Below are 288358 nucleotides of genomic sequence, written 5' to 3' on the forward strand. Positions count from 1 at the left end.
CATTATCAATTATTTCCCATCATTTTAATAAAAATTATTTAATGATAATGAAATATGTAGCCTATTTAACAGCATTTAATTTTCAAAAACAATTCAATCACACTAGCATTTAATATACAGAATTTACAGATTATGCATTTATAAGGGCATGGAGATAAAAAGATGAACAGAGACACTTTTCTTGTCACCACATGAAACAGATGTAAGATTTATACCTCCTTGGAAAAAAAGTGGACTTTGAATTCATTCTTTTTTGTCTATTTGTTGCCAGCTTTAAATTATTTTAAAATAGTTTTATAGGTTATATATGTGTTTATATAGACTGGGTGGCTTACTTTTGTTATTTCTGGACATCACATTAAATGAGCATACTGTCTGTTGACTAGAGTTCAATCTTACTAATGTCCTCAACAAATATACTAAACCTCTACCAGTCCAGGGTTTCTGACTCCCAGAGAACAGACTCAAAAAAAATTTCTTATTTGGGCGGTCAATATGCTATCACAAAAAAAACAAGCATTAACTACCATAGGATAGAGGGAAAAACTTACTGAGTGCTTGCACTGACTACATTTGTCCTGCCAGCTCATTCCTGGATTACTTTAAAATGGTGTCCTTGGTAGTCGGCCTAAAATCATGCAGTAAAAAGAACCAGGCTCCCCTCATATTTAAACCTTTTGTTATTACCTCCAGTGTTTGATTTGGCTACACATGACAAAGCTGTCAAAGCATCCAAGAATCAATCAACTCTAAGATCATTTGTGAAACCAACAATATAATTTTAATAGCTCAGGAAAGAAAAAGGGAACACAAAGTACAGGAAAAAGCAATTAAACGGTGTTAAAACAGCATGACAATAATTCAACATAACAAAAAAATTTACTGGAAAAAAAAATAGAACTACAATAAATAAATACTTAGAACAGATCTTATTTGGAAAGTTTTTTATTTAAAGCTTGCAGTGCAAATACAGACTTTCCTCTTGTATGCTAGTCACATACTGCTAATCTAAGTGTTTATTGCTTTTCAGCGAATAGCCATAAATTAAGGCCAAGAATCCTGTATCTCTGAGACCCCCAGCGAGGAAGGTAGATGGACGAGAGATTTATTCGTAGTATAGATCTCATAGTCACCAGAAATCATTTATTGAGAAACCCTATGATATAAGCCCTGTGTAAAGACTCAGTAAATATCAATCATATTTTTCCTCCCTCTTGTGCTGTGACAATATTTGAATGATTTACATTTATGTGAACACAGTAGAATGCAAGAGTCCTCAGCCTCGTTACTCTACACAGTGATAAACAAAAATCTGATTTGCAAAAATGTTATCCTGTTCATAAAATGAATGTTTTGTGAACACTGTGAAATGATGAAACCTCACCAACCACAAGGCTTCCACTAAGAGTCCTCAAGTGATGCAAGAATTATGTTTTTATGTCACAGCTTGCCAAAATCTTGCACATGAACGCGTTTGACATTTTAGTAATGTCATTGTTATCATATCAATCTTGAAATATTGATTTCTCATCTGTTTAGCTCAACATACTTCCTTTTTCCATTTTGGATTGGGAGTGCTGTGCACTGTGTTTTTATTTTCTCTGCGATCTGAAGAATACCGCAAATCTATTCATGGCAATGTATTCACACTCAAACTATGCTGAGTGAACAGTGACACTGTTATTTGGGATCGCCTTGAGGAAAGGCGAGATTAGCTTTGATCGTATAGACACATGCACGAACAGACATAGTGTGTCTTGTCTTTCATCTGTGCTCACTGTTTGATTCCATCTGTCAATTCTTCAGACTTAATGCACCTCAGGGTCTGTGTTTTGTCTTTCTGTGTGTGTGTGTGTGTGTGTGTGTGTGTGTGTGTGTGTGTGTGTGTGTGTGTGTGTGTGTGTGTGTGTGTGTGTGTGTGTGCGCGCGTTTCCCTTGAGACCGGTGGGAGGATGAAGAGAGAGACAGAATTTCTTACCCTCTCTAAGACCTCGGAAAAAGCAGACAAGGTGATTTCAATTTGATTTGTCATGAATCACAAAACATTACCTCAACTTGACACAAAACAGACACTACCCGCAGACTGTGACTTCGAAGCCTACTGCACGCTGACAATGGCTCATTGCTTTTCAGGTTCTTCTCTTTTGGTTCAACCATTTATTACCAAGACGTCATAGTTCCAATTTATTCAATTTGACAGCATAGTGATCAAATAAAACATCAACAATGATGAAAATGTATTGTCTTTATACTGTACATGCTTTGATATTAAAAGGGTAAAGATCTGGATCAGGGCCAAAATAAACTTGATTGGGATACCCCTAGTTACTAGTAGATCTGAAATGATTAATAGCAACAATTTTAATTGATTGATTAATTCGTTCAGTCGTTTTTTAAGCAAAACTGCCAAAAATTTATAGTTCCAGCTTCTCATATGTTAAAGAGGTCACATTATGCTCATTTTCAGGTTCATAATTTTATTTAAGGGGTTGTACCACAAAAGGTTTACATGGTTTAATTTTCAAAAAACATCATGTTTTTCTCATACTACACATTCCTGCAGCACCTCTTTTCACCCTGCGTGTTGAACACTCTGTTTTAGCCACCGAGTGAAGCATCTCACTTCTATTTGATCTATGTTGTCTGTACAGGAAAGGACTACTAGCCAATCAGAAGAGGTCAAAAACAAGGTTTTGTGATTCAAAACAAAGCCCCTTCAGCTGGTAACCCTGGCTTCAGTTCAGCTGTGCATGTTGAAGGCCAAGTCTAATTCCAAAACACAGGCAGAACAATCAGCTTCGAAACCTAGACTGGAGCAAGGCGTTTCAGAGTGGTAAGTTATTAATTTGTAATTTATTACAAATTAATAACTTACCATTCTTATCTTTATCTTTCATAAGTAATGTTTTAACTGTGTACTCTCTCTCCATCACAGTAACAACTTTATGTTGTTATGCAAGACACTTAACCCCTAGTTGCTCCAGAGGTGTGCGACCTTTGACATGTATAGCAATTGTAAGTTGCTTTGGATAAAAGCGTCAGCTAAATGAATAAATGTAAATGTAATGTTCATTGACTGCCTGGAGGGTATCTAATGTTCGGTAGGGAGGGTGGAGGTAAGGGGAGGCACGTTTTGTCACTCTGTGTGCTGCAGCTCAGTGTGTTTCTCCACCATTGTTTCTGAGGGCGTGACTCCCTTTGGGGTGGACTTTTTACTTTGCAAACCCATTAAATGCAGAAAAATTAAATATAACACAATAAAAGGAAAGGGAAAAGCCCCAAAGCATAATATATTGTCTTTAATATTTGGTGGTTTTCTCTATATTCTAGGATAACAAACTGAATATCTTTGGGTTTTAGACTGTTGGTTAGTAAAGTACCTGTCTGTCGATTTCAATTGTTTTTTTATATGTAGGGTTTTGGTGTAATTTGATTGTTGGATGCAATGTTAATGTTGTAACTTTATTGTTTACTGTATGTAGCTCAAGTGAAGGCTGGAAATATTGTTGACTATATGTATTTTATTTTAATATGTAGGTGATGCCTCTGAGATGGGAATAACTATTTTTACTACTTTCTACTTTCTTCTAAGTATACTATTAATCATTTAAAACTATTAAAGGATTTGGCAACAGCCCAGTTCTCTGATATATAGGTTAGTAAACACACCCGACATGCATGCACAGATGCACCTGAATGGTGGGAGACGAAAAGAAGTGCAATTTGATTGCTCACTGAAAGGCCGATGGCAGATGAGTGTTGACAGCATGCAGGTAACCAGGAAGCTGCCTTCAGCTTCACAGAATACAAGCAGCCAGGCGGAAATGAACAAATAGAAAGTTATATATAATAGAAATTTAAAAGCATTTTACTTACTGAAAAAACACCCTTTTTTTGTTGCAGTAAATTGTTCAGTCTCCCATTAGGCTTGTTGAGGTGGGCGATATCACTCCTGCCATATGGTACTTGAGCCTACACCAGAGTACGTTTTCCTACAGCTCCCTGTTATCATTTAGTCATTTTGAGAGCAATGAAGTGCATTCAGTGAACCTCACTAAAACCATTCTGCACAATTTGGGATTAATGAGCGAAGGAATAATGGCGTAATGATTATCGACAGAAGTAAACTGCACAGCGGATGGACCAAGTGTAACAGTTGCTGTCACATGAATTGTGAGGAAATGTGATTTCAGATGGATAAAACTGCACTACTGTGTTTAGAGTTTGTTTGAGTGTTTATTCACTCCGGATTGGCAAGAGTTTTTCAATGTGCAAAAACCCCTCCCCCTGCCTGCCTGTTCTAATGCCTGTTTTGCAGATGCTGGGAGTCGGCTGGTAGGTGGAGCTGGGAGGGTCGCCTGCTTGTATCTGTCCATCATGTTTGGGTTTGTAAAAGGACTGTCAGTCCCTCTCTCTCTGCAGGCCTACTGCATTAATACCAGCCTTCTTCCTTTGTTTTGGTTTGCTGCACCAGCCAACATGTGTTTCGCTCATCCACACCCTTCTGACATGACTGATGTTTCTCCTACACACAGACCCCAACAGTTCATTTGTTAGTTAAATAAACAATTTTTACAGGTATTCTCTGTGTGAGGCTTCCCTTTTTGTTGCCAGCCTTGAGGCAGGTGGGAACAAATGTATGAAAGAAATTAAAGGGTCTCTATTTTATTCTTATTAGACTTCCAGTGTCTAAACTAAGAATTTTAAGTATGTTGTAAATTTGTGGGGTGTATTTTCTTTCCATTTATTTTATGAGCTCGAGGCCACAGGATACTCCACTTTGGGAATCAGGAACCTTATCATAACAGAGGGGTCTACGTGTCTCCATGACCTTAGAAGTTTTGTTACTGGGGTCAGTAGCTACTGGTTGTGTCTCCCATATCAAATTGGACCCAGAGGCCAGACGGATAGTGATGCAAAGTCTCTAATGAAGTGGCCGAAAGAGGACAGATGTGGGACAGCAGGGTGTGTATTTACATGTACGTTTCTGTGCTCTGAAACACATCACAGCGTGGATATGAAGTCACTGCTGACAGATTGTTAAGCTAGCATGCTAATACTACCTAAACATATGGATGAGACATTTAAAGACAAATAGAAACAGATGAAAGAGTTGCGCCAGAAAGGGTCCAAAAAGATTTGTGTGTGTCAGTGTGTCAATTTTACATCACTGTTGAGCCAAAAAATACCCATGACTCCTGGGCGGTCATTTGTACAGATTGTACCCTTTCACACTGAAGACAAAAGCCAGATGTTAGCAGGGTTTTCTGTCCAGTGTAAGAGAGACTACACTGAAGCATTTAGCAGCTAAAGCGTCTTTCCCCACTGGTTAGGGAAGAACAAAACTGAGCTTAAAGAAGAGTGAATATAAATCCGTGTATGGTTCGTTTTTTGATTACTTCGTTTCAAAACTAAATCAGAAAAAACTAAAAAGCAAGTTGATTTTTTTTTTCTGTTTCAAAACCAAAACGGAAAAACAGATAAACAGAAAACAAAACAAAAAAAAACAGACATTGTTTTTTGTTTTTCTGTTTTAAAACCAAAACGGAAAAATATTGATTTGGATGTGCCTGAATAGTGTAGCTTTGTGTGTTACACTTGATACACCTGCAGTAGATACACTTAGCGATGGCGGTGCCTGAAGAATATTGATTTTGATATTCAATGTGTCCGATTAGTTTAGCTTTGTGTGTTAGGCCTACCATTGATAAATCTGCAGCAGATACATTTGGGCGATGGCGGTTCCTGATTATATGTAATTAAGATGAGCTTGAACACCAACATAAGTGGGTTTTCAGTAAGGCACTGTTCAGTTTGTAACTCACTAGCAACTGGGATAGGAACAGGAACACCTCAAAAGTTACCTAAGAATCCTCCTGTTTTTAAGATTTCTTCAGTATCAAATTAATTCAGTGATCGTTGTCAGTGCATCCAATGGTAAGCTACACAACAAACATGAACTGTTATTAGTTAAATCGGCGAGCTATATATTAACGAATCATAAATGGATTAAAAGGTTCAGGTAATTTTCATTCAGCCTCTTTACACTGTTTCGACCTGACCTTTATTTTTTTTGAGAGATGGAAGAATTTAGAAAGTTGCACGGCGCTGCGGAGAGCCTCCAACTGCTGTAACACATGGATTATGCGTAAAATCAGGAGAGTCAGACTTCATCCAGCCAGAGGGAATGACTACTGACCGTTCAGTGCACCAGTTCCACTGGCAACACAACCCACAGTAGGTCTACCGGAGAGGGAGCGAGGCACCGGACTGTACATGGCGAGGGAGATTATTCTCTCTGGTTGGATGAACCCCGACGCAGACAACAGCTGGCACAGGCACACGTGTACAGCAGCCAGTTAGTTTAAAAACCAGTAGGGATACAACACCGGTCATAGATAGAAAAAAAAAGCAGCTTTGTTTTTCCGTTTTGGTTTTAAAACAGAAAACCAAAAACAGATGTTTGTTTTTTTTTGTTTTCTGTTTATCTGTTTTCTTATTTTGGTTTTAAACAAAAAAACATTTGTTTTTTTGGTTTTTCCGATTTTGTTTTGAAACAAAATAATTGAAGAACTATACACGGATATTGCGCTCACTCAGTCAAGCTCAATATCTTCAGCACGGCTTCAGAAGTTTTGCAAACATAATGGCCAAGTTGAACCACAAGTTATGAAAAAACTGTCGTCCTTTGCCAAAAACAGTGTGTAGTACAATACATGAGTGTGATCACATTCTGTCTCCACACGAAGCTTCAGGCTGATTATGTTGGTGGGGTGGTGATGGCCCACTGGATAAGATGCCTGCCTTTGGTGTGGGGGTTCAATCCCCCCAATGTGACCCATCCACCAATGAGTCCCTGAGCAAGACACTTAACCCCTAGTTGCTCCAGAGGCGTGCGACCTCTGACATGTATAGCAATTGTAAGTCGCTTTGGATAAAAGCGTCAGCTAAATGAATAAATGTAAATGTTTTGTGCCATGCCGCTCGTAACGACGAGTGACAAAGAGGCACGCTGACAAACAGCGAGGAATAGCTTTTGAGGGGGAGACAGCGGTGTACTAGCCTTTCATCCTGCTGTTATAACTTGTTGCAGCTGCCTCTGAAGACTGGGGTGCTGCTCTGGGCTGCGAATCGTTGGAGGGGCATCTAAGCAAGAGTCACAGTGAGACTCTCGCTGTGGAGAGCAAGCCCTATGAGGGATGAGGTTTCGAAGGGCAACTGGGTCTTTCTTGTACAGGGGTATTCAATTAAAATTCAAAGAGGTCCAAGCAAAGGTCCGGAACATCATAACTAGCGTTATTATTCAGTACCATAACGTACAGTTGTATCAACATGTTTTAACAAATCAAATAATATGTCTTTTCACATCAAACTGGAGGGATAATAAAGAATAATACATTCTTAATTTAAGTAAAATAAAGTGCTTAATTTCAGAAAAAAAACTGAGGTGACTGAAGTGTAACGTTAGTCTCAACCTATTTTATAATAAACACTCAACACATCTTAATAATTGAACAGCTGTAATACCTCCTCTTCTCCTTAATTCCCTCTTATATACCACTTCCCTACTTTCTCTTGTTTAGTGAGAAAGTGAGCTAGCTAGGAATGGGTACGTTTGCTCAAAAGATTTGTGCTTTGTCTCCTAGTGGTGCTTCATATTGCCGCTTTTAATAATCACATGATCACATGAGATGATTGGAACACATGCAATTGGTCTGTGAGTTTCCTGTGCCGCTAAACCAGTACAGTAAATGCTAGAAAAGCTGCGCAGGTTAATATAGAAACGCTCCATCACAAGGTAGTAATTCTCAATAGTAGATCGGCTGTCGGTTGGGGGTCCGGAGAGGACAGCGGCTGGGTCTGGACCCGGACCACAGTCCACCTATTAGTGACTGTTCTTGTAGGTTTGGTGGGCGGGGCTTAGTGGAGTGATACAAAAAGCAGAGAGAGAGGCGGAAGGTTTTGTATTGTTTGTTCAATTCTTAACATCTGCTGCTGCAACTATGCAATTCATTGGGGGTGTATTTGAAAAATTTCAGAATAAAAGTTGTAACTGATGTTATCAATAATCGTCTCTTTAAAGTGATGCTAAGAATGAGTTTGCATACTAAAAACTTTTTAGTCAAATAATGCATAATGCAGTTTTATGCCTGATACAAAAAAATTTTGGCTGTTAAACAGTTTTAGGTGCCATTGGCAGATGAGCCAAAAAGTTAATTTTAGACCCTGTATCCAACACTTAATAATTAAAATAACAATGTCCATCTCTCTCTGCTTTTTTCACTCCATTAGTCCCCTTTAATAATGAATTTCAATTACATGCAACCTCAATTAAACTCATCTGTAATAACTGACACACAGTGGTTTGTAAATAGAGGCACTATGCACATTGTACATGTAGAGAAAGAGAGCGAGTGGGAACTAAATAAAGCATGCATTTAATACTTGTGTCAGTCTCTGCTGTCTCTTGTGTACTGTGTGTATGCTTACTTCTGTTTACTTCTTCAATGTGCATGTTAGGGTGCTTGATTATTTTGCAGCGCACCACAAACAGAATGCAATTAGCAGTATTGGAGTGGACAGTTTTCTTTGATGTTAATGAAATGAAACATTTGAAGAATAAGGGAAAATGCTCACCAGCAAAGCCTCGTTGCCATGGCAGGGGCTGACGCAAAAACAGGACCCCTCTCTCTCTCTCTCTCTCTCTCTCACACACACAGTTGTTGGCTATTTTAAGCTCTACAAGACTGTAATTTCAGTGCTCCATTTTTGACCATTGTAACTCAGGGTACAGATGGGGAACAAAGAGAGAGGGATCAGAGGTTGACATGGGTGGAGGTTGGAATGAGAGACTAGCAGGTGAGGGTATAATGGGAACACCAGCCAAAGTGCCAACAGGCAGGGTCAGGGGCACCACTTGTTATCCAGCTCAACTCTACCCCTGTAACACTCTTTCATCTGCTTTCAAAGAGAAAGCCCTGGTGTAGAGAAAGACATCCTCCTGGATTGTCACAGCATGAGGGATACTTTTGTCGCCATCGTGCTTCTGTAGATAAATTACTTAAATTGTTGTGCTTCTTTTGCAAACACAGATTCAGGACAAAATTGCACAACATTGTTCACAACCCCTGTTGGTGTTTTGATGTTGCTTAACACAGTGGGGGACCTTGTGTCTGTGTGTGACATGAATAAACGGCTTTAGTGACTTATCCGAGTATACTATACTGTAGTCATACATTGTATCCGTACTGACAGGAGAGTAGCAGCACTGGACAAATGCCACTTCGGATTCCTAGCGAGATGTGTGGGTGGAAGTCAGATCTATTCTAAGACGTGGACGGGATTTGCTTTTCAGACATCAATTAGTCTGGAAATAGCAGCAAGTCAGAGAGATTATTACCAGGATGAATCAGAGAGGAAGCAGACACCTGCGTCTCGCTGTTTATAATGGAAGATCTCGGGCAGCTGTCATGAACATTTGAGTAAATTCAGAGAAAGCCTACATGTCACTTAATCTGAAAGCCTGTATGAACCAATGAGTTTGCTATGTCTTCTTATTATTACTCCTTCTAGCTATTGTTAGAAACTATTGTTTTTAATATTATTATGGAACAGAAGTATTTAAGATTAAGCAATATTATCAAACTGCGGTTATAAGGTAAATCAACAGGTACAGAGCAGTTAATATTGAGATCAGTATATTTCGGTAGAATACTTTTACATATACATAATGATCTCTATTAGAAGTATGGGTATGTTGTCATTAAGGTTAATGTAAGAATCTACTGCTGCTGTTAAAAAGCTTCTTGAAGTGTGCTTCACTAAATATCCGAGCTAAGCCCCACATTTTCCAAAACTGAACTGACTCCATTTGGGCTGCAACTAAGGATTATTTTCTTCATCGATTAATCTGCAGTTTGGTCTATAAAACAATGTAAAACAATGAAAAATGTCCATCATAATACCCTAGAGCATAAGGTCATGTAATTAAAGGGTAAATAACAGAAGCACATCTCTGTATAATGCAATGCAGTTCAGCAGCACCACAAACTATATTCTCCAAAAGGATCATTAAGTTAAATTAAAATCTCTCTAAAACAGTTTCAATATAACATTATAGCCTTCATGAAGGTAGGCTTTATTGCAGGTAACTGTAATACCATACATTTGTTTTAGCTAGCTGTATCTAATAAAACATGTATTTTGGCCATACACTGCAGGACTTTACAACATAAAATTTTGGTTAAAATCTCTTCCTGCCATAAATTTTAATCAAGACTGGCTCTGCTCCAGGAGAGATTAGCAACTAATCAACATCTTACAGCAGACAGCCTGGCTCAATTTTCACAGTCGGTAGGAGCAGTATTCATGTTTGGTGTGGACACACTGCCACTGCTACTACTCCCATCCATCACCATGATCCCACTGCTCCCACACCCACTACATATTTATCAAATTATCTGCTATATTTGTACACATCTATTGTAAATGTAGCTGTCACAACAACTTAGAGTCTTTATTATCAACACAAAAAGTTGAAAAATGTTATTATTTACTGGTGTAAATGGTAAAAAATAATAGCATTGGCTAAACCAGTGAAATCGCTGACTGTACAGTATACAGTATATTGTATAGGCATACTGTGGCAATGTTTCATTCAAATATTTTAACAAGTCTACATGGTATAACAAGGGTTTAAGTGTGCCAAAGGCAATTTTAACCAGTCTATGGATCATGCTACAAATCATCATTAGTTAGCAAATGGTTGCCATTCAGAATGAGGAAGGAAAAGTAGGGAAGGTTTAGTGGGAGTTCAAAGGCAAGAGGAAATATGAACCATCTGTGCAAGCCCTAATTTCTTGGTAGTAAAAAACATTTTTGTATATTTTTATTTCTAATAACCGGGCAGATTGCCTTGTGGCTGTTTTCAGGCGCAGACTTCAGAGTCTACAGGCAAACAAACAGTGAAGCAATTAGTCAATGGTAAAACATACAATGTAGAACAGTTATACCGCTCAGAAATGCATTTGTTTCACAGAGGTCACACATAGTTTACAGCTGCAAGACATTCCTGGCAGTAAAAATCTGCCTGCAGTCCTGCATCTTCAAACACAAGTGGCAGTTGTTAGTACTGTAAGAAGAAAACTGTCCTTTATACGTGTATCAGAGTTTTTTCAACCCCATTGTTTCCCTGCATATCTCTGAGAGTTCTTATGATAAAACTGTTCTGTGTCTTATTTCTCTCTGTCAGAAATTGAGCATGTTTCCATGGCAACTGCACTGCCATCAGCCAGCTGTCCAAAGTGAGATAACGTAGCAGGAAGAGTTGAGAGGGAGTTCTATAAATTCCCATTGTGATCCCACAGATAGGAAAAGCTGCTGTGTCAGTGCTGGTGAAGGTGTGTGGGTGTGGGTGGGTGTGTGTGTGTGTGTGTGTGAGTGTTTACCTGGCTCAAATCAAAGCTGGGCCTCATTCAGTACAGCATCTTACCTGATTACAGGAGAAGACTTCTGGACTGAATTTGATCAGGTCTATAACTGGTAAATTTAATAGGACAATGTGTTATAAGGTGCATTTTAGTGATATTTTTCCCTTTATCCATTCAGTTTTGTGTGCACTTACACAGATCATTCAAACATTAATGCATTACACTACTTAATACGTAATTCATTAGTACTCCTTAGCATAAGTTTCCCATGTATTTAACACCCTCCCTGAGCAAGTATGACCAAACTGTGCCAGAACATGCCCTATGGCATGAATGCATCAGTTAGGCCACCATCTGGCAGCTTTTGCAATATTTGTCCTGCTGTGCTCTGCAAGTAACCACCACCGAAATGGCAGCACTGGTAACGTAGAAACAGCTCTTGTCTGAGACATACATGCCTTATTTACATGCATGGCTGGCAGGTTTAGTTGAAATCTTTCATTTTGCATGAAAGAGTTATTGTAGCGCACATATTAACATACACAATCTAAGTACAGGTTATTGGTAATGTGTGAATGTACATTGTGCACAAAAAAATACGCATGCACAGATACAAATATGAAGTTTACCATATAATTGTGCAAAAAGGCCAATAAGACTGAAAAATGTGCATCCCTCCACTCTAACCCTCCCAGTGTCTAATAAGTTACCATGACAACCGGAGAGTGGAGAGGATTGTCCTTGTTGCGCTTGAGCTCCCTTTTGTTGGAAAGGTTTCCCTGTTTCTGCTGTGTGGTCTGCCATCATCACCTCAGGATACATAATCTTTACAGAAAGAAGATATTCCCCATGAGAATCTATTATAAAACCAACAGAGAAGACGACCGAAAGACGTCTGTGCCAAGATCAATTTAAAAATCACCCACACTGACTCAGAATTCACTCCTGCATTTGAAACATTCAATGGTTTTTGAAAAACACAATCAATGCAGATATGTCCTTTTCCTATTCTATGTAAATACAACAGTAGTCCAATTTATTTTTCGCTTTTTCAAACTCTAAGAGACTTTTTGAGAGATTGTGGTTTGGGGGATTTTTGTGTGTGTTTTTTATAGCAAACCTAATATGAAAACACATCACAATTGCATCACGTTTAAAAACTGAATATCTATATAAAAAGAACAAAGATTTTTCATTAATATCCACAGCAGCAGTGAGGAAACACTCACTGAACCACTCATAGCATTCCCGTAATCAACACTCCTGCACCTGTTGAAGAGGATTAGCATTTGAGCCCACTTTCACGTCTATAATCCCCTTTAATATGCACTTCATGTAATAATGAGCTGCTTGACTTCTCTGATAGCACGGCTTGAATCAGATTCAAAGGCAGCCCATGGCTTTTAGAGCTCCTTCTCTGCCTCAGCAACTAAACTTTGTTCTGCTATTTTGTATATAACCCTCCCTTACCACCACCACCACCACCCGTCCACCTCCTCTCTGTCTTTCCCTGCCTGCCAAGGGAGCACACATCTCATACGGAGAATCAGCCACTCATCTTCTGGCGCTCTGATCTGAGTAGGCTCCAACTGACGACTGAGGGGGCACAGGGCATCATATACCACACGCATGCTCTACAGCGAAAAACAAATGAAGTGGGGCACAATATCTTACTGTTTGTTTACAAATCACTAGTGGAACAAATTGCAGCACGCTTTAATAGGATTTAATGTTTTCTTGGTAGAGAAATGTTAAATTGGGAGAAAATATGGGATCACTGTAACATTAACAATCAAAAGAGCGGAGGGACGTGTCAGTGCCAGCGTAACTGTATGTAAAAAATCCACCTTCTTTAAGTTTTTGGCACAGCAGGAAACTAAAACTAAAGAAACACAAAAGATTGTTTAAAAAAATTGGAAACATAAAATGGTGGCTCATTGGTCAAATTTCTTACTGCACATTTTTTTAATTCAAATGTTTGCATATGGCCAATGCCCCCGTCATTATTAAAAAAAGTTATCGTTATCATTTAAGCTAATTTTACAATAATTATTTAGATCACAGGGTACATAGCAGCAAAGAAAGTCACATACCAAACCAAATAAGCCTGTACCAAATGGTTCAGGCAAATTTACACAATGTTACACCCCTACATGTAACATTCAAAGGCAGCGTAATCTTCACAGTACAGTACAACCTGCACTTAAAACAGACCAACTAGCCAGTTTGAACAACCATTTGTCATGAAATCTGATTTAAACGAATCATTACTTTTCTTATTAAGTGAAGCTTGTCAGACAAACATGCATTACATTCAGTACGAGGCTGAGAGAGTCATTCAGTTGCACCACATTCAGTGCTAACTGAGGAGGTGGAGAGGGGTTTTCCTTTTCTGCCTCGTTCTCAATGAATCCGAAGACCAACTTATCTGCCTTTGTAATGGTAGTCTTTTTTTAATTATGAACCGCTGATTAAAATTCTGCTCATCGCCCGTAGCCTGCATCACTGAAGCATACCAAAGTGCACACACACATACATACATACACAGACAAGAATGCAGAAGCTGACATTTCAATATCGATTCCTAGCGTCAGCAAGGAGATGAAGGTTTGTGGCCGCAGGAGAGCAGGGAAATTCATCAAGGTGAGCTTGTGATAAATGAGAGTGAGAAATATTGTGACATGAATGTTAAAGGTCACGTGTGACATTGGGCACACAGTGCGCCTATCCAACTAGGAGAGTAAGCCATATTATTATCTCCTCTTCAAGCTCAAAGGAGAGACCAGCAGGGCAGCGGCCAGCTAAATGTCACATCTACCCTGCCAATGCAGGCCGACGGAGCGCCCCGACAGTCCTGTAAAGCCACATGCTGCCACTGCTTTTCCAGTCCATTATAAAGCACCCATCTCAGTACCCGGCACACAATAGCTGCTGTCATAATGTCACCTGAGGGCCTTGCCTCCAACAGACAATGGCCACCACCAATGCTGCTTGAATGGGAGTGTGTGTCCAAGTGTGTTTGGAAAGATAACCAACGTGAGTGTAACCTGGACCTTTTCCCAGCCAACCAAGAGCCTCCGTCTCCCTGCTCCCCGCTGAGCTTTTCTCCTCTATGTCCCTTTCTTTTAAAATGCTGGAAATCCCCCTTTGTTCAGAGAGTTATACTGTATGTAACGACGCACTCTCACTTTTACGTCATTATTTCTAGGACAGCAAGGAGAGCTATTATAAACCAGCATGAAAAAGTAAGACGAAACATGCAAACCATACTACCTTACTATGAGAGCCAGATGTCAAGATGTTTGTGTGAGTCGAAACCTGGGACTACACGGCAGGACAGATTGTAAAACCCTTAATTCATTCCTTTGACTTTGTGGCAGATTGATGGGAGATTTCTGCTGGTGTCTATGGTCTGTTTGTTGCAGGATATATGTGTTTTTCATACATATTTGTATCTACATAACTGGCATCATTCGCCACATTTATTTTTTCTGAATTGCAGGGAGGAGACTTGAAAGCCATGGGGGAAAAGAATTTGACAATTATTGAGGGATTATGCGTCATCATTGACATTTGCAGAACATTTTATCGAGCTGTATTCATTATGTGGTGAATTACTCCCTTTTTAGCACCTAATCAGCCTGCTGCGGATTAGCTTCAGCTCATGTAAAATGTATTTCATGCTTCAGCTTCCATGGAAGCAGGGCATGAAAAACCACTCAGGCCACAGGCGTGTAAATAAATGGCACTCGGGATAGCTTGAATGCTATGTGGGAGTATCATTAAGCATAATAAGCAATTATTTAGATATTCTATAGCATAACATACCATTATTGGAGCCTTGAGTTCTTTTTATCATGTTTGTCTGTGTTGTTTGTAAAATGTGTGTCAAGATGGGTAATCTGAGCCTGAACCTTAAAGTACTTTTGGTTCATTCAAAAATCTACGAAAAATATAGTAGGTAATAAACATTCCACAGGTTTTCAAAGCATTGCATTGCTTCAGTATTTGGTATTCTTTCTGTTTCATGTTACCCAGACAAGTTGCACTGTGACTGACCTTTAACTGGTGAGAGAATTAAGCTATCCACCAGGCCTATTTATATGGAGAACAGTACCTCATTAATATGTTAATACCTGCCAATTCTTTCTTGCTTCACAATTAAGAAAGGAATAGCTTGACCTTTGTGATAACCTGCCAAAGTCAAGCTGGCCTGATTTAAGAAAGTTGTTTAATGGCAATTTCCCTTTTGACACTGATGTGTACAACTGGGAGTGACCAATAATACCGCTATGTGGAGGAATACAAAATGTTTTATTGTTATTCATATAATTCATAGCTGCCTGCCTGAAACTGTTGTGGTATTGTTATATACTATCAAACTAACAGCAGGAAACCAGATTCAAAACGGAATACTATAAATACTACAATTGAAAATGTCCTTATCATTGCCATAATGTTAACTCTTTAAATATAGAAGAGCACCATTTGGAAAACAATAATGGTGTTCATGGGGCACCACATAGTCTTCATTGATCCACTGGCAAAACTTAATTACATTACATTTTTTCCAGTTGACCATGGTGATTTATATATCCGGATTTCATTGATGCTCTGGGATTCAAGAGGGATCTTGGCAGATCCCTAGTGTTTGAAAGAATTTCCCCTCAGGAATCATTAAGTATTTCTGATTCTGACATTATTGAAAGTTGCGCAATGGGATAAACTGATGCTAGAGGGATACTGCTATTAAACTCAACCTACATACTTTATGCAAAGGTATACTGAAATGCTTAGCAGTGTTAAAGCTACCTAGGAGTATATTTTACATTTTAGTGAAGATCATAAGGAAACCTGAAAAAAAATTCATGCTAAATGTCAAAAAAACATATAAAATGTGTCACCCAATGATCATACTGAATTGCCTTTTTGTTTCATTCTGACCAAGCCGATCAGTAGCGAGTGATATCCTTCACGGCGAAGTAATTTACTGTCGGCACAAACTCTGCGGTAGTGGTTGCATTTCATATTGATAAAAAAATACTTCCATTTAATTGATATTTCTGTGAGTCGATTACATAAATCTCATCCATGCTTGTTGCCATTTTAGCTAGTTATGTAGGCAGATTATATTCTATTCTATTCTTAATCCTGCTCTTATTTGTCAACTCTTTCTTCAACATGCAGGGTTAAAATTACCTTGTGTGAAAATAAATTCACTGCAATATTAAAAGTGAATATATAATTTTGCACAGTGCCAGCAGGTAGACCTGCTCAAGTCATCACCACTGGACTGAAATCTCTTCTAGCTGCATGGCTGAATAAAGTGAATAGAGGCTGACTTGGTTAAATTAAGGAAAGCCTAAAGCCCCAGTTTGAGCTTTGTGATTTAGACATTAGCAGCACAGAAGGCCAGTCGTCCTGCAAAGAGTCATTGTCTGTAAATTATTTGAATGACTCAAAGGTCAGCTTCCACACTCTGAGAATATTCATTCCAGAAGGTGAGCTGTAACTCATGCTCAGGGAGCTCCGGTGGTTCTAGTAATGAGGAGTGAGGAAAATTATATGTGTTACCATCACTTGATATAGGCAGAGAAACCTTTAATGATGCCATATCTATACGCTATCCATGTCTTTGTTTTTTAAAACTCCTTGGTGAGCCTGCTATGAAGTAGCAGATCTTAAATGTATTCATATTAATGGGAAATGAAACCCCAGTGTATTAGCGTATTCATTAGTCTCTGAATAATACTGGGCTGAAGCGCCTTTCACATCAGCCAGGGTGGTTCAGGACACTGAGAGCTCTGAGTTTGTGTCAAAGCACATAGTTACTGACATTCATGTTTAGATAAAGAAATAAACAGAGACAGGGCAGCCCTGCCAAACTAATACATGGTCTCAGAGTTTGGCAAGGTGGCTGGCAAATGGGACCCCATCGTTTCTCACTTTTAATGATCTCCCTTGTGCACTTTGGCAGATATGGAGTATGAACACTGTTCCAGCAACTGAGGCAATTTCATTACACCACACTTTTAATGTGCACACTGGTGTAAAGTTTTGACCAAACATACCCCAGGGGTGAAACAAGTTTTCAGCCTTTTTAATTTAATATACTTTGACCTGGAGGGGCATTATGTAATGTATGACTTTCATTGACCTCGACCGCAACTAATGGGAGCCGCATCAACATCATCAGTACTTATTCCTTCCCACACAAGTCTCCAGCAGAGCTTCCCTCCCACCTCTGTGAAGGTAGCTTATCATTAACATAAAAAAGTCAGATTTTCACAACAGAGACTAGTTAAGTTCCTAAAAGAAACATTTAGAGATGAAATGTAATGTTGGGCACCTGTTGGGCAGGTTGGGCACCTGCTTGTCAAAAGGAGTGTACTAAAATTCCATAAATGATTTGACCATTAAATGTTGAACAAGACAAACATTTTAACTGCCAAATTTGTTATTGTTTAGCTTCCGGTATCGATTAATATCTTTATCCGCTTCAGCATATGTCATGGATTATTTTGACATATGGGGCAGTATAATAATAATACTTGCAAATGACAAACCCTGATATTGCTACTGTGTGTCCAATGATGCTCCTAAAATCACCAAATTTCCTGTGGTATTTTTTGTGAAATCATTAATTAAATGGCTTGATCTGATGAAGAATTACTGCAATTGTAATTTTCTGGCTCAACCTAGTACAAGCAGCAGTCGTGGGTGTATCTAGTATTTCTCAATGAGAAAGAAAGAGTGCTGAGTTTTTATTATCTTTTATGAGGGAACCCCATCTTTCAAAAGATATTAATCATAGCGTAGTATTTTTATATATTTTGTATATATATACGTATGTGTCTGGAGGGGAACTTTAAGTAATGGATTACAGAGATTTAGCATGCTCACATTTAACTGCCTTGCTACCCCGACAGAAACATTTGTGACACCCATATTCAATTTGCTTTGCTGGGATTCCTGACTGACAAAACAATTAGTGCATCTGTGCTACAGAGATGTGCAGCGTTTCTGCTGCGCTCGCCGAGACATGACACTGATGGAGCATGGAAAGATACACTGACACTTCACAGGTTTAGCTCCGTCATTCACAAACCAGCCTCATTAGCTAGCCAACAAAAAGCTTTTCTAAATGGTTAAATTAATTAATTAGTTAAATTGTGATTTTAGGAGGTTATGCATGTTTGCAGTGAATAAGATCTCAGCCCTAAACAAATCGAAATATTACTAAATTGTGAGTTAGAGAAAAATGGACAGAAATAGTTACCTCTGCAGGGTTTTAATTTACATTTTGAAATCAAGTCATAAAAGGTACTCTTGGCCTTAAGGAATCCTGCCACTTTTAATCATGCTCACTGATCTAAGACTGCCTGTTAAAACTAACACAGTCGCAGTTTGATTTTAAATACATGTTTACCAGAGACTGATGTCTCAGAACACACTAGGGGTTTTGTCCACTGGATGTTCTTAGAAATCTAAAGCTGTTCAGTTAATTTCCCAAATGGCTTTAGCAGCAGAGGTGGAGCGTAACTCCCCAGTGGCAGAAGCTGCCATTTTAAATAGTATGTGTTGTCCTCCTCGAGACCCATTTAAGATGTCAGCTCAGGAGCCTCTGTTGAAATCAGAAAAGGGGGAAGGTGACGAAAGAAGACAGAGACCAAAGGAAAATAGCTTCAGACAATGGCTATTGTCCTGTGAAGAGGATTTATGTCCTCAGAATTTGAATTTGAATTGCAGGGTAGAACAAAAGTAGAAGTTGTGGCCACCACCTTCTCTATTTACATAAAACATTGTTTTTAACCATCATCATAAAATACATTTCATGGCTGTTTCATAAAATGCTGCTTGATTTCTTTAATTTATTTCTTTGAAGCTACAATCAGTATGTTTTTTATTATCAATGGAAAGAATGACTATGTGCAATGTTAAAGGGGTCACATGTAGTGGGAAATTCACAGAGAATTATCAACAGCATTTTAGCATCTTTCAGTTTTGGTTAGTTTGGTTTTATGGCACTGTTTTGGTTCACTTTCGTTTGGTTAACATAAGTTTCCAGCACGCTACCTGCACAGCAGACCAGTTAGTGAGTAACCAGTGAGCATAGAGGAATATTTAGCAGCCAGAAATTTCCCTCAGGAGTTGAATGTACTAATCAGAAAAAATAAATAAAATTCTTTTTCTTTTCTTGAATTTATTACTATTTATTTTCTTTCATTTTCTTTTTAAAATTATTTTTTATTACTCTTTCTTTAAAAAATACTTCTAGTGTGTGTTGCTCCGTGGTATTTCAGCACGTTGTTTTGAGTGACGTTTTCACCTTTATTGATTATCTGAAGCTCATTATGAACATTAATGCCATTGCGTGTTTAAGCCTTTGGCCATTTGTACATTTTAAGGCGCCCGATAAAGCGCTGAGTAAAACCTGTTGCTCTTGTCAGTGTTAATGAAAAATCTTTGATTATAGTTTGGGTGGTCTCTACCACAAACACTTATGGTGAGTTTTTTCTCAAATATGGTGAGTTTTTTCTCAAATATTGGACTTAACAGTTGTCAGGTGGCCAGAAACACGACTTCAAATGAATGCTAATGTTGCTCCACGTCTGCAGGATGTGTAGATATGCCACTGTTTGCATCAAATTTTAAAAACTACTCATTGAGCCACATCATTGCACTGGGTGATATGTTCCTTCATAACGGTGAACATGGACACTGTAGTTGATTTTGAGCCATTTCTACACACACTATCCTCAGTGTGGGGAGTAACAAAAGTAACGCAATTACAGTAATGTATTGATTTTTCAATTACTTTCATGATTAGACAGGCTGCTGTTAGTTCATCCTGACTGATCCTGTCATAGTGTCTGCAGTACCTCGTGCATAAATGCCCACAGACTGTCATGCTCTTGGTTTCTAGTGTGGTATTTGTTATTTCTTATTTTGTTAATGTTTTACTCTTTGCCTCTGTTTTTGTTTAGGTTTGTTTATTTGATCATTGGTTCCTTGTTCTCTGTTGGATTTGGTTTCACATTTCCTTGTGTATTGTAAGGAGCTTTACTTCTTGTTTTATTTTGTAATCATTGGTGTTTGGTGTTCTTGTCTAGCTTTGTTTCCTGTCTGCCTTGATTCCTAATGTGTCTCACCTGTGACTAATTGTCCTGCCTGCTTGTGTGTGTGTGTGGTGTTCCCCAGTATATGTTGCCCTCAGTTGTGTTCAGTCTTTGTTGTGTTATGTTGAGTGTTCTGCCTAGTGCTGTGTGTTTCTCCTGTATTTCCTTTGTGTTTGGATTACAGTGCCCTTGTTGGACTTACCCCTCTGTCTGGGTTACCTTGCCTTTTGTTTGGACATTTCTGTAAGTGACTGTTGTAAATGTACAAACTGATCCAGCTTTGCTAGTGTCTGCATTTTGGGTCCATGCTTCAGTTTGTCTGCCGTTACACTCAGCTTTCCTGACACAGACAGGATAGGGAAGTCAGAAAGTACTGTGAGACCAACTAACACTTTGTTGGTTTGAGTCTTTCTTTGACCGTACATAAATATAGAATAACACCAGCTGTATCTTTTAAATGAGCACAACTTGAAAGCACAAGGAGAAAGCTTAGACATGAGTTCAAGTGATGCCAATCAGCATTGCGTTGTTTAAAGTCCTTGTGCGTGTCAGCTGCCACTACCAACACTCAGCCACTGTTCCTTTCTAGTCAGTCCGAGGGGATTAGTGAGTCCATCAGATGCCTTTGATCAGCAAACAGGCTTAAAGGGGACAAGACACTTTTTCCTGCAGCTAATTATCTTGAGTGAGCTATCAGGACAATGACAAAGCTAGTGCCAAATCAGTCGGCTCTCTACTACATGCTTATCATTTGTTGTCACAGATAACATACCATTGCAAGGCCATGGCGCTGAGACACTGCATTGTGCTGGGTTGTAAATAGCAACCTTTTAATTAGGTTTCAGCTGACATTTTGGTCTAAATGAAGTCCCTTTTTATAATATCAGGACAAGCAAGAAACTTTAACAATTGTTATTTAGGAGGGTGTAAGTATATTATTGTTTTGTTGTAATTTTTACCATTTAACAAAAGTGAGTACACCCCTCACAAATATTTCCAGGACATGGATTCCTGCAAGCATGTCCTGTAGTCTGAGACCAAGATAAACTTATTTGGTTCAGATGGTGTCAAGCGTGTGTGGCGGCAACCAAGTGAGGAATACAATGACAAGTGTGTCTTGCCTACAGTCAAGCATGGTGGTGGGAGTGACGTGCCGTTTTTCCAGTACCAGTACCAGTTCAACTCGGCTCTACCTGATTCGGTTTTGGCCCGACGTCCTCTGTTTTCCATTGCAGATAGTACCCAGAGATAATACCCCTCAGTGTAGCTGGTCGTCATAGCAACGCCACACACAACTGCTGCAACATAATGTTCAATGCGACACACACATTAGCGACCCACAAACAGCTGTCACTTGATTTAAGCTGAAAAGTTTCAACATTACTCAGAATGTAAAGACAGATAAGCGGTATGAAAACCTTACAGCTGCTTGTCCTCTGCTGTTGGTGCTGCAGCGGTCGGTGTGACTGTGGGACCAGAGGGCTCTGTGAGCGGGCAGCTGGCTGGCCTCTCGAGCTCCTCCTGTGGGTTGGCGCAGGCTTGTAGAGCTCCTCAACTCTCCTCAGCACATTTTGTTCCGCCATCACTTTTCGTAAAACAGTCAATAATCGAAAATCTACACAGTTGATTTCTCACCTCAAAACTTCTCAGAAGTGGATTTAGTGATGAAATAACGTATGAAAATTGTAAAATATAAAACCTTCTGTTGCTAGCCTCTGTTTGGCGTGCAAAGATGATGCCGCGAATACTGTAGTCCGCTGTGTTTTCACGTCACATTTTAGTATTACCTCAGCTCGCTTCAAACCTTGACAGGGGTGATACGAAAAAAAGTACCTGGTAGCAGGTACAGGTACAACTTTTCCACAATGTAAAACCAAAAAAAGGCGAGTAGAGTCAAGGTGAGTCAAGCTAGTACCATGCAGTGGAAAAGGGGCTATGGTCTGGGGCTTGAGTGCTGCCGGCACTGGGGAGCTACAGTTCATTGAGGGAAACATGAATGCCAACATGAACTGTGACATACTGAAGCAGAGCACGATCCCCTCCCTTCGGAGACTGGGCAGTATTCCAACATTATAATGACCCCTAACAGACCACTGCCTTGATAAAGACGCTGAGGGTAAAGGTAATGAACTGGTCAAACATGTCTCCAGACCTAAACCCTTTTGAGCATCAGTGGGGCATCCTCAAACAGAAGGTGGAGGAGCGCAAGGTCTCTAACATCCACCAGCTCCCTGATGTCGACATGGATGAGTAGAAGAGGACTCCAGTGGCAACCTGTGAAGTTCTGGTGAACTCCATGTCCAAGAGGGTTAAGGCAGTGCTGGAAAATAATGGTGGCCACACAAAATATTGACACTTTGGGCCCAATTTGTACTCATTTTCGTTACCAGTGGTTTAGACATTAATGGCTGTGTGATGTGTTATTTTGAGCAAATTTACACTTTTATACAAGCTGTACACTCACTACTTTACATTGTAGCATAGTGTAATTTCAATATATTTCGATATAATCAAATGTTTACAAAATGTGAGGGGTGTACTCACTTTTGTGAGATACAGATGACATCCTATTTAAATTGCAATTCATTTAAACTACAACTACAAGGTTCAAAAGCTTTCAGATAATAGGCTATTTTAATCCTTATTAAATGTATAGGCTCAATTTCAAAATGCACTAATCTTGTCACAGTTAAACCTGCTAAAATTTCTTAAACCTGAGCAGTATTTATCCATGACATTCCACAAGCATTTGAGAGAACATTTATTACCACAGGGCACCAGAAGACTATTCCTATTAAGCCGCTTTGGGACTTTTTAGAAAATAAAAATAGACACTTCTATAAGCTGAGTATTGCTGATAGGTTTAGAAAGTTGTTCTGATTTCATCCTTAAAGGAAAATGGCCAGAGGGGAAATTTACAATCCCTTCAGACAGTCAACCTTACTGATCCTGCTTTCAGTTTTTGTCTTAGGTGTGTCCACATACATTTATGTTACTTTTATTAGAATAGCACTGCCTGTAAAGTCAGAAGAAAGCAAATATGATTTGTTGTATCAAAACAGATAAAACACACCAATGATCAGAGACAAGTTAAACCAAGCTCAGAAAAACTGCGCTGAGCTGCCGACTCTCTGCTTAATGCGCAGTGGTAACCATGGACATTTCTCCTCCAGCTGAGAGACGATAGGACTGACCTTCAGCCTCTGCATACGCGACATCATTACTGCAGGCAGACGACTGCTGCCCACAAGCGTGGTCGTGGACATGTAGTGTGTGCGTGTGTTATTGTGTGTAGGAAAAAAACTACAACAAATTTTTTCCATCGTCATCTATCACAAACGTATCACTCATAGAGGAAGCAGTGGCGTTAATGTGTTGTTAAGTATTACTGCTCTCCAGTTTTGACTGGATAACAGCTTAGACCAATCACAACAAATGCTGCCCCCACAAAACATCTGAGTAAGAAGAGCTCATTATCCAAGGCAGGTCAAAAAGTGTAGCTGAGTTAATGAAGAGGTTTTATGTTTTTTTTAATCAGGTAGTCACACCGTAAGAGTCTACAGCCACGCTAGCGGCTCTGTGAGGCTGTACAATACAGCAGTATTTTGAGCTAAATGCTAATGTCAGCACGCTAATATTTTTACAATGACAATGTTAATATGCTGATGTTTAGTACTTATAATGTTCACCATCTCAGTTTAGAGTATTAGAATGCTAACCGTTGCTAATTACAACTAAACAAAAAAATAGCTGATGGTAATGTGTTTTTCAGGTAATAGACCAAACCAAAATGTGCAAATACATGGACGCTACAAAGATGTGTTGTAATTTATTGTTCAGAGCATTTATAGCTGTTAACAGTGGCGGCTCCTGCCAAATCTCTCAGGGGGGGGCAATTAATAATAACTATCAATATTTTTTTAAAGTCACAGTTATTAGCTTAGCCTCCGGCATTTACGGAGCATAAATTAGCCTAGTGGCTAGCGGACTTTTCCTCTCCTCATACCTTAACAAATGTATTAGTTATACTGTGTCTTACTCACCACTGGTAAGGTCACTGCATCTCCCGACACAACACCACGGTTGAATTTTCAGCCTGAACGAACATTTTCCACAGCTGCTGCTGGTAGTGAGCGCAACAAGCTGGAGGACTGCCGAGTCGTTTTCAGGTGGCAGAAGCGTAGCTCTGCTGCTGGGCGCATGACGTAAACACGTACATGCGAGCCCTCCTGGAACCCGCAGAGATTGCATTGCAGCAGCTGCAGCTCGAAAAAAATGCCTTTACATGAAAGTCTATGAGAGAGATCTGGGCGATTTACAACCAGACTGAATTCACCCTGGGTGGCACGATGGTGCATTGGTTAGCACTGTTGCCTCACAGCAAGAAGGTCGTGGGTTCAAACCCCGGGAGAACCGCCTTTCTGTGTGGAGTTTGCATGTTCTCTCCGCGTGCTCTTTCAGTAATTGCAGTTACCTTATGTTGACTAGCTGTAGCTGGCTGGATTGAAGTCTGACCATGTGCCCAGATGTCTTTGTTTACTTTGATTCATTAAGTTCCTAAAACACCTCAATGTGATAGATCTTGCTTTGACTTAATCAGAGTTGAAAATTAGGTTGTTTATGTATTAATACATATTAATGATAAACAACAGATAAAAAACAAAGTCAAACCTCTTTGCTACCACAAATTTAAGTGCACTATGCATATAAATCCCAGTAAAAAAAGGAGAACACCATTATTCGTGATTTTAGGGGCTGCTGTAGCCCCCTCAGCACCCCTATTTCTAGTGTCAGTGGTCCTATACCTATGCAATATCTCACGAGAGAGAAACTCTGTAGAACCCTTATTGCAATTCTGCTTGCTGCATGCAAAAAAAACAAACAATGTAACTCATGAATGACTATTTTACCATCTTCCTGGAGGTAAAATCAGCAGGTTCACCAAGCATCTCAATCTAATCACAAGGCAAGCGAACAATGAGAGCCAATTTAAAAGAAGGATTTTTGTGGGCCAACAAAATAAAGAAGCATCCGCAGGTGTTCTCATTTTAAAATCAATACCCATGCAGGAAAAATGAGGCACTGATGAGAAATTGATGTGGAAAACAGAGTGTCCCCCCTTTTTCATCAAAGAAGATTGTCAGCTTTTCATGCTTCGTCTCTGAAAAGACCTTTGAAGTAATCACTTTGCAAGTAATCACTTTGCAAGTATACCCCATTTTCCCTGCTTTCATTGGCTTGAGGTTCTGGGTAGATTTAGGAGGAGAACCTGGGCAAAAACAAAATGACTGGCAGCAAAGAAGAGAGGCCAGCAGTGCTTGTTGTGTCACATCAGTGAACTAGCTGCAGCCTAGGTCTGTCTTCTCTGACTGAGAGGGAGTGTGTTCACAGCTAAAACACACAACAGGGGTGCATGCAATCCATTGGCTTTGCACAGGAGTTGTGCCATTGGCTAAATTTTGGTATGAGTTCAAATAGCTACAGCACAGGTGTTTCAGTGTAAATTTTCTCTCTTAAAACACAAGAAGAAATCCTATGTTACACACATTTATTCATGGTTATATGCAGACATTTGTGCAGACTGAGGTATCATAAAGTGGAGGACTTACTACTTGGTGACATAGTATAGCACCAAGCCAAGTACACTACACTGAGATATTAAAATGCCGTACACTTTAACAAAGATTAATAATTGATCTGGCAGTCAGTATATAAAACTGTCCGAAAGGATATTTCCTGCCATATTATATCTTTCTCAAATACACTCTCTAGAAAAACAAATGTGCCGCCCAGGATGGTAGTTAGTAGATAATATATGCAGCTATAACCACTTTTACACTGCCAGGAACAACAATCTGCAACTTTAAAGTGCTGCCAGCTGCGCTACCAGTGATGTTGTATTAATACGCTGCAAATGTAGTGACTGGGATTAACCTGCCAGGGGGCCCCAGGGCAAAAATTAATTGCAGGGCCCCTATTACTGTTACTCCCACTCTGTGCATTGTGTAGACCATTTATGTAACCGCAAACCCCAGGTTTGCTGTGAAGCAAACACTACACTAAGTAAGCGCAATTTCAGTTAAAATAATGATGGTTTTAAACGGGCTATGTGTAGTTTGATAATGAAAGTAATCACTTTTTTATCGCCTATTCGTGAATGGGCTGTTAACGTAATAATATACTAATATAATAATTAACCATTCGACAACTTTCTTGGTTACCTCTGACAGCCTGTATGCTGCTTGCTATGTGAAGAAATCGGGTCTGATTTCATTGGTTTATGTATGTTGTGACCTGCGCGTGGTCCCAAGCCTCTTGCCTACTGATTCTGAACTGTACACACAGCGACAACACCACAGCCAGTGGTGGACTCAATTTTCATACTTAATTAAAAGTACAGATACCACATGAAAAATGTTACTCAAGTAAAAGTAAAAGTCATCCAGTATAAACCTACTCAAGTAAAAGTTTAAAAAAGTACCTGGTTTTAAAAATACTTAAGTAATCAAAAGTAAAAGTACTACACATCAAAATCTATTGATCTTACAAAACTCAATCCATCTTTTTAAATTCACTCAAGACAGGTTTGAATACAGCAGTGTAAGTTATAGTGAATCACAAAAGGGAAAAGTTGCAAGAGGACAAGTGGATATTTCCTATGATGTGGGGAGGATAAGTCTGTGTTATTGCTCTGGTGGACAATGAGGCTGAAACCAAAAAAATCCACATGTTAACTTCAGCACCTCTCATAAAGTGCAGCTCACAGTCCCACACAGAGCAAGACTGGCTTCACTTTTCAGATGTTTATATTGCAAAACTCTACCAGCTACGTTACCACTCGGTCACAAACTGGCTGTGACTTGCAGTGCAAAAACAGAACCAGTCTGCTGTACAGTCACATTTGACACCACAATGCTCTCACTGCAATCCTCCCTCTGTAAGGAATAGTAACCTCTTCTAGAAAAAATCCAGTGCTGGTTTGAAACAAACCTCTGCGCACTAATGAAGTCTTATAAGACTGGGGGCAAATCTGTTGGGTCATTTGGTGGAGCAGCAACTGTTCCATTAGGGTCTGACCTGCTTGTATCTGATGCTGGCTGTACATCTCTGGCTGCGCGCGTGCTGGCTGAGGCTGCCTGTACTTCACCTGGGTCTGTGTGACCTTCTGAAGACGTCTGGACTGGGTTTGTGCTTGTACTGGCTGAGGTTGGATGTGGATCAGCTGTGCTTATACTGGCTGACTGGCTGGAGTCTGTTCATGTACTTGGCTGATGAACCAGCATCTACTCTACTGACAAACTTCAGCACAGCCCCTGTAAATTTTAGATATTTTCTATATATTAATGTTATCGGCTGCATCAGGCCCATACAAACTGGCTCCTCCAGGTTTCCTTCAATACATTCCTTAATTATATTACGTTCTAATATAAAATACTATTTATTAAATGACTAGGCTGAATATGTGATGCTTATTATTTAATGAGATGTGCATCCATATTGCACAATCTGTCCAGCTAATTGGCATTTTAATAGTCAATGTGAATCCACTGCTTCCCATCTTGCATTAGTCCAGAGTTATAACTAAACTCCACTATGTTGTTTTAAAATGATATATGAGGAGTGCCCTCACACCCTGTCTGGACTGGTCCCACAGATGTTTCTTGCTGAAATGCATGAGTTTAATTTCTTGCATGCGCATATGAACGCATTTCCACGCGGTCATCTCTCCAAGCTACACTTTATAAACACCGTGGCCAGTCTGCGTTTATCAGACATAAAAAAAGAGTTGTATTTCACTCAACATTGTTTAGTCACAGTCTGGCTAGAAACCAGAACACGACAGACAAGAGCTGCACTGCTCAGCTGGTTAGCAGGAAGACAGACAGACAGTGAGATTCACTGCAGCTGCACATTAGGCTAAGTGTGATCTACATCAGACTTGGATGAGAGAGAGAACACATGTTTACCTGACTGCTGTTCTCGCATTTCACTCTCATTGAGTTTTTTCTCTTCTCGTGCCTAGAAGGATAGTCCCTCTTCATCCTCTCATCAAAGTTGTAAACATTCGCGTCCGCCTTTGACAGGAAAGTGAGGCGGTGCATTGGCTACTGATACCAATGTAAGGAGGTCTCGTGCAGAATGTAACGGAGTAAAAAGTTGATATTTGGCTTTGAAATGTAGTTAAGTGAAAGTAAAAAGTTATAACTAAAAATACTCAAGTAAAGTACAGATACCGAAAAAAACTACTTAAGTATAGTAACAAAGTATTTGCACTTTGTACCTTCCACTACTGACCACAGCTAACTAATGCCGGGCAAAAAACACAGGTGAACATCAGAAAGGCGCTTGAGTCATGGAGAGACCTCCGCTTTGTTTTCAGAACCAAACCCAGAGTTGACTTACATCCTATTGGACAGGTAAGCTAACATTACTCTAAATTATGTGAAATATATAGTGTTTTAGCTGGCTCATGTTCAAGCTAATGCCGACCAATTGCTAAGGTTATCCACAGCAAAAAACTACAGTTGTATGGCTTGCCACAGTACTTCACCAGCTAACATGATCCATTTTACTACTTTGTGTGCCACACGCTTGGAAAGTAGTGGTTGCAATCTGAACCTCACCACTAGTGGCCACTGAAAACTACATATGGCCCCTTTAAAGGCTCTGAAAACATATTTTATCAATCTGCTTCTTACTACCAGTGACGAACACAATATTTTCTGCCAAAATTACAATTTTGGATGATTCACAATAGATATTTCTTATTTTCCCTGTTCTTTTCTCACTGGTTTTAAGTGGGCGGGCTTATATAAGCTCATACTGGCCGATAATATTGGGGCTCTAATTTGTAGTTATAGTGAAATACATTTAAAGCCAAGTTTTCAGGACCTTTAAAATTTGATTTTGACACAGGTCATCTACTGTTTAAGACAAGGCCTGAAGATTAAGGCCCTTATAATGTAAATTGATACTGTGCTTTCATGGTGCATTTTCCAAACAAATTACACAATTAAATTAGTACAAACCAATTAACACTCAGTGAACCTAGGGCATTAAAACCAGTAATTAAATTAATTCTCTAGGACCGATGTAAAGTAATGTAAATCTGTAGAAACTGCCAAACAAAGGGGGGTGTATGTGTATATTGAAGGAGACAGGCAATTCAAATTTTGCTTAACAAAATGGAGCACTCATTCACTTCTCACTTGGCAAGTTGTGACAGCTGTTTTATTCATTGTGGTAACAAGCTGTTACAATGTCTGCTGTGTTTCCCACTAAATCCTGATGTAGACTCTGTCATTTTCTCCATCTGAGAATTCCTCCAGCCAAAATCTTTATAACACTTATTTATATCACACTATCTGGCAAGGCTATCTTTCATTTGGCTATGCCGGAGGTCCTCCAAGGGCGCCATTAGCAGACTCCTCATCACTGTGTTTACTTTGGTTCTGACACATATGGGGGATGCAACGTTCCCCGTGCTCTTGTCTCTCCATCTCACGTATCTCATGCCGGATAAATTACTCACAAGTGATCACATTCCAATAGTATAATTATCACACCTCAGCAGTTTCTTAGCAACTGCTATCGGCACATTTTCTGCTTCCACAACAGAAGTATTTTCCATCTAGTTGAAACCAGACTCATTGCTTGTGGAATTTATGAACTAATGCCTTAGGGATTGTCCTCAATAGAAATGCACATGCTGTACCTTGTAATCAAAGCTATTTTATTGTTTTGACAGTAACTCCTAATCTAATGTCATAAACATTTCTGCTCTCTCTCTCCCGCTGAAGAGAACACATCCTTGGAAACATTGGCTCTTGATGTGGCAGTTATAGACAGGAAAAATAAGACAACAGCTCCATGCAAACTGGTTGGGGAGATGAAAAACCTCAGGGCCGCGCTTGTTCATTATTCATCCACCCTTCAGCGCTGGCCCGAGCTGTGTATGTCAGCATGGATGGCAGACAACCACCTCAGGCCACAGGCTGGGGGAGTCAGCCTTGGTCTTAGAGAGCTGGTGGCTCAGATGGCTGTGTGGATGGCAGCCAAACTCAGACAGGAGGGAGGTTCAGAAAATGGAGCAGTGAAATTGTTGAGGTTTTGTATGAGATGGATTCAGATCAGTGAATTGCCACTCGGAGAAGTTAGCTTGTGGGCCTTTTTTGGCCTAGGAATTAAACTCAGGACCCAAAATAGGAACTAGAACTTACTTTTTCATCTTTGGATCTTCAACATCTCAAGAACTATAAAGATTTAAATTAGACCAATAAAAGATTAAAAACAACAGCTTTGTTTTCTGCTTATTATATAACTGTACTGAAACATTTAGAGCTAGGCTGATGATAGCTTACTGCAGATATATCAATACCTGTGTATATGTTGGCTGTTGGCTACATTACTTATGATCAACAATAGCAAGTTGACAACTTCTGCTGCCAACACAGCCAAACATCAAAATAGTGCAACAAGACATAAGAAGCTAGCTAATCAGTTATTACTTTCTAGTCCAAAAGCAAGAAGGCATCTGTCTTGCATCATTTCAGCTCTTTTAGCTCATGCCAACAAGTAAAAGCTGAAGAGTCTTGTTGGTGTGTGACCTGGTGCTGGGATTCCAATGCTACATAGTGCAATACCAGGCACTCCGGGCCCGCAGTGGCAATGACAGAGATGCCATTCTCCCTATTAAAAGTCTGTGTATCATCAAAAGGATTTCAAAGCTGTTTTTTAAAGATAGAATTACAACATAATGTTACTTTAAGTTGAATTTTGTTTTTTGCTTGCCCACTCTCACTGCAAAATACTGATATACGCGACAACCAATGCAAAAGTTTTAGCAGTCTTGAGGTTCTGCAATCTTCAGTCCGATAGTCCCTGGTTCATCAGAAAGCACTAAATCTGGAGTGCCAATTTTTTGCAGGCAAGAAGCTGGTCAGAAACCAAAATGGCAAATTGGGTCTTGTGGTCAAAATGCAGCCACAGGTAAAAAAGTTTCCTGCAGTCAAAAAGGAAATACTGCTCCCATGTTTCCTAGAGTTAAGGTGATCACACATTACAACATACTTGGGTGATCACTTTGGCTGCCTAACAGGGAGGCGGTGAATAGGCAGTGATGTGTTCTAAATTTAACAGTTGTCTCTGGAGGAGACCATTTATCACACCCAGTGACTTTAACACGGTTTTCGCAGCATGGACCTGTGTTTGACTGAAATCCAGATTGTGTAGATGCAACCTTCCCCACTTCTATAATCAGATGTCTAGCTGCTATTTGGAGGAAGCTTTCAAATAGGCACAACACACAACAGCCAATCTCCTGTTACTGTTTCTCTTTCACATCAGATATTAAAGCTGAAGGTCTGCACAGTCCTGTTTTCTTATCAGTATACCATGGGAACTTGGCTTTCTCATTGCTCACGCTTATTATTGACATTTAAAGAATCCCCTCACTCAGATACACAGTGTGATACCAAACACTTCATCTCCTGCTGAAATGGCTTTTTCACCATCTGATGCAAAGCTGTGTCAGATGTTGACTGATTTCCTGTGAAGCTCTTCACTGTCAGTCCTGTTTACAGAAAAGAATGACAGATTCTGAGCACAGCAGGCCATTAAAAATGCTGTTCAAACTGAATTCCCTTAATTGTTTCACCTGCATATATCTCATTCTGAATGTGACATTAAAATGTACATTTTAATTTGCTCTGTGTTTGCTATAATTGCTGTTGTCAAACAGGTAAAATATCATGAATAGTACTCAAATTCCTCAAAATAAATGGCATTAAATATTGTTAACCCTACATTTAGCAGTACAGTAAGGTGGAATTCCTGCAGCATTGCTTGATAACATGGATAGGAGTATGTGTCAAGTATTTATCCCACATTTTGAATGACTGACAGAGAGGAAATTCTATTGCCTCAAGATTGCACATATTACGTTCTCTCCACAGGTCCGTGACGAAGGTTTCAGTTCAGCTTTGTGGTGACATAATGTTCAAACCACCTGACCAGCAGAGGAGAACAAGACAGATAGAAGTATTGTGGTGGCAGAGTGCTGTCATATTTTGGGCAGAAACCCTGCCATGAAAAGTTTATAGCGGCACATTACTATCACTGATAGCCCTAACTTTAAGGGAGTTAGGGCTGAAAAGCATTGCTGGAGACCTCACAGGCAATAGCTGATGAGGTGAAGAAAAGTATTACGGCATGACTTTTCAACAGATCAGCAGATAAAAACCTTATCGCATTTCTGACTCACAACTTCACTTCATTGACATTTAGGCTGCTGCTGGGTTTTTGAGTGCTTGCTTTTTATTCAGTCCTTCACAGCAGAGAGGGGAAAGTGACAGATGACAAAAGCTCCGGGCCACATCAAAACCAAGGACACATTTGTCATTTGCCAACTTTGTCACCAGAATTAATACAATGACACAGTTGTTACTAAACTTGCATCCTAATTTGCTCAGTGTCCAAAAGAAAGAACAAGGTGTAGAAAATGAGAACTGAGTTTGTGCCTTCTTGTCTGTTCACTGTGTTTACTTGAAAGTCGCCACATTGTAGTATGCTAATTTGTAATTGATCTAGATGATTTAGCTAAAATCAGACGGTCTCTCTCAGTAAATGGGATTCTCCTGAGAAGCTTCTTCAGTGCTTAATTTAAAGTTGTGCAATTAATGTGTAATTACTTTTCAAACTCAATAACAGAAATAAGCCGACTTACCAGTGAGACTAGCTTTACTATTTCACTATAATATTCAAGTATTTAACAGTTTGTTTCCATGATGATTAAAAACTTCCAGACCTCCTCTGATCAAAACATTTACTCAATAGATTCTCTAAATGTTATAAATATTTTTTAAACAATTAAAGTGAATACATGGTGCTTGTTGTGATATTTGTTATGTTTTTATATAAAAAATAAAATTTTAGAGCAAAGTACATCATCTGAAATATACAGTACAAACAGAAGTATGGCCAGATGGTGTTGTTGCTTCAGAGTTTGCATCTCTTACTGATCATACAATTACCAGCTGCATGAGTTTCATTTGATCCATAGGCTTTACTCATCACTAGTATTTGTTACATAAGCTTTCAGATGGGTTTGTTATGCTTTGTTATCCTGGTTAGCATTAAAGTCTCATTTCTTCAATATAGGGCTCCTAAACATTGTGCATGACTGTTTCACTTGACTAGTTATAATCGAGGGTGTTTTATTTTTCCAGTGTTTTACAAGATTATAGCAATTTTAGAAAGACATTTGCCATTTGTAGTACAATACTTCAGTTCCTAATCATGTTTATATTTGTCAAAAGAAAACGGTCCAGACTGGGTTTTTTTGTCATGCTCTCTGTACAGCTGTTTGTGTTTTGCTTCCAAGATAATGTTTGGCCCTCCGTGTTTAGTAGGTGGAATGAGAACCTGTCTGACAGGAGATTTGTCATGGATGTTGACCATGTACTGACGCTCCATCACTCCCAGGTCTCTGTGTGGGTGTTTGTGACCTACAAGACCTGGACGCAGACTCAGATCAGCTTGCTCTTTGGGAAATAATAACCACTCTCACAGGAAGAGGTTGAAGGTTTGGACAGAAATCCAATAATAAACCTGGCTAAGTCCATGCTCCTGCATGCTGGTTCCTGCATTGACATTCCCAGTATGTCAATAGATCCACTTTCTGACAGCGCTGACGTAGTGGTGTCGGTGCTGAAGAGCTTTGTACAGAAAATGTAAGAACTGGCTGGTTTCATTGACTGACCTTCGTCCCCTGCAGTTCAAGTTGAAACCAACAACAATGATTCTTTCTTTAACAAAAGATCATAACATGCTGAGTCAGTCAGCAGAGTTAAATGGCAAACCTGTTGGAAACTTTTGAATTTCTATGGTGTTATTTTCAACTAATTTTATGCAGGTAAAAGTGAGCTCCCATTCATAGACATGACTTTCTGACATCTTTAAATGGAGTTCAAATCAAATTGTCAGTCAAAAATGCTTTATATTTGCAGTGGGATGTTTTACTGATTGTGCTGCTCTGGCTAATGGAAGTTGTGCACTGTGTGACACCAGTTTGTGTACTTCGAGCATGCCCACTCCCGCCCACTTGTGTTGCTGAGGATTTAATCTGCTGCCACGACTGAAAACGTACCCCACGAACAAAAGCATCGTGTAATGTCCAAGACTTCGACGTTTAACTCACGTTACATTTAAGCTCATGGTGTAAATGAAGCTGAAACATTTTACAGCACCACAAAAATCTAAATGGGAATTTATAGTTGTGTGTTATGGGGTTATGGCATAGTTTTGGAGCCTATGGATCTAGTCCCTGTAGCTATATCAAAGGTGACATGCGCCTACTACTCATTAAGGCTACACGGGCTAAGGAGATGCCATGTGGAGACCACAAGGACTTTGACTCCTTGAATCCACTGACTCCTGCTACAGCACGTTACGGCTGCGCCACAGTTGTGATTCGTCCTTAGCACAGCGTCAAAGTCCACTGGAAGAATCTCAGAAGCATTTCAGCAGTGGAGCGTGCAGCCTGCCCCACATTATTGACTTGTTATTAATTTGTCCTTTATGTGCTTCTACTACCTTTTTCACAGCTCTCATCAACTTCAGGCTAGCCTGCTACCTATTCTCTGCGGAGCGGAGAGCCGCTTCTGGGACGCTTCAGGGACGCGCTGCGGCCGCGTCTGGTGGACTCAAAAGCATTGACTATAATGGCCGCGATTAGCTCCGGCAACCGCGGCGCATTATTTTTGTCACCCCCTAACCCTAAACCTAATTAAACCATTTAACTAATTAAATATCTTTCAAGTGAATTACTGATCTCCAACACACAGCCTAACTTGTTACCATTAAGTGAATGAGGTTTACTATTAAGAATGAACACCAGTATCAACACCAGGGGGGAAATAATGAAGAAGACAAGACAGCGTAGGCTACTCCTATAATTCACTGATTTATACAAACTTTAAAACTTTTAACTTTTTAACAAAGATTTTTCCACAACTGTACACTAACAATGTAATGTCTATTTAGAATAATAAAGCAACAGCCCCCTTTCATAATACTTCTGTAGTTTATTTTTCCAAAGTGCTTATAAGTTTTATAAGTGGAGAATGTTCTGTAGGCTACATCACGTGCCAGATGTTTCTTGATTTGCTTTAAAATGTTAAACCATTACTCAGATTATAAAGACAGAGTAACAGAGGTACGAACATTGAAACTATCTTACATTTATGGCCTTTCCTCTGTTGTTGCTCTGTTGTTGCTGCTGCAGTAGTCTGTGTAACCGGGTCCAGAGGGCTCCTTGAGCGTAACTGGCCGGCCAGCTGGCACCACTAACCTCGCGGGCGCTTGTAGAGCTTCTCAACCCCGAAAATGTTTGAGCACATTTTGGACTGCCAATATTAAAATTCTACACAGTTGATTTCTTGCCTCAAAACCGCTCAAAAGTGTATTTAGTGATGAAATAGCGTACAAAACTTCTAAAAACAAAAAAACTTTATGCTATTTCTCCGTTGCTTTCCGCCTCTCGCATGAATGCTTCTTCTTCGTGAGCAGTCTTACAGTCAAGCAGTCAGGGCAGACAGTGGAAGCGACACGGCCCCCAGCACTTGCTGTTCTGCATTGCCGTTACAAATTAACAACCAGAAATATTCTTAAATAAGAAGATTGCTATCTCTCCCTTAAACAGCATCCTTGTAACGATGTGTCAACAATGAAATTTCACCTCAACTAATTTTTATAGTCGACGTTGTCAATTACGTCGACTATTCGTTGCAGCCCTATTACACTTACAAACAGTGTGTTCAGTGTTAAATATTGTATTCTGTTGTTTGTGCCTTCTCCTGGATTTTCCACTCTCTCATGATACTGAAAACATGGTAAATGCAAAGTACATGAAAAAAATACTTATTTGTCAGACAGATACTTTGTCTTGAGGTTAAGTTTGAGGAGAGTTTATTTCACTGAAAAATAAATGATTGAAAACAGGCAAGTAACAACTTCAGTAGCAAGTAATTTTTTTTAAATAATTTTAAATGGCTTCTCTTTTAATGCTACTTCAGAAGCATTACTGTTATTGTACATGGAGTAGTAATTCCACAAACATCTGATATCTGCTTCAATATATGCTTTCCCATCTTACTAGTCTTACTGATACAATAAACTTATGAATAAATTTCTACTATAATAATCAGTAGATTTTTATTTCACAATAACCAGTGGTGGAAAGTACTTTTACTCAAGTGCTGTACTTAACTACAAATTCGAGGTAGTTGTACCTAACTTGAGTATTTCCATTCTATGCACCTTTATACAACTACTTCATACATCTGAGGTAAATGTTGTACTTTTTATGCTTACTTACATCTGTCTGACAGCTATTAGTTAGTAGTTACTTTTGAGATTACAATTTTTCACACCCTGTCCAAAACCGCAAATCTCCAAATTTGGTGATTTTGAGTTTTCATGATAAACTGAAGGATTAAGTGTTCCTTTATGGATTCAAAAAAATCTTATACTTGTTAAAATAATTAAACTAAAAAAACTCGGATTATCTGGAGAACGAACGTCACCATAGACTGTATGTAAGAAGTGAACGTAGTCATTGTGATATCACCTGTTGGTTTGTTGACTGCCGTTTTGAAGCCTCGAGTTTGGCCAATAGGGCGCTGCCATGTTCATTTTTTGCAACCAGAGACACCGGATGTGACCATATTTGCATGAGATAGTGGAGCTAATGGCAGTTTGTGGAGCTAGTTAGCTTGCTTAGCTAGGTGCTTAGCTAGGTGCATCTGTAATTCATGTTAACTGTCATTTTAGCAGGGCTGACAGCTTTGTCTAGCGAACAACAGGCTTAAAACTAAATGTACTCACCAGAGAAAGTGAACAGCCAACTCCAAATTTTCCTCTAAATTGGACCATAACTTACTAAATGAACATCATGTTGTATTGAAGAAGACTTGAAACTAGCGATTTAGACCATAAACTCATGAAAGTGTTTACTGAGGTAATAAATCAGCTGAGAAATAGGTTCATGTTGCCATTATTTCTAATGGAACCGGACTTCTTTCTGCATCCAGAAGATTCGCCCCCTGCTGGCCGTTCGACATAATACAGGTTTAAGGGACTTCCACATTCGCCTCAAGCTTCCCGCTTGATTGTCGCAAAGCTGAAAACAAGGCTGTTTTTCTGAGCTCATGTGCCTCTCACAGGACAGCGTTGCTTCAAAATTCTGATGATCTTATAGAATATGATGCATTATAGATTGTAGCTGTAGATTATAATTACAACCCTAAACACCTGCAGCAGTAAAATATATATTAGTAAAACAATGAAAGGTACAAGTTTTCTGCATATAGTACTTTTACTTTTGATAAAATACTTAATACTTATACGCTTATACATAACTTCAATCACCCACTAAAACTAGTAACGATATTTTAGATTATGAACAAAATATTTGCAAATTTCCATTAAAAGCAACTAGCATTTTTTTATATAAATAAAATAAATAAATAAAATTTTTAATAATCATACAATGATGCCAATCTCTCACAATGTGAGACATTTCCATGCATTTCACACCTGTTACATCTAAATAAAGAGGCAACTAAAAGCATATGTCTATGTCTTTCATAAACACTTGTTGCACTTTAATGCATAGCACACCCATACGCTAGCATAGTTTTGAGTCTAAATGTTCTGTTGGGTCTCTCTAGAGTACATCACAAAATGTACAACATATAGGTCTAATGAAGAACCCTTGCTTGCAATGTTCAAGTGTATTTTTTGTGAAAGAAAACAAGCACATCCTTGGCCAAGGCATCAACAGTCTGCTAACCACTTACCCCGCAGTGTAAAACTGCCTCTGCAGGCACAGGGGAGGGCAGGAATAGCAACGTACTGTTTGGCAAGGACATCAAGTTTCTTGAAACAGCTTTCCTTCCTTTTCCACTAATGAAGTTAATTTTGGTTGGAAATAATGGCTTATTTAAGTAAACTTTCTGTAATATTTAGCTCTGCTTCTGTAGCACAGGAGCCCCTCACAAAAAGACTGCTAATAAATTGCAGGGATCTCAAGCATTCCTAGCATCTTTGAGGAACTCATGGAAGCTTCCTAAATATCTGCATCATTTCCACCAGTCAAACCCATTTACATTAAACAAACTATATTTAGAGCAGTATGTTTAAGGTGGGACTTTGTTTTTACTTGGCTAAAGCTAGTTGTGAAAACTGCATATTACCTATTCTTTGGTTAAAAAAACAAAAAAAAAAAAACATCCAGATCTAGCAGTACTTGAGAGGCTGATCAAGGATTACTCCTTTTCTCTGATTTCTAGCAGGGTAAGGACCTCACACTTCAATTTGTTCCCCAACCTTCCTCAAAAACTGCATGGTGTTAGATTAGTGCAAGCAACACCAGAGCCCATTTTTAGCTGGCTTTAACACATGGCAGAAGATGAGAAAGAAGCACGAGGGGAATGACATAGTGGAGTCAGAAGTAGTGCCTTAATAAACTCCCACCTGATGTCCCAACCTCAAAACCCTGTACCTTGTTAAAATTTCCCAGCTGAGCCCTGAGAAAAGTAGTCCATGTATCACTTGATATTTTCCTATCCAGGGCTTGACATTAACTTTTTTGCTCACTAGCCAACGTGGCTAGTGGTTTTCCAAAGTTACTAGCCACACAGCATTTTCACAAGCCACATTTTTGTTGTTGAAAAATTACGTTTTATATGATTAAAGTTGAATATGGTGTGCTACAATTGGTGTGCTAAAATGTACTAATATTATCATTAGCTCTGATAATGTTGTGTGTAAAGCTCCTTTTATTGAAAACATGTAGACTATTAAAATAAACACATAAAAGAGTAGCTTTTTATTGTATATAATGAAAGTGCTGCATGGGTGTAAAAGATGAATTGAAAAGAGAAAAACTAAACTGATTTTTTTTTCAGCTGTAAATTTTCAACTTTCAACAGCTGTAAATACTGTACTACAGAATAGAAAATTATTTTAATTAGAAACAAGAGCAAAGAATAACATTAATCCTGTTGCCTTAATCCACAATTAAGGCAACAGGATTAAAACTTTATATAGGCCTATATCATTTTTGTGCACTTTTGGATTGTTTGTTTTGCATCTGCATTTCCTCAGAACTCTGACTGGATTTATGTTTATCATCATAAAGCTCTGGTAGCTCTGAGCAACTGGAGATACTTCCACCTGAAATGAGTACACAGGTCTTTATTTTCCAGATTATTCCCATACAAACGCATCTTCTGCTTTCCTATGGCATGAGTAGGCTACTTAGGCTATAATAAAACAGAATCAACTGATGTGACATAAGGGCAGCCCTGGTAGTAGTTTATGTTATATTTCTTTTTTAAATACCACCATGTCCCTTATTTTAACGGCTCTTTTCTCCGTCTCAGCTCTGCCCTTTCTCTCATTCTCCTGTGCATTTTTTCTACACACTCACGCACTGACTGACTGCTGTGTTGATGTGTGTATGCATGCGACCAGTCGCGTGTGATGACAGAGATCATACCATCAGGTTAAAGCAAGAAGGGAGGCTGATGGTCTACAGGTTTGAAGGACTGTGGCTGTGACAGATTCAACTTTTATAGGCCTATTCTCGTTTGACAAAAGTCTGGATGTCATAGTTGCGAACCTCGAGCAGCAGCACTGCAAGAGAGAGTGAGACGCGGCTGTTGTGTGGATTCTCCTGCTTGCTTGGCTTGCTATCGCTGTCGCTGGTCAAGTTGATAAATAACAGCAGGCTAAAACAGCCCTTAGTCCGACGGCCAATCTGCTAGTTTAATCTCCACAGTGTCAACTTGTTTACAATGTTGTCGGTCAAGACAATAAGGTTCACGAATGGACCAATGAGCAAACACTATGTGCAGGTAGTATTCATGGGAGTTGTAGTGTCGCAGTGTCAATTTGCAATTCGTTTGTTATTTCAGATGCAAGATGACAAGCCTACAATTTTTCAGCATGCCAAAGTGGCTAGTGGCAGTGATTGTGTTACCCGCCACTGCTGAAATCCACCTGCATTTGGCTGGTTGGTGGGTGTTAATGTCAAGCCCTGTTGCTATCACTCAATTATTGCAGAGGCTCTCAGCAGTACTATGACAGAATACCACCAGGGAGCAAGCAATTACAACAGCCCCCTACATTCAAAATATAAATCATATTTCACAGGCTGACTACTTTGTTACTGAGTTACATTAACCTTCACACAAACAGATTGTATGTTCACGTGTTGGAACCCAGACTTCCAACAAAGATTTCACTGACTCTCTGCAATAAAGGGCAAATTGAGCATTTTCTAAAGCCTTTAAACTGGGACACCACCACTCGGCAGACCTGCCTCGTTAGTCTGCCAATTCAAATTCAGCAAATACACAATTTAAATACACTTTATGAGCCATACTGCACCCGACTCCAGGTATTTATTTATCCAGCAGCTTCAGCTCTGCCCCTGCCCGTCTCCTACAAAGGTCCCAGTCACTCAGCGTCTGTCTGTCAGCGAGCAGAGGCTCTGTCACTCCGCTCTTCCCTGTCCTCACCACACAAGACCCCGCCAAGTAGCCTAGCACAATTAAACGAACCAATAAAACATTCAAATCTTCATGACACAATCTTTGTCTTCTTTGTCTTTATCAATTCGTGTGCCCATTTAGACAGAGAAAATGTGCTAATTTGCTCTTACTAATTGCTTTGACCAAGCTATTGCATTATAATAGGATTTTAAAAGAGCCATTTTACAAGAGATTACAGGGCTGGTTGGTATAACTCACTACCTTCAGTACATGCTCATCCGAAGGTCAGTTTAATTTAATAGGGTCAAAATACCTTGAGGGGCTGGATCCCTGGGAATAAATGCTTTTATACTGGATTTTAATTCATCCCCTAATAAAAGTGGTCGTTCTAAATGGCTTCCGTAGTGCTGGGTCTCTAATTTTGCAAAGCTGTGGTATGGCATGAATAGATGCAACATGTATGTCAGACTTAATAATTCACAACACATCACTAGATGAAGTCTCACAGGGCTTTAAGGAGGATTACAAGGTATTGCACCATTGGCGGGGGGTGTCAACATTTGGCCACATTGTAATTTCCAATCAAATCAAAGTTCTTTGTTAAGTTTTCTTAGGATTAAAGTTACTATATATGCATTGGCACACTTGTTAGAACTACATACTATCTAAGTTTGGCCTGAGAGAAGGCAATAATCTTGTCAAAGAAATCCAATTAAAAGCACCTGGATCCTCAGGAAACAGGGGAGACTGGTACCTTTAAAAAGATTTTTCAGAGAGCCGCAGGCTACTGGGGGCTACCAGGTCTCTGCTTCTAATAGTGTGAAAGAGCCAGGGTTCCCTTTTCTACAAACAATACACAAGACACGTATATAAGCGAACATGCAAGCCCACCAATATACACTGACTTTAGATCTCAAACTAGGGATGTCCAGATCAAATGTTTTGTTTTTTGTTCCATTTGCATTTGTGGTAAAGAGTGATGCTTCTTTTTCTTCATTAACAATCTTTGGCAGAATACAAACTACAGACCGTATAAAACATGGATGTAAGGCCTTTCTCATTTCTCATCTTGTACATCATCGATTCCTTTCCTTGCCTCCTCACCTCATGTCTTAAGTGCTTGCGTCAAATCGACGGTGTAGCCTCTGCATAGCCCCCTACCCCACGCCGTCACCTACGGCGTAACCTTACGTGCACCTCCTCAAAAATGTAACTACACGTCGAGTCGACGCAGACCATAAGCACTGTGATTGGTCGGCTGGGTAGCCTCGCAATGCCTCTGAGCAGACAGGAAGTGCCCGTGCTTTGAAATAACTTTTACTAGCGGCCAAAACGGCAGCTGTAACACGGTGGATCAGTATATTTGACCATCACAACCTGAGCGAAATGACTCATTTCACTATCAGAACTCGGTCGATAAAATTTGAAAAGGCTCTACCAGCAGCATGTATACAATTTTACCCCCATTCACGTTAACGGAGGGCTAAACCGGAAGTTAACCTGCTTGGCCGGCAAAAGTCAACACAGTATATGCTGTAGCACTACCACCGACTAGCGTTTGGGGGTGTAATCGCAGAATGACGGGAACACTGACGCACAAGTATAAATGCATGGCCACGTGCGTAGCCTATGGCATAGATACGCATGTAGACCCTACGCAGGAGTATAAATCAAGCTTTAGTCCCTTCCACCAGAGATGCGATTGGAGGATTCGTGGAGTGGAGAGGAGTCAAGGCATTTAACAAAATTAAACATCCTTGCTTCTGAGCTGTAATTTTAAAGCAACGTCAGTTTAAAATGACGTATGGCACAGCTGCATCAACTGTGCATTGTCTTATTAGAGCACACATTAGATCCTGACCGATCCTGTCAGTTGAGGTTGGACTATATGGCCTATAATTAAATAGTGATACATATATATACATATACATTTATATCTCGATATTTTCAAATTTTCTCTAATGCACTTCATAAAATGCTCAAATAACCATTTGATGCATTCACTTACACCAGTATGATGATTCCAGTAGTCCCTGCAACATGCAAAACATTCTGTTTTATATTCATTAGTGTTTTACAATTTTAAACTTGAATGTAAAAAGGGTGAAATCATAAGGAAGTTCAATTTAACAAAACTTTAAAAATATTTATTCAAACCAGGAAATGCATTCAAAAGCAGACCTGAAAGCAACAAAAAACTGCATTCAACAAGAACCCCTCAAAAAAAACATCAATTAAAGTGCACTTTTTGTGCATGATGTTGGTGACATTTCAAAAATGGTAAAATAAAAAGCTGCAGCTGAAATTAAATTATTTTCCTTGCTCTTTCTATGTACCTATGTGTTCGGCACTTGCATGCATGTGTGTGTGTGTGTCATGGTGTTTTATGTGTTTGTAACAACCAGTCCGGTTGTCTAGAGGTTTTGTGCCCAAAACACAAGCCTATCAACAGCTTCTGGCTTTAGAGAATCGGTGGCGTGTTACTATATTCCCATTGGTACTGAATACCCTTTCCAATGGGGAACTGATGGCGGGCACATGTCAGATTTTTCAGGTTTGGGAACATTTCCTTGTGGTCTTTCCACCACCGCAGGGGATCTGATTCACTGCCAGCGCTGTCAGACTGCAAGTAAGCAGACAACTCTGTTTCCGAGGGTTTTCTTTTTTGGTGGCTCTGATACTTGGTGGTGCTTCTTGGGCTTGTGAAGCAGCTGACTCAGCTGTGCCCGGATCAGACATCTCCAATATGTCTCTGCCTTTGATTTTCTCCAAATTTTCTTCTGCAATTAATGTTTTTTTGAATCTGGGATCTGCTAACAATGCCATGTCCAGCAGTTCCTCAAATTTTACCCTCAGGTAATCCAGGATGTGAACATAGATAGATAGACTGGGTCGGTGCAGTGTCATCCTCCTGAATTGCTAAGATGCTGGAGTATAAGAGATGAAACACTCGCTCCTGCTCCAGCATCCGCCCAATCGACTTTAGGTGGGTAGGTTAGGTTTGGTAGGAGACTTATTCAATTTAGATGTATTCAGTTTGACATGACATACTACTGGGATGTCATAAATTTCAACTGGAACCCTTAAGTTGGATTTCTGACTTGAAAAGTTGGTAGAACCACCTCAACAACGACCTTAATATCCAAGATGGCTGATCCAAGCATCAACGAGTGAAAGCTGTATTAATATACTGTTGGTCGCACTTCTGTATTATAGACAGTATTGGTAAGGTATACTTTATTATCACATACACATACATGTAGCGAAATTCTCTGCATTTAACCCACCGAAGTTAATTGGGGACCAACTCCAGATCTTTGCCAGTGGCACTGGTCAATGGCACTGACTGGATAAAGGTAAAGTCGGTGAAATGTCGTTTAGGAATGTGGTTAGAACAGCACCTTATAATCTGAAGAATCCCTCTTCGTCTGCAATATTTGTCCCTTTGCTATGCCATACAAGTTCATTCTTTACTTGCCTAAATACTGTATCTGTAGCCATCCTACTAGAAGCTAGACTCATGAGCTAATTAAAAAATATAATTTTACAGTTAGCAGTTAAAATTATAAAAAATAAAAACGTTAACAAAAAAATTTACTTTTAAAACAAAACATACTAACCGACTCAAACATGACGTGCTCTCTCTCCTGCTGACAGCCATTTCATAAAAAATTACACAGAGCAGCGGAAACAAGTCGCCTCTATCCTGATTGACAGATTACCATGGTAGCGACCTGCCAATCACAAGGTAGTCCCGCCCAAAAGCATACACTGCATTATCGTCTGTTTCCCCCTAAACAGGACCATAATTTACTCAATGAACATCATGTTGTGTTGAAGAATACTTCAAACTAGCGACTGAGACTGTAAGCTCATCAGGAAAGTGTTTACTAGGTAATAAATCAGCTGAGAAGTAGCAACATTTTACCATTATTTCTAATTGAACCAGACTTCTTTTTGCCCTGCTGGCAGTTAGAGAAAATGCAGTTTTAAGTTCCGTCTGCATGGTTTCACTTTCAGACCCAGAGGTTGCCGCTGAGATTAGAGAAATAACATTTGACAGCCACTCGTCACGTAACTACAACTCTGGATTGGACAGCGGTGCGCGCCATGAGCTGCAAAACAACTGCAGGATGTTTTTGTGTTGTTTTTTTCTTTTTAAATACTAATGTTTTTCCACTGGCCCGAGTTGCTAGTTCAACTGTCCCGACATTACTTTTTACTGGCCCCGGGCCATCGGGCCACCGTTGTTGTCGAGCCCTGAAGTCTGTTCTCCGTCAGTTAGTGTTTCCCTCCTATGAGAATAGTGTTTCCAGTGGGGCTGTCCCCACCTAAGGATTTACATAGTCGAATCAGAATCGTCAAGTCCTGTCTATAGTCGACTGATAGTCGAATCTTGTGTGTTTCTGTGCACAGCAATTGCGAGCCGAAGCTAAACTGAGGCTTATTGTTGACCATTTTCTCTCTCTCTCTCTCTCTCTCTCTTTCCTGCCATTCACTGGTCTTATGCAGAGTTTAGCGTGCATGTCGTGCTTCCGACAACTGCATGCACATCGCGGTTCCACGCGGGTCTATTTCAAGTAGCGCCTGTTTAAAAACAATATAATATTCTTTGTGTGGTTGATCAATGGTGATAAATTATCCGAAAGTCCCGCGAGGTGCGGACAACTCGGCATAACACCAGTGAAGCTGGGGCTCATTCTCTTCAGCAAGTGTTCCTCTTCTGCCACTGCACACACACACGCTACGCCTACACATGCACACTGACGACCCAGGGTTAGGGTTACAGTTTTGGATTTATTCACGCACTTTAAAAACATTTATTGGAAGTTTTTTTCTTTTTACATGTTTATTTATAGCATTAAATATTGAAATGTGTATTGTAATAGCCTGTATATTAACTTATTGGGAGAAAACTGGCAATTCTATGTAAAATCAGACGTTGAGCACCCCCATATCGCCAAAATGGCATGATCCTTTTTTCGCTGTGAAGCTTCGACTGTAGGGTTAGGGTTAGGGTTAGCCTGCCATTACGTTACTCACAGAACTGTTAATGCAGCCTTTTGTAATTTTAACCAACAATAACAAAGGTGAAATGAGAAGCTGCAAGCTAAATCTTTTGACAGCCTAGTTACAATTATACAGCGTGAATATCTATTGTCAGCCTGCTGAGCCAATTAGAAGGATTACCCCAGTTTTATGCATAATAAACATGAAAAATGCAGCATTTGAGGAGTGGACCCTGAAGAGTGTGAAATCACACTAGCTCACTTACTATTACTGTCATTTTGGTGTTAGTGAAGCTAAAATGCCAACAGAACAAAAACTTTAAATGGCTCAAATCTCAGTAGATCTGTGTACCTTTTGGAATAACCATTGCATCTGATAATGCTTTTGTTTTGGCTGTGAACTGCAGTCTTTGGTGAGCAGTTTGTAACATTTTGGTCCAACATTAATCTTTCTGATGGCGAGGTAAGATAATCTGAATCTAGTATTTTAAGTGATTTGAACTAGAGACCACCGGACACGAAATTGCTGTCAGATCTGGCTGCAGTGCTGTTGGCAATACACAGATTACATCCTCGGCGACGGCTACAACAGAAGAAAGCTGTTTTTGCTTTTTAAGGCCTTTAATCAGTGATGACGACAATAGAGGGTATGCGCATAACGTCACAGAATGCATTTAGGTTCACTGAGTGGCAGAAAGACGAGCAGCAGTGTTAGCTTGAATCAGCTAAAACACAAACAACACATCTAAAATGGGAAAGAGCTAGACCACTGGTTCTTTGGTAAGCAGTAAGGATCACTGTTGAGTCCGACTGCCTTTAATGTGACCAAATAATCACTTGTTTTACTCCCGGTTTGCTAAAAGCAGCCATGGTAACAGATGTTGTGCCACTCAGTTCAGCGTGTTCCGGAAGGGGAAGTGACATCAATGCATACCCTCTATAGCTGTGTCTCAATTCAGGGACCGCATCCTTCGAAGGGCGTGGCCTTTGCGGCCTACAAAGGCATGCGGCCGCAGAAGGCCAAACCAACCATTGTTAAATGAGACGGTCTGGTCTACGGAGAACTGTCTGTTGCGTCATCAACTGACCCCATCCTTACCCATGCGTGGGGAAGCGCCGCTCCTGTCGCCTAGTGACCTTCACAGCTGCGGACGAATATTTTAATTTTGATATCTTACCTCTTAATAGAGGAATTAGAGGTACTTCACCGCCGGCGCCGCCACATGATGTATCTCAGGCTGATAGAGGACCCTGGCCAGGTAAATATGGGGGAATGTATCTAAGAAACGTTACATTTTATATGTATTTAGGCACTATAGGCTTCCTAAAGCTAACAGTGATGTTAACCACAGTTAACGTAGTTTATTGCTACTGCCATTTCACTTTAACAACATAATTTAATATTTAAAGAAAACCTAACCTTACTTTAATATTAAAATATTGACAGTGTTTTTGTCATTGATCAGCTGAAGCAAGTTGAATAGAAAGATATACAAGCCTTATCTAACTAAGCTCTCTACACTTCATAACAGTTGTTCTTCTCCTTGTATCCCTAAACCAGCCCCGGCCTCTGTACTGCAGGATAAATCTGAGTGTGCCTGTGCTGGACAGGTTTTATATATCATGTAGCTGCAGTACCGGAGGCTGCAGTTTCAGAAGCCCCACAATCCTGGGACTACAGTTCTAGGACCGTAGCTCTTTTGCAACATCGCCATCTAGTGGAGTGGTGGTGGTAATGCACAGCAACACAAAGGAGGTTAACCCTGTCTGCCGGTTGACTTGCATATAATCAATAACTTTAGGCACACACTCGGTGATGGTTGTGGTAAGGGTCATTGGCTTCAGGGGGCTGTCAAGAGTAACATAAATAGTTAGCTGGCAGTATCAAAGTAAACAAGGGTCCTAGAAATGCAGCTCCGGTCCCAGGATTGTGGTCCTGAAACAGCAGCCTCCGGTACTGCAGCTACATACTACTCGATGACGAAGTAGAGTTCAACTGATTTAGTTGATGTCGTTTCTCCATTTTGACTTTAGCAGATTAATAATTTGACAATAATGTGCTTGCTGGTAACTAAAATTGTCTGTTGAAATATTGATTATTACATCTCCCTCAGATTCTACTTCTACCAATTCTCACACTGATTCAAAAGGTCGTGGCAAGGGTTTTATCTTACGTTTTCAACTTGCAATAATGAAACCACAGGCAAACCCCACAGTACTGCTACGGATCATGAATTAAAAAATATATACAATGTGGAAGCTTTCAGCTGATTAATCTGCGTAGAACTGCAAAGCATTGCAAATAAAACATAATAGTTACAGTTTGTGGCTCTTTTATTCCTAAACATGGTGGACTACCCTTTGACACCCCCTACCAATCAAAAGACTGGGAAACAGAGCAAAAAGGATAAGATACAGAGTGGAGGAGGCCAATCACCTCTGCCTGAAGGGTTTCCAAACTAATTGAAGCTGAAATACAATCACGATGCAGCAAGGTGTCAGGGTGTCACAGGAGGCAGCTAATTGGGGGCAACCCCGTGTACACCACGCAGTGATTAAGAGGGAGAGAGCATTAGCGGATTGGAACATGTTTAATTGGGTGTGTTGAATAACTTGATAACTTTTGAGGTTTCTGTTCATTTGTGTGATCTCTACATTTCTGGTTACCTACCAAGAATAATGGGCTAATTCTTTGGATTGGCTCTGAGGAAAAAGGAAGACTGCTCACATAGAAGGTGATGCAACAAGGATGTCCATAATTGGCCTCAAATCAAAGCATCTCTTTCAGATTTGCACCTGCTTTTTTTAATAGAATAGGCTGTGATGTCTCACTCTTTGAAGAGAAGCCTGGTTTTCCATTTGGAGCATCGAGTTGTAACTGGATTTGTAACAAACAGCATAAAAACAAAAGACCTGCTGCAAAACAAATTAGCTTGCTGAACAACAGATCTAAGGCACATGATTCAAACTAGTTTTTGTTTACTCTGATCTTGAAAAACGCCTTCATTTGTAAAACAGTTCAGGATAATCAGGGTTTTCATCTTATACAGTCTGAGGAAAAGCATGAAAGCAGGACAGTTAGTTGCATGGTAACATACAAAAGTCATGTTAATATTTCAGAAAGCTTTGTCTGTTCTACTAGGGACATTTTATTATCAACCATCATTTTCCCCCTGTACAGCATTTGGTATATAAGCCTGCCTGAATTTATTCTACAGCTTGTACAGAGTATGAGGGGAAATTACTTTCTATGACGTGACGGTGTCTTCCTCCACAACTGTCAAACCTGGATAGTAAAACCAATTCACAGGAAAGGGAATATTCTCACACATTTCCTAAAAGAACAGAGAGAGAAAGCGAGAGCGAGCGATCAAGCGAACGAGAGAGAGGATATGCTGGTTTCCATAGCAATTTTCGGGACTGTCACATGGTTACCTAGGAACTAGTCCTGTGATGCTGTGCAATTTATTTGTTTACGTTTGGCAAGTCTCCAGGTGTGGCTTATATAGAACAAAGCCATATCTTGGCATTTCATTTATGACAGATGAAGAACTGTGAAATTTGAATGTATACAGTTGGACAAAATAATGCTTAATAATTTGTCTGGGTACCACAATTAGATCTTAACATGTAGAAAACACTAGGTCATATGCAGGTCAGGAGGACCACACACACAGGAAACATCAACCCCTTAAACCTCACTTGGTGTGGCCTGATCAATGCTCAGTGGATGGGTATAACAGATAGTAAAAGCAAGTGCATCATGGGTCACGCTGAATAAAGAATAAATGCAAAAAGCAGCCTCAAGTAATTTATGTAAATATAAACCACTTTTCAAAGCCTTAGTTTCACCTTTGACAACCAAATGATCCATTTGTCTGAGAGCATGATACATTTCTTCCCACAATTTGATTAGCAGGGTCGGGGAAAGATACATTTCAGGCAGCTGGATTACAATGATCACATTACAAAATATCTGAACCTCGGATTAATTATAGATACTGAACTAAATCCAGAGTAATAACATTTCAGATTGCTCAGAAACATGTCTAAATAACAAAATACATTGTGTCTCTGAGATTGGTGATGAAACCTTACAATTGATAACAAAAATAATTTCCCCAATCCTGATGAGTGCTTGTGACCTTAGGTACAATTTTGGCTGACAAAGGCGGATAAACATGGCAACCACATCATAAGTATTATAAAGTGAGAAAACAGTGTGCTTATATGACAGCAAGGGCATAAGAGAGTGTTTACCGGGCGAGAAGAGGTATTGAGCTCATGCGCCTAATGAGGAGACTGACTTGATTACCATCCACCCCTGTGAGTGCCTCAAACCCACCCCTCTTCTAATCAGAGATCACTGCAATTACGGCTCTCTACAGGGTGGTAAAACACGACTGCACAAATGTTACTTTCACTTTTGAATTGAGAATCTCAATTTAAGCACAGACTCGTTCAAGATGCAGCAATCATCAAGTTGCATAACAAAAAAAAGAATTCCAACACAAAAAATATATTTATGACCTCTCTAGAAAACAAACTGATTTATGTTTAAAGATTTAAAACCGAAATAAGTGTATGTTCCTTTCCTTCAAGGTTTATTTTCTCCTCAGGTTCACCATCCCATATCCTGTTTCATAGTGCCCTCTGCTGATATGGCAAGTACACTGCACCGTGACAAGGAGACATTCTGTCATAGTCAAAAGGCAAATTCAGAAGACCACAGGTTCTTAATAAATACACTCACCTAAAGGATTATTAGGAACACCATACTAATACTGTGTTTGACCCCCTTTCGCCTTCAGAACTGCCTTAATTCTACGTGGCATTGATTCAACAAGGTGCTGAAAGCATTCTTTAGAAATGTTGGCCCATATTGATAGGATAGCATCTTGCAGTTGATGGAGATTTGTGGGATGCACATCCAGGGCACGAAGCTCCCGTTCCACCACATCCCAAAGATGCTCTATTGGGTTGAGATCTGGTGACTGTGGGGGCCATTTTAGTACAGTGAACTCATTGTCATGTTCAAGAAACCAATTTGAAATGATTCGAGCTTTGTGACATGGTGCATTATCCAGCTGGAAGTAGCCATCAGAGGATGGGTACATGGTGGCCATAAAGGGATGGACATGGTCAGAAACAATGCTCAGGTAGGCCGTGGCATTTAAACGATGCCCAATTGGCACTGAGGGGCCTAAAGTGTGCCAAGATAACATCCCCCACACCATTACACCACCACCACCAACCTGCACAGTGGTAACAAGGCATGATGGATCCATGTTCTCATTCTGTTTACGCCAAATTCTGACTCTACCATCTGAATGTCTCATCAGAAATCGAGACTCATCAGACCAGGCAACATTTTTCCAGTCTTCAGCTGTCCAATTTGGTGAGCTCTTGCAAATTGTAGCCTCTTTTTCCTATTTGTAGTGGAGATGAGTGGTACCCGGTGGGGTCTTCTGCTGTTGTAGCCCATCCGCCTCAAGGTTGTGCGTGTTGTGGCTTCACAAATGCTTTGCTGCATACCTCGGTTGTAACGAGTGGTTATTTCAGTCAAGGTTGCTCTTCTATCAGCTTGAATCAGTTGGCCCATTCTCCTCTGACCTCTAGCATCAACAAGGCATTTTCGCCCACAGGACTGCCGCATACTGGATGTTTTTCCCTTTTCACACCATTCTTTGTAAACCCAAAAATGGGTGTGCGTGAAAATCCCAGTAACTGAGAAGATTGTGAAATACTCAACAACAACCATGCCCCGCTCAAAATTGCTTAAATCACCTTTCTTTCCCATTCTGACATTCAGTTTGGAGTTCAGGAGATTGTCTTGACCAGGACCACACCCCTAAATGCATTGAAGCAATTGCCATGTGATTGGTTGATTAGATAATTGCATTAATGAGAAATTGAACAGGTGTTCCTAATAATCCTTTAGGTGAGTGTACATCTCACATGTATGAAATTAGGTAAGAGTAAGGAGAGACAAATTCTCGTGTATCAATTAAAAGACACATCTGCAATGTGAGGGAAACCCCATTAGTTCTCAAAACGAAATCACACAGAATAGCCTAGACGTGTGTGATTTGGTTGAAGAGATAGTTCAGACAGTAGTTTAAATTCCCACCACAAATACAGATAAACATTCAATGTAAACAAAATTTTATTACAATTCAGAAGATTGAAGTCTACTGCATATTATAATAAAAATATATTTGAAAACACACAAACTCTCAACAGTACGTCAGTATTAAAAGTGCATCATAGTGCAGAAGTAAGATGAGTAGCAATAACCTCCCAGACATCTGGGAGTACTAAATATAATGTCACTTACCTACAGCAAGCAACTTCACACTAATAATTTTTAAATTTCACCATATACACGCCTACCCTAACGGACAAAACCCCCTTCAGAACTTCTTCCTACTGTTTCCATTTCTTTATCTTCAACATAATCATCAGTCTCCTTAGAGACCGTCAAAAATTGCCATTGCCGACTATATTTCAAGTCGTCAAGGCGGGGTATTGGGTAAAGTTTTCAACTAGCAATAATCGCGCCTCGGATAAACCTCATAGGCTACGATACTGCCACTGCGCAAAGCTGATGAACGACACGCATCGGCGAGGGGGTGGTTCCCGGCCGCACACCTCTGTGTTAGGGTTTAACAATAGGTGTGGTTTATAATACGGTTATAATTACGTAGAAATATATACCATGTTGTCCACAGAGAGTGGCCATGAGGACTCTAACATCTCCATAAATAGAAACGTGCACGTGGAGAAGACGGGAGAGATGGGAGAAAACAGTGAAAGTGTCCAGAGGTGTAACCCTGGAACCGTAACGTTACTGTCATTATTATTTAACATATTTTCATTTAACTTTGCAGTCGATTCGTGTTGTAACTTGTTATCAATACGAATGAAGTAATGCACAAACAAGCCAACATAAAAAACAACAACTTCAACGTTAAATAAATACGCAACAATTGAAAGAAGTTATCAACGGAAATGACGTATCTGCCTGTACGTCTTTGTTTAAGGCACCCTAAAACTCAGCCAGACAACGAGGACGAAAAGGTTCCGACCATACAATATTTAACCCTATACAAAAAAAAAGTGTTTAACTGAAAAAATGACAGTCGCGTTTTCACAGTGAGGGGGAATAGCAGATCAAAACGAAACTAAATCCATTACAATTTACACGGCTGAAATGTCATCACGTTGACATGCAATTCACTTGGGCGCTACGAAATTATCCGACGTTGTATATTTAAAATATATATATTTAGTATCAAAGTTCCCTTAACGGTATATTTCATCATAACACTATCCATCCATTTGATTTGAAATTACACTCATGTAAGTCTCCTCAGAGACTTCCAAAAATTGCCATTGCCGACTATATTTCAAGTCGTCAAGGCGGGGTATTGGGTAAAGTTTTCAACTAGCAATAATCGCGCCTCGGATAAACCTCATAGGCTACGATACTGCCACTGCGCAAGAATACCGAGTAGCTGTAGCTGAGAAGGGTGTGCTTAATTTCTCCACACCCCTCTGCTATGGTTTTAACATGCATACTGTAGAATGACTAAATGAAACCAGTTCTATACAGATGCTACTTTAGTTGTGATTGTTTGATTAATACGTCAGGTTAAATCGTACACATATATATTTTTGGTAAACATGTTACTGTCCTGCTGTTTCTGTGTGTTATTTAACTGCCAGGTCAGCTGTTGATTGCGGGGGAGACGCCTATAGTAAGTTGGATAGGTGGAGCTATTTATTTCCGTGTTCGGGCCATAGACTGACTATGTGGTTCGGGCTAGATAGGACTTTAAAAAAATAGGTTCCAAAGAAGGTTCAAGAAAAAAAAGGTTAATTATCAGTTACGTAACTCTCATGAGCTCTCGGGAAATGCACCTCTTTATTTTGGCGTACCAAAATATACTACTCTATGCCCCTGTAGCCTGAGCATGTTTCATATAACCTGCCAAAATACAGTATCACCTCAGAGACTGTTACAACTCTAAAACAAGAAGTGAAGATGAAAAACAGCAGTGTGTAACAGTAAACATTCAAAGATGTAATTAAAACACATAGCAGCAATATAAACCTTATAGAAATGTTATGGATATAGTATAGGTCGGGATGTGTTATCCTAAACCTGCAGTACACCCTGGTAGAACTTAAGAAAATTAAGCAGTTGACTTGCAAGTTTTCTTTTAGAGTGCCATTTGTATTGTATTTTAACCGTTTATAAGTCTCCTTAGAGACCGTCAAAAATTGCCATTGCCGACTATATTTCAAGTCGTCAAGGCGGGGTATTGGGTAAAGTTTTCAACTAGCAATAATCGCGCCTCGGGTAAACCTCATAGGCTACGATACTGCCACTGCGCAAGAATACCTATGGGCTGCAGCTGAGTTGGGTGTCTTTAAGTTCTCCACACCCCTCTGCTATGGATTTAACATGCATACTATACAATGACCGTAAAGGAAACCAGTTCTATACAGATGCTACTTTTTTTCTTCATGTGGATCAGATGCTACTTTATTTGTGATTATTAAATTATTTTGTCAGGTTAAATCGTGCACATATATATTTATGGTTAACATGTTGCTGTCATGCTGTTTCTGTGTGTTATTTAACTGCCAGGTCAGCTGTTGATTGCGGGGGAGACGCTTATAGTAAGTTGGATAGGTGGAGCTATTTATTTCCGTGTTCGGGCCATAGACTGACTATGTGGTTCGGGCTAGATAGGACTTTAAAAAAATAGGTTCCAAAGAAGGTTCAAGATTTTTTATTTTTTTATCAGATTAACTCTGGTGAGCTCTCGAGAAATGCACCTCTTTAATTTGGCTTACCAAATATAGTTCTACACCCACTGTAGCCTGAGTATATTTCACCTGGCAAAACACTATCAAACTCTCTAAAAGACGAAGTGAAGACATAAAGAACAATCAGCAGCAGCGTGTAGTCGTAAAACATACAAAGACGTAATAATTGCAACACACTGTAGCCATATTATATGCTCTTGGTGTATAATATTATGTATGGAGATTATGCTACTACTCCTAAACCTGCAGACCCTCTGGTGTATTTACACGTTACAGAGGCTCTTCAGCATAGTTCATTATAAATTAATTTCAACATAATCATCAGTCTCCTTAGAGACCGTCAAAAATTGCCATTGCCGACTATATTTCAAGTCGTCAAGGCGGGGTATTGGGTAAAGTTTTCAACTAGCAATAATCGCGCCTCGGATAAACCTCATAGGCTACGATACTGCCACTGCGCAAAGCTGATTTGAAATCAGTATGCGCAGGGGAGTCACTCGGCTGCATATGTTGTTTGGTTACGGTGCGTCAACCTCCATTCAAGACAAGCATACCGTCTACTGAGCACAATCATCACCACATCATTGTACTAACCCGCTGCTTGTTGTAGTTTGCGGATTCCTGATTAATGAAATTTATTTTAAACTGTCGCCATGACGCAATGCATCATGGGATACAGAGCCCCATGCTCTGATAATAATGTCAGTCCCGCCCCAACCGGACAGTTTATCTTCTTTTAAAGGCATAATGTTGGATAAACATTGAGCATATAAAATTTATCAACAACACACTTCCACATTGTATTTTAAATATATGAGCATTCCTACTATAAGCGGCGACAGTCTACGGTGGCCCCCTTTGATCCAATTTCTAATCGCGAATTCCTGTTTGGAATGGCTGGCATTTACACACCACACACTCGGGTTTCAGGTTGTTTCCGTGTTGCAACAGAAGACAGCGACTTCCCTGTAGTAGATTTTTTTTTCCGCCAAGGTCCAGCATTTAAGAACAATATTTCAACAGAAATGCTAATGATGGCTCCAACCGTCCCTCGACAATCTCGGCTATGTTACTGAAACACCACCAGATGTCAGCATAGACAAGGATAACCCTGCCCTATTTCCCCTGTAAGGGTTTGTTGATTTCATTAGTAACCAAATATTTAACATTAACTTTCAAACAAAATATGCAAAGTTAACGTTATACAACCTTAACACGGTTTATGTTTATGAAGTACAAACGCTAACACATTACCAAAAACATTATATAGCATGTTCAGCATGCCTTAACAGTAATTTACACCCTTGAGATAATTAACGTTAAAGTTAACTGACGCGATTAATCACCGTCCAGATACGTTTTTAAATAATTGACGTTATAAGAAATAATGATTCAGAAGAAATTAGGTAGGCTATAGTACTAATGCTATACCGAGCCATGCTAGTTGCCTCCTCTAAAAGAGCCTAGCAAGTAAATTACTTTTCTCGCAGCTCGCTGCTGCGGCCTCCTTGGGAGGGAGTCTGTTGAAGAAGAAAAACTTTTAGGAGGAAAAACTTCAGAACTGTCCGAAGTGTTATATCCAAAGCACAGATGCATTAATCCATACTGAGCGTTAGATGAGTAACATCCACCTGGGCAGTACCTCCGACAAAGATGCTGAGAGGTGATGATCATAGCCTGAAGTTGTGTAACAGGAATGAAAAATGGCCGGACCGGAAACTCATTAAACGACTTTTCGTTTTCATATTTGCACTTGTCCTATATATATGTAATGGGCCTTTCATAATATTGTCTTAAACAAATTCCATGTTTGCTGAAGACAATTAATTTTAAGCACTGGGCCAGAGACGATTATGGAAGCATATGACTGAATATTCAATATCCCTAACAAAGCTTTAAAGAGGTAGGCTAAGGTGTACTATTGTAGTACTAGTAACGCATGTTTTATGACATTTATTTAACTAAATTGGTCATATTCCTAGCTTCTTTTATAAATGTTTTCAGTAGAAATGCAAAGGAATGCACAGTGCTGATGCAGAAATTTCACCTTGAAGACCACGGGTTTGAGGACCAACACAGATAATTCAGTTTGGATCTAGGGATTATATAAAGATTTAATGAAGGTATTAAGATTGTGGGATGAAGAGGGATCAAATCATTTAGTAGTAGTAAGGCAGCTAGATCATTCATTAATTTAAAAGAATAGGCCAGGATTATCAGCCACTAGGAAACAAGATGCCAAAATTGGGGATGCCTGATACTGTACTTGTATTTCCATCAGGTCATAATCCCTTAGTAATGGTATGTACTTTGCACGCTGTGTGCATGGGGTATGGCACAAACTGTAATTTCCCTGTGTGAATATTAGGAGCTCTTTCACTTGTTGTGAAGCTTCAGTAGGATAATGCAGGTGCTTGTGGGTGCTCAGCAGATAAGCATTGGCGTGCCAGGTGTTAAAGCTGCCTGGGCTGACACATTAGACAGGGATTTGCTCCTGCCAGAAAGTCAGGCCAATGAGGTTCATAGAGGCTTGGATCACTGTCAGGGACAGGTAAGTACGCAGATAAGGGGATTACACCATGTTTGCGCCAAGTAATCTCAAATGAATCCTGCCAGCCTCTGTTTCATCCTCACCTGGAAAGCACACATTTCTCTATTCTCAACCCAAGAAACACATTATATTAACAAAGTTCCATTCATAAGGTGATCCTTTTAACCTGGCTTAAAAAGCATTTGAGGACACATTGGGTTATGGTCATTTAACAGCAATAATCTCCTCTAATTCTCTCAGGCACCTGATTACTTTTTTGCATTAGTATTTTCTCCTTTATCATCAGCTCTACCCAGTCAAGCTATGTGTGAGGTCTTGTAATCACCTGGGCCATGCCATAAATGAGATCTGGCTTGGTGGTCCCTCACTTCAAGGCTCAGACTTGACCTGTTGAACAAACAGGACTCTGTAAGAGCAGTTGAAGTCCCTTTGGGCCATGGCTCTCCCTGCTGGTAAGCAGAGAGATGAAAATAGAGTGTAACAGATGGCTTAGCTGTTTCCGGCATTCAGCACAGGCTGCTGGGCAGCCCACATAATACCGTGCCGTCCAAAAGGGGCTCAGTGGGCAGCCATAGTCTTCAACATGCTGAGAGCTATTTTCCTCCAGAACCATCAATCACAAGACTCAAAAAAGAGAAGAAAAGTCAATGTCATACCAGGGTTACAATCTAACCTGTTTTACACCATGTGGCACATCTCATAGTAGATTAAGTAAAACTGTTTTGGTTTTGGGAAATGTAAGCTTGTCAGTAAAGTCTGTAGACTGTGGATGTGCCAACTAGGCTGATCCAGCTTAGACCACACAGTGCAGCTTTCTCCCCATAATCACACTTCTGCAGACCTTGTCAAGGACACATGACCTCTTTGAATTACTGATGTTACTGACTCAATAGGGAATGGATATGGTGCATATGTGTGTATGCAAGTGTGTGTGTGTGTGTGTCTTTGTTTAACTACACACAAGTGTAGTTGGATTTGCACAGGCCATTTTTAATCCGGGCTACATCACATCAGCCTGGTTAAGGACATTTATTGATGGTGAGAGTCCCTCTGTTCCCTCTCAGAGTAGGGCCACCTGGACAATACAGGATGAGCTGGGCAAACTGTGATTAAATTGTGTTATGAGCAGAGAGAGGAAAACAATGACATTTTTCTTGGGTAAAGTGACAGCTCAGCCAGTGCAAGGGGACATCTGATAAGAGAAGACAAATGTCACTCATAGTGCCTTTTAGTTTCTCCCTGAACTTCAAGGTCAAAAGCACAGTGTTACATTATTATTTCAGTTTCACTGATTAATGCCACACAGCAATAAATGTATAAAATAAATATCTACATGTATATTGTAGCTATCTGTAATATATATTACACTCAACCAGCATCTTTAAACTTCAATCTTCTTGCTCAAATATTGTGTCTTTCTTTCTCTCTGACCTGCAGACACACACGCACTTGCAGACTGTTCACACCAACCCACACACTGCTGCCACCCTGCTATTCCCAGTTTGTGGTTATTCCCAGACTGAGTCAGAATGGCACCATAAGCCAGTCTGTCCGTTTTATGCCAAACCTGATGTCTCCTTGTCGCGCATGCCTTTGCAGAGGATCTGAGCCTTGCATACAGTAGCCATAGCTTGATCGCTCACATATCCCTACCTCCCTCTGTAATTACTTATAAGTCATATTGACAGCTGGAGGCATACTTAGCTAGGTCAGGAAGCCATTCAAATCAAAGTGTTCCTTACGCTTGAAATAACCTTCCTCTGCCTCCCTGTTGAGTCTTTCTTCACACCTTTATCATTCACCACCATGACAGTTTCCTGTGTCTGTGAACTGCTCCATCTGTTATCTCTGCATCTATAGATTTGCCTCCACAGTATATCTGGCAACCTTCACCTGGTGATACAAATAATGACAAGACTGATAGATACTGACAATACAGTTGCATAGCAAGGGCACAGCCAAGGGTAAAACTGAGACAATGTGTAGAATCATAACAATTTCCAGATCTTGATTTGATCTGTAGAACATAAGACTAACATGGCATCAACATTCCCAGTGTTGACTTTGGCCACCTGTACTAAAAAATAATGCAGTGATGGTAATGTACCAACTGGTGTATGCTATTTACCAAATGGCATATGATTAACACGACTTCATCTGTGAGAGTCTTATGGTTCTTTCTGAAGAAATAAAGCGCAAGGACTGCATACGCCAGCTGTATCAGGGACAAATTACCAAAATAGCTCACAAACGATAACCCTGTTTTAAATTTAATATCTATATATATATATCATCTTTAGTAATAGTATTGGGGATGGCTTGTTGATGATGCTCAGATATGCTTCAGTGTCCTAATGAACTTGCTAATGATGCATGCACTTGATAAATGTATATCTTACACACAATTCCTTATTATACTGGACTTTTATGCTTATAATTAATTTAAAACGGCATGTGTGAAAATGCAAACTATTTACCTTAATCCCCAAAACAAGTCACGCGTCAATGCTGATCACATACAATATCTGTTACTGTGAAAAACAATATCAACTAAATGCTATGTAAATGTATGGGAAAAGGGTCCACAGCTATATAGGGTAGATGTAGCATTAGTACAGTATAACGCAGTACAATACGGTATCACTGCAATAAATACTAGGTTATTAGGTAATTGTAGTGTTGTTGTCTTGTAACTTTAAGGTATTGACGTTATTTTGAACGTTTGTTTTACACATACTAAAGCTGGATATAAATTGTGTAGCTAACAATTAATCCTTTGACAGCACTGTGCTTTCAGTACGTGTATTTAGCATTTATTATCACTATATAGATATAGAATAAATCGTTTATAAAACACTATAATGTAGTTGTAAGCAAATATGTGTTTGTTTGTCGTAGTAATATGTCTCCTTAGGAGAGGTCAGAATTGTAACACTGTGCCTATAAAAACACTTAAAAATGCAGACAACTACATTACAGCATGTTATAAAGCATTTATTAATAAATACTGAATAGGGACCTTTGTACCTTCTGTTTGTTAATGATGTTGTTCATTATGAAACAATACAAGCTGACACCAACAGAGGGCAGTCTATCCACATGGCAAACACATTCTGAACTATGAACCTTGAATCTGATATGACCACTACATCATTATGGACAACTGAAATGCTGTGTCATAAATTAGGTCTTATAATGTGTTGATAGTCAAACATTTTCCAGCCCGGACCAGCTAAGGGACGCTGTGTGACAAATGGTACTGTTTGACACCAGCATGATAACAGATCATCACTATTCAAGCAACATAAAAGGCTAGCTGCAGGAAGGTATAGGCGCATTGATCAAAATGTCATCACAGTCAGGCTATCTAGTAGAACAAAGTGAACTTCTATTCCACTTTAGTGAATTTAGAGAGCTTTCACTTGGCCTTTCCTGGCTACTGACATCCCCTGGGCTAGCATGTTCCAGGACTCAGCAGGCTCATTACTCTTTAGACAAACAGGTTTGGACATATTGAACTCAGACCCAAAACAACCTGGCTCTACCCTGCCACCTTCCACTCCCCCAGCTCTATTTGTGATTGGGGAGTGTTTGTCTCTCTCACTCTATCTCTGGGTGTCTGTTTGCCTGACACTTGTCTGGCTTGGCCTAGTTTCTCCTTGATCTCATCAGTCAATGTGAGGACCTGTGAAGGCCATCTCCCCATCTTGCTCAGTGAGTGTCTGCCAGCTCTGTGCCTGTGTCAGCAGTTGGGGACTGACTAACACCCACACAGTCTCCAGTCCCCACTCCAGGGCCCACTGGGCAAAGGCAGCACATCTCCCCAAACAGACAGCCTCATTTGCATGCCCATAAATCACTCACAAAACTGACACCCAGCCACACAACAAGGCATGACGCTGAGCTACAAAACTGAGTGTGCCAAATTGCAGGGTTATGTGATATTAGACTCTAAGGCAAAAATAAGCTATTCATATAACTTCTTGGGTGATGACAGAGCCAATCATGCTTGAGTATTACTTACATATGGCCGATATCTGAAATCAAAGCAAGCCCTTTTAGCCCCTCGCTGCATAAATATGTCAGTGAATTTTCTAATAAAGAAGACCTACATACATACAGGGCAATGAGAGATTGCACTTTCCAAAACTTACTTTGACTAAAGAGCTTTAAAATTTTTCATCTTGTGATTAACGATTCAGCAGCCAAGGTACTGTGAGCACACCACTAATTGTTGTTATGACTACAAATATGGCTAAGGACATAGTCAGTGAAATATAAATAAACGAGGAGTGGTTGCTCTTGAAAATATTTCTAAGCCAAGCAATGTCCCCAAAATTTGCATGAAATACCAATGGTTTATTTATGTTTTAATTAGTTGTTTATTTGACAGGTGCAATTAACACCATTATATTCAGCCACTTAAAATACAACAGATGTGTTGCATGTAGAATTTATAGTGACAGTTAATTTACAAATGTTGTCCCAAGGTGGGCTTTTAGATCAATTACACAATTTAAAATGAAAGCTGATTTTAAAACCACAGGAAAAGAACAATGCAATTTAATTCACATTATCCTATACATAACTGCAACAACACAAACAGTGGAACATAAAATTAAAGTAACAATGATCATAGGGATGCAGTTAAGTTTTGATTGGTTTAAAGCAGATGCAGAGCCCCCCCCCCCACCCCCCCAATTCAATGATTGTGAATGGAAACATGTTGGCTTTGCTCAAAGGGCCAGCAAAATAACAGAAACAGCAATGTGTCTTTCTCTGGAGAACTGGTAGACCTCCCTAAAATTAAACAGAAATTACACATGGTGGGTTTGGAAATATAATTTCTGATGTTTTTCAGAGTTAATATCTTTAAATGTGTCTATTTACATGCATAATGCAAATGAAATAAAGGTAGCCTATTATGGTATCAATATTAATTGGTTGGAGTTGTGGTGGGGAGAATTTGGACATATGACCACAGTTTTTCTAAACTCCATGGATGACATTTTGACATGCCACAGTAGGAAAAATAGAGTAGTAGGCCTACTGCACAATGAGCATTGTGGCTCACTGTCACATGGCTTGGCTTACTGGGTGGCTAGTTCTGGTTTTATTTGCAGATAGTTTTGTCATTTGTAATAGAAAAGGCACTTATATGTCATTCTTAACAATGGCTCTATTGTATTCAAATGTACCCATGAACTGACCATTTAACTTTTCCTAAAGGGATCAACAAGTTAACAGATATGTCATTTCATGGAAGTGTATTCAAGTAGCCTATTTCATGGGAGGATGGGAATAAAAATATGATGGTATGACTTGACAGAATTGTGTAACTAAATTTAGTCTGATGGGGCGGGGACGTTAGAAAAGCATTACTTTTGAACACTTGCTTGTTAGTCCTTATTTTGCCTGGAATGACCTGGCACCACCCCCACAGACCCCTGTTGGTTCCGGGCCACTCCTGGGAACCACAGCGCGGGACTGCTGCCACACCACACCGCTCCCACTGCCCGCGTAAATATTTCGGCGCGTCGGCGGACAGACGAGAACTTGTTTCGTTGTTCCCCTCTTTTACTACTTGCCGCGTATTGTATCCAAACGCATTGACTTTCCTGGCGGTGAGCGTGGAGTGGGAGGGAAATAATTCCTTTCCGTACCCGGTAGCGTCGCTTCACCTTCAGCGCACGCTTCTCTCTCTCTCTCTCTCTCTCTCTCCCTCCCCTTTCCTCTCCACTCCTCCCTCCGCACAACATCCAGGTTTGCAAACGCGATGACAGTCGAGGCGAACGCGTGAGCGGATCCCACAGGTGTGTTGCTGCCAACCGTGCCGCCCACGGCTCCTGGAGACTCAAACACACACACACACACACACACACCTGGGAAACGACCATGTGACTCGACACCTGGGCGTGGAGAAAGTCCTCGATATTGTAACCAGAGACTCTTTTGTTGAGGAGTTGCCCGGGTCGCCTTGCAACAGGAATTGACAAGTCGGTCAACCAAGTAGCCCGTGTTTTCTACGGAATAGTGCCTTTTTGAAAGCAGTCGGGGAACGCGTGAGGAGAGTAAAATGTGAAGTTGGTTACGGACTTCTTTTTTTAAACATCATTATTTCACCAAGAGGGTTCCTTCGGTATCTGGACTGTTCCCGTTTGTGCAACTACTCCCTTTGATCCTTTTTCCTCCAAGGTGAGTTCCGGGAAAAGTGGTGGATCCCGTCAAAGTGGGGTTGGGACTGTTTGTGTCAGCGTTCAACCGTAGTATAAATTTCAAACCCTGGTACACGTGAGCACCAAGTTTTGATAATCGTACCCAGCCTATAATAACACCGCTGCTCTTTACACTTAACTATTAATGATGTACAGCAGTGTTGTTGTGTGTGGAATAATGAAATGTGTCATTGAAACGCTTATTAGTTGTAGTCATGTCTGGGTGCAAAGTTGTTCTACTGTTAAACTCAACAGCTGTGTGTTTTGGAGGAGAGGGGTTGAGGGGGGAGCCCCTGTAAACATGCTCTTCCCTAAACCATGCATTTTATCTCAGGATCTCAGCATCTGCCTAGCCGCCTCCACAAGGAGCCTTCTGTCCCCTTACACAGGCAATTTCAGTGAGAAATGAGCATGTGAACTGTGTTCCTCACCTCTGGACAGCAAGCTGTACATCAACAGCTGAGAGGACAGAAGTAGTAGTGAGCTGCCCTCTTGTTGTTTTTTTCTGCTTCCCTTTTCTCTTTCTCTCTTGTCTCTTGTGGAGAACAATGAAACAGAAGCACTATTCATATCCCAGTTGATTCTCCTGTGCGGTTGTGTCAGTCTGTTTCTCTCAGTCCCTGGCGCAGCGCTTAACAGACCACTGTACTTCCTGGTTGTCTTTATAAATTGTCCTTTCATTCGCAGCCCCTGCCGTCTTCTGCCCCCCTTGTGCACAGACCTACTGTACACAGGATTCTCCATCTTCTGGGGATTATTCCTATTAAATAACATTATACACGCTGTCTCATAGTGGGGATGGATTGGTGCGGTTAGGGGGCACATGGAGGCAGGAAAGGTGGCTACTGGTGGTAGTCGTGGTGGCTGGAAGGGGCCTCAGAGCAGGGGGTCAGCCTGCAGTCAGTGAGCAAGGTTGCTTTTCCAATAGATGCCATCTGCTCACATGGACACACACAAGCAATTGAAAACCAAGCTGCTTCCTTTCCTCTTTCTCTCTCTCTCTCTCTCTCTCTCTGTCCCACAATGCTTCATTCAGGGTTTATCTCTTCGATTCTGAATAAATACAGGCACCTTATCTGCACAGAGGAGAGTGGTGATAAATGTTTTCTCCTGCTCCCCGCAAGGGTGAAAAAGACAAGCGCACCACACTTCTTCATCCTAGATGTTCTTTTCAGGGCAAGTGAATAGGAGACATTTCTCATTCAGGTCATGTTAGTGTTTGAGGATTCTGCAAAACAATCCCAAAAGCCGGATGCAAGCTCATACCCTGTAAGACAATGGACAACACACACAAAGCAGGCATTTCCATGAGTCTTTTTTTTTTTTTAGTAATAGGCTGCTGGCTCTGGAAATGAAACTTCGTGGTGAGATCCACTCTGAGTATTTTTGGAACCAGTAAAATAGCCTCTGACCAACTGAGAAACGGAGGTAGTGAGCACTCAGCAGTTAAGCTCCTACATGTTTTGGGTGAGCTAAAGTTCATCCCGTCCATTTTTTAGTGTTACACAGTTTTCTCAGATAGTTCAAACCATGTCATCTCCTGGAAGCACACACCGCATTTTGGAGAGCGTTGCAATATTTTTGAGGTCAAATGAATTTGAACTCATCCCCAGTCTCTTTTGTTTCTTTTGCATTGGATTACTGACTTCTGTCATTTTCATTTTGAAAATAAAACCATAATCCTCGTCAGCAACAAGCAATGCCATGCCTCCTGTCTCCAGCCTACAAACAAAAATATGGCACCAAAAAAAACAGATTTACGAATATTGTATATGCCATTGGTTCATCGCAAGTGGATCATTTTTAGACTAGTTAAAATTGTTTTTTTTTCATGTGCCTACTAAAACCATGATGCCATCTAAACCATTAGCATATTGCACTATCAGTTAAATATACTTTCACTTTAAAAAGCTGACTGTTAGGTACTGTTTTATTAACACTTCCCTGCTGTAGAATGGGCTTTGCGAACTTGTTGGTTTATAAAATAGGTGTGGTGCACATGAGAAAGACCCATATGCATTACCTTATTCCTCTAGTTTATCTAAAGTACACATAGACTTCAGGGGAGTGGGGGCAGATGCGTGAAGGGCGTGTCAGCTTGGCATTAAACAGCTGAAGATCTGGGGAATACAGATTTCCTTCAGATTGGAGATAGTCTCGCCTTTTCATGTCTGAGGATTATCCTATGATGAAGGGACGTCATGCTGAGATAGATTTCAGATCTTATCTCCGCTGGATTTTACAGTTGCCCCCCCCCCGCCCTTGGACTTCACGGCCTTGTCCTAAACTATCCCCTCAACAGCTTTCCTTTCTTTCCCTCTTGCTCCGATGTGGTGATGTTTGTACTTCACAAACCAAATCCCTGCCACCCTTGCCACTCAATGCTTTTCCCCCTCTGTGTGTTTGAGATAACAAAGCTGATGTATGACAGACCTGCGAAGTGTGATCATTCTAATTCTCACGCTTATTCCCCTGTCAGCAGGCTATGAGTATGGGCATGTGGTAAGAGATAGCACTGCTACCCACCACCTCATTCAGCTTTAAGTTTACCACAATCCGCAGTTTAACCTTGGTTTGGCTTCCATGCCAAGCACTTCAGCTCTATATATTATGGTCAAGTTTAGTTCAACCGGGTGTACTTTTACCTCTAAAACAACCTTGACACTTTCTCAAACCGCGCTGTCTTTGATCCCATGTCCATGACTGACCCACACCATGCAATCAACCCATCGTGGCGTACCTTCTTCTCTGCGCTACTGCCTACTCATGCTGGTTTTCCCCTCTGCTGTCTACAATGCTTTTCTTCTGCCCTCACCTCTACTTTTAACCACTCTTCCCTGCACTCTCAGTGATTGGTGCATGAGTAAGAGGGACATGATGAATATTGTAAACATGCTCACACTCCTGAAAGAGATAAATGATTCACTTGGGGAGGGAGTTGCCTTAATTGCTCGGTTGAGAGGTTGTGGGCAGGATGTTCTGCATGTGAACTGAGACATCCTAATATTTAAAAACAATTGGAGAGAGAGAGAGAGCAGAGAGGAAGATGGTTGACATGATATGAGGTTTAGAGAGTTAGGCGGCTACTTGAAAAAAAGTTGGCCTAGAGGAAAATATGATCTTCAGTGTTGTTCAAAAGGCATTTTGGGTGGTGTTGGCTGTCAGCAGCCTTGAGGTTGCATATCTGAGGACTGAACGGCAGTGATGGATACACAATACAGACTTCTGCCTCCGTCTCCCTCCCCTCACCCACTTCCCCATGGCAGCTGAACTGACAGGCTGACACAGACACATAGTATCGCAGAGGCTTTTGATGCTACCTGCTCATTGGAGGCATGTCAACCAGCTTACCTGCTCAGGCCACTGGCAAAAGTTCACACCCAGCCCAGCCTTTTAGCCACAGAGGCAGGTATCTGAGAACTTATCAGCAGTGATGAGAGTGAGGGGTCACCTTGATTGCCATCCTGGGAAATCGTAGTCGGATGCTTTTTTTTGCTAGGCTTGTATTGGCAGGAGAAAAGAGAGCAGGAAGCTAATTTATTTTTTTGCTTTGGTAATTGAGTCTGGCACGCATTGCTATCAAAATGCTATCCATTTAAACACTTTAGAGGGAAGTTGGTCGCGCCTGCTTCAATCAGCGTAATGTGACCTGCGATTTTTAGTCCAGATTCCTTGCTTTATGATGAAAAGACGACTCCCAGATTTCTCAGACTTTGACATATCGAAGATGAGTCAACGCTTCATTTCTGTGCAAATTGAGAGGGCCTGTGTAGGATTTGGCAGCATGCTGATATATCTTTCTCAGAGAGATTTGGGTTTGAAATTGACTTAGGCTTACAGTAGCTGAGGAATAATGGAAACTGTGTAGAGCCACTTATTCCACCTGTAATGCATTTTCACTGCACTTTTTGTTCATGACTGAGTGTTGTTCCATGTTGAGTGCCATTTAATCCCAACTAAGGCACCATAGGGTGCAATTCATTTTTTATCCATGTGAGTCATTTCACAGTTAATCCTCAAACTGACCAATTTACTCCTGCCAAGATCATTTTTAATTATCACCTCTGCTTTACAGCTAATATGATGTCCAGCTGGTTTATGTTAATATGGTACTGGCTGTCAAATATTGGCCCTCTTCTTTTTTATTTTTTGCATGCACACAGGGCGATTAATTATGAAGTACTGAATGTGAGCGTCAGCCAGGACTGGTGGGTGACAGATGCATGAAGGGTCAGTGCACTGGCGGCAGCTGGAGATGAAGGTCACATCAACCTGAGAGAGCAAAGCGGGAAAATAATGTGGCAAAGTGAGGAAGACATAGAGGGATAGTCTGTGCAGGTGTAACTTTGTAGAAGAGATGAATGATCCTCATGGATTTAAGAAGTAAGTCACTAGCAGAGAGGTACTCTGAGCAAACTTATTATAAATAGATGGTGCTTTATAATCAGTGTGTGTTCACCCTTGGACTTTCTATATTGCAAGCAACTGCTATTTATTCATATGCTGTATTTATACATTGTTACTTTAAAACATGGAAATTCTAGATGACCTGCTAGGTATTTGTGTGTTAGAGTCCCGATTTATAATAATAAGTGCTATGAAATACTATGTAAACATACAGGTGTTTAATTTGTACCTCATTTAGTTTGATATATGAATATTTTGGTAAAATGTCAATTTAGATTATTATTACATTATTTTACATTTGAATTTGACCACTGGAATTGCCTTAGAAAAAATAAAATCCTCATAATTCACTGAAATGAATAATGTTTTAAAACAGTAACACAAAATCTTTAGGCAGAGTGTGCTCTAAAATAGCAATAGCAACATTAGATCGTGAGGAAACATATGCTGTCCTTATTATCTCTGACATCTGCTGGCAGCTGGAAGTGGACATGAGGATGGCACTGCTGGAGGTTGGGTGTCTGTCTCTTGGTTGTCTGTTTCAATCAAAATTATAAGTCAGGCAAGTTTCTGCAGTGAAAAGATGAGATGTTCATATATACCTGTGCTTGTCAGTGTGAAGCTTGCAGACCTCAATTGCTGTAACTCATTATTATGTCTTTAAAATGTAATTAACAAATGAAAATGTAAAACAGAGAGGTCACTTTTAACTGTATTTAAAATGTTTCTCATTCAACTGCACATAACACAAAGACAGGCAGTGTCCAGAATCATTATTATCAAGCTGGGATAGTACTATATAGACAGGGCTGTCTGCCTTTATTACAGTTCATAATGAAATGGTATTATGAAAATGAAATAATTTCTTTGTCGGTATCATGTCCTTGTCTCTGTTAAATGAGGTGGGTATCGTGGCCTTTCAGTACTCTATGATCCAAGAGGGACCTATTAAAATCTGTTCATACAGCAGTTGTTAAAGTTACTGAAAATCTAGTTAAAAGCCACTGGCTGTTGCTTCTCATCTGTAAACTGACAGACCGTTTTACTGTGGCAGTAGTCTCGGCAGCAGTAATAATACTGCCAAAGATACTGCCTTAACCTTAGACTGACGTTTTGTAGTGACCACTGCTCGCTAAAATTGTGGTTGCTAATGTCTGAGGTGGGATTTTCTAAGGTACCAGTAATGTTTTTTAGGAGACAGTAGGTTTTTTATATTGATCCCCATGGGGAAATTAGTCACCCAGTGCAGCAGAGAAAAATATTCTAAGAATATACACATAGCAAAAAAAACTAATAAAATCTGTAATAAAAACATCAAAAATAGGGATAAATGGTAAATATGTAATAAAATAATGCAGTCCAGCAGTGACCTTTGTTGCATATCTGTTGGAAGAGCAGGCTCATGTTAGGGCATTAGTATGAGTCATGCCTTTACCTTGGCATTGACTTTGTTGAGTTAGGGCATTGTGGTGGACTAAAGGCAGATCTGTAGAAGTGTGTGTGTGTGTGTGTGTGTGTGTGTGTGTGTGTGTGTGTGTGTGTGTGTGTGTGTGTGTGTGTGTGTGTGTGTATACCTTTCTGGCTTGGTCATGATCTACAGGAATGTTAGCTATGCCTGGTCAGCCAACCATGACCCTTGTGCCTGGAGCAGTGTAGAAGTACCCACTGCCCTTGTGTTTATAACTTCCTGTTTATGTTAAAGTGTCCATCTCTGAACATACTTCCTAGTTCCCGTTATCAGCAGAATAGTCTCTATTAAAAACATTCTCTTGTACTCCATAACTTTTTTTTCTTCTGTTGAGTCCTTTTTCCCCCCAACATTATTCTTTGTCTTTCTTACTCAGTTACTCAGTGTGTCTGTAGTCTACGTGGATATTAATCCTGGCGCTTCAAACCAGCCTGGGGCTCTGAGCTGTCTTCTGAAATGCAGATCTGTGAAGGTGTCATCGTAGCTGTATGTCTTGGGTGTCTGCACTTGCCCCCCAGCCTCACTCTCCTATTCACGCAGCCGTGAAGACATGCATTATTCCTCACTGACTCATCTGGGCAGCCTCAAAGCTGCCCAGTTTTGGTTTCCCCTCCTAACTTTTTCCGCAAAAAAGGAAGTTGTTAGATATTTTATGCTGGTGTCTGCAAATCATGTAGACGTGGTATCTGCATTTTTCAGCCCTCTCCCCTCTCTTCCCTAATATGTATACAGTTGGTCAGGCATGTGATGGTCATGCAGATAACTTGCGCTGCTTGCACAGTTTATTTTTGTCCTGTGACACTCTGTTTCCCAGTATTCCCTTTTTCACAGATCTGTGTTTACAGTTGCTCCGCACTGGGGTTTTCAGCCTGTAACTAAAGCAAATTGTAGGCCTAGGAGAAATAACATCAGTGTCGCAGCCACATGCCCCTGTAAGAATGCCTAAATATTTACAGGCCCTCATAGCACATGCTAGCCTACCACTCAGTCTCCCATTTGTTCAGCCTGTAAGTTTTTTAAACTCAGCCCTGTGGTCGCTTCCTTCTGCTGTAGCTTTTTATATTGAGGTACACCATTCTACGTCCTGTCTGGGCCAATCCCACGTCATTGATCCCTCCGTGAAGCTGGGCTCTTTAATTACAGTCATTAGCTGGAGTAGATCTGCTGCTGGTGTTAGAGAACTTACCAAAACCATGTCTCTTTCCTCCCCACACAGCGAAGAGTCTAATGCTGCTCACTAGTGCGTTCTCTGAAAATAAGCTGCAGTTACAATGTTTACAGAAAACACGCTGCCAAATTGGATCCCCAAATCACAAAAGTCTCACCAGGAGACATTTTCCCCTTCTACTTTCATCCTTTTTCAATTGGATATGGAAGAGAAGTGTGCAGCATTCCAACAACAGATTGAAGCAAAGTGGGGTGTTAGAGGCCATGTCAGTGTGGCGTCGCCTGTTTACTGATGGACTGGTGCCGACTGGTGGAGTGACCAGGCCAGAGTAGCCATTTATCTACCACTCCAGACCTCCGTTAACATCTTTATAGTCCTCCCTGTTGAGATCTACAGTACATTTCCACTGACATGCTTCTCCTTCTCCTCCTACTCCTCCCTAACTGGTGTTTTTTATTTTAAGGTTCTGTTTCACTTCCATTTCTGTTTTGTCTACCGTCAGGATGTCATCAGGCATTCCTCTGTGTCTGTTGTTTAATTAGTCATATGGAGTTGGTCTCCTCTTTGGGTAATGGAAAAAATGAACTCGCATCTTGTTCCCACTGGGTTCTTATGTGTCTCTCCACCTTCCGACTTGAAAACAAAACATTATCCCCCTTGAGCAGCGTGCTAAAACCACACATCTGTTCTGCACATAAGACATAAACAAAACAAGACCTAATTACCAAAAACCAGCAAGATTAATAAATATGGTGTAAGTCCATGTGAATCCATGTTTTTTTTTTTTGGATTGGGAAATGTTATTAGACCAGATTAAAGTGACTTGGTATTTCATCTACTTCTGCAGTGTTGTAATCCATAGGATCTTTGTGAGTCCTAACCACACCTTGAGTCCTGGTCACAGTGTCACAGCATGTGACCATAAAGGTCTGACTATTCTTATGTTATCAGCAAGGTAGAATTTGAGAAGCTAGTGATGGTCATGCGTCCTGTCATGTGTCCTTGGTGTATAAAGCTCAGGCATAGAGCACCATGACCTGGTTACTGTCTGATTTAAAAAATAAAAATAAAAAAAGAACTAGATTAAGCCTTGGAAAAAGTGATGCGGTGCGAAAAATGTCACGCTGTCCAGTTCCTCATGCTGTGGATCACTATTAAGGAAGTGTTTTTAAGGTTTCTGGGTGAACTTTTCGGCACCACCGCCTCATGACAGAATATAGTCCTACATTTGTCTAATGGCATGCACCTCGTGTTGTTTGCTGATGTTGGTAACAGAACCCATGTTAAGTGAGGCCCTGTATTTCAGCGCATTATTGGCAGCAGCAAACCACCCGTGGAGCTCAGACAAATAAAAATCCCATTTCCTCTCTTTCCATTGGTGGTATTAAGAGCTGCGGATTGTGCTGTAGCCTGAGTGCCAATGAAAAAGCCACTCAGTGTGTGAGCAGTTAAAGCTCTCTCAGCGCAGCGAGGGTGAGGCCTTCCCTCTGTATGCATCACCCTAGCCAGCTTGATCGATTCACTGTTTGCTCTGTCTTGTCTAAGTGCGAGCTCACACTGCCAACTACGCCCACAGAAAATAATTCGGACTTCGACCAGTGCAACCTGCTTCCCAGAGGCTTCCCCAGCACACATGCGCGCGTGCATGCCCACAGATACACAAATGTATACATGTACAGTGAGTCCACACAATCTGTCTTTCAGCCTAAGGGAGTTGGACATTCCAGGCATGGATCCATGAATTCCTCATAACACAATCTGTTGGCTGATCAATAATTCAATTCTATCTGTGAGCAAGCATGTCTCGATCCAATCTCACCTGCACCACCCTCTGCCTTTCCTTAACAAGGTGGGTGTTATGTCCTTGAGCTGGGCTTGGCTTATGTCTGTGTGGTTCTGGGTGTCCTTGTGTGTGCTGATTAGTTTGCTTTAGTTAGTTCTCTGGCAGTGCTTGTTCTAGTCCATCATTGTCCCCTCTGTGCACGTGTGTACATGCATGAGAGCCTTTGGCTGTTGTGGATTACAGAACCTTCATTATTTCAGCTGTTCATCTCTTGTGTCTTTGTATCCACAGCAGTGTGTGGATGTGAATGTGTCCATCTACAGTTGGCAAAGTTGGGGTGTGTGTGTGTGTGTGTGAGAGCTTATGCATGATCTGTCTCTACCTCCAGGCAGCTAGACGAATCAAAGGCATGGATCTCATTAAAAGGTATAGAGCCTGTGGAGAGGTCAGCGGCTAAGTTCTCTGATTAGTGGGCTCCGGCGGGCTGCCTGGGTAGCCGTGTTTGCCTCTCATCCCTCTCCAGCCTGCACCTGGGAGGCAGTGTCTCCAACACTCTTTCTCAGCGCAGCCCCATCTGACAGGGTCAAGGTCAACACACAGGCATGGATTTACCCTCAGTCCCCATCGTCTGGCCCTCTCTATTTCCCTTACTTTCAATCACAGCTTAATGGGCCGCCTACTTCCAGTTCTGTTTTTATCCCGCTTTGAGTGTTTTATCAAAGGCCACATTCAGTTTCCATCCCAGTGACAGCCTTTCTCCCTGCATATCAAGCTGCACCAATAGCCCGACGAGCAGCTTTCTGGGTCGTTAGTAACTCGTTCCAGGGCCCGGACTCCTATCAAAGCCAGCGACCATGAACCAGAGATGACTTTCAGCCAAGGGCAAACTCTGCTTGTGTGTGTGTGTGTGTGTGTGTGTGTGAGAGAGAGAGAGTTAGAGAGAGAGGACACTTCTGAAGGTTTCCTGACTTTGGACAGTTTCTCTCTTTCCTCTGAATGGTCTTTCTCTTTACTCTCACTGTCTCGTCCCCTGTGTGCCTCTCAGTTTAATGCCCTTCTAGATAAAACAACGTCAGTAAACTTCCTCTTTGTTTCTCCCCTTTTCTTGCTGATAACCATGCTATCTAAAAGTAGGCCCTGGCAGCACTCCCTGTCTATTCACCCCTCCACCACCCCCACCTCCCAATCCTCTCTTCTGGTATGTTAAGGTGCATTGTATGTAATCTGTAGGTGGTGGGGAAAGGGTGTCCCCCCCGCTTCCTTTTCTTTTTTGGGCCGCCAGAGAAGGTGGCGGCGGGAGTGATTGTGGGTGGAGAGGACTGGCGCGTATCTGCTGACTGTCACTTCCATTAAGTGGGCTGTCCTCCATCTGCCTCCCCTATATGCTCAGACCAGGCTCTTGGTAAATCATGGCTCCCTTTTATTCAGTGCCCAACCTTTCTTATCTACAAACCCTTCAGTCCACATATATGCTGTGGTAATTACAGGTCACTTTTTTCTGTAGACCTTTCTTACAAGAGGATTTAGATTTTTGTTTGTAATGCAGAGTTTGTCAGGTTTTTTTTTTTGTATCTATCTGTTGGTATAAGGTTTTGGCATCGGTTTCCCCTGAGAGCGCAGAGGAGTGAAATCACAATAGCCCACTGCTTCATAGCTTCCACTCCCATTCCGTTCCAAGTCTCTGTCTCCCTATCAATTAATAAAGCTTGACATTTATTGGAGAAAACAAATAAAATTGCTTGTTTTGGGGATTGTCTCCTATGCAAACCACACTCCGTTTTTTGCGTTTGTTTACATATCCTCGAACATCCTGATCCCTGGACAACATTGCGCTGCCAAAAACATAGGCCTCAAAGGAATTCAGTTTAATGCTGTGCAAGTGCCTTTTCTAAAGGGCAGTGCTGCGCCTCTGGTTGTCAAAGTCTGTTTAGCAGAATAATCAGTGCTTTAATTAACAAAAGTCAGTTCAGAATATCAATTATAGTTTTCCCTTATCCGCAGTCATGTCACACCAAGAAACAATTATGACTGATTGTGAATTTCTATTGTCTCTTGCTGGTGATAATTAGTTACATTTTGCTTATATATCACACTTTTTTATTTTCTATAAATAACTTTCCCTCTTGCCCTCCACTCTCATTTGTGATCTCTTTTTTCTTTTATATATTAATGAGTGGCCTTAAGTTCCTGCGTTCCTTAAATGATGACTTTGCAAATCAGTCGTTGATTGTGTTCTTGTTGAAGAGAGACGGTAGTGTGTTTTCATTCAGAGAGCCTTAGGGGCCTGCTAGCATTTTCTCTGTCTGATCCCAGTCCAGACACGCTCCTCGTTCTGCTATGACAAACATAGAGATGAGCCTTGATGGCACACAATCGCCTATACGCACACATACTTCATTCAGTCACACTTTCATACACATTCACAGTCTAACTCTTTTGCCTGCTTTCTGTTTATCTTTCCCTCATTGTCAAACACCCTCACACACACGCACACACACTCTCGCAACTCTCCCACAAATCTCAGAATACCAGGCTCTAGGGTTCCTCTTTTTCGCTGGCTGAGGTAATGACATGGTTTTGGCCCTCACTGCGGTCGCTGTGAAACAACAGATCTGCTTCACAACCACACCTTTCTGTCTGTTTGTGTGGGGTGATGGAGTGTGTGTTGTCATCTGGAGGTGTGCCACCGGCCCACAGTCACACTGTCATCACCCTTTAGCCTTGCGTAGCAGGCACTGAACAATGTTTTGTTCACCTCATCTCTTTTCTATTTCATCCCTTATTTCTTTCGTGTCTGATTGAAACAGTCCTCTTGTTTTCACTTCTTCCCCATGTTTGGAAATAATTTGTCATGCTTGACTGTCACTGAGACATGACCAGAGTTTGGTTCTCTTCCAGTTTCTGCAGAGTTGTTTGCATTTGCCGGTTGGCCTGTCCAGAGTGGGTAAAGGGTGCAGTGGAGCCAATTATAGAAATGGGTTTTGTGCGCAGTAAGCGTAGCGTGGCGGGTAGTGGGTGTGATGGGTTTTTAATGGGACTGAGACACAGTCACAGATGTAAAGGCTTGTTGTTTTTGGTGATTGCAATGGTCAGTATGTGATAGGTGGGCCAGCAGAGCACAGTCCACTTGATTCTGTGACTGATTGTTAAGATCAAGCACCACTTACAGCCAGATGGTTTCCCACCAGTATTCTAAATCACTTTTTTGTTCCACAGATTTATAATTGAAATGAGAGTCACATTCCTAAGATGTTTTTCTAAAAACCCAAAACACAATAAAAGGCCTGTGCTGTTGTTGTTAAGTGCCTATGCCTTCATCCGTCACATTGCTCACAAGCTTTGTTTGCTAGTGAAATCAAACACAGTGGAAAAAGAGAATTAAATAACCTTAAGTTTTCATTTCCCTCTAATTATTGATGTGCTAGTCGTTGATTGCTGATTCACAGTGAGGGTTAAAAGCTTAGACTCATCCCCTAGAAAGTATTCTTAGGATGTTATCTATTGAGTAATAAAGTGTCCCTTCCTCCCTGTCTATGGAGGCAGTGTGTGTCTGGCTAGGGGTTGTATGGTAAATGATATGGCTAGGGCCATTAGCTAGATCTTTGTCTCTTCAAACTGCTGGCTCTTCCTGATACCTAAGTGTTTTCTGCTTATTAACCATACTGTCATATGGTCTTTTGTGAGGATGCACATTAATCTAAATGCAAGCCAGTACATTAAAATTCTTTACAACAGCTCACATTGAACCGCAAGAGGCTTGATCAGCTAAGAAATGAATGAGAGAATGCCAGTGCACTAGTTTTTGCTTAGTGTAGACTATCGAAGAAGTGATTTGTATTCGTGCTGCCTTGCGGTCCCCTGCTCTGTTCGCAGTAGCCAATCTGGACAAGGAGTTGTTATCAGAGGGCCTGAATGAAACAGCTGCCTAGCACTCTTCAACGCTGTTCAAGTCCTTCTACGCCTTTGAAAATGTCGTGTTCTGCCCGTTGTGTCAGACACACTGCTCGCTAATGGCTCCTGGCTCTGATCCAACCTTATCCCACATTCTGAACCTGGCTTTGGTTGCATCAGGCCCCTCTCACAACTTGGAGACTTACCTGGATCATAGCAGCCAGGAGCCTGCTTCTGCTATGGAAACAGTTTTCCACAGTGGTTGAGGTATTTGGAGGATAAGCCCTACCCCATGGACTGCTCTGAGAGGGGATGGCTAGCAACTGCCTCTGCTAACACGCTAATATTTAGCGACAAGAGGGTTTCAGCAAAGCCCTGTGGGTAAGCCACACCGGATTTTTCACTTCACAAACTATCCTAGTCACATTGAAATGGCTTTTCCTACTGTTTTGGCGCACCCTCTCCCTGCCCTTGACACGGGGAACTGCTATTGAAATCAAGTGCATGTACAGACTTGTCAGCTCCACATAGCAGCTAGCCTAAGCACATCACCCTTATCTGTGATGTCACTTGCTTCCTCCCCTGTCCATGCTTCTCTGTGCCAGGTCATAAGCACCCCTCCCCACCCCACTTGTCTGACTGTAATGCAGCCTAAGCCTTTCGTTGAGAAGGGCATTAGCCTATATTTGTGGGCATGGGCACTTTGTCATCCAGACCTGAGAATGTCTGCTCCAGATGGGTGATTAGTCACTACTGTGTGTATGGGTCTTTGAGAGAGCTGCTGTGTATGTGACCTAAGATAGGTGTGATTACTAGAAGATGAGACCGACAGCCTAAATGAAGATGAAACACAACTGCTTGTTGTTTCATGTCATGCGCTTTGTACGTGTATGTGTGGTTCTGTGTGTTTATCATCTAATAGCCATCAGCCCCCAAACCCCCAAACCCCCAACCCCCTTCCCCACGGTATTCACATCCCCAGCGCAATCTTTTATCTTCTCTAGTTCTGACTCGGCTAGCTGGGCTTCCATCAGCAATTTGGAGTGCAGCTCTCATGCCTGTAGGCTGCTGTAATGATAGCTTTTGCAAAAGAAAACCCAGCTGTTTGCTCACAAAGTATGAGAATGAAAAGTGGAGAGGAGGAGGAGGAGGAGGAAGAAGAGGAGGAGGATGATGAAAGTGTCACCAGCCCTCTATTGTACAGCTGCAGTCGCATACAATTTCACGAAGCAGACCTAACAAAAGCAAGAACACGTGCACCATGAAAGATTAATTGGTTGCTGTTAGCTCTAACTCTCATCATCACCTGCAGCAGAGTAGGTAGGGAATACAGAAAAGAAACGTGTTGCCTGGTGTTGGCGAGGATAATAAGGCACCAGGGGGAAAGGCGTTTTTCTCTTTCTGGCCGCTGGCTGACAAAAAAGTTTCCGAAGTCAAGCACACCAAAGTAAAAAATTTAAACTGAGATGCTGTTGTTTTGTGTTCACCTAGTCTAGCTAGCACAGTGACGGCTCATCAGCTGGCACTGATTGCACTTTGGATATGGTTAACAGGCCATTTAGGGAGGTTGTGGGTGTCTGTGTGTGTGCATGTGTGTAAGCGTGCAAACAAGTGTGTAACATTGTGTGTGTGTGTGTGTGTGTGTGTGTGTGTGCTACACCACTGTCCAGACACATCTGCCTGGCTTTAATTAGTTTTGCCTGGCACAGGGACCCACCAGTCTCTCTGGTGTTTAATAACAGCCTAGACAGTGGGCATTTATCAAGGTCTGAATACAGCTGAAGGATCGTGCATTCATTTGGCCAAAAATCACTTTAAAATTAGATTATGTTATTTTTATTTTCTGAAGCTAGTTGCAAAGAAGAAAAAACACAAACCCTGTCTGTTGCACATATTTTTGCTCCCTTTCAGTCCCCTTCTTTCATTTCTTCCCCCTTTTCCTCTGTTCCCACTGTTATTTTTCATCAGTCATTGTATTAATATGTCATGTGTCTGACCCGAATTTCCAGGCCCTTGAATTCTTCCAGAGCTCTTCCCCTGGCTTGTCACCCCTGCCCTTTTTGATCAGAGCCATCGTAGTGAGAAGGATCCCAGGCAGAGAGATGGAGGCTATTTTTTTGTCCTCGGGAGCAAACAGACCCACTCTAAATGCTTCCTCCTTCAAAGTGTCTACAGTATGTCCTCCCCTCTCCTGACTGTAGCGGTTTGTAATCAGGGCAGGAGATTTTCGCAGATGAACCAATAAGAACTGACAGACACCCTCCCCTCCCTGAACCTATCTTCTCCCTCTTCTTCCCTTCTCCATCCCTTCACATCTGTGAATGTTACCTGATGAGACTCATTTGTCAACCCCTCCCCAACCCTTCTCTGTCTACTTGCCCCAGCCACCTGATCCCTCCCTCCTGTTGTTCCGCCAGTGCCAGAAGAGCTGAAAGATCTGCTCTGTGTGTGTGTGTGTGCTTGAGTGGACGGGAAGTCTGAAGAGACAGAAACTAAACTGAGCAGAGCTGAGGTGCATACAGGTGCAGCTCCTCTTGCTGCCCGAGGGATAGCTGTCAGAGTCTCTTCATTTTGGCCCTCTTCCGTTGTGTCATCCCCACTGTGGCCTTTGTATGTCTCACTCTAGTCTTACTCTGGTCTAGCTAAGTACTCTTTCAGGACAGGGTGGCCCCAAGAGGTTAGTTCCCACAGGGAACATCCCTCCGGCTGTTGCTCCAGCTGTTGCTCTTCATCAGTCTTCTACTTCTGTGCTTTTGTATTGTATGAATATTGTTTTGTTATTATCGCTGACTTACTACAAGGACAATTTCCCCATAAGGAATAATAAAGATTTCTACTACTACAGTGATATATTGCATGCCAGAAGGGCCTAAAAAAGATGGTGAGGAATTCAAAAGCAGAAGGAGCAGCAGCTAACGTTGCCCCCGAGCTCTTCTTGCAAGCTGAGTGAATGCAAATGGACCTTTTTAAAATAAAGCAGAGTTCCCTAGCCGTAATAGTCTGCATGCCTAGTACAATGCTGCATAGCTCCATATCCCCTCATTCGATCCCACAGCAACTTCCTTTTTGGGTGGGACTGGCTGTCTCATTCTACTTCCTCTGTCACCTCACTAGGGGAGATTGCTTTGATTTTTGTGCAGACTTGACCAGATTAAATGGAGTCGGTCCAGGCCACGTGGACGGGTGGCTCCCAGCCATCATCTCATTTGTGTTTCCATTGTCGCTTGCAGCTCCCCTCCATTTTTGTTCTCTCCCCTTCCCTTTGTTTGCCTCACGCTTCTGCTCAGTATCTGGCCAGCGATTGATAAGACCCAATCCCTGACAATGCTTGGCGCGCTGCACAGGATCGGTGGCGATGGTGCTCATGCATTGTGGCGAGTGTCTGTTCAGGCTTTAGGAAGGAGATGGGATGCAGCTCACGTCATTGTTTATCTACCTTTCCATTTCCAGATGGCGCTCAGCAGAAAGAATGTGCTTCTTGAAACGCTCTCTCTCTTTCTCTCCCTCTCTCTTTCCTCACTCCTTCCCTTCCACCACCTCTTTCCTCCATCTCTCCTGTGGCTCACTCGGTGTATGGACCGGCTTTCAGATCCAGAACACGCAGCGTGAGGTGAGGGGGAAGGTGGTGAGTGAGCCAGGAAGGCAGACTGGGACTTGAGAGGGAGCCCTGGAAAGTCAGGTGCTAGTCTCTATGTAGCCGTGTGTGTGTGTGTGACAACATATGTACTAGTGATTGTACCTCTGAGACTGCAGCACTTTTCCATTCCTTCATGAGTATTTGTGAATCTGAAACACATTGCACGAGTGAGCTAGTACAACAGCACATTTGATACACTTGACACATTTCTCATTTTTTTCCGAGGTCATTGAATCATAAAAATCTCGTCTCAGGCAACAATCGAGTCTGCCGGCCCCAGTCCTTTTGGCCGTCTGGATTGATGGACGGTCAATTCCAGCAGCGGGAGATAATCACAGCGTGTCAGCCTCCACCGATCCAAACTCTTATCTGCGTCTAACCACTGCCAGCATGCCACAAATGACCACAGGGACACGCATTTCTCTTTATTGTTCCAAAGCCCCAAGGGTGGGAATGTATTTGTGTGTGCTGAACTTAACTTTTGCAGGCTTGTGTGACTGCATCCTCCGCTGGATGAACACATTCACCTGAAGTGCACCTTCACCACAGGGGTACTTCAACAAAACTCACCTCCCTGTTATGGAAAGTGCATACACTTATGATAAGGCAGGGTTTTTCTGATGTTTTCTTTCCTTTTTGCCTGCTGCCTTTTTAGATGAATTATGCACTGTCTGAAGTGTCTGGCGATAAGCTTTTTCCGTCCGAGTTCTTACTCAAAAATCTTCTACTGTAACATGTCATTGGTATCTGGCTGGACCCTGGCATTGTCCCAAGACACTAAGGTGTTTTTTTAATCTTGTACTTTAAAGTCCTATTGCCTTCACTATCAGGTGGAATCAAAAAAGATGACATCTCCTAAGTGTTAAGTGCAACAATGGACTTGGGTGGAAGTCTTGTTTCTCGCATCCGCTCTGCTGGCTAAAGGTCTTTGAGGGGTTATTTTTCCCAGATTGAGCTGTACTAATTGTGGTTTAATGGCAAGCTGTTACAGCAAAGAGTGGTAAAAAGCAGTCGGTTGGTGAGGCCTGCTGCCTTTCCTGTGCGGGCTGATTACGCTGTCTAGTTAATGCACCCTCCTCAGATACAAATGGAGGGTGGTTATTGCACCAGGAGAGACAGTGAGCCTGTCAAAATCACCCTCTCTAACAGACAAGAGAGGGAGATAAAGAGTGAGGGAGAAAAATATTCTGCAGAGCCAATTTCAGTGAGGGGATAGAAGCATGGTTGTGCAATTATGAAATATAGCTTTCTGTTTCAATAATGACCTTTTCTCCACAGGCTATATATAGGCCAGTGTAAATGATTTAGAGAATGGTCCATAGTGTCATATAGATGATGGCCTATGGATTCCTATGGAGAGCAAAGACAGTTTCCGGTGAAAAATTTAATATCACTGGCACTATCTTGAGGAAGAATGGTGGAAATGACAGGTGGGGACACTGGTGGGGACACTGGAGAAACTAGTGTATGGCACTTCACTACACACTACGCCTTTCCCAAGTTGTTGTCCTTATGTTGCTGTTAGTCACTTCCAGTTCCTAAATTTGATAATTGTGTGTGGGAATGCACACCTATGTGCATCTACTGGAACTCTACAGAAGGAAAAAGGGAGCTCTCATGTGGGATCTTTTTCTTTCATTATAATTAATCACCAGAGGATCACCTGATTGTTTCAGCCCAGGATTCATTTTTATTAAAAAACAAACAAATATCTTCTTCAGTACCACAATTTTTGCTGCAAGTCCTTCATGAAAGCCTAGCGAGACATGGCCTCAGCACTGCTTCCGCTTGTGCCAAACATCCACACTGGCTGCAGCACAGCTTACTAAGCATCTGTCTGGATAGATACTCAGAGGTGGTACAAGCCAGCCACTCTTCTAGTAGCTAAGCCAAAGTTGGGCAGGGGGACTAGGGTCAGGAAGTCCTTTCTGACCTGCTTAATATAAGAAACAGACTGTAGTAGAATGTCGAAGCTGTTCTAAACTGGAAAACATGTTGGACCGAGTTAAAAGCATACACAGGGACGTGAAATATTTATGCTTAACCACTTACCGGCAGCAGTTACACATTCACATATGTATTAGCATGTTTACAACATATAAACACATGTCTACTACTGTCATAGTCATTACCAGCTGGTCATCACATCTTGTGCATATATCCTTTTCTCTGTTGCCTGATGTGTTTTGTCTTTTCAGCATGACTCTGGACTGGACTGTGAGGTTATTGGGTGGGTGAAGTTCTGTCTTGGTGTTCTCAGTTTATTTAGATTGGGTTTAGAGAATTGTTACAAATTGCAAAATGAGTAAATTCGATAAAATCAGTTAATTTTCCAGCTCTTATCACACACACACACACACAAACGCACACCCTCCCCACACACGCATACACTCTTACCACCACATGCAGTAGTTGGTGAGGGGAAGCCCCCCTGTGGTGCCAGTGTTTAGCAATGCCTGACTCTACACTCTTATTATCATGATTACCTGCAAAAGGTGGCAGACCGCTGAGTACATTCACTATGTCAGACGGCTTCATAAAGCGGCTGCCGATGGGTCCCAGTGGGGCCCTCATCAGTGGGTGAGAGCAGTGAGGTGCCTCTGGACTTTGCTCTCTGAAGTGAGAACATTTTGCCTGCCGATAGAGGGGAAAAAAGAGAGCAGAGAGTGTAGAAAAACAAGATGGCCGCTAGGGGTGGGAATCACCAGAGGCCCCACGATTCCTATGTCACGATACGATATTATTGCAATTTATTGTAATATTTGATCTTTTTCCCAACTTCAAATAAAACTTATATACTTCCTCAAACAAAAATTCTTTTTCTAGTGGACTGAAAAAGCAATTTTATTAGTACAATGTACAATTTATATAATAAAAGATCGATACTTGACGTTCGTGTTATCATACGATATTGCCTTAAAAAATATCGCGATACTATGCTGTATTGATTCCACCCCTAATGGCCGCCAAGCAATAGTAATCTGTTGAATGCCTCTGTGAGGGACCAAGCTGTCAGGCATGAGGTGTCAGAAAGTAAGTTTCCAAAAATATATATATATTTTTATTTACAAAGCACACAAAAACTAATTTACAAAACAGAAAATTCTGGGCCCATAAAAGAGGTCAACTAAACAGAACTTAACTCAGGTAACATAAGCTGAACAAAACAGACCTAGACTAACTAAACAGACCTCACAAGACTGAGACATGGGGGAAACTTATATAGTGGCTGATCAGGCAATTCTGACACAAGGGGGGTAGACAAACAAGCCAATGCTACCTAATATGAACTAAAGGTAAATCAATCAAATAATCATAACAACAAAGTATGACTAGCAAAGAAAAGAACACAACTCAAAAATGGAACACTCTGCCATCCCCATGATATGGGAAAACATGGCGCAGTCCAATTATCCATTCCCCTACTTAAACAGCTTAGAGTCAGTTGGAAGTCCTCTTGTCTGTCAGCCAGCCAGAGGCCGCCAGCAGCAACTCCCCAGGAACTGGTAACTTTACTTGTAATGTATTAATTTCACAGAACATAACTTAAAGATAATGAACCTGAAATTAGCTAAATTGACAAAGTTAACTAAATGTGTGCACCCAAATAGAAAACTAAGTCAAATAACTAATAAAACTGTTTTTAAAAATAATGTGTGTCCAGTTATTTATTTTGTATAATATGTAATGTGCTCAAAACAAAAGAGTTACCACCGTGAGTTGTTGTTTCCATGTGTGGCTGCTAGTGCGGCCATCACAGCCTTATAGGGAGGTCATCCAGGAAGTAATGAGGTGAAACACTGCAGAAGAGCAGTAGCTGTCATTCAGTTTGGGCATTGTTGGGTTATAATGAGGGCCTGTTGTGAGAGTGGTAAGCACCTCCATAACTAGGCAGCTCGGCTGAATGTAGACCACCTTTAGCCTCCTCCACTGTCTGCCTCTCTTCCAGTAATCTCCTTCATCCTTCATTCTTTTCCCCTCCTCAATGAGAACTATGCAAGTAATGCTACCCATGGACCATTTCCCAAGCATAATCCAACATCTGTCTTGCACACGTCTCTTGCTTTGGCATTAAAACCTTCACTTTCCCCTCTTCCCTTCTCCACCTCCACTGTCTCTCCATCTTCCAAACCCTCCCTCTGGTAGCCGTCACAGTCGCTGAACGATTTCCTCTCACTGGGAGGCTCCTCCGAGTCACTGTGGCAGTGTCAAACGAGGCTCCTATTTAAGCTCATTAAATGTTTCCAAGAGAATAGGAAATCAATGGTGCATACCGGTGCGCAAGAACTTTTCTCTTAATTTAATTCCCCCCCCCTCCTTATCTGTTTGCACATCTCTCTCTTTCTTTCTTTCCTATCATCCTTGCTTGTTCTTTCCAGCCTGTCGTTCTCCTTTAAGTGGTGGAGGTGTGGTGGTGATGGGTGGGGTGGGGAGTTTGGGGGCCAAAGCCGGTGCCTTCAGAAACCATTTCGGACTTGTATTCGTGACAGGCACCATGGTGGGAGGCTGTCCAGACTTTTCAGTGTTGTTTAGCACTCACCACACGGAGGACAATTGACTTGAAAGTTTTACTCACACTGACCTGAGCCCTGGAGTCTTAGGTTTTGTTTTGGGCCATGCTGTTAAGGGAACAGGTCTAGACTAGAACAGAATTGCAGTGAAAAGGTGGGGGAGTATAGCATGGTGACGTTTTAAATCAAGATGACCCCAGTTTAAAAATACTCCTACTTCATGCTTGCTTCTTTCGCGTTTTGACTTTCACTCATGGTCGTCTCCAATTTTGTCCATCTCTGTCTTGTGCTCTTTTTGTTAGATTAAGGCATGACTGTGTGTGTGTGTTTGTGAGTACATTTCTGGCAAGGCTATGTGCTATGTGAAAATATGCCTGGGGGCTGGGCCCACACCTTCTCTGGAGCTTCTGTAATTGCTCTGTTGGGGCCTTGTCTCTGGCTCTGAGCCTCTCTCCATCACTCTCACTCTGTCTTTCTCCCTCACTCTTTGGCCTCCTCCCTTCTTTTTTTTGCCCTCACTTCGACCCCCCCCCCCCCCCCCCTCTTCTTGCATGGCTCATTAAGGCTGATCCCAACCTGCCCAATCTGGGAATTCTCTTTACACAGACACACACATACGTACAGAGCCACTCAGCAGTTTTCAGAGCTGCCTGTCGCTTGGATAGCTTGTGTGCTATCTGCTGTAAAACAGCTTTGCTAATACTGTTTGGCCGAGAAATGGAAACAATGGTGCTGTCACATTTGTTTCCCTCCAACTGGTGCAAACTGACAGTTTCTCATCTCTGTTCTGAATGTCAGAGCACCATTTTTCATAAAACCCTGGCCCTTCAACCCCAGCTCCTGCCTTTGTATACACTAGCCTCAGTCACAGCCTCCTAACCACAGGCCTGGTCTTTTCCATTTCCATTCTAGCCCTCCCTCCAGCCAGTCACCCAGCTGCCCTACCATGTCTGTTCCCAGGCTGGGGGGCTTACTTTGAAGGATAATGGATGTGGCCAGTTGCAGCTGCTCGGCAGCAGGGCACTATCATAGGAGTTATCTAAGGGCCTGAGTGGCCTGTGATGAATGGCTGGGAGCTGTATGTCTCCACCGATCAATAAGCCACTAGCACCCAGATGAGCTAGATGCCCCCTCGCTCTCCGCTCCCCCCTATCCACACATAGATCTCCCTCTCATAATCTCCCACTATGTTTGTGAACTTTTCCCTCCAATTCATGGCCTGAATTGGGCCATTGATCTTTTATCCTTGGCTTGTTTTAAATAAATGGCCAGGATCTCCTCTCCACCCAAGCATGTAAGGTTTCTGACAGCAGCTATTGCTACACTGGCGGCAAAGCGCAAAAGCGTTTCTGTAGCCTGATCGAAGGCCTGTAATCGGAGAGGGAGAGCAGAGAAAATGAGGCAGAGTATGAAGCTGCTGCCCCCACCCTGGAGCACCGCTGAGGTTTCCATCACAAGGCTGATGCAAGCAGAGGTCCCATGTGGATATACACACTTGTAATGCAAACAAACACACATGCATGCACCAAACAGTCTTGCTGTCAGGGCTCATTGAGTGCAACCTGTCCCAAAGCACTACAAACAGCCCCACCCAATCTGAATTGAGTCTTCTTTGTCTCATTGCTGTGCACACATGAATGTGAGGTCTCTCCAGACCACCAAAGTGTGTAAATGTGTATTTCCAATGCAGAACAACAGGTGTGTCATAGCTACTGTATGTGTTGGTTTTTGAACTGTTTTTTTCGCTCTGCTGGCGAGGGATTTACGATGAAAAGAGCATACAGGAAATCTCTCTCCCTCTCTCTCTTTCTCCCCTCCAGGGACTTTCAGTAGTCTGTATCTTCCTCTTTCCTCCCCGTCTCTCACCTCTCCTCCCACATCGCTCCTCTTCTCTCCCCCTCTAGCTCTGATCTTCCCTCTGATCTGCTGTTGTCTCTGTCACAAAGAGCAGATTCTCAGCCTGGTAATTGCATGTCTACTGGCCACCACACCTGTTGCTGTCAGTGCAGTGGTGTGGAGACGGGGGGGGAGTTGCTCTCTGGCCTCTATGGCTCTAACCCCCTCACCACCACCTTTGCTGCGGGTGTAAACCAAGAGGGAGCTGGGAGTGTGATACGGCAAGTGTGTACATGTGTGGTACAGGGTGCGCTCACAGTTGATTGTGTTTATCTGTAACCTTGAGCTTCATCCCTGTGTTCGTGCAAATGCATGTGGGTGTCTTCTCAAACCTGGCCAGCTGATGGTTTACTCTCTCATTCTGTCTCTCTCTCCCTCCCTAATCCTCTCCTCCGTGCACTCCCTTTCCCCTCTTATCCAGAGCCCAGGCCCTTAATGAAGCTGGGGGTCAGCGGCAGTGTGTGGCTAATTGGCCAAGTTTGCCTGGGGCTCCGGCTGCCTGTGATTGAAGTGTCCAGTGAGGGCCAACTGTGCAGCCGCCGCTGCACCCTGTTCTGTTCCACTCCAGCAGCCAAGACGCTCATTGCACCCCTGTCTGCCTCTCCCTAGTGAGTACCACCTCGAGGTCATTTTATTTTCACTTATACTCCCAATACTTTGTCCAGTTTTCTTTTTTTCTTGTGCTGTTTTCATGGAACAGAGTCCTCAGCCTGTTGACTTTTTTATGCATCACTTGTCCTACATGTCATTCCATGTTTCGTCTTCTAAACATTTATCTTTTGTGCCTCATTTTTCTAAGCTTCTATCTGTCTGCTCTTTCTCTGTATTTTTGTATTGCTCGACTTTTATTACCACACTTGTTCCCAGCATTTTCTCACTTTTCTTGGCTTGTGCCACCCTCACACTCTTTCTCCTCTCTTGCCACAGTGGGATTCAGGCAATTACTACGGTCCCCCATTGGCTAGCAGCCAGAAAAAAAAACAACTTCCAACCCTATTTGTCTCACGATGGGCCCAACAGTCCCAGCCCTCACCAAGCTGCATCACACTGTTCTGAGTTAACAGGATGGGTTGGAGGCGATGGGTTGGGGGGTGCCTCTAATTAGTCAAGCCTCCACTTTCCACTTGTTAAGACAGTCCTGGCTCCCATTGTTTGCCTGCCAGTACGAGAGTAGAAGTAACATGGCGATAGTGAGCTCTAGGGAAGGGACTGAGCAGATAAAGGGTATGGTGCAGAGGGAAGGGAGTGATGCAGTAACTTTGCTACCCAGCAGATAGTTGACCATCTCACTTGGCAGACAGACAGGCTAGGGTCATCACCCAAGTACCACACTACACCAATACATTTTTTTGTTGTGCTCATACAAGGGGAACATTGCTGGCTAGTAAATGATCCATGCTGTGCGTTTGTATGTCAGGAAACAATGGTCCAATTATAAGTCAAGTCTTGGCCTACAAGTTAGGATAAGTTGTGTTCTTTCAAAACTTTATTCGCACAACAGTAGGTTTCTACATGCTAATCAAATGAAGGTCCCCGGCAATTAACTACTGGAATAATAGGTTTATATCGACAGCTGTAAAAGCTTCTTCTGTTCAAATGAATGATAGGGTGAGGAATATTAACATCTAATTGCATGTGATATACTGCAGTTGGGTTTACCCACTGTTCATCACTTCCTCCTAACTGTTTCTGTGGTGTACTTTAAACCCCAAAGCTGCCACAAAGCCTCAGGACTTGCTGGTTTCTTAGTGTGCTACACTCGTCCATCTGTGGAGGGCTTAGCTTGACAGACAACTCCTTTTCTCACTCATCTTCTCCATAATCGACTGTTTGCTGAGGTCATAATTGTTGTAGCTCACATTACCTCCAGTACTGCATGCCTGCCAGCCTACGCGCTGGTGTTAAAGATAAACAAAATATGGCACATTTGAAATGTAGGCTATCCCAGGTGGTTATTCTGGCTGTGCTGAATTATTAGAACTTCGGTGGAGAGATGCTTTTCCTCAAAGTACTTAAGCCACACTTGTGACCCAAAACACAGCACAAAAAACTCACACTTCTTATCTTTGGAGTTTTGTTCACTGTTTTATTCCTTTGTTGTTCCCACACTTCATCTCACATCCCAGAAGATGGTGTAAATGTCATGGTAATTACATGCATTTTGGTATCCATGAGCATTAGTAGGTGTCAATCATTTCTCCCATGAGATTTTGCCTTGGCACAACCCTGGAGCCAAGAGGTACTTTGGGATGAATGAATTAGGATGCACAAGAGCAAACAAATCTCTTGTTTTTTTGTGTGCAGTGGTGAGAGTGGGTCCTATAGTTTTCTCTTCTCTTGCGCGACACTGACCTTTTTATCTGCTGTTGCTTGCAGATACTTCAATGCCGTCAACTACACAGCTTCAGACTCTTATTGTGTGAGAAACTCATTTAGTTTACCTTTTTAACTGTGTTTCTTTGAAGGATATAGAAAACTATGTAAACAGGACAATTTAATGGACAGTAATGGCGTCTGACACACAATATTTCAAAGATGAAGCCCATACAAAATATTGTTTTGGAAAAAAGGCTCCTCATTTGTTTAGAATATTGCTGATGGCGATACCCTGTGGCACTTCTGAAGTTTGTTCAGGTTAATCAAGTGAGGAGAATGCTGTCCCACATCAAAAGACTGCTATGATATTGAAAATTAGTCAGATTTTAACTATGTATCCCCAGAGATGAGAGTGAATAATTCATTTGCCACACTAAATCAAACTGATGATCATAACTTTAACTGCTCTGATCTATGGAACCTCTGAAATTGTCACAATGATTTGTCAAATGACAATGTGTCATGTAATCTAAATCATAGTGGAGAGAATGCACATGTTAAAAAAACCTCATGGTCCTTCTATGTTTTTTTTAATGAACCATTGAGTCATTTCTGTTTAGATTTCTCAGTGGTGATAAATGTATAATTGAATTCCAGACTACATCAAAAAGCAAAGGCATCACCAAGGCAAGGTATTGTAGTGCTGGCATAAACTAACACCTTCAGAATGTATTAAAGTGGTTAAAATTGCTGTTAGCCCCTCCAGACACACCTGCCAGATGATAGTTAATCACTGCAGGCCAACACAGACATGAGGCCCTCATCACCAGCCTACGTTTGGTTTTGCTCATTGAACATGGCAAATGCCATGTCCTTGTGGTACCACAATAATATAAAACACCTTGTTCCTGACTCATAACACCTTCACTTCCTCCTCCAAGCTCCCCAAACTCCATCATTGTACTGCAACCCTCCAGTTTTCCATTGCCCCCTGTGAATATCCAAGCTGTCGAGGCTGACTGGGCTGAGCGTTTTCTTGCCAGGGCACAGTTGGAACAGATCCGGCCTCCGGGCCACATATACTGCTCCACTCCAGCCCCTGCAAACAAGGCCTGCCCTGCACAACTGTCATCTAAATGCTAAGCACTTTGGATCGTGATGGTAGATTCCTTTTGTACATATTTAATCGTTTTTTTGAGACTGCTTGTCCATTTGGAACATGACAGCTTTACATGCTTTATAGCTTGCTGAGCATGAGCTGCTGTTTGAGCAGGTTTGTGATTCATTGAATCACCAATAGAGAGAGTCTTTTTTAATCAACAAGGTGTACAATTGCAGAAATCTGTATAGATGATGCGGATGCTTTTTGATTGTCTCCCCTATTTGAGGATTATGGGCTTTTCTTTACGCAGGCATGCTTTTTTGAAGCAACAAAGTGTTGTAATGGTTATCTTTCAGATGATGGTATAAGACCTGTCTGCCGAGTTAATCGGCCATCTGCACCCTTGAGGGCTGAGAAATGTGGCCGTCAGGCTTTATGGGAACATAAGCTAAACAGCCAGGCCCACTTTAAGGGGAGGCATGTTGAGAGACAAATTCCAGACAAGCCTCTCAAACAGTTTCATATCAAATCCACAGACATACAAATCTCCACAATGATCTGCCAAGTTTCAGCAGAATTCACTGGAGCAGGAATAGCAGAATTTCACACCCCCGCCCCGAGCCCCCACTCGCCTCCTCTCAGCCATCACTGGACGACGCTTGGCAGCAGAGGGTGATGGGAAACATCTGCGAAAGTCTGTGTGTGTGCGCGGATGGTTGAATACGCTCAACAGATAAAGAATTGTGTTTTTATGTTTTTTAATTATTTTCAGAGGCATCTCTTACATGGCACCAGACAAGTCAATTATTCTAACATAGATCTCACAGTGAAATTAATGAAATATGAATCTAGATACAACATGCAAACTGTTTTAGTAGTTAAAAGCTCCAGGGCTGATGTTTTAGAATTGACTCTGCAGCCCTGTTGGCAGATAAACGAGCAGGAGCAAGTGGGAATAGAAGAGATGATAATGCACTTCCTTTGCAGCTAAATTACTTCCTGTGGCTGGCAAAGCGGAAGTAAAGGCAGCCCCCTCTTGGCTTCATTTTGCTATTTTTACTCACTTTTCCTTGCACTAACAATGTTTGCTTGCTGACTAGCATATTGTCAGAAAAAAACTATGAGACAATGATTCAGCAGGTCTTCTGGATGCTCCTCTGCAGCTGCTAGAGATTTGACTGCTCAGAGTCACTGAAGTCTCTTTCATTTGGGTGTGCTGAGCAATATAAATAATGAAATGGAGCCAGTAATTGGTGGTTCTTGGTAATTAGGACCAAGCTGTCAGCTAGCGAAGTTGCAGTCTGATGGCGCTGCAACAAGGGCAGTAATTACTATTATCTATGGGGGTTGTTGACACAACAATAATCCCATTCTTAACCAGGATAGCAGGGCTTATGTTTACTGTCCCTATTTTTAAGAGGTTCAGCCATAATATTGCCACAGACATCAATCTTTAAGTATTTGTGTTAATATCCGTCAAGTAGCCAACGCCAAGCATTACTGTAAACAGAGAGAGAGACCCATGGCCTTGAATTTCCTGCTTGGTGAAGAGCTTGTCCATATTTTCAGTAGTCAAACAGTTTGACTCTTTCCCTACAAGCGGTGTGACGCCCAACCATAAACAGCATTATCAACCATCTCAGCAGGTTTTCTAATATCCCTTTAATCCTGTCATTTCATTCATGGATACCGCCGAGGTTATTCTGGGCCTGGAGCCTATCTGCCCGCCTGTCTCTGCTCCTCTGTGTGAGAGATTGGATTTCCCAACCAACTCCCCTTCTGCTCCGTCTTGCCCCCCCCCCCCCCCGTTTTTGCTCATCTCTTGTCAGGTCCTCATAGTGTAAATGGGCTGGTCAGACCTAATGATATATAGGGTAGAGGACAATGCCATATACCCTGTGTTTAGGGGAGGATTCCTAGTTGATTCCTTGCCCTTGCTGAAGGGAAATTCTGCTCATCTGGCTCAAGACTTACAAGCACAGCATTTACCCTGTGAGATGAAGAAAGTGAGTGGCCTCAATAGCAGAGTACCCAGGTGACATTTCCTCTTCCTCCCATCATGCAAAGTAATGAACCTGCCGGAGACTTGCACGACTTTATGCAAGAAATTGTGGAGTGTGATTATTGGCTGAGTGGAAGGGGGCAGCGTGGGGACGTGAGGGTGAGTAAAGGGTAGACGAGTTGCTGTTTTCACCTATACAGTAGCACACAACACGCAAATTGCATCAGCTCTGAATTAAACATGTGGCACCTCGTTGCTTTGGGCATGATGGACATTTAAACATATTGCGAGGCAGAGAAAATGGCTTTTTTACTAGGTTATTTATGGTGAAGATATTGTATTCATTTGATTATAATAAAACATCCATTACACGCTGAGTGAACGGTATGGGGAGGTGAGGCCGGCAGAGTGCAGCTCAATGTAATAACAACTGTGCGTCTGCTCTAAATGAGCCAAGGAAAATAGCAGGTTCCTGTAGATATTAGTTTCCTTTTGTAGGGGGGCTCAGATCTGGTGATATGCTTCGTGAGGAGTAATAGAAATATATCTGTTTTTATTGTGCCTTGGCGACAGAGTTATGTTTAGAGCTAGTATAAAGAGCTGGAACATGGTGTAAAATGATATTATGGCCCATTAGGTGGGGGCCCAAGCTAAGCGTCGCTAGTGGTAACCGAGGACCAGGGATAATGGGGCCGCGGCATATTGTCTGTGATCTGCTCTTTCACTTCTCACTGATTGAATCGTCTACATCACTCGCACTCCATCTCCTGGGGAACAGGAGTAGACGAGGTGATTTTGGCTGAAGACATCACTCCGTCAAACCTGGGAGATAAGAGAACAGGATGGGGGAATTGGAAAGGGGCGTTCGGAAATGTAAAGGGAAGGGGATGTTTAGGAATTATAGCTATATTGGTATGTAGAATTAACTTATCCCAAGGTGTAAAGATGTTTTCATTTTGGAATTGAAATCATCTTGTATTTTATAGCTGCACATCAGGTCTCTTGCAACAAAACAACAATAAACATGGTTTGCATCAGTTGGATTTCTGACTCTCCTCTTACATGTTTTAGGCCTGCCTATGCTGCAGTACAGCCTTAAACAATTCTCCCAAGGTTCATTTCCTGACCTTATTATCTCTGTCTTTCTGGTCTGAATCCCTATAGAGCTGACCCTCTACAGCTGGGGCTTTGCCCAGTGGATATCAATAGGAGGGGTTAGGATCATATCAAGGTGCTGTTGCGTCTGGCAGAACCTTTTACACGCCCTTCCTGTGGGACCCACTCCTGCTCACCATACTGTAAGGAGGGGTCTGCATGGTTTAGAAGCAATAAATTAGCATACCTGGGTAGTCTCCCTCTTGAGACTTGTCTACACCCAGAACCTGCCTATAAACTCCGCTTCACCTCTAGTCCTTGTCAGCCTACACCCTTCCAGTTGCATGTTGAATAGGCGAGACATTGTGTTGAGTGGCATAGTTTATCTGGTCTCCTGCGCAGCCAGCAAGGGGGCTTGGGAAGTAATCTGAACCATGCAGGCAAAGAATTCCAGGCATCCTGAATGGAACCAGATGTGTGTTTTTTGTTCGCTCTGTCTCATGCATGCTCTTGGTGATTTTTGCTTGCACATAAGACACAGACACATACATGAATGTGTTTCTGGGAGCGTACTCACACATACATACAATCACAAAAGACCTGCAGTATGGCTTTCATAACAGAACTAGATGATTTGATAAGCAATGGGAATGAAGGCCTGTTTATGTTAGCCTGCTGGACCTAGCAGCCTTCCGTCCCTCACATAGATCACCAGTCAGATTGTGTTGCTTGTACATGCTTGCACATGTGAGGCTGTAATGACCCAGAGATGAGCAACACACACATCTCCATCCGAATGTTTGCCTATTTTGTGTTAGTGTACAGATAATTATCTTTCGAGTCTAAGTGAAAAATAGTCAACTGAAACCTCAGAGGAGGGATTGTACAAAATGTGTGGAACACAAAGTAATAGCAGTAACTCAGTAATGAGTATAAAAACAGTTCTGCTGGAAGAACCCAATAAATCAAAAGCTGCTCAATTACTGTTAACAGGAAACAATGTAAATTATAAAAGACGATACTGGATATGCTGGATACAACTGTTCTGCAATGTATCATGGGAACACTGAAGAGATTATACAGAGAAGGGATGGATGCCTAAATAAAATGTTTTTTTATAGCCACAGGTAAAGTTATAATTAGAAGTTTATGCAAAGTTGAATTAGAACACCTTAATGAAATGTAACCATTATTGATGATATTAATTCTACCTGTGGTTTTCCTGCTATAATATGTGAGTGTGTCTGCCAAGAAAAGGTATGTTGCTTGACACACAGAATCGAGAATGTATTTAAATGACTGATTAGCTTATCTTGTGTTGTGTTTTGGTGACATGTTGCCAGTTTCAAATGTGAAAGTTCCGCAAAAAATGAAAGTGTTAAAAAATGGTTAACATCGTCAACTGGTTTTAGGCATTACACCCACATTGCGTAAGTGTTGACCCTGGGGCCATGGTTAAAGCACTTAGGTGGTTCCGCCAGCAACACACAAAGGCTTTTCAAATCTATTCCACGTCCAAAGACTTGTTTCTCCTTCTCCTTGGCTCTACTATACCATCAAAGGAAGTGTTCATTGGCTGGGGTTTTGCTGGCAGGAATGTGTGACTAAGTGTGTGCGTGCTTGTTGCCTGAACATGTAGGCCTGTATCAGCCATCACCACAGGAAATGACCAGCCGTTTGCTTTGAAGTCCCGGCAGAGTTTTTCATTATTCCTACTATCTCCGGAGACACAGGGCGACAGACCCGCCTCACTTCTTACCCGCCTCACTTCTTACATTGCTGATGCTCTGTACTCACCCTCCACTGCTCCCCATTCAGAGCCTTGCCACCAAATGCCTGTTAGAATGCAGAACAAGCGTCTATTAACATAGAGTATGGGAGTGCTGGCGGCCACAGGGCACAAACCCCACCACTACCCCCTCACGTCTACACACCACACTTGCCTGAAAAGGCTGAGAGGGCACGTGTAATTGCATTTTCTTCTCCCTGTGCAGAAACTCAAATTTAAGATACAGGAAATTCTGAGATTCCCCAACCTTGGCCCATCCTTCCACTTCCCACTTTCTCAGTTATTCCCACTTGCCTCACCGCTCACCTCCACACCTTTCAAACCTGCACTTCCTCTTCTTATGCTCCTAGCATGTCGAAATGTGTGGCGTGCGGAGATGAAATTAATTGGATCGCAGTGTGGAAGTGTTCAGCCCCCCATGGCGTACTGCTGTGTGAGGTAGGATTGGCCCGTGCTCACCAGAACTTGCTGCAAGAGCAAGAGTTGCTCAGAGCCAGTTTGTGCTTCTCTTACATGGAATCCAGTCTTTATACACACACACACACACACACACACACACACACACACACACACACACACATATATATATATATATATATATATATATATATATATATATATATATATATATATATATATATATATATATATATATATACAGCAATCGTCTTTTCTCCAGTGGTTCATGCAATATATATGTACAACTTTCAGAGCAGGGAGGCAGATGTGGTGCTTGTCTGCCAGTAGGGCTGCATGCCTGAGTTGGGTGTGGTTGAAATCTAGGTTAGGAAATCCCTTGTCGAGGTTATTACATGCAGTAATACTAATGAAGTGTTTGCTCCAGTAATGGCATTTCCAAATGGAAATGCTAACCCACATGTTCTAATCGAGCACCACAATTTACAGTGACAAAATCCTAATGACTAAATGTCTAGTCTACTAGCAGGATCATGTGTATGTTAATGCAGGCATTTATGAGCTACAGAAGCAGAGACTCTAGGATTCAATCTCTTTTGTGTGAAATAGCTTTTTTTTTCTTTGAGACCTGTGCCAATAAAATACTTGAGTGTCAGTGCAGATACCATAGCTTTATGAATATAAATAGTTTTTTACAGAACCCCTTTTTTAATTTTATAAAATATGCCAAACTTCTCAATGCATCTGTGTTAGATGTTGTATTAATACACACTTATTGAGATAATCAGATATCTGATAAAAGAAATAATAAACAAGACAAAAAAAATCTGACCAGGCATTCTGTGTTACTTCTAAAAGCACTGAAGTTCAGTACCCAGCCCTGCTAGGTCCAGCTCTTCCATTACATGTGTGGAGCCTGTCTTGTTGTTACAAATGCTTCCTATGTTCAAAGGTTGCTATTTGCTTCCCCTCTTGCTGTCTGATCAGTACTGTGTGGCTGAGGCTTTTTGACTTCTCTGTTTGGCCTTCTCCCTCCGTCCTGCTGGCTGGCTTTGTCTGATTTATGACAGTTTGGAGCTAATGGTACAGAACCAGGATTTGTGTCTGTGGTGTTGTGACTGGACCCGTGCCGGCTCATTGGCCTCTTCACGTCTCTCTGTCTCCCTCTCTCTCGATCCCTCTGGATGAGGTGAGTGACAGAGTGAGATGGCTGGTGAGCGACTCGGCCGTTGATCAGCATCCCTGTGCTCTGACTCATTCGTCTTCATCCCCCCCTTCTTTCCGTTTGAGGAACCAGGCTGCAGGCTGGCGGGGGAGCCGACTCACCTTCAGACAAGGCCACCAGACCTTGCCTCACCTTTCATCCCTTTTCATCCCTCAAACTCCCCCAGCCCTTCCCCTCTTTCTCTCACATACACACACGCACGCACGCACGCTCACTTGCATATACACAATTTCCCCTCACTCTCTGTCCCTCTGTGTACTGCACTGAAGACTGGGGGCAGGCTGCGAGGCAGGCAGGGGTCCTTGTATGTGGAACTGTGTTAATTAGCACGGGAATCTGGAGACGAAAGCCCCGTTATCTACCACCACAACCCCCCTCCTCCATCTCTTTCCTTCCTCTCTCACTCTCTTTATGTCTCTGGAGGTTACTTCCATCATGCCGCTTGCGTCGCCAGGTTTGTGAAGGATGTCGCTGCCAGCTGTCTTTTTCATGGACGGCTGCCAACCTCTCCCCACATCTTCCGTCCGTTGTCATTTGCTCATTTATTCCCATCTTTCTCTCTTTTTTTCCCACCTCCCGCCGTTTTTCTGTTAATGAACTCTGTGTCTCGAGACTGTTTGTGTTTTCCAGCCTTGTCTCAGGGCTTTTTTTTTTTGTTAGGCGAGGACAGGGTGTTATGGAGCCCTCGTTGGCACACTCACGCGGTCATACCAAGGTTGGGCAGGGCGGAGAGTACCCAGGTCGGCACACAGTCTGTGTCCGCCACACCATGCCAGCTCTGCAATCTGTGAGCAGTGTGTTAAGCACAAAACAGACACTCCATTTCCCTCTCGGCCTGGTAGCGTTTGCCTTCTTCAGCGGCCCGATAAAGGTCAGAAGAGCATGGGCAGACAAAGAGAGCTTTATGTCCCATCTCAGCAATGAAAATCCCAATCGATCGGCAGCTTCTGCTCCACCTTCCTCTCTTTCCACCAGACCAGCAACATATTTCTGTGTGGAAGCAGTCCTGCCGTGGTGCCTTCACCCCTGATTCTTTGCACTGTGGGTGAATTCCATTTGTGAGTTTTTGATAGAAAGAGATAGTAAAAGACAGAAGCAGAGCACGAGGCAGAGTTGATGATTGTACATGTGTCTGAGCCATTTAATGTAAACCGTTGAAAGCCTGGCTGATGTAGCCCACACGGGCTGCCTGCCCCATTCAAGCAAAAGGAGAGGATTTTTCCTTGTGTCTAGAGACTTTGAATTTGTCCATCTGTGTGGTTTCTTGTCCATCTCTGTGTGTGTGAAAGTGAATCCATTTGTGTGTCTGTCTGTGTTTTTAGTTGCTGAGTAGCCCTGCCTCCCCTTGTGTGCAAGTGTTGTTGAGCTTTCCTGCACTTTATTTGACCCTGGCCTCCTATGAGGTGTCATAGCAAGCCAAGTGTAAAACAGATATATGCCAAATAAAGACATGAAATCCCTCCTCTTGTGAAAATGAAACAATCCCTCCTACACGCACGCACACACGCACGCACACATGCACGCACACACGCACACGCAGTGCATGTAGAGTGAGTCAGTCATTTCTTTTTTCACACTTTATAACTTTTCCAGAGAATTCTGACTTCATAATTTGAGCTCACTTGGCCTTTTGATTATATCAATTAATCTACTCCGATAGTGCTTTATGAAGGACACACGCGGCAAGGCTAATTGTGCCTTTAAACCAGTTGCATACAAGAATTTCCCTCTCCGTAGTTACAAATATGAGAAGGGCTTTCCTTGCCTCTCTCTCCAAAACAATTTCTATTAGTCTTTGTTGTTTTGTATTGTTTATCTGTCTGTTTTTCTGTTATGAGCCTTATTTGTCCTTCTACACACCAGGAAATCTCCCAATAGTATTCCACCCATGGATATGTAGGCTTTTGAGTTTTAAATGTCCTCTCATTGATGAACTACTTTGATACCCTTATTAGAGTGAGCTGATTCAACCATCAGGGGAATTAAGGCCGCTTTTGTACACTGAAGCTCCTTGGTGCCATGCAGAGCTGCGATAGTGCCTTTTCTCAGAGAAATAGACGAATGAGGACAGAGAGGGTGGGAGGGAGCTTCTCTCTGATCTTCTGCCTCTCTCAGAACCATCTGTCTGGTGCTGGCCCAACATTCTGTGCCGCTTAGTATTAGCACTTACAAATATATACATTTCTCACATCTAGCGTTTGAGAGAAGTTGTACCCCTCGCTGAGTTGTGCTTGCCAGGAGAAGGGAAGCAAAAGTAGATTGGAGCTGAGCAGAGTTGCAGGAGCGATGCCTGCCATTGCTTCATTGATGGGAGGGGGTGGAAAGGGGGAGAGATGCGGTGCACATGATTGGCTGGATAATGGAATGAGTACTATGGATTGGCTGTGGGATCAGGGTTTGTAATATATCCCTGACTGGCTAATAGAATATGTTTGTTTCCAGCAGCTTGATATCACAGCAAGCAACATTAACTCTGAATACTGCATGGTATATGTGCTTATCTATCATTCCTATTCTTATGCTGATAGAATATTCCCCTTCAGCATGTATTAGCAACAGGTTTTACACAGCAACATTGTAAAATCACCAATATATGTGATGAAAACAGAGCTCTATGCCTTTGATACCCACACTGAACATGTAAAAGTATGCATTTTATTTCTATTTATTGCGTATTTGCAAAATCATTTCTGCTGTAAAAGATGTTGTTTCTCTATTAGTCACAGATTTAAGGTTTAAGACATTTGGGGGCATGTGCAAAGTGATATTCACAGATGCTAATATGCTACATACAGCATAGCACGCTTCCTGTCAGTTGTCAGTGCTAGGTAAGCTTCTGAGTCGTACAGCAGGATGATTTGGTGTTAAGTCTGTCTGCTCCTCTCTTTTTTTGGAGATATCTTGGGGTGAGCAGCTTTTATCCAAGGCTTCCATTTCTCTTTAGAAGCTAGTGACTGACTCTCCCGCCCCTCCTCCTCGGTTCCTCGCTGCTGTGAAATGGAATTGCTTTCTCGTTCATTAAAGATTTTCTTGTCGCTGCCTCGTACTACTCCAGGAGTGAGATCACTTGAAATGGCTGAAAGTTCTCAAAAACCACTGGAGAATTATGGTGTGGCAGTAGTGATGTGGGGGTGGATGGGGGAGCCAACATAAATAAAGAAAATTGCTTTTTTTCAATTTTTTGACTTAAATCTGTTTGGGGGACTTTTTTTTTGACAACACACAAATTAATTCCGGCAAGTTGTCGCTTTACATTAAAGCATGAAGTGGCCTGCTGGTGTAAGGGAAAGCAATCCCTCCTCTGGTTGCCATGGAAGCAGGTGCGTTGTAGTATTGGATACCCGCTGTGATGGTTATGCCAAAACCTATGCCCACCTATATCAGAGACTTTATACTCTATAGACTTTTCTGGGGGTAAGTGGTTTCCCTTTTAAACCCTTCGGTCTTGCCCATTTTGTAAGTGTACTGGTATTTATAAAACACCAGTCCCATGAATGGCTTACTCCAATCCTTTCATGTGATCTCTCCCTCGCACTTAAAGAATCAAACAGCAGAGGATAATCTGCATGTGCTCCGAATAATCCCACTCTTCTTAAATGGTGTTTCTCTAAACAGTTGTTTGCAGTGAATAAGTCTTGTGAATATTTCTCACATAAACCCCCCCCCATCCGTTCCTTTTCTCCTCCACTTGTTCCTTCCTCTTTCAGTCAAACTCTCATCAGTTCCATCTGCCCCAAAACAACACAACTGTTCTAGGCGTCTCACACCCATGCCCCGGCACCCACGGTGTCGGTGTACCAGTGCAGCATTGCTCGGGGGTGTGCAGCGCCAATCTTAATCACATTGGGTGAGCACACCTGTGAAAACAGATGTCCACCGGGGCTGGCATGCTGTTCCTCTTTAGGGTGGAGCGCTTGCGTATGGCTTTCCGCCACTCCTCCTTTCCCCTCTCTCTCCTCTACACAGAGTTTCTCAGATCCCCAGTAGGCAGGCCTGGCCCTGACACCCAGACAGGAAGAATCCACGGCGGCATCAGGCAGGGGGCAGGAAGCACCAGTCCCCAGGCTTTTACCCCCTGCTCTGTTTATTTTAATATTAGTCCTGCTTACAGATGATAATGAAAAAGTGTGATCAAAGACACAGAGCTTCTCTGCCTTCTAAAAAACAACAGACATGATATGAAGTACAAAATAATATCTAAAAGAATTTGAAGCAGTTATGATCCTAAATCAATTTTTTAGCCTTTTTCATGAGAGAATTTGATAAACACCAGGTGTTGACCTTTAAAATGACTACGAATGGATCTCAGTCATAAGAATGGGCTTAAACTGATATTTGCCATATAGAAAGGCATTAGTAGGGGCATATTAATTCCTCTATATGATTAAGTGCTTTATGATGGCATTAGCCAACACAATGTTGTGTTTTGTATAAATATCCTTATGTGAAAGAAGGCATCTTTTAAAAAGCAGTGCCATATAGCTGAGCTTTTGCCTAGAGGCGTTTGGAATAATGTATCATTATGTTCACCAGATAACAACTGATGTTAATGAGTTAACCAGACAGAATGATCTGTATTAGTGAATTTTAAAAAGGCAATAAATGTGATTTCTATGCAGCTGTGCTTCCCTATTCACTGATCTAGAACTTCATCCATTTCATACCGTCTAATTCCCCTGGCTGCCTGGTTTCATAAAGCTACCCAAGTACCCCACCTACAGAGACACAGAGGTGGCAAAAACCAGACAGTCTCTCGCCCGTTCCTGCCCACCCATGCTCACATGAGCTAATGCTTTAAAGGGTCAGTTCACCCAAATTACAAAAAACATGCTTTCTCATTTGCATTTCATGGTTTCTAGCCATGCAGATAGTTTTTTATTTTCCTGTCCGGGTTTTGAGATATCCACCTCTGAGATTTCTGCTGTCACCCAAGCACAGTGAAGGAAACTTTGTTTGTGGTGCTCATAGCAGTGAAAAATTACATTTTAAAAAATTCAACAGTGGTGTGTCTTTCCCAAAATTGTGTCTCTGTTACTCTGGATAATCCACAGACCTAAGACATAGTCCCTATAGCCCCATTTGGATAGGGTTTATGTCTTTATAGAAGGTGGGGTGATTTCAATACTACCTGCACTGGTCAGTGATTTTAATTTGGCCAACAGTGCATATGTCTTGATTTTTTTTTTTTTTAATCACAGCCCCAATTATCTACAGTTTCTTTGGCGTACGCACTGGTCCTCCCATGATTTTAAGTTGTATCTGGAGAAACATTTTGGATTTTAAAAGGATATCTCAGTGTGACAGTTTGACAACAACCAAAGATGTGGAAAAGGATTTTGCTAACCTGACTTGTTAACATCAGTCAACACAGACGGTGAAGCAAAAACTAAAGATGAACTTAATGAGATATGCTTTGCAAGCTTTATAAATGGGTTGTTGTAATGTCACAGGTGTTTCTGTCTTTGCTGCTCTGTCTTTTTGTATGGCTGAACTAAGTCCTTTTCTTACGGTAAGATGTAACTCACAGTCAGAATGAGTCATTTTAGTAGTTTGCAACTGTTTGTGTTAATTGTTAAAGTAGAAGTAAATAATTACTTGTGACAAATTCTGATATTAAAAATAACACTAAGCTTGTCTTTTTCTGAAGGCCACATTATTTTTCCTGTGGTTTATTATTTTCTAGCTCTGTAGTATGATGGTGGCTAAAACACCGTCCGAAATGACTTATTTTATTACCAGTACCAGGAGTTTTATTTTATTACCCAGCTCCCACAGCACAAATTAAATTCCATTCATAAAACCAAATCTGCCTGCATGGCTTAATACCACTACAGCAAGAAGTGGGAAAATGTTTTTAAATTATGAACCGGGTGAACCGGCCCTTTAACAATTTTGCATTAACATGGCCCACATGACAGACCCGGTCAGCTCACTACCCTGACGGGGCACACACCCTCAATCCCTGTTCCAGCCTCCGTCCACCACTCAATCCTCTCGTCCGTCTAGCATTGATCCAGGCTCTTATCTCCACTCTGATCCCTGTGTTATTTCGGGAGCATAGGGATTGCTTAATGATCTATTGACCTGATATACCGATCTGTACAGTCACCCACAATGGACCATCTACTAAAGAGCAGCCTGTAGGGCACGCACTCCTCTCATGCGGACACCCACTCAACTCGTGCCTTCCCACTTCCTCTGCAACCAATCTCCATTCTTTGGCTCCCTGTGTAACCCCGGAGAGATTAGGTCTTAATGTGCTTTAAGCATCTGGCTGTAAAGTGGTCTATGTATTTTTGCTGTTCCTAAGATGACTGCTGATGACTCGCCTCAGCTAAATCCTCTCACTGTGTTTCATTGAACTTAATGTCTGGGCCCATATGAGTTGCTGTCAATTATTTGTTTAGCCACTTGTGTCTGGTTTGTTTGAAGCGAGATTGCCTCAACTGTGAGTTTTAAGCCCTCTGCAACAGACTTACTCCTTGATTGAATCAAAAACAAGGCACCCGAATTAGCCAGCTTAGTTTCCATATGTTTGACATTAGCTTTTAGTTTTGACAACAATCAACAAAGAGAGCATATAGATTCCTGAGAAGTTGAGGGAATTCATAGACTGCCTAGTTTGTATACAGGTATACATATAGTCTAACAAATGTAAAAAAAAAAAAAAACGAAAAACCAACACCACCGACACATCTGATTGGATCTCCCCCTGTGTCTGGTTTGCACTGTGACACGTTCAAGCATGACTTCAGTTGACACGTTGAGCTTGCCATGGGTGAGATCCTCAAGGATTTGCAAGATACCAATAAATGACTGTACTGTGTTTGATGCATTTGGAGGGTTTTGCTGGTGCTTTTGTGATTGTTTTTATCATGCTTGCAGCACACTTAGAGATGGCAAGAGTGGTTAGTTAGTCTGCCTGCCTGTCTGTGAGAGCTTTTGGACCGATTTCCATTAAATTTGTTTTGGATTTTCCCATTCCCATGAGAATGATTAATCATTTTTGCTAACCTTTCATCTTGTGCCACCATCTAGTAAAAAATTCTCCCTTTACCAACACTAATGACAGGGTATTTGAAAAGCTGGATAGGCTTTAAAAATGCAGTAGATTGCCTATTTTTTTTATTTATTTTTTTTAGTATATTGTTAATTTTTAGTTATATTGTTAATGAGTCTACATTTGTGCCCTTCTGGTACATTTAACATTGTTTAATAATTTCTTGTTTACTCTTTGTTTGCCAGCTCTTTGTTGCTAGATGTACACATGACGCAGTGTGATGCGGTGCAAAATAAACAGTGGAAGTTGTCTGGTCAAGGGCAATCAAACTGCTTGGGTTCAACACACTTACTGTTCTGTTATTCTGTATGCATGAATTATTGATGTGCACAATTGATTAATTTGTGAGCTACTTCATGAGCACCAAAAGTCTTACTCCTAAAACATGCCTGTGTTCTGACAAACTCTCAGGATGATCAGCAGAAAAACAGTGCTTCAATGGGAGGTAATTTATACTTTCAGGTAGGAAATATCTATTGAAGTGGACTACAAAATGTCTTAAAGGACAAGGTGCTTATGTATAAGAAATGTAAGTAAAATCATCAGCAGAAATTGTAAAATGGTCAGTATTTTTGTTGTTTGTTCATTTCATTCCTATTTCAATGTGTAATTAACACTGTGGTAGTGGTTGGGCACCAAGGCTTTAGACTCTTTTTATTATTTCATCACAAACATTAGCTCCTCATGTTTATTAATATGTCCTAAACTTCCTCATCATAGCACAGTTAGATTAAGGTATTTACATCGTGGTTAATTGTGGCTGAAATTAAACTTCAGGTAATTTCAATGTAATATGTGAACAGTATGAATTGGTATAACTGATATTCTAAGATGTTTCAATATTACAATTATGCCAAAATCCTATTATATACCATCAGTTGTGCAGCTCTGGCATTAGAAGTACATGCATCACATCCACGTGCAGTGCAGCCACACTCAATGCAGATCGCGAGCAGTGGCATCTGTGGGCATGACCGGGCGCACAGATACCATGGTGTGATTGCGAATGGTGACACACTGTATGTGGCGTTATGAAATTAATGTGGCTGCGATCGATATCGGACAACTCTCAAGCAGCTCAATTTTACACTTGCTGCAGGGAACAGATGGTACTTGCTGATAATGTTACTGGAGGTGGATCCATGGCAGAGAAGATACAGAGAGGGGAGACCAGATCCTCTGGAGCACAGGAGAAAGGAGAAAAGAGGTTAAGGTGCTGTGTAATACTTATGCACATAACCTGCATGGATGAACAATTCCCTAATCAGGTTTATGTAATGAATAGTTAATTGCACATCAGCTCTGACTGCCTACATACACAACACATGACCCCCTCCAAGCTCTTGATTCATTTACACACAAACAGCAGCTGTAAAATAATCTCTACTCGTGCTGTTACCATTAACATCAATGCTTTATGTAGCTGGAGGGCATAAATTTGTGCTCACACTGTGTTTGAAGGAAAACATTCCAGTGGCACTCAAATATTAAAATACACCCACAGGCACACTGATGCCTCTGCAGCCGAATGTGTTACAGCGTATTTTTTCTTTCTAGAGTTGAGAGGATACCTGTTGAAGAACATCCGGGTGTAGACACCTGTCTAGTCTGTAATTGATAGGCCTTGGCATTGCATTGATAGGACTGGGTATCTATGTGAAAATAGGCTTCTATCTACACCCCTTAAATCTCTCAGCCATGTCAGGTTGAATCTCCTCAAACTACATGTCCTGGGGGGGGTATGGGTGAATGAAATGAGCTTTTCAGTGTTGAAAAGCATGTTATTGGAGCCCATTCCTGCTCTGGGTTTCCTTTTGGGCCCCTTGGTGATTACAGCGCCTCATCCAGGCCGTGTTTGTGTGCATTCTTGTGACCGTGTGTGTATTTTTGTCTTTGTCAGAATTTGTGTGTGTGTGTGTGTGTGTGTGTGTAAGACTGAGTGAGGGATCAGAATTCTTAAAACAAGTCTGGGCACATCTGGTTGTGATTGGCAGGAGAAAAAAGGATCTTTGTGTTCTGGGAGCTGACAGAAAAAGCCTGACCCAACCCAGTATAACCCAGCCCAGTACAGTACAGAGCCAGCCAACGGGGGGGGGGGGGACTGCTCCCCTTCACCCCTCCCTGCTTATACTGACTCTTGGCCAATTCTCATAATCCCACAGCAGAGCCCCTGGCAGTGTGTTTTTTTAAATATATATATAAACACTGCTGAGAGCTTACTCATTTCTTCCATTTCGATGTAAGAAAGTAGGGGCTGCAATGGTAGACCCTACTTTGCCCCATGGGAGTCAGGTAGACCCAGAGCTCCATTACTTTTGGCGGCAACTCTTGTGTCTGAGATAATGATGCCCTGGGGGGTGAGTGTGTGCCTGAATGTCTGTCTGCTCATCTTGCCACCTTAGTCGAAGTAGGAGAAGGGAAAATTGCTATGGGCAGGCGGTATATTGAAAGGCATTTCATGGCGGGTGCTAAAATGGGTTATTCTTCCATCTGTTTGATTTTCAAGTTAAAGGTAGGGAGGGCTTGGCATAGTTTGTGCGTAAAGGATGGCACACCGCAGATTGAGTATGACAGAGAAGACTACTCCTCCTCCTTTCAACCAAGCGTAACTGAGAACAGTGGCAATTAAAAAGTGATGCCAGCATTTACAGCAGGTGCCTCAAGCCATTGTTTGCCCTGCCTACTCTCATTGCGCTCATTATTTGGACTGGCGTTTTACCTGTGGCACGTCAGTGTGGTGCTGGTTTAGGAGATAGCCTGGCTGGCTTCTCCCTAAAGGCTGCAGCTGAAAACGAGCCCTGTCACCTCAGTGAATCCAGCTCTAATTCAAATGGAGCGTGTGCGTTTAGCCCTCTGAACCTCCAGCCCTCTGCTTGGACATGGAGACGGTTTAACTCCAGCTACAGAGAGAATATCATGGCTTCTGTTATTGTGCCTTTAGTGCTGCAGGGACTATTTGCCGTCCTTATTAAGCAGGCTGACTGGTGACTGGGCAGCAAGCCTGGGTGTGTGGGTATTCTCTATATACGTACTCAGTTCGTGATGTGCATGTGTGTTTGTGTGTGGAGGCAGGCAGGACGCCTGAGGCGGCACACTGAAGCCAGAGCACTACTGGTGTTTCCACACATGCCACAGATCCAGTGACCCTCACCAGCATAATGACTGCAGGGTTAATTCCCTGGGAGTGGCCCGATGCTCAGAGGGAAGAGATGAGAAGAAGTGAGGCAAGGAGGACAACACAGCAGGCTACGGCTATACAATGTGCTGCAGCTCTTATTCTTCCATGTAACACTGAGTGATCTGTTTCTATCCCATCCTTTTTGATGGGATTTTGCAAGCTGCCAATAATCCACTGGCATTGTGAGGAGCATCTCTCTCCCTCCCTTTTGCTGTCTCTTTCTTTCTCATTCTCATGTATTTCTAAAGCTAAAAATAATTTCACCACAAATGGGCAAAAAGCTTAGAGGGAGGGGGGATTGTTTTTCTTTTTATATATTTATTTATATATATATATATATATATATATATATATATATATATATATATATATATATATATATATATATATATATATATATATATATATATATATATATATATATATCCCTAAATCATGGCTGAAATGTTTGAGAGAGGGTTTTGGTGGCACAAAGCAAGAAGTGGAATTACACAGTGACAATCTACCACTCCATCTCTGACACGCTGTACGACGAGGCAGAAATGGCCACTTCCCCGCCGCATTAAGTGATTTGCAGGGCAGCATTTGAGTAGGATTGTTCATGGGGAGTGCATGAGAAATCATCCATTTGCATGGCATTTTCTTTTTTCAAGATGGAGAGATGTTAAGTGCCGTTACCGTTTTCCTCTAGACACTGTCGGGGAAATTGTTCTCATAAATAATGTTTTCAAATGAAACCGTAGTTACGGTGTACACAGGAATGTCCCTGAATAATACCTCCAAGGCTTGTTCGCCCTGCTTGTATCTGAGTGTATTTACTTTCCATAGCTGTAAATCATTAGGGCTGCATGGTTTTGTAAAACCTGTCTATTAGTATTCAAAGATTCAAAGTGCACTGTAATGAGATGGAAAAAGTAGAAATGGGAGGCAGTGTAAAGACTCTCCATTGCATTTGGACCTTTTGATTTTCAACAACTCTCTCCCAAAATCCCAGTTCCTGTCTGCCACGGCTGCAGCTTGTGTTTTGTGTGTATTTGTGTGTGTAAACTGATGAGAAGGCTGCCAATTGTTATCTGGAGGGAGAGAGAGAGAGAGTTTGAGTGCACGTGTAAGCATGTGTGTGGAGAGCAATGGCCGCCCTCCCCGTTGTTACATAATGATGAGATATTGAGTGTGTGACCTGGTACCACTTTATCTCGCCCTGCACAGATTGCATTCCATAATCTAATGAGACAGATATTCTTTAATGGAAATCCTGGACAGGGCCATGATAAAATTTAAGGTCACACTTCACATTATACAAGGCTGGTTCGCATACTTCCATAATAAGCAAGGTTGTTATTGCTATGGAGAACATACTGTAATCATATGTCTCATCATATTATTTCTTTGCTTATTAAACAAGCTGAAATTGTTGGTGCTGACAGCCGTGGTGCAATGACCCAAAACTCTGTCACTAAGTAATTACCAATAAATCAGTGCATTATGAGTGTGTGGGGGACAGTGAGGCATGGACCAGCGCAAACAAGTACAGAATGTAGAAAGTGGTGGATGCGACTGCTTTAAAATGAGACAAATTTATTAAAATTGGTCATACAAATGAGGTCAGCACAATTTCTAGCACTGTCCGGGTGTTTGCGCTTGAAATATGGGCTTCAAGTAATTCAGACATCACACAGACATAAAAAGCAAGCTTGGTTTGTGCAGCGTGCATAACACAAACATGAACATCTCACCAGACTTGGGAGTTTGCTGCAGCTTCCTGATGATTAAAAGCCTTATTGCCATAAACAAGTCTTGGGTATTTCGCCTGTTTAAGTTTAATATTTTTTCCTAACCAAAATCTTTGTCTGCCAGTAATTCCTACACGAAAATTCTGTTAACATCAAAAGCATGTGTGGGAAACCTTTCAATTTAGCTTTTATGTTTAATGCATTGTTTGGGCGGGCAGCTATATTGTGCAGAATTTCTGAAGGGGTCTGATGACAACAGAATGAAAGTGTCACTTGCAAAAGCAGGGTATGAACATGGTTGGAGAGGGGAGGCAAACAACATAAGTAAAGTAAATGTCAGCACAAACCGCTGCATCAGTTCAGAATGCATTCCTCCGATGGATCAACAGTGAGACAGAGATGTTGCAATGACAATACCATCAAGCGATAAAAAAAAAGTCTCTTCCGTCAGACGGTGAATCATCTAAATTGACAATCAACAATATAAACAGTGGGCCTTAATTATGCATGAATGAAAATAGATACAGAGTAACTGCGTGAGTGATTATAGCTGGAGAAAGAAAAGAAGAATTATTTCAAAAGGAGGCTGCTTTTGGTTTCAGCTTGACGTGGTCGACGCTGAGAGAGAGCGAAAGTTTTGGTTTCAGTATCTGGAGTCAGGAGCCTCACATACTTCCTGCTTTTCTCTTTTTGTGTCTGACTAACTCGCTCTCTGTTTTCCCTCTCTAGTTCTCTCTTTGTCCCTGACTCGCATGCCTCTATTTGCTGGAGGGTTTTCATGCTTCATGCCATAGAGGGAACCCAGCTGTACAGATGTGTTGCCTGGCTTGCAGTTTTTAGCATTTGCCTGGAGCAGCCATCCCTTCAGGACCACCGGCTCTGATGAAGAGCTGTAGAGACTCCATTTGGCAGCTTCTCATTCGACATGGGGATTCTGTCTCCAGACCCCCCCCCAAAACCCGAACCACCAACCCCCCTCTCTCATCCTGAGTGCTCCTTTGAAACAAGGGAAGCTGCCAGAAGGGGGAATCCATCATCGCTTTGGCCCAGGGCGCTAAGTTTAACGTTAGCGTCCAAATGAAAAAACGTGTACAGCACAACAAGAATGTGGAGATGTAGGGACTTTCTCTTTCCTCTGCTGTCCATTGAAAAACTAGCAGAGGAGTACTCGGCCCACCATTTCGTTCTGATTATCCATCACCCTGGAGCTTGTTGAAAAATCATTTACTGTACATGAAGGTGATTGACGACACAAAAACTGAGGCTGCATGCCTGTCTCATCAGTCCACCCGCACAGACATAATACTCTCCCTCAGAGGACAAACGTACACACACACACACCCACACACCCAAACACATTCCCAACACAATCTCAAATTGTTTCTAGAGACGTGACACTTAAAGTTCAAACGAGGCTGGAGGGCTGTTGTAGGCAGAAAACATCACAGTTCTCAATAGTTAACACCCCTGGAGAAATGTTTCTCTTGTCACTCTTTGTCTGATTCTCTCATAGAAATCCTCATCTAACACACAGTGGAAATGTTGACCTGCTTGGTTCAGCCTAACAGCATCCATCACAGGAAAAGGAACAAGAGCAAAGATAAATGTGTTTGTTTTTTTTCTTCATTATTTTTGTGAAGTGAGAGTGAGACCCACCACTGTTGTGGACCTAATACTATATATATATTCAGTAAAAGGCAAAATAACTGATGTAGTCTAATCTGACTTTGAGAGTAGGCTTGAGTTTGCTCTAACGTTTACTGGCGGGTTTATAAAATGCTATGCGAATTAAGGGCAAAACGTCTTTTCTAATCCACCGTTCCTGCGGATCAAAGGGAGCGAGATAGCTTTGAGTTGTACTTGCTTTTCTTCCCTACTGTTTCTTCTTTCCATCACAGCCACACTGTATATTTTTTCAAATATGCATTTTACCTCAGCCTTGTCTAATGGCTTGAATGTAATGTATCGTTCTGGGAAAGTGGGGGGAGGGGGAGAAGGGGAGGTGAGAGAAATTGGACTGGGAATATCTTTTATGTGGTAGGCACCTTCCCTGCAAGTGTAATTGGTTGGAATTATGAATTGAAAGAGCCCATGGTTGGTCATGTGTGGGGGTTAGAAATGTACAGGGTCAATTAACTTCAAGAGTTTCTATATTTGTTCCCTCAATGTGATGATGTCTCCTAAATTGCCCAGAACTATTGTTTTCCTCTTCTCATTAAGCACTGACATGCAATTTGCTATAATTTGCAAGAATTACCGATTATTCTAGCTAATCTTGCTCTCACGACTGGTAATTTGAGGTAATCATTTGCGCTTCCACGTTCGTGTTTATTTGAAGCTTGGCTTTTAGTCAGAAGGTCAAGTGTCTGTTTTTTTAGGCGATCCTGATTTAATTAACAAGGTATACGACAAGCAGTGGTGGAAAGTTACTACATTTACTCAGATACTGTACTAAAGTGCAAATATGAGGTACTTGTATGTAAAGTATTTTATACATTATTCTTCACCTCCACTACATTTCAGACTATATTTATTTGACAGCTAATAGTTTCTTTTCACATTAAGAAATGTATAAACTTATAAAAGGCAATGCACTATTAAAAATTAAACACATCGTTCCCAACCTTTTTGGCTTGTGAGCCCTCACAAAAAACAGTATCTGAACTGTTTGAGTTGCAGTTCCACCAAAGAGAGATTTCTTATTTTATTCCTAGTTTTATTTAAATAGCTAATATTTCATAAAAAAGAATAGATTAGAGAACTGTCAAAAATATTATGACCGATATGTTCGACAGGTGAGAGTGACCAAAACAGCTGACCCTGACAGCTAAACAGTAAGCTGAAAATGATAATGCTCTGTAAAGCCGAGTGGAGCCACAGATTCAGGTGGTAATTCTCTAAAGGTTCAATTGATACATTGTTAGTATAAAATATCGGCTATAGCAGCTTTAATAAAAACCATAGTCAGTTGCTGTGCTTTTCTTTTGATAGTTTAAGTGCATACTACAAGGAGTTTTTAACTGGTTGTGAAACAGTCTCAATTTAACAGTGAATGACTTTCTTCAGAGAATTTTATTTTTGACATTATATTTTGTGGTCCTGGCTGATACTTGGGCAGGATCAGCAAAGGAAAAAGGGGACAGTGATAGAGCACGGGCGAAAACACAAAGCGACCATGGTCATTCAGCAGATGGTGAGGGATTTGAACAGTTTGTCCACAGTAGTTGCTTTAAGTAGGATTTTTAAATGCAGAGTTTTTACTTGTATTGGAGAATTTTTCATTGTAGTATTGGTACTTTTACCACCTTACCTTAGGATCTGAAACGTCATTCCACCCCTGACAACAAAGATTAATTAGGAGTCTGATTACATGATTACATTTTTCTGAAAACAAAGCCAAACAATAAAGCAAAAAAAACAAAAATAAAAAAACAGCCTTTTGAAGTGTGATATGTTTCTAGCTGGCCTACCATCTGCTTGAGCTGATCAAAACACTATTGACATGTGCTTTTTTACTGTGATGTTTTAGTTAGAGGCCTCAGTCCCAGTGGATTGCGTAAGCAGAAGGCACTGGGTTGCAATCAACATTCTCCAAAAGCCCAGACTTGCTTGATGCAAACTTGGAATGCTCCACTCTGTCACTGCCAGCGAGAAGGAAAAACAACAACAGTAGTATCTGTTGTGGATGAGGGAGGCCCTGCAGCCCACTCATTGTGATATGCTATCTTAGATGTGATATAAGAGACGTACACACTGCTTTATTGAGTCTGTGTGGAAGCTCTCCAGAAAAGCAAGACGCGAGTCGATGCAATATGTGGTTAGAGGGATTGGAAAGGGGGGGGGGTCTCTGAAAAATGAGATGTTGGGTCGTTTTTATCTTAAACAATGGTGCCAGCTGGTATTTTGAAAGCATGTGAGTGAGTGGTGAATCAAGTGTTGACACCTGCAAGGTAATAAGAGTTTCTTTTCAAAGTAATTGTTGGATTTGTGTCAGTGCCTGGCTTTCTCCCTTTGAGTTTTGGAAATTACAGTATATTCATCTCTTCCACCACAACTGTGTTTAGCTGACCTCTAACCACTTTAATGCATTTTTGATGATGTGGACCTAAAGACTGATATTTCACCTTAAAACACTACTACCCTTTAGGAGTCACAGGAGACAAGAAGTAATTGATATGGATTTAAATTTGCCTGTCCCATCCTCTTAACATGCATTAAAAGTGCTGAAGTGGAATGGCCTGTGGAAGCCGTCATTGCCCTTTTCACAACGATGACAGTGCGCTCAGGTCCGGAGCTTCCATGCACATATTATACGATAGGGAAGTAGACCACTGCAGAATAAACGTGAAGCTTCTTTAAGCATAGTCTGTCTGGAGTGATTGGTTTCAAAGAGATACCAGGGTGATGAGTATCCGCTCATCTGTAAAAACCCTGCTGACAATTTACTCCTCATTGGGCTGTGTTTACCGAAATGGAGGTGATTAATTCCACCTCAGCCTTGCCTGTAACCTTCGAATTTCTGACCTCAACTTTGTTTGTTAGGTTCTGCTCCTCTAAGGAACATTTTGCTTTCTTTGCTCTTGGTCTTTGAATAACATTAGGAGGCCCTGTACTAGGCCCTGAGGAGCTCCCAAAAAACAAAACATATAGTAAGCACTCCACTCTGATTATTCTAACCACAAAGGTCCACTGACATCGATTACTCCACAGCTTTTTTTCTCCTGTCTCAATGTGGAAGTTGAGTTTTACTTTTCCCCGGTTGTTTTCCGGCGTGAATTAAAAAGCAGGGAAGTAAACGTGTCTGTCTTGTGTTATCTCAGCATTTTTATAGCAGTAGCTCTCCCAGACAGCCATGACAGGATATTGATGTGCCTCCTCTCTCCAGTCCCCTCTATTCCACCCTATCCCCCCCCCCCCCCCCCCACACACACACACACACACACACACACACACACACACACACAGCCCCCACACCCCCTCTAGCCTATCCCAGCCCTCTAGCCTATCCCAGCCCACACAACCATCCCTCTATGCAGGACAAAGAGTTCAAACCCCTGGTGGAGAGGAGCTGTCGGACTCTCTGTCAACTGCCCCCCCCCCGCCCTCTGAGACTGCAGAGTTCAGATGTTGGAAGGGGTGATTGAAAATAAAAGCAAATGCAAACAGAGGAATGCTGCTCTTCTGTGTGTGCGGGCTGTTAACATAAGTGAGTGGCTGTCATGCATTTTGTTAGCATCAACACTTTTCTTTGGGCTGCCCTGCAGAGAAGGATTGCTTGTCGCAGGGAGGAGATAGTTGTCAAGGCTGTGTTCTTGCCCCGAGGATGGAGACTAGCAGGAACCCTTCTGCCTGCCTGCTTCATTTCTAAAGATGGAAGGGAGTTGGAGGAGGGGGTGTGCAGCTTCCGGAGCAGACTGGTTCCTGCAGATCTGAGCGACGAAGTGGAAAAAAGGGACTTTTTATCAAAGCTTCACTTCAGACGACAGCACTTGCCGACTAGTCATTTTTACAGAGGACCCCGTGGCCTGGGCAGGGAAGAGTGGCTACATCAATGTTCAGGGGGCAGCAGAGTTAACGGGCCAGGCAGGAAAAGGGGAGGGTGTGCAGTTCAATAATGCTTGAGGATGAGATGTCTTGGTTAGCAGGTGCAACTGAGTGGGACTCCAATGTCTCTGTGACTAATGAGAAATCTGTCCCTAATGCAAAGAGAAATTCAAAAAAATTGGGGCATTGTAGAGCAGAACCTTGTCACATTGCCTCACTCTGTCTCATGCAACTAAATACAAAATTTGCAGTATTTATATAAACTGAGCATGATCCCATTATGTAGTGTTCTTTACAACAGAAGTTATTTTCCCTTTTCCAGAGAATAAATCCAGTAAGTTTGTTCTGTACACCTCACAAACAGTGTGAAAATATGATGTAACCAGGAACATACTACAAGACAATGTTGCCTTTCCCTGCCTCCCAATACAGAAATCATCTCATCAGTGTAGACAGTATGAGTGAGAGATCGAGAGGGTGCTTCTAGGAGTTGTAGTAGAAGAAATATGACTTCTACTATTGGTAAACTAGTAGTTTAAGATGAGATAGAACTTCATTGTTTGTGCCAGAGATTGTTCAAAATGTAACATAAGAACAAGGAAAATAGAGGAGTAACGTATAAGGAGTTAATGCTTACACCAGTGCTTAATAGAATAACAATGAAAGACATTTAGTAAAATAAGTAAACTAAAATAGAAAAGATGTATTGAAAAGTGATTAAATTCATCATCATAATTATCAGAATTTAGCAACTGTCAAATCAGGATCTGATCTTGTTGGTTGTTTGGTGATTGTCAGTCAAATTGATTGAACCACATACACGCAGTTCTGATGAAGCAGATTAGCTTAAGTTTAAAATAATCGATAGAAACTTGCGGATGTTTGTATCTCTCCAAACTTGAATTAGATTGTTGCTCATTTAGTCATGATTGTTTAAGGTTATAGAAAAATGTCGCAGATTTGGAACCCACATTTTCAGGGACTTTTAAGATCAGGTTATGCTCGAAAATGACTGCTTAGTATAACATGTCGTCCAACCACATCTGAAGGCTGTTCTGAACAGTGACATTCGAAGGCAGTGTGAAAAACCTGTCATCATGAAGAATGTGGGGAGAAAACAGATCTTGAGAAAGAAGTTCAAATCCTACCTTAATTTCTCACCTCCACTCACCTGGCCAATTGCTGTTGAAGTGGGAGTGAATGGTGGATTTTCTGTTTTAAAAAATAGCCTGACACTGACCTCCCAATTCTAACATCAGAAAGGTAAATGCGTGGGGGGGGGGTCAGACACTGTTCGACCATCCGGCACATCCATTGAAGCGTGACGCTTTAATCTCCCTTAGCTTTTCTCTGATTGTCACTCATCTTTCCCCCTTAATTTTGCATATTTCGGTCTCACCGCCCATTCCTGTCCAGTCTTCATCCCCTGATTGCTTTGATGCTCTTCCCCATTTTTATCTCCTTTCCCTGCCTCTATTCCCTCGGGCCCCATCTGTCTGAACTCTGTCCATTTCAACTGCTGACCTCATAAAGACGAAAGTAAGAGGATCCCACTCTCTACGGTGTCATACAAAATCACACTGCAGCCCTTATATAGGATAAAGAGCTTAGATATTAAACATATTACAGCTTAAAAAAAAAGCATACACTGTATGTGATGTCCACCCTGTGGTAGTAAGCTTTTTCTTCATTTTTGCTTTCCTCCACAGCGTCAGTATGACTCTCATCTAGAAAATATAAAAGCTCATGTGTCTCTGTCACCGCGGAGTCTGTCAGATCATTTATTCATGAGGAAGCACAGCATTATAGATAGAATAAAATAAAAATAAAAAAACTTTATATGAAGAAATGTGTGTCCTGCAACTGTATAAGTGAGATGGTCTTTTCTGCCAAGAAGCTGATGGGAGGTTTTTTTTGTTTGTTTTTCCGATACAGCAATTTAATGAAAAACTCAAAGACCAGACCGGTAATCCCTGACAACAGCCACGCAATCCCCGATTTGTGATGTTGAGCATGCTGCGCTGTAAACAAATCCAGGCAGCATACCAAGGCAGCAAACATTGAAAGATCTATTAAACTGTGCAAGGTCATTGCCCTTGAGAATATAGATTCCCCACCACCACCTTTACAGAACAACTGTCTATTTCAAAACGAAATGAAATAAATAGAGCAGTCATTTTTTGTTCAGTTTGAAGAGATAAATTTGATTTGAGAGTGGAGTGTACTAATATAGGAGATTTTTTTCCCCCTTTCTTTTCATAGACAGAAGTAAAACTAAACGTCTCATTTGTGCAGAATGAGAGCAGAATTCTGGTACTGTCCCTGTTGTCAAGAGGTTATTGTAGCAGCCCAGGATTGGATTTAACTGAAAACAATTCGTCTCTGCCACTGTGACCCTTGGGTGAACTGTGTCTGCCGAGAAAACACTTCTTCACCCAAAGTGTGCAGCGCAGATTATTTTCAGCAGCGGCGGTGTCATTACGGGTTTGGTTTGATTTGTCTTGTTAATGTTCACCTCGGTCTTGGTAACATGAGCCAGCGCCTGTTTCTCCCTGTATGTTAAAGACACGGAGTGCCCGCGCCCCGCCAGAGTAGCCCAGAGTGTCTGTTAGCGGTCTGACACTCTGACTCACTGAGAATCTGATACTCCTAAAGGAATGACTGTGGTTACCCTGTCTAGTTTCCTGCCACACATACACATATATCCACACAAACACACTTACTCTCTCTCTCACAACCTCTCTTACATTTAACCTACTAATCTCCACCCCTCTTGTCATACATCAACCCCATCCTCCTTTGCACTCTAATTTTACCGCCCTTCCCCTAGCATTCAGCGTTTGTAATCAATGTTATTTATTATGATGGAGATTAACTCGGCCTAATCGACACAACCCACCCACCCAGAGAGAAACTCTAAACGTGCCTGTCTCTATTAAGTGCCTCCTAATGAAAATTCAGTGTGTGAGTTGATGAGTTGAGCGACTCGATGGGCATACCACAGCGAAATGATGAGGTCTTTTAAAGCAGGCTGGAATGGATTTGATCCAGGATGCATGGTTGCGTAACTGGTGTGTATGCTAGTTATTGATCATCTAATAAGAAAACATAGGTGATGTTGGGTTATTGTGCTGCAGTATTGCAACTTGTTTTTATTCTTTCAACATACATTATCTCTTGTTAGAATCACACATCCTGCTTCCTTATAAATTATTTTTTCCCCCTCTTTCTTATAAAAGTAAGAACCTACAAGGGACCGGTGAGAGAAGATTGTCACTCATGAGAAAGCTGGTAGGTAGGATTTTAGGATTTCGCTGGCAGTTGGAAGCTTAGGCCAGATGAGTTTCCCAGGAAGATTGAAACACACTTGCACACATTCGAACATACACACAAATACGTGCACATAAAATACACATATGTGTGTGTATATACAGCATTTGAGCTGCCAGCTGACAGTGATTATAAACCTTGGGAATATCTCCCACGTGTGGCCTCACGCAGCTATCAAGAGCTGCACGCCATGCAGTCTAACCTCCTGATCCTTGGTCTACCATTGCTATGGTAACAATCAGTAGTTACACCCACCCACCCTCATTGCACCACTCAGATGTGACTTGTCAGGGACTGTTCGGGTCCACACACATGTGGACTGCCAGGCTATAAGCTCAGAATTTCTAAGGAAATGGACCAGCTCCACCAGATGCCACTTATTATTAGCATTACCTCCTTGGCACTCTCACATGTGCATCTGTGCAGCTACTTATTTATTTGCACCTCTTGATAACAGCGCATGCTTCACCTCGCTTGAACAAACAAGACACAAGAGTTCAGACAAGTAGTCTCTCTGTGTGTCAGATAAATTCACTGTATAGCAGAGAAAACCTTGCTAGCCAGGTATGTAATCATGGCTGGAGAAAAAAAAAACAGTAGGACTCCATTTAGCCATAGCTAATTCTGAGGTGCACTCTACTTGCGTTCCATTGACTGATGGGAGTGATTGTAGAGTACAGTAGACCTACACGGTTGTTAACAGGTAACGGTGGAACATGCAAAGACGAACTACATGCTTTGAAATAATGTCTCCCTCCCTGAAGTGCTGCCCCAGGAGACCATTATGTGCTCTCTGATATGTGGTAAATTCGCATAAGGACAGAGGGAAAAGGCTTGCCGTTCTGAATGTTTTTGGGAGAACCCACAATAGATGTGGAAGTTTCCAGGATCGTTTGCCCCACTGCGGAGGAAAGGAGCTGTTCTTTTGGGGATGTGGAAGGCTTTGATGTGGTTGTACTTCCAAAGTGGTGAATCTGCGGTTTCTGTTTTACCCATGTTGTTCATCATGTCATTAGGGAAATCATTTGTAGATGTTCTCGAATAATTTTAGCTTGAAGCTCCTATGTCAGATGTTTCTTGCTAGGCTATATCTTATCCCCCTTGAGGTCCTGTTTAACAATTAGTTACCATAGTACAAGAGTAGCACCCACAACGCTCCTCCACTAAAATATCACTGTTAGCGTCCCTTCTTTGCAGGAAAAGCAGTATTTGTGGTATCATTACTGCACTTGAGACAGCCAGTCTCTTCTTATATTGTTCTTTATGGGAACCAACTGGTGGATCTGACTGTGAAGACTGCACTCTGTTAATCCACAAACTGTTGCATGAACGCTACAATAATGAGCTGCGTTGTTTAGCCTTTATCATCGCACAAATAGTTTTTCCACTTTAGTGATTATCATCAGTGAGTGAGACAAAGAGATGGAGACGCTGACAAGTCGCAGCCATCCGCTCAAGCACTGACACGAGAAAATGTATTTAATTAGTTTAAAGATAGCAGGGGCGATCATGACATCAGCAACTTGGGAAGTTTTGCGGCGTCTTTACTTTCCTCTGTTATTTGATGAATACTGTGAAAGAACAAAGAATTTCCCCTCTCTGACTGTACCATCCTTTTGATTTGGGTCTAATTGGGTGCACGTTAGCCTCTGGTACAACAGATACAACTAATTAGGCTCTTGTGCGTGTAATTAAAACGATGTACCATGGCCAAGCTTCCAGCAGGGTATGTGTTTAACAAAAGCAATTAAGAACTTTATCACCTGGAAAGATCCTTTTATCCATTTTTATCTGAACATCAGGCACGTCTCTGTTTGTTTTTGGAGACAAAGGCAAGTCTGTCCTTTGCAACCGTCTTCTGCATCTGAAAGGGACTTTGTGGTGGCATCGGAGCTGTGGAGAATTAGGTTTGATCCGGGGAGGCTGGCACTTATCAGGAGTGTTGTGATACGCGGGGCTCAGTAACCTCCTCGGAGATTCCTCTCCCTTTTCCCTCACTCTCTTTATATTCTCCACTCCTCCCTTCTTCCCTCCTTCACCATTAAGCCCTGTATTAAAGATTCATATGGCACCTACAGTGTATTCAGAATACACTACGCCCCTCCTGCTGCTCTCCTCTTCCTCCTTCTTCATTCTGCCCTCTACCTTCTCCCCTCACCCGTTGCCCCCCTTCCCCCATCAGTGAATTCCCACTAATAAGGATACTTAGAGTAAATCCTCCCAACTCCTCTTTCCACAGCGGATTAGCGCTCTCACCCTCGTTGAAGAGAACAATCGGTTGAGAGGGGCAAAACAAAAGGCCTCCTTGTTGCTGATGTGCTGTTTTGGATCCTGGAGCTTGTTTTCTGTCTTTCTCACTATCACTCCTTTTTTTCTCTTTCAGACAGACGCTTACTCATCCTCTCTGTTTCCTTTACCTCTTACGCCGCTCTGTTCTCTCCATCTTCCACATTTTGTCCCTGCCTTGAGCTCTCATTTCTCATTACCAGACATGCCATGCATGCATATATGCCTCTCTGACCACTTATGGATTTGTTTTCCATTAATAAATTCCCAAGTCTGATTGAAGCTAATGCCGTCTTTTAGTCCAAACTCAATCTAACAACTAACACTAGAAATTTCTGCTGAAGTAGATACAAGTTCCCTGAGGGCAAAATATCTTTCCCTATCAGTTTTCTCATGCATTCCCCTCAATACAAACCAATAGGAGAGACAACAAAGTTCACAGAAATGATAAATAGGGTTGATGCAGGCGTTCATCCCTCTCTGTCTTAACTCACTCTATCACATGTAGAAATGAGGCAGCTCACACTAGCCCCACCAGAGTATTTTAGCAATTAGGCAAGTGCCAGAAAAACACATTAATCTAGCTATTATATCTAGCCTTGTTAATTTATAGTTGGGTTGAGGAAGCTCACTCATTAATTGGCTGTGTTGGATGACACACAGCGAAATTACATTTGCATAGATCATTTTTAAATTGCTACCCAACATCCAGCTGGGAGCAATGCTGAGAATAAACCCTTTGGTTTTAAGTGTTTGCTTGTTTGACGCCAGTTTAGTGATGAGAGAGAGCAGGCATGGAGAAAAGGTGTCTGAGAGAAGTCTGTGGGAGCTGCAGGGCGTTTTGAGCTGCGCTTTGCGGTAGTCGCCCACGTCTCCACACAAGCAGAGAAATTGGCTGTACTCAGCAGACCAGGACGGCGATAGCGAGTGGCGGAGGGCAGAGGGGGTGGCAGAACGGGCACCCTAGCAGGAGGAGAGGGGAGGGCAGGCGGGGAGAGTCAATTCCAAAAGGACTCTTGAGTTTCATTCCAAAAATTGAATCGTCAATTTCCATTCAGCCGACCACTCTGCAGGATTGGAAATGAATGAGTGTCAAGGCGCTGGTTGTCCTGGAAATAGAGGTTAGCCCTGGAGTGAAATTCAACAGTGACAGTGTGGGTGGGCCAGGAGGGAGGAGTGGATAAGTGGTAGAGGAGAAAGAAAGGTGGACTGGAATCAAAAGTGAAATTGAACACAGGGCCTGACCTTGGTGTGCCCCGTTTTGCGATGGCCTGTGTGATAATTCCTCTGGCTCGAGCTGCGCAGACTGGCAGCTTTGGTGTGACCGAGTCCGAGAGAAGGGACGGCTGTAATTATCAGCAGAAGGCTCAGGAGATAAAGAGACTGAAATGTAGGCTACGCTGGCAGACATCAGCACTATCTCACACTCAAACTTTACCAGTTGTCACCAGTCATGGATGGTGCGTGTGAGCGCGTGTACAAGGGTGTCTACGTCTTTTTACAGGAGCGTGCTGTGTTCATCTCTGTTAGCCCCCTGCCAACATAAACCCAGACTTTGATGTTTGGCCCCCTCCAGCCCACCACATCTGAAGTCTGGATGTGACAGAATGTCACCGCACTCACCTGACATGAAAGAAACAGTGGCACCTTTAGAGACGAGGTGCAGATGCTATCGCTGACACGCCTCAGCTACGCCACACGACCCGCTCCTAATGCCACCCTGCTGCTTATCAGGCCATCTGCAACCTGATTAAAGCAGCTTATCTTTAGGCGATGGGGGGCTAATTCCCTCTGACCTTTGTTTGTCTATATTTGATTAGAAATGGTGATCACTTAGCAATTAATCAAAACCTGAATCAAAAATAAGATATAATCTCAGCTATCTTATCTTGTCATTTGTCAGGTGAGGAAGGCCATACAGATCCTTTGCTGAAGTAAAAGTAATAATTCAATCATAATAAAATACTCTGTTACAAGTAAAAGTTTGGCATTAAAGTATCAAAAGTAAAAGTACTATAGAATCGCCCATTTCGTACTGGTGTGTTAATGTGTAAGTAGAATTTCATTGTGGCAAGGTGCAATTCATTTGAAAAACTTGATGTAGGGCTTTTGCACTGTTAGAGGTTAAACACTCTTAACAGTGCAAAAGCCCCGATGTTACAATGAAAATCCGGCTATAAATGTGTCCTAAAAGCCATATTTTCCTAAATCAAGTAAAAAAAAATAATAAAAAATTCTACCTGTTTTTAATTCACCTTAATAACCCTGTCTAAAGAATTGACAACTTCATTATAATTGTAAAAGTGAAAATGTTACTTAAGTAAAAGTATGTAATATATAATTTATTTACTACATTTTATCTGTAGTTCTCTGGGCGTAACTGCTCAATTATGGATTATTTGTTCTGCTTGTTTAGTCTGTTTTGTCTTATATCTGTCTTTGTTTTTGTTTGTCTAAATTTGTTAAAAATGTTGTTCTCGCCACCTGCTACTTATACCCTATTATCTGTTATATGCCTACTTATTTGATTCAATTAAAGGATTAAAAGTCCTTCATCTCAACATCAGCAGCCTTGCTACTAAAATCGATCTTCTCAGGGTATGGGCAGCTTTACATAAACCTAATATAATCACTATTTCTGAATCATGGCTTCATAACAATCACTAATGATGAGGTGGGAATTGATAATTGAACTGATAGGACATCAAGAGGAGGAGGTGTGGCTACTTATGTTGATACTAATCTGGTCTCTGAGTGTGTCTCACCTAATGTTGCGCCTACTAAGTTTGAGTGTCTTTTTACTAATATCATCTATCATGAAAACAAACAGCTTACTATCGGATATATTTATAGATCTCCGTATGCTCCCACTGATCCCTTAAATGGTATCTTGGCTACTATTAATTCTCTTGACAGACACAATGAACTGATCATATTGGGTGACTTTAATAATAACTGGTTGGATCGGTCTTCCTCAGGTGGTAGAAATCTTTTAGGCAGTGTAATGGTGCTTTCAGACCAAAAGCGAAGCGAGCGTTCGGGGCAGTGAGTTTACATACAAAGTCAATGCAAAGACGCGTAGAGCCTCAATTTCCTGTCAGGTGGCGTGAAGGGGGCGGGGCCATCGGTTGAATATTTTCAACTCAAGCGAAGAAGTCGCATGACGCCGAGTCGCGATATCCTATCAGTGTTGACAAAGCATGAATTCATATGTTTAACAAATCTGCATCATGTTGTAGTTATTTCGGCATCAGTTTAATCCGTTTATTGCTATTTAATCACAGCAAAATGTTTACTTTGGGTTCATACAGTTGTAGTAAAGGCGAGTTGTGTTTATTGACGTTATCGCCTTAAAATCGCCTTCTCGCGTTGTGTGTGAACACTTGCAGCGAATGTACTCATGCGTGGAAAGCGTCGCGAGGCGAAAATTCGCGGTTGGTCTGAATGCGGCATAAGCCTTACTCAGCTATCAAATCAGGTGTTATATCAGAATGCTTTAGTGACCATCCTATAATATACACTGCATCTGGAAAATTAAAATACAGAGTTTCCCCAAATATATCACAATAAGGCAATGTAAAAATATTAATGTTGATTATTACATATGCGATCTATTAGATATTAGATAGGCTTCAACTAATTCCACTTATGGAAGAGGCATGGAACTTCTTCCATACTTTATTGATCCCCGAGGGGAAATTCTTTAAGTATTTCTGATTCTGAAGTTAAAGTCAAAGGTAGGCATTTACAATGGATAAACTCTGAATTATTCAACTATTCAAACAAAGGGATAAAGCTTGGGTTAAATATCGCTTCTCAAAAGATGAATCTGATGGGACAATATATAGACCGTTAAGAAATAAATGTAAAACTGAAACTAGGAATGCCAAATCTAATTACTATAGAGTCTGTTTCTCTCGTGATTTCAACAACCCTAGGCACTTCTGGAATCACTTAAATAACATTCTTAACAAAAATAAAAAAACTTCTGTGAAACAAATATGCAAGGACACATTTTATCTGATCGCTTGCATATAGCTCATGCCTTTAATCGTAATTTGTCGTCTTTATGTAATTCAAAATCTGTTTGCTCTGATGGTTTGGTATGGTCTTCTAATTCTTCCATGCGTGTTGGCTCTTTTTCATTTAAAAAGATCATGCCAACTGATGTCTTTAATGTATTACATGACCTTAAATTAAAGTGCAGTGTAGGACCAGATGATCTGGAAGCTAAGTTTATCAAAATTGCTGCTCACATATTGATGTTTCCTCTTGCAGATCTTTTAAATCTATCATTAACTACCTTTACTGTGCCACAAATTTGGAAAGCTGCAAGAGTGACACCTCTTTTCAAAGGTGGAGACCAATCTAATGTGAATAATTATTGCCCGATTTCTATCATTTGTATAATCAACATACTGAGTACATTAATAATTATAACATTTTATCTTTTGATAATGGTCATTTCATTGGTGCTGCCTTCATTGATCTCTCAATAGCCTTTGATAGGGTTGACCATTACCTTCTACTGCTAGAGCTATAAGCTTTACTCTGTTGGTTTGAATAAACATGCTATGCTCTGGTTTAACTCCTATTTGCATAATAGACCTCAGTGTGTTGTTTACCAAGGATTCCAGTCAGATTATTTAATTGTTGATAAAGGTGTTCCTCAAGGCTCAACTTTAGGCCCCTTACTTTTCTTGATCTTTATCTTATATCTTATGACCTGGCACGAGTTATTTCTCATTGTGAATTAGAGCTTTATGCTGATGACACCTCTGACCAGGATTTGCTGCAAGTTCAAAGAACTCTTCAATCTGACTTTGATAATGTACAACAGTGTCTGTTCATTAATAAACTTCTATTGAACATGAAGAAATCCTGCTGCATGGTGTTTTCCACAATACAAAATCGCCGTTGTGCTTCTTGTTTTGAAATAAAGTTTTTATGCAGAATGTGGAAGATACACACAAGATATACTTTCATAATGATATTTGACAATATCATTATGAAAGTATATGGATGTCTTAACACTCTGTACAGATCAATTGTTTTTCAACTCAAGTCAGAAAAAAAAATTCTCAACTGGTAATACCAATCATTGATTATGCAGACATAGTCTACACTAATACCTTTGAGTCCAATGACCTCTTAATGTTGTATTAAATTCCCTTTGCAGATTTATATTGAACTGTCCATTTAAAACTCATCATTGTCTTATGTATGACTCACTAAACTGGTTGCAACCTAAACCACGAAGGGATTACCACTGGATTCTGTTTATCTTTAAATGTGTTTATTCCAATTGTCTTGCATACCTTAAACCGCACTTAATACCTTATTGCTTGACATACTCACCTCCACCTCCAATGTCCAAAATTTTTTACGGTACCAAGGTTATTTTCTGTACCTGGTAGGAGAGCATTTCAATATAAGACCTCTCAAGAATGGAATAACCTTTCTCTTTTCTTGAGATCTATTTCTATTTTCTTTTCTTAAAACTACATGTTCTTGTTATTAGGGATACCAATGGTATTACATATAAATGGTTTATGTAGAAAATATATAGTAGTATGTATACAATCATGACTTTCTTTGTCATCATTTTCTTTATCTTGATTTTCTTTGGACATTTCTATGTGAGATGTGACGTTATTCTGCATGTTACATTTTGTCAAAAGGCATATTGATAAATGATGCATTAGTTGTTTAATGCACTCGGCTGATTATTTGTCAATATACACTGCTCAAAAAAATAAAGGGAACACTTAAACAACACAATGTAACTCCAAGTCAATCACACTCCTGTGAAATCAAACTGTCCACTTAGGAAGCAACACTGATTGACAATCAATTTTACATGCTGTTGCAAATGGAATCGACAACAGGTGGACATTATAGGCAATTAGCAAGACACCCCCAATAAAGGAGAGGTTCTGCAGGTGGTGACCACAGACCACTTCTCAGTTCCTATTCTTCCTGGCTGATGTTTTGGTCACTTTTGAATGCTGGCTGTGCTTTCACTCTAGTGGTAGCATGAGACGGAGTATACAACCCACACAAGTGGCTCAGATAGTGCAGCTCATCCAGGATGGCACATCAATGCGAGCTGTGGCAAGAAGGTTTGCCGTGTCTGTCAGCGTAGTGTCCAGAGCATGGAGGTGCTACCAGGAGACAGGCCAGTACATCAGGAGACGTGGAGGAGGCCGTAGGAGGGCAACAACCCAGCAGCAGGACCGCTACCTCCGCCTTTGGGAGGAGCAGGAGGAGCACTGCCAGAGCCCTGCAAAATGACCTCCAGCAGGGCACAAATGTGCATGTGTCTGCTCAAACGGTCAGAAACAGACTCCACGAGGGTGGTACGAGGGCCCGACGTCCACAGGTGGGGGTTGTGCTTACAGCCCAACACCATGCAGGACGTTTGGCATTTGCCAGAGAACACCAAGATTGGCAAATTCGCCACTGGTGCCCTGTGCTCTTCACAGATGAAAGCAGGTTCACACTGAGCACATGTGACAGACGTGACAGAGTCTGGAGACGCTGTGGAGAACGTTCTGCTGCCTGAAACATCCTCCAGCATGACCGGTTTGGTGGTAGGTCAGTAATGGTGTGGGGTGGCATTTCTTTGGGGGGCCGCACAGCCCTCCATGTGCTCGCCCGAGGTAGTCTGACTGCCATTAGGTACCGAGATGAGATCCTCAGACCCCTTGTGAGACCATATGCTGGTGCGGTTGGCCCTGGGTTCCTCCTAATGCAAGATAATGCTAGACCTCATGTGGCTGGAGTGTGTCAGCAGGTCCTGCTAGAGGAAGGCATTGATGCTATGGACTGGCCCGCCCGTTCCCCAGACCTGAATCCAATTGAGCACATCTGGGACATCATGTCTTGCTCCACAGAGTGTCCAGGAGTTGGCGGATGCTTTAGTCCAGGTCTGGAAGGAGATCCCTCAGGAGACCATCCGCCACCTCATCAGGAGCATGCCCAGGCGTTGTAGAGAGGTCATACAGGCACGTGGAGGCCACACACACTACTGAGCCTCATTTTGACTTGTTTTAAGGATCGGCCTGTAGTGCGGTTTTCCACTTTGATTTTGAGTGTGACTTCAAATCCAGACCTCCATGGGTTGATAAATTTGATTTCCATTGATAATTTTTGTGTGATTTTGTTGTCAGCGCATTCAACTATGTAAAGAAAGGAGTATTTAATGAGATTATTTCATTCATTCAGATCTAGGATGTGTTATTTTAGTGTTCCCTTTATTTTTTTGAGCAGTGTACTTTAATATGTGTGCTATGTTAATTGTGGTGGTAAGGGCAGGTGAGCGAGTTATTGTTTTGTATAAACATATGTCTGTGTTTGTATTGCCCCATTTTATTATTGTTGTTGTTTGTTTTGTCCAACCAATAGTCCAGACCTCTTTTTTTATTAAGTAAGAGGGAAAGCAGCAAATCTTCTTCAAATTTGAGAAGCTGAGATGAAATGACATGAAACGATAATAAAGCACCATATTATATAAGTGCTTTTTAGGTTTTGTGCATAAAAATGTTAATTTGTAAAGTAACTAGTAGCTTAAGCTGTCACATAAATGTTGGGCAGTTAAAGTATTACTTTAGTGTACTTTATTTCCCTCTTAAATGTTGTAAAGTTGAAGTATAAAGTGGTAAGTACTTCAGTAAATTTACCAAGTTACACTCCACCACTGTTAAAAGGTGATCAAAATGTTTTGTTTGAAAACTCTTCATTTATCTGACAGCTGTCAGATAAATGAAGTAAAAAGTACAATATTTGCCCACTAAGGGGAGTAGAAATATAAAGTAGCATGAAATGGAAACGTAATATAAATTAATGCAATTTGAGGTACTTGTATTTGACTTAAGTAGTGTACTTGAGTAAATGTACTTAGTGATATTCCCCCCTGCACGTCACATGCAACCTCTCAGCACTAAAGGTTTTGATACTGAGCCAGGGGCGTAATATGCCTTGGCCTCTTAGCGTAGTACAGGTAGCTTTAATGTGTGTATGTGTTTGTTTGTGTGACTGTGTGAAATGGCTCCTGCCTTTTAAGCACATCACTAATACATAGAGTCCATTTTTCCAGGATTACAGGTGGTGTTGGGGGGGGGGGGGTGCACTCTACGTGCTGCTCATGCCAATAGGCATCCATCAACAATCACTGCAGCTCTAGCCCCTTATAACAGTCTCCTGGGGAACAGAGCAATCATGGCCGAGAAAAGGTTGTAGCCTGGACATGGTGGGGGACTCTGTTCATTCTAGCCAGAGTGTGTGTGTGTTTGTGTGTGAGTTGGATTTGTGATTGGGGGAATGAAGTTCTTTATATGAAAGCATTTGTGGGTTCTCTGGATCCAACTTTTCCCAATGTATGGGTTTGCTCCTTTTCTTGTGCTATATCATTGAATATTTAATATTTTGGGGGGTTTGTGGACTGCTTAATAAAGCAAGCAATTTAAAGACGTCAGCCTGGGCTCTTTGAAAAGTCTGGAAAAATAGCGAAAAAGGGTCATCACAATTTATTTTCTGACACTTATCTGGGGACAGATCATGGTTGCAGCAGGCTAAGAAAGGTAGTCCATACGTCCCTCTCCCCTGGAAAGTTTTCCAGCTCTGATTGGAAGTTTCCGAGGTTCCCCAGCCAGGTGAAATATATAATCTCTTCAGCATGTTCTGGGTCTACCCTCGGCATCCTGATAAGATTCCTAAAATACCTCAACTGGCTTCTTTTGATGCGAAGAAGCAGTATCTTTACTCTAAGATTCCCCCAGATGTCTTAGCTCCTCACCCTAACACTAAGACTGAGCTCAGTCAGCCTACAGAGGAAACTCATTTTGGGTAGCTTGTATCTGCGACTCTACCCAATCAATTAATTGATTAACTGAGCCAATAATCTGCAAATTAAGCAATCATGACAATAAGCATTAGCTGCAGCACCACTATCTAGTGTATAGGTGATACAGTACGAGTGTACGAAGAGCATTATCAGTTTCCCAGAGTCCAAGGTGATGTCCTCAAATTGCTGGTTTTGTATGATCAACAGTTCAAAACCACAAAATTTGCAATGATATAAAACAGAGAAGCATAATAAATTCTCACATTTGCTGTAACCAGCAAATGTTTTACCAGTTTGTTTGATTAATTTGATAACTTAATTCCATTTGCAATCTTTACAGCACAAAACACCCTCTATCCCTTGATTCAGATGAGGAAAAAAAGTCCTCCAAAAAAAAACCTTTCTTGTCTCTTCTCTTTCAGAGGCAAATACATAATAACACATTCTTTCTCTCCTCTCACCGCTCTACCTGAAAGGCAGGGACACAGCATGGGAGTGGGGTGGGGGGGTGCTGGCAGTCTGAGTGGCAGCGCCACTGATCGTCTCTACGATTTCAAACTTAATTAACCTGGGCGTCGCACCACACGTCCTCCGGCCCATCAGCGGTGAATGCGGTTCACTATCTCCTCTGGGATCTGTGGTGATGATGGGAGAAGAATGATGACGAAAGGGGCGAGGCAAGACGGATGGAAACTTGTACCACCAGCATCACATAACTTAACCTGCAAGGATACTTGCAGTTTGTCACAGTGTGAGTCTTATATTCATAGTTTTGGCCATCGTTTCTCTCAGATATGACAACATTGTACTCACCAAAGTAACTGCTGAGATCTGGGAAGATGGTGTCCATCTATGTGAAATTCTAGCAGTGAGAAGATCAGACAGGCCGTAAATAAAACCACTTTATTCAGAGGTAAAACTCAAGTGGCTACACATTAAGTGGAAGAACTATGAGAAATAACTGTGGTAGGTCAAAGTTGAACCAGAAAGTCAGCCTATACACTCTGATGGGTGTTTACAACAGACACTTCAGATAATCATTTTACCATTTACATTTCTTTCTCTTCCAAATAATTTTGAATAATCTAGGGATTTATTTAGAGCAGCAATTTTATGATTAACAGCTTCTTTTAAACAGTCCAAAAGCTAATGATATTCCGCTTACCAGACAAACAAAGAGGGGTAAGACAACTATTGAATATTCACATTTAAGAGACTGGAAGCAATATTGTTTGGCCTTTTTGCTGACTGTGTGTACTAATCAATTATCAAAACAGTTGAAGACACATTTTCTGTCAATCGACTAGGTGATAAATAAACTCTTCCAGCTGTAGTGATATTGTTGCATTCTAATACTTCAAAAATTAACCTGGTGAGTGCTATTATTACTTACAGGAATAAGACACATGTTCTAATCAACTATAATTATCGTTTAAGAGTGTTTTTCTGCATCATTCTAGCTTCAGTGCACACTCAGCCTCTTAGAGACTTTTTGAATTATACTCAAACTAACTCTCAGCACTTAGTAGTGCAACAAACCCACCGACAAAACCTCACTTGCCCCCTGCTCACCCGCTCCCCAGAGGGCTGATTCAGACTGTCTGCCTTTCTGTCCGTCTGAACTCTGCGAACGCGGAATTGCAGACTCAACCATCTCCTCAATAGGAGGGGGAGGTTTGTATACCCACAAGGGCCTGCGCTGTATTCTCGCAACCAACAAGGAATTTTAAAATACTTCAGCTTTGCTGTTTTGCATGCAAAGAGGGAGAGAAGCAAGACAGAAGATTGATCTGTGACAGCGCTCTCTCCTTCTTACAGTCTTTTCTTTTTTAAGTTGTGTCCTTCTTCGGCTTTTTCTTGCAGCTTCTTGTAAAAATAATCTTCTTTCTTTCTCACGTTTTCTCCTCCCTCTTCTCCCCTCTTACGTCGTCCTGTCTGTCTGGCCATCTCATTTAAGTCAGTGACATTTGATGTGAAGTGGTGCGGGCCCGAGAGCTTACAGCCAGTGACTCATAAAAACACACATGCGCATGGAGGACTTGATGTGGAGGGAAAGGTCAGGCCTACTCTCCGAGGGCCTAATCACCCACTCTCATTGAGTGGCTTTCTCACCCCTTCACACTTGATTGAGTGAGTGTGTGTGTGTGTGTGTGTGGGGGGGGGGGGGGAGGAATGTGATCACGGGTGTGACTTAGTTGGTGTATGTAGGCGAGCAAGCGAGTGAGTGTGAGGGATACATTGCGCCTCAAGAGTGGTGATTGGTGTGTGAAAGTGTGTTTATCAGAAAATGTGCGTTCCTGACTTGTGAACGTACGATTAGCAGATGACCGCTTTGGGTCAGGTGACACACAAATGCTAATGTGCATGCAGGCACACACGCACAATCCTCTTGCCCGAACATGTGGTGTAATCAGCGGCCTTATCAGGGGAACTGTGGGGCTGTAACAGGCTCATTAACTTCTCCCTGAGCCTTTTTTAGAGAGGGAATTGGCCAAGACGAGTGGGCCACACTTTTCGCCATCACCTCTTAATACAGTCTATTCTCTACTCAGTTTTTGCAGCAAGTGATTGCACATGTGGGTGGATGTATATATGACTTTCCTCTTTACCCCAGACCTCCTCCTCCCTCATGTTTCTGTGCTTATTTCCTCATTAGTGAACCGTCAGTGCTGCCCATCTTAGCTTAGTCCAGAGCAGCCACTAGCAGAGCAGGGCAGCGGGGATTAAGTATTAAAGAGCCTCAGCTGTTCTGTGGGCTCCTGTAGCTCAGCGTTCGGCCACTGAGGTCTGATAATGGTGTTTGTTTAGCCATTAGTCAGGCCCTGCTTAGCAGCTCTCTCCCCTCTAGCTGCAGAATCCTGATAGATGATGGATGAAGATTGTAAGGGCCGGCGAATAGAGGGATGAGTGTTGTGGAGTGGTTTTCAATAGCATCAAGAACGTTTGGTTGAAGTGTGTGACACTAATGAGAAGTGGTGTAGGATATTCTGTGCAAATGTGTTTTTTTATTATTTGTGACAGAAGAGACAAGAAGTCAGAAGGTGCTCTTATGTTATGAGTTGAGGTTTTGTGTCGAGGCATACACATGTTTTATCAGAGACTACCCATTCTGTGATGAGTTCTCATCATCCGACTAATTAAAAAGTAGCCCAGTCTATTTCCTTCTGCACGACCAGCGGAAAGGACTGCTTCTCGCTGAAAGCTATTTAATTTTATGAGGTATTTTTTTGCAGCTAATTTAGCCATTACCTTTTAAGCTCCAAACGTGACCTTTTTCTACGTATGCTGAAGAGAGCTGGCTAATCTTTTGGCCATTACCTGATAGCTGTTAGTCATTACCAAAATCCGGAATCTTTCTGGGCCTCAGCCGACGCTTATATCCCCACCATTACAATGTTCAGTCACCATCCACACTCTGACTCATCTTGACAAGTGACAGGCACCTGCCAGCTTACACAAAGGACCTATTGAGACTCAGCCAGTAACTTGTGTGTGATTGCCCTCCCTCTGTTCCTGTCTTTCTGTCTCTCGATCATCATCCTGCCTTCTTTCCTGACATTACCTCTGTCGCTCACCCAGCTCTCAAAAGCCTGGACAGAACCGGAGAGATTTCATCTGTCACATATTGTGCTCTATTCATACATGTCCCTACCTGTGTGTTAGGACTAGTTTGACATTTTATGGGGAATATTTGCTTTCTCTCCAACAGTAAGTTGAGAATTAACATCATTCACATTCGCATCCCAAAGTGAAAAATACACCTAAGCTCAGAAATTAACATGTTGTATTTCGTTTGTTTAATGCTTACTTTAACCCAACTTGTGGCTCAGGGGGAGTTACTTGCTGGAACGTTTCTTTGGAGTGACTGTGCGCAGCTTCCAAATGTCTTGTCACAGTATGTGCATTTGCATGCACTTCAGTGAACAGGTTACATCCGGCTTTCTCCAGGAAGCTGATTTCTTCAGCGTCATGTAAACTAGAAACCTGGTCTCTGTAACAGGTAGAGAATGGAAGAAACCTGACTTCCATAGCTAGATATCTTCTGGCGCACACTGATTTCTTGTAACCAGCTTTCTAATTGGCTTATTTGAAGTAAACACATGCAGGATAAAGTCTTCAGACGGGGGAAAGTAACAGCAGAGCAGGTGGATGAAAGAACAGATTATTACACATCGATGTGTAATTGACTGCAATTATTTTAAATACAAAGTATCCCCAAGAAGTCTAAATAAGTCTAACACTCAACATTAACTACTTAACATTTATCACACTTGTGCTCTGTCCGTTTGTCCTGTGACTGCGTCGTCACTCTGCTGAGACACAGATGCACACAGCAAAACAATACAAAAAGTCAGTAGGCAGGATGCTCGAAAACTACAGTAGTAAAAGTAAGTACAGTAAGAAATGCTTCCAAAATAAGGTTGGTGGTGGGAAACAACATCTCATTGCTGACCTACTGCATGTAGACAGTAACAAGATCTTTTCTTTGCCCCAGTGAGTTTACCAGATTCGATTCCATGCAGACCAAAAATATGGTAACCAATACTATAGTCAAAGATGCTGAATAGAAATATACGACAAAGAAAATGTAAACTTGATAAGCAAGTTGTCGGTTTTTCATTTTGTAAACAAACAAGCTACACAGTGTTAATTACTGAGCTTTGCAAGTGTTAGTAGCTATGACGTTTTCCACATTTGACAAAACCAGGCTTGCTGTTTCTCCTTGCTCCTGTGTTTATGTTAAGCTAGGCTAAAGATGTCCTGATTCCACACAGATGTGCGATGATATCAATCTTCTCATCTCACCCTTGGAAAGAAACCAAATAAGCACATTTCCCAAAGTGTTAAAACTATTTATTCAAGACCAAAGCTACTATAAACACATTGGTTACATCTCTTTGTCCACTGTTCATGTGAATACCTGTAAGAGGCCAGGGGAGCAATCAGTCACCATAAGATCAGTATTCCCCTTGAAACCAAACGAAAGCTGGGCACTGAGACTAAACCACATTACAAGATACCTTCATGGCTCATTGGCGTTTATGCTGGTGAAGTGAAATCATTATAACCAATAAGGTGTGTAATGAATTCCTTCCCAGCAGTCAGTCTGCCTGCCTGCCTGACTTCTTAATTGTGACTGCATGTGTGTTGGAACGTGAGTGTGTGCTGTTTGTAAGCGGAGGGTGCGTTTAGAGTAGGGGATCGCCTTAGGGTGGTGTGCGGATTAGAGAAGCTGCCCTCCGACCAGAGGAAGCAGGGAGTTAAGTCTCTCTGTATGTGAGCTGAAGTGCCCTTTAGCAAGACAATGAATTATTACCTGTTCTTAAAATAGAGCCTGAACTCTGACAGGAGCAAAAGAATAAAATAAATTCCCTGCAGCCACTGATCAATGTGTGTCAAAGAAGTTTCTGAATTTTTTTAGTCGATTAAGCAAACATTTGCAGTTTTATGTTGTTGGTAATTGAATAACTTTGGGTTTTAGACTGCTGGCCAGACAAAATTTGCATTTTTAGGACCTCATTTGGACTCTGAAACGGTTTGCTATATAATAGATAAAAAGATTTACAGATTAATTGATAATGACAATAATCTTTAGTTGCAGCCCTAGTTGTGGATGTGGGCATTTTTCATATGCAGTTACGGTGTTGGATCTGTGTGCGAGTCGAGTTGATTAGTCAGCTTGTGTATGCATGCCTGCCCCTACAACTGTTTGTGTGTATTAGCAACCGCCTGGATGTGGCAGCGATGTCGGAGGAGCCACTGGCTCCTGAAAGTAGCTCTTCTCCACCAGGCCAGGCCGTTTAATCAGGTTCCCCACATCCGCCAGCTGTGTCCACACAGCAAACAGCCACTCTGTCTCGCTGGAGAGCTGCAACATCCAGCTGGGGGTGGGGGAGGCCAGTTAGCATTGGGAGATTAGTGCAGGCTGCTGCTGCCCTGACAGACAGAGGTTGCATTTGTGTGTTTGTTTGAGAGACAAACAGAGATTGAGAGATTACAAGAGACATTGAGGTCGGCTGCAAAGAAATGGCAGAAAAAGTTTAATAGTGAATGTGTCTCTGTGTGTGCGCGTGTGTGTGTGTGTGTGTGTGTGCACGCGTGCGTGTGGTTTTACATCCTTGCTGCTCAAGTGTCCAGCTGGCAGAGGGGAGATAGCGGGAGTCTTGAAAATGGTGACGGAGCGGTAAACAGACACACAAACAGCCTATCAGTCCTAATGAGGAAAAGTGCTGTGCCTAAAAGGATGGGTGGGGGTGGGTTACGCTCGAACTCCCAGCTCATGGTCATACATCAAAACAGACAAAAATACACAAGAGGGCAAACACATGCAGACACACAAGAGAAACACAAGCACACATGAGTGAGAATCGAGACACACATGCACACAGTCTAATAGGAAAGCTGATTCACACACTCCTTGGGTCACGGGCCAACTTTAAAGGTGTTAGCATATTTAGGCCAGAGCAGCTGGATCCCACTGAAATGGACCAGGCCCATCAATCCCCTGCCTGTGCCTGATGCCCTGAATACAATGGCTGGGCTGGCTGCTTTGGTGAGCGTGGTTCTCCCAGTCAGTCAAATTGAAATAAATGAACTGCCAACCCTGACGGCAGGGTAATTGTTCATATGGAAATTGGATTCTCGTCGTCACACCAGCCTCCCATTGCAACTTGTGAAACAATTTCAGTGTAAGGATGGGACAAGAGCGTTTACATGTCAAATTTAAAATAAAAAAAGTGAGATGGCAGACATGCAGTGAAAGAAAGAGTTCTCCACACTCTCCCACTTCATGTTTCATCTTTTAACAATGCCGCTTGTTCTGCCTATCCTTCCCTGGATGGCGGCGGGAAAGTAAAGGACAAGGATCCGCCCCTCATTTCCGTCTCCTTTTATGGCTCCTAACCCACGTTGTCTTGTTGCCTTGTACACAATCTATCAGGCTTTTTCAGCACCGTACACAATGTGGGAGACATGGCAAGCTTTGCTTCAGAGCATTAACCCCTCGCTCACTTCTCCCTCCCCCCCTTCTCCGCCTTGCCGCAAAGCCTTTGGGGACATGCGAGTCATTTAATAGCAGTTTACTTTTATCAGTGTATAACACTTAAAGCGCTTTCAACATGAAGACAACCCCTCCCCCCACACACACACACGCACATCAGTGTCAGACCCTGGCATCTGTCAAAGCCAGCTCTGCTCTCCCAATAAGAAAGTGCTGAATATGAATGATCACAGTATGGGGTGATACCCTATTATGTTTTCGGGGTAGGGTGTCTGTTTTTTTTATGTATTATATCAGTTTCCTTCCCGTATCTGTTTTAATGAGTGAATCGAGCGCTCATGCTGGTTCAAAACTTGCTAGGTCAGCAGTTGCGGAAGTGTTTGTATGTCTGATATAATCATTACACACACATTCTGCCCCCCACTTTCATTTTCCCTTCTCTCCTTCCTGATCTGTTACTCCCCCACGCAAACACGCTCGCACTCTTTCTCCTGGTCGGAGTCATCCTGCAGAGGGGGATGTGGGTGTTGCGTGGCAAGAGGATTGGCCGAGAGGCGTGCGGACTGCCATGCTGGGTTTTAGTGCCCCTGTGTCAAAGAAACGTAGCGTGGCAGTTTGAAGAGAAGAGTGTCTCTGTGTGGTCAGAGTGGGATTACCTTGTCAGCACTTCAGGCTGCGCCAGTGCACGTATTGGTGCGAGCACATAGATCTCTAAGCCTGTGAATCTGTGTGTGTTTTGTGTGCACACCTGCTATTTTTCAATTATCTTTCATTTTCCTCTGCTGAGAGCTTCTTTTCCTGCCCAGACATGTCCTAACTTGTAGAGGGTGGGCGAAAGAGATGGGACTAATAGTCGTACCAAAAATGAGTGTGTGCATGATGTGTGGCTTGTGACTTGCAAGCCGACAGAGAGACACACCTTCGTGTGATATTTTCAAGTCTGTGCATGTAGTACCTTGGCAGTTTTTCTCAATGATTATTTCCCCTCTAGCCATAGATATAGCAATGTTTCTTGGTCAAGTCTTCACTTACCCATAATTCACAGCAAATTAGTCATACTGTCAAAAACTTTGTGCAACGAATGAATTTAGACGTTTATCTGAAGTTTGTTGAAACCGTCCATTGTCCCACTATCGTTGTCCCTGGTGTTTATTACTCAGTGCACCAACCTTTAGTATTCAATGCCTGACATTAGAATGTATTGTAAGATAAGAACAAAGAACTAGAAAACTGAATCACATTATCAAATAATAGATCAATTATTTTCTGCATACTAGCTCAAGAACCATTTATTTGCTACAGAGTTATCACATTATTGTTGTTTATGTTTTGCAGTCTTCTAGTGAGGTCTTAATGAGGAAGTAATGTAAACATTCAATATAACGATTCTGTGTCAAATTTCTCCAGAAGAGACATTTGTACATTTTACTGTAAGTACAATGTGAAAAGTGTGCTGTGGAATTAGTTTAGATGTCTAATTTGAATTGAATCAGCGGTGACAATCTGGCAGTTTTAATTCATCATTTGTGTCTTTCACAGGATCACATTTTTCAGATGTGCCAGCTTCATTAGCACGTGATGTGTTTCATTATTATTTATCCCAGGCCATTGGAGGCTTCATTAGCTGGAGGCTGATGCAGCACACAGCCTCTAAATTTAGCAGCTTTTTATTTATTCAGAATAGCGAAGTGTTGGATGGTATGCCCAGTTGCCATGTTCTCTCACAGCAGCTTTGAGACATGTAGAGAAAAGAGAGGTGGGCTGGTCTGGGGAGAAATGGGCCTCATTCCACCTGTGTCACCCCCACCAGACGTCTGCCTCTCTTCAGCTCTTTGAAGCCTCTTTAATTCCAGCGTTCAGGATTAAGCCCATGAAAAAAGGATGAAAAGTGATAGAGCGACAGAAGGAGACATCCTAAGAGAGAACAGGCTCCTTTGAAATATGTTAAGAATTTCGTTTGCACTGACCCACAATACAGCATCTGAGGGAAACTTATTTTTTTCTGGTCGGGGGCTGGCCATAGGATTTGCATGAATAGTAAAAGGACTCTTTGAAGTCATGGATGTAAGTGGAACTGGAGTTTTTTGAAAACTAAATGAGCACCCCGAGACATTGTCCTTGCATTGTGCATTACAAACTGAGAAAGTTGCTTTGTCACAGCATGTTTGATTGGAAGGCAATGGAATCAAGTCATTTTCTGTTACAGAATCTATCGACATAATCCACCTTTTGTGGAGTCTCTGTGTGTGGCCTGTATCATGGCCAAGTGAATTGATAGAAATATGGATATTACCGCTTTTAGTGGACAGTACATTCAGAGAGGCAATCATGCTTTACTGTCCATATTTACAGTCACACCCACTGTTTAGACAGTATGGTCTTCCTTGTTGTGTACAAAAACAGAAAAACACTCAGTAGTGTTAAAGCAAACAGCTGTTGTTTAATTTCAGGCATATTTTAGATGCACAGACCTACTGTAGGTTTAATTTGTTTGTACAGGACCTTCTGATGCAGTTATAAAACACTTAATTTTCCTGCCAGCTGTTTCCACAAACAGAAGAAAAATGCACATTAAAGGTCATGTAGCAAGTGTGACTTCCTGAACCTGTCTCGTCAAAACTGTTTAACCATCAACAGCCTGTCAAATAGAAGCTTATTGTGATAAAACACTATCCGGCTATTGGAGTATACTGAGGTCCAGAGACTTAGAAATGTAGGAGTAATGATAGCAGTAAATGTAGTAAGTAATGATAATACAGTTCTTAATATATGGTAGCACAAAAAATCAGTACTTAACAAAATTAGTGAAAATGAAAAAGGTGGACAATTTAAAAGAAGAGAAGGCAAGTGAAGTTCAAATTTACAATGCAAACTTTATTACACCTAACTCACAGGGGTGTTCATTTTATTCTGTGATCATTTTAAGGCAATTTGTCTGTGTCTCTCTGTGAACATGCACTTTGCCACCATTCTTTGTCCAGTTTTTGTTTATGTAGTCAACTTTTTGAGGCAGCTAGAACAATTTGCAATTCAAGCTGTTTTTGCTATGCTTCTTTGAAAAATCAAACATAAAAGTAAGTTTTTGTGGCACTTCTTAAAGCTGACACATGCTTGTAATTGTCATTCAGCTTTGCCTGTGGATCTTGTCTTTGGAATTGAAGATTTGTCACTTTAGAGGTGAAATTGTTGTTCATATGATGTTGTTTTCTACTTTTTTCCACCTCTTCATTTTTTGTCTACTCTTCTTAGTTAAATCTTGACAAAATGCTGACTACCCCTCTGTCTTAATTAAAGCTGTAAAATCTAATCGCACACATTACTGTCTTGAATAAGCACAGACAGAGATTTTATTGCACCATTTCAATTTTAATTGAAATATTTAAAGCTGTGAATTGAAAAGGGCACGATACACTTACACATTGCAATTGGTTTTGAGGGTGGGGTGGCCAGACTGAGGCAGTAAATGCGAAGAAAAATAAAGTCAAGTAGTGGGCACTTAAATGCAAATGGAAGTTGCCAGTGAAATTAACAGGTTCCCCCTGGGCAAATGTCTAATCAGTGGTCTCCCCACTTAGTCCAGTGAGGGAAGGCAAGTTAACATAATAAAACACCACTTCGGCAAGTGAATTCCTTGAAGTTTCATCAGGGGTTTTCATTTTGACAAATGTGCCTGTGGACTTGACAAAGAAGAATGAGAGGGAGTATACTACTGAGCAGTGTTGGGCAAGTTACTTCCAAAATGTAATACATTATAGATTATTAGTTACTGTCATTTGAAAGTAATTAGTTATATTACAATATTACTATCTCTGATTTGTAATGCTTTACACTACTTTTGCGTTACTTTTGAGTTACTTTAACTGCTATTTAATGGGTGCATTATTCTGATAGTAAGATGTGCCTGCACAGGTGGGTTCTAGTGATGTGGCTGGGTCTTTGTCATTAAAATTAACCTTCTGATTAATAGGAGGTGTGTATGTGGGGGGTGAAATTGAATGAATTGTCTCCCCATTAAGAAAGACGCTGTGCACATTTACGCATGAGGTACAGCAGCATTACGTCATTGATTATTTGAATTTCCTGACAATCCGACAGGATCGGTCAAGATGAACTGACAGCAGCCTCTCTGATCAGGAAAGTAAATCTTTAAAGCAGAAAATCATAACCTATAGAAATCTATTTACGCATGATCCATCAGGGGACCTACCATCTTGTTAAGAGGAGTCGAGCTCCCCCGTAGTTTGGACACTGCCTACAATCTCGACCATCGGATTCCCACAACTGGAAATAATGGTACTCTTACTCATGGATTGGTTTTTCTGGTGCCGAAATGGTTTGCGGTGTTGGTGAATTATTAAAAAAAACAAAACACCAATTAATTTAGAGTTAAAATGCATTGTAACACGCGTTACTGAGATTGTAATGGGTAAAATATTACCAAATTTTATTTAATAATGCGTTATATTACTGCATTACAGCAAAAAGCTAAACATTACTGTAATTATGTTACTTTTGTAACGCATTACTCCCAACACTGCTATTGAGAGTGTGGAGCTCGAAACCATATGCAAACATAAACGCACATTTGCTGTGTAGGCAATAACCGCTTCAAAGCCACCTGCAGTTCCATATTTACCACAGCCTGGCAAACAGGAGCGAGCAAGGACTCCACAGGCACCTGCTGTTAGCTGGTACATGATGCTGTCTGTATTTTACAGGGATATTGTGTGATCATGTTTCAAAACAGTGTACTTCCTGAGCACATTGTGCTTGGAGGTGAAAAAACAGAAAAGTGCAAATGAAGTTGGACAGGATCCAACTTTTTAAATAGGATTTCATTGTGTTATGGTTTGAGATCTAGCTCTCGGCCTTAATCTTTCTTTACCCCCACACAGAGCAGTTTTATTTTTTCACCAGCGATCATTTCTGATATTAAGTCAATTAAATCCAAAATAACACTCCCTTTATAGAACTGGGGAAAAAACATTTTCTCACTTTTTGGTTTGTAGACACGTAGACAGTTTGGGTTTTATTTGGATTTAGATTATATATGTCGGCCTCTAAGGTTTTTGTGTCTTGTGGTGCTAAAATATAAAAAAATGACATTTAAAGAATTCAACAGCAGTGCAATCATAAACAATGCCAGTAACTCTAGGTAAGCCGCACAGCAGTTTTTATAGGAATTACTTTTTACCAAAGAAATATCCCCATAGAAAACAGTTCACAGTGAGGTCTGTGGATTATTTCGAGTAATGGGGACAGTTTATTTGGAAAGAGATGTTGTTGTTACATTTCTAAATGTAATGGTTTCAATGCTTTTAACACTGCAAACAACATGTAATTCAGCTCAATTGGTTTGGGGTGGCTTTCAGAGACAGACATCTCAAATCCTGGCCAAATAAAGTCTAATTATCTGCATGGCTAGATATGATAAGCTTAAGGTAACTGAGAATACATGTTTTGTTGTAAATTCAGCACACCAACCCTTTTTTAAAAATAGTTCAACATTTTGGGAGATACACTTATTCACTTTCTTGCAAAGAGTTAGGTGAGAAGATCAATACCAATCTCACATATCTGTACGGTAGGCTGCATCTAGGAGATCATTAGCTTAGCTTAGCAGAAAGACTGGAAACCGTGAGAAAGAGGAAGTCTGCCTCTGTCCAAATGTAAAAGCATTTGCCTATAAATTTCTTTGATTAACATGTTATATCTTTGTTTAATCCACATAATAACTGAAATGAAAAGTTAAGTTAAGCTAACTGTCCCCTTACTCCGCATCAATAAGAATAGTATCGGTGTTCACATGTAACTCACTGCATGAATGCGATTTCATATTGTTGAACTATACAGTTAAATCTTTGCGGTTGATCCATCTGACTGCAGACTCTGTCCACATATCCATTGGATTGCATGTGTGAGTTTGTGTTTAGTGTGTATGTTAACCACCTACTCTACACAGCAGTCTTGTGTTGCTGATACATGTGAATTTAACTGCATTAATAATGAAACGCCCTCTCTCCCTTTCTGTTCTCTCAGAGATGGCGAGCTGGGTGTCCCTCCTCCTCTTTCTCTTCTGCAAGTCAATCTCACAAGCCCAGGAGGAGAACAACAACATCCCCATTTTGGAGTTCACCTCTGAGACCTCCATCAACAATGTGGTCCAGGACCCCCAGACCGGTCGCATCTACCTGGGGGCCATCAATACCATCTTCCAGCTGGGGCCGTCACTCCACCTGCAGGCTCGCGCCGAGACGGGTCCCAAAGAGGACGCCCGAACCTGTACACCTCCTGCTTCTGCATGCCAGGACACGAAGCCCATGAACAACCACAACAAGCTTCTGCTGGTCCATCCGTCCAACGGTTCTCTCATAGTCTGCGGCAGCCGCTACAGGGGCATCTGCTCCCTCCTCAATCTGACCAATGTGGAACAGCAGCTGTATTACAGTGACAGTAAAGGAGAGAGGACTTACGTGGCTAGCATAGAGGATAACGTGAACGTGGTGGCCGTAATGTCCACCTACTCAAAAGATGGGCACACCTTCAGTGTGTTTGTTGTTGGGAAGGGCTATGGAAGCCTGGACAGTACAAAACTCATCAGCACACGAATCCTTCAGGACTTCCGTGACTGGGTCGTGTTTGAGAGCATCATTGAGGCATCAACGGTACAGACAACACCATTTGTTCCAAAGTACCTACATGACTTCCGCCTTGCCTTCAAAGAGGATGGTTTTGTTTATTTCCTCTTCTCACGGACACTCGATGGTACAGATACTAAAAACCTGACCTTTGTGTCTCGTCTTTGTGAAGACGACTACCATTACTATTCCCACACGGAGCTCCAGTTAAACTGCGGCCCGAATAACCGATACAATAAGGTCCAAGCTGCATATGTGGCTTTTCCAGGAAAAGAGCTTGCACGGGTCATGACTGAATCAAGTGTGTATGACAAGGTCGACTCCTGGAGCAAAGTTCTGTTCATGGTGGCGAGTTCAGACAATGACGACAGCGACTCGGCTCTCTGCATGTACCCACTCAACTCCATTAATAAGCGGCTGGTGGAAATCATCAGTGCATGTTACAGTGACTCTGGGAAAATTTCCCGGATTCCTGCTGTGGACATCCCCTACTCTTCTAAAACCGATGAATTCTGCACATCGAAAATTGCAGTAAGTGCTTCTGATATATCAGCTGATAGAAGTTTTAAACAATCATTTGTGTGTGGCATATGTATTGAAGAATTCCCCTTTCAAGTAATCAATTATGCATAGATGCGTCACGGTTTACTTTAATGTCTTAGTGTTTATTTTGTTCTGCCTTATCCTTTTATAGTCTTCTGTCTAAAGCTCTCCTTCTGTCTCATTTTCCCCCTTTCCATTTCTCTTTTTCCCAATTCCCTCAACTCATACAGATTAATAACATATAGCACTGATAGGCAAAAAAAAGCAGCTCAGGGCCAAAACAGGCCCTCCAACAAAAAAACCCCCAAAGAAAACAACAATGTAAATACAAAGCTCATGTAAATTCCAGTATGACTTTGTAACATCCACTGGTCCCACATTAAGAAAGATATGCTAGTCTTCCAGGCTGTTTGAACAGTGCATGGTGCAGAAATAAATATAATCGTAATTTAACATGTGCCATTTAAATAAAGCAAGTAGCCCTTGAATTCAAACACAGTTTTAATTTCATGGCTTTAGCCTATTTGAACAGAACAGATTGTTGTAAACACAAATAGGTCTCACTCTTACAGAAATGGCTACAATATCAACAGTACATTTATTCAACCATAAATGAAGCAGGCCATTGTTCATCATGTGTGGATATATGTCTGTCATACTGTAACACAAAATTGCTAAATTATTAACATACGCTGCTGTATCTCTGTTATCCCAAACTTGCAAATGAAAGATATTACCGTTTTAATACATACATTTTATTGTATATAATGTAAAAGAAATTACCAAAACAAAACATATTGAATGTTTAGACCTGTGTTTTCACTACACATGTAAAATACTGGCCCACAAAGAACAATGGTGAAAAAATTTACCCAAAGTTAAACCTTACCCAAACCTACTCTTGCCATTTAGAGGACATACAACACTGCTAAGAAGTTTGATTCTCAAATATTCCGTCTCATATCCTTTGGATTAAAGGGAGCACAGAATGTGTCATCATCGTTTTGTTCTTCCTTTTCTTTTACAGAAGGATACTTTGGCAAACTTCAAATGTGGTGCAGACTTTCTGCCTTCCCCTCTGGCCAGCAAGCCGAAATTTGCCTTAAAGGCAGATGCAGTGTACACCACCTCTGGCCTTCTGACTGCTGTGGCTGTTGCTGTGGAGAATGATCACACCATCGCTTTCTTGGGGAACAGCAAGGGGGAAGTCTTCAAGGTGGAGTTGTCTTTTGATCTGTTGGATTTCTCTCCTTGACTGTGTTTTTTTTCCCTTTCAGCTTTTAGTCTTACCTGAGGGGAAGCAGGAAGCAGGGGGAATTTAAGACCTCTTGTCTGAAAGTGTTACTTTTGTTTTCTGTCCAGGTGCACCTGAGCGCAGATGTATATATGTACAACAGAATTTCTGGCGACACCATAGGAGAAAAGGTCAACAAGAACCTTTTCTTTGACCTCAGTCAGAGCCACCTCTACATTACCACTGAAAAAAAGGTGTGTATGTCAGGGGCCACACTACACACTGTAGTCACAAGCCAGCACACTGCCTGTGTGGACAGCTGTCTAAAATTGAAATTGAAGCATGTGTGTTCCGTCAGATTTCCGTGAGTAGACGTCTCATGTGTAGACATAGTATTGCAGTTGCTTCTTCACTAGCTTCTTTCTGTTATTGAGAATTTAATCACAGGAAGAGAGTATCAGTCACATACTATCTGACTATTTTTATCAGAATTAAATTCATAATATGACAAATATATTGTGGACCTTAAATCTGCTATGTATGGTACAGGGTATAATCACTAGAGGAAGAAATACTCAGATATTTTACTTTCAGTAAAAGTAGAAATACCAAAATGTAGAAGTATACATAAGTATGTATAGTTTGACTTAAAAGTACACAAGTATTATTAGCAAATGTATCAAAAGTAAATGTACTTAGACAGAAATATCCCTTTCTAAATGTTTAATAATATATTTTACATTATTGAACCATTAATGCAGATACAATGTTGTAGGTGCTTGACGTGGTTGAAGTTCATTTTATAAGATGATTGTACCATATGTACTCTGATGATAAGCAGGGCAACACACCTGCAACAAACCAAGGAGCATTTTCTAGCCGTACTTTAAATGCTTCATATTTTGTGCAGTCTCCCCTAAGGTGCACCGTTTGATCATATTTTATGTTGTAATGCTCCAGATCACCAAGGTGCCAGTGCAGACGTGCCTCCAAAAGAAAGACTGCCAATCGTGTGTGGATTTGAAGGACCCTTACTGTGGTTGGTGTGTCCTGGAGGGCAGGTAAGGATCACACACACACACACACACACACACACACACACACACACACACACACACACACACACACACACACACACACACACACACATACACACATACATACATACATACATACATACATACATACATACACTCTTGCATACACTTTTAAAGGCATGTATCTAGCGACAGACTAACGCAAACACCCACACATGCAATTCCATCTGTAAAACACAGCAGGTTATTTGTTCAGTGTTTTATTGCAGACACTTTTAGTACCCCTCAGTGTTTATATTCCATCTCCTGTTGTCCTTGCAGCCGTAAGGAATTAAAGCTGTTTGTCAGCCTCATGCAGCGAAGGCAGTCTGTGCAATTTACTCTCATCAGCCTATATTTATCAGGGTCTGGAGGGTAGAAGGGGCGGTATGTATCATGTATTTTACAGGGATGTGATCGGGAACAAGAAAAAAGGAGAAAAACAGCTGTGTCCCTCTGGAAGTCGTTGATACTCTTATTCAGAAACACTGCACGCACTTTAGAGCTGCAATGATTAGTCGATTGACAGGAAATTAATCAGCAACTATTTTGATGGTAGATTAATCTTTGCTTCTTTTTTCAAGAAGAACATTTATAGTTCCAGCTTCTCAAATCATTCGATATTTCTGTTGTTCTTTTTTGTCTTATTTTGCTGAAAATATTTGGGTTTTGTTAGTTGGATAAAACTACTAGACATTTGATGACAACACCTCAAGCTCCTGGACACAAATGGACAGTTTTCTTTGTTTTATGATGTTTAAATGACAAGATCATTAATTAATGAATCGAGAAAATAATTGTCAGATTAATAGATAATACTTATTTTCCACTGAAATCTAATGCTATATTATATTCTCTGCTTCTGTTTGTTTGCACAAACACGTCCATATTACATTGCATTCCCTTTCTTGTAGGGATTTAATTTTGAATTCTGTTTTACCCAATTGATGATGAAAAAAGCACTGAATTTGTGATGCGTAAGAAGCAGCAAAAATGTGTAATTTTTGCATTAAATATGCCTGAAACGATTAATCAATTATCAAAATAGTTGTCCATTCATTTTCTTTCAATCAACTAATCATTGCAGCTTTAATCAATTTATCATTTAATCTATGAAATGTCAGAAACTAGTGAAAAATCCCTTTCACAGTTTCCTAAGGCCAACAGTGGCATTTTTAAATTGCTTGTTTTCCCTGACCAACAGTCCACTACTATATAAGACAAAGTAAAGAGGCCAAATACTTGCAGTTGAGATGTTGGAAGGAAATATTCATCATTTTTTACATGCTAAGATTACTTAAACGATTAGTCAGTAATAAATAGATTATCTTTCAGGTCTAAACTGTTGCTTGCTCATTTACCAATGAGGGCATTTAATGCTTTTTATATCTATATAAAACTTAATCTTGAAAATCTGCACAGACCCTGCTTGACGTCACTTGGGCATGCGATTGTTATTTACAAAAGCACATTGAAAATCTGTCAGAGTCCATAGCCTGTTTTTTTGAGGTCTTGTGAAAGCATTTAGGGGTGTAGAGCAGAGGCTTATGGGAGTTGTTCATACTTCTTCTGAAGGTGTACCAGGAGGTCTGAGTGCCGACGGGCAGAGGAGAAGAATGGCTGGCTTTGGAGCCCCCAGCAGCAGTGTGTCAAGATCATCTCCTTCTATCCCCCGAACCTTTCCTGTAAAAAGACTCAAAAGGTAGAGCGCTGCTTCTCTTCTCTCTCATTCTTACTCACTCTCTCCCTTTGTTCTCTGTTCCTCTTTCTTTCTGTCTCTCTCGCTCTGCAGAACACAACCCCACTTACGTGAAAGTCACACAAACATGCACAGCCTGGGTTATAAACAGTTGTTGTGAATCAGAGACCACTGGTTCTAGGTTGCAGTGCTCTGTATCGATCCATCCAGAAAACTTCCAACTAGCTTATTATAACCGACCTGGTTGATTGTGCTCACAGCCTGAAGATGGAGAGCCTCTCTAGTGCGCTTTCTTACTCAAGTTTTTGTTTTTTTCCCATTTCTCCGCTACCTGACTACTTTGCCGTCCCTCCCTTTCTGACTCACTTTTGTATTTCTATCAACAGCCACTCCTCAATCAATCTCTAGCCTTAAAAAAGGAAACTGTTTCTGTATTGTAACTTCACAACACATAGATTTAGGTGTTTGAATTATACACAGAGCAGAGTTGAAAACTGACACCCTTTTCCAGGAAAAACGCCTTAAATAACAAACCCAAAATGAATCAGGAATAACTCCTCAACCATTTGGCCTAGATGCATAATTCTGGTCTCCTTTGAAAGGTCAGAAGCTAACGAATATAAATCCATTGTACATTAACATATTTATTTTACCATTACAGGCTACATGGAGATGCAATACAGAAAAAAAGTAAAAAAAACTATATTTTAATGCAATAAACCATCAAAACCATCATAAGGACGCTTATAATGCAACTGAATATCATTTAATTCACCTAGAATGCAATTCTAACTGTAATTTTCATGAAAATAAACTAAAATACAACAGTTATCATACAATATTTTCAAAATATACCAGGCGAATGTCCATATTTTGGCAATATTTACTGTTTAAATGTTGACTTTTATTGGGAGATATCTTTAAAACCCCATTTCTGTCCATACAACCAAGTTCCAAATAACATAACATTGAAATATTGATAAAAACAGTGAGTATTCATCAACATTCCTGTCACCAAAAGCACACCCATGCTTTACAGGCCTGTAGACTGAGAACGGAACATCCCACAGTGATGTGGGGGCATCAATTGAGCCGTCTTGAGCAAACCTTTCATGTCTATGTATCTCCAACGGGTCGGCCAGAAAATGGACAAAAAGACTGTGTGTATTAAAGCGCCACTTCTCATGCTCTGCAGAAAAAGTAGGGAGACGGCAGACAGCTCACGTGTATTGAGCAATAATCAAGATGGCGCCAGCTGGAACTCGGAGTGACAAAATAGGCGGATTTTTGTACTTAAACGACGAAAATTATAAAAAAAAATTAAATGTTGCTCCCTGAGCCCCGTTGCCCCTGGGTACCGGGGGCATCTGTTTTCAACAGTTAATTTAACTGATATTATTCAGCCAGACATACATACAAATAGGCAGTAACCCTTTCTGTGAAAAACTCAGTTTCAGCCACTTCCAAATCTATGTGTTTGGTTTTTTTCTGTTCAGGTGAAGATCAACATCCAGTATCTTCCTACAGTTGGGCTTTCTGACCGTCTGCACTGCACCATCAACTCGTTCCAGAGTAAGGGCAGGTCTGACAATGGTCACGTTTCCTGCGATCTGCCCAATCCTACGCTTATACCACAAACATCTGGTGACCAAGGTATGGCTTTTTAAAATGAACCTCTTTTGTCTGGTGTCTCCATCATAACCAACGTTGTGTCACAAATGGGCAAAGTGGGCTCCAGATGCCAAGGGTTCACTGTAGTCTCAGTAGGTTTCCATTAAAGATCCAGTGTGTAATATTTCTGAGGATCTATTGACAGAATCTCAATATAATATCCATAACTATTTCCGTGGCGTAAAAAGACCTTACATAATAAACCATTATGTTTTTATTTCCTTAGAATGAGTCATTTCTGTCTACATAACTGCGGGTCCCCCTTTCATGGAGGTCGCAATGTTACGTCGTCATGTTTCTACAGTAGCTGAAAATGGACAAACATAATGGACAAACAAATACGTACGTACACATAAGAAGAAGAAGTAGAAGTAATAATATACAGCAGAGGTCAGCAAATAAGTTTTCCATTAGATGAGTTTTTTCAGCCTTTAGATGGTGGTTGAGAATATAAGAATAGAGAATATCAGTTGGTAAAGCGCAGGACTGGCAGCTCAAAGGTTGTGTGTTTAGTCCCACTCTGGGACAATTGTTTTTTTTCTCTCTTCAACAAATGGATTCTGCAGCAATTATTTTTCAGGCTCACATTACAGCATGTGCTGCAGTGTTTGTGATTGGGTGTTTGATCCACATCCATCAACTTACGGACGCCTTTTCATTTCCCCAGTATCTCCAGGCAGAGGACATTTAGGGGAATCACGTTTTCTGACGGCTCTTTCAGAGGTCTGTCAAGCAGGCTACAGACTCTTTTAATGTCTTCTAATGTCGTTAAAAGCTCAGTTCAACTCCAAATACAGCATTACAATAAACAAGCGTCCTGCGCTTTTATTTTGCAGAACAAAACACTAAAGAGGAAGTGTTTATGTGATTAACTGTTGCTGTCATGACTGAGATCTATTTCAGCACCACTATATTTATTTATTTATATTTTTTGCCGCTATCAAAGCCATAATACAGGCAAGATATTATTGCTGGCGGGCAATTATTGCTAAACTTTATCTATTATGTGGTTTATAATGGACTGTGGTGCAGAAACAGTGACAGTGTTTCACACTCTTGGCTTACATTTTCAGTGTTATCTGTCAGTGGCCAAGTCGCAATAACATATGGTTTTACTGAATAATTAAGTAAAGACATTTTGTTAATATATCTACATAAAGAAACCTCATTTCTTGACTGGCAACTCTCTGCTGTCTCAGAATGGTGGTAGACTGGACAGTTGGTTGCAATTTGCAACCTCACCGCTAGATACCACGAAATCTTACACACTGAACCTTTAATTGATTAATTTCCCATTTATGAGGGAATTTGACACAAGTACAATATCAGTTCACTTGGGGCTGTCATAATTAGCAAAATTTGTCCTTACATCGTAAAAATATAGACAAACATGGAGCTTTAGTTAAAGACAGCAGACATGCTATTTCACACAGTAAATGTTTATATATTTTATAAATATTTAATTAGCTAGGATGGTTGTTTAGGCAGTCAAATTATAACTAAATTGACCACAAGAGGAGATTCCTTGGGGAAACCCTTGTCTTAATGGGAACGTTGAGCCTATAGAGTACACACATTGTACATTTCACAGAGGGCAGTAGGGGCCAAACAGCAGATGTTTGACCCTGGACCCCCATCAGGTTAATCTAGCAATGATTATAACTTTTTGTCTGGCTTACTAGTGGCTGATGAATGAAATGTTTCCTTTAGCAACACCATAAGGTTGACATTTGTGATTTTGAATATAATGCTTTGACAACAATTGGAATGGATAACCATGAAATTTAGTACACACGTTCATGTCACTCTTAGCATGAATTATAATAACTTTGGGGATCCCCTGATTTTCCATCTAGCATGGCTGTAGACTCCAAGTCTTATTAAATTAATACATTGATTCAAAATGAGTATAAATATATTTGTGGTCAAGCTCTGTCACACATGATTTCAAGGTCATGTCTTGCGTGTCAGAATGTATCGCCTTGTGTTGTTTTGTCTTCTTCACACACAAACACTGTGGATGTCTTGAAATGTAAGAATAATTTCCAAAGACCCTAACCCCATTCATAAATGTGTAAAACCCGTATCCCCTCAACAGCTAGTGGAGGACATTTTAACCCTCCCTTTGCTGTGTCCTCAGACTTTGTGGCCGTGCCAGTCAGGATTTTTGTCAACGAGACTGTGGAGCTGGCCACGGGGGACTTCAAGTTCTACAACTGTGCTGCTACAGTGAGGAAATCTGAAAACACACCGTGAGTCAGACTATTAATCTATCAGTTCTGCTTTGTCATGCACTGAAAATACACAGTGACACTGAACACAGAATCAACTGACAGGCTTGATGTAAATGTATCACCGTGCATGAACAGATGAGAGATCAAGGCTCTGTTTGTAAATTGTGATGCATGGTAGTTTTGAATGCACCTCTTGCATTTTCTCTCCTCCGTTTATTACCAAGCTGAGGAAATTGCCTCAGTTTCCTTTTCATTAATCAAAAAATGAAAGTCAATCTCGCCATTTTTTCTCCCCTCCTTATTTTTTTCCTCATTTCTTTCATGCCGAGGAATGTGTGATGAACGAGCTTTGCTTATGGGAAGTTGCAAAGATCCATTTCGTTGTCAGCAACATGGATTTTTGTGCCGGACGCTCTTTGATGAGTTTGCATGTTTTAGATTTTGTTTGTGTGTGCTTTTATGCGTGTGTGCTCCAGCCTAATTATGCGTGTGAAAGCATTTTCTTATTTTTGGTGTTTATGTGTCTTTTTTCTTTCTGTGTGTGTTTTCAGGTGCATGTCATGTGTGGCCAGTTCGTGGGGCTGCCAGTGGAATACACATGACCACACCTGCAGCGACATGGACGACGTGGTGGATACTAACATCATCAAGCAGCGTCAGGTTAGATTTCTCAAGGGTTAACACATCAGTGGCACGTCAAGGAGTTTTACCTCCGAAAAAATTGTAGCAGAAGTTTCAAAAGACACATCTAATCACCACACGTTATGCAGCGCCTGAGCGATCCAAATTGATCCTGAAAATGAATAAAAAAACTCAAATCCCAGTATCAGCTGGCACCATCTTGTGTGACAAATGTCAAGAATATCAATTTACAAGTCAGCAGATGTTTTAGCGATACACTTATCTGTCGCCGCAGATGAGGGTGTCCGTTAAGTAGCTTGCATATTTAAAATGTAAATGATTGAAAGAGGGAGTATCTGATTTGTTTTGTTTTGATGCCTTCTCAGGGAGCGAAGTGTCCTCAGTTTGAGAATCCAGATCCAGTGCTGATCCCCGTGGGCTACAAGACTCATATCAGCTTTGAGGGTATCAATTTGGACCTCTACCAGGTAAAGTGGCACAAAAACAATCAATTTATTACAAAATGTGAAATTATTTGACACAAAAGTGAACATTTCAGTCACAGGACATTCATCATATATATATATAAAACAACAATAAAAGCAACAATAGAAATTAATCATTCCATTTGATAACAAAAAACAAGTTAAAGACAGCCTCTCAATAAGACCTTATGGATGTGGTGTTCTCATATAGAAAATCAATTTACATTCTGATTTAAGATTTTCATCAGTCACCGCAACTGCATGCTTTTGTAATCCATTAAATTGTACAGAATGAAAGTGTTGACACGTCTCTCTATAGATTACCATATACAATTTCTGTGTCCTGCACTTTTGTGTTGTAAAACACGTGTCCTTACAGGTCTGCTTGTTTTACCCATGTATTGAAGCCCTTATGGACATGAGAGAAGGTAAATTGTGCCAACAGATGTGCAGCTAAGGAACTGCCTGATGTTGTACATTTTGCCTGTAGTATGACTTGTGAATGTACTTGTTCTCTCACATGCCATACTGTTGCAAGAACAAGAATAGAATCCACGCATCCCATCCAAACTTCGCTGGGTGAGAACAGAGGGGCTGCAAGAGTCGGCAGTCAAAAGATAGTGTTTATTTCTTGCTATGTAGTAAGGGGGGGGGGTCATAGAACAGTATTTTGATTTAATAGGATCTACATAAATTAACACACCATGTTTCTTGTTTTTATTTGATCCTCTAGGGCCGTGCTTTCACCATCGGCACTGAGCTGATGAGAAATGTGGAGGAAGAGGTCCATTTTGAGAGTGGGCCGTTCTACACCTTCAGTGGCTTCAGTGTGAGTACATCTGTTTTGTAGTTGCTTGACACTCATCTTGACACGTGATCCTTGACTGCTGATTTTGTTCCTTTACTTAGCTTGTTCAGATAGGACAATTTTCCCTCCATTCAACACAGGTCCTTCAACTATGGCCGATTTGGCATTATCAAAGTGCAATACAGAACAACCTTGAAACTGTATTGTTGGATACCACTTGATTTAAACTTTTTAGTACTTAAAATGCTTAAATTCAAACTTTATATCTATGTACAGCTGACTTTATGTTCCAGGCTTATGAATTAAATCACCCTTTAGCTGGTGTTCACAGTTGCTTTGATATTCTCTAGCTCCCTCTAATGGACAGACTCCCTTTATTGGAGTTATTTTAGTTCCATCTCCACATTGTGAATTCTGTGATTGGGAAGCTCAAGCAGTGCCTAGCCCCCAGCTATGTTCTTTTCCAGCATTGATTTCTTTAGCTGAAAATCTGCCAGCCTGGGTAAAAAAAATGTTTCATCCTTTTTTTTTCTCTCTTGGCACGGGGGAGCGGCAGCCCACACTGTTTGCCGAGAAGAGCTTAAGTGCTATTAATCACTGGATTCTGAATTAATAATTCATTTTCTTCCAATTTCTTAGTTTTCTTACAACAAGTCACCAGAGACCAATGTTCTCTTCTACGTGAAGGACAAGGAGTCGGGCAAAAAGATGGACAGCACGCTGAACGGTACGCGCTCTCACATTTTAATGTGGAGATCTTATTTATAATGCCATGTGTGTACACCTCCAGTCCCAGCGTGTAGCCTTCATTAGATCTGAGGAAGTTTCCTTTAATCTTAAATTGAAATTTAATCAGAAAATTAATTGGTAATGACTGTATCATCGCACACGTTTTGACAGAATATGAAGGATTCAGGGACATTCATAACAAGCGATTGTGAGGGCTGTTTTTACTTATGCAAATTATAACAAGTTATCATACGTGAACATAAAAATCAGTCATGCCATTCATAATAATGGTATTATAAAAAACATAAAAATGCTATGCAAACCTCTGTAAACATAGTTAAAATCATGCTTAGTCGTTGATAGAGACCTGATACTTTACGATAGATAATGTTATGTTGACATCTACTGCAAAGAGCATTGTGCGTCACTGCCTCATCTGTTATTGATTCTATTGTCTTTTTAGAAAAGTATTCACTGTAAATAAAAACAGACCACAGATTAATTCATTACACAAGAGAAAGTGAAGGTACTTTTTGTGCTTTGAATAATATCTGCTGTATTGCTCACTACCTCCACCGATAAGGCAAGACTGTATGTAGCCTGTGAGGCCAACCCAGGGCAAAGTAGTCCACAAAGCACTTGCTGTTGCCCATTAAAAGATACTTCCACCAATTTAGAATTGCGCTTGTTAAAAAGGGTTGGATATCAATGCAGCAGAACCAGAGATAGCATTTTATTCCATGCATTCACCTTACTTGTCAAAAGCTGGCTCCTACATTACCCACAATGCAACTCAACCACTAAGAGTTGGGTGAGGCATTTGGCTGTGTTAAGCTAGTAGCAGCTAATGTAGTCTCGAGCTAATGGCTTAAAGCAGAGATGAGGAACTACAGAGGTCTGGAAATGTTCTTTGTCCCCAGAATTGTTTTCATTTTCAAACCAGAGTGACTCAAGTAACATCACTAAAGGTAATTTATCAGACTTTGTGGAGCTTTTTTCAAGTTTTATCCCCAAGACCTGTAAACAAATTATAAAAAAACAGAGTTCACCTTTGAGGTTATGGCTCTGATGGCACATGGTAAAAAAAAAATAAAAATATTGAGGATGAATCAGATGAGCAAATCAACAATGTTCAGAAATATTTTAGCAAGGACACTGAACTGAAACTATAAAAACAAGACCTTTTTTAAGGAATATTAATATAATGCAACATGAGATATTTGTTTTTTCCCCTTCACTACTTCTCCTACAGTCACCCTGTACAACTGCTCCGTGGGGAGAGAGGACTGTAGCCTCTGTAAGAACGCTGACCTAAAGTACAGGTGTGTGTGGTGCGCAAGGCAGAAGGCATGTGTGTACGAGAAGTTGTGCAATCCTGACCAGCAAGGGTCTGGAGATCCTTACAACACTGAGTGTCCTGACCCCCAGATCACTGATGTGAGTAGTTACAGTGTTGTCATATCTTTATGTTGACCTTTGAACTGGAAATGTGAAATAAAGGCTTGTGACTAGCAGGGAAAAGGCATCGACTATGGTGACTGGATTATTGATTGGAGTATTTCATTGGCTGTGTTTGTTTTGCCTCCTCTTTATGTCAACTGAGGAGTTCAAAGTCTGCTTCTCCTTGATGGTATCAAGATCAGATCAATTCTTTCTTTGCTTGCTTAATTGTCAGTGTGTCATTGTCATTGACAAAAATCCATCAGTAATTGTGTCGATGTCCGTGTGATGGAGGATATGAAAATACATACTACAACCTGACCAATACATAATTCGATAAAGACATTACATATAAATTGCCATTTTCGTGTCTTGGCAAGATGTTTTTTGGCTGTATTTTAATGTATATTATCTGTTCCATCGGTCGGTCCACCGCTTTGATCCAGCCTTGTAATATCTCAACAACTATCCATTGGATTCCTTTGAAATTTTGTACAGACACTCATGGTCCCCAGAGGATGTATCCTACCTACTTTAGTGATCTCCTGAATTTTCCTCTAGCACTACCACAAGGTTGACATTATTGGTTCTTAGTGACAACTACTAAATGGTTTGGTACAATAATTTTAATATGTCCAAGACTTTGGTTTATGGTCAAAACACCTGCAAAACTAATGCTGTTCCCTTTGGCCTAAGCTGCACTTTGTGTTTAATACTAAATAGCATATTTGCTTGTTAACACACTAAGTTATGATTGTGAACTTGGTATACATTATACCTGTTAAACACCTGCATGTTAGCATGCTGGTGTTATCATTTAATTCAAAGCACCACTATGTACTGCTAACATGGCTGTAGGGTTGACTGTCTTGTTTGGAAGACTAACATGCTACACTAATATTAGATGGAGCTAATATATGATAAACATTATGCTAACGTTAGCATTTAGCTTAAAGCAGCACTCATAGAGCTGCTAGCACGGCTGTAGACTCTTAGTCGTGTTTTAGATTTATTGTGTATTTGATTTTAACTTCAAGTTTGTTTTCTTTCCTTCCATTTAAAATTATTTAAATTTCGATTACGTTTACTGTTCCAAATGTACTCTTTTCTTATATTTTCTCTTTCTGTCATTTATGACCTATATAATAGTTATTATTCCACTGTAAAATACCTTTATCCAAACATATCTTTATCGCTCAAATATTTGTTCATGTTATACTTTTACATAGAAGATTAGCTCATTAATAGATTTGTTTATTATGCTCAAGTATCTATTGTAAACCATCAAATGTCCAGCATCAGTGGAGTCTATAACATACATGCAAATATGAGTAATACAGTATTGATGTAATTCTCTAACTATGGCCTTGAATGTTAAACACTTTAACTACAAATATTCCATGGCCTTAAACAGACTGTGTGTAAATCTCTTGTACGTTCTTATTGCGCAACTAATCTGTTAAAATCCATTTCAAATCCCTTCTTCCTATAAACCCCCACCCCCACCACTGTATACCCCCCATCCAGATCATCCCCCGTTTTGGTCCCCTGCAGGGAGGAATCTCCATCACCATCCGGGGCTCCAACCTCGGCATCCACAAGGAAGACATTAAAAGCATCACCGTGGTTGGGGAGCCCTGTATCCATCAGGAGGAGAAGTACTCTGTCTCCACTAGGTAATACTTACATACCTTGATGTGTGTATGCAAATATATGAGCAGCACCACACACTGTCTTTCTGTTGTTTGCGAAACAAAAAGGTAGTTTTTGGTACACTTTTGGGTACCTTATCAGCTAAGGAGAACTTTGCCTTTCCTTGAGGTGACCTGGGTTCATATTTTAATTAGCTAATTATGCTGCTATATTGATCAGAAAGTCTTTCATTTAAACTACAAGTACATTATTATGAGAAAGATGTACTCCACATATCAAAAGTGACCACTGGTTTAATCTTTAACAGTGTGTAGTATTTTATAAGCTTATTATATGTGTTTTTAATATAAAATCTTAATCTGAAAGGAACTACAGCTATTAGATAAATGTAGTGTAGTGGAAGTATCAAGTATCAGAAAAACTAAATACTCCTAGTAAAAATACTGTATTCATTCTCCACTGCGGAAGGCTGCTGAATGTCAGTCTTTAAATACTGTCTGTGGCCACAAATGACCAGAGATATGAAGTCACCAAATCACTGGGAATATGCCACACTGATTTGATAGCATCACACATTTACCACATATTTTTGGTGGTCTAGTCATGTTGCAGATATTCTGTTCCCCCTCATCCCGAAGCTGCTGTTATGGGCTGAGCATCACAAAAAATAAAATCCCTACTGGAATAAACTTAAGTATTGCAAATGCTCTACAGTCACAGCTGTGTTTTAAAAAGTGTTCACTCCATACATCTTTAACAGAGAAAGCATCGATATTGTTGCCACACAGCCACTAACTAGAACTGTTGACACCTGGCAGGATGGATTCACGTTTATGACAAATTCTTGCCCCGCCATCTGCATGATGAGGCATAAAATGGGATTTATGAGAGCAGGTGGAATGTTTTTCACCCTTAAATCATCCACTTTTGGTGCTAACGGGCCTGCTGTGATCTTCATCGTGTTGTTGGTTGTTCTGCATGGTCTACTGCATGCTGTAGCTCACTTGCTTTAAGCTTTGACAGGTTTTCCATTGTGATATTTCATTCCTTCACATCACTGATGTAGCTGTTAATTGTGGCACACCTGTTAGCCTGAATGAGGCTTGCCATTTATGCTGACCTCTTACATCAGCAACACATGTTCCCCCGAGGACTGGCGCAGACTTGGGAGTGTTTGGTTTATGACGTGATTCCAAGTAAACTCCAGACACTGCAATGTGGGAAAATTCCCAGAGGGTTCAATTTCTTAGATGCATGAAGCAGCCAATCTGGCATTAAAAATCATTTTACATTCATAGCTGCTTGGTCAGCAACATCTGATGAACCTGTTTAGCATGTGTGCCCTCTTCAAAATGTGGACAGAACACATATTTTCTCCACTTTCTCCAATTAACTAAAACAAGACACAGTACTCAGTTGTCTGCCAGTATGTGTAATATTCACAGGATACATTTGGACAAAATTGCACAAGGCTATCTCTTTTAAATGGCCAGCTCCTGGCAGGAAGTCAAAGTAGCATAGGCAAGAGTTTTTATTTGTGGAATTTGTTTAAGCTCACAAAATGCTGTTCCAATTTCCACAAACGCTTTCACAAACCTGATAATGCTGATCGTTGATCTGGAATACAGGTCTTAAATAGAGTTGAAACCAAGAGTCTATTAATTAGTTGATCAACAAAGGTTGTATGTGTAAATGTTTTTGATAGTGGATTGTTTTCCAAATAAAAATGTCAAATATTCTGTGGGTCCAGCCTCTTGAACGTGAATGTTTTCCACTTTTCTTTATCATATGTCATAGTTAACTAAATACCTTTGGGTTTTGTTCTGTTGATGGGACAATACAAGGAAATAATTATTAGCGGCAGCAGTAGTCTTAAATATTTTCACTCACTTTTTTTTCTGTTGTGCTGTCCAGTGTGGTGTGTCAGATTGGCCCTGTGTCAAACAGTAACTGGGGCCAGGTGGAGGTGGAGGTGAAGGGGGGGAAGAGAGGAACCTCCTCCATGTACTTCACCTACAGGGTAAATATTTTCCATTACACACACACACATTTTTTCCATTACACACACACACACACACACACACACACACACACACACACACACACACACCCTGGTTTCCCAGAAAATAAACACATCCAAAAGCTTTCAGCTGATTTTGTTGTTTTATTATCTCTATTATGTTTCCTATCTGCAGGACAGAGCCCCTTATTAGAACATACCAAGTACTTGTCATTTAAGTTGAATGTACAAATACAATGTCCGTATGTATTGGTAAATTAAGCACCTAGATGCAGTCACATTACAACGGTAATGCACAGTATGATAAGCCAGAATGAGTATGCATTCCTCTTTAAACATATGCTGTGCAGTAGGACCCCTTTTCTCTCTAATACTTTAACAGGCTACAGCATAGCTATTTAACTGGCTTTTCATATCTCTGGCTCCGCTAAAGCTTCCCCACAGGGGAGTGCTCCGCCTAACTGTTTGCTCAGCAAATTAGTGTGTGTGTGTGTGTGTGTGTGTGTGTGTGTGTGTGAATGTTTCTGAAAGAGGGGGCAAGATCAAGAAGGGTGAGAGGAATATGTGTGTGTGTATATGACATAGCACTGTATCTGTTGTTCATGTGTGAGCGAGAGAGTGTTTGCCTGTGGGTTGGAGCTTGTGTGTGAATGTAAAAAATGAAAAAGATGAGTATGTATTCATGCTGTATTTCCCACCCACCTACCCACCAGAACCCAATTCCCGAGGTGGTGAAACCTTCTAGAGGTCCTAAAGCTGGGGGCACCCTCATTACAATTTCTGGACAATTTCTGGACACTGGCAGTATGGATGATGTCCAGGTTACTGTCGGAGGGGTGGACTGCACTATGTAAGGATTGCTTTTCTCAATAATTGTCATTCACGCCAAAGCCCAATTCTGTTTCAATTCACTCTCTTCAGTTGATAAGTGGTACTTGTTATTCAGACATTGTATTCTATGCAAATTCTACAGTATGCACACTTTGAAGCCCATAAATTGATTTTTTTTTTTTTACATTCCTGAAGATTGCCTTCGCTGTTGTGACCACAGTGTTCTGTCAAAACCAGCCCATGGTGACATTTTAGGCAGAGGTAACGGAAAAATAACGAGCTAGAGAAGCAGCAAAGCCAGGATTTAACAAGCTGTCAAGCTGCTGCCATGTTGGCTTCCACTGCACCGTGGCCTTGTGCGACCCCCTGCCCCCCTCCAGACAGCCAGTGTTGAGTTATGTCCTTGTCTTGGCAGGGAGCACTTCGGAGTAGAGATCACCTGCAGGACAGGAGAATACAGAGCAGATAAGGTGCCCTCTGACCCTCTCGCCGTTGTAGTGAAGTATGGAAAGAGTACCACAAAAACCATTCCAAGTGCCTTCCAATTCTTGGAAAATCCCATCATGCTGGACCACCACCCTAAAGGAAGCTTTGTCTGGTCAGTACAAAGTAGCAGCATACTATCCTTTTTAGCTCAAATCAAAGTGTTTGTAATGTTGCTTTTATTTGTGCTATTTGGTGAGTGTTATTCTCACGTTTTGTTCTGTCTGACTATTGGATATCATGATACCATTTTACTTATCATCTTCTTTTTAGAGACATGGGAAGTTTGCCACAACTGCTAAGTTGATTTCAGAGGGACTGCATTTTTTGTACTTTCAGGTGGACTCAAAGACAAGTTAGTTTTTAGCCAAACTAGTGGACAAACTTTGTCCAGTACTTTGCTTTATCACAAAATACCTGCAAATACCTTCCCATCAGTCTCAGTTGTACTTTTTATTTATAGCTAAACAGCACATGTTGTTAACACACTACCAACTTGAACTTTGTATATATTATACCTGCTTAACATTGGCTTGTTTCTATGCTGACAGTATGATTTGGCTCAAAGCACCACTTTGCACTGCTAACATGGCTGGAGAGTCAACTGTTAGTCTTGTGAGACAAATTTTATTGACTAATAGTTATGGACAAAAATGGGACAAAAAGATCCAGACTGACAAAAAATAGAATGTCTTTTTTTCAAATACCTCAAATTGTGCTATTGTTTTTAAAGTAAAGAGGCAAAAAAAGAAAATGAAAAAGCTGCTAAATTGACATTGATGACAAGGTCGACTTGAAAATACTGGACAACTGAACACTAAGAAAGACACATGCCTTGTTCTTTGGCTTCTGAAACCTTGGTAAAGGTTATTAATGCCAAGAACCTTTTTTGATTTTAAAAGTATGATTTGTCCTTCAAGAGTTGCTGAGTGCGCCCGTGTTTGTGTATGTGTGCAGAATATTTTCCATATTTACTTCTGATCAGCTGAAGGGGATACAAATGCTAGTCTTTGATGTTGTACCAAACTGACTTGATGATCGCTGAAAATTGATGCATTAGACGGTTACCTTGCTTTTTCTGTGCAATTGAAAGCACTAGGGCGCGTGTGATTAGGCACACAGACTGGGAACAACAGACAACAGATAGGCTGCTCGCAGGCTAAACTAATTTGTTTTCATCTCCAGTGAAGATTACCCCAGGTGCAATTTAAGAACTGTGTCTGTCTTCCCGTAACTCTCCCTATGAGCTTGTCTTTGTGTGGCTGGGTATATATATACTCAAAGATGTGTTTTACTGTGTTGTGGTGTGTGTGTGTGTGTGTGTTTAGTGGAGGGAGGAACATTGTGGTGACCGGCTCCGGCTTTGACATAATCCAGACTGCTGTCTTGAAAGTCAACGGAGACAACTCGACAGCTTTTGAGGTGTGTGCGTCTATATTTTTCTATTACCCTTTATTTATCAGCATCTTTCTCCGTCTTTCCATCAGCCTGTTGATTATCCACTTCTGAAAGTATTCATCATTTCTTAGCTCTCTTCACTCTTTTCTCTTAAGTCTCTTTCCTGCGATTTTTTTGTTTTTTGCCCGCCCCCTGTCCCCTGTCCATTGATCTCCCCACATCGGATGAGCCCACGACTACAGTGGTGATTCATTCAAACTGTGTGAGGCAGGCTCACAAACAACACACTCCACTCCTCCTTGCTTCCACTGATCAGTGAGATTCCATAAACCAGTATTACTTCATCCCACTTCTTAGGCCAAATATCTTTACAACCTGTAGGATTGCAGATAGTAGCACAACTGTTTCACCCCCACCAAGATAAAACTACTGTATGTTCCTCGTCCAGCTTAATCGAGTAGGGTTGACTCTGCCAGGGAACTTGAAGGAGTTGCACACAGCTTGCCAGCGCCTGCCCTCCAGTGTACTGGGCAGTGTTAAGCAGTAGCAATTTTGTTCACTAAATTTAATACCGGTATTAAGGTTGCAGAAGATTACGTGACTATGCACCACTTTACTCCTGGCCAAGTCTCTTTCCCTGCTACCCAGGGACAGGAGAGATTTGAAAAGACTTCTGGCTGCCGCAAACTAGTAGCGGATGTAAAGTGTTATCTGAAAGGCCTTGGCTGGTCAACTTCATAAGCTTTTCTTGGTTTAAGTCTATCCACTGAACTAGACCCAAATATTTGTAGTCATTATTGCTGCTGGCTTGTGGTGAAAACATGTTGATTACATTGTGAGTCAGGTTAGCGGCTCAAAGCAGGTTGTTTTTTTTTCTTTTCAAACTTAGCCTAGTTATAATATAAATGTTTAGCAAATATAGATTTCCACTCAAATCACTAAAATGGGTAAAAATTTCTATTAATATTCTTAAAATAAATTTTTTTTCCCCCAACAATTTCACAAAAATAACCTCAAATCACAGTGACAACAGACTAAATGACCAATAAATATTGATTTGGTTAAGATAATCACACATTATGCATACATAAATAAATAAAACAAAGTCATACCTACATTTACAAAGATTGTCAGTTAGGTTTAATATGTTGCTTGGCTCCTAAAACTGTTAGTTTAAGAAGTTACGTTACAGTTTGTGATGCTGCAGGGACTCACTGTTGACATTGTTGATTGCTTTTGATTAGATGGCGTTACAGGTGTTTCTTAATGACAGATCTGCACATCACCGAGGTGTTTTAATTTCCTTAAAGCTGTGGAAGTGAAACATTGGAGAACTAGCAAGACACTGGTAGATTTTTATCCAACAGAAACAAAATCCCTCCCCCTTCCTTCAGGCCTCCCTCCAGAGCCATTCCTGAATAAGACACATGCCTTTGGTGTGAGAGACCCGGGTTCAATTCCCACCCCCATGACACATCCATCAATGTGTCCCTGAGCAAGACACTTAACCCCTAGTTGCTCCAGAGGCGTGTGACCTCTGACATATATAGCAATTGTAAGTCGCTTTGTATAAAAGCGTCAGCTAAATGAATAAATCTAATCTAATCACCCAAAACAAATTTTAATGGACAATGGGTGCACACAGGTAGGTAGACAGGCAGGTAGGCTAGCTAATCATTTCATTTGGACCAAATGAAATGATTGGCTGTGCTTATTATAGTCCTGTGACAGACACAGAAACCAGATTTTTTCAAATATGCAACAAAGAGATAAAATGCCTACCCCAGCTTAAAGTAATTCAATTTAGCCATGCTCTATTGATGTCATTGTTGGTCGACCACTTTGGTCTGAAATAACCACCATAAGGGTCAGATTTGTGTTTTTTGTAATAACTTTGGTGATCCCCTCACTGTTCTAGTGTCATCATCAGGTCAAATGTGTTTAATTTGTTCAATACTTTGGTACAGTATATGGCCAAATACCTACCAGAAGAGACGGTCATTTCACAGAGCTACCATAGGTTCACTGTTTAAAGGAATTTAATTGGACAGATTTACTTTTGAACTGAATGACAAAAGACATTCAACTCATACAAGTGGTCTCAAAATATATAGTAGGTTTGCTTGAATTTTTCAAAGCATTATCTGATGTAGCCTACGCCTTTTGCCTCGTCCTTTTGAAAAACTTAGACTGCATGTAGGACTGTAGGGTTTGGCTGTCACACAGTATTGTCAGGCTTGTATTGAAACAGTCAGAGTGACAGAAATATCTCCATCGGTCCAGTTAATGAAAAGCAAATAAACAAAGCCAGAGGAGGAATGACTCAATGTGAGTTGTGATTCAAAGGCTGCTATTCTACGATGGCAGATTGGGATTTTAATAGAATGACTGAAAAGAGACACATAATTTTACTCTCCCCATTGTACCAAACCAGCCCCCCTACCCCACCCCCAAACACTAAACAAATACATTAATTCACTGCCTCTTTCAAAAAAGCCCTCAATGCCCACTGTTTGCTTTTCTATCTCCCCATAGTTTCTATATTGAATCCTGTTTATATTTTCCTTCATGTCTTGTTTTGCTTATGTTAAATTTGCTACATTTTAGTATTGTTGTTTATGTCCAGACAATTTACTCTCCCTCTGATACATTCAGGCCGCCCACAAGAAGAATGACACGGTCATCCAGTTTCGGTCTCCAACAGTAAACAGCTCCCTGAACCAGCCCCTTAAAACATATATCCATCTGGACAACTTGGTGAAGGAACTGAAGCCCTTCGTCTACCACCCTGACCCCGTCTTCAATGAGGTCACCAAGAAGGTCATCACAGAGGCCAGCATCATCATCGTCACTGTGAGTACAGGCTGCTCAGGTCCCTCTTAATGCTGCAGTTGTAGTGTGACATGAGCCTCTTTGTGTGAAGGAATTAAGACAAATGGTATTATCTGACTTGAGGAGGGAAATGGAAAAGATGCTGAATTGCACTTTCAATATCGCATTTTCATTCCTTAGCTCGCCTATATTATTGTTGGGTTTCATTGCATATAACTATTATGCAAATAGCAGCACATTTAATATTTTAGCTCAGTGCTGTGATTGTTTTGGAAGTCAAATGAATTGAGGCAAATGTAGATTAGTAATTAAAAACATTTATTTGAGCCCTTATAAACAAATAAAATATTCTTATTATATGTCTTTAAAATTTTAAGTTCTTAATGTAAATATCCATTGGTTTGAAGCAGTGGTTCACAACTTATTGGTTCCCTAGGGGGGTGTTAGGTAAATCTCAGGAGGTTGTTGTCTTCAATTCAGCCTTTTTCATAAATTAATCGATCATTTTACGTCTTCCACACTCAAAAAACTCTTCAAACACAACAATCCGAGGATCCACAATGTCATTTTTGGTTAAACACGTACAACCAAATAAACATAGCTTTGTTTTAAGTGGTTGTAAGCCAAAATTATTTAAAACCCCAAGTAGACATTTAGATATAGATTAAATACCCAATAATGTATTTCTGGTAAATCAAAAACAAGCATAGCTTCCTAAGTAAAGACATAGGCGAAATGCGTTGTCCACAATAAATCACGGTAAAGTCATCTCAGTATGCAGTGTTTTTTTTCTTTATAATTTTTTATTGCTAAATCTACATAATATGCCAGCACCTGACTGTTGTTGCTGTGCATCGGGAATTACTTGTTTTATACTCTGTTACTGGTCTTGTGCATAATTGTCATATTTATTCACTAATTGATTGGATTTTAACGTAAAAGTTAATGGTTTATATTGCTTTTTACACCCCATTCTAATCATTATTACTTTCCAGGTTCTTTACTATTTCCTTTTTAAAGTTTATTTGTGTAAACACCCTTTATGTCAGGAAAGGCATCTGCAAAAAAAGGTCTGAGGCCTTTTCAATTACTCAGATGCTGGTTTACTTTAGCTAATTTCATCTTTCTTATATTCCGGACTGCATTAGAATAATGAAAGCATGTCTGTAGATACAGAACTGTAGAATCTTAAAGTGTATATTGCAGTGCCAGGACTGTAGGATAGACTGGAGCTGTGCCTGCAGAAATTACTTGAAAGTGTGCTTACAATTAATATATTTTAATCTTTCTAATTAGTTTTGGAGCGGTGAAGAGCTGTTATTAACTTTCCACCCATTACTAATGAAAAAGCTTACAATACTTTTAACACTATCATGTGATGCGTCTACTTGATAGTGTATAAATGCAGTAATTAATTTCTTTTGCTTTTAGTTCAGTCACGACACTTGAGCATAACAGTCGATCTTCCCCTGCAGGGTCGGGGATTCTCAAGAGCTATGACGGCCAAAGAGGCTCAAGCTTTTGTGGGCGACGTTCCCTGTGTGGTTAACACACTTCAGGACGACAAGCTGTTTCTGGACCCACCTTCCACCCCGCCCAGCGCTCGCTCCAGACGACACCGCAGAGACACCCGTCCCGAGCTGCTGGACTTAACGGTCAGACCACACTGTAAAATTCTGCATTACACGTCCTGCTTTTGAAAATGGTACTTAAGTAAAAATTGCCCATGTGAGTGTTATATTACTATATAAAAAATTATTAGATTATTATTACTCATGTATTAATGTGTCAGCAGCATTTTACTGTTGTAGATGACTGAGGTGGCGCTAATTGTTACTGTTGTATGTAGGACTGCAACTATTTTTATTATGTATTAATCTGATTATTTTCTCTATTTAATTGCTTGATTGCTTGGTTTGTAAATATTAAGAAAATGGTCAGAAATGCACATAACTTTTTTACCCAGAAGCCCAAAGTAACACCTTCATAATGCTTGTTTTGTCTAATAGTCCAAACCTTAAAATTATTACAAAATGAATTAAAAGTATTCCTTCACATTAGAGAAGCTGAAACCATGACATTTTTATATAAAAATGAAGAGAACGATTATGTAAGTAGTTTCAGCTGCACTTGTATAAAATGATTGGTAGCTTAATCTATAATATAATTTATAACCTCTTCATATGTCTTGTCTGAAATTACTAGTAACTAAAGTTGTCAGATAAATGTAGTGGCGCAAGATGTTTTCCCCTCTGAAATATTGTGAAGTGTTAAGTGACTTGAAAAGAAAATACTCAAGTACAAGTATCTCAAATTTGTATTTACGTGCAGTACTTCAGTAAATGTACTTGCCACCACTGCAGACACATACACAGACTTGCAGATGAGAGCGTGCACTCTTCATGAAACTTTATGGTACTTCTCTAGATGTGTCCTCTGTAAATCTTGAGACACCATTTTTTCCCCCCATTGGTTGAACAATTTTCATGTAGATGCAGGCCTTTATAATTACACTTAATTACAGCCAAGCCACAATTGTGATTAATACTGGAACCTCTCCTGTGGGTAATTCCTCTAAGTCAGCTGTTGTTTAATTTCTGTGTGCTGCACAAAGAAGTGACACCAACGAACTATCAATACCACAGAAAACCTACATAGAAAAAGCTGGATTATGACGTGTCAAACTCAAAACGTTTATGCATTTGTTCAGTTAGTGTAGGCCCACCAACTTGCACATAGCCCCAGCACTTAAAAAAATACTGAAAGGTCCTGCAGGTGCTTGGTAGAACTGTGGGCAATTGTGTAAATTCTCCTCCATCCCTGTTTCCTCTCCAACACTGTCGAATCTTTGACATTGACACCTACCTGAATAAATCTCTAGCTAAAGTGGTGAGAGCTTATGCAGATAACATTCCCTCTTTGCGTTTATCCACAGATCAAGTTTGGAAAAGGGGAGTGGGTTGTCGGCTCGGTGCAATACGAGAAAAAGAATGATTTGTCACTCTACATCATCATCCCTGCTGTCATTGTGCCCATGCTGCTCATCATCGCTATCTCTGTCTACTGCTACAGGTAAGTAAAGCTATTTTAGGTTCTAACATACACTATAAAAACTTCTTGACCGTACAGTTATGTAAGTAATGTCACATAATAATCTATAATCACAATTGCTGCAGTTTTCCTAGATACTACCCAGCTAACAGTTAACTTGCAAAAATGCAGTTATTTATGCTACTCCCTGTCTAATAAAGAAAGTGTTATAAAACATAAATAACATAAATTCAAATAAAAAAATTTTTAAATATAGTATATTTGCTAATTTAAATCAGCAGCTAAAAAGATTGGTTCACAATTTTGATCCACAGCAGTAGAAGCGGCACAACTACAACTAGCCAACTAAAAAATAATGAGTGGTTGTTTTACTATGTATCATCTGTAAACTGTAACATCCTGATGATCCCTTACTTACCTGTTACTTCAGATCATTAAGGTTTTCAGTTCACCAAAGAAGCCATGTTGATTCAAATTGTTGGAGTGCTGGCTTAATAGCATAGCATCACAGCCCACTGCACATTGTAGTCTGCTTGTTTGATGTTAGAGTCAGATTTTTTTTGGGGGGGGGGGCATATTTTCAGTATTCTAAGACTTAATTCTAGAAACTATTTTATTCACACTAACAAATACTATTGATTGCAAGCCAGCCTATTAACAATAATCTATTATATCCCAATATTGGAACTGAAGACGTTTCTGTAATTGTATGGTGATTTTACAGTGAAATGCAGAAGTAAGTAGTAGTCCCAGTTTTTCCTCTAATAACATATTTTCTGTTCTGTGCACAGCATTGAGTTTGTATTTTACTCAAATTGTATTAGTGTAATGTTATTGTATCATTATAGTCTATGCGTCCTAGAGGTTGTCCAAATTTTAACTTGTTTGCCAGTTCCAATGTCTGTCACAGGAGCAAACAACTAACCCACTGTAACGGGATAATACCAGCACTAATAAGATGTTTTTGTTAAACTAAGAGAAAACACTCCAATTGCATCAACTCAAACCAGAGCAGGAAGCCTTTGAACAACAATCAGACAAATTCATTTTTAAGTTAAATCCTTTCCTTTCACAAACTTTGTTTTCATGACATATGTTCTGTTTGTGGAATCTGTTCAGGAGAAAGAGTCAGCAGGCAGAGAGGGAGTACGAGAAGGTGAAACACCAGCTTGAGAATTTGGAGGAGAGCGTACGGGACCGCTGCAAGAAAGAATTCACAGGTACCAACAGTGCAGCTGTGCAAAAGCTCTGCAATAACGCTAACGCCCCACAAAGAATCCGTCTTTATAGGGAAGTTATAAAGTAATGAAGTGCTTCATAGCTCTGATTACATTTATTTGATGTATTGTGCTGCAGTGAATTAAATAAATTATCTCGCTAAACATCATGGTATCATCATTATGAGAAGAGGTTTTGTTTAGCAGTAAAAGAAAACAATCATTCACAGCTGAAATCATTTTCCCGGCAGCGCTCTCCGTTCTTTGCCTCATGCCATATAATGATTGGAACAGACGAGCAGCACACAAATGATAAAAGCTGCTAAATAAAAAGGAACAAGGTACGATTTTCTTGTTTACATCTTTCAGACTTAATGATTGAGATGGAGGACCACACCAATGAACTCAGCGAGGGACGGATCCCGTTCCTGGACTACAAAACCTACACAGACCGCGTCTTCTTCTTGCCCTCTAAGGACGGTGCCAATGATGTGATGATCACAGGAAAGCTGGACATCCCAGAGGCTCGACGGGCCACAGTGACTCAGGCGCTCAACCAGTTTTCCAACCTCCTGAACTCTAAGACCTTCCTCATTAATGTAATTATACTGCACATGGATGTATTGCTGAATGGTGATAGACAGAGTTCAAAGGTCTGCAACATGACAGCTTCAGAAAGTTATAGATGCGTGATACTTCTAAAACTTTTCCACAATTTACTTTTTAGCCATGCTAGAAGCAGGGATCTACGGATGTTTACAGCTAGCCTAGCTGTAAACTCTTAGTCTTGTTTTTTTTTAAATACCCTGTTTTCTTGAAATATCAATCAGTCTAAATTTAACCAAGCATAATAATAAACTGTATGTGTTCAGACTTCCCTCAGCTCATTAAATTAGTAAAGCAGCATACTGTAAACATTGAACAGAGTCCTTCAGCATGTACAGGGACATCTCTCTCATTTGAGGCTACTCAGAAATACAAAATTCTGTTGTGGCTTTATTTCTAAAGAAAGTAAACTGGCCTTGTACATCAAAGTGAAGGAGTATTCAACAATAATATTATTATTACTGTCATATCAGGCTCTGGCTACACAGGCAATCCTCCTAAAATTGTAGCTAAAAACAAGATAAATTGTTGGTTTTGGTTTCTTCAGAGGATTTGCTGATAATAGTAAAAAGGTCAAATCGATCGGTGAACCTTTATTTTGACAAAATCACAGGTTGAATTTACCTCCCACAATACTGATGGTACACACTCCTCTACATTTCTGTTAGCTTTCAAAATCTTCTCCAACCACTGTCAGTATACTGTCAAGTCCTTTATAACTATTCTAAAGTTAGGCTCTCTTCCTTTAAGGACTCTAATGCTTAAGTTAGTGGAGTACAGTATTTGGAACTGAGAAGCAGAAGACATAGCAGTGGGAGACGTGTGAAGATTCCTAATAATCCAATATTGCTGGCACAGAAACGGTCTCTGAGGTGTTAACTGCATATGTGTGGGTGATTCCTCTTCCACTAATTGGTATCTTTTCTTAGCAAGGCAAGGCAGAACTGAATTTACCTTGATAATTATTGTTTTCACAACCATTAGTCTTTTTGATTATTTAAAAGCATATTATGTCGAATTTGCTGGTGTGCTTATGTCTGCGTTTGTGTGTGCGGGGATGATGATTAATTTAGCTTGTCTTTTGCCGGTTTCTTTGTTTCTGTGATTGTGTTTGCAGTTTATCCGTACGCTGGAGCGCAGTCATGACTTCAATGCCAGGGCAAAGGTGTACGTTGCCTCCCTTCTGACAGTGGCTCTGCACGGGAAACTGGAATACTACACGGACATTATGAGAACACTGCTGCTGGAGCTGATGGAGGAATACGTAAACAGCAAGAACCCTAAACTCATGCTCCGCAGGTGAGTGAGGAGCAACTCAGTACTGCTCAGTAGATACAGGTACAGTCTGATACAATACCAAAATGCCTATGCCAAGTTTGAAATCTAATGAGTTCTGTACCGTACTAAGAGATTTTTTAGCCACTCTTCCAGAGTAGTTCTAGGGATATTGGTGTGTTGGTTGGTGAGCTACTTTGGTACAAACTGAAATATCTCAAAATCTATTGCATAATTAGGCAATAACATTTTGTACCCATAGTCATGGTTTCCAGAGGATAAATCCTAATGACTCTCTAGTGCCACCATGAGGTCAAAATCTAATTGGTTCCAAATACCTGCAAAATTAACAATATTACTTTCAGCCTCAGCTGTACATTCTTTTTAGTGCTAATTAGCAAATGTTGGCATGATAATCCACAAAACTACTTATACTGCTAAATATCGGCATGTGAGCATGTTAGCGTGCTGACGTTAGCATTTAGTTCAAAGTGCCAACATCCCTATGTACATCCTCATAGAGCCGCCTGCATGGCCGTAGACTTTTGCCCTGAGACTGTGAGATGTCTTTTTTCTCAGCTTTGTAATCAGAATCACTCCATATCTAAACCCTGGCAGCAGTATTATTAATCATTTTAGGAGGACTGGGATTCACTTCAAGATGCAGAGGACTGTTTCATTCTGTTGCCATGTTTTCTGTTGAAATTTGCACAGACTCCTGTAGTCCACTACCAAGAGCCAGACTGCTGCTTGATCTATTCCAGTCCTCCTCCTCCTGTTTCTCCTTCTGTTTTTTTCCTCCATTGAGTCCAAGCACAAAGTGCTGGATGATTCCTATTTTGCTCTTCCTTCATCATTTTCTTCATCTTTTTATCATAAGCTGTTGTCTAAAGATTGTAGGCTAAAGATTACCTTTAGACTATAATGTTTTGATTGAAATCAAATTATATTGGCTTTCTACAAGTTGCTTTAGGGCATAATCCTACATCAGGATGATTTTTCCGGGACATCTCTAATAAAAATTTGTTCTAATGTTGGGCCTACCAACATCTAACCTGACCCAAATTATATTTTAACAATTCCCCTTTTCACCAAGAGGAGAAAACATTTGTTATGTTGTAAAAATCAACTATGCATCATTTAAAGATTATTTAAAAAAAACTAATATTGTGATTGGCATCAAATTAACTGATTGTTTTGAGGAACTTGCCAAATACTGCAAATGTTATTCTCTGATATTGCCTGATATTAATTACTCTGTGGTTTTTCCCTTGGCAATATTTCATAATTCATGTGTAGTCTGTCCCAACATTCAACTGACTACTTTGACTGAAGTAAATAGCCTTCAGAAAGGAATCTCTAATTTTAGTAGTCTTTGTTCATTACCCTTTCCTTCCCTGTAATGATCATGTCAAGGTCAAATCATCCACTGATGGCTGCCTCCCCTCCCTTAGCAGGATCCACTTGTCTGACAGTACAGTCGCTCATCACTGCTGGGAGGGGGTTATGTGAACTGTCTACTATGCCTAGGCACGCTGTGACTGGCTGTTATGCAAGTACACATCTTAATTATCCCCCAATGGAGAGGATCATTATGCTGATTTGGCCATTGTGCTAACTCAGGCCCCCCTATATACAAGATATCTAATTAGGTATGCTAGCAACAAACAACGGGGGCCACCAGTGGATATCTGACATTAGGATGGGCGATTCGTCAAGTGACCACTGACTTGAGTTGTGAATTAAAATATCTACAGTAAGTAAGCATTCAGCTTTAACTTTATTATCCCCAAGGGGAAATTCATCTAGCCAGGTACAACACAGTCCTGAACATAAAACATAAAAAATACACAGAACATATTACAAAAGATGTAAAGACATATGCTTAAACCACCACACAAACTCACATAAAACACTGTACATCGTGATAGCATGACATCCGTTATGGCCAAGTAGTGATTATTTCTCGTATGTTATGAATTCAGAATTGAAGTGCCATGGTATGAAAATACTAATCAAATATGTAAATTTTTTTCTTGGATTTCCTTATCAAATGTTACGTCTGTGCTACTTATTAACAGTCAGCATTACTACACCAAAATGGAATACATTTTCGGCCAGATTTACTAACATCCCGAATATAGTAATCGAGTACTACATATACTAAATTGCGTGTGCATTCTAAAATATTGCACGTGCAGTTGTAGTACCTGTTATGGGTGATGAACTAAGAATGATTGCGTAGATGACAACAGGAGCAAACACAAGGGTTTTGCGTGTTTTAATGATTTCCATGATGGAGAGTCGGGAAGGAAAGCAGCCACAGCATAAAAACCTTGGTTTGTTTCATTCAGTATGTACCGAATATATGGAAATCGTATATACCTACCCATCCTGCCTTAAATTGCACTAAGTACTTGGAATAGCACACCTGAAAAACTGCTTTGGGAATCCCAAGCAGAAAATGACCCAGACACGAGGATATGCCAGCAGATCGTGCTTCATCCAGCCAGAGGGAACAAACACCCGACCGTCTGCACCGTCACTCCGTGATCTCCTGTCCTTGTCCCTGTACCTGTACATCCCAAAGCCCCATTCCCTCTCCGATACCTACAATGGGTTGTGTTGGTAGTATGGCACCGGGGCGCTATGTTTTACGTGTGATCCATGCACTACTGCAGCTGGGGACTCTGCAGCGCCACACAACTTTCTAAATACTTCCATCTCATGGAGAAAAGAAGTCAGGCTGAAACGAAATTTGCTTTATTGGCATGAATGTTAATACAACAGTATTTCCAAAGCTAAAGGAAAATTAGAGGAAAATACAAAAAAACTATTCAATTCATATAGTTCATCGAATAAATAAAATAATTGTATTTCTATATATAGAAATACAATTATTTAGAATAATAATATCTGATATTGTTGACCTTCCTTCCTTTCAAACGTATTAAATACAGATGCTATTGCACTCACATGAAATTGCTTTTAGGCTTGTTAGATCACATTGGGTGTAGTAAATAAATGTATTTGCATGTTACCCTCCCATTACATTGCACAACAAAATTGAAACGCCCCAAATTGCATATTCATTAAGGCAAAAGTAGTAAATGAACAACATGTGCTATCTTGTACTTTTGAAAAATGTCATTCTGCGTGCACACTGTTAGTAGATCAGCTTACCTGTTAATTTGCTGGTGATGTCAAGTTTGCACATGCTTTTACTCACGCAAATCTTTAGTAAATTTGGCCATTTTATTCTTACAGTGACATTACAAAAACTGCTCATATATGTGTTTTTCCAGGTCAGAGACCGTAGTGGAAAGGATGCTGTGTAACTGGATGTCTATCTGCCTTTACCAGTTTTTGAAGGTAATATTTTGGGTCATGTAAAATGTGTTAAATGTAATATGTTCTAATTTTAACTTTTCTTAATTGCTAATTAAATAAGTAGTGCATTGTCTTTTGTTTGATGTACTAAATCGCTAGTACAGAAAATGTGTATAATGACATGCTACAGAGTTAAACTATGGGCCAGTGCATGGATTTCTCCATTTCTTTTATTAGCGCCGGGTATTGGTAATGTGCACAGCAATTAGCTTCTTGACAACATCTGAGATGACTTCTAAGTGTGTGTGTGTGTGTACGTACCAGGACTCTGCAGGCGAGCCCTTGTACAAACTGTTCCGAGCCATCAAGCACCAGATCGAGAAAGGGCCAGTGGATGCCAGAGTGAAGAAAGCCAAGTACACCCTCAACGATACGGGGCTGTTGGGCGACGACGTAGAGTACTCCATCCTGGTGAGATGGACACAAACAAAAAGACCCCACACAAACACTCACACATACAAACTCAGAAGCTCAATGTCAGAAAAACTGCACACGCTGCTTTGAGATTGCATGGTGTTTTGTGCCTGGTGAGCAAGACAAACATACACACACACACACACAGAGTAGTTTCCATGGTAACCACCAAAAACCCCACAGGCGACTGCCCGCTTTTGTGTGACATCCATTTTCGGTGTCAATGTTCTCAGCTCGAAAACGACAGAGGCAACACATTCCAATATAGCACTGAAATGCACGGCTTAGGTGAAAGTACTACAAGTCGGTACAAGTATAGAGTACAAGCCACCTTCCCAAACCCTCCTTGACCTTCCCGACCTGCACCCGCTCTGTATCCATTTGGGCAGCTTTTTGGGAGTCAGGAAAAGCCTGCGTGTCTCGCTTCGTGTTTCAATAATGGACGCTAATGTGAACGCAGCTGTTTTCTGTTAAAGTCAGCACAAATAAAAAGACCCATGGGTAATGGCGTTGTCGAGGACAATTATCAAATTAGTCTGAATTACACGTCTCCTGCCATGATGGATTGCCTTCTGTGATTGAATTACAGAGGAAGAAAAAACCCGTTGAGCTAGATTTCACAGACAGACATAGAGTTTCCTTTTGGCTTTAATTCACAGTATACTCTTCCCATTCAACTCAAATGCAGTAGGGCTTATAAGTTTGTTATTGCTATTGGACTGCCTGCCCCCTCTGTCGAGTGGTCAGTTAGTTACTTCTGACAGAGTGACTAAGGTGACTGAGTGTGGGAGGCGAGGTGGGTCAGAGTTTGCTCCCGCTGAGCCTTGGTCATTAGCTGGCCAAGGTGACAGGAGGCCTCACAGGTGTAAAGTGTGTGTGTGTGTGTGTGTGTGTGCGCGCGAGCTTACAGAGACCCGGTTGCCATGACGACAACATCCCGACAGAGTCTTGTTGTGTGGGTGTGCGTTTGTGGGTGGGTGGCTGGGTGCTCTGGCGATGTTTGAATATTTCTGCATATTTGTCATTTGTGCATATTTGCGTTCCCATGCGGGCCTAATGTGTGTTTTTGTGTGTGTGTGTTTGTCAGACCCTGCAAGTGTTGGTGCAGGGCGAGGGTCCAGATGTGACACCCGTCAAGGTGCTGAACTGTGACACCATCTCGCAGGTGAAAGAGAAGATAATAGAGCAGGTGTACAGGAACCTGCCGTACTCCCAGCGGCCCAAGGTCGACAGTGTCACACTGGGTGAGTAAATGAGGACCACTTAAGAGGAGGATAAGTTGAAGCAGAAAAGTCTAATAATTATGAATAATGTAAGGGCTACAGGGAGTGGCAAGGATGTCAAAATGGAAAAGCTATTTCAGTCTTGAGTGAAATACATTTTTAATCATATCAGAATGCATTTATCTAAATTGATTATTTATTTAATTTTAATTTAATTTACTCTTTCTTTGTCTGTTTGTGAAATAAAAACATCTTCACCGAGGTTGAGAAATTATTCAGTGTCAGCAACACGAAGAAAGCCTTCCTCCCTAAACAAAGTTTTACTTGATACTGTAGTCAGAAACCTTTGGGACTGACTTGAAAGGCTAAAGCTCTATAGACATTTTCCAACATCAAAGCCATTTTTTATTCCCACGCATGCTGTAGATCTCATTCCTTTATACATTTTAGATAAGCATAGAACTGTCTTCTTTCATGGTGAATCAGAAAGATAACCCCCTTATTATATTTGGTGGTACTGGTAAATTAATCAAATGTCGCAGAAAGTGTTGAGCTCAGGTCTGCAGTGGTGTTGGATTTTTTTTAATTGAAAAAGGTTGGAGTGCAAATCAGTTAGAATTAGATTTAAATCATTCAGAAAATAGTGATCTGTCACTTCTTCACCCAAAATTAAGCGTGTCACTGAATCCCATGAGAGGGAGAGCCAGGTAGACATTAGGATGGGTAACTAAATTTATTTAAGACCACATTATTTCAGGGTAACAGTGACCCATGATGAAATAAATGGTATAGTATTGGTAATAAATCGGTATTCAAAAAGAACCTGTATAAGCATAGTGGCAATTTGCCAAACATTGCAGAACACCTAGCAGAGATCATGTCAACTTTTATTGACTTCCACTTCCTGCCTTCACCACAGAGTGGCGCCCCGGCTCAACTGGGCAGATTTTGTCAGATCTGGACTTGACTTCCCAGAAAGAGGGCAGGTGGAAACGCATCAACACTCTGGCACACTATAACGTGAGTACTGACAAAAGTAAAACATATAAAAAAATAGGAAGACAGAAAATAGTATGGGATGTGAGAAGGCAGAGGGGAAGTAAATAGTTGTGTGTGGATGTGAATGGAGTTGGCTATTTTCACGCCATTTCAGTCAGAGGCTGAGCTGTACATCTTGTTTCGCAACACATCTGCTACACATTTACAGATCAGCAGACTTGTATGTTGATATGATTGTTTCATTTGATTCAAATCAATGTGCAGACGTGTAAAAACATGTTTTTTTCTGACTGACATGGTGATAACAACATGTCAACATTCATTTAAAGAATCTGTCAGTATACTGTGAACTTGCTTTTTGTATATTTTTGGATAGTAAAAGGTTTTAGAGAGCTATTATCGATATTAACAGTATAACAATGTGAAAATCCTGTGACAACGTGAAAGGTGTTGCTTGTAGTGATGAACCAACAGAGAATTTTTACTCGAATGTGCAGCTCCCATCGGCTTTAAGGAGCTTTATAGTGAGTCAGCACAGTAGCTGTTGGCCCACAACTTTACTGTTTTGGTTCACTCTCAGCGCTCTCATAGTGTCATTTTGGCCGCAGCAGGGAGCTGTTTTCAGTGAAAAAGGCTGTGAAAATCCCTTGTACACTACCTGCCCATCATCAAACAGTAGAGAGACACAGTTAGAGACTAGCTGGTGAACATGGTAGCTAAAGAGCCAGATATTTTCCTCAGGAGGCCAGAAACAGAGCTAAAAGGCACATTTGGCAGGTGACCATCAACTTAAAAGGTGACGTCAATGTCAATGCAACTCTTTTTCCACTGCCCCCAAGTGACCAAAGAAAATCAGTTATTGCAGGTTAATTAAGCATAATAACATGCCTTAGCTCTTGTATCTTGAGTGAATGTGAACAAGATGGAGCATTTATTAAAAATATATGTCTATACTAAGGTGTATTGTGCCTACAGTTATACATTTCTCACCATCAGCCAGCTGCCAGGACTTGATTTGCTCTTGTCAGCAAGACTGCCACTAAATTTTTTTTGCCACTGTATTGATCCTCGGAAAATAAAGGTCATTCACAAACACCCCCTACTTGTCCTGCTTTCGGCCACTTAAATACCCCTCTTTCACTGGTACTCCTCTTCCTTTCATCTGACCCACTGATGTTTTGCAGTTGTTCTTAGAGGACAGCCTTGCTGCCATAGATTCACTGGCAGTGTCACAGTAGTGCTAATCATAGTATTTGTGGGGTCAATAAAGGGTTGACGCCAAAGAAAATGGCCTGTAAATACCCCAATAAGGACCCACTGTTGCTGTCTACTCAATCGCATTGATTATAAATTAGTTCTGGGGCACTAAAAGAGACTGCTGACCTCAGTCACAGAGTACTTATAAAACTCAAGGTGTGTGAAGTGAGTATGTATTGTTGTGTGCATTTTCTTGTCTAACAAAAGACTGTTATGTGCATTCCAGGTGCGAGATAACGCCACATTAGTCTTGTCCAGAGCCTTTCACAGTCACAACTACGACCAGAACCAGGAAAACCATGAAGAGCGTACGTGTCTCTGAATACACACACACACACACACACACACACACACACACACACACACACAGTACACATAAACAGACTTGTTGAACCCAAACAAGCATAGATGAGATGTGTACTTGAGAATATAATACTTGCCTTTGTTTCTTTTCCCAAGGGCTTTTGTCAGAATCCCAGCTCTCATTTAATATGCTAATACATGTTTTTTTATTTATCATACACTTTTATATTATGCTGAAATAATATGCACTTTTATCTTTTGTCTTTTTATGTGCTTTTCAGAATAGTTTAGCATTTCTACTTGGATATTCTCTCCGCATTCAAATTCAGTTGACAAACACCCTCTTTTTTATTATCTGAATATGTTCTGTGAGGGTGTGCATGAATAAATAAGGAGGAGACTTATTAGAAGAAAGTTTATAGTGTTTTTTTTCCTTGATAGGAAATGCTCTGTTGGAAGATGACAAGGTGTTTCACTTGGTGAGGCCGGCAGACGAACTGGATGAGATCAAATCTAAACGAGGAAGCATAAAGGACAAGTCGATGACCAAAGCCATTACAGAGATCTATCTAACGCGACTCCTTTCTGTCAAGGTATAAAGACAGAATCATTAACTCATTCAGACATTTGTTAAGTAGTTATCTAATTCTCCGATTCTGGCAAATAGCAATTTATGCTTTTCAGGGAATGGTTTTAAGTTAAAAAGCCAACTTTAATTAATAGCTTCTAGGTTTGGATAGGGCATAAAATGCTTAAATGCTCAGGAAAGCCTGAATAGCTACACTCACACTGCGTGCAAATAACTATGTCTCTGGGCTCTGATATTTCGGTCTCTGCTCTCCGTCTCTGCCCTGTCTCACATTATTTGTGGCCCCTTTCAGGGAACACTGCAGCAGTTTGTGGATGACTTCTTCCGCAGCGTGCTGTGCTCTGGGGCAGTGGTGCCACCGGCTGTCAAATATTTCTTTGACTTTCTGGATGAGCAGGCGCTGAAACACAACAATGTGGATGAGGAGACTATCCATATCTGGAAGACTAATAGGTAAAAGTTCCTCGTAATAGCTTTTGATAGGTTCTTGCTAGCTGTTTATAACATTTTAAACAAATGTCTGTCACTTCCCATTACACTTTCTTCAGAGAAATTACAGAGAAAAAGTACCATTCAACTCATAGATACCTTTACATATCATGTCCCCAAACACAGTTATTTTCTGATTTCCAAAAAATATCTGAGAGATGTACATCAAATGATCCTGTTGCAACTTGCACAAAACGAAAACAAAGTTACAGGAGTGGTGCACTAGCTTAAAGTGGTGCTTATCAGAGACATGGAGGCTACTACTGTACACTGGCTTAACTATGGCAGAGGGACCAAACTGCAAAGCTTTATTTCCACCAAAGAAACGTCTGAAGTCGGCAGTGTTGGCAGTGGGCATTTTGGGTACACTGAGACTGACCAGGGCGTTACTGAAGATGACAGATCACCTGTTAAAAAACTTGCCGTTAAAAGGTTGCTGCTAAAGGAACGAATAAATTAAACTTGATGCAGCACCTTGCATGCCCAAGTAAAGGTAATACATTATAACTGAGTTAAATAATGTGGCAGTTGGTAGGGAATTAAATATATGCCGATGCCGTTGCGGTGAGAGTTGTGTTTTCAGCGCAACGTAAACAAACAAAGTAGGTGTACCTTTCCTACCCACCGCAACAACAGCGCTTCTGCTCTATGAGGCCCATCATTTTCAGTGGCTTACGCCGCGCCAGGGCGGGTTGTTGCTGCAATGAGCTCGCACACACACATCAAAGTAGTTGAACTTTTGTGCTGATACCAGCTTCAAGCAAATAGCTTCTTTTCTGAAAGGGCATTTATGGGAGAACGTAGACCTCTCAAGACCTTCAGTCATTGAACATTTAACGTTACATCCTGTTGCCTTCTCCTGTCTGTGTTGAGAAAATGTTGCCAGGCGTAAAACACTAACATAAGGACTACCAATTAATTGCTTTTCAGTTATTTATAACACTGTATGAGAGATGTTGTCAATTTCAATCATTTTCACTAAAACTTATATGTATGGATGAGAGATGATGACAATAACAATTCAGTTTATTACCCTCCTCAATAACAATTTCCCCTGGGGGATAAAGGAAGTTAATATTCCTCTTTTAATAGTACTTACATATTATAGAAATATAATTGTTCATGTAATTAAATATTAAGAATCAACTTAAGTCATTACTAGTGTTTTGAAATTAATTAATGCGTGATAATCGTGAAACTGTGATTATTCCTCTGTAATCGTACCAACAAAATCTGTAATCGTTGCATCCCTATTTATAAGCTTAACAAATGTTGTTGAAATGTAGTGGAGTAGAAGTATAAAGTAAGAGGGAGTAAATGTACTTTGTTACTTCCCACCATTATAACTGAGAAAATCAAACCCACAAAGACACACAGCAGTCTGAGCTGACCAACACCACAAATCCCGCTGCCTGAGATACAGTAACTCTCCAAGAAATAAAAGTTACTTATCCAAGAAAGAGCTGAATACAAATGCACAATTCAGCTCACTTAGTTTGCATTTGCAATCCCCCTGCTCCCATGTGACATTTAAGTGCATAAATTAGTGTCACGTCGGCTAAGGCTCAAGCATACAAGCCGACGTGTTGCATGTAGATGCCAGTGATTGACGTAAGGCTGGCAAGAGAGCACCCACACAAGGACAGGAGATGAGCGATTTAATTACTTACCACACTCCACACCACATTCTGCATCCACCCGTTCTGTTTATCAAATCAACTGAGGGGCCATGTATTAAATATGAATGTGTGTATGAGGCACAACAACAAACAAACATGGTAATTATGTCCCAAGCTAATTTAATTCTGTGATTATAGCAACATTGCTATTTTTATGCTTCTATTGTATTCTCACTGCAGCCTTCCCTGGAGATATTGCCAAACCAGTATGAATTTTACACGGTGTGCGTTTCATCTCTCAGATGGCGGGGCATTCACACCGATCAGGGAGGAGAGTTTTTTTTATGTGAAAACTACTGTATTTTTCTTTTGAATTCACAAGCTGACACAAGGTTGGAAAGAAGCCTATTGAGCGTGTATTTTCTTGTTCAGAAGGGAAATTAGCGAGCGTACTCGAGCATTACATTATGTAGTCAGTGCTTTAGGTTGTTAGGCTGCACAGGAACTTGAAAGGTCAAAGTTTTGGTGTTACTTTAGCATTTCTAATCACTATTTGTTAGAATAGACAAGCCTCATTGACTGTTGCTCGGCGGAGATCTCCTTTCTTATTAAGGAAAAAGTCTTCTGAGGTTCTTTTTCATTTTGTGTTCATTGAAAAGCAGTAATTCTCTGAGAGGGTCAGTATCATATGAAATAGTAATATTAAGTGACAGTCGAGGGTATTGTTCTGAATTAACTGACACCTACAAGAAAGGCTTTGCTCCATCTCTTATTATGTTATTATATTGTACTGCACTCAATTGCACCTCAGGCAAGTGCTCTCACACATGAAATGCCTCCCTGAGTCATAGATGTAATGTGGTTGATGAGATTTTCCCCCATTCTGAAGCAATAATAATGATAACAACCTCAATGATGGACTGCTTTCTTGGCCTTCTCCCCGTGCAGCCTTCCTCTGCGCTTCTGGGTGAACATCCTCAAGAATCCCCACTTCACCTTTGACGTCCACGTGTCTGAGGTAGTGGACGCCTCGCTCTCCGTCATTGCCCAGACTTTCATGGACGCCTGCACCAAGAGCGAGCACAAACTCAGTCGGGTGAGTGGAAAAAGGAAGGAGGAGGAAGGGGAGAGGGTGGGGGTGGAGTGAGGTGAAAGAGCAAGAGGGAAGATGGGAGGAAAAGGCAAAGACGATTAGAACAAAGTGGATTACATGAGAAGTAAAGAGGAGTGAGAAGAGGAATGTCAAAGGCCAATCAGTCTAAATTGCCATTGTTTTCACTGTTGTGTCCACTTTTTGTCTCTAGGACTCTCCAAGTAACAAACTACTCTATGCAAAGGAGATCTCCACCTATAAGAAGATGGTGGATGAGTAAGTCCAACAATATTCTTTCGATCTGTTGTTTTCATGTCAGTTTAAAATGCTTCTTTGTCAATTTGTCAATAACAATTGCATTATACAGTGATAACCACCTCTTGTCTCCTGTGTTTGTGTGTATAGTTACTACAAGGGCATCAGGCAGATGGTACCTGTCAGTGACCAGGACATGAACACTCATCTGGCAGAGGTGTCACGGGTGAGAAACACAGCTGTAATTTTCTGTGCCACATAGATTACTTTGCTATTAAAGTTGTAATGCTTGAGATTTCAGTCCTTTGACTACACCTGTGGTTACCGTTGTAACATCAAGTGATGTTCAACACTACAGCAAACTCTCCCTAAGCACCTTCTGTTTCAGAAATACAACCAGTGCATCTGTTTACAGTGCAGCCAAACAAACTTGCGTTCTTATTAAAAAAGACATCCGTCAATAATTTTGCCTTTTCCCATCCTGCCTTAAGTAGCTTCCCACACAACAGGGCACAGTAATAAGAGTTGGTTGCCTTGCTTAGGAGCTGGAAATTTGGAAAAAGGAAATGCTGCAAAAAAATTTGGAAAAGTGGAAAAGTTGGTGTATTGATAATGTGACAATACGCAATGTAAATAAAATAATTATGTCATCTAATTATACAACTTTGTTCTTTAATGTTTTAATGCCACCAGACAGCAGAATTAGCTCCACCAACTGTTTATCTCGATGAACCAACTCCTAATATTCAGATGTGATTAACAGTAGTGGATGGAAATGCAAATTAATTCACATTTTCTTCAGTCAATTTCCTGGAAATTCTGTTGAAATTTGCACAAAATTTGGATGGAAACTGACTACTGTGGGTGATTATTGTTATTTCAGTACTCCCTGCATAATGCATGCCTGTGAATCCCTTGTGCGTAGATATACATTTTTGTGATTAACTGTGGGAATAGAGGACTCAGAAAATAAAACTACTTTATATAGGGAGAATTTCTGAATGTATATCCATCTAATGGCAATTGTTGCAAAAATGCAGACCTTAAATGGGGTTTTATTTCATGAAAATCTTATGGATTATAAATTGATTGTTAATAATAATAATAATAATAGCATGCCTCTTTGCAAAGGTTAGTTTGTTTTGTTACCTCTACAAGTAAGAGTTATTTTTGTTTCAAAACCTGGAAACTAAAAGAACTTTTTCTTGCTCATTCAACTCTCTGCAGTTTTATGGTTTAGTTACATTTTCTCTTTAACCTTTAAATTGTCATTTATGTTCTCCAGGCTCACACAGACAAACTGAACACACAAGTGGCTCTCCATCAGCTTTACCAGTACGCCAGTAAATACTATGATGGGGTAAGAGGCCGTTCTCTTTCCTATCGCACCCAAAGGAGTCTATTCCACTGAATGCACTACTGCCCACTATATTATTGCTTTTCCTTTTTTTTCTCTCTTCACTCTTGATATGCCAGAAGAGTGATTGTATGAAATTTTAATTGAAAGCATTTCTGTGGGATGTGAATTGGAAAATTGTCCTGGAAATTGATTTTTAAGCGTCCATTGTGCATTGCCACTTGAGGTCACGGAAAGGGGGATAAACAAAACCTAATGAACAAGTTGGATAAACAAATGGGGCCGTCAGTCTCCCCTAAGTGGGGCTCACAAACAATGACAGCTTATATGACGTGACTGTTGATGTCAAATAACACCATCCTCTCCTCCCACTCTCCGCCCTTTTTCTTCCTCTTTGTCCTGTGCTCATTCTCTATCCTCTGTCCTTGTTTTTTTGCTTTTCCGACATTCTTCTTTTGCCCTCCTCCGCCCAATTCTTCCTCTCCTTTCTCTACGCTTATTATTTCCGACTTCTCCCTCATTCTCCTCTATTAATGTCATTCTCACCTTCCATTGCTCTTTCAGATCATCGCATCCCTAGACGAGGACCCAGCTGCCCAGAGTAAACAGCTGACCCTGCGGCTCCAGCAGATAGCAGCTGCCCTGGAAAACAAAGTGACTGATCTCTAACCCACTGAGTGGAGAGAGAGAGAGAGGGAGGGAGGGAGGGAGGGAGGGAGGAAGGGAGAGGAAATGGTAGGATATACTGCCAGTGACTACAGGGGCTTATTTCTTCTTTTAGAGAATAAAACATGGAAATAAAGAAAGGTGAGAAGTGACTCATGGGCATGTATATTGTACAACTTGGCCCTGGGACAATTTTCTGTAATGTGGAGTAACAGGGACTAATGAAATGCAGATGGAGGGCAAAAAGAGGAAGAAAATGATGGGTTATACTGTCATAGGTACGCCTTAAAGCTCACTTGCCAAACCTTAAAGGTCTGCGCGCTCACTCATGCTTCACTGAATATTGCTCCCACAATGCAGTGCAGCAGACCTCTCTCTGAGAATTAAGCCCCTCTGTGGAGCACTGGCACAGGAGATAATCAGATGTTCAATTTCTTTCTGTGTAGAGAAGGTTTTAAGAATTGTATTATATATTTTTTTTATTGTGCAGTCTTTATGCGGAAAGCTTTATAAGGAAAAAAATTATCTTTTTAAATGGATCACCTTGTGGTGCAGATAGTGTTTTTATTAGCCTGTGTGTGCGTAGATGTCTGTGTGAAGTACAACATGTGAACAAGAGCGTGCGTTGCTAAACTTGAGTGTGTGTGAATGCGTGGGAATGTGTGTGCACACACAGGATGCCTACTGACAGGCGTTAGGGTGAAGGGACGCCTGCTTTCTGTCATTTTAATCCCCCATACCCAGTGACGCACTGGAGCCTGCGCTCTCACCGAGCTTTTTGACAGAGACCAAAGGGTCCTTACAAGGACACTGGTTAATCTAGCAATGTACAGGCTCATATGAATGACAGGCCACCAGTAGTTTCAGAAATGTTTGAGTTAAATTATTTGCTTTTGACACAGATTTGCTTTAAGCTGGATTGCCATTTGTGCTTGTGGAAGTCGATAATAGCACAGTCTGTCCCTTTATTGTACAGTGCCATGAAACATTCCACTACAACTAAAGCACAGAAGGACATTTCAAAAGTTTTTAAAAATACATTTCAGTTAATTGCTGTTTCCAGATATTTTTCTTTGATTTTTATAGGTGTCAACAGGAAGCAACCTTATTCTGCCATGGAGCCATGTCACTCATATTAGCCCTGCAATAATGTCAGAATACCATGAGCCACAGTCAACACTCGCATTAGCTTACTCAATGGATTCACATACAGTAGCAATTTAGCAATATGTTAGACATTTCCAAATGTATTCATGCATTGTTAGTGTTCATGATTTTTAGTGCCATTTTTTTAGTATTACGCTTGTAATGTTTCAAATAATCATCAAGCATTCTGCCTCTAAAGCTATGAAATAGCCTATTGCTGATATTAATTACCTGCAAGATATGCAGTTGGTACTTAAATGGTATGTTTTGAACAAATTACAGTGGTTTTAGCCTTTGTATGATGTTGGTGAGGTCAGGTTAAATCATGTACATAATTACAAAGTAATTGAAATATTGATATGCCAGTGTCAGAGACGACGTGTTGACAGTGTAGGAATAATGGTTTGATATTTATTGGGCCATTAAACGCCACCATGTTTCATCCCTAAATTGTAGGTGTTACTGTTGACAGATGGTTTAATTGTACTCCCTGTATCTGATCATGGATGTGTGTAGTTGACAGAGCATAACGAGCTCCAGAGACCCCAGAATGTTAACGATTCCTGCCTTGGCTGGAGAGAGGTTTGCACAGACCTTGAGCCTGCCTGCCTGCCTGCCTGCCTGCCTGCCTGCCTGCCTGCCGTCTCAGCATGGCACCCTGGCATCCCGACCAACAGCACTTGGCACTGCCCACTCAGCGCAGTGCAGAGTGGCACTCTGTATAATGGAATCAGCAGGGGAGGCTTTTGATCTTAATTGCATGCCGACTGCAGACTCCATCCTTGTCTCCGCTGTTTACTGCTGACTCCTCTCTCACTGACAGAGTTGATGCAAGAAGCTTCTTTCAGAGCCTTTCTTTAACCAAAAATGTGCCTTATTAAATAGGATCATACATATATTGTTTCTAAATTATTCTATTGGTAACCTAGGTGATTATGATGATGATAGTGCTATAGACACAGCAATGTATTTGGATTTGTGATATTATGTGTGCTGTCTAAAATGCTAGATACCCTGCTGCAGCCATTTGCGTGCCAATAGGCTGAAGACATTTCAGTATGATTTCTTTTATGGTTGCAGTCTTGATGTGTGCATTTCATTTGGGTGTCTGTGGCGTGTGCTTAGTAGGACTTTGGTGGTTGAGGCAAAAAACAGTGGCCAATGTGATTTGGATTTCCCTTGAAAATGTCTGCCATTCCTAAATTAGTCTAAAGTCAAAAGGGTATCCTTATGTAGACTGAATATAGCGCAAAATTGTTCCAACTGTGTTTTTTTTGCCCTGTGTTTCTAAGCTATTCCACAGTGTGTACTGTATGATAAATGACTATCTATACTCGACAAATGACCTTTCTTACTGCTGTGCAGTTATTATTTTTATTTCTTGTTTCCTATACCATATAAATCTTTGTAAAACATGTTGAAATACTGTATTCTAACTGTATAATCCTATGCATTGAGTCCTGGGACAAAAACAAAAAAAGAGGAAAAAAAACAGTTTGTGCAGTTGTCGAGACTTTTTTCCATTTTGAAACTTGTGTATGTGCTGTAATGATAAAACAAACTGGGACACTCCATTTTCAGTACAGGACCATTAATGGCAGCCGACCCCCACCCCCATCCATCCAAGGCAGCTCAGAAGATTCTCGATCTTATACCTGATCTGGTTGTACTGGATGAACTTAATTTTACAAATTTATGTGTGGACGGAGCAGTTACCCCCAGGTTTCATCATACACTCCTCCGTGAATAAACTCAGAGACATATACACCCTTCATATCTGCTGTGTTTTCTTTCACTTTTAGAATATTGATTGGCTTCAATTGAACACTCACCTCCCATGCATATTGCATGAGTTACAATCACCTTGGGTGATAGAGTAACACTTGCCATAGGTAGCGAATTTTTTGTTGAAATGAAGTGTATATTTTGCTGTAAGTCTTTGGTTTTTATACAGCTCATTACATTACGTACAGGCATGAGTAATAGGTGGATTTATGAAAATGATCGCCTATTCAAACCAACCAATCACTTTACGAAGGAGAGGGCCAAGTGCTTGAACATGATGGTTTTCTTCAGATATTCATGCATATTATGACCCCAAATGACTTTCTTGATAGCATCAGCCCTCAAATGCAGTATAGGCTGCCCTATGATGGCTGATGCTTTTTTCCCAAATGCCACATCAGGTTCCTGTCACACTGTTCAGAATACAGACTAGAAGCCAAGGTTGATAATGTAAATAGCTGCACAGAATATCTGTCATCGGCAGAGAAGGTTGAAAAATTGCTGCGAAAACATTAATTAGGTACTGACAGCTAAGAATGAAATTGGAAAAAAGAAAGATGAAAGGCAAAATTGCCTCATCTTAGTGCTTAACAAACCCAGACACAGGGGTGGGGATATCAAAGACCAACCAGAGGCCTGTGCAGGCCATCTTCTAACTGAGTAGATCATTCATGCAGCAACAGATATAGTAACTTCAAGGGCTGCTGCCAAAGCAGGGGTGATTACACTTATTATCACAAGCACTGCATCTTGTACACTATCCTTGATCAGTGGCAAGAAATCAAAGGCAATACTGTACTTTGTATTTCCATTAAGATTTGCAGCTTACATCATTTGGGGAGTCTACATTATTTGCCGTGCACTGCACTTGTGATAAGATTTGTTAATAACCATGCACTTCAATCTCTAGAAATCAATGCACACTAAAAATAATTATTTAGCCTCTTAGTAAGGTTTCGTACAAAAAAATAGGTGAAAATCTGCATGTTGCTGGCCTCTGTTCTCCTGCCTGGGATGCTTCACGCACAGTAGTCAGCCTCTCCTTCAGCAGGAGATGGTTGTGTTTACCAGCAGGTTGCGTTTCACTTTCACGTTTCAAACCTTCTAATGAGATTTGCCTTTGATTTCTTCTGCCTAAGGGGAAGACGAAGAGAAGGATAACTTGGTGAAAATAAAAACAATGATGGTGTAGTGTCATTTTAAATAGTAGTCCTGATGAGTAATTTAAGACCTAACGAAAACTGATTCTAGGGCTCGCTAAGCTCAGTGATAACTCAAAGGCAAATTAAAATATCCTGTCAGGGTAGCTTGCATTTTAACAGAGTTGTAACTACATGATTTTAAAGTTCCAGAGCAACCCAGGCTGCATCAGCAGACAGTTAAATCAGCTGTAGTCTCTCTCTCTTAACAGAGTTTAATGGGCAGGGAGGAAAAAGCAGGCCAACTTGTCTAAAGAAATCTTTGGGAGGTGCAGAATTACAAGCCACAAATACAAAAGCTTATATATTAAAATTATAGAAAATCATGTTTGTGTTTACTGGTTGTAGTGCTTTGAAAGAATCTATCTACGTTGATTCCACATTAAAGAAAATTAAGCTATTTACAAAATGCTCATGTGTGCCTAATGGTCTTAGAAAGGAATTTTGCTTGCAGATTTGCCAAGGTAAAAATAGCACACATCCAGAGAGCCCCCTACTCCGAACAATTTAACTGTATAAAAGAGCAACAGGATGTGTTCATATTTTGTTAGAACCCTTCACAGTGGAACGATATTATTAAAGGATATGTTCACATATTTCAACTTTGCCTCAAAACAATGTTACAAAAATTGCAAATTGTTGCAAAAATAAATTGAAAGAGTAGCCTAATTGTCTTCTGAAGAGATCCCTTCCTTAGCAAGGGCATCAATTTGTGTTGAAAAGTGGTGGGAAGATTGAAGGGCTCAGATTAAGGGTGTGATGAAACACTTTGCCCACGAGATGTGACGCACAATGTTGGGGTCACGAGAACAAGACAAGATGATATTTTACAACTATTTAGAAGAAATCTTCATTTATGAAGGGGGGGTGGGGTCTGGTTTTCATTGTGCAAATAAACCTTTCTCATAGCATTTTCATTTATTATTTAACATTTCTGGTAGCTATTTTTCAGAACATTTTAAACAAATGCTTTCAAAAAGTGATGGGGACATGTCCCTAGTGTAAATGACACACTATCTTACGCAATTATTCACTTAACCAAAAACATTCTCACTTGATTTGACCATGTCAGACTTGATTTACTCCCTCATTTTAGCTTCGACTGAATGCATGTTTGCATAGAACAAGGACTAAGGAATTTGCCCCCCATTTCTTAGATTGTATTCACCTTAGGGAGAGACAGGCAGTATAGACAAGAGGAATGTATACAGTGACTAATAACTATTTCAAAGCACATATGAGTTATAAGCACTGTTGTACGATAGCTTTTTTTTAAACTAGTGCATACACACAAAACTGCACTGCATGGAGTGCTAGATGACCAACTAGGCTACAGATAGGCTATTTAATCAAGGGAAATGGAGACAATATGAGCAGGTGTGTATTACAGCCATATGAACAGTAGGCAAATGTGTCTGTCTGTGTGTGGCCAAGAAGTAGGCAAAGTGCCCATACAGTCTACGGGTGTGTCCATTAGTTTCTTAATCACGCGCAAAAACTCTTCTCAGTACTTTTCTGCTGCATTCAAGTCCATGGGAGCGACACAGAATATGTGTTGAGAGCAATTATAGAGACTAAGGTTTGTAATTATGGTTGTGTTTAGATACAAGTTAATAAGTTATATTTAATTTGTCAATACATAAATTCCTATCCTTCATACACATACAGCGTTTGGTCGATGACGTCCGTAGCTGGTAGTATGTAAATCTTTACCATCCTTTGATTGACTACCATAACCGACTAATCAGCGTGACCTCTGCAACATCCTTAGCCAATCACCGGAGGTTGAATATTCTATCATCCAATTACATTCAAGGGGGCAGAGTCTAATTTTGTTTTAGCCCCGCGGCAGATGACGGAGATGAATGAAGCGACTAGCTAGCAGTTAGCTAGCGACAACAACATCACCGCATTGAATTTCCACTAATATGCTGGAACAATAAAACACTGAATAATAAAGACGTTTGGGAGCTGTGTAGCGGACCCACCTACTTGGTTCCGTATGGTTGGCACATCAGCTAAGCAGGACAGCCTGTTGTTCCGGGAGGGCTTGCTAATAAACGTTAGCATGCATGTACAGGAGTCACTTGGGGTCTATGCAACATTGAAACGGTCTGAATCAACGGAACACTATATCAAGAAGGTAAATACTTTCAAAAAGCATCGTTTAAGCTCAGATCGGAATTGACTGTATAAGTCAATATGCTGTTTTATGCACATTAGTAAACGCTAACATAGCTAGCTAAATGTTTGCTTAGCTAGTAACACTTAGCACCTGGTGTATTATATTTAGTGACTAGTTTAACGTTAACATTAGTTGTTTTCCAAAACTAGTGGTAAAAAAGGAGACATTTGTCGTAGAACATTTATTTGAACTCTGAGCTTGTCAGGTTTGTAATGCTGCCTAAAATCTAGCTGAACGTTTACTATTATATTACAGCTACTGGCAGCCGTGCACTGTGTATCCCAGTTCTGATTTTCTTGTTAAAATAAAACAGAGAAAACTATAATGTTTAACCCCATTTTGTGTCACTCATACAGGTGAAGGCAACAGTGCTACCATGTTCCCGAGCCATACCAACCCCATGAAGCCCAGCTGCAACAGCAGCAGCATCACTGAGCTGCTGGGAGCCCTGTGTGACTCCAGCCTGTCTGGGGTGTCATGGAAGCGCCGTGCCCTCGGAGGAGTCTCAAGAGAAGGTTTCCACAGAGCTCTCAAGAAGCGAGCCTATGGCGCCCTGCTGTCCAAGCTATTTCAAGATGGCGCCAAAGGATCTGCCTCAGGCCCGAGTGCCACAGATAATACACCACCCAGAAACAAAGTCCTGATGATATGTTTTGACTTGCGTGTGGCAGGGTGCCGAGAGGAAGCAGAGAGGTTGGAAGAGCAGCTGGGGAGGCTGCCGGAGGGAGCATCCTCTGGGCTGAAGGAAGTAGACGCAGTCCTTGAGCTCTTGGTGCATCTAGCTGGTTCGGCACCTCCACCCCCTGCCTCTTTCAGCAGGGACTACATGAGACGAGAGAGGCCCGTGCTGCGGAGGCCTCAACCCTGGGGCTACCAGAGCGAGGAGCTGCAGAGGCTAGAGGCGCGGGCATGGGGTCTAGTGTGTGGGGAGGAGTGGGGGACTTTGGAGAGTTTGTGTGGAACTCAGAGGTTGATGGATACCCCTCCAGGCACAGGACTGCTTGCTCCGAGGAATAAATTGGAAGCAGAAGAAAGATTTGAGAGGGAAACCAGGCTGACGTTGTTTGGAGCACTGCAGCACACTCGCACCACAGACATAGACATAAGACTGGACCTGCCTCCTGTTCCCAGTAATATTGATGTAACTGGGCTGGCTATAAGGGTATGAGACTATGGCTTAGTTAAGTATTAAGCTAATGCATGTTGGTTCATTTGAGATGTTTTGTCATATGGCCAAGCCAGTCCATGTTCATTTTAACTTTAGCTACTTTGGTTTATATTAAGTGTTTTAGGTTTAAATCCCAGTGTTATGCAACTGTATCATCAGCCTTAATTGTTATTTGTGCAGGTCCCTTCCTGTTTAGATCAGTCTGAGGATGAGGGCTTCCAGTCAGCTTCCAACCTGACCCCAGACTCTCAGTCAGAGCCCAGCCCCATTCCAGACATTGACATATGGGAGGCTGTTCGCACGTTTGAGCCTCGAAGACGCCGCTGCTGGGAGTCTGTTGGCTGGTAAGTGACACGTCAGTTGCCTAAATGTAACCAATCAACACCTAGTTACAGAACAAAATAATTTAATTTTATTATTCTAATGATTTATTAATTGGTCTATTATTTTTGATTAACTGATTAATCATTTAGTCTGTGAAATGTCAGAAAATAGTGGAAAATACCCATCACAATTTCCAAGTGTTTAAGATGATGCTTTCAACTTAATTGTTTTGTAAGGGTGTAATGATTCTCCAAATCCACGGTTCGGATCACACCTCAATGTTTGAGCCATGGTTGGGCTTATACCTCAGGATTTTTTATTTTTTTTTGGGTGGTTGGAAAATCAGTAGTGGTAGTAGTCCTAGGTATATTAACAGCTGCCATAGTATATTGGGCAACCCATTTTTGGCATTTTGCAGAGAAACACGGAAAGAGATGTTATCTGGTGTTACATTACAAGACGCGGACATGGTAGAAATTTTACAAGCACAGAGCAACAGTGAACACATTAGTGCAAACGTCATTCAGTATTACTTTGGTTTTGATCCACATGCGGTGCACCTGCTGCTTTGAAAACAGAATTGCGGATGAGTCTATTAAAAGCAGCTACTTTATTAAACATACTGCCAATGGAGAAAGTCAACAGAACAGAGACACATACAGTGAGAGAGACAGAAAGAGGCAGGGCAAGCCGGTGTGTTTCCAGGGCGAGACTGGAGTGTAGGTGTGTGCATGTGGACATGTGGATGTTTGTGTCTCGGTCTCGGTTTCAGAACCGTTACTGCCTTGTTGTTTTGCCAGTCCAAAACGCAAAGGTATTTCATTAACAATGATGATAAAACGGAGAAAAGCACAGTTTTAAGAGCTGAAACCAGTGGATGTTCTGCATTTTTTTCTTGATAAATGACATATGATTAATATCTTAGTAAGTTGCTGGAGAGCGTGTTTCTGTGGATTGACTGGAAAATCTTTCTTTTTCAATCTTACAAAACTAAGGCACAAGAAGCAAAGCAATAGAATCAGTTTAGCAAGTGACAGAGTATAACCTACAAAGTCAACAATGTATTAGAGTTTAGTTTTCAGTTTTGCTTTCTCTCTCAAACACACTCTTGTACACAACACCAAATCTTTCCCTTCTAGCCCACCTGGAAAAAGGGAGTCGCTCTATCTAACCGAGGGAGGCAGGGAGGCTTTTGACCAACTCTATCGTCTATGGGAGGGGGAGATGAGGTTGGTCAGCAATAGTGCACTCTCTTCTCTCCTCCCGCTTCCCCTGGATTCTCAGACACAACTGGTGTCTGACCTTCTTAACGTCTTGATCGGAGTGGCGTCCACCACCTTCCCTCTCAACCAGGTGCATTTCATTATCTTTATTTATCTGTCTCTTAAATGTAATAAAATGCAATTGATCTGTTGTTTTAGGGGTCTGTCAGACTGAAGTGATAAAAGTGAATGAAGTGATAAAAGCACTGACGGCATACAATTACAAAAGAAACGGAAGAGAGTCAGAGCAGAATAATGGGCAATCTGTGTAATATAAAGATAAAGAGTATAACCTTAAATCTATGAAAAAACAAAAAGTGACAGTGCCGATCACATACTGAAGTTACATTAAATTATGAAATAAATACATACAAAAATTATTTTATATATAATATTCTTAATGCTGAAAACAAAACCACTAGAGAACTCCTCTGTTGCTGTATTGTTTCCTATTAAGTATGAATTAAATCCTTATTCTCTTGATTGCTCCCTTTGGGCCCTTAAGGTTTCTCTCCCCAAGGCAGTCATAAGTGTGGGGGATAGTAGGACTGATTACCCAGGGCCCAATGGGGGGAGGGCCCTCGAAAAGCCTAGAATGAAAAGTTTAATTGGTTGAGAGACTAAACTTTGTATTCCTCCCCAAAAATAAAATTAATTGCGGCGGCTCTGAGGCCCCTCTTACAAAAGATGCAAAATGTTTCTGCAAATGAAACATGACTAGGCAAGTCTTGTTCTGTTATCTTTTATTATGCAGTATAGTAAGCATTTTCCCTATAGGGGTTAGACAACTAAGATGGTATTTTTTAGCTTTGTCTTATACCTTAGGAATGATGAATGCTGAAATTAACATGAATAAAATAATGTTATCTTGAACTCCGAGCAAACCACATTTAGCCGTAGTAAATTGTAGGATACAGTATGTTGAGGAAAAAGAGGGTTGAAATTTGGTCAGATTGCAAACTGTGCAGTCTTAAACACACATGAGAGAGAGAGGGACCAAGTGAGGAAGGGTGCCCACAGACACTGCTTCTGTATAGGGCCCAGAATTTTGTGCGACGACACTGCTAGCAGATTAACATGTAGGCTGTTAGAAGGGGTGGGGACACACTATGATGAACACCGTTACAATCTAATATAATCTAGTACAGTAGTCCTGCATTAGATAATAACTTCTGTGAGGCTTATAACGTTAAAAGTTTTGTCCAGACCGTCAGAGAGATGTTTTTGTGAACTCAACGGTAGTCTTCGAGGCTGTGAGGGTTGTGGTAGTGTTATGCTGGATGGCAAAATATTGTCTGTTATTTTTGTCCCCCCTGAAGGGTCCTGTCTAGGTACTTTGAATCAAGTTCTCATAAAACAACCATGAGAAGGGCAATAGAACAAACACCTGATTATGTATTGCGGTCTAATATAATAACACCACAAACCTAATGCCTAGAGAAGTCACCATGGAGGTGACTCTACCTCAACAAAAATTCAATATTACAAGCTTTAGAAAGACTGTCTTTGCTGCAGGGCTGTTTTATTGGATGTTATTAGACTGCAGTTATTCATTGTATTCCCTCCACCATCTGTAAATATGTAATCTCTTCCCAGAGTGTTCACTTTGACGTCAGACCTGGTGTGTGCGTGTCAGGAGCCTCTCCAGAGAGTGTGTCTCGTCTCTTGGGGGAGCTGGCCGAGTACGGCACCTACTACTTGAGGCTTAGCCGCTTTTCTCTGCAGAGTGCTGACAAAAAAGGCCTAGTCTTTCAGGTATGTTTGTATAATGATCATCATCATCATTAATAGTGTTGAGACTGCACATTTTACCCGTCCCTTTTCCACTCCTGTTCTGCACAGGACAGTTGTTACCATTGTTGTGGTCGTCAATTCAAAATACTATATTTGACCCTCAATGGGCGATTAGTGACTTTGCAAACACAAATACACATAAAAACTGATGCTGGGCAACTATGAAAATTTTAATCGCATGATTTTCTTGCGATTAATTTCATTGTTATTTCATTGTTATGTGCAAAATTGAATAATGAATTCTAAAGTAGTGTATTGCGCACTTTTAATTTAAATGTACTGCTATATACACAAAAGTGCAATAACATTTAGTTTGCAAACACTTGAAACAAATAAGGTGCTTTTTACCAGCAGTATTCCCGTTACACAGTAGCAATAAAATATTTCTTGAAAATCTCAACTTAAACATTAATGTAATCAAATCAAATGTAATAACCAAAGCTATTTGCCAATGCCAGAGCATTACATTACATTTACATTTAGCTGACGCTTTTACCTTTTATCTAGCTTGTTAAAACAAGTTACCATCAGAGTCCCGTTTTCTTGTTGTTTTCTTAACAGGTGTCAGCAGAAACATTTTTCTTTTATCAGGGAGCAGCATAAACAGTCTATGTTCAGTAGCAAGTTTCCCTGTTAGAGAGAGGTGAGGTGGTCGAGCACAAGGTGTAGCGACAAGCGGGTGCGTTCTTGTGAAACTGTCGCGGTTGTGCTTGCCTCACGAACACACCCGTGCGTTGCCAAAGTTGAATTGTCTTGAACTTTTTGTCCACAACGCCCAGCACAAATCATTGGAAGAGAGACTGATCCTCGCTGTTTGTGAGTTTCCAGAATCTAAATAGTTATCAGGACATCAACAGGTGGGAATTCGCATGGCAGAGCATCCCCGCAAAACTAGATGTAAGTTATGTAGCCTATAATTTTAATTGAAGTTAAACAGGGTACAGCTGTGTAGTGCACAGAAGCAGTTGCCATGGTTACACTCAATATAGCGCCTGCTGTTTACTCGTGGAGCGCTGTATGCTGCATCCAGCGTAGTGTGCCAAAGCCTCCCTCCGCTGCTTGTTTGGGTGGGTGATTTGCAAGCTGATCAACATCCCACCACTCTTGTGACCCATGGTTTGACTGTATGTGTATTTAGAGCCAGCGAGCAACGGACTTTCAAAATAATAATAAATAAATAAAAAAAACTGCGTTAACGTGCGATAAAATAATTGACTGCGTTAATTAATTAATGTCTTAACGGGATAATAATTTGTTAACGTGTCCAGCCCTAATAAACACACACACAAATAATCTAAAAATACAAATATGATTGTGGAAGAAAATACTTCTAATACACAACGGTTAATGGCAGTAGAATATCTGTAGCTGACTCACAATATCTGACAATAACACCACAAAGGCATGTTGAGACCAAAGGGCACAATATGTCTAAAAGGGCAGTTAGTACAAGTGTATTTCTCAATGTATAAACAAGGTAAGGTGACATTATTGGTTTTGCATCAGCACAGATAATGAAAGTTAAACAAATGTGTGTTTCTCTCCAAGGCTTTCACAGGTGGTCTGCGGAAGTATCTGCATTACTACAGGGCTTGTGTTCTTAGCACTCCGCCCATCCTCAGCCTGTTGACTATTGGCTTCCTCTTCCGCAAAGTGGGCCGCCAACTAAGGTGAGGTCAAATCCAGTTTTTTGATGCTGGTGTCCAGTGTAAATTCAACACTTTTGAAACTCAACCTCACCGAGTCGACACAGTTGTGTCCCGACTGAGAGGACTTTGATGCAGATATCATCTCAGATCAAAAAAAAAAATCTCTACTTTCTTTTAATCTAAGGTACCTGTCAGAACTGTGCTGTGTAGATGGGCCTTTGGGTGCAGGCCAGGCTACCTTCCCTGTGGTAAGTGCTTTTTTATCTGCAAACTGCAATATGTCATTCATCACGGCTGTCTTTAGCCTATCAGATGGGGTGTCAGCTCACTGCCATGTGGCTCTCCTCAGGGTGTTAAACTACTGTCCTACCTGTACAATGAAGCACAGAATAACTGCAGCAACGAGAACTATCCAGTCCTGCTATCGCTGCTGAAGAGCAGCTGTGAGCCTTATACACGGTCAGTCAATAAGCTTCTCACACAAATGCCATTTTCTCTTTAAATTAAAATAATAGAAACCAAGTACATGACCTTACTTCATTGATATGCAGAGCTTGCTCTATTGATCTTTTTTGCATGGATTGTCTGGACTGTGTTTACTGTGCTTCACTTAGGTTTGTGTCTGACTGGGTGTATAACGGCGTGTTTCGAGATGTTTACGGAGAATTCATGATCCAGGTCAATGAGGACTATCTCAGCTTCAGAGGTGAGACGACACACAAACGCCGTCGCATAAACACTTTGGTTTCTGTCAGCAGGTTCTGAAAATGAAAAGCCTGCCAGACAGATTGTCTAGAAGAAAAAAATAGATTTCATTACAGCCTTTATTGCCTAGTCGGATTTGTCCTTGTTTCTATAAAGGATGTCATGAAGTTATTGGATGATAATCAGTGGGAAACAGCATCAGCTACCACAGCTGTGGAGACCAGAGCCATCTCCGCTCAGTAAGCCACAGGGACAAACACAAATAGATAAGGTTCCTTTATTCTTTTCAGTTGTACACCATGCTGGCTAGAACAAAACATTCTCTGAAATAAATTATATTTTTCTTACATATCTGCTCTGTAATTGTAATTGCCCTTGACAAATCTGGACTAGCTGAATATATTTTTAGTCTAATTAATGAGTTGGCTCTTTAAGCAGCGCAGAGTAGAGTTGAGAGATGATGCTTGCAGGGCAGATAAATAATAGATTTTAATATTCAATGTTTGATATAGAGACACAATCATGTGTTACAGCTCAAGTCAAAATGTTATTGTGAGGGTTAAAATGAGGGCTGCGACTAACAGTTGTTTTTGATATCAATAAATGTTTGGATAGAGGTAACAAAATCCATAAGTCGAATAGTCCATAAAATGTATTAGAAACTATTTTGATAATTGATCATTGATATCATTAAGGTAAAAATAAGTAGAAATGCTCAACTTTTCCTGGCATCAGCTTTTCAAATGTAAGGGATTTGATGCTTTCCTTTGTCATATCTGATAGCACACTGAGCATCTTGGGCAGACACAACAAGACATTTGAGCTCTGGCAAAATAACTGGGCATTTTTCTATATCTTCTGTCATTTTATAGACAAAAAGAGAAACTTATCTGCAGATGAATCAATAATGAAAATAATCGTTAGTTGTAGCCTTGGATGAGGGAATTGTTTATTCGAATAATCGTAGTCAAAACCTATCCCCAAATGCGTACACACTGTAACTGCTTCATGTTGACAGTACTCCATAAATATGGTTTTATATATCATTGCTGCCAGTCCAAATATTGTATGTCATGCAACACCCTATTCAAGGTCAGACTATCACCTCTGCTTTGTCTGGCTTAGAGGTTCATTTGCTCATCAGTTACACCTCATCAACTCCTGCTGTGAACCTCTGCACTTCTCGCTCCTGCTTTTTGGAGGACACACAAATGTCATTGTTCTCCTCGAAGTCCATCGGCCAGGGAAGCAATCAGCAGCTAAGCTTTCTTGGCAAGCCTCAGGCTTTCTGTAAAGAGCTCCGGAAGCTCAGGGCATTCATGTTCTCTTATGCTTTTTGCTTAGGATCACTGAGCTAAGCACTAACAATTTCCAAGTGTTAATTCAAGCGGCCAGAGTTTTGTCATGCCCCGTAAGTCATACTAATAAGGAAAAGTTTTGAGTGAAGTGCAGGCCTTGGAGTATTATTCCACGACTATTGCTTTTTGTACTTCAGTTTGTGAGTGTTGTACTGTTGTCCGAGGCATAATGGACCACTCAAACTACTTGGTCCAAATTGTAGAACAGAGTGTAATAGGTGTCTTTGAATTTCTGCAGACAAACACTTCTGGCTCCAAGGCTACACTCTGATCTCAAAGGATGTGGAGGATTGTGTGCCCACCTTCCTGAGACACATCGGCAATGACGTCTACGTCTGTGGAAAGACCATCAACCTCCTCAAGATCTGCTGCCCACAGGTTTGTTTTGCACATTTAAAACATTCATATATGCAGACGGAAGATTTTATGCAGCTGAATGTTGTGTGAAGATACCGATACATTTAACTAAATTCTATTCTTAATTTATTCAGTACAAAGAGAATTTTTGTCTGTTGTTTGCAGTGAATAAATTAGGCATATAAAATGTTTATCCTTAAGATTATCCTGCCATCTTTGATCTGTTTTTCATGCTGTTAACAGCCGTTCAGTGTACTGTGTTGGCTTAGTGACGCACAGATCAGCACACAATCCACATATACTCCTCAATTATCTCCCTGCCACAACAGTGATTCTACCCATTTGGAAATCCATACTGCCCAAAGGGGATCGGACAAATAATCAATACTGCGACATATGGGCATACAGGCTATTACAAAATGTCATCAATACACATGCTTCAGTTCTGTGATAAATTCTCTATTTGTACTGAGCCAGAGGTGTTTTCCTCGTGCATTGCAGACATTTGAACTTTGAACTTCCCTGCTCTCTGTCTCTACAGACTTGCCAATAATATTGCCAAATATTGACATTTTAGATATAAATTTTTCTCTATTGTGACAGTGCCATTGTGAAGTATATAGGGGTGAAATGATTAGTCGATTAATCAATTAACTATCTGTTTGGATAATCGTTTAAGTCATTTAAGCTGCATAATGTTATCAATGTAAACTGAATATTCTGGGGGTTTTAACTGTTGGTCAAATAACAAGACATTTGAAGATGGCAGGAGAAGAAGTTTGATAAGCATTTTCCATTTTTTTCTGATATTGTATCGAAATTTTTTTTTAATTGATCAAGAACAAAATTCTCATTGTTATTGGCATTCTTAAATTAGGGCTGCAAATAATGATATTTTCATAAAACATCAGAAAATAGTACAAAAAATGTCCATCATAATTTAATTTTGACTTCTCTAAATTGCTTTTTGTTTTGCTGAACAACTGTCCAAAACTGAAACATACTCAGTTTACTATACTGTAAGACAAGGAAAAGCAGTAATGGCTCTGGAGGTAATGCCACAGCCGCCCACTGTGACTGTCCACATGACGAAGTGTTGTTGAGCCTGGCATGCCAGCGCATTACATGTGAGTGTGTGTGTGAATGAGTGAATAAGATGCAAATTGCTTTGTCCGTAAAGGTAGAAAAGTGCTATCTGAGCCATTTATACGATATACTGTATTTCAGAACTGCCTGTATGGTAATGCCATGGGTATTGTGCACTAACTATTGTCAGTGTGATTCCAAGCACTACTGGCTGCAAAGCACCTGTATAAAACCCTAGGAGTTGTCTTTGTATAGGTATAGACCCCTCACTTGGCATGACGACAGTTAGTGTCAGACAAATAGAAAGTCTCAGTTTTTATGTAATCTAATTGTATTTCATTTCCTCACTTCTCTGTGACTCGCCTGCTGATTCACCAGCACATAATGTTTTTTTATGACTCGACCTACCTGACCTAAACTCCAGGGCCCATGCTTCTGACTAATTGGCATTCTGTAACTATAGTGTTTCTCTGTATGCTAATTTCCATTTGTGTTGGGGTTTATTATTCCTGTACGTACTACAAGATGGCTATGAACGCATGTGAAATTGTAGATTGAAAAACATGCAGAGGTGAGAGGGCTATCCAGTTGGTTTGATCAAGGTAGTTTATTTATCATTAAATACAAGGTTGTACAACGAAATGAAAGTTTGTAGTCCCTTCATGCTATGCACATAAAACATAACAGATCATTACATTTATATTAGGATAGGGTAACATAAAAATAAAACAATATAGACCTATACAGTTATCTATATACATACACATATAACATCCAAGAACTAATTCTACAGTACATTTTAATTAAAGTAACAAGATAGTGATGATAATATGGTTTTCATCTTCACATAAAAAGCCTGACATTTGGAAAACGGTGTCCATCAACTTTGACTGCGTTTGAGCACAAAGCATCGTTGATGTAAACACATGTCTGCCTCCTCTCATCTTGCCCTCTGTCTGCTCAGAACATGGTCCGCCCGTCAAGTGCTTGATGTTGATGGGGGAGGTCTCTGTGAATATGGGGCACAGTAACACAAGTTTTTGATTATGCCTGAGCAGTCAATTTCAGACTGGACATTAGCCAGGAGCAGCCTCAAGTGTAAGCTGGGCCAGCCTGGCTACTATCCCAGCTTTCTTTCTTCTCGTCCTGGGGCGATCCCAGCACCCGCCATGGTGCCTGTTTCAGTTGAGATGAAGGATTTTTTACAAAAAATGCACATCTCGCCTTGTAGAGTGTGTACATCGAGCCCTTTGCTGCATGTCATCACCTCTCTCTTTCCCCTGCGTTTCATGTCCCTCTACAGCAATCACCATCATAATAAAGCAGAAGTGCCCCCCCCAAATCTTAAAAAATAAAAAGACTAAATAACATACATTGTGGCTGCTGTTTTGAATGAAACACCTTATGCACTTCTGCAGCGGTGGCAAATAAGTCTGGCATTGGACCAAATTTTTTTCAAGTCATTAAATGGCCGGCCAGAACATAGTCAATTTATAATTTATAGTCTGTCATTTACTGCGTGCCTATTTAGCTCAGTCAGTAGTGCACAGGACCTGCTGCAACCATTATTTCTCTCCCTTTTCAACATATTGATTATAAAGAGATCATTTTACATATTCACATTTAAGCATGTTTAGGATAGTGTGCCTCATGGCGATTGGTCCACATCAACCTATGGATGCTTATTTTCATTTCCCCAGTATCTCAAGGCAGATGAAATTCCTGCATTTCTCAGTCAGTTGAATCCGATCTCACGTTTTCTAACAGCTTTTTAAGAGGTGTGTCATGCAAGCCAGAGACTCTTTTGAATTTCCTTCAGAAGTTTTCAAAGTAAAAGCTTCCAATTAAACACTATTAAAGTACTGCTGCAAAGATGTTCTCACGCTTTTATTTTGTAGGCACAATCACTTAAGAGGAAGTGATTATGTGAGTAACTTTTGCTGTCATGACTGAGATCTGTTTCAGCACCAGCCGCCATAGCTAAATGTTTTTTTGTTTGTTTGTTTTTTGCTGCTATGAAAGTAATCTGGCCACGGGCCAGATATTATTACTGGCAGGCCAGCTTTGGCCCACGGGCCGCTTGTTGCCGACCACTGCACTACTGGTTTACTGTGCGGAAATTTTGGGGTCTGTGATATGAAAACACATGATGTCATCAAAATAAGACATTAGGGGCACATACTACAAACAGGATTTAAAGTTTGCGAGTTAACTGGGACTGCTGAACTTGCTTCATAGTATAGGCCCCAGAATTAACACTTAATAACAATGAACCTTCTTTATAGTCAATATAGTACTAACTTTTCACTTGTGTCCGCAGCACTACATCTGCTGGTCGGAGCTGCCAGTGCCTCGCATTGCTGTCACCTTCTCCATCCAGGAGGTAGAGGAGATTGAGAGGGACTGTGCTGTGTACCGTGGACGAATGGAGAGGATTGCTAAGCACAGCGCCATCAGCAGGGAGGAGCAAGTACTGAGACACAAGCATATTGTTCCCATGCAATAGCATCTTACCTGTGATGTATTTTAAAGTCTGAGCTTTTGTTAATATTGCTCCTTCTCAGTTATATCTGACAAGAGTGTTTCATGTGGAACAAATCTTAGTAGACATGGCAGTCAACATGGTGTATTACCTTTTAATAAAGACACCATTATGTCTCCGCTAGCTGACTTAAATTGAGTTTTAAACTTTACGGAGGGAAGGCAAACCTGCAGTCATTACACAGGTATTGTTCCTTAAGACGGAGAGAGGTGTTTTTTTTCTTTTTTACATAACATGATCCATGATGGTGACACCGCCCCTCAAGTACTGAGAATTTCAGCAGCGAGTCATTAAAATGATGCAGCTGAAGTCTGGGGCTTGCATGCTGCTTGATTTAGTGTAACAATCTGGTTTGTATGGCCTATATTGTGTGTGTGTGTGTGTGTGTGTGTGTGTGTGTGTGTGTGTGTGTGTGCGCGCGCGCTGCTGACTGGCAGAAGTGGGGGAGAAGAGGTGAGCTACAGGGCAGGCAGATAGATCTTTGTTAATGATGATTTTCTTGTCCATCTATTGTAAGGCCCAGCGAGCAGAGCAGGCACGCCAGGAGCTGATTGATCAGGTCAGAGAGTCAGCAGCCAAAACCCTGGAGAGCATCCGCGGTTAGTGTTACACTTACACACGCAATCACACACTGCGAGTATAATTTTATATAGTGCTTGATGTATATGCTCTCCCCATCTGGCTAAGTATACTTTTAACAAAAGGCTCAGCTCTGAGTATAACCCAAACTATCTTGTTGACTTTTGACTACGAGAGTTTCTTTCAACTCTGTTCATTCCTCCCAGGAGAGCAGCAGAGATGCACAAGGTCAGGAGTAGTGAGGAAAGCTGTGTACGGCTTCCAATTTTATGTGCTGTGATATCTAATCATTGCTTGTTTAGTAAACTCCTCACGTCATTTATTACTCCAAAAGATGTGTGGCAAAGTTTGGGAGAGATTGTTCTAGTCTGGTGCTCTTTGCGTGTCTTGGCAAAGACATATTTGTGTTTGTGTGTATGAGACAGATGGTAATGTTGTTCTGTGTGTGTGTGTGCATGCGATAGAAACAGAGATGTTATGTACTTTTCTATGTTGGGGGTTAAGCAGCCCACTGTTATCTCTCTCAACTCCTGTAGGGCGGCAGGTGTCACAACGTCTGGCTGAGGAGGCCATAAAGAGGGAGCGTTTTGAGGAGCTGAAACAGCACCTGGAACAGGAGCAAGAGGTAGGTTCTCTTTTTCCCCACATGCAAACACACTAGCTTGCCCCACCTGTCTGTTTATTTGGCGACCCTTTATATACCTGGGTGTCCTGCCCAAATAAATGTGGGAAACACTGATTTATGTATATATTGACGAGAAATGTGTGAGAAAGTAAAATGGTGAGTATGTGTTCTTAAGTGTGGAAGTAAAGATTGTCTGTTTAGGAGCGCAACCAAAGCAGTCTCTTATAGCTTGATAGTAATGTTAAACTTGCAATGACTAATTATTTTTGGCCACTTTGAGGCAGTAGAAACAAGTGGTGAGCACAAAATGACATTTTCTTTTTCTTATTTACTTATTACATGTACATGATATTAAAGGTAAAATAGATTTTTGTCTTAAAACCTGCCTGCAGGACACTATGGGCACTTTTCCAAAATGGAGCCACATAGGGACAATAACAGATTGCATGCAGTGTGAAAGTGGTTAGCCTCTGCACAGTTTGATTAGAGTAGTTAGTCTTTTGGGCTGGAGACTATTACAGACGAACTGAGTCACATTCTTCCGGCTAAATTCTCTCCAGGAGGGAAAGTTTCTCATTAACCATTGCTGTCTGCGGATCCTGTCCTATTATTACAGTGTTATTGTAATTACCCTATACTTACCATCTTGCTTTAATATTCAGAGTGTGTGGTGTTTTTTTTTTTTTTTAAAGCAAAATATAATCTAGATATTACTTTTTGGTAAGTAGTGTCTGTAAGCGGCTTTTTGAAAAATATCATGGATTTCTTCTCCCATTGTGGTGTCATCATTTGGAAATTTATTGCCAAAAAAAATCTGATTTGTAAATCAAACCTATTGATCCTGATTCTGCAGATTTAAGTTGTCCTTAAGCTTCTCTACCTCGAGTAAATTTTACTGGGCATGAAGTACGGGTCATAGGCAAACCATTTCAAGATTTCAGTCCTGCCATCCACTTTTAATTAGTAATTAATTAAATTGTTTAATTCTGTATCTTTAGGGAGCTAGTTATCCAAGGGTTATTGGGGTCTGAAAGATGACTAGTTAATGAGGGGTCTCCAACCGTGTAAACTGATAGAGCCTTCCCAATGAGCTGATGATCTGTTTTCATCTTGATCTGTAGTTGAGTTTAGTGGCCGAATTTGAAATGGTTTATAATAATCCCTCAGACATTGAAGGGCTAATCTACCTTCTTTTTTTAGTTTTACAAAATTACCTTTTTAAAGTGGAACAGTTGCTTATTACCCATCTAGCAAACACAGAGGTACATCATTCATTTGGAGTCATGTTATCCCTACCAATTTCAATTCCTGGGGAAATTTTCTGGATCTTTAGCTGCTAAATGCTCCACTATGTTCACCAGCTTGTTGTTAACTGGGTCCGTCTGCTGTGTGTTGCTGAGCAGGTAGTACAGTGGGGTTTTAGAGCTGCTGCAGCTGAAAATGATGCTACGAGAGAGGTGACAGTGAACCAAAACAGTAGCTAAACAATACAACGAAGGTAGAGTTCAAAGGGCAACTGTTGCCCTTGAATGAGAACCTTCACAGACTAAACAATGAGCTGAAATTGTGTATAAAACACAGGGGAGCGGTAGATTTTGGTGATAATTCTCTGTAAGTTCATCTCTAAGAGAGACCCCTTTCACATTGTCGTATTGTTTCCACTTTGTTATTCATCATTGTTATGATAAAAAAATCTTGATTGTAGACACAAAATGTCAACACATCTGTTAGATCAGAAATGTATGATGGGGAAAAAATGACAACAAAATTAACAGATATTTGGATTCATACAGCTTTTGATGCCTATTTTAGAAGCTGAAAGCAATGATAAATGTGTGTGTATTTGTGTGTGTTTGGCACCAGTGGCGAAGTGCAGCCAAGAAAAAGCAGGAGGAGGATGACTTCAGCTTTGCCAGAGAGCTGAGGGACAGAGAGAAGAGACTACAAGCCCTGGAGGAGCAACTGGAGCAGAGAGCCAGGTCTGACTGTTTTTACAGCTGCTGCTAGAGATGTTAACATTTTGTTGATGATTTATTAATCTCTGTTAAGATTTTATTTGATCTAGAATATATGAACTGACCATGTGCAAACATGATGGGACACGAGTTCCATCTGTGTGGGATATTTAAGCGGACTTTCCTTGCAGTTGGGATTACAGCGTGAGCAAATGTGAGATCAGATCCTGTAATACAAGCACGGCACAAATAGATTTCCATCAGATGGCTAAAAGTTGTTGGTTAGCTTGATGGGTTCTTGAGGTCAGAGCTTACCAAAACTGAAGTAAGTGCCCGTCCCCTACAGCCTTTCCCCATAACCAATTTATTTTGGCTCCCTTTATCATTCCTGCCTTGCAGTATTTTTTGTTGTAAGGTTTCTAGGTTTAAATACCTTATCATTTGGGATGTGCTGTGAAATTATTTAGTATCCATTGAGGAAAAACATGGAATTCATATTTTGCAGGACTGATTAATTGTTTATAAATCATCAAAGTGGCACTCAGTTCAAACTAGGGTAGGTAACACTGGAGAAACTAGCAAGAGACAGCTAGATTGTGTATCCAACTGGGAAAAAAATCCCACCCCTTCCTTTCAAGTCCCTTCAAAGCCACTCCCTCAAAACACATTTTCATGCACATGAGTGCACAGGCAGAGTCCGCGCAGGTAGGTAGACAGACAGACAGGCCGGTAGGCCAGCCAATCATTTCCTTTGGACAAATGATTATTACAGTCCTGCAACAGATACTGGATTGTTTTCATTTTTGGTATCGGAGCATTTGATTTATTGATTGCTGTTGGGTTGTAAAAAGAATTTCCATAAATATTAACAAAAATGCTTCTGAAATAAATTGCCTTCCCTAGCTTTAAGGAAAAAAGCCATGTGTCTCGTCATTAGAGCTGCAACGATTCATCGACTAATTGATCAACAGAAAATGATCCAGTCACTATGATAATTGATAAATAATTTATGATTTTGAGAAATTTCCTAACGAAAAAGGACAAAACAAGACATTTGAAGACATACTCTTGACTCTGTTTGTTTATTTATTTTGTTTACGCAATGATTTATTGATCAATAAAATAATCTGCCAATTAATCGATGAAAATAATTGTTAGTTGCAGCTCCACATGACATAAACCATTTCCTAGACTGCAGGTTGCTCTGGATAAAACACTCCAAGCCAAATAATTTACTTGTACCTTGTGTGTTACTACACTCAAATTGTAGGAAGGAGCTGATTGCTCAGTACAGCCGTCTTTCAGAGGAAGCAGCTCGAAGAGAGAGGCGGGCCATGTGGCGAGTGCAGAGAATGAGACTTGATGAAGCCCGTGCTCAGTTCTTCATGCATGACAGCCATCAGATTCAGGTTTGTAATAAATTAAGAAGGAAAAAGAGTTTATTATTTAAGGTAAGGAAAGTAATTTTAACCAATGCTCTCATGGCTTCTTTCCAGACAATGTTAGAAAAATATCCCTTAGGCCAGGCGAGACCTCCCAGTGAAGTATTGCCATCTGTTCCCTCAGCACAGCAGACTGCAACACAACCAACACTGGTATGACAACACACCATTTTTTGACATGAATCCCCTCGTCTTTCCACTTAATTATGCTCTTTGAAAGTGTGTGCTGTAGACGTCCTTTTTAGTATCTTCTCTCTACAGGAATTACCCACTCAGGATCTGTGTGAACAGCAGCCAGCGAAGACTCAAGAAGCTGATGCTGTTTCACCACCACCTTACCCATTGTCTGATTCCACCCTCACCCCCTTTACAGTAGACCCCGTCCTCATTTCTGAGGACATTGACATCAGTGATTTTTTCCCTAAGTCACCAAATCCTGACAGTCAGCAGGTGGACATGGCCCTGCAGGAGATTGGCTCTGACCTACCTGAAGTGTGTCCTACAGCACAACTAGTAGACTATGACTTCAGTGCCCCATTTAGTCCACTTGAGGGTATCACTGGCCAAGCCTCAGCCCAGCCCAGGCCTCGCTGGGGACCTGCAGTCCAGCCTGACTTGATCCAAAACCACCCCTCTTTTTCTCACATTCCCATAGGAGGGAACATGTCTCAAGTCCAGGAGACTCTCCCCAAAGCCAGCCTCTTTAGCCAAGCCTCCAAATCTAGCCTTCTTCTAGGCCAGCACACCCTAGAGGAGCCCCAAAATACATCTAAAGCAAGCATTTATGGACATCCCTCTCATGCCTCAGTGCAACTAGTAGATGGGAGTGGCTTAGTGACATACAACAAGCAGATGGAAGTTGCATCTATTATAGAACAGACGACTGAAATAAGGAATTTGGAAAGTAAAGTCAAGGCAAATGAGGATAATGGGAAATCTGTTGAGGCTTCAAAAGAAGATGATGTGGTTGATACTGTCCCTTCCCTACACAAAGCAGTAACAAGTCTTTCTGACTGTGGTGGGATTGAATCACCTGATGCAAGCACTAAAGACCACAGCTCAGATGCTCAAGAGAAAGCTGCTGAAATTATGTCTTTGCCAAACATTCATGTCTCCAGTGCACACCTAAAAGCTGGTAAGCTGGTTTCAGATAATGTTGCCCTGCAGCCTTCAGCTAGAATCCATGGACATTCCTCTGATTCTCTCATAAAGATTGGAGTGTTTGCATCAGAAGTAACTACTCTTCCATCTCCTAACGTCCACGGCCATGCCTCGGATTCACACATGAAGATTGGAGAACATGTTTCGGAAGTTGATGCTCCTCTACGTTCCTCCAGTGTTCATGGTCACTCTTCTGATGCTCACATTAAAGTTGGGGAAAACATTTCAGACTTTGTTGCGCCTCTTCCTACTCCAAATATCCACGGTCATGTCTCAGATGCCCACATCAAAGTCGGTGAACATGTTTCAGATGTAGTTGCCCAACTGCCCTCCCTCAGCGTTTATGGTCACAGTTCAGATGCCCACATTAAAGTTGGAGAAAATGTTTCGGATGTTGTTGCACTACTTCCCGCTCCCAGCATCCATGGGCACTCTTCTGATGCTAATATAGAAGTTGGTGGGTTTATGTCTAACATACCTGAAGCAAGACTTCGTTTGAGTAAACATGGACATGCCTCAGACTGTACCCTTCAATCAGGCTGTGCAGTATCTGGAACTGAACCCGCCTTGTCTGCTTTACCTGGAAGCTCTTACGGTCACTCCTCAGACTCAGCGTTGGGTACAGGATGTTTAGTTTCAGGAAGTGAACCCAAACGTTCTCCTCTACCTGGCAGTGCCCATGGTCATTCTTCAGACTCCAATTTAGGCATCGGATGTGTTGTGTCCAAAACTGAACCACTTCAGTCACCACTACCCGGCAGCGCCTACGGCCACTCCTCTGATTCAGCGCTGGGGGTGGGTTGCGTGGTGTTGGGGGCTGAGCCACAACCCTCTGGACTACCAGGCAGCACTTACGGCCACTCATCAGATTCTTCACTTGCAGTTGGGTGCGTGGTAAAGGGCAACAATAGTGGACATCAGCAGAAGACAGAGGACAATGAAGATGGTAAAGATAATGAATAATATTAAATGATACACATTCTGCCACAAAGTGCCACTTTGTGAGAATAGTATAACATGTTATGCTTGTTAAATGCCTCAAGACACAGAATAACTAAAAACATAGAGATTGTCTTGTCAACTAATAGAACTAAAGAATAATAATTATTAAGTAAATTGATGGGAATAAAGAGTGTTTTTACTCTTAAATACATAGTTCTTCATGAATACATTTTTCAGTTGGTTTAATCTAAACTAAATTAATTCTTCTTCTCCACTGAGCAATATTTTGAGGTTGTGGCTTTGACCAAGAGACTGTGATCTTTTTTTCCCTCTTTAACTGATAGCTTAGAATATTATTTAGTATGTTCTCAGGTAGGATGCAAAGATGGAAAGGTAGGGCCCAAAATATAAAAGTCACCTACCAAGCCACAGCTCCTCCAACATAAGTCAGGGGACTCATTATATTTTGACTTGAAATGAGTTTTAAAATGCTTGATTCCAATTCCTAGCTTCCAGATCCTCTCCATCTTGGCCTACTTGTGAGTCTATTTCGTTTTCAAATGTTTCTTCCAAAATTTCATCTAAAATTATAATATTCATATCAAATGTTGTTGGTGGCTTCGTGCCTTAGGGCTTCAGAATAATAACCTGTCTTCACTCTGGTATTTTTTTCATACAAAGCTTAGTGCGGTATTTCCATGTACAGTAATAACCTATATGTTTACAGACTTGGATAGATAAATATGGTATTTTTTTTGCTCTGACCCATTGATGTTAAGAATTGTGCCTAACAAATACATCAATGCTAAAGTAACTGTTTTAAATCTCGCTTCAGGTTATAGGTTTGACCACCCTGGTGAACAGCTGGTCGAGAGCATGGCATCCTGGGCAGAGGGGTTTGGATTGTCCCCTGGAGAAAAGTCTGAGCAGGAATACCTCCTGGCTTTGTGTGCTCAGTACCAGGTGGAATACTACGAAGACTGCTACAACCTAATGGGTTAGTTGAAATCATGTGACTATGCCAAAGGAACCATAAATCTTTCTGTCATAGTTACTGTGGACAATGTGATGTTCAAGATAAGAGTATTTGTGTACTTGTGTACATTTATTCATTTTGCTGATGCTTTTTTTAAATTCAAAACGACTTAAAATTACTAAGTACTGTATGTCAGAGGTTGCATGCCTCTGGAGAAACTAGGGGTTAAGTGTATTGAACCCATGTCTCTCACACCAAAGGCATGTGTCTTATCCACTGCTCCATCACTACCCCATTCATACTATTATTTATTATACATTCTCAGGAGAATTCAATGCCATGGTATCACATGGTGTAATTTTATGGCTGGAGTCTGTCATTTCATTGAATTGTACTGCGTTATACTTACAGGTGTTCCTAATATTTTGTCCACCCTGTTTATATTAATGAGGGTAAGCAAAATTTTAGAAGCACCTCTTTATATATAACAACACAAGTCACTAGCACTACAAACTACATTTAAAAAGGACACAGGACATTATAACCTTCATGTTTGTTGTATTAGGCTGAATTAGTTTTAGTTAGCTGTACTTAATAAACTGGCAACTGAGTGTAGCGTAGTTCTCAGTTGACAAACAACAAACTAGTACAATGTTGTGTTCAGTAGTATCACAAACTAAACTGAGATCTGTGCATGTTTTGTACAAGGTTGCTGGTAACCCATGATAATGCCATCTCATTAACAGAAGCTTAACTTTATTTAAAACTTTATATTAACAATTCACATGGGCTACAGCCAAAGTAAAGTAGGTACTATATTCCAATCATAAATCAAATGAATATACCATAAATTGAATAAAATACAAAAATGTAAGTAAAGTAGACTTTAGCGTGAATTTGTTAATTGAAAAATATGAGCATAATTTATACATGGTCAAAGGTGAGTTGTACAGTGTGTGCTGCCTGTTTATTCTCCAAATTCACCAATTAAGTCTCTGAAATGACTTTTATGAGAAATCTTTTGAAATGCAGCAAAACATCATGTCAAACTGCAGAGAAATGAAAACGATACACCTTACAGCAGTGGATTATACTTCATGTAAATTAAAACATGCTCGAGTGATGTATTTCCAAAGGCTGTTAAATATTTACTCCATCAGCGGGCACAGAGGTTGTATAAAAAGCAGTGATATTTCATAAGGGTATTAAGTCGGGTTTATGTTTGGGTGGGATGCATCATGGCTTGTTAAAATAGTATCCTGTCTTTTTCACTCTGCGAGTGTAGTTCAATCATGCTGCTATTATTCATGCCAGCTTTCAGGATCTCCATGGAATCGATCAGAATGTGCTCAGCCGAATACATTTTCCACACTACTGATCAAAGTCAGGAGCCCTAATTATTCAGGCAGTATTACTATAAAATATAGAGTGGACAAAATAACTGGAACAACGTGCAATATAGTGCTGTTTAATGAAACCGCGCTGCAGGAAATACTATAAACTTTAAAACTGTGTGTTGAGATTGTGTCAGAGGTTTTGATTCCTCTCTAACGTAATTTTAAGAATTATTTTCATTATCAATTATTCACTTAATCATTTGGTTCATAACATTTTTTACCAAGTTCACATATTCAAGTGAATATCTAACATTTGAGAAATTGGAACAGAGACTTTGTAGCATTATTACTGCTATTACTTTCTGACAGATCAACACTTTCAGCTCTACTCAGTTAAATAATTTAATACAATTTTTACCATCTGTACTTGCAAAAATATTACTTGGATGATTTTTTTTATTCTGTTTCTTTTTCATTCGACTCTAGATCCCATTTTTTCTTTGCGCTATTTAAAACAACACTGTTTTCTGCAGTTGTGAGAGTGATGTTTATTCAGCAAACATGCCTGTCATCTCCTTCTCACACAGCTTCGTCCCCCGAGTGTCAGCTGCTGAAGCAGGTAACTCGGGGACCCTGGGGCCTTCCTATGGACCCCACACTCCGCAGAGCCACTGACACCACTGCTGTCCAACTCAGCGAGATGGTTTCCCTGCCAGTTCTGATAAAACACTCTGTCACTACCCCGCTCATCACACAGTGAGTGACTTAAAGAAAGCTGCAGGGTCTGTTTTGTGTTAGGGAGGGAATAAGAACATCACATTTGTAAGCATATTACGTGTTTTTGTTTACAAGTATGAGTTCTGAATGTCTGAGAAAGACATATTATTTTACCTATGAAGCCAAATACTACGTTTAAGAGAAATGCAGGTGTAAGGTTTTCACTGATCACCTGTCATTTTTTTGCTACTTCAGGCCACTTAAACTGTAGTTGAATGCACATTCTGCACTGGAGGAATAATTTAAATTCTTACTACCAGCCATCTTCGTAGGATCCTTTTTCTGGTTGAAATTCCATCAGAACTCCAGACAAGCTTGTCAGTTTTCACTTACAATGTTTCTGCACACCATGCAGTTTAGCCTTTGTGTGTAAAGAAATGGCTTTCTCCTGCCTTCCTGCACACAGAGGGGGTGCAGTATATTTAGCGTTGGATTTCATCGCTCTAAATTTTTATTAACACGTTTTCATCCCATGCTTAGACGATGCAGCAGAGGTTGCCAGAGATTTTCAACTCTATTTTTATCTCTTCCCTGCTGACTTTTCAGTTAAAGGGAACCTTCCCTAAACCCCACTGTTATATAAATGTGAATTGCTCAGGAATAATTTAAAGTAATGGGACAGAGGAAGTCGTCCAAAAAAGTGAAAAGCACCGGGATATTCCCTGAGCTTTCTGCTGGGCTGATGTCTGTCATCCTCACAACCTGTATCAAATTTGCAAGTCAGCATAATTTTCAATCCTGAGTCTTGTGTCAGAACATTTCTCTCCTCATCATGGTCATTCTCTCCTCCACCTTCCATCCCCAGTGTATCTTTGGTGAACAAGGCAGTGGTGGACTACTTCTTTGTGGAGTTGGGGGTGGAAAGACACTTTGAGGCGTTGCGCCACTTCCTGCTGATGGAGGATGGCGAGTTCGCACAGTCCCTCAGCGACCTGCTCTTTGAAAAGGTGAAGCTCTTTCACAAGTGTCGCTGTCATCTCTGTGCACATTTAAAATATGGAGATATATGGTGTATATTGTGTCCTAGGAGAGGACAAGAAAGGATATCTTGGAATAATATCAAAGGTCCTGGTCTCAATTTGAATGCAATATAATTTTTAACAAACTTCTTCTGGTTTTTGATTGTTTTTTTTGACTCAGCACTGCATGCGTTAAATGTTATCTGCTTTTAGCCTGTGAAACCCATGTGAGAGCGGGTGTCTGTAACCTTGTAAACTCAGTGATTATATCCATAAACTATTAAGTACACATTGAATAATACCCTGAAGTACAGGCATACACCAAAGCTTGAGCAAACAGCCATTTTTTTAGAAATGTATGAGCCCTACAGTTGAATGTTTGTATTTTCTCCTGCAAAATCTAAAATGTAGTGTAGATCCTGTGTGTATTGTATGAAACCACACATAGCTTTTTGCAAAGGGATTGTTGTTGTGAAATGTACAAGCAAAACTGAGCATTCTGAAAGCTGCAATAATCAATTTTTCTTATATTAAATGACTGTGTCTGTAATGCAAAAGGGGTCGCTCGATGTGACAAACCCCACAGAGGATTATCACCCAGCCCTGCAGTTCCCTTCAACCTAATGGAGCTTTCACTGCCTTTTCAAACTCATTGTTTTGGTTTATGGCCTGCAACTTAACTGTTTTGTTTCACTCTCCCTGCCCTCAGCACACAGACAAAGTTAGCGACCAGCTGGTTAAGAGAGCGGAGCACTTAGCTAGAGAGACAGTTATTTCCCTCGGATGGAGGAGAGGTGGAGAAGACGGCTAAAAAAATTTGTATAAATAAGCAACTGTCTGCGTTTAACCTTATAATCAAGTTAAATAATTTGGAGTCGTGTTTATGACCGCCTCCGAAAGTCCAATATTTCCCCCCTTTATGCTTTGTTTTTGGTCTCTACCATCTCCTGAGGGAAATTTCAGGCTCCTGAGCTGCTAAACTAACTGTGTCTTTCTGCCGTTTGGTGATGAGCAGGTAGTGAACAGTGGACTTTTAGAGCTTTTTCACTGAAAACAACTGTCTGCAGCAGCTGAAAATGATGCTATAAGGAGCTGCAGATTCAGCTGATAATTCTCTGTAGGTTCATCACTTCATTGTCACATTGTTATTATAAAAATATCAATTATAGCTGCTTTAAACTCGTAAGTATTTTCTCTTTTGTCTCTCTGTTCCTGTTTCGCAGCACACAATGTTTCACTGCCAGATTCCAAAACCACTTCTGTCAAAACTGAACTTCCTGGTGGGAAATAACAAGTACAGCCTTGGTGCTGTTCTGAAGCCTTGGTGCTGTTCTGAAACACTCATGTACATCTGTCTCTCGAGGCCCATGAGACAGAAGGTTTTTGTTCCAGCCAAACACTACACCAGCTAATTTCACTGATTAGCGCACCCTCAACCGGAAAGCAAGCTAATCATTGTAATCAGGTACCTGTAGTGTTTGTTTGGAATGAAACCCTTCATAGCCCATTTAGCACTACAGGTGTAGAGGTAACGGTTGTCATCCATGTTTGACCTTTTGTGGAATTTATTTAACCAAAATTTCCTCCACCCAGCTGGGCAGTGGCCAGACTCCCGGTGAGCTGCTGACCCCCCTGGTCCTGAACTCCATCCTCAGTAAGGCCCTGCAGTACAGCTTACATGGGGACACCCCTTTAGCTGGCAACTTCACCTTCGCTCTACGCTTCCTCCCGGAGACCTTCCACCCGCACGCCCCCGATTCTCTCAACTGTCTGGAGCTACGCTACAAGGTGAGGCGATGTGTTTTAATGCGGTGAGTAATAGAGTGTGTACGCGTGCATGGGTATGCTTGTCACAGCATGACTGGCAGCTTGAATGTGACAACCTGTCATGTTTTGACAAACTGCCCTGGGTGTGGAAAATTAGCTTATCACGCATTTAAATGGTTGAACCTCGTAGATTGATTGGAGTTGGGTCTTTTGGGTGACATGCACAGTGACTAATACTGCACATATTGTCCTCTGTTCTTGTTCTTCATCCTCCTATCTCTCTTATGACTGACTCTCCTACTGAATCTCCATCTTGTCCCTTTCCTTAATCTCCCTCCCTCACTTTTCCCATCTTTATCTTACTTCACATTTTACTTTGCTCTTTCTCTCTCAATATATCATTTCCCCCATGCCTCCTCCACCCCCCATCTCTCACCACTCTGTCTTCCACTCACCTCCTTTATCAACGTCTCTGCACCCACACCTTTCTCCTCCCCTCTCCTCATCTGTCACTTTCCCTTTACCTGTTTTTTTTTTTTTCCAACTCCCATTCCACTTATCTTTTGCTTTCTTTCACACTCACTTGCTCTCACACCTTCACACATTTTTTTTCTCTCTCCCTGGCGCCTCTGTCTCTTTCCCTTTGCGTCATCTCCCAGGTGGACTGGCCACTGAACATCATCATCACGGACAGCTGCATGAACAAGTACAACCGTCTGTTCTCGTTCCTGCTACAACTCAAACACATGGTGTGGAGCCTCCGTGAGGTCTGGTTCCACCTCAAGAGAACAGGTGAGAAGGTGGGAGCAGTAGGTTCAGGCCCAGCTCAGACTCCACCGTACCTCTGAGAAGGAAGAGCTAAGATTCTTCCTGTTGCGCTTGAACTGTTAATAAAATATTAATGGGGGTGAATGTTGCAATTCCTTTATGTTTTATTTATACAAAGCACATCTCATACCAGTGGGATTGTTGTAAAACAGTGTGTTCAGTGGGTTAGATAGTATTGATCTGTGAAAGCCTGTGTATAGACTACATAAATGGATGCACTAAAAGGGAAAAACGAAGTATGAAGTTATTAGAGGGTAAACTTCAGTGATCATAACATAATGTAACAACATATTACTGATCACCAGGGTAAAATGTGAATGATTACTTAATACAGGACTGCATTTTTTTAACACAAGCAGGACGAACATGACTGCACTCAAAGAAAAAATGTATAATAGAGAAGTTAACTGAGGTATGTCAGTATTGTAGTGTGCCTACTGATTCATGTAAAATGATATTTTTTCTTTTAAAAGCAAGATTAAGATGAATTCCTGTCAGAAGTTCCCAGAGCCCAAAGTGAGTTCAGTTTGCTGAGGAACAATAGGAAAGAGCCCAAATGCAGTGTTTTTGTTTTCTGTGAAAGGACACATAAAAGCAGCAGATCTTCACATTTCAAAGTCCGTTACCAGCAAATGTGTTTCAATCCTTGTGGCACTGATCATGACTGTTTGTTTTCCTCAGCGCTGGTGAAAGGTGCAGGTCGTTCGGTGCAGTTTCATCAGCTGCAGCTATACAGACATGAGATGCAGCATTTTGTCAAGGTGATACAGGGTTACATCGCCAACCAGATCCTGCAAGTGTCCTGGAGCGAGTTCACAGCCAAGCTGGCCACTGCCAGCGACCTGGATGCCATCCACCGCACACATGCAGATTACCTCAACAGAGCCATCTTCAGGTGAGGGCTGGAACTGCATAGGTGCATATAACAGTATTTATTGCATACGAATGCCTGCTGTTCTCTCTGTACTCAAAATAGGTTATATATGATTTTCTTTAATTGTATTCTAAGAGAAAACATTTTGGAACAAGACCAAATGTCCTTGTCTTCCCTTGATTGCAATAAATTAAGTTATTATATCAATTTTCAGCAATTACAGTGATCAGAGCTTCAAGTATTCAGTGTTTAAGCTTATAGCCTGTGCATCCTATGTGAGAGCATGCACATATAACCTTGTAAACTCAAACACTGTAGCTTATATAAACTAAGGACATGGTGAATATACCAAACCACATCACCTGAGTTACACAGAGTTGATTTAAAAATGCATGTGCCACAGTTAGAAGGCTGTCCTCCACAGGCCGTCACGCCACACATTTTTTACCATAATTTAGTATAGAACTTTTATATTAGTGTTTGGCCCCTCTTTATAGAATTTGTTGGTGAATTAAAATACATTTAATTTGAAATTTCGGACTGATCTATATGTCGACATGTAATGTTTAATCTCATGAATGAATGATCTAACATATACACACACTCTCAAAAACTGGTCGGGGTGCACCTATCCAATAGAGATGCCCTTCTGTGTATCAGCCAATACATAACCGAGTAACATTAAATACACTTTGTTTGTCAGTGTCATTTGAAAATTCCCTGTTGCTGCTATCAGTTACATTTATTGAGTCACAGAGCTCCAACAATCGGTCGATATTGTGATGGGCAGTTACAGTATTCACCTGTATTGAGGTATGCAGATTTTACATTTGGTAGGAGTGAACTGGAATCAGATCACCTGAGTTCATGTATTGGCAGAGAAATGGTTGATTTAAGCTCATGACAGGTAAATTAAAATGTGCTGATTCTTCTATTCTTCCTCTGTCTTCTAAGACAGTAAATTGAATATCTTTGTTTGGTTGGGGGGGGGAAACAAGCAATAGTAATACCTCTGCTTGAGTCTTGGCAAATTATGATGGGAATCGTTCACATCAGAACACTGACCATAAAGTGTTTGGCATTTGTGCCCAAAAATTGGCTTTTTTTTTTTTTGATTGACTTATAGTTGCAGCTTTAGATCAGTCGTTCAATCTAAAAAATAAATGTCAGTTGGAGCTCAGATATTTCACATATGGACGGACTCAAAATTACGTGTTGTTAAAGCTGTTTTGCAAAGTGTCGTGAACTTTAATATAGCCAGAAATCAGGATTTTAGCCTGCACCACAAAATGGAGAAACATTCAAGGGAGTGAAGTAATTTCTTCAGGCTCTGTAGAGGCACAGCAAGTTAAAGTGGAACACTCTGCACCCATAATTTCATAGAAAATTAATTCAACCTCCTCGTCACAAGTTAATTAAAATTCCAGCTGGATCTGCGGCTAACTTTTGAACCTGATGAATGATTTAATCTCATTAGGAGAGGTTGTCAGTATCACACTTTTCTGTGTATAATTTCAGCCCGTCTGAAAAGTCATTCCAAAGTTCCTTGTCACATTTCTTAAACTTTGCACTCTCCCCTCGCTCTCGACTCCCCAGGGGTTTGCTGACAGAGAAAGCGGCTCCGGTCATGAACATCATCCACAGCATCTTCAGCCTGATCCTCAAGTTTCGGGCCCAGCTGATCGCACAGCCCTGGGACAGCCAGCAGGGGGAGGCAGTGCACCCCAGCTTCGTTGCCATGCAGCAGTCATACAATACCTTCAAGTATTATTCTCACTTCCTTTTCAAAGGTAAGGGCAGGATATTGTTTTGGATCTGATTTAATGCCTTCACCCACATTTAAATTCTGGGGAAAGGGTCATCAAAAGGTGAAGCAGTTCTGATCCCCGTCTTGTTTTTACACATTTTTATTGAGTAGTTTGATAACATGGAATTTTCCAAAGGTATAAAGTGTACATTGTCTTCTGATTTCAAGCTGCAAGGTATTTAACTAAGCCAAATTCTAACAAATTGAGAGTTTGTTTTTTAAAGCATGTTGAAATTTCCTAAATGGAAGGGATTAAGTCATCCAGCCACATTGTAATGGTTGAGAGAATAGGTTTCTTTGAGCTTACATGAGTATTACCCTTTTTGCTGTAATGAGGGAAGAGGATGTTTCTGAGCTGAAGTCAGGTTCATCTTTGATTTAAAATGAACCAGGGGTGATCAGTAAAGCATCTGGTCTTAGATTAGAGGTAATGCCTTTAGAAATAATGTGAAAAAGTCTAAAAACAAAGAGCTGAATTATAGAACACATGAAACAAAACTGTAGCTTAAAGTTTCAGTTTTGGAATATTGGAGTAATTGTTGTATTTTAAATTATACAGTGTCTAGCTTTGTTTGAACTTGTATGTGTTAAAGTACTTCTCCACTGGTGTGATTACTAGATTATAAGAGTTGGATACATTTTTTGGATAAATCTGTATACTTTCTTTGCTGCACCAATGTGTTTCCTAAATTTTGGGGTTTAATGATTGATATTTTTTTCAAGCCAGTCCTAAAACAGAATTGACATGTTCATATGAATATTAAAACTGTTTTTGCTGGCTATAATTGTTCCTTCTGTTCATAGTCGTTATTAAGAGCCCTAAAGCCGTTTCAGAGTGAGTAGTGGGAGACAAAATCCACAGTCCTTTTTGCACTAAACAGACTTTAGAAGATACCCACAGGATTTTTCTAACTCACCCTGCTCATATTATCTTCTGCTAATGTGTCTTCTGGACTGTGGATCTTTTGATCTCTCAATGGCAGTATGAACAGGGATTACAGCATGCCAAAAAGTGTTTCAATGTAAATATGAGTATTGTTTTAAGACAAGTGCTATGAAGAACACATACTTAACATCTTTGTAGGGTAGGGTGTAGTGCTTTTCTAAAATGTTTTGTTTCTTTTTACTTCTGTCAGTGGTGACCAAGCTGGTGAACAGAGGCTACCAACCTCATCTAGAGGATTTCCTGCTTCGCATTAACTTCAACAACTACTACAAAGACTCCTGAGCTGTGTACTGGTGTGTATGTTGTACATGAGTGTGAGTACTTGACATAATGCTGGCCATTTGTTTGATACTTATCCAATGGACCATTGTGTATCACGAGTGTTTATATGGCCGAAGACAGTTACTTTGACACATATAATACATCATTTTCCAAAATGAATTTAAAGCCCCACCAGTTCTTTATTATTATGGATTTGACATTCAAACCACTTAGGCCAAGTGATATGCAGGATTTGAACTACATGTCTGTGTGCTTGGTTAATGGCTTTGCTTCCAAAGTTTGTGTGAGATGAAGCTGATGCCGTCTGTAATGTCTCCCATGCTCAGGTGTGCATCCAGCTGTGTATAAATTAAATTTCAATTATATGTAAATAGCTAAAAGTTGTCTAATAAAGGTTTTATTATCTAGCGTTGCTCTCAGTTCTTTTGTGATATAAAGAAAACAGTTACTAGAGTAAGAAAAAACAAACTTATTAAAGGTGTTAACATTGGTTTTAGAAAACGAAAACAAATTAAGTGCAAAGCCTTATGGGTAGTGGATTCTGTCAACTTAAGCCATTTCCAAAATGACAGTAATATAGCAAGGGCTGCATTTTCTCCTATTACTCATTTATTTTCAACACTGAGTGCCCAGATTTTTCCTGACAGCGCATTACTTAAAAAACACATGTATATCAAGACTATGTAGCACAGCTGCAGTAAGTGTAAAGGGCTGCAGGAGGCCACATACAGAAAGAGGATTTAGTTTCTTGACTGCAGGTTTGAGGAATAACACAGGCACCAGTTTGTATCAAACTGGGGGGGGAAAAATCTCATGCTTATATCATCAGTCAACAAAAGTTTGTTTGGATGCATTGCTGTAGTTTTATTGATGGTATGGGTATGATTGAAGCAATTCAACCAGCACCAGAGGAAGGAGGGTACAAGTCTATTGGATGGACAGAATTTTCTTTCTAGCGTCAGAAGACCAGCCGATACACATGTACATCAGGCAACAGAAAGAAAAATGGTTAACCTTTATGATTTAAAGCTAAAGACAGACTTTAAAGAAATACTTAGTCGCTTTCTGATAGTTAAAGACTGATACCACCTTAATATTTGTTCCTTAAATGTAAGGCTACAGCCAGCAGTCTGTTAGCTTAGCAAAAAGACTGGAAAGGGGGTTTAACAGCTAGCCTGCTTCTGTAAAGTGGTAACAAAATCCACGTACTAGCACCTCTAATGTGCACCAATTAATGTTTCTCTTTTGTGCCAGACTATTTCTTGGTTGCCAGTTGCCAGGCAACCAGCCAAGAAAAAGTTTACACTTTTTTGTACAGATTAAACAAATGAAGAAGTGTTAATTAGTGATATTTAGATGTGTGGTTAAATGGATTTTGGTACCACTTGACAGTTGTTTCCACTTTTTGTGCTGAGCTAACTGGCTGTAGCTTCATATTGGTATCACACTTTTTATAGAATTCTCCAAAATAGTGAATAAGCGCATTTCCCCAGATTTGTCAAAACTTTTTACTTTAATTACAATGATTAGTGTCACAAGCAATCACACATAACTGTAACTAATTATTTCACCAGTACAGGAGGCAGTTCTAAAATATCCACATTATTCTTTATTCTTGTTTAACATAGGCTATGTTTCTGCCAAGAGCTCTGATGTAGAGTAGAAAAAGCAAGCAAGCGCACTGGTCAACACAATGTAACTTTCACGATCAACGTCAAGTCAGTGGTTTTGACCCCGTCTGTATTACACCGTAAAAAACATATTACATTCACACAGTGCACCATGGGCTTCCACTGTCCATTTAGATCAGTGTTAAAGCTGGAATGGGCTGGAATGGTATTAAACTGCACTGGAATCCAGAGGGAAGGCAGAATTTCACAGATCAGTCGCCTTCCCTTAAGTTTTTCTGTTCTGATTATTATTCGTATGTAAAAGCAAAGAACAAATGGCTTTTCAATGAGTACCCCACTGTGGTCTGCCGATGCACTACTGTAACATTTCACTTTATTTCTTTAGTACTACTGCTCAGTGTGGAGGTATTAATCTTTTGCAAAGGGACAGAGAGAATGCCAATATTTAATCATGCACAGCATCAGTCCTAGCATATTGGCTCTGAAAGCTTTTAATACGGCCAACTCTGATTAAACATCATATAGACACTCAGACAGGACATATAGGCTTTCAAGAAACTGAGCGCAAAACAATATTCAACCTGCTCAAGGAGGACCTCCCATACTGATCATCTTAAGACATGTTTTCTTACAGGTAGTAAAAATAATGTAAAATTACATTAATTCGGTTTAGTGGGAATGCTTAAGATAGTCGGGATGCCATGTCTGTGTAACCTTGTAGTGGCAAGAGTGCAGAAAGAACAAACATTTAATCACTTGCGCCAACTGTGTCCACTGCTTCAAGACACATGCTCACACATAACGAGCAATGCAGCAGGAACGGACATTATTTTAAACTATTTTAAATCACTGTCCTAACAGTCTAAGATCCTTCAAATTCCTCAATTAGTGCCTTCTGTAGCCATCAAGCGTTATTAAAAATGATCAACCTTGGAAGTGCAATTACTTTTTTGTACACGAATAAACAAGAAATAAATGTCAAAGTAGTTGCATAGGAGCCTTACATACAAGTTAGTGTAAAACAATGTTTTCTCCAAACACTTCAAACTTTGTAAACCTAGAAATGAATGTAAACCTAAACTGAAGCAAATTATTCACCACTTTCTGGTAGATAGCTGGGGATATTAGAAGACAATAAAACACAGCCAATACCTATGTGCTGTCCCTTTTGTCATAAGTACCACCCACAGTGGTGTAAAAAAAAAAAAAATAAAATCCAAAGACCCATGCAATTATCTGACTGTAGAAAAACAGATCAAATAGAACGCCCATGACATGTGCTTTTTGGTGCAGGCAACCGCCTGCTAACGTTTTTCATTACAGCAAAAAAAAAAATAGATGTAGTAACACAGGGTAAATGGACTAATATGGGTGTTACAGTACCATAGTTGGGGCTAGGGGGTCACGAGAACACCTTCGTCCAGGGAAAAAAAAAAATCTGACTTTAGCCCTGGTTGTTGTTGTTTTGTTTTTTTTCGTGTGTGTGTTGGGGGGGTGGTCCTAACTCGGACTAGGCCTCAGACTCCAGGTCTTCTTGTCCTGCTCCGTTGGTTGTGTCTCCCGTCTCAGGCTCCAGCAGCAGGAATTTGCCGTCGTTGGTTAGAGGCATGTTTTTCATCAGCTGGGCCAGTGCCTCTGGGTCCTTATTAAAAAACCCACAACAAAAAAAAAACAGTTGCTGAGTAAGAATTTATTATATTTTTTGTGTGTGTTTGAAATGTACCTACATTGTCACCTTTTATTGTTAGGGCTATAGGAGGTAAAATGTTGACCAACTCCCTCTAGTGGTTGTGTTCTTTCTGTTCTACTGTAAAAGCTACTGGGATTCAGCGTTATGAAAATATAAAACCTAAAAAAAATAAAATAAAATTTGAGCTTCACCAAATACAAATAATGTGCATCTGCAAGACTTAAATGACTTTGAAGGATCCAAATAAAATGAACAAAAACGGTAAATAAATATTGTGAGTGAGGTAAAATATAGTATGTATTTAAGTTTCTAGGTGAAAGCAAGTTTGAAAAGATGAGTTAAGTTTTCTTTTCAAAGCTATCTACAGGGAGTATGTGGGCTTATGAAAGTCCAAAAGATTTTATTTCTTTAAAAAGGCACTGTATACAAAGATAAAGGCCTGACTCGAATAAAGTGGCATCAACGACAGTAATACTGTAGTGTGGTCTTTACAGAAAATGTAATCAGTTTCTCTCTTATGGGGGAACATTACCATGAGAGGGGGATTATCACTTTTCCTTGCCACTAAAAACAGCTAATTTATTTAATTGTGTTTTACTTTGTCCTCTTGTTTATGCCTTTCAGCATTCAATAATTCATTCAATTTAACTGTTTTCCATTTTTTCGTGACCTTCCTACCTTCTTGGCTTCTGTAATGTCCTTCGCCAAGCTAATGGTGTAACATATCTGTGAATAAAAATAAAAGGAAAAACTTCAATATACATTTGTGCATCAGTTAACATGTTTCTCCTTGAAAAAAATCGCGTTTGGTGTATCAACCTTTTCGCCCTCCGTGTTGCTCTCAAAGACAAAGGCGCAAAATGAGGGCTCTCCTTCCTCATTTCCGTCACTCCAGTCTCTGCCCTCAACCACGAATCCCATGAGCCGCCCGTTCTCCTGGTGGGCTGCAAACTGACATACCTCTTCAAGCTGGAACTGAGAAATAAGGAATATTGAGAAACAATGTGATTAAGTTGAATAACATGACTGGACCTCTTAAATGCCTAATAAGGGACAAAAAAGGTTCTTGAGGAGATACTGAATCAATCATACTTACGCTTATTCTTGTAACTTGAGTCTGTGGGTCAATCAACCTATTGTGAAGACAAAATAGACTTTCACAGGAATATGAAAACAGCAGTAATACTTCAGCCTTGGCTTTAGATTTGTCAGCTTTTGTTAGCGAGCTCTTGTCTCTTTTTCAAATAGTCTTTAGTTACAGAGCAATGCAAGGTGAAGTGTCTTACAAATGTGAAAAACCCATAATGGGTTATACAACACCTCAACATCACATGTTTTTGTAGGATAACCTAATTGGCATACAAAAGAGTTTGTCGCAAATATTTATACTCCAGAGACTCCAGAAGGTTCTTGCTCCAATGTCTTTTCTCTTTGTCTTCAGGTAGAGAAATTACAAATTCACCTCAGGGGGCTTTACACTCTGTACAACACATAATACACCCCTTTATTCTGTTGTGTTGCTCAGTGTGAGGCTACAGGATTTCAAGACCATCAAAAAGTTTTTTATGTAATTTAATTACAAAGACACATTTGAATCAAAATTAAATTTATTTTTAATTAATAAAAAATTCTGTATTGGTGGGAAATTTCTGAATGCATCCCCATCTTTATATTCTGAGGTTCAATCAGTAGTTTTTGTCTGCCCTCAAAGGTAGTATTCATGTAACAGTTCATAAATTCTACCTGAGGCTACTGCTGGTGACCATGAGGTGAGACTCTGTAGTCCTGAATATGTTGTGGATGGCTCGGGCAGCAAGCACCTGCCTCATGGCCTCATAGATCACCTCCTGATTGTTGCCACAGCGCACTGCCATTGACCCCAGGAAGCGCACGGCGAATACCTGCTGCAGAAGGGAGTCTGCGGAAACATACAAACATCACCCATACACAAACACATCCGCAGCATGAACACTCAAGGACAGTGAATAAAATAAATTGTAAACTTAAGGTACGCAATCATGCACACAATGAGGTTGAGCTGGAGTCAAACAGTCTTTGACAGAGAGATAGTGGAACATTAAGTTGCACTTGGAAGAGGAAAATGGTTACCGTCACTTTCTGTTGAACATACATCGTCCGTTTCTCCAAATGGATTTGTGCGTCTGTCGGGGGAGCGCCAGCAAAAAAAAACAATTAATCCCCTACATTGAGTCATTATGAAGCTTTCAGATTCCTGGAAATGATATAACCACTATGAGGCCAACGTACAGGAAAGTAGCGTCATCACCCACCAGTACCTTGTTCCTGCCTGTCTCTCATAACCATGCACCCCCACAAACTTCCTGCCCCGGATGTTCCCTCACCTTCCCCCGGCCCTGTTCTGGTCCTGAAACTCGGAGGCTGGCAGCATGATGTCAAACTGAATGGGTGTCCCAGGGGCTATCAGGTCCTCTGGCTCTGGGGCAGCCCCTGTCTTCTGGGAACCGCTGCTGGTGGCGTGTATACCTCCTGGCTTAGCTCTTCAGGAATGAGACAGACAGAATGAAGGTAAGTTATATTAGGAATAAACCCAGAACATCCAAAACATTTACCACTCAACTTATAAAGGACATGTTTACATTTCTTGAGGTCTATCTCACAATACGCCTACAGAGTTTCTAATTTAATAGAATTGAATGAGTTTCTCTAGTCTACATTGGCCGCAAGGTCCCTTCTCTACAATGTAAGTGACGGGGACAAAATCTACAGTCCCGTAAAGAGAATGTTGTAATAAAAACTTAGCTACATTTTAAATTGCATTATGAAAGGTTCATTGTCTGGTTCTTGGCAGTGCCCAACTCAAACCAAAAAATGTGGAGAGGTGGAGCTGAGGTGGCCCATTCAAGCCTGTACCTGTGATGGCACTCACCAGTCACTAAAAGCAGCCCACCTTTAATTTTGCATAAGTTTAAGCCTTAATATAATTTAAACCAGTAATTTATATAAAAATTCACCTCTCGAACAGTTAATGAGGAAATTAGAGAGCAAACCTGTTTTTTTGTACCAGGCTGTAAATGTACACATTTATTTTTGCTTTACAGGAGGGCATTTTAGTGGCCATTTGATGAACTGCAAGATTTTGCCACTTCAGCCCCAGAGGTTGCTGCTTGCTTATCATTTCTAGCCAGTGATTATTAATTGCCTGGGCGAAATTACAACTGTTGCTTGCCTGTATTCTCAGCTCTAGCACACTAGCTAATTAAGCTAAACTTGGCTCAATGAGTAGGTTGAAAACTGGCTGACAAATGTTTCCAACTGAAATGGTTTGAAACAGGAATCCCATATAAGTGGTCTTACCAGCCAACTATTGCTATCTTACATGTGCACATGATTGCCAGCTAATGCTAATAGATAACTTAGTTGTCTTTACTGTAACCCCACAAAATAATGTAGTGTGAAAATGTTAATGGATCTTGGAAGTAATGTTGGTTTAGCATTAGTTTACTACCAGTATAAGATAATAAGCCGGATATGCTAACATGAGTAGCTTATGTATGACACACACACACACACACACACACACACACACACACACACACACACAAACTTTAATCCTTTCCTTGGACTTTTGCTTGTGTGTTTGTGGTTTTAAAAAACAACCATCCAAACTTTTTCCCTCATTTTATCTCATTGACTGTAAAAACCCTTCTACATGCTAAGCTCTAACTTTATACACCAAGAACAAATACATGCAGAGGAAGATGTCACTTTTACAGTGTCACGGCACAGACACAATGATTAACTAGTATTTCACAATAAATTCATTACCCAACAAAGAACAAAAAGAATGCAACATATATAGTTTTAAAAAATATGTTGCAGCAAAATGCAAACTTCTTTCCTCTATAAAAGCATTTCATTTTAAAATTGATGCAGTATGTAGTGTTATGAATAAACCCTTACACAAGGACCATGCCTGACCTGTCAGGGTTGGGCGAGCCTTCAGGTCTCTTCTCAAAACTGGTGATGGGTGTGACTGCCTGGATGGCAGTTTGGTTCAGACGGATGGCAACAGCCTAATAAGAAACAGGGACATTGCAGCATCACTGTATCAGCAGGTGAGCCATTTATAAATAAGACCTGAACAGTGTATAAAAATATGCTTATATATATATATATATATATATATATATATATATATATATATATATATATATATATATATATATATTTTATATATACACACACACACACACCAATTCTCTACATTATCTCAACCTAATCATTGCTCTGGGTGCCATAAGTAGGGTCTATTCACCAGCAGTAATTGTTAAAAAATAGCTTACGTTTTCCTAGGTTTTTTTCCCCAGGTAAAGAAAATGACTGAAGGTCTCAGGTCCAAAATTAGTCTTTCTAGCCATTTCTGGGCCCAGGTGTATATTATTGATGCAGGATTTGGGAGGAAGAATTTTCCTTTTGCTACATAAAGCAAGTACTAGCAACTTAAACTATCAGTGTTCATAGACATGCCATAACATGAAAAAAACAAACAAAAAAAAAACATTATTGACAAAGTAATCCTTGGACACAATCATTTAAGATGGATTGTAAATAAAAAAAAGTTTAATTGAAAACAATGATTATGTTAATTTAAATTTCAAAAAAGAAACTGTGATATATGATAGAGGATGTTATAAGTCACAGATTTATAGGAAGTTTCTTCTCTACACAATGCTCGATTCCTTTTTAAATAAAACAATAAACACAGATCACAAAGAGAAGAAATGAGAAGATGGAGTGGCCACAGAATACAGATCACCAACTCGACATTTAAACTACCAAGTCATTATCATGCAGGGAAAATAAATGAGTGAAAGAAAGAGTCATTTCAGACACAGCTATAGTCTGTTTGTCTCTGGAGAATTTGAAAAATAAACATTTTCACTGAGAGCCAACCCTCCTGTAAACATGCAGGATTGTGCAAATGAAAAAGCAGTAAAGGCAACAACATCTGTGAGAGACTTCAGAGAGACAGTGCTGGAACAACACCATTACATTTTATGTCTCCATAACAGAGAATAGATTCCGCATTTTATTTGATTCTAATTAAAGTGGTGGAACAACAAATATATGTCTCACTGCCTGATCAAATACCAAGAGTGATGTTCTAATCTATAAAGATCAATGAAATGCTTCTGATTAAGAGTCAGAATTTTGTTACATCTGACATTTGGTTTAGTAAGTGTCTTTTTTTATTTTTTTTTATTCAGTGTGTGTGTGATGCAGTGTGTGCATATGAAACTGTGTGGGAGTGTGTGTTACCTCTGGGTTGTCAGTCAGGTAGATCTGTCTGGAGATGTTGTTCACAGTGCAAATCCACTGAGAAAGAAACACAGAGATTTACATTAGGACTTCCTATAGCTCAGATGCGAGTCGCCTGAAATCACTTGACTGATACCAGCTGTGACAGGCCAGTCAGACGTGTCCAAGCACAAAAACAAATATGAAAACCACACAAATGGGTCTCGACAGCTACTCCGTTGTTCTGTGACTGACATCACCAAATGTCTTTGGGATGAAGATGTAAAACAATAAGATCAAACACAGCTGTTTCAATAGACTCTTTCACACTTACTTCTTCATATTCCCTTTTGCTCTCAGCTTGTAGGATCATTGACCTGGAGGCATCAGTGACAATGAAGAAAATTAAAATACATCCAAATCTCATACACAATGGTGTCATTGTTGGATATGTAGAAAAGTGAACATATACGTTTTGCCTGAGGGGGAGGTTATCTGAAAACAGTAGCGTCTGTCCTCACACTCCACAGCCATAACCGAGCTGTTATCCAGGTCCAGCACCATGCCCCCCGCCACCGCCCCCCGCGGCTGACACATGAGGTTCCCTCCCTGGGTGAAGAAGTAGAGTCGGTCCCAAGCTGTGGTCACTAGGCCTGTTTTACTGGAGCACAGAAAAGACAGGGCAGAAAGAGTGGATAAAGGTCGGCACTAAACTATTCACTTATGTATCATGATTCTTTTTAACGATTTTTGATGGTTAATGAATGATTAATGAATCATATTATTAATGATTAATTAATAGCCATATTATTATTAATTATCATTAAATCAATGATGCTGCTGAAATAACACTAAAACAGTCTCTAGAAGTGTATGATTCAACTTGTCCCCCATGGTGTTAAAAATGCAAACAGAACTCACTATAAATCGTAATATCGAATCAGTACCAAAGTATCGGGATAGTACTGAATCAGTCAACACAATACCTTGAAGTAATCATTCATGAAAACTTTAACTGGAAATTTGGAATATTTTTCCTATATTTTTCACAATAAAAAAATACATAGAAATTATTTTTAATGTGTAAATGCTTGAGATGTCCTCAATCCCTTTTTGTTTGTCATTCTATTTTCAGTGCTCATTGCAGAGGATCTGTATCCACTCAGTTTCAAAACAAAGCAACGTGCATATGACTCATTTGAATTGCGCATCTGCAAGCCTTCCTCTTGTACATTCTGTTTAAAAAATATTCCCAAATAAATTTCCTTTGATTAATATCGAAGTGTGTGGCTCATGCTGCCGTGGGTGACTCAGACCCTTGATATTGAGAAACGATTCAAAATAGCAAATGTTCTCTGGCTCCATTTGACAAGCGTTTGAGGCTGCTGGCAGTGTGTGTCATTAAACAGAATGGCATTCTGTGGAAACCTTTTCTCTGGTGTCACAGACATTTGTCAAAGACTTTGGATGTATATGAGGGAGAGACAGAGTTTGACAGCTCTGACATTTCACTAAATCACATTGCGGGCTACGCTACAGTACTACCCCCTGAAGCCACTATGCTAAGTTTCCCTTCTCATACATCCACTCTGCAATAAGCTGACAGCGCACAGTGTCAACATGTTACCTGACCTACCGTCTGCTGTGACAGACTTATTGTTTACTGTGTTCATGAGTATTTTGAGCAACTTCAGCAAGAGAAGCAAAAATCCTTTCTGTGTTGTGTTTGGTTATTCAGACAGTCAGGACCTATCCACTTTATATTGATCGCAACATCTATCGCACTAGAATTAATTCCCTAACAAAACACTGAAATGTCACATATATAAAATGAAGACAGATTAAAAGCTTGATCCTCAGCTGTTCAATTCGCCTCGCCCTCCCCCAAAGACACTCCTTCACATATCGACTATCGCTATGTGAATAGGAAGTGTCACTGGGTAATAGATAGGGCCATAATGACACTAATTAATCTTACTTCCTAATGTTGAGGTAGCCAGCCTTCTGGATAAGCGTGCGATTGACAGGCTCAGTGTCCTTATCTGGCATATAGACAGTGTCCTCCACAGACAGAAGCTCCCTCTGGGACCCACGCATGGCCTCTGCCTCCACATCCAGCTGGGCCTGGATACTAGACAGGAAGAATGTTTTAGTACAGACAAATTCCATCAAAACTGACTTTCAGAAATTTGGATTTTTCTACAAATTGAGCATGAAAATACAGGATTTTTAGATTTGATTGCTTAAGATTATTATGATGAAGTATTATTCTGTAAACAGTTGCATTCCCTGAAAAGGTTGACCAAAACTATGTTATATTTGTGTACAATTCTTCAAATAAAATATTCTGTTTAGGATCATACACAAAAAGCCACAGTACTTTATATTGTTTGTACCAAAGCTATGGTTCATCACATGCACTTAACACATGAAAATGAATGATAATGACATAGTCTTCACTTTTGCGTCATGCTGGACACAGAGGAGAGAAAGTTGTCCATCTTCTTTGACACCAGCTCAACACCTTTCTTGAAGAAGCTGATCTGAGAGATTGGAAATAATAATGAGCAATTTATCTTGTATTTTGTTTATTTTCACAGTTGCACTTTTATGCAATAGAAATTTGTAACATCAGACAAAAATCACTTGGTCACATGTAGGGCTGCAACTAGCGATTACTTTCATTACTAATTAATCAGCCTTTTACTTTCTCGATTCAAAGTAGTATAATTTTCCACAGATGATGTATCAAACAGCTTGTTTTATTTGGTCAACAGTCCAAAACCCAAAGATATTTAGTCATCAATCATATATGAAAATGAAAAACATCAAATCCTCAGATTTGAAAAGCTGGAACCACAGAATGTTATAGGTATTTTTGCTTGAGAAAACTAAACTAAAAATAAAACGATAAACCTATTATGAAACTAGTTAATTCATTTTTCTCTCGATCAACTAATGGATTAATCGACACAGATAAAATGTTTTGACATTTATATTGCCTTGACACATTACACTAATAAATGTCCTTTGTAAACTAAATCACATCCAGTGAAGGAAATCACATCTCATATGTAAATACTGAATTTCAATACTGATAGGAAAATGAGTTCCAGTTTGTCAGCCAACAGCTGCTCAGTACCTGTGCCTGTGTGTAGCCTAGCATAGGTTCGAGCATTGCTATTCTCTTGCGATACTGCAGGGCATTGAGGGCGCAGTAATACTGCAGGGAGGCCTGGTGCTGCTTCCTTCTAGTGTAGGCCACCTCTTTCACCAAGTCTGACTTTAGCTGCCCAGACAGTAGAGAGAGTTAAGCATACAACAGTATGTATGTATGTATGTATGTATGTATGTACAGTGCCTTGCGAAAGTATTCGGCCCCCTTGAACTTTTCGACCTTTTTGCCACATTTCAAGTGGAACGAAATTTATTGGATATTTCAAACCTTTTTAACAAATAAAAAAAATGAAAAATTGGGCGTGCAAAATTATTCAGCCCCTTTACTTTACAAAATCTACACTGGAATGGTTCACAAATAAACATATCCAGGTGTTAGAATGGCCAAGTCAAAGTCCAGACCTGAATCCAATCGAGAATCTGTGGAAAGAACTGAAAACTGCTGTTCACAAAAGCTCTCCATCCAACCTCACTGAGCTCGAGCTGTTTTGCAAGGAGGAATGGGCAAAACGTTTATGGGCAAAACTGATATAGACGTACCCCAAGCGACTTACAGCTGTAATCGCAGCAAAAGGTGGCGCTACAAAGTATTAACTTAAGGGGGCTGAATAATTTTGCACGCCCAATTTTTCAGTTTTTTATTTGTTAAAAAAGTTTGAAATATCCAATAAATTTCATTCCACTTCATGATTGTGTCCCACTTGTTGTTGGTTCTTCACAAATTACAAATTACAGTTTTATATCTTTATGTTTGAAGCCTGCAATGTGGCAAAAGGTCGAAAAGTTCAAGGGGGCCGAATACTTTCGCAAGGCACTGTATGTACATGTACACACACGTACGTACACACACACGTACACACACACACGTGTACGTACACACACACACACACGTACGCACACACACACACGTACGCACACACACACACCCACCAAGCTCTGTACACACTCATACATATGCAAACATGTCGTACTCTCACTCTCATACAAATAAGCAACACACTCGCATTATCTGTGCAAATAGAGGAATCTTGTCTTTGCAGCCATTATAGTGCATGGTGCTGTTACAGTCTTACCACAACAGTGGGGCCTGGCAGCAAAGAAATGATTAATTCCATCTATTTGTATTTCACATGACAATAAAACACTCCCACTGCATTACCATTACTGCACTGTAAAACCTTTTAACAGCTCGTAACCAATGGGGACAACGCTCCATCAGTGAAGCTGAGAAAGTACTTCCCAGTCATTCTACCTTTTCATTCTCCTTCTTCTTGGGCAATCGGCTGTATTTGACCATAGCTGCCTCGTGCTCTGCAGGAGAGGCGGGAAAGGACATGAGGATCAGATGGTAACTGCAAGCTGTAAATTGTTTTCCGAAATAGGTTAGGATTTGTACTCACCATCAGTGGCGATCCCAAATATTTCCTTCAGTGTGCTTATCTCTGAAACATTCAATATAGAGAACATTTTGTTAGGAAATCTAAAATGGCTTCATATCTTTTAAAAAATGCATTATTTCTTGAAGTTGATAACTCAAGGTGTTGGTTAACAAAATGATTGTACAAACGGTTTTCTGTTCAGGTTTTTTTTAGAATTAATGATGAATGTCACATGTAGTTTGGTTTTGAAATGCATGTTTTGTTTTAAGTTTTTGATATTTAAAAGAACAAGATCTTGGCTTTAATATTCTATCAACACTATACTATAACACTATTACAGAGAACAAATGCATTATCTGTAATAAAATGGAGCCATTCCCTCTCTCCTCAACTTTAATAAAAGCATAAAAAATATACTTAAAAACATAAAAATGTATCATGAGAAAAGGTTTTTTTTATATATCTGTGTGTGTGTGTGTGTCTCTACCTGTGAGATCTTTCTCTCGAAACTGGATCAAGGGGAAGACCATGCTGTCGGCCATCTGGTTGGCTAGCTCAGAGTGGAGCGAGTTCAGCTGGACCACACAAAACAGATTACACAAAAAATATCAAGCACTGCACAAGGACACAAACAGAAAACATACCCTTGCCAAACATCTTGAGGGATTTAAATTTAATTTAATATATACAGTGACATTTGCAGCCAGTTATTGCTGCAACAATCTGGGATGTAACATTTTCAGTGAAGAGGGTGCATAACTCCAGACAATGCTTATGCTACATCATAAAAAGACCATATTGTGGAGTACATTTCGTAATGAGACTGAGAAAACCTGCTGTTTACTCCTTGGACATTGGAAACAGGACCATATTATCTCACGCACGCACACACACGCGCACACACACACACACACACACACACACACACGCACAGTTCTCTATGCTTATCCACAAGCTACACTCAACACAAAATCTAACAAGCTGACATCCAGTTTAATCTGAAAGATTTAGCAAGTGCTAAAGTTCACAGGATTAGGTGCAGTAGTCGCCCTAATTCTCACCATGAAATCAGTTCTCCTCTGCAAAGGATGAGGTAAAGGTCAAGCAAACAATTAGCCTGTGTCCTCTGAGCATACGTGTGTGTCCTGAATCTTGCTGAGTGCTGACTAGGCAGGCTTGTGGACCCCAATTGCTAACAGTGGAAGGCCCATCTATTTTGTCTATATACCTGAGCCTACGCACCCCTTGTTTATCCATCCATCCACCGCTGCCATCCTCTAGACAGTCATCCATCCGTTGCGATAGGCATCACATCCACTTCACCGTTCCCCTCCTAGCATCGGTATACTATCTGTTCTGGTCTTACTGGGAGGATAATGCTCAGCTCTTTTCATTGAGGTCATTTCCACCAGCGTGCGAGGGGGAGCGCTAGTTACTGACTGTGCAGTAGTTTATCATCCCTTTCTTCTGCTGTAAGTGCGCGCGCACACACGCACACACACACACACACACACAAATATACAGACATAAAACAACACAGGCCTTACCTCCCCTACAGTTTTGGCAAAGTTCTGCAGTGTGGCGATTACCTCTTCATCACCTTTTCCAAGGGCAAAATTCTAGACAGAAGAAGGGAGGGGGAACACATTTTAAACCACAAAACCGCATAATCTAGCAAGATTTAGCCGAAAGTATGGGCTAAAGAGGTAAAAAATAGCCTGTTCTGCCAGCATTTCCGGCACATCACTTCCATGGAACAAAGCCAAAGCTGCTAATAATCACCATACTAAGATGCAGAGTTTCAAGCCTTGTTCGAAGGAACTAAAAAGTGCATCCATTACATGACAGTACAGATTGTTTTTCTATCCAACATGCACTCTGCTATCCAACAAAGTCAGCCGATCCACTTATTTATTCCCCCCCAGCATGATTTAATAGACCAGCTGTGTTGACTTCAGCAACAGTTTTATTTTTTAGTTCTTGTTAGCCACATAAAACGAGTCCCCATGATAGATTACCAACAGAGAGGCACTCCTACTTCAAGGTTCTTTCAAAAGATGAGGTGTGGCAGACACATACAAACTCACGCATGGAAAGAAAGTTCAGATAAAAATGAGATTCAGAACATCGGTTTGACTCTCTCTATTTTGATGCAGCCATACATATAGTTGTTATTGTACATTACCAGAGTTACTTCAATTACTTCACCTACACTAGCCATGATAAAGAAGCCACGTGGGCTTAAGTCACAAAGGTTTGGTTTGACTAGGGAGAACTAAATTATATATGAAATCATGGCTAAAATCAACCCAATCATGTACTCATCGTTGTATTGTGAATATGAAATGTCTTGTAATTTTGTTCTACTAAATTCTTAATTTTCTTAACAGAGATGTTGTTTTCTGTTTCCTGCTCTGGGGCTACAGATTTAAAGATTAAAGATACAGATTTAAAGAGCTCTGAGATAGCTGTTGTTGTGATTTGGCGCTATATAAATAAAACTGAATTGAATTAGCTTATAGCTAACTCTGGTACAGCTTAGAAGTTGTGCACTGTCCCTGTCAAATAAACAAAGACATAAATCTATATATTTATCAAAGTATGATACAATAAATTAAAATTAAATTTATTTAAATTAAAATTGTACTTTCCCTATTAATGGTATTCTAACAAAATGTTCTTAACAGAGATGTTGTTCTCTTTTTCCTGCTCAGGGGCTACAGATGTAAATTAGCTTTTCATATTAATGGTAGTAAAACAAAAAAATAGAGATGCTGTGTAAACCTCTAAGCTCAGTAGCACTGACCCTAATAATTTTTCATAATGCCAGATATTGTTTTATTGGTATCTTTACTACAAAACACACTGTGCTTTGCTCTTGTTAAAGAAGAATATTAACTGTAAATATAAATATTAACCAAAAAAAACACACATTGGTAGTAAATGTTTTCAACCCTGGGCAGTGTCTGCAGGTATTTACTTAAGGCTGCATACAGCCCCAACAAAAGGGCAGCCTGTATGTAGCCTGTGAGGCCAACTCAGGGAAAACAAAATGCAGAAAAACACTTGAAGTACCACGAGCTTGTGCTCCTTATGCTCATTGCTTTAAGGACATGGTAATAACTAAAGGCGACTCTGACAAGCTATCTAACTATCCTCTTCTCTTATCTGGACTATGGTGGCTGGGCAGTCAGACAACACTGTTCAGAGACTGCACTAAAAAGAATCAACCCGAGACAATTAAAGTGAGGGAGACATGACCCCCATACCTTATTAATGGTACCATACTTACTTTCTTCTCATATTGCAGAAGCTGCTGTGAGAGCTGTTCTGTGGCCAACCCCATCTCACTCTGTAAGGGGCAGGTAGAGGGGAAAAGCAAAGTTAACAGACTAGATTAATAGAGAATTGTATGTAGCTTCTACAGTTGTCATTCTTTCTTCAGCCCTTGAAGGGATGAAAGAAAGTGAATGGGCAACAGGTGAATCAGGGTTCAAATGAAGATTCCTTTGAAAAAGCACAAGGTGACAGGTCACATAAATGCCAACTCTAACAGTGGACTAGTATTGGTTCAGAAAAGGTCTAAGGCCATGTTTGTTTTCAGGAGAAAAATGAAGCATTTATTGTGACTACAACAAGTGCACAATGAGCAATCATCGTCAACAGAGAACAAAGTACAGCCTTCAGTGCATAATGTTTCATTCCTCATTTTGAGGCAAATCAAAAAATTGCGCTATTGTAGTTCAACAATGCAAACATTCAACCCCAAATCATCTTTAGGCAAATAAAATTGTAAAAAAACATTTTCCTCATTTTATCATGTTTGAACACATGTGGCTGTTTCACAGAGCCACATACAGCTAAGGGAACAGGGAGTCTGCATGTGTGTGTCTGTTTGTGTGTTGTTTAGTACCTGGGCTCCAAACACACGCTGCAACGATTGTAGCAGCTGGTTGGTATAGTCTGTAAGCATGCCAGCATCTTCCTCAAACACACTGAGCAAGGAGCGTGTCTGTGAGACAGAACATTTACACACTCTTTTGATCCATATGACAAAGGGATGAACAGACTGGATGATTGTTAGATCATTGTAAACAGCGCTGAAACAATTTGTCCATTAATCTACAACAGCAACAAAAATCACTATTAAAGAATATGTTCATATTTTTTAAAGTCTTAAAAAATAGTCAGGTGCCCATATGAACATTCAAACAGTTTTATTGGCTCATAAGAGATATCCTCTTACTTACATCAATGTAAGTGATAGGGGACAAAATCCGGTCCTTGTTCTGCATACAAAAAAGTAGTTTATTTGAGGCTTCAGCAAGACAAATTAAGCGGATATCTTCCAAAGTGCCAGCAATTTTAGTACAAAATATCAAGGACACACTATCAAGCACAGAGGGAGGACTGTGGATTTTGTCTCCCATCACTTACACTGGAAGCGCATTACAGTATACTGAACACTAGTGTTGTAGTACACAAGACCGGTCTTGGTCTCAAGACCAGTCTGAAGACCACTTTTTGATGGTCTTTGTCTCATCTTGGGCTCGACCGCATTTGTACTTGGTCTTGTCTCGGACAATGAGGATTCGGGATCAGTCAAGACCATAACTTTTGGAATATCAATAAATTGCTTTTGCATTGTCTGATTTATTTGTTAACATCCTAACTTTGATTGGATGAAAAACATATTGCTTCAAATGCAACAAATAACCCTAATGTGTTGTTAATGTTAATGACTGTCACCCCTCCCTGCGATGGTAAGATGGAAAAAAAGTGTTGAATAAAGATGCTTACGTTGATTTCAGCTCTTAGTGTTTGTATGTGGGTGTTTTAATGGGAATGTGGATCTTTCAGATCAATTTGAGAAGTACCTATGATCTCGTTCTCGTTTTTATTGTGTGTCATGTAATGTGGGGAACTGGTCTTGGTCTTGACTCGGTCTTGATAAACACTGATCTTGACTCGGTCGGTCTGGGCAGTCTTGACTACAACACTACTGAACACTACACTCATTTAGTACCCAAGTTAAAAAGAAACAAACCCAATTTGAATCAGGTTTGGTGGAAACCAGTAATTCATAAAATAGCTGTATAAGATCATTGTAGTAAAGTGTAAAGAGAACAAAAGACACTGAGTAAAAGAGAGGTGAGTGTAGCTGCAGTATGCAGAGGCATGTTGAAGAGCTGCTTGGAAGTGAAACTAAAGGCATCATAATTTTACTTCAGGCTGGCTATGCAAACTGAGAATATCCTGTCTGGGTGAAGAGCTGCTTGGAAGTGAAACTAAAGGCATTATAATTTTACTTCAGGCTGGCTATGCAAACTGAGAATATCCTGTCTGGGTGCAGCTGTTTCTTCCATAAACAGGTGCAGCAAGGCAGGGCAGATGCAGCAGAGAGGAACACACCCATAGGTTAAAGTCTGATTACAGTTCACTTCTGTTGACTTTAGCCACAGAAGGATTGAGAGACATTTCACACCAAAATGAAATCATCTAGATTATTGTCTGCCTTGACTGTGTTTCATTTTACTGTAGAAATACACCACTCCTGTTTCCTGTTAGGTAGAAATGGCATTTAGAAGGCCAAAAGGAGAAAGGAAAGAAATGACCCTCTAGCACGGGTTGCACTTAAAGCAGAACCATCAAAGGGGGCATCCCTGTTTGGCAAAAGAGTGCTGCAACAGAGCAGGAAATACAGGCTACATTAGATGTGAATAATAGCAATCCTGTATTTCGCTTCACCATCACTAATATCCTTGCATGAGGCCTAGGACTTTCATTTTGCATTTCAGACCTTTAAGCATCAAACAACATAGCATAGTCATCAACAGCATGACTGCTGACAGCTACCATTGCTGCCCTGTTGCAGACTATTGACTAATTCCAGGGAAGTCCGATAATGGAAACCCCTCCCACATCATGTGAATCAGGCCCAGTTAGGCTCCAAAATCGGGTCTAGCCCCAAATCAAACTTCATACGACACTGGCAAATAAAAATATTGCAGGAGATTGGTTCTGGTTGAGTTATGGTCGTGACATCTTTCTTCCATATAGGTATGGGTCTGGATGTATGTTAAGAGCCCTGTGACGAACGGTATCCTAGTAAATACACCACAGACACACAAATGCCCATAATTATGACTAGCTGTATAAACTAAAACATTGTTTACAGCGGGAGGGCACAGCCACTCCAGGCAGAGGCTTACATTCCCATGACAATGTGTCAATTGGAAGCTGTCATCGACCAGTAGAAACAGCCTACAACGGGAGCAAGATAATGTCTGGGCTAGTAAGCTAACTTCAGCGCTAGTAACGTCTTTTTATGTGACAGCTGTGTCTTTAAACGTGATAAACCCCCCACACAGGCCTACCTGAGGACTGTCCTGTAAAGCGTCCTCAAGGAGCAGTTTGTGATGTACGGCCGGCATCTTGTTAGCGGTGGAAGAGAAAGAATGGAAGCTTGAATTATTTAGAGCATGGACTCGATTTCCCAGAAGTCTATGCGCAGGTGAGAGGAACACGTAGGAGCTGGAGGCGGGCCCAAGTCTGATCTCATTCACAGCTGTGAAGAGCAGCTAGCGACCAGTAAACAGCTAAACTTTACCTATAAACTATGTTTTAGTAAGGGTTTATATTCCATTTACTTCTGCTCTGAAGATGATATGATTGGGTTTATAGCAAAACTTCGGTGGGTAGGTAGCAGCTGACTATTAAATCGAAGGTAGGCTACGGGCTTCGTCTAACGTTTAACTATTTTAGTATCAACAGTGACCCCATGTGGACATTTAAAGTATTGCCGAGTTTAATTTCAAAATAAGACATTTGTCACTTGAAAAACAAGTGACACAGACTATAAGATACAATAAATTATTGGTTGACCAAAGGTTGAAAAGAGCAGGTCTTCAATAATTAAACAGTGGTGGAAGCAGTGTTCAGATCTGTTACTGAAGCAAAACTAGCAATATCACAATTTAAAAATACTCCATTGCAAGTAAACTATATGCATTCAAAATGTTACTTAAAGGTACAGAAATACTCATTATGGTGACAGCTTGGCTCATTTCTTTGTCATGTTTTTGTATATTACACCTATCCTTAATACTAAGTAATTGATTTCAACAATTTCTACAATTGTGTAGTTTATGTTAAGCAATACAACATAACTGCACTTATATTTTGTATATAAAATCATCAATCAAATGTATTGGAGTAGAAAGTACAATATTTCCCTCTGAAATGCAGTTGAATATAAACATGAAGAGGCTTCAAATGGGAATTCTCAAGTAAAGTGAAATAAATTTTGAAATGCTTAGATGTGTCTGAAAATGGAGCTCATAAAATCCACAGAAATTGCAAAATGAGATATCATCATCATTTCAGAATGACACACTCTTTCAAAGTAATTGCCACAATAAAACTTAAGCCAATTAGGGAGACGATTATCAGTTTCAGTGAAAGTTTTGATTCAAATAATTTTTTTCCTTAAGATTTGATTTCAACAATGAGCTTTTTCATTTATAATTAAGACCATGTAGGCTAGTTGTATTTCACAGCCTATGTAGACTGATACTGTACATTACGGCTGTAGTAATTCTCATTATTATTTCATTAATTACTCATTTAGGATATAAAATTAAAGGGAAAAAAATCATCTAAGAACCAAAGTTGACATCTTCAAATTACTCATATTGTATTTCAGTCAAAACCCTAAGCTGTTCAATCTACAATTAAATAAAACAAAGTAAAGCAAAAAATCTTTAGATCTGAGAAACTTGAACCAGCTGTGCTGCAATCGAGTTGATTGTTTCAGCACTACATGCATTTATGTTCATTTTATGAATTTCCCGCCACATGGGACGTCAAAATTATAGTGCATTTAGATTCATAGAATTACCAACAGGGCAAGTAGACATGGGTCCCTCTGTAGATATAATCATTAAAACGTTTGTTGTTAGGCAACAATCAGGGGCAATCTTATTTTTGGCAAAATAAATGGATAAGAAAAACATGGTTGAGAAGTACCAATCACATCTACTGATGTTCTGAATATTGTTGGAGCTACTGGCTCCCTAATTACTTCACACTTCCTGCAGAGGCTTATACATCCGGGGGGTGGGGGGTGGGAGGACATCCATTCCTTGATTGATCCCATCCTGGATGATAAAGTGAGTTGTGACTATGCTGTTGTGCTCTCCAAATGTCAGATACTGTGACCATGTTCTCTAATGTCACGCTTCCTCCTTTACTTTCATGTAATCTGATAACATACACAGACGGGATTCATATCATTCCAGACCATAAGATAACATGTCTTTTTGTAGCATATAGTAATTTAATCATGGTGTCTAAGATGGGTTCAAATCAAGGGTTGGTTGAAGAAACTTGAAGACGTTTCACCTGTCATCCAAGAAACTTCTTCAGTTCTGACTTGTTGGCTGGGAATCCCAGCTATTTAACCTCTGTGGGGTTGTTATCAAGGTGATGGATACCACTTGGTTCGTTAGTGGTCCTTGCTGTTGAAACGACATCATTATGGTCGTTACTTGAGGCCAAGTCTGATTGACTGTCTTTGGCATGTGAGGCCAAATGTGGGTGTTTGTTAAATTTCCTGGGAAGGGATGAAAGGACATCATTGAGAGATGGGTTCTCTACTCAGGTGTAGATGGTTTCTTTCACTCCTCTTTCAAACCATCTGTACTCCCTGTCCAGAATATGTACATTGTTGTCCTTGAAAGAGTATCCCTTACCTTTCAAATGCTAGTAAACTGTGGAGTCTTGATCTGAGGAGTTGAGTTGAGCCATCCATTTGTGTAGTGGTTGTAAAGTTTTCACAGTATATTTGTCTGTGCATTTGTCATTGTATTGGACTGTTTACACTAGATTGCATTTCTTGTGTTTGGGTTTGCGGTTTCTCAGGTGGACCACTATCTGTCTTAGCATGTTCTTGGGATGCGATGTTTGTTGAAAATCCTTTCTCTGGAGTTTCTCTCATACTCCAGACACCTATGGAATCACAGTGTTGTTGTATTTATTCTTCTTTTCCTCATGACCCGTAGTGTTGGTGTTCTTCATGGATCTTGTGGCTGTTTTCACAAAGGTCCAGTTTGGATATCCATAAGCTTTAAGTGCATCCTTCAGGTGTTTAAGCTCCATCTCGTGGACTCACTTGTTGGTAGCTTTGAACCCTGGATTACTATGACCTGGATGAATAAGAATCTTCATAGACATAAATTACAGCATATTAAAAGTCAACTGCTTCTTCATGTTAAAATGTTTGCCTGAAGCAAACTGTATCCATGATTTGGCACTTTAGTCTTGATTTGAGTTTATTTACAATCTACAAAAGAAAACAGATTACAGAAAACAGAATTATTTACTATAAATAGTTAACCTTCATAACACTGATTTTCTATTGACTTCATATAGATATTGATAGATAGTGATAGGTTTTGGTGTAAAAGCTAATGTAAAATACTCTGTTGATGTCAGATTACTATAAAGTTATCTTCTAGGTCTAGGTCAGCTTCATAAATGGTTGGTGTTATTTTCAAAAAGGTATGTTAAAGAACAATATTTCTGGGGGTGGACATGTGTGTTGTGGATGTATAAAATCTTACATTTACATTAAAGCAATATCATTCATATACAAAATTAAATGTCCACAATTCAAATGATAAAGAAAGTTCAATTGAGTTACATTGAGAGGGGAATAAGGGTGGAGGTGTGTGTAGTTTAGTTCAATGGGGAGCAGAAGGTAAGGTCCTGCCCATAGCTGGGCAGAAGGATAGAGAAGCCTGGAGAGATACAAGAAGGAAGACTTAGCTTTGCTGTTCCACCAGGACAAGGAAGCTCCAAGCTGCAACCAAGCAGGTTGAAGAGCACGTTAACATGGTTGTCCACACCCACTCTAGAGTTCAGCACAGTTTCCCACAGTCCTTTGTCGGTCATTTAAGTTCACGAAGTCTGGCTAGTTCTTGGTACCACTGCTTCTCCAGCACTTCTATATGCATCTCAATTTCACTCCAAGGCCAGGATGCCTAAAACCAGATTCATTTAACAACCTTTATCTTTCCTCTGAACTTCTCACTCCTCTGTTCTCCTTCATGCATGAAATATTTGTCCTTACTTTCCCCCCAGCTCACACATGCCTAATTTATCTCCTCCTGCTCAAACCACACCCCCAGTCAAAAGCAAAAGGCCCACTCTGCCACTCTTCTACCCATCTCTGCTACAATATATCGCTCCGCACTGAAGAGGGGCAAGGTGCTGAATATACAAGGTTGTTTCAATTGACTGGCATATATAAGGAGTCATGCTCTGATATTGATGAATTGACTAATGTTGTTAGAAGCTGATATCTTATTGTGAAAATGTTGTTATTCCAGACAAAATTGTTCAAGTCTACCCAAAGTCCCTTGAAATGCTACTGTATAAAAAGAAAAGTGAATTTACGGAAGGGAACATCTTGCAGTTGCGCAAGCTGAAGCAGCTGAAAATGAAATTGGATGAACAGGATGAATAATTTGATTTGCATCTGGGACAACATAAAAACCATTGTAGGGCTCAATGAAGGTAGGAGTAATGCAGAGCTACAAAACAAAAAGTTTTATGTAAGATTTGATGTTCATGATTTCAGCGACAAACCCTTTGAGTTTAGAAATAGACTCTTTTCTGCTTCCCCCTCTAATCCCTGGTTGGAAGAGTGGCGTGTGATCAAGTGTTTTAAAGGTTGTAGACCCAGGAAAAGCCAAGGCCCAAATACCTTCTGGCTGTAGTATGTGCAGAGCAGATCCTATTTCAATTATGTCTTCCAGCTGTAACTTACTCAGCAGAGGATGCCATTTCTATGGAAGTACTAGTGGGCTGTCATGGTTCCCGTTGCTAAGGGTAACCACCCCCAAGCTCTTTACGACTTCAGGCCTGTGGCTATAACCTCCTTGGTTTTAAAGTCATTTGAAAAACTAGTCAAAGAAGAGCTCTTAGCTAAAACAGAGTGCCTTCTGGACCCTTTTCAATTTGCTTACAGGGCCAAGAGGGGTGTGCAAGATGCTACCATCACTCTTCTTAATCTACTATATAAAAACCTAGAAGGTAGTAGGAATCACACTATAATGCTTTTTGGTGACTTCTCATCAGCATTTAAGCTATCCAGCCACATGCTAGTTGAGAGACTAGTTAGTAATTTTAAACTACACGTAGCCTACCGTAAGCATTGTATGCTGGGTTCCTGACATTCTCACTAACAGAACGAAGAGAGTAAGGTTGAATGGTAAACTGTCTATTGAGCTAACATCATACACCGGCTCACCTCAGGGTTGCGTTCTCTTTCCTATCTTGTATATTTTATATACAGATTGAATGTATTTACAATAAAAAAAAATTAGTTTTCATTTGCTTTCAAGCTGATGTTAAATTAAGAGAAGATTGTTAATAGGTATGATACTAATTAGTGAGGCATAAACGAGAAACCAGTGCTTGCAAAAGGTTCCTAGGTATGTATCAAACAGGCATTGGGGGAATATATGCGCTATCTCGGCTGCAGTCTGAAAGGACGAGGCACGATGCGAATTTGCAACAATCTGTGTCAAAGAGTTATGACGACAGATATACTGTTACTCTGTAGTTATTAGTCTTCTCTGTGATGTGGAAATTGGTCATGGATCAGTTGTTAACAGCTTTGTTTCTTGGAGAGAAACAATTGTCTCCAACTTAATGTCTCTAAAACAAAAGATATGTGTATAGACTTCACATGCCTTTCCCTAGCTCCTCAGAGCAGTGTTGTCAAGGGACAGGCAGTGCCATCTGCATCTGCAATACATGGTTACCAATTATAAGAATCTGGGCACTATGACCATCTAAAATATTATTCTGAATTGTTGTGCAAGAAGGGCCAGCTAAATTCCAGATTGAAAAGACTGTAATGATCTATAGAGATTTTATTGAGTCTGTCATCTCATTTTCTGCTTGTATGGCAACCTTGGTACCAAACAGAGAAATGCCCTGGCTAAGATTATTAAAATAACCAGATAGATAGTGAGTAAAGTTTAGAAGTTTGAATCACATATTCACCAAGCAGGTGCTTTAAAAAAAGCAATGGCCATTTGGTCAGATTGCGCCTATCCCCTTAAAGGGTAATTTTGGTATTTTTAAACCTGAACCCTATTTTTTCAACATATTTTGGGGTTGAAATGACAGATATACAGATATAAAACACTTTGGAATCCATACAGTAGATGGCTTTAGCCGTCAGCCACAAACCAGCTGCAGTGGTTGTTTACAAAAAGTGCTTATTTTTGCCAGTGACAGGCTCAGACTGTTATATGAGGTGTCAGGAGGATGCCAGTGGAAACGTGAGTCAGAGTTAGAGAGAGGAGTTGGTTGTGTATATACTGTAATGTTGTGTTTGCGGCTGCCTGCTGAAGCCATCTACTACACAGATTCTGAAAGTTCTTGTACCTAATAGTCATTTCGATCCCAAAATATGGGAAATAGGGCTCCTGTTGAAGTCTTCATTCATCCCCGTCTCCATTCAGTCCTTGAAAACCAATGGCAGCAGGAGGTAACTGCTGCTGTTGTTGACAAATCCATTACCTTGTTGATGGTGATGCTGGATGGGAATGGGGATGGTGGAGAAAATGATGATGACGATATAGTGACAGTGTGAATTATGTTTTTTAATACTGAATTACAATATATCATGACATCTGTAGTGTTGATCTTATGTGGTAACACAGATGTCAAGGTTTATAGAGATGTGATTATGTTCTGTTAATGGTGATGTACATACAATGCATGCTTATATTGCTAAGGGATGTTGATAATAGTCAGTGTGCTTTATACCATCTATGAGCCCTGCGTGGCCAGGTGGCTAAGGTGGACACTTATAGCCTGCTTCACATGAGCTTAATTGACTCACTGTCCATTGGTGTAAGCCCTCTGCATGTGTTCAGGCCCACTGCTGTATGTTTCTATGCTATGACAAATGATAAGACTGAATTGAAGTTAATTGAATATTTATTGCAAAGCTTATACATAATCTCACTGTTCTAACTTCTATTAGCCTACTAAAAAATCTTTATCTGTTACAGATTCTAAATGTAGCACTTGAAGCATTTCAGAGTATCTTATGAAATGTATTCACATAGTTGAATGCACTTATTGTAAGCCGCTTTGGGTAAAGGCATCCGCTCAACAAATGTAATGTAATATTAAATATTTGAGTGCACATGTTTTGGGGCCTACTGACATAGAGAGGTGAATAAAAAACAATTAAAACAATTCCATCCTAACACAACCATTAAGCTGATGTGGAGTTTTAAAACCTGTTACTTAAAACAACTGTAAAATGAACTGAAATGTTTCCAATCCAATATAATCTATATTAAGAACAGCAATAATACTTATAGAAATAACTCCACGAAAGCAGATGCTTTATTTTTACTAGATCCATGAAATGTTAGGTCTCACTAATAGTCTAACTGACTAGTTAAGATGGTCATGTCAAGCAAGCTGTGACGAGAAGTGTCTCCTCATCAAGCTCCCAGGGCAGCCCCCAAGCACCCTGAGCAGGAGCACATTCTTTCCTCCCTAGTGAACTTAATTGTTTTTTAATTGGTTAAGTTGTGGCTCTAAATTAGATAAGGCAGTACTGACTTATAATTAATTGTGTTTGCTGGCTCTGTTAAGTCTGTGCTATAAAAAGATATGCTTGTCAGTGGAACTAACCTGGATTTAAAGCAAAAGCAGTGATTCAGCTAACCAAGGATATAAACACTCACACAAAATTGTTAGAGTGCAAAAGCTTGTGACTGGGACACTACATGCAAGTTCCCTTTGCCTTATGTAGAAAAACAGGAGTACCCTATGTGGTCACAATATAGCCAAATTAAAATGCCAGTGTCTTTGTGAGGCTCTACTAGGTCACACATGTTTGCCTTCTCATAAACATTTAGCAAAGATCAGAAAGCTAACATGCTCAGAAAGATAATGCTAGCTTGTTTATGTTAAGGTATAATGGCTGCCACCATCTTAATGTAGCATGTCAGCATGCTAACATCTGCTAATTAGCACTAAACACAAAGTAGCCTACAGCTGATATTGATCAGTTCCTCCTGTAGGCTACTACTATGATGCAAATGCCCACATTTGGTCCTGGGAGGCTGAAGACAGAAGAAGTTACACCAAACAGAAGTCGAGTTCGCACCCGCTGACACTGTCTGTGTGTTTAATGGGGCTAAATCTACTTTAAGCTGTCGAAATTTTAAAGTTCCGGATTTGCATCCTCATTAGCATTTACAGTTTTTTTTGTAGAATCCACTGTCCACAGTGATGCGCCATATTGATTACAGATAGTGCAGGAGATGACACAAACTTGTCTTCTTAACTTTGTTGCCTCACAGCCCCCCCCCCCCCCCGCTTGACACACACAGTCGGTTAGTCTGCTGAGTGACAGCCTGTTACAACTCCATTCAGTCTCCTGCTGTTGTCTGTGGTCACCTACACTGTGCTATAATGCAGCCAAATTCATGGTATAACTGTTCTCATTTTTACACGTTTCTGTTTCTGTTGTCGGGCAACTGGATGAGTTTAAATAAGGTATTTATTGGTATTAGGTATTATTATATTAGGTATCGTGATAGTCCATATGGGAACCTGTGGAAACCTTAGTTAGCTGTTTAGCACAAAAAACTTTCTAATGTCATTCTTGTTTGGATGCTTTGTCATGGAAAACGATAATAGGTTTACAGCACTGACTGAATGTGAGAACTACTTTCACTGGTGTGGAGTGCTAATTTAATACATCCTGACAGCTAAACTTTACTCATATGACTGCAATTGTCTTGTCAGAGCATACAATGGCGTGACTAAAGAGGAGGCGATGTATTGAAATTTACTGGCAGCTTTAAACTGCCCTATACGTGACCCTTGTGGTTTCATGAAAAGACTGTTCAAGGCTTCTTCAGCATCTTGCTCTCATTGCTTCAAAGAACTCAAACAAGGGATAGATGTGTGTGTGTGTGTGTGTGTGTGTGTGTGTGTGTGTGTCCCACCCATAGAAAAAGCACAAATAAAGGCCCTTTATGTTTTCACAGACAATTTGAGGATATTACAGGATTTCAGTCACACACACACACACACACACACACACTGATATATTGAATATATTAATGCCCCTTAAATGCATTTCTTTTTTTTTACCTTTATATAAAAAGGAAGCTCTCTATTGGTTGAGTCTTACCCCACCCTCCGCCTCTTTCCCCCCCGGTTTCCAGGGCAACCATGTCAGGTTGGAGGAAAAGAGCAAATCATGTGAGGGCATAGCATCTTTCTTTCTGTCTCCCTCTCCCTCTCCCTCTCTCCCTCTCCCTGTCTCTGTCTCCCCCCCTCCCCTTGTGTATAAAAGCCTCGCTCCCCATGCTTTCACTTCACTCTCAGCTCTCCATTGCATTGCAGAGACTGAAAACTGAAGAGAGGGGAAAGGAACACGACCTAAAGGAGATCTCTGTGTTACTGTGGGAGACATTGATTGACTTTCTCCTTTTTTCTCTCTCACGTTCATCTCCTCTTCACTTTCTCCCCCTCTCCCACTGTGGTTTGGATCTCAGCCTTTTCTTCGTCCTTCTCCTCCTTCTCCAGCGTCTTCACTTTGGTTGGACGGTGGCTGCATTGATGCAAAATGGGTTGTGGCAATTCCTCAGTCACGAGCAACTCAGGAGGGGGTGAGCGTTTTTAGGGAATATGTGTGTGGATCTGTATATGTGTATGTTTGTGTGACAATCTATGTGAGAGCGTGTGAGGGAGAGAGTTGTCACTGTATCTGCATCAAAGGGAGTGACTGTTTTGAATGTAAATTAAGTGTATCAGGGTTACCCTTGCATTCAGTGACAGTCCTCAGATGTGTTGGTGTGTGTGCATTATCTATGTGTGTGTGTGTGTGTGGTTCTCAGTGTCTTGATTTCAATAATAATAAATAAATAAACAGCTATATAGCATCATATATTTTGTACATGATATAAATATAATTAATTCTCCCACTCTGTATTGTGTGTGTGTGTGTGTGTAAGTACAGTGGTCTCCTAAAGCTATGAGTGGTGGGTCGATCATAAAGGGTCTCCCATATCCTCGTATAACACACCATAGCAGTAGCCTCAGGAATGTACCGCTTTGATGAATGGTAATGACATTAATACTGTGATTAGAATGTTAATGTCTACACTGACACAAAAGCAATTCCTCCTTATGTCACCTGTGTTTGTTTATGTGTTCTTCTTTCTCTTGGTGCGTATGCAATGGTTTCCATAGATTTTGACGATGAAAGATGAGCAGTTCCAGTGAAATTAACCTGTCTTTGTCTCCTCATTTGCTGGCTGTGCCTGTAAGCAGGCGTCTGTAAAATATTCAATCAATGGCAGGTTTCATTCATAAAGTATGGAGCTAAAATACTGTATCGCGTGGTTTTACCAACACTCGTTCAGATATCCTACTTTGTTGTGGCTTGTCCTTGAATAACACATCTCTCTGTCTCTGTTGGCTTAGGCTGATAGAATACCTGTTTTAAATTATACTGAGCAAATCTCTGGGCACCATAGCCAATTTGAGGTAATAATTAGATTGAAGTATCTGCAGGATTACCTCACCACCACTGCCTATTAAAGCAGCATGGTGTGTGTTTGTGCTTGTGTAAATGTGTGTCTTTGCAGGTACCTAATCAGTGCTTACCAGGCATGTTAACCAGAGACAGCTACTGGGAAAGGGGACCCAGCATTGTCTTTTGCTTTAAATATGATCTACTTGTTACACTGTCTGCAAACAACATCTAAGTATGTTGCTGTGAGTGTGGCTTGTTTGTCTATGAAGGACAACAGCTGCTTCCATTTCTGTGCAGTTAGTCTTATCCATTTTTCTTTTTTTTAGAGGTCAGTGCTCATCACAATGTCAAAGACGTGATGTCCTGTCACTTTGACAAATGTGGACTAGTGGTCTCCTACTCTATTATTTTCTGTAGAAATAAGATAAAAGCACTTCATATTTAATATTATTTTAACCTAGGATGTGTAATTGTGTCGCTACACATTTGTGTTTTATGTTAAATTGTTTATTTGATAACAGTGTTTTTACCCTAGCTGTTTAGCATTTATAAGTAGTATATACATATTTAATAAACTACATTATAATGTAGTTTTAAGCAGATATAAGTGGTCCATAACCATATCCTCCTGTTGAGGTTGATGTATAAACAAATAACAGATGACAGTATAGTAAGAAAATGTAGACAAATATTGTACATTAACAAACTTAAAATGTTTTTATAACTATGTACAACTACATTATAGGGTGCAATAAACCTTTATTAAATGTTTATATACTGCTTATAAATGCTAAGTAGGGGTAATTTGTAGTAATGTGTTTATTTGAAGTTCTTCCAGACAATAACAAAACCATAACCATAATTAAGGTCATTTAGGAAGCTTTAAAGTCAAGTCATACAAGAATGTTTCAATTTCAAGCTGTGGTCTCACTAGACTTAAATGTCGGCCTCAGTGCAGTCTGTATCACATTGCTCATCCCTAGTCTTATGCACCCAGATGCACCCTTGGATATGAATGAGATTTTGTCAGGCTACTGAATAGGCCCCTGTGTCATGTTGGCAGACTCAAACATTGACTGTGAAAATGGCCCTCCATTCCTTTTACAAGGATAAAATTCACTATATTTCTGTCTAATATAGATTCTCTACTTTTCTACAATAACATGTTATTCCTTTAAAGACACATTTCTACAGTGACACAGTGAAGTGTGGCGTGAAAAAATATTGTAGAGAAGAATTTATACTTTTGTTGTCAGTGTGATAGCATGTTCAAACAGGAAGTTAGATTATCCCCCAAATGAATTTATTATGATCTAATTTCGATTCAAATCAATTTCATTGGACTGCCTGTGGTTCAGCAAATAATGAGCTGTTGTCGGACCATAAAAGAGTCAAACAGCATTTGGATGAGCACCCTGGGTGTCATTTGGAATCGAGGCATTTTACACTGTATGCCTTGTGTCAGTTTACAACATGTCCTCTGTTACCCTTCAGAGGCAAGTTGGGATAACTATAAAAGCCAATTGTTAAGAGAGTGTGAGTAGCCTATGGTGAAAACCACTATCAGTGGATATACTGGAAACTTAAGCAAAGTGGCAATACCAAAAATATTACACTGAAATATAAATCTAGCACTGAAAGCTTTATTGGTAATTTTATTGTGTCATTGTTGTGTTGTTCGTTTGTGTTTTGTGCTGTTATATGCATTTTCTAGTTGACTTTTGTGTATTTTAAAGGCTAATCTAGGGACGGGCATTGCAGACAAGGGCTATAAATGGTGTAGTGTAGAACGCTGTGGAATTGGTTCATGCTATGTAATTGTACCTATAAAATACACATTAAATAATAAATAAATAAGTAGTATAAATAAGTAATATGTGCATTAAAATGAATATCAAAGAAAATGCCTATACACTGCTATTCATTTTTAATTATTCTTTTATTCGACAATGACATAATTTACATATTTAAACATAACATATCAGTTAAATATCTATTAAATTGTTCAACCTATTTACCTGTAGTTTCTGGCCTTAAATCACTGGCAGCTGATGGTCCACATGTTCACAGGTTGAAGTGAGAATTATTATACTGTATATTGTGTGTCTGTTCAACATGTGTGTTGAATGATGGCCTTCGAAAGAAACTGTTGCATGGTCCATGGATCTTAAGCACACTGGGATTCTTTGTTAGTGAGGTAACACACTTCCTTCAATACTTATGAATACCACAGTACTAATGAAAATTAATTATATGATGTGTTTTGATTTGTTTTCAGGGCCAGCAGAAGTCTCCAAGGAAGTGTAAGTACATCAGTCATTCTTAAAGTATTTATGAAGCTCATCATCTGTGGCCTCCAAGCTGTGTACATTCAGATCACACTGTACATCTTAACAAAAGAGCTTCATATATGTATTGTATGTAGTATTCATGTAGTATGGATCTGTGTTGTGGCAAAGGATTTACGTTTTTAAATCAGTGATGGGTGCACACAACAATAAAACAATATATTTTTCTATATTTTATTACATTTACAAACCCATGTTTATCAGTTTAACAAATTCATTATTATGTAAATGAATTTAGATGTAATCGATATGGTCAAACAATAAGGATTTGGCCTCTGAGCATTTTTTTAAGCTTCCTTTCACATTCTACATTACTTGAAGTTTTGCTCAGTACTAATAAATATAAATATAAATATTTATTTATTTTTGCCACATTAAAATTATACATTGTGCCTTTGGTATGAGTTTACACGTAGATGGAACAACATTAATATTTAAATTGTATATATATTTGACCACTGCAATGGACTGGCGCCCTGTCCAGGGTGTACCCCGCCTTTCGCCCGATGTCAGCGGGGATTGGCTCCAGCCCCCCGTGACCCTGTATGCAGGATAAGCAGTTGACGATGGATGGATGGATGGATGGATATATTTGACCATGAACCCCTAGTGGCTCTTGTTTTGTTTAACTAACAATAAGTTTCTTCTGGCTTTTGAAAAACTATCAATTCAGACCCATCAAGTTTCATACAGAGGACAGACTTTCAACAGTTAGTATTTATCAAAGCTTAGGGAGGGGCAGCATTTCCAAAGCATTTCCTGGAATCGTGCCTGTGTGTGTGTTTGTATATGTTCCTTGATAATCATCTGAGCCGCAAGCACAGGACCCACGAGAGCTGACAGCAGCACACTACTGACTCAGTCAAGAGCTAATCACAGCTTCCTAGGACTTTACTACACAGAAATATATTACACACACACACACACACACACACACACAAACAAGATGTACAACACAAACACAAGATTATGGGAATAATACACCCAAAAAGTGAAAGTCATTATTTTGCTCGCACTCCTGGAAAAGAACCAAAGTGAATAATGGTGCAGCTCCAAAACAAACAACAAAACAAACAAGTAAAAAAAAACACTTAGGTCACTGGAAACTGGTTGTTCAGGAGCCTGGTTCCAGACCTGAAACAACAATTGGCAGTCAGTTGCTCAGAACTCTCAAAAGGGAATTAGTAATATTCCCTACAGGGCTAATGCAGCATAGCTCAAATGTTCTGCAACAGCGTGATTGCACTTCCACAGTCCAGTATTGTGAGTTTTTATGTCCTCTGTGCTCCTGTAAGACCTGACCTGACCCATGCTTCTTCTCTCAATCAGGACAGAAGATCCCTCAGCAGAAGATGAGAAAAGAAGGTAGTTTCGCTTATTTTCTCCAGATTTTTGACTGCATTCACTATTTAAGTTCTTATTTTTCTGGTGCTGTTGGATGTTGGATAATGATCAAAAATACAATATTTGCTATGCATTATGGAATCTGAATATTAATAAGTATTTTTTATTGTCAATGTTATTAGTAACAACTGTGCTTTTCTTTCTATGAGTCAAAAAGGTCTTTAGATGACTGGCTACCTATATTTTTTAGCATTTCTTTTTCTTATTTACAAAGCCGTACATAATCTAGCACCCTCATATATCAGCGACTGCCTCTCATTTTGTGTCCCAACAAGTCTTTTAGAAGCCCCTAAAGGGATCTGGCGAGGCTGCTTTCTCTTTTATGGCCCTAAACTGTGGAACACCCTCCGCTTGGATCTTAGAACAGCGCATTCCCTTGCAATTTTTTAAAAGAAATTAATGACCTATCTTTTAACTTGGCTTTTCATTTGGGTTAACATGCTTGTATCATTTTTGTATCAACTATAAAATATAAAAAAATTAGCTTGCTACAATTGACTGGGGGGTAGCTTCTGTGTAGTGAAGCTTCATTTAATGTAGAGTAGCTAGTAGCTTAGCTCACTACATTTTCCAAGTAGCTTGCCCAGCACTGATTGTACTGTGATCAAACCTGTTTAACCTTCACTTGTTGCTGTTGCTGCTATTATTTTATTATAGTTTATTTTCATCTGTTTTTGTTAAGCACTTTGGGCTGCATCTTGCATGAAAGATGCACTACAAATAAAGTTGGTATTATTATTAAGTTATGAATAGATTTTACTCATATGCAAACTTAAGTCAAAATGTCCCCATAAATATTAGAGGTAGTTATTCTAAATTATCATTATTATTCCCAATATTTCCAGTATCACTGGTCACTGGTAATAAAGCCGTCTAATTCCATACTTTGAAACCATGTCAAATCACCATGCTTTTTACATTTATATGTGTGTGTACAAAGCATCTTAATGTAATTACTTAATAACAAGATGCAAAACTCAGATATAAATTCAAGGCACGCATATTATCAAATGCATAACAACGTCACACAAAGCCTAGTATAATATTTTATAAAAGGTGAGGTACCTTTCAATCCCTACGTTGTCTTTTATTAATTGCTACATTATTCTGCTCTCCTCTCAGGAACTATGGTGGCGTGTATGTAGGTCTACCAGCAGACCTGACCACTGTGGCTGCTAGTCAGTCCAAGTCCACGCGTAAAGGTAAACATCTGCACTGCACGTCCTATATTCTGGAAAATGAGTATCCGTCCAAAGAAAATTAACTGTTGGTGTGGTAAACTGTAGTTTATTTTAAGATGGTGCCTCTGACATTGATGAGCATCTTGTGGTGAAGCAGCTCAGGGCGTAGAAATAAATAAACCCTAGTGGCCTAGCCATCTCCCCATGAAATCATATACCTGCCTGCAGCGTTTTTGGTAATATTGACCTTTATTTTTTTATTTTTCTGAATCTTAATGAGAAGCATTCCCTTTACTATTAAAGTTTGGCTACTCATATTTGCGAAGATAAACATGATTCACAACATTTCCTTTTACCATGCAACAAAATATTTTTCAGTTATGTTTCTTTTTAAACATCATGCCCCTCATTACTCCTGTAAGGCTCCCCTAAGGCTCTCAAGTGTTACATGTTACTGATAACCACAACAGCGTTATTTATTCTCTCATTCTAATACAGTGTGTGGTGATATTGACTTAATTGACCACCATTTATGTGACTACTTTTCTGACAGAGCTATGTAAATAGTGACATTGTATTGTAATGTGACCAGTATTAAGAAACAAACTGCTGCCTTACTGTTTTATCTTGTAGTCCTGAAGGTTTTCCTGTTGTCGTGTCCTTTTGCTCATTGAGTTCATTATAATAAGGAACTGATTAACTTTTGTATCCTCTTCCACAACAAGTACTCTTTTTTCCACTGAGGTCTCTCAATTCAAACTGGAATTATGTGTGGAGTTGTTTTTGAGCACAGCTGCTGATTCTGTTTTTTCTCCTTCTTGCAGACTAGCAGCTATTGAAGGGAACACAACAAAGGTACTCTAAAGAACAAGGCTGCTTGTTCAGTTCTTACCATCACCTGCTCTTCTGTATTTCTTCTCTTTTAAAGTGAACTGAAGCTGGTACAAAGACTCAAATGAAATGACACTATTCTTTGTCTCAACAGGATCCGACATATTCATTCACCTGGAGACACTCATATTACAAGCAGAGAGCATGTAAGTGCTCTGATTCTGGCTCACCACACACAGAGTAAAGTCTCAGGTTTTAACACTCTCATTGAGCGAGGATGTGGGTAGAATGCAGGGGCTCTGAAGACGCTGCCTCGTGGAGTCATGGTTGGCACAGCGGTGCAGGGCACAACGACGCAGGGACACACAGAAGAGGTCGGCATACGGCATCCATCATCACCCTTCACTTTGCAAAAAATAGATGGCCATCGAAGTGGACAAGCACCCATCCTGGGACCGGCATTATTGGGTGGTGGCAGCGGGCATTGTGACAGCCGTCTTGACTTTTCGGTCACGACACTGGAACGTTCTTTCTCAGGAGGAGACAGGGGACCCAGCCATGTAACAAACTAACTAACTGTCTGGGAATTGAACACATTCCCAAATGCCCTCTGCAATGATAATCACAACTCTGTTATTTCTCTAAGTCTAATCAATGATTCATTGTGTGGCGGAGACAGAGTTAGAGAGACAGAGTTTCACAGAAAGCAGCACACAAATTCCTGTTAATGCACCACAGAATGTTTCAGCGTTATATTATTGATTTCAATCAGGGACATGCCGCTGCAACAGAAGAGTCTGAAAACGACTCTGATTTTAATGATGGGTTAAAGTGCTAACAACAATGAGTTAAGCAAAAAGTGTTTTAATCAATGTCCCCAAATGTCCTTAGCACGCAACTACGTTGTACCTGTTGTTGTTAACTTGTGGCCCAGACTGATTGTGTAACATCAGCATATGACTCATGACACTTAGAGGGTCTCTCTCTCTCTCTCTCTCTCTCTCTCAAGCTCTCTCTGCAGCATGTTGTTTTTCCCCCTGAAGAGCTCTGATTCTAGTGCTTCTGGGTAATTCACACTGTTCTTACAATCTTTCTCAGAAGCAGAACTGTCACACAGTTTGTTCATATCTCACAACATTAAAGTGATCTAATGTGTAACAGTGAAAAATGTCATTAAGTTCAGCTGCAAAAAACTGAACAAAGGAAACATGCTAAGAGACACAGAAGTGGTGATTTTTTTAATCCTTGTTTTTCTTACGTTTTTTTGACATTGCTTTGTAGCACCTGAACTGCATTATGATATGGCAAGCCGTTTTAACATTTATTCTTTAAAACTTACTTTTTGCTATTTAAAAGCTACTAGTACTTATTTATTAGTTACAAGTTACTATTCCATTAGCTACTTGTAACTATTCCCGTTTTACTAGTAACAATTGATTAGATACTAGTACTTAATTTTTAGCTACTAGTAACGACTTGCCATAATTATAATCTATTCCATACATTATGTATCACACTTTATTGTGAACGTTGTACTTCTGTATGTAATTGTTGAAGGTAGCTGGTGCTATTGTGTAGTTTTGTTCCCATGAAAAGATAAAACCAACAATGTTTTAGTGTGAAAAAAAGTTCTCATCACAAGGTCCTCACTTGAAGCTAACAAAGCTTTCAGCCAGATCTTGTGGCCTTCTCTAGCTGATGGAGTTGTATTATAAATATACCTGCTACTTCAAGCTCAACAATGTTTTAGTCTGTCTCTCAATACTTTTCATCCTCTGTACCCTCTGTGACACTCAGCCCCAAGCTTATTGTTGGTTTAGTTCTTTTTCATGGGATCTGTTGACAATAAGAAAAATATAGAATATCACCAGCCTTATCTTTTAACAGAAAATCTCACATCACAGTGTCCCCAGAAAAAAACACATTACAGCTGGGCGGTCATTTGTCAGCAGGGCTCTTGGGTTCTCTCTTCTATTGAATGTATGACATCCTCCACTTACCAGGACCCTAGAGGAGGATGGAAATAGGCCAACTTTAAACACTTGAGATTCAAGAGATGTTTCCACGCTACACAAAACACCTGTGTGTAGCCTCGGCTGCCTCGACTTGCCAGTCACACAAAATTTATGAACAAAAGCTCACTATTTACCGTTGTTTTCTTCAGTGGAACGCCTTCTAGTTGCCAAGTTATGTTGCCGATTATCAGTCACATTGATACCAAGGGATTTCATGTCTTCATGTATTTTGATTGCAAGCCATTTGTCACCATATTGTCGCAGCGTTTACACTGTTCACCTGTGGTAGAGGCAGAATATACTAAAGAGCTGCTTTATGTACTGTGTAGTTTATACAACATTTTTAACATATAAAAAAGAGCTGCAGTGTGCCTACAGCGCTGCAGCACTGATTTGATCAGAACCCCGCCTGAGACATTATATTTTTGGTGTCCCTTTTCCTTGATGTCTACATTTCCTCCCTGCTGCTGCCTCAGTTTCCCTGCAGTCCCTACCAGAGGCATTTAGCTTTGACAGCGTGTTGTGCCGCCTGTCTCTCCCTCTTTTATCAGCCCCTCTTTGCCCTTTATGGTTGTTCCTCCTGTACATGATGAATGTCATTGCCTTTGCCCTATTCAATTAGTCCAACAGGGACAAGGGGGCAGAATGTGGATGCATAACACAGGTGGAAGCAAAGCCCTCTACAATTAAATGCCACTGTGGCACATTGTGGGATATGTGTAAAAAGCTGTGCTACACAGCATGTTATTTGAATGTAGTAAAGGTGGGGTGTGCTTTGAGAAGTTTGGGAATACCTTTATGTGCTTTCTTCCATTAAGTTAGATTGAGACTGATACCACTTTCATGTCTGTATGCTAAATGTGAAGCAACCACCAGCAACCAGTTAGCTTTGCTTAGCACAGAGACTGAAAATGGGGAAACAGCTAGCCTGGCTCTGTCCAAAGGTGACTAAACTCACCTACCAGCACCTCTAAAGCTCACTTTTTAACATATTATGTCTCATTTGTTTCATTTGTGAAAAACCAAAGTGTAAAAATGGCATATTGTGGTTTTTGTTGGGTCTTAATGCTAAACTAAGCTAACCTGCAGGCTGTAGCTTCATCTTAACCAGACAGACATGAGAGTATTATTCATTTTCTCAGATTACTCTTAGCACGAAAGCAAACGAGTGCATTTCTACAAAATGTCTAACTATTCCTTTAATGTTTGGAGATGTAAGATCCTTCAGGTTTTTGACCACTTGAGGTCAAAGTAGCTGTGAATTGTTTTAATTATTTACTGTCCACACACTGGAAAAGACCTGAACTGGTCATTAAAAACTCACCAGTGTCTCTTTATGCTGTTGACGGCTGTATGATGTCATGAGGAGGAAATGACTGAGGTGACTGGGTTTGTTCAGTGATGTTTCACGTTGAAAATCACATTTTACAGGCTATATTCTCTGTCTCACATGTTCTGTCGGTCTTTCAAATCACACATACTCACACACAAATTACCTGCTCATCATAAATGTCCACACACCTTCCCAAACACAATGTCCAATCGACCTAATTCATCAATGATGCTGACATGAACAAAAACAAACAACTTGACTGCCTCTGTTCATCCATTATCATCTGATTCAATTATTTATGATTAAAGACTTTTATATTGTCTCTGCACAGTTGTGGTTATTGATTGTGGTCTTTGTTAAAATGAATCTGCCTTTTGTAATCAATGAGCCCGAAACTTGAGGGATTACAAGTGTTCTTAGCGAGTGTCATAGACAAAATCAAGCGAGGACGGCTAAGGAGAATATTTGTCATTGAACTGAGGGCTTTTGTCCGCCTGCAGCATGATCAATCACAGCGCCATCTCGTAATTGACTTGCTTGTTAGGAGTGCATGGAGGAGCAGGAGGTAGTAGAGAGATGGCAACTCCATCTTGTCTCTCATTGCACAGCAGTAGTTTCCCAGCAGTATATAAACTAATTAAAATTAGCTCCACCTTTACCAGCTGCCACATTAAAGGAACATCAATGCATCAATAATTACAATCCTAATATGATAAGCTCAAATGGGTGATTCTACTTAGTGAGTACTTTTACTTTTGGTACTTTAAATATATTTTGATGCTTACTTGATACTAGATACTTGATACTTTGAGTACTTCTTCCACCACTGGGGACAGAAAGCTGTAGAGAACTGACTTATATCACACAACTAGCCTACGCCTACCTGCCCAAGTTTTGACACATCTGGCTCTCATATTTGCAGCTCAATATCCCTAGAGGTTATATTCACAATGGACAAATCTGCACACCACAATTTCATGTCCAATCCCTAATTTAATCTCCCCAAATAAAGGTCTTGATTTGTAAAAAAAAAAAAAAAAAAAAAAAAAGAATAACCTGAACCTTAACTTGTGTATGTGGTATTGGCAACATTACCATTGGGTGTTAATAGCAGAAATATGCAATATTGGCGCACTTGTCCCATGATAAGATGCCACAATACAATTCACATAACACTGTCAACTATTTTATTGAAGAACTAGTCCCTTTGAAAGTGGTTGACTGTGAGTTCTGCTGAGTATCCAAAGTTACATGGACACTGTGAAACATATGCTGCTGTTGAATTTTAAAATTGGAGGACCAGTTCACTTCAGTTTGTTAGTTTGCAATTCACAATGGATATTAGGAAGGCTTTTCTATTGTGATGGGTAATGGTTTGTTGTTGTTATCTGTGTACTGAACACTTTTAACATACATGATGTACCCTTAAGAAACATTGAGGGTTTTATTTGTATAGTAATCACACACCACTCTCATTTAAATTGTTCTGTTCTCAAAACTGGGACAAACCAATCATCTGCGTGGCTAGATACCATTATCGGAGAAAAATAAATTTGGCTTATCCAGCTCTTTAAATCTTACTTGTGTGGCAGTACTGCATTCCTTATGGTGAGACATACAGAGACACGTTAACTTCCAATACAGTAGTCTCATTACTTTTCCTCTGTTGATGTTCCAGCTGCATCGATGGAAATGGTTCAATAAAAACATTCCATTGTGTCTATACTGTATACCACATGACTGGTTATATCATCAAGTACTAACGATAGTATTGAGGGTGAAATCCAACTCAATAGCATGTTATGTCAATAAAAATCTAAGCCATTTACTTGCTATCTGTCTTTTAAAAACAAAGTGAAGTTTCCAAAACATGGTGCTCCATTTTCCGGTGAGGTAAATGTGAGTGGTGTTCTTTGCATCGGACACAGATAAAAATCTGTCTCTCTGTGTGTGAGCTGTGAGAGCTACGTGATTGAGAACATGTCCTTAATCAGATCATCTGTGCATCTGGCCCACCGCAACATCACAGCTGCTCTTTCTCCAGCTGAAATTCTTAGTCAACATAGTGTTTCCCTTGAGATGATCCTCTATGATGTTGTCTCTGCTTTACCTCTAAACTAGTTCACTATCCAAATGTATGATAAAATGATACGGAAAACAGACATTTCTAATTTAAAAGTATTTTGGTATCTAATTATATTCCACACACCAATAGATATAGAATATCCCAACTCAGTTAAACAACAACTTTGAAAATATTTTTTGCCATTAAAGTTGAGTTGTCACAGGTATACACCTGTGACAACTCAACTTTAATGGCAAAAAATATTTTAACAAAACTTTCATAGTTATCTGAGGTGTTCAAGGAGCTGTTTAACCACCATCCATGTTTTATTTTATTTTATTTTTTTTGTCAAAATGACTGAAGCTGAAAATAGCTCCTCTATTTGTGCATCAAATAGTGGGACAGTATTGGACAACAGCAGCATCAATAGCACACTCAAAAGTGTTTTGTTCACTATGCATACTGGCTTTTTAAAGTATCCTTAATTTTGCCACTCAATTTTGGCCCATCTCAAAATTTTTAAATCATGCCACAAAGAGCAGATGAAAGAAACTACTTATATAAATTTTTGCCCTGATAAAGGCTTTACCCCCTTTAAGTGGCTTTAAGTGTTTTTTTTTCATATAACTGAGACGATACATTGGACATGTTCGTTTTTCTTATTCCACATACTGTCCAGTTTCAAATGATTTCTCATTTATTTTCTTCACACAATAATTTCTTCATTCACTTGAATATGGTCCATGATGTCAACACTGGACAATAAGCAAAAAATAATTTAATGTATGCATTGTGTCCAAATTCTGGTAGAAACTAAATCTGACCGAAGTATCATATAAAAGCTCCCCTCACAAAATTGTAGCTGTAACTTCACTTGTCACCAGTAGATGTCTCTGCAGCACAGCCCAAGCTTCAACCCTGGGCAGACATGACAGCAAGAAAAGATCCAGCACACCCAATCAACATGTTTGGTTAATAGCTACATTCCCAGAGTTATCCATGAAAAGTGAGAAGTATGTTCTTCTCCCGCACCCAAGGCCTGCTTTAAGTGATAAAATGGTGAAAGCCAGCCAGCAGCTCCCACAATCTTCTCCTGTTGACTTGTGAAGCCAGAGGGTTACACTAATCTTTGGCGCCAGAGTTGCTAATCTAGCCCAATAACTGTAACAGGGTGCTAATCACTGTTTTGGTGGAAAAAACCTTGCCAGCTTTTCCATGGCAATCAGGCTACTTAGAGGCCCACGTGAGCTTACCCTGACGAGTTTATAGCAGATGTCAGACTCAATCAAGGACACTACTTTATGTTTTTCACAGTAATGAGGCTGAAACCTGAAAATGGGTGTTTTGTGTTCCCAATATTCCCAGTAATGACTTATCTGGCCTTTTAGCCTCCTACTGAGAAAAAGGGGGAAAAGTGCTTTGCTGCAACGTGAATATACAAAAAACATTTACATCAATACCTACCCCTGACTTTATTCCATTTATTCTCCTCCACTGATGACACTATCATCCCCCTCAATCCATTAAAATTAATAGTTTTTTGTTATGTTCTGCTCTGTGGTGTTTGTGTGTGTGTGGAGGTAGAGCGGATTGCCCACTAATTGAAGGATTGGCGGTTTGATCCCCTGGCTCCTCCAGCCTGCATGTCAAAGTGTCCTTGGGCAAGATATTGAACCCCTAATTGCTCCTGGTGTGTGACTACAAGTAAAATACAAGGACAGACCATTTACTACAAAAATTTTATTCTACAACAATGTGTTGTAAAATTACTATTAAATGCACACTTATTATACAGCCTTTGTAATTTTTCTTAAAATGTGGGGGTTTTAGGAACATGGAGGGAGTTTACAGTTGGTGGGTGTATTATAGGTTGTTTCAAAGATTTACTTTATGTGTTTGTTCCAGAGTTATTTTATGACATATAAAAATACTTATCTTAGAATGATTTGTGTCTGATATGGCTATTCAACAAAAAGTTTGATTCCTAAAATTATTATTTTTTCCTTCCTTCCTTTCCCCTTCATTGAACAAAAATCCAGAATCTATGAATATGTGAATGTTTTTCATTTCAAAAAGGTTTTACTTTTAGAAGCTATGTATGTTTCCTACTTTACTGAAGAGTCTTCAGTTTCTAGTTTCCACAACACACACTCAAATTGCATATCAGACCAGGATTAACTGATTGATTCCAAACTAGTTGTGGTGTCACATAATCTTGCTTATACATACATGCCGTAAACTAAGATTTTAGGGGAGCACAAAAAAACTTTCCACCTTCAGTAGAATGTAAAAAAGCATCCTTTTAGGGTCAAAGTCTGCACGTATATCATTCTGCACAAGGTCTAAACATCCAAGGAAACTAACAATCAAAACACATTTCTAAGTGGAGGGGGGCTTTAAAATTTGACAATGTTTACAGATAAGGTAATTGATAAAACATTCTATATTAAATGATCTATATATGAATATTTAAAAGAATTTTGAGACTTTATTTATGGAGTCTGGCCAAATTATGCTGGGGTTAGGGGCAACATGGACCCATGGCCTCAGTATTTCCAAAATCCTGGCTACGGCCCTGCCAGCAAGGCTTGCATTTTGTTGAATATAGAGAGTTCTGTTTCTCTCCCTTTGGGTTTCACTGAACGATTCCTCCCATACATCATTGACAGACATGTTAAATTAACGTGACTGATGAGGTTAATAAATATCATGCATTCTTCCCTTATGCAATCTTGCTCCAGGACAAAGCAGTGATGTAAGAGTTAGTGATACTTCTGCCCTGCATCCATGGCCTGTCCCGTCCAGACATCACAGACCGTGGCGAATGAACAGTACAGTACTGCTTGTGTTCTCAAAGCATGTCAGACTCAATGTCAAGGCCTCCTTCCTCAGCAGACTTTCAACTGCCACTCAAATTTCAGTCCGAGAGCTTGAAAGACTTGCAGGACACATGATACAGTCGTCCCATTGAACTGAATTTGACATGCAATGCCAGGTCAGTTAGTTCAATAAATGCTCTCAGGCTCTGCAATTTGGCCTGCCACTTGGCCTGGACCAAAATGTGGCACTCCAGACCCGGGGGAGGGGGAGAGGAGGTGGAGGGGTGGGGGACCCTGTCGGTTGTGGCGGCTCCCCGCTTTACTCTTGGCTTCACTGTGCATGTGCTTCCAATTACAGACAAAAGAGAGGCGGTCCTGTGCAGCATGTGGTTCCATTTAGAGCAGGTGAAACAATGTAGGAAAATAGATCCGTCATCCGTCGCATTCCAGAGGCCAGCGAGAAACAGCGCTAAATCATAGCAAAGCTAATCCTGAGAGGAACGGGTGGGGTAAAAAGGCAGTTGAGTATCTCACTTTGGTCCTGACTGAAATATCTCAACAACTATTAAATGGATCGCCATGAAATTTGGTACATACATTTATGGTTCCAGAGGATGCTGATGAGTGGAGTGATCCCTTTGCTTTTAATTTCTAGCCTCTGTCAGTTCAAAGTAATTTAGGGAAATAATTCAGCTTCCACTTGATGGATTTTGTACATTTATTATATTTTGTTTATTTATGGTTCACAATGTGGCAATGTATCCTAATGATCCTCCGACTGTCCTCTAGCACCATGAGCAGGTTAATATTTGTGGCTTTGAGTAAAAGATCTCAACAGCTACTGGATGGATTGTCATGAAATGTGGTGCATACCTTCATATCACCCTCAGGACAAATTGTAACAACTTTGGTGTTCCCTTAAGTTTTCAAATATCTTCATGTTAGCAGTCATTGTGCAAGAACAGCCTCACAGAGTTGCTAGTATGGCTGCAGACTCTTACTCTTAATTGCTCGGAATTGGTCCTGAACATGGACCCCGCTGGCACTTCTCTCTCTGACTCTCACTCAGATTCTCCAGTGTTAACATTTAATATGACTTGATAAGACAAGGCTGTGTGTTAGCCAGTGTTGTGTAGCGGAGAAGGAATCTTATTAACTGCTCTATACAAACTATGCAAGACTAGGGAAGCTGCTGATTTTATCAGGCCGCTATCCCCACCCTCCATCTGCCCTTCACGTGAGCTCTCTGTAGGGGCCGGGAAGGTTTGCCTCTTTTCACCATGTGGTTATAGTCAGTTCATGCAGCCAGTCTACTCTATTGGAAAGAATGTAGGTTAATATAACAAGTGGGATCTGGACATCTCGCTCTCATTTGCCTTTTATAGCCCATAGGAGCAAAGGCATAGCGTGTGCTCCAAGTTGTAAATCAGAGGATGTTTGGCATCCCACTACTTTAGAGGAGGGGGGCATTAGGCCTCAGTTAGGCCACAGACCAGCAGCACCCAGTAAAGCTCTCACATGCATAATGAAAGGGAGGAGAGATGAAAGAAAAGGAGACATATTTTTAGCTTGGGTAAAAGCCCGGTGAGTGTCAACTGGACTCTTGGCTAACAAGGACGTATTTGGGTGGTTACTTCACAGCTCACACCATTATAGAGAGATACCTTTTTCTCTGTGTTTCCGCCAGTACCCACATTATGGGAAATAATAAAAAAGGTATAGATTCTAGGGTGGGGTTAGGAAAGCCATGCCAAAACCAATCCAATCACTCACAGTTAAAAATGTGGCAGCTGATTTTCCATCATGTGCACAATCACCTCCGTCTCCACCTCACATTCTTAGATTCCATGGTCTGGTTTAAGGTTTACATGTGTTAAAAACAGAAATTAAAGTTGACGCTAATTGCTTCTTCAGTCCATTTTGAGCTAATGAGCAGGAGGGAATGCACATTCTTTTTTCTTTTTCTGGCAATTTATTCTAAATCCATTTCACGATTGGTGAGTTGGTCGAGTGTATTATGGTCACCATTCTGAAATGTGTTTTTATAAGATCTCGGATTGCAGTACAGGTTGATTGCTAACTGTAGTTAATATCAGGAAACAGAAGATTGCAGTCTATTAGCCCCAGGACTGATTATTCCAACTCTTATTCTGCACCCCTCAATCTATTTGGGCCCGTCACTGCTTTCTTTTCCTCTGTCTCAATTTGGGTATAACAAATTTTCTCATATTCTGTGCTACTTATTTTCTGTTAAAGGGTTACTTCACGGAAATGACACAGACATGTTTTCTCAACTAGCCATGGTATTTAGCCATGTGGACAGTATGGGTTTTATGAGCTGAGATTTTAAGATATTTGTCTCTGAAATTTCTGCTGCAACCCTGAGACAATAGAGATGGAATGATTCTTTTGTTTTGGTGCTCCATTTTAAAAATCCAATTGTTACATCTCTTTGCAGAATCAGCATCACTGTAACACTGGATAATTGACTGTTTTCACACATGCTATTTCTTTTTGTAGTTCCTCTCACAAACTTATCATAGACAGGTCTATGGATTTTTACTGTTGTGTAAATATCTAGATTTGTATATTATACATTTTGGGTTCCTAGACTCTGGAATAACTGGCTGATGAAGTACGCTAGGTAAACTAGGTTTCTTCAGACAATTACAGCAAACTTCTGACGCTCACATGTAGAGGGGCAAAACGAGCAAAACATAAAAATGTAGAGTTCTGGCATGTCTTTATCAGGAGATAATGCTTGAGGCTGACCTTACGAATTCATTCCAAGACGTGTGCTGCTTAGATAATTTGTACAACAAGTGGGAGATACTTAGTGTCAATCAGAAAGTACTTCACCAAAACCCATAAACAAAAAGATTGTCAGAAACACACACACACAAAAAATTCCACCAATAAATCAAATCTAGAAAATAAAGCTAAACATATCAAATGAAAAACATTTTTACATTTCTGTGTTAAAATAAATATTTCACAAAAGGGTCTGAAGTCAATTTCCTCATTTAAGTCTGGATATACTGTTGCATCGAGTTAAAAAACCCCAAAACTCTTTCTCTGGAGGACTGTGTGCAAACCACCTGTAATGGTTTAAGCCATTCCATTCAGTTTGTACAAAAGAATTGTTGCTGTTTCATGAACAACCCGCGTGACCATGGTTAAGTGCCTTTTGCTCTTTTGCACATGTTTAAAGATTTCAACACTTTGTCTTCAAGAGCTACCAGCTTTTGTTTGTTGAATGCATCAAATGATTTACCCAAAGAGAACATCATTGAGAGTTTCTTCTTCGAAGTCACTTTTGAAAACCCACACTTTATAATCATAGATTTATTCATAATATTATTAGTTTATCTTAGTTTGATATTGTCTGATTGTTAGGTACTCTGATTTGGAAGTGCTAAAGTATTCAAATATACAATTATTATCTTTAGTAATTAGGAAAATTGTATTTGGAAAGACACATTGCTGTTGAGATTTTTAATTGTAACTTTTGTAAAGTTTTGAGTAGCACAAAAAAATTCCATTCACTGCATTCTTTTGGCAGCAGTAAAGACGAATATCTCAAAGCACATTCAAGCACAAAAAACTCAAACTATTTGCATGGCTAGATAGCAAGAAGAGTGAATAAGAAAATGTGTTTTTAAACCACATGTCATCAGAGATGGAATGAGGTTGAGGGTCACAGTCATCGGAAGGCTGTTCAAGGTCCGCTGATCCTTGCAGCTTTATGGTGGACAGACACCAGACAGCTGGTCAGCACAGGAAGTCCACAACAAATGACCCTTAATTACTGCAATAGAGCAGCACACCCTCTATTCCCTGCACTCTAACCTTTCCCTCCATGACCCTTAGTTGTTCTGGGGTGGGGCGTCTGAGCCCGGCTAAGAAGCTAATTATGAACTGGATGCTACAATCTGATAACAGGTGAACCCGTAATCAAACCAGAGCTAACAGCCTATGGGCACAATTCCTGTTCACCCAACAATTAACCCAGTAATAAATCAGTCCGCAGCTGTGCCGTCACATGGGGTTCATCACCCTTTGCAACCTCTTGCTGTGAGATAGGGGTCGATGAGAGAGGAGATAGCACCCAGAGGTTGGGGTTACAGATGGAGTGTTTGAAGTCTGAGATGTTATGGTTGGTGTAGGAGGGAAGGGCCCCCCTAGAGAGGCTGTTTAGGGTTTGAGATGAGAGACTTGAACAGTGTTTTAGATTAGGCTTCTAATCCCTCTAATGAAGGCCAACTTTAGTGCTCCATTGTTGTGTAAACTGCTGGGCTTGTAATGCCTGTACAGCAGTGACAGATTCAACTCCTTGTCTTTCATCAGCAGAGCGGTTGCACACACCGCAACAGCTAATCAAGTCAAGCTGATGGTAGAGAATGGCGGTGCGTGTCTGAGTGCGAACACACACGTGCATGTATGCAATTAGCTCACAGTGTGTGTTAAGGCATGGCTGCCTACGTGCAATTGTAAGTACTTAATCTGCTCTTTGTTAACGGAAATCGTGGAGCCCTAAATTTGGAAACAGTATGATTATGCTTTTGTTCCGAGGAGAAAATCAATTTGCCATTCATGGCTACAATAAGTGTTCACTTCCTATTTCCTAAATGCAGCTTTGATGTGCATTTAACAGCTATCACATCCACATTCTCTTGATGAAATGTGATGATTAGGGTACTCAATCAGTCTGGTGTTTACTTAATGGACTAAATTTTTTGTCTCCTGCATTTACAGATGAAATGCTACTATAACATGCCTTAGCATCTTTATATCATTATTATTTATATCATCTTAAGTATATTAACTTCCATAGTTTTAACTCAAGAGAATGTTCTGAATATTTTGAGTTAAACTAAACAAAGTAATATGGTCAGTTATCCCCACAAAAAACAAAACACGTTGTCTAGGTTGGCTAGGATTTTTGCCTTCACCCCAGTACAAGAGAATGCAGTAGAGATTGATAGAATTCAGTTCCTCAAAGCTTTGTAAAAAGACAAAAAAATTTCAACACGAGCATCCAGAATCAGTGTCCCATTTCTCCATATCATGCTACAATCTCTCAAACTCAAATCAGCTTTCATAGAGAGTATTTCTTCAACAGAGAGTAGGTTACGTCTTCGATAGAACGTAGCTCAAAAACGTATCTGTTAAAAATGATTTGCAGTCCAGTGTTTTTATGGGTGCATAATTCAATCACATGAAAATATTCTAGATTTCACAAAATGTAGTCTGACACAATTTCTAAGCTTCTAAATTTTAAGCAATGTTGTTTTTTATAATAACAATGCGTTAAACGAAGTGTAAGGGGTCACTGGTTGTGATGAAAGCTCAAAAAATTATCATCTGACTCCCCTCAGCTCTACAGAGTTTTCTAGCTGCTTTCAGCTTATTGTTTTGTTTTTCTGCCCCACAATTATACCGTTTTGGTTCACTCTCACTGCTCTCATAGTGTTGTTATTGTCCGCTGAAGCTTTTCAGGAAGAAGGCTCTATAAACCCACTGTACGTACCCAGGATAAAACTAGCTGGTGAACACAGTGAAGCATTTAGTAGCTAAATATTTCCCTCAGGAATTGTTAGAGACCAAAGACAGAAGAAAAAAAGAGTGAATACTGACTTACATTCACCAGGCGGACAGAAACACAACTCGAAATGAATGAAAATGTTGCTCCTTGTATGCTGGATGTGTAAAAGGCAGTTGCTTGCTAAAAAGTTAATAATATCAACTTAAAAGATGATAATGTGCCAATGTTGTGATCATAGCTTGTTTCTGCTGCCACCAGGTGGTCATAAAAAAAGTTTAAAATTCCATATTTATCAGAATTATCAAAATTACTTTTGCTATCAGTTATTGGCACTGACATTTGAAATGGCCGTGCATCTTTTGAAAATGTACCATTGTGAAAAGGTATCAGTAAAGCAGTGTTACATAAATGTACCTGGGATATTGTTTTATCCCCTGGAGAGGAAGAGAAAAACAACACTCCTACACATGCACACACACACACGCACATATACTGACACAGCATGGCCTTTCTCTCTAATTATGCTATTCCAGAAGCTATAATGATCACTCTCCCTCTTTCACTCTCACTCTGTAAAACCCTCCAGTGCAGGACTACATAGCATGATGTTCTTCATCGGCCAGCCAATGAGGGCCGACACTCACCCACAGCGGCTTGCGCCAAGCCACTACTGTCCTCCCCACATCCTCTCACCTCACTCCTCCTCCTCTTGCCACCCATTGCTTCCTTCGAACGGAACCCACAGTCTGTACAAACACAATTGCCTGGCAACTGACTTTTCTTCTCTGGGCTGTAGGTCATTAAGCCTGCCCGGGTGGTGCTTGGTTTCGATGTACAAGGACAGAAAAAGAGGAATTCAAAACAAAGTGTTGCTGACAGATGTGGTGTTTTCAGCTTTGTTCTGAGACAAAAGCTCTTCTTTTTTTATTTTTTTTATCAAAAGCTTTTTAAGTGGAGGTGGTGGCAGGAAATTTAAGGAGGTTATGTAAGATCAAAGATGCCAATCTGGCATGAGTGTTAGCTGTGGCAGTGAGGGCTGCTGAGGACCTGTCAGCATGGAGTGGAGTGTGCAGAGCAGCCCCTGGGGAGAGATATGTCTACAACACATGCTTCTGCTTCACTTTAAACTTGATTTGAATATTACATTTTCTGTATAAATGTCATGATTTCGGTCTGGATGAGATAACTACCCTTTATACCAATCTCTGTGTTACTAAAACGGCCATATCAGTTGGGTAATAATGTTGTTGTTCATCAACTTTCATCAATTTCAACCACATCAACCACATCACCAAACCCTACAAGTGTTTTAGCTCCTCAACTACAAATTACTGCATGTAAGGGGATGTTTCTTCCATTTCATTGGTTTTTTTAATCCATCACAGCAAATTTTTTTTTGCCACATAATCATTTTTTGGTGATGGTCATTTTTTAACATGATGTACTTTAACTTTTTAGAGACTTGATGTACACTGTGGTGGATTACATAAATGAACTGTCCATAATCTCCTAAATGTTTTATATTGTGTGAAAATGAATTGAAATCAATGAGTGCCGGAAACCGCAGAAAAAATACATTCCACTGTCTAAAACACAAAATGGTTAGCTGTGGTGTGAAGTACATGTGATTCATAGCAAATGGGCTAAAACATGTAAAACTACTTATGAAGTCCTTTATGTAACTACTGTATTTTTACGACATACTCAGTAAGTCCATTTTACTCAACTCATCTGGGGTCCAGTTTGCTCTGCAACTAATGGAGGCCCAGAAGATTAGACATGGTGGTGTTTACAGTCAGCAGTGTCACAGAGGATGGTCTCTGTGGTTGTACCTTCACACTGAGAGCACTATCAGCTCACAGCATCTCAGGGACAAGAGCTTTCCACTGCAGTGCTGTTGAATAAGCTCTGACAGGACCCGCAATCAGCAGGCACATATGAGATGTGCCTGACAAGCTGCTAGACAATGGCCCCTAATGTGACCAACTAGACTTCAGGGTCACAAAGACATATACAAACACACACATGAAGCCTAGCTTGCTGGCTTTGACTATGGTCTAATTGGGAAAGGATAGAGTTAAAAAATCGCACGCAGTGACGCAGGTATTTCATAATGACATCTAGACCAGAGGATAGATCCGCTTCACTACACATCTGACATTTGGGGGGAAAAGTGCACAACTTGTTATACGGTATTTGGTGCTGGTGCTAAGTATGGGCTTTTTTTTGACTGCACCATATTTGTCTGAACTGAGGACACAATGTGCCAGCACTGTTACCACACCCTACCAGGGGAAAGCAGGGGAAAGACAAAATCTGCATGTCCTTATGTGCGTGCAGTCCGTGAGTCCTACAGTCCCCCCCCCCCCAAAACAGCAGCTCAAGATGAGAGCATACAGGTGGCAAATCTGTCAGTAGGACTTGAGTTGACTTTAGGCTGCTTTTGATTCACGAATTCTCTTACATCAGTATTCTCTTTGACAGAATGCAAACATACATATACACCTCTCAAAATCTCAGAAACATCTGTGGCCCAAAAGAAAGTGAAAGTGAAAGTTATTTTTTGCTAAGAAATCCAAACATATTCCTTGCTGTTTGTGTTGACTTGTGTACTCATTTGGTCAAAATTGCAATTAGCAAAAAGAAGAAATTGAAGTTTTATTTCATTTTCAATGGTTGTTACATCCTTGCTTTATCCCATTTGCATTTGATCTGAGCAGTTCCTACTGCATATCCCTCCATGCCATTGCCCCCTTGTACCTACTGGACTTTCTCCATCCCTACACCCACTACTGGGATCTGCAGTCCACGGACAGGGGTTTGCTCTCTGTCCCCCTCACCAGACTGCTGTCTTTTGGGGATAGAACCTTCAGCTGTCTGAGATCCGCAACACTCCCTTTTGGACACAAAAAACTGCTAAATACCTAACGCTTTACAAAGGCATATTATCTTTAATGACCTCCTTTTATTGTTTGTTTTTATTTGCTGTTTTTGTGATGTTTATGTGTAAAGTGTAACTCGTCCTTGGGTCCCTTGAAAGGCGCTATAAAAATATAAGTAATTATCCATTATTATTATTATTGTTGTCAGTGACATGCTCCTGTCATTAGCGCATCACTGCAGTTGAAAAAGTGCCTCTTAGCAACGCTGACTCTTATAGCAGCTGCCATAAGAAATGCCCATGCAGAGTTATAGCGGTATAGAAGAAGAACAGTTTTATCCTCTTTTGAAAATTCGATAAATATTCACAATAGCTGCAGTACATCATAGTTTATATTCAATTACAAACAAAACTTGAGGAGTTTTCAAATTTCATTTAGACTTTGGTAAACCGTTAAATAACAAAACTAAAATAACAGAGGTAAGTGTTGTTGACCTTTGATCTGGCCCTAATGGCTAGAGGTCAGCAGGTTTGCAGACAGGTTGGGAGCTGCTTATATAACCGCACAGCTGCTGTTTCAGTTTACTGTGTAGGTGTTGACCTGTGAGATAGTGAAAGATCCCAAAGGAGGTGTGAAAATGTCTGAGTGGTTGATGGGGGAGAAAGACAGAGGGAGAACGTGTGAGAAAGCAAAATACCTGTTTTGATAAAACATGCTAAGTTTGACTATGTGCGTGCAAGTGTCCCTTTGAGTTGTTTGTGCTTCTGTGTGCGTGCATGTGTGTGTGTGTGTGTGTAGCTCTCTGACAACAGCACCCTGTCATTACCACCCTTGACTGCTGATTACTGTTGCTACATGGCCTGTGGAGGTGCACCTGGGAAGCCACTCACACCTGTCCCGGCCCTGCTCAGGTCTTAAATTGATTTAAGGACTTTGCTCCCTTGTCCAAGTCGCACTCAGCAGACTACTCATTTCCATGTTTTATAATGTTTTGACACTGGTGAATCAGCTTGTAAGAATGCTTTACCCTGTTCTGAAAACTCTGTGACAGCATGTAATACCTCCCGGTATACAGGATCAAAGCCTGTTGGGACATGTTGCTGTGCACATACAATGTGCGTTTCTGTATGTTTGTGTGTGTCTGTGTAATGGCTGATAGCCATCATCACTTCTAATCCACAGCTCTGAGACGGATGGCCGTGGTTGAAGAAGAGCGATTACATGCTCTAATTTTGACAAGGTGTTACTTTAAATGTCTACATTTCTATGATACATTATACACCTGTAACCAATCAGACGCACATTTAAAGCTGAATACAAGTCAATAATGCAGTGTTAAATAAAAAGACAACTAAGATCCAGAACATAATTATTTAAAGCCATTATGTGTACAATTTGAAAATGTCTGACTTTTGTGCCCCAAGTGGTTGTATCAAAGAAGGGGCTGAAAGTTGCACTTGGCCTGCATCAGTTTTCAATGTATGCCATCTGCAACTCAACCCTCCAGGGGAACTATGGGAGCATTTTTAGAAACATAACAGCTAAACTGACCATTTTAAAGCATTTTAACATCTAGATAATTTAAGTAATGTTACACAAAAGGTTAACCTGATATGATCATAAACTTAAAATTATTTAAATGTTTAATGTACTTCTGAGAGCAGAAGGTGCACTTGGGTTTTGTTGATCAGTTGACTTTGCAGCTTTCAACTACGATTGATCAGTGACCTGTGACCGGGCCAATGATCAATCGTAGCTGAAAGCTGTGTCTTCAGACCTAGATGGAAACTCCTCGAGGATCGTGGGAGATCAGTGACTCAAATGATAAAAGTTCGGTTTAGGTCACACAAATTAACGATTCAAATTAATCTGTGAAGTCCATGTGGTCCTAACAGTGCATATGCAAATAAAGTTTGATTGGTATAAAAGAACATTAGTAGTAATTAATAGTGAATATTCATCCTGGGCCTAAATATTTTTTGTAACTTCTAAAGCCTTAAGACAGTATCAGCTAACATAAGTCAGTCTGTGAAAGTCAACAAGACTGCACTCTCCTGTCTTCTGTTGACAAATAAAATATGTGTATGTCAGTTGTTTTTGACATAATGGTGAAAGGTTAGAGGTCAACACCATAAGAGTAAATCCTTTAACTCTGCACCTTTGTGTAACAAAACAGGACATGATGCTGGAGGCTTTTCTTTGAAAAGTTGGACTTTCACACAGTCTTTTCCCCATTTTTTTTCCTGCTGCAGAGTTGATTAGAGGTAAGCCTGAGAAAGAAACTGGATCATTTTCTTTTTCTCTCTCTCGCTTTATCGTTCTCTTGTCATTGCTCTGTCTCCTAGCTGCCTGCCAGACTTGTGAGTTGAACATGTTGTAGATTCAACATAAATCCTGTCTCCGCACTCACATACATATGGGGGTGGAACTGGGGATTGTGAATTGGCTCTCACTTTGAGAATGAATCTCTCGATTTAGCAACTGAACAAAATCGTTCTGCAAAACTTCTACCTCTCCACTTACCTCACCCCTCCTCTTTCTTCATTCATTTAGAGTTTTTGATGACTGTTGATTTCCTGTGCTGATGATTAATGCCCTCCTCTGCAAAGACAAAGGAAGCACAGAGCTTGAGAGGTGAAAGGCTACTCCTTGTACATACACAGAGGTATGCAACACTGCAGCACCCCATCACCCCCACCACTTGGCTAGAACTATTCTCCAAAAAGGCCTGCTCCATATATCATCTGTGCACCACCTCGAAAGTAGGTCAATAAAAGAGAGTTTGGAATGCAGTTCTCAGAAACAGAGGATAGAGGTAGTTGAGTGGTAATGGGCCAGTGAGCATGGCCTATCTTAGTGTGGCATAAACATTTTTAGGCCATCTTCTCAATGAAGGATGAAGGAAACATACTTCACCCGGAGGACCTCTTATCCAAAGGTTTTTACAATATCATTTTCTTGGTAATGTCAACTGTGGAACTGCAGCAGCTGTAGAGAAATCGGTAACAAAAGAAGTTAGTTGAAGTCGAAGAAGTTTATTGTATAGTTAATAAGTAACTAAAGAGACTAAACATCTTATCACATTTACTGCCACATCTCTAGCATGTTCTCAGATGAAAACCACAACCTCACACTTACATGCAGAAACCAGCATGTGTGCAAAAATATAGCATGTAAGTCATTCAACACAGTGACAAGGAAGTGGATCCAATGTGCTATGTAGTTTACTACAACAGCTACTGTGGTTTCCAGGGGACAGAAAAAAGATGAAAGAAGAAAGATGTATGTCTTTGTAAGGTATGTGGGGGGTAAACCAGAGCTTACACACTCCTTTTTAAAACTGTAGCAAAGTGTAGGACCAACTCGGTGTTGCTTAAAGAGCTTTGTCTAAGACTATGCAGAACTTATAATCCCCCCCGCCTTGGACACCTACAGCATGGTTACAGAGATTCCCTGAACCAACGGTTTCTTATTCCCACATCCAGCAGTTACATAGCAACATTATCAGACATTTGGATTCATGTTTCTGGGCACCTCAGTTATAGCCACTTTAATGTATAAGTATGATACAGCTCAGAATGGCCTTGTTGACTATGTCTCATGCAGCTCAGTTCAAAGCTCTCTAGCCTGACAGCAAGAATGAACCATCAGCTCTCACATGTCTGAAGATCCGCAGGATGCCTTGAAAGCAAAAAATGGAAGGATGAAAGAGAGGAGAACACAAGAATGACATAGGGAGGCTGAGACACATCTTGCATGTAGACACGCTTTCACCCATGCACTCTTATTAAATGAAGGCCAAGCAGGAGTGTTCGTCTCACACAGGGAGAGCTGTCAATCTGTGTTCTTTGCCAGCAGTTTGAAGAAGCATGAGTGGACAGACCTCCTTTTACTAAAATATAAAATAGAATTAAATTGAATAATTAAATATTAAATTATCTCGCCACCCCCACTCACTTCTGGCTCTGTTTGGTGGCTCAGTTCCGACATAACGGCATTCAATGAAACTGATTTAATAACAAGAGAAAGAGGGAGCGAAAAACACCAAAATGAGAAAGCTGCTTTGCAAATGAACATCACTGACAACACAGCTGATTTCTGACTCACAGTGTCAGGAACAATTCCTGTGCAATAACCCAGTAACTCTGCCTCTAATCAGCCACCTGTTTACTGGTTACCACTTAATTTAAATTAAATTAAAATTATTTATTTATTCACCATTCTCTATTTCACTGCTGTTCATACTATGTCATATTGTATATACTGTTTACCAGTACACCTACCTCAGGTCATAAGGTCATAGGTCTTATTTATTTTTCCAGCATCCTTTGCACTATGCTCCATCACACTGTATACATATGTACATGTATGCATGTATGTGTATGTGTACCTGTATATCATATCCACTTTCAACATGTACATAATGAGAATAGTTTACTCTTGCATCCTTTGCACTCTGATCACTGCAGTATTTGTCAATATGTCTATATTGTTTTGTTCATAGTGTGTATATTAGTGTTGTCTATTCTGTAGTTTGTGTCTGATTTTATTTTATTATTATTTTATTATTGTGTTATGGTATTATTGTATTGTGTTATTGTAAGTAAGCACATCGTGAACAATGTATAATCCTGAGTAAAAATTCCTCATATGTGTACACATACCTGGCAATAAAACTGATTCTGATTCTGATTCTCTAACAAGGTTGATTCCTTACACCTGGAGATTAATCAGCACTCTGTGTTTGTCTTTGCATCCTTTCCTGTGCGTTGACTTGTTGACAAGGTGCGACCATGTCAGTATACTGGTGTGAACAGTAAAGTTAATAAAGCAACATCAGTGATGATATTAACATCATGGCTGGAACAACTGGAATAGTGGTGGGATGCGGGCCACTTTGTTTGTTTCCCATTTACATGGCCAGGGCTGTGTACAAACACCTGATTTTTTTTTACAGCACGCACACAGAACGGACAGCTAGCAGACCTTGAGGAGATGTTCGCTGAATTTGACAAAAAGACGTGGATAGGATCACCTTTAATGCAGTGTAGAGGAGATGAGGAAAGGATGGAGGGGAGAGTTTAGGAAGTGAGGGAGGGGAAGAGGAGGGAGGCACGCAGATCCTGTTGGGCGTTGTTTTTTAAACACACATCATCTTCCATCTGGGCCTCATTGAACAGAGAAACCTGAGTATCATCCCAGTTATGCAACTCAGTTAAACCCTTTTGGACCTCCGTGTAGGAGAATCACCACAAACATCTTTATACGAGTTATCATCATCCAAGGCATCATGTATTCATCATCACTGGCAACTTTGTTTCAGAAATCAGGAGATTTAGTGTCCTGGTTGGCTCTATGGGTAAGGTGAAGGTCAATAGCAAAACGTATGTGTTGTAAATGTGTGGACATGGGTACAAGGTCTTAAATTTTGGGTCAAGGGTTGATTTTTATGGGTCAGAGAAAGAGTTTAGAGACCAACCCTAAGCCAGCAGACTACATAGGGATCCCTCTCCACAGGCCCCAGGAAGCGACGAAGAGGTAGTTGTGTTTTGGGTCTGAAATGAGTTCTTCCTTAGTGGCAGTGGGTTTATTGTTCTAGCGAAAGGGGAGAGGATTGATGCCTATAGGTAGCAGGGGAGAAAGCCATGTGCGGCCTGAGTGTCTGGAATGCATTACATATCCGTCTCCCAGTCGAAAAATACCTCACCTCACAACATCGCACTCCCCATGTGGTCCAGCTTGCTACACAGGCTTCATGTTGCAGAAGGATCAAGGAATCACACGCTAACAGGCAGTGGAACAACTGCATTTGGTTCAGATCTTTTAAGAGTTAAAATGTTCTGAAACATTTTTGATGCTGATGGAATGTTGGTTTCTTATGACTAGGTAGTTTTACCAATGATCAGAACCTTCTGTTTACAATATTCAACCTCAAAGACTCAAAGAACCACAACACACTGAATTTTAGTGCATAAATACAAAAAGGTAAAATATTTAAAAAATCCTCAATAACAAGCTCCAAACAATTCTACTGGTGGGATTCTAAGGTAACAAGCTCTTCCCTCAGTCCACAAAACTATTAAAAGAAATTATTTAATTTTCATATTGAATGTTGTCATGATCCTCCCCAGATGATGGTTTAAGCAGCTTTTCAATGAGAATTAACTATAGTTTTAAAAATAAAGAGAAGATAAAAGTTTCCATCCCTTTGCTGTTTTAACATCAGCTTGGGAACTGGTTATACGAAAGCATTAAATTAATAAAATGTGCCAAACAAATAGGACAGTACAACAGAGAGTAATGTCAAAGGAACAATAAATCAACAGAGAAACAGAAGAACTTCTCTTTTGGGGAAAAACCCTTATTTGCCTTCTTTCCAAGAGTGAGATGAGAGCAGAGATATCACTTTATTGTTTGTTCATTAAGAATGGTGATAGAGACAACAAGTCCTCCAACCTAAACAACAACACAGATCGTTCTAACCATCCTCCAAATAAGACTGATATGAGCGTATAATAAAATAGTGACCCTACTAGTGACATTTATCCATGCCTCCCAAAACAGTAATTTCGAACTCCGTTTGCAACTGGACTTGTTTTGGAAATCCCCTGAACTAGGTCACATGACACAAACACGTGGAGACAGCGGTGACAAAGGACGTGAACCCAACAGCTGTGCAGATCGGTCTCTTGATGGTAGTTCACACTACAAAGCTAACATAGCTAACAGTACTTAACTTTATTAAAAAACAAATCAATCTTGTTTCACAGGGGAACAGAAGGCTGGTATCCCTGGTGGCTAAAGGCTTGTGCAGACTACATGACTTTCATGGCCGTGCTGTTCACACTACACAACTTGCCGTATTGTAATGAGAGTCTTGAAGTTGTGGCGTTCACTCTACGTGACTGATCGGTGACATGGGGACTAAACGAGCTGACAGTGGGGTACACCCTGGACAGGTCGCCATTCCATCGCAGGGCCACACATAGACAAACAACCACTCACACTCACATCCACACCTAAGGACAATTTTGGAGACACCAATTAACCTAGTCTGCATGTCTTTGGATGGTGGGAGGAAGCCGGAGCACCCGGAGAGAACCCACGCGGACAAGGGGAGAACATGCAAACTCCACACAGAAAGGCCGGGGGCAACCGGGGTTTGAACTCACTGTGAGTCGACAGTGCTAACCACTGCACCACCACGCCACCCGTTATTATAAAGATGGAAATTATAAATACGGAAATTATAAATACGGCAATTATAAAGACAAAGAATCTGGGTGAAAGAATGGATCAGCACACGCAGGTAGCAGGGATCATCTGTGATACAGAGAGAGCTGGAGGTGAGTAAAAAGTGTTTTGTGGTGAAAAAGTAGCTGCCTGTTCCGCCAGCTGCCTTCTCCCATTGGCTGGATGAGGATGTCGAGTCGGCCGACTCCTCCAGATATTGGGCATGCTAGATATCTGGCTGGCATCTGCGATGTGTCGGGGAGCTGTTTTGATGCATCGTTGAGTAGTTCACACATAACGACTGGTGTCTGCTGATCAATTGCTGATTTACCCCTGATCACAGCCTGACGGCTAACCTTCCACCCAACCCACCACCGGAGTACAACTTTATGGCTATTTATAATACGGGACCATCTCTGTCATGTGTTTGCACTGTATGGCCACTAGAGGTCGCTGCCACAATAAACATAAACATGAGTCGTAATTTTGTGTAGCTATAACAACTTAGATCAGTGGTTCTCAACCACTTTTTTGGGCCAGCGCCCCCCTTTCCATTATCCAGGTCCCTTACCGCCCACCATCAAAAAATATGTTGGCTATTTACCCTGAATATTGTTAATTATTATTTTTTATTCTTGTTGTTACTATTGTTATTAAAAGCATGGAAAAACACATAATTAAATGAAAAACATATTAATTACTTTCCCAGGTAACAAAAAAGACATGTGAAAAGTAATTATTTTTAACAAATAAGTAAATGTTCCTCCCAGAAACTGTGTGTGAAGCCAGAGACTGGTTTCTTGGAGGGGGCACTTAACAAGTGGGGGGTATGGGGGTCCTCCCCCAGAAGATTTTGAGCATTAAACACTTAATTTCCTGCATTCTGGGGAAAATTTCTACTCCAATTTCTGCCTTTTCTGCACCAATATATGGTGGAACACAAAATTCAGGTGGCCAGTGACAATTCAAAATATATACATATAATAGAATATAATGTAGTGAGGCTCTCAGGCATTCTTTATTGCTTTAAAATATTTTTCTCCTGTAGATCAACTTATTTAATATCATCCCTGCTGAGTCAACACATGATTAAGTCTTCCCTCCTCTTTTGTGTCTTTTGTGGGGAAGTAACCTATGCGTTTTTTAGGTTTTCATCTCAGTGATAAATTAATCCGTTTTAATTCAGTTATGGACTGGACTTTATTAGCTCATCTTTTAATAACTTATCATATCATAACTCCCAGTGTTTCCCACAGTGTAACTGTGGCGCACGGGGGGCGTGCAGTCGATATTGACTACTAGCTATACACGTTAGCCTTGAAAATCCAGTTGTATTCTAACATTAACTTTAAGCTCTCCTTATTAGCTAGGCTCCTTACATGCTTGCTAATAACTTTTTTAAGTAAGAATACGCAGTGCCTGCAGCTCAGCAATCAAATACGATTTTAAAAAGGCCTAATAAAAATATCAAAAATCAATATGTTTCGGTCAGCATTGATATTGTGGCGGGCCGCCACAAATAAATGAACGTATGGGAAACACTTATCTACTCATGTTCAAAACTTTCTGCACATTCAAAATCTCTCCCAAGAAAAAAAGTCGTAATATGAGACTAACATCATTAGCCTATTTAAAGAGAATATTTTACTACATGCCCTATACTGCATTATGTTAATGATTCGCTCGAAGTATCCCCTCGACCGTCTGACATACACAGAACTAGATGAGACGAGGAGGTGCTCATGCCAGGGGAAAACGAAACTAACCGACAACACCTGTGATCGGGCAGAAATCTCATGAATAATTCCACACACGTTAACTTCAGCACCTCATATAAAGTGCCGCTTACAATCCCCAACAGAGCAAGACAGGGCAGTTTTTAACGTTACATTTTTATAGCCTACTGAAACTACATTATATGTCCGCTTTGGCACAAACTGTTTGCGACTCACAGGTGGGTCTACATCACTTGCTGGTATCGCAGGGAAGTTGCTTTCAGGGTAAATACGACAGCGGAATATCCCCCTTGTAAATGTGTAACCACTACAATAACAAGATGTTCGCGGTGCATTCCTCAGCAAAATAAACACTTTTCCACGGTAATACCAAGAGTTTACACAGTTGACGCCATGTGGGTAAAATTTTACAGATGATACTCTGACTTCCCATTCCCATGAAGGCAGCATGGAGCTGCACCACAAGTAAGCTGAGGGAGAAAAAAAACACACCGTCTCGTCCAGGCGCAGTGGACTAAACTGGCAGGTTTTAATGTTGCAGACCACAGTTTTTTTGTTTAAAGTTTAAACTAATATTGTTGTGAATCTTTGGTTTAAACTCGCCTTAGAGTTTCCAACTAACAAACTCCCCCTTTCCAAAATATTGCTTCCAGCGACCCCATCGTCCTCGGAACACCCCCGTTGAGAAACACTAACCAAGATGGTCGTTTTTCTGTGGAGGACATGCTCGATGGAGCAGAGAGATAGTTAGCCTACCTGAACATCAAGACTAAAAGAAGGGGGAAACAGCTAGCCTCAGTTCGGAATTATATTGGTGATGTTTTGGTTTTGTCAACACATTCTCACTCCCAACTCGTCATATATAGACACTTGGTCAATACCCCATTTGCATTGCTTTTTAACACCCTGGGGTACCAATTTAGCTTTGTTTTTGGACGTGTAGGGCTCCATGGTTTGTTAGCAACAATAAATATGTAACGTCCATTCAAGTTGGCATTAATAAATATGTAAAGTCTTGTTAGACTTTCAAAAAAACAACCAGTGGCTAACGTTGTGAATCGTTGCTAATTGCTAAGGTTTAGGCACCAAACTATTTGTTTAGGCTTAGGCAACAAAACTATTTGGTTATGTTTAGGAAAACATCATGGTTTTGGGTAAAAATAACTATATTACTTACTTAAGTTACGGAAGTTACGTAACGTTGCTAACATAACTTATGTATGGTTAACATAACCTACGTAAGATACGTAAATTTTTAAATTTTTGTTTAATTTGGAAAACAAACACCAGCCTCCAGGGCAAAAGACCTGCTTCTGGCCCACCCCTCCACTCCAACAACCTCGTTACTTGCACCTTTCTGTTATTTATGTCCTACATCTGCATTAGCGTTTATAAATTATGTTGAAGTATGACTTAACAACTTGGGACTTGGGAGTGAGATCAGGTTGAAATTGCAAGGGATATTTTTTAACTTTGGAGAGAGCCAAGGTAGCTGGCTCCCTCTGCTTAAAGTCTTTATGCTAAGCTAAGCTAACCGCCCTCTTTCTGTAACAAAGGCAGAAAAGAGAACAGTTTTTTCTCATTTATCTTCAATTCAATTCAATTCAATTCAGTTTTATTAATATAGCGCCAAATCACAACAACAGTTATCTCAGAGCGGTTTTCATAAAAGAGCAGGTCTAGACCGTACACTGTGATGTCATTTACAGAAACCCAACAATTCCCACCAAGAGCAAGCACTAGGCGACAGTAAAAGGAAAAATTTCCTTTTAAGAGGCAGAAACCTCGAACAGAACCATGGCTCAGGATGGGCGGCTATCTGCCTAGACCAGTTGGGGGTGAGAGAGAGAGAGAGAGAGAGAGGGAGGCAGCCTACACAATATACACACAGAGGTACAGACAGTAAAGGTAATGTTGCTATAGACTGAATGAATAATGGTACAGATATTTATAGTTGTGTTTATAATAATAATGGTAATGTTAACGAAAATAATAACAATAATAACGATAGGACTAGTAACAACAAGAGCAGAGGGTGTCCAGCAGGAACATGGGGGCAGCAGGTGACCAGCAACCACAGAGCCAACTCCACAGCTACAGAGCCAGAAACACCTACAGAAAGTGATAGGGGGAGAGAGGAGAGGGACGAAAAAGCACGAGACTACAGGAAAGGGAAGAAGTCAAGTTAGTTACATGCATTAATGGGATGAGGTTGCATACAGAGGGAGAGAAAGTAGAGGAGAGAGGAGCTCAGTGCATCATGGGAATGGTTGGTTCAGGACTCACCTGAGCCAGCTCTAACTATAAGCTTTATTAAAGAGGAAAGTCTTAAGCCAATTCTTAAATGTGGAGACGGTGTCTGCCTCCTGAACCCAAACTGGAACCTGGTTCTACAAGAGAGGAGTTTGATAGCTGAACGCCCTGGCTCCCATTCTACTTTTGGAGACTCTTGGAACCGCAAGTAATCCTGCATTCTGGGAGCGCAGTGCTCTGGTGGGGTAGTAATGTATTGTGAGCTCTTTGAGGGGGCTTTCACATGTGAAAGTCTGCACCAAGGTCTGAACCAAAGTTCATGTTTTGATACATTTTGATACATTTGGTTAGTTTTGGTTTGGTTTCACACTGCAATTCTGCGACCGCACTAAACTTGCGTCCTCTATCTATATGGGCTGCGTGGGAGGTTACACACCTGCAATTTTTGTTCGGACCAAACTGAAAAGTCCGAAGGTCTGGACCAAAAGAGGTAGGTGTGAAAGCCCCCTAAGATAAGATGGTGCCCACCCAAGTTTGTAGGTGAGAAGAAGGATTTTAAATTCTATTCTGGATTTCACAGGAAGCCAATACAGAGAAGATATTCCTGATTTTTGCAGTAATACATAGGTGAAAAGAAGAAAAGAAAGAAAGCAGAATTTCACCAGATCCTGAACTATTGTTTTAATGTACAATGTGTACTGTAATGTAAGCCAACTGAGTGTAAGATGATGCTGCCAATAAATGTAATCTTAATACAATTAACCAATACCAGAATGTTCTCTACACTTTAGCCAGAGGATTCCCAAACTATACATTCGCCTCACGTTGTATGGTCATGAGGCCTCCCACACAGCACTTAACCAAGGCAATCCTGAATAGTTGTGCTTAATTTGGTTGTTAGGAGGAAATGAGTCATACCCAGGTGGGGACTGGCCATTGTGGCGTTCAGGAGCAATTCCGAACGGCTGGTCCATTTCAGGCCCAACCGGCCAGGGGTCAGGAGTTTTTATTTTTCACTTTTACTTTTTGATCCGCGCCGGCCGGCCAGTCTGCTGCAGCGAACGCTGACTGTGTGTCTGACTGGGCCAAACCAATACTTTTAATATGGAGGGGGTGTACGAGTGGCACTTCCCAAGTGGGACCAAGCTTAATTTTTGCTGAAATCTGATTGGCTCAACAGGGCCGATCAAAGAAGTTTACTCTCCATTTGGAGCGAGTTTAATCTCCAAACATTTTGTCGGGGCTGAAGTCAGCGCTGGATTGTGTGATAGGCTCAAGACGGTAAATGTGGATAAGAGAGTGAAAGAGGAAAAAGGAATTAACCGAGGAATCTCTGTATGTCTTTATGTATATTAGCTGTGGAGGTGTTATGGTTTCGGACAGAACGGACCCAAATGCAACGCCTCTGGTTTTAACTGATTTATTGAGGAAGGAAAAAAGGAAAAGGGGAGTTGAGGGGCTGGAGAAGGGGGAGAGGTGTACACCGGGAGACGCGTGGAGGACCGAGGAGCCGGCGGGGCAGGAGAGGTTCAGGTGAGAGGGCCGAGGGAGACAGGAGGCCGAGGTGGGAAGGAGTGCGGTGGCTGGTAGACTGGTGACTGGTAGACTGGTGAGGAGCGAAGGGGAGCCGGGGGAGCGCCGTGGAGGTGATGCGAGGGGAGAAGGCAGGTGGGTGAGCCCAGCTGACCAAACGGGGAGACGGAGGTGAGTGGACCTGGCGGGGGAGACAGATACACAGACAGGATTAATACAGGGAAGCAGGAGACAGAGAAGCAAGATTCAAACAAGATCAAAAGGCTTGAATATAGCAGTGGCACAAAGTCAGGAGCGACAACGATCAAGTGGAGATTGAGTGGAAGAAATACTGGTTGAGATGAGGTTGATTGCTGGCAGGTGTGGCAGGCAGAGGTGGAGGTTGATAAGGCGCAGGTGTGGATTGTCAGCCGGCTCAGAAGCGGAGAGACAGGGAGAGCACACACACAAGGAGAGGGCAGGAAACACAAGGAGAGAGGCAAAACTCAGGGGAAAACAGAATGTGAGAAAAAAAAAGGAGGAATAACCAGGACACTCACCGTCAGCCGGGCTGCCACCACAACAGGAGGTGATGCACAGGGACAGGGTGATGATGACCCCAGTCATGTTGATGAGGAGGGAGAGAAGGGACAGGAGGAGCAGCAGGAGGAGAAGGAGGAGGACATGGAAGAGAAGCAGCAGGAGGAGAAGGTAAATGGAAAAGACAAAACAGTGACCGGTAAGCCTACAGGGGCAGTGTGTTTTTAGAATTAGAGAATGGATTATTGTAAGTAATATTTATTACTGATGTTCTTCTCGTGCATATGTAACTGAACAATCAGTAAAAGCAGAGGGTCCAGCACAGGGGAAGCTGAGCCAGGGAAAGGCCTACTCAGGGATAAAGATGAGGGATTTGATTTTTATGCACACACATACACACTGCTGTATTTTATGAGAATGTATTGAAATTTTTGAGTATATTTAAGTATGTTAGCCCTCAGACTGACGCAGGCTTGCCGGACTGGTCTTGTCCAGTACAGAGCTGCCTTGCTGATACAAACTGAAGAATCAGGTGTCATCTTGAAGTTTCTTCAAGGTCTTCAGCATAATCTGATTCACTGTATACAACAAAAACACTAATACGTATTAAAATAACTGCAAAAAATATTTATTCCTGCCCCAAAAAGGGCGCTCGCACAAAAGGCCACGCTGTCTCAAAGTCCCGGGTTGAATTTCAGTCCCAGTATATCCCTGCTCATACCCATACACAAAAATATACATACATGCATGGGCATAGAGTGTTCACCTTCCATGTATACAAATTCAAAACAAGTGAAATTTCTGTATTGTATCCATTTACCTCTGCCTCTTTTAGACTGAGAATATGGCAGCAGCTGGTGATGAAATGCATGTAAGATAAAAGGCAAAAAGAAGTTTCAGATTTATGTTCAACGTTATCTGCAGTGTTCCCACACATACATTTTATATTAGACTGTGTGAAAGTACTGGTGCCAGTGGTTTAAGACAGAGCAGTGCAAAGAATCAGCTGTATGCCAGCTGTGAAAGGCTCCATGATAAGGAAAAGAGATGTTTTAGAGAGCTACCTGGCTGTGGTCTCCATTTCCCCTGGTATTCCTGGAATGCCTTTGTACACAAGCACTTCATCTCTAGCCAGTAAAGTATTGCCTCCTTTTGTCTTTCCAAACTGATTTTTTTGGAAATCTGGTCTAAAAACATTCAGCCAAAAAAGGCTGGTGATCTTAGTTAAGCCTTTTAAACATTCATCACATAACCTTTGCTGCTTTTAATGCCCCTACTTGCACGTGCTGCCTGCTCCACACTAGTTGGATGTGTTTTATAGATGGTGTACAGCGTGTACAAAAATGTTTATAAGAATATGCTGGCTCTCTCACTCACACACACACACACACACACACACACACACGCACACACACACACACTTAGGCTGAGCTCCATCTGTATAATGTATAGGCTCATTCTAATCCAAACACCCTCTCAGTGGCTCAATCAGTGCTCATATTGAGTGCCAATCCATTCTTCAAAACATGGGGCCCAAGATGATCTAAAGGCTTCCAGCCTTTTTTGATTTATTACTGTGGAAGTGATAGGGTATAACACACACACATACACACACACACTCAAAAACACCGACACACAATAACCACAATCCTTAATGCAGCTGCACATTCACCATATCAAAGGAGTTTTCCAATGAATTGGTCAATTGTTGGTAATCATGAGATCTATATTTTCCCCAACGCACCAACAATCTGGCTCATATTAGGCTGTCCAGGGGCAAAAAGAGCCCCGAATTGCAGAAGGACATACATTAAAATGGCTGCCCCTTCCACATGTTGCCTGGAATTCTGTCAAACTACAAGACAAAAGCCCCTTCTGTTGTCTTTTTGAAACGCAGCCTCATTTGGAATTGACCGTGTCATGTTAGGGAGACTATCTCAAGAGCATCCAGATGTCAGAAGACTCAAGTCAGAGCAGCCCCCATCAACTGTGGGCAATGAGTTATTATTACACAGCTTTGAAAATAGGTCCGTTATTAAAGCTGCAGGCTTATTTTGGGCTTTAGCAGAAATCTGTGTCTTTGCCACAACAGAGCTGAGTGTGCGTGAGAGTGAGGGACTGCAGAGTACATTAAAAGAACAATGGAGGCTCGTTTTTTTTCAGCCTTAAAATTCAAAAGTCCCCTAATAGAGGAAAATGAAAAGATAAACAGGTGAGACTGTTTGGTGATGTAGACATAGAGGTCACGCTCAAGCATGTAAAACATTATAATATGCAAATGGGCAGACGTTTCCACTCATGTAAGCGGAACCCCACTTGAACACTGTAACGCTGTCTCCATGTGAGACCTGATGACCACATTGTGTCCAAGGCCTGGACCCCCTTTTTCCTACATTCTTCTTCAGAAACATGTTACAGGACGTGTCTCAGCAGGGAGCCCGTTGGGTTTCCTAACAGGCTTTTAATTGGCTTTAATTGCTTCAGTGTTGTGGCTTAATCAGCCATGCCTTCAGCTGCTCTCTGCACTCACCAACAGAGAGATCTGGAACTGAATCAAGCACATTTACATTTCAAAATGTGTGCCCAAAAAACTTGACATACCCGAGCTTAATCTGTGCAGAGATTTGTGCCGCAGAGGTGTTAAACATTTATTACTTAACAGATGAGGTCAGCATCGACTGGCAACACTTCAGCATTTTGCCTAATATACTGAGGGAAATAGGGAATGATATTAAATAATTCAGACCTGGTACTTGCAATATAACAACATTGTCTTTCATGATTTTATGGCTACAAAAAGTTTTATAGAAGAAAAAAATGAGCAGCTTCTTCATTAAGAAATCTGGTTGGTTTGGATTTTAGGGGTCACTAGACCAATCTGAGCTGAAAATGACACAGGTATAGGAAAGAGGAAGAAACATTTTACTTTGCTTTTCTCTTACATCGGCCAAAAATTTCATTTATCCAATGAAATGTCTCTGGACTTTGGTGATCCCCTGAGGTTTTCTGGAGTGCCACAATCAGGTACACATTAGTGGTTTTGAATGAAGTGCCTCAACAGCTATTAAAAGGATTTCCATGAAATTGTTTACAGACATGTTCCCCTCAGGATGAATTGTTATAACTTTTGATCCCCTGACTTTTCCTGCACCATCATCAGGTCAGAATTATGACTAAAGACCTGCAAACTAATGACATTCCCATTAGCCTCAGTGCTACTATGTGTTTAGCGCTAATAAACTAATATTGCATGCTAATACGCTAAACAAAGATGGCAACCATTGTAAATATTACCTGCTACACGTCAGCATGCTACTATGGTAACATTCAACTCAAAGGACCGCTGTACAACATCACAAAGCTGTTAGCATGGTAGACTATAAGTCTTGCTTTCTCATAAAATACTAGAAAGTTTCACTTCTTCAGCCTTCTGAAATTATTCAAATGAAACAGTCAGAGAAGACCTTTTGGTTCACTTTGCTCACAACTCATA

The 288358-nt window shown here is 40.6% G+C and overlaps 4 protein-coding genes and 4 non-coding genes across 10 annotated transcripts; 3 read left to right on the plus strand and 5 right to left on the minus strand.

Moving 5' to 3' along the window:
- Positions 1-52580: 52580 nt before the first annotated feature.
- On the minus strand, positions 52581-52721 carry LOC119894469. Its single transcript, XR_005442932.1, has one exon. It is a non-coding gene; the product is annotated as a U4 spliceosomal RNA (small nuclear RNA).
- A 761-nt stretch (positions 52722-53482) lies between these two features.
- On the minus strand, positions 53483-53623 carry LOC119894468. The gene has a single exon (XR_005442931.1). It is a non-coding gene; the product is annotated as a U4 spliceosomal RNA (small nuclear RNA).
- Positions 53624-54379: 756 nt separating this feature from the next.
- LOC119894471 lies at positions 54380-54520 on the minus strand. Its single transcript, XR_005442934.1, has one exon. It is a non-coding gene; the product is annotated as a U4 spliceosomal RNA (small nuclear RNA).
- A 758-nt stretch (positions 54521-55278) lies between these two features.
- On the minus strand, positions 55279-55419 carry LOC119894470. The gene has a single exon (XR_005442933.1). It is a non-coding gene; the product is annotated as a U4 spliceosomal RNA (small nuclear RNA).
- Positions 55420-62980: 7561 nt separating this feature from the next.
- plxnb2b (plexin b2b) lies at positions 62981-186520 on the plus strand. 3 transcript variants are annotated; one of them, XM_038705378.1, is made up of 37 exons: positions 62981-63699; positions 86902-87105; positions 141442-142571; positions 143611-143799; positions 143946-144071; positions 144778-144878; positions 146469-146595; positions 148089-148245; positions 150404-150515; positions 151049-151157; positions 151505-151606; positions 152337-152432; positions 153051-153138; positions 154393-154577; positions 156108-156256; positions 158148-158253; positions 158967-159103; positions 159500-159682; positions 160896-160989; positions 163621-163818; positions 165273-165452; positions 166733-166869; positions 167968-168068; positions 168435-168664; positions 169789-169970; positions 173252-173318; positions 173601-173747; positions 174838-174994; positions 175893-175993; positions 177456-177537; positions 177974-178125; positions 178414-178574; positions 181178-181325; positions 181534-181598; positions 181728-181803; positions 182863-182937; positions 183499-186520. In XM_038705378.1, exons 3-37 carry the CDS (start codon positions 141444-141446, stop codon positions 183601-183603), a joined length of 5553 nt encoding a protein of 1850 aa, XP_038561306.1. In that variant the 5' UTR covers positions 62981-63699; positions 86902-87105; positions 141442-141443; the 3' UTR covers positions 183604-186520. The 3 variants fall into 3 exon arrangements, with proteins under 3 accessions (XP_038561306.1, XP_038561305.1, XP_038561307.1); XM_038705377.1 differs by having other exon boundaries at positions 86902-87088; XM_038705379.1 differs by lacking the exon at positions 86902-87105.
- Positions 186521-189570: 3050 nt separating this feature from the next.
- tubgcp6 (tubulin, gamma complex associated protein 6) lies at positions 189571-219826 on the plus strand. Its single transcript, XM_038705189.1, has 25 exons — positions 189571-189873; positions 190272-191077; positions 191264-191427; positions 192547-192760; positions 194266-194424; positions 196012-196133; positions 196297-196360; positions 196462-196571; positions 196727-196818; positions 198414-198553; positions 201939-202088; positions 202678-202759; positions 203276-203364; positions 205228-205343; positions 206590-206728; positions 206816-206914; positions 207023-208868; positions 209700-209861; positions 211765-211933; positions 212760-212901; positions 214507-214701; positions 215340-215472; positions 216190-216403; positions 217979-218172; positions 219326-219826. The coding sequence occupies exons 2-25, from the start codon at positions 190292-190294 to the stop codon at positions 219415-219417; spliced, it is 5673 nt and encodes a 1890-aa protein (XP_038561117.1). The 5' UTR covers positions 189571-189873; positions 190272-190291; the 3' UTR covers positions 219418-219826.
- A 430-nt stretch (positions 219827-220256) lies between these two features.
- On the minus strand, positions 220257-239290 carry appl2 (adaptor protein, phosphotyrosine interaction, PH domain and leucine zipper containing 2). Its single transcript, XM_038705190.1, has 21 exons — positions 238952-239290; positions 236488-236586; positions 235867-235926; positions 234122-234193; positions 233062-233149; positions 232596-232637; positions 232448-232506; positions 231161-231307; positions 230479-230561; positions 229997-230149; positions 228491-228679; positions 228353-228395; positions 228040-228096; positions 226699-226793; positions 225102-225257; positions 224848-224900; positions 224482-224656; positions 223835-223871; positions 223558-223713; positions 223417-223464; positions 220257-222690 (listed from the first exon to the last, which is right to left on the minus strand). Exons 1-21 carry the CDS (start codon positions 239006-239008, stop codon positions 222559-222561), a joined length of 2001 nt encoding a protein of 666 aa, XP_038561118.1. The 5' UTR covers positions 239009-239290; the 3' UTR covers positions 220257-222558.
- Positions 239291-248020: 8730 nt separating this feature from the next.
- On the plus strand, positions 248021-258606 carry LOC119894297 (overexpressed in colon carcinoma 1 protein). The gene is made up of 6 exons (XM_038706974.1): positions 248021-248299; positions 251447-251471; positions 252846-252881; positions 254043-254122; positions 254926-254956; positions 255087-258606. Exons 1-5 carry the CDS (start codon positions 248257-248259, stop codon positions 254928-254930), a joined length of 189 nt encoding a protein of 62 aa, XP_038562902.1. The 5' UTR covers positions 248021-248256; the 3' UTR covers positions 254931-254956; positions 255087-258606.
- Positions 258607-288358: the final 29752 nt, after the last annotated feature.

Source organism: Micropterus salmoides, unplaced genomic scaffold (assembly GCF_014851395.1).
Source record: "Micropterus salmoides isolate LMB-PRFRI ecotype aquatic unplaced genomic scaffold, ASM1485139v1 Ms_hic_scaffold_8, whole genome shotgun sequence".
Lineage (NCBI taxonomy): Eukaryota > Metazoa > Chordata > Actinopteri > Centrarchiformes > Centrarchidae > Micropterus > Micropterus salmoides.

Bases quoted from the DNA above. Each gene is read 5' to 3' on its own strand.
- LOC119894297 (XM_038706974.1), top strand. From the start codon at position 248,257: ATGGGTTGTGGCAATTCCTCAGTCACGAGCAACTCAGGAGGGG. The intron at 248,300-251,446 runs GTGAGCGTTTTT...ATTTGTTTTCAG, and splicing joins CACGAGCAACTCAGGAGGGG to GGCCAGCAGAAGTCTCCAAG. The intron at 252,882-254,042 runs GTAGTTTCGCTT...CTCTCCTCTCAG, and splicing joins GCAGAAGATGAGAAAAGAAG to GAACTATGGTGGCGTGTATG.
- appl2 (XM_038705190.1), bottom strand. From the start codon at position 239,008: ATGCCGGCCGTACATCACAAACTGCTCCTTGAGGACGCTTTACAGGAC. The intron at 232,507-232,595 runs GTGAGTACAAAT...CCTCTCCTGCAG, and splicing joins ATTTGGGATCGCCACTGATG to AGCACGAGGCAGCTATGGTC. The intron at 226,794-228,039 runs GTAACACACACT...GTTTCTTATTAG, and splicing joins ACCTGACTGACAACCCAGAG to GCTGTTGCCATCCGTCTGAA.
- plxnb2b (XM_038705378.1), top strand. From the start codon at position 141,444: ATGGCGAGCTGGGTGTCCCTCCTCCTCTTTCTCTTCTGCAAGTCAATC. The intron at 146,596-148,088 runs GTAGAGCGCTGC...TTTTCTGTTCAG, and splicing joins CCTGTAAAAAGACTCAAAAG to GTGAAGATCAACATCCAGTA. The intron at 160,990-163,620 runs GTGTGTGCGTCT...TGATACATTCAG, and splicing joins ACAACTCGACAGCTTTTGAG to GCCGCCCACAAGAAGAATGA.
- tubgcp6 (XM_038705189.1), top strand. From the start codon at position 190,292: ATGTTCCCGAGCCATACCAACCCCATGAAGCCCAGCTGCAACAGCAGC. The intron at 205,344-206,589 runs GTCTGACTGTTT...CTCAAATTGTAG, and splicing joins CAACTGGAGCAGAGAGCCAG to GAAGGAGCTGATTGCTCAGT. The intron at 212,902-214,506 runs GTGAAGCTCTTT...TCCTCCACCCAG, and splicing joins GCGACCTGCTCTTTGAAAAG to CTGGGCAGTGGCCAGACTCC.